We start from the raw sequence: 288,358 nt of genomic DNA on the forward strand, positions 1-288,358 counted from the left end.
GCCATTGCTGTTGTTTTTAATACATTATTTTGATTTTTTCATTCTTCAATGTGTGGTTTCATCTCATTGTTTTCATGCATGTCATGATATGGGTTTTCAGGTTCCCTTGCAACCATTGTGTGTGTGTGAGACACATGTGTTGATTTACATTGTTTCCATTGGAGTAGTATCATGGGCACATGTAATACTTGGTTGAGTCTTTGGTCTGTGGTGGCTGGCCATGAGTCACATGCTTGAGGATTGTCAGGGCCTGTGGGCAGGGGGACATGAGTGGGGGCCTGGTGGAGGGTGCCCCTGGTGGCTGGTGGGTGGGGGTGGTGGGAGACATGGGTGGGGGCCTGGTGGAGGCTGCCCCTGCACTGCTGGGGGGTGGGGGTGGTGGGAGACATGAGTGGGAGCCTGGTGGAGGGTGCCCCTGGTGGCTGGGGGGTGGGGGTGGTGGTAGACATGAGTGGGGGCCTGGTGGAGGCTGTCCCTGCACTGCTGGAGGGTGGGGGTGGTGGGATACATGGGTGGGGGCCTGGTGGAGGCTGCCCCTGCACTGCTGGGGGGTGGGGTGGTGGGAGACATGAGTGGGGGCCTGGTGGAGGGTGCCCCTGGTGGCTGGGGGGTGGTGGTGGTGGTAGACATGAGTGGGGGCCTGGTGGAGGGTGCCGCTGCACTGCTGGGGGTGGGGGTGGTGGGATACATGGGTGGGGGCCTGGTGGAGGGTGCCCCTGGTGGCTGGGGGGTGGGGGTGGTGGTAGACATGAGTGGGGGCCTGGTGGAGGCTGCCCCTGCACTGCTGGGGGGTGGGGGTGGTGGGAGACATGAGTGGGGGCCTGGTGGAGGGTGCCCCTGGTGGCTGGGGGTGGGGGTGGTGGGAGACATGAGTGGGGGCCTGGTGGAGGCTGCCCCTGGTGGCTGGGGGGTGGGGGTGGTGGGAGACATGAGTGGGGGCCTGGTGGAGGGTGCCCCTGGTGGCTGGGGGGTGGGGGTGGTGGGAGACATGAGTGGGGGCCTGGTGGAGGGTGCCCCTGCAGTGTTGGGTAGTGGGGGTGGTGGGAGACATGAGTGGGGGCCTGGTGGAGGGTGCCCCTGGTGGCTGGGGGGTGGGGGTGGTGGGAGACATGAGTGGGGGCCTGGTGGAGGGTGCCCCTGGTGGCTGGGGGGTGGGGGTGGTGGGATACATGGGTGGGGGCCTGGTGGAGGGTGCCCCTGCACTGCTGGGGGGTGGGGTTGGTGGGATACATGAGTGGGGGCCTGGTAGAGGGTGCTCCTGGTGGCTGGGGGGTGGGGGTGGTGGGAGACATGGCTGGGGGCCTGGTGGAGGGTGCCCCTGCACTGCTGGGGGGTGGGGGTGGTGGGAGACATGAGTGGGGGCCTGGTAGAGGGTGCTCCTGGTGGCTGGGGGGTGGGGGTGGTGGGAGACATGAGTGGGGGCCTGGTGGAGGGTGCCCCTGGTGGCTGGGGGGTGGGGGTGGTGGGAGACATGAGTGGGGGCCTGGTGGAGGGTGCCCCTGGTGGCTGGGGGGTGGGGGTGGTGGGAGACATGAGTGGGGGCCTGGTGGAGGGTGCCCCTGGTGGCTGGGGGGTGGGGGTGGTGGGAGACATGAGTGGGGGCCTGGTGGAGGGTGCCCCTGGTGGCTGGGGGGTGGGGGTGGTGGGATACATGGGTGGGGGCCTGGTGGAGGCTGCCCCTGCACTGCTGGGGGGTGGGGGTGGTGGGAGACATGAGTGGGGGCCTGGTAGAGGGTGCTCCTGGTGGCTGGGGGGTGGGGGTGGTGGGAGACATGGCTGGGAGCCTGGTGGAGGGTGCCCCTGCACTGCTGGGGGGTGGGGTTGGTGGGATACATGGGTGGGGGCCTGGTGGAGGGTGCCCCTGGTGGCTGGGGGGTGGGGGTGGTGGTAGACATGAGTGGGGGCCTGGTGGAGGCTGCCCCTGCACTGCTGGGGGGTGGGGGTGGTGGGATACATGAGTGAGGGCCTGGTGGAGGGTGCCCCTGGTGGCTGGGGGGTCGGGGTGGTAAGATACATGGGTGGGGGCCTGGTGGAGGCTGCCCCTGGTGGCTGGGGGGTGGGGGTGGTGGTAGACATGAGTGGGGGCCTGGTGGAGGCTGCCCCTGCACTGCTGGGGGGTGGGGGTGGTGGGAGACATGAGTGGGGGCCTGGTGGAGGCTGCCCCTGCACTGCTGGGGGGTGGGGGTGGTGGGAGACATGAGCGGGGGCCTGGTGGAGGGTGCCCCTGGTGGCTGGGGGGTGGGGGTGGTGGTAGACATGAGTGGGGGCCTGGTGGAGGCTGCCCCTGCACTGCGGGGGGGTGGGGGTGGTGGGATACATGGGTGGGGGCCTGGTGGAGGGTGCCCCTGGTGGCTGGGGGGTGGGGGTGGTGGTAGACATGAGTGGGGGCCTGGTGGAGGCTGCCCCTGCACTGCTGGGGGGTGGGGGTGGTGGGATACATGGGTGGGGGCCTGGTGGAGGGTGCCCCTGGTGGCTGGGGGTGGGGGTGTTGGTAGACATGAGTGGGGGCCTGGTGGAGGCTGCCCCTGCACTGCTGGGGGGTGGGGGTGGTGGGAGACATCAGTGGGGGCCTGGTGGAGGGTGCCCCTGGTGGCTGGGGGGTGGGGGTGGTGGGATACATAGGTGGGGGCCTGGTGGAGGGTGCCCCTGGTGGCTGGGGGGTGGGGGTGGTGGGAGACATGAGTGGGGGCCTGGTGGAGGCTGCCCCTGGTGGCTGGGCGGTGGGGGTGGTGGGAGACATGAGTGGGGGCCTGGTGGAGGGTGCCCCTGGTGGCTGGGGGGTGGGGGTGGTGGGAGACATGAGTGGGGGCCTGGTGGAGGGTGCCCCTGCACTGCTGGTGGGTGTTGGTGGTGGGAGACATGAGTGGGGGCCTGGTGGAGGGTGCCCCTGCACTGCTGGGGGGTGGGGTTGGTGGGAGACATGGGTGGGGGCCTGGTGGAGGGTGCCCCTGGTGGCTGGGGGGTGGGGGTGGTGGGAGACATGGGTGGGGGCCTGGTGGAGGGTGCCCCTGCACTGTTGGGGGGTGGGGGTGGTGGGATACATGGGTGGGGGCCTGGTGGAGGGTGCCCCTGGTGGCTGGGGGGTGGGGGTGGTGGTAGACATGAGTGGGGGCCTGGTGGAGGCTGCCCCTGCACTGCGTGGGGGTGGTGGGAGACATGAGTAGGGGCCTGGTGGAGGGTGCCCCTGGTGGCTGGGGGGTGGGGGTGGTGGGATACATGGGTGGGGGCCTGGTGGAGGGTGCCCCTGGTGGCTGGGGGGTGGGGGTGGTGGTAGACATGAATGGGGGCCTGGTGGAGGCTGCCCCTGCACTGCTGGGGTGTGGGGATGGTGGGAGACATCGGTGGGGGCCTGGTGGAGGGTGTCCCTGGTGGCTGGGGGGTGGGGTTGGTGGGAGACATGAGTGGGGGCCTGGTGGAGGCTGCCCCTGCACTGCTGGGGGGTGGGGGTGGCGGGATACATGGGTGGGGGCCTGGTGGAGGGTGCCCCTGGTGGCTGGGGGGTGGGGGTGGTGGTAGACATGAGTGGGGGCCTGGTGGAGGCTGCCCCTGCACTGCTGGGGGGTGGGGGTGGTGGGATACATGGGTGGGGGCCTGGTGGAGGCTGCCCCTGCACTGCTGGGGGGTGGGGGTGGTGGGAGACATGAGTGGGGGCCTGGTGGAGGGTGCCCCTGGTGGCTGGGGCGTGGGGGTGGTGGTAGACATGAGTGGGGGCCTGGTGGAGGGCGCCCCTGCACTGCTGGGGGGTGGGGGTGGTGGGATACATGGGTGGGGGCCTGGTGGAGGGTGCCCCTGGTGGCTGGGGGGTGGGGGTGGTGGTAGACATGAGTGGGGGCCTGGTGGAGGCTGCCCCTGCACTGCTGGGGGGTGGGGGTGGTGGGAGACATGATTGGGGGCATGGTGGAGGGTGCCCCTGGTGGCTGGGGGTGGGGGTGGTGGGATACATGAGTGGGGGCCTGGTGGAGGGTGCCCCTGCACTGCTGGGGGATGGGGGTGGTGGGAGACATGAGTGGGGGCCTGGTGGAGGGTGCCCCTGGTGGCTGGGGGGTGGGGGTGGTGGGAGACATGAGTTGGGGCCTGGTGGAGGCTGCCCCTGGTGGCTGGGGGGTGGGGGTGTTGGGAGACATGAGTGGGGGCCTGGTGGAGGGTGCCCCTGCACTGCTGGGGGGTGGGGGTGGTGGGAGACATGAGTGGGGGCCTGGTGGAGGCTGCCCCTGCACTGCTGGGGGGTGGGGGTGGTGGGAGACATGAGTGGGGGCCTGATGGAGGGTGCCCCTGGTGGCTGGGGGGTGGGGGTGGTGGGATACATGGGTGGGGGCCTGGTGGAGGGTGCCCCTGGTGGCTGGGGGTGTTGGTAGACATGAGTGGGGGCCTGGTGGAGGCTGCCCCTGCACTGCTGGGGGGTTGGGGTGGTGGGACACATGAGTGGGGGCCTGGTGGAGGGTGCCCCTGGTGGCTGGGGCGTGGGGGTGGTGGTAGACATGAGTGGGGGCCTGGTGGAGGGCGCCCCTGCACTGCTGGGGGGTGGGGGTGGTGGGATACATGGGTGGGGGCCTGGTGGAGGGTGCCCCTGGTGGCTGGGGGGTGGGGGTGGTGGTAGACATGAGTGGGGGCCTGGTGGAGGCTGCCCCTGCACTGCTGGGGGGTGGGGGTGGTGGGAGACATGATTGGGGGCATGGTGGAGGGTGCCCCTGGTGGCTGGGGGTGGGGGTGGTGGGATACATGAGTGGGGGCCTGGTGGAGGGTGCCCCTGCACTGCTGGGGGATGGGGGTGGTGGGAGACATGAGTGGGGGCCTGGTGGAGGGTGCCCCTGGTTGCTGGGGGGTGGGGGTGGTGGGAGACATGAGTTGGGGCCTGGTGGAGGCTGCCCCTGGTGGCTGGGGGGTGGGGGTGTTGGGAGACATGAGTGGGGGCCTGGTGGAGGGTGCCCCTGCACTGCTGGGGGGTGGGGGTGGTGGGAGACATGAGTGGGGGCCTGGTGGAGGCTGCCCCTGCACTGCTGGGGGGTGGGGGTGGTGGGAGACATGAGTGGGGGCCTGATGGAGGGTGCCCCTGGTGGCTGGGGGGTGGGGGTGGTGGGATACATGGGTGGGGGCCTGGTGGAGGGTGCCCCTGGTGGCTGGGGGTGTTGGTAGACATGAGTGGGGGCCTGGTGGAGGCTGCCCCTGCACTGCTGGGGGGTTGGGGTGGTGGGAGACATGGGTGGGGGCCTGGTGGAGGCTGCCCCTGCACTGCTGGGGGTGGGGGTGCAAGGGGACATGAGCAGGTGTGCAGGGTAGTCCCCTGTTTTGTGGGCTGCCTGCAGGGGCCGTGGAGGGTGTACAGGGAACACCTGTGAGGACCCACCCAGCCTAATCGCGTGTGTAACTTCCCATGCACCCCTGTAATACACGTACCAAGCCAAATCGCGTGTGATAATTCCTGCGCACCCCTGTAATACACGTACCTGGCCAAATCGCATGTGAGAATTCCCACGCACCCCTGTAATACACGTACCCAGCCGAATCGCGTGTACAACTTCCCGTGTACCCCTGTAATACACGTACCCAGCCAAATCGCGTGTGATAATTCCCGCGTACCCCTGTGATACACGTGCCCTGGCTAATCGCGTGTAAAACTTCACGCGTACCCCTGTAATACACGTACCCTGGCTAATCGCGTGTATTCCTTCACGCGTACCCCTGATATGCACGTTACTCGCTTTGCGTTCCTTGTTTGGCAGCCCTGTAAACTGGTCCAGGGTTAGCGCAGCCCTTTGCGATGATTTTGCGATTTTGATGGCTTTTCCTTGCGCGAAGGCGTTCTTGGGGGCGTTACTGGCGCTGCTGCAGGGTCGCTGCGATACTCTGCGCCACGGCTGGTTTGGGAGCCTAAAAGTCATGAATACGCTGTGCGCGGAAATCGGTTTTAGGGCACGTGCCTGGCGCAGACAATCGCACGCGGACACTCTGCGCCAGCCGCTTGCGACACTTTTCTGTGAAATTCTATGAATTACCCTGTAAGTGTAGATTACCCTCCATAAGCGGAGGGGCGGGGAAGTGGATATATAAAATGGAAAAGTTAACTGTGGGGCACAGGCTAGCGGTCGGGGATGTCAAGGGGCTCTTAATATCAATTCCGGGTGATGCTGCAGATGACATTTGGAAAAGGGCAGGGTTCCCGGGGGTGAACATCACATGATGGGTCACCATTTGCAAACTGCAGACACGCGGTGTGGCAGGCCTTAAGGGTACAGTACCCTGACACATCAGACATAGGGGCGATTACCTCACGCAAGATGCGTGAGGATGAGGACCCTGTTTACTAAATCCAAGAAATGCAGGCAAAGTGGTGCTTGGAGACGCGAGAGCCATGGGACAAAACACTAGCTATATTTTATTACATATTGGTACAAGGGCTTCCAGAAAAAGTACAGAGGCAACTGAAGAAATTGGTGGGGGTGGAAGCAAAAGCATGGCCAGAGATACAATTGACAATAGTGTATCATTGTAGACTAAAAGCAAGAAAAGATGATACAGAAGGAGGAAGATAGAAAGGCAGACGAGGCAAAATTAGTCCAAAAGAAACTCTCAAAATATGCCCTAGTGGGGGCGCTCATAACAAGCCCTGCCCCTCAGGTACCAGCTCCGACACTGCCACAACAAGTACCCATAATGACACAACAAATGCCACCCCCACCACCATATACTGCACAACAACAATACGCACAACCAATAGCTGGTGGGTACACACAATTGGGCAATGGATACATGAACACTTACAGAGTTAGAGGAGGGTACAATAGAGGGAGGGGGTTTGGGCCATCGGGGGGGGGATTCCGAGGAAACTTCCAATATGAGAAACAGAGTTACGGGGCAACACAGGGGGTTACACATGGCAAGCACGGGAGCCACCCATGTGCTGGACGTGCGAGTTAGTAGGACATGTATCACGCACATGCCGGGCGAGGGTGACACAACCAGGATGGGGTGAGCAAGGACAACCGAGCTACCAGGGGGGACTAAACAACTACCACCCACAAGAAGCGCTACAAGGGGGTCAGTTACAGATGGGACCGCAGGGGGACATGCAACAACAACACCTACAACAGCACACAAATGTGACGTCTACTACACAGCAGATACAACACAAATCCACCCAAAAGCAAGCACTACAACAAATGACATTGAAACAACAACAAGACGTACAAAGTGTACAACAAATAACACAAGTGCATGACAATTCCCAGCAGTATATGGACACGACAGTACCAACCACACAAATGGGGAGAATAACAATTATGGGACATAACCCCTACACTGGCAATGGACAATCCCTGTATCCCCAATAGGACAGCCCACAGACTTCCTTGTTATGTCCCATCCTGTTGGTAACACCTAAAACTGCGGAGGAACCACACATAAAGGTGGCGATAGGTGACAAAACATTTTCCTTTGTAGTTGACACAGGGGCCACTAGGTCCTGTATTAGAGAAGGGAACTTCAAATTGTCAGGCGATGCCATGCACACTCAAGGATTTTCTGGGGCTCGAGGGGTGGTTCTTTTTATTGATAACATCTCCTTATCTGTTGGAGATCATGACTTATCTTTGCACTTGTTATACTGAAAACATTCACCAGTAAACATACTAAGGGGTGACATCATGAGCAGATTGAACATGACCATCTCATTCACTGAAAAAGGCATAATATGTTCAACACCAGGTGTACATATGCTCACGGCTAGACACATACTTCAGGCTTACTGTGGCAAGACAGTGGCAAGGGCAGAACCAGTGGTTGCTGAGATCTTCCAATACGGGACAGACATGGCCATAGCATGGCTACCAGGGATTGAGGGTAAGGTATGGAGGAGGCCCGCAGCCTTCCTCTTGAGGCCAGAAACTCAGAAAGGTGAGCGAGGCAATAATATCAGTAGACAGGAGAGACTGGATTGCAGTTCACCCCCAAGATGGAGAAGGAAAAGCTTGGACAGCAGTAATAGTACTTGCAGAAGGATGTAGGTTTACACAGTTGTCAGACGAGGAACTGTTCTCAGATGAAAAGAGTGATGGAGAATAGGTGTTCCAGATGAGTGTCTATGTGTGGCTGAAATTAACATACAAGGAGGTAGCACAGAAAATGGCAATGGCACTAGAAGCGCCCCTACCCACACAACCTGATTTCTGCAAGGAAGACTTGGACTCGGTACCCACCTCATTATGGACCACTCGTCCCTACGATGTGGGGTGCATAAAAAGCATTGGAGGGGTTAAAATACAACTGAAGAAGGGAGCAATACTGCCCAGGATGAAACAATACCCATTGTCAAAAGAAGCTGATGAAGTGATTCATGAAACAATAAGCGCACTAGTGGAAAAGGGTATATTGATAGCATCAGAATCACCATGCAACACTGCAGTTTACCCTGTGCGCAAGGCAAAGGGAGGGTCCTGGTGTTTCATACAAGATTTGAGACCACTTAACAACATTGTGGAGGCAGAGTACCCTATAGCGTCTAACCCCGCCACAATATTGTGTTGACTACCAGGAGAGGCATCACGATTCAAAATGAGAGACCTCAAAAATGCATTCTTTTCAATACGCCTACACACAGATTCACAAGATCTGACGAGCTTCACCTACCGCAACACAAAATGGAAACACACAGGCTACCCCGGGGATACTGTGAATCACCATCCATCTTCAACAGGGTTATACAAATGGACCTGGGGAATGTTGAACTTGAGAGCACAGTGCTGCAGTATGTAGATGATATTCTCATCTGCAGCACCACAGAGGAGGAGTGCAGGAAGGACTATGGGAAAATGCTCACTGTGCTGGCTGAGAAAGGGTACAAGGTTGACAAGGAAAAACTCCAGTACTGCCAAGAACAGGTCCTATACATTGGACAGGTTATATCACAGAAAGGAAGAAACATAGCACCACAAAGGGCACAAGCGATAAAGAGTACACCCCAACCACAAACAATAAGGGAATTGCAGCAGTTCCCTGGCCTGTGCAATTATTGCAGAGCATGGGTATTTGACTACCGCACATACATACGTCTCCTACTGGAAGCTCTTAGGGATGCACAAAAGGGATTGAGAAAGCTGGGGTGGACAAGAGAAATGACTGATGCATTCAATGAACTGAAAGAAGGCATTTCAACAGCACCAGTTCTAGGTACCCCCAACTATGACAAAGTGTTCTACATATTCTCACATTTCGATGGTGCAGTGATGAAAGCAGTGCTAACACAAAAAACTTTGTATGGGACACAAGCCCCTAGCCTTCTACAGCGGCCACCTAGACCCAGTAATGATGGGGCACTTCCCATGTGAACAACACCTGGCGGCTGCAGCATTCGCAGTAGAAAAAGCGTTTTCCATCACTATGGGTTGCTCCACCGCACTGTTTGTTGAACACGCCCTTTTTGCAATTCTGCATAAACCAAAAAGTACACTTAGAAAACAGAGACCAACAGGATATGAGATTATTTTGTTGAGATCTGAGTTAAAAATAGTGAGATGCACCAATGTCAACCCAGCACAGTTCATAGCAGAAGAAGTAGCAGAAGGTAAATACCACATGACTGCACACACACCATTAAATATTACTCATACACCAGCAAGGTAGAAGAGATCGCCCTGGAGGGAGGTGAGGATCTGCACATTGATGGGTCCTCAATAATTGATCAAAGTGATGGCATAAGAAGGACAGGTGCAGCCGTAGTGCGGTTAAGAGAAGATTGGATATATGCACCCGTAAAATGTGTCAAATTACCCCAACAGTATTCAGCACAAGCAGCAGAATTGGTTGCACTCATTCTGGCCTTAGAAGAAAGTGATAACAAAAGAGTAACTATATATTCTGACAGCACCTATGTTACGTCTACAGTACACTCAGGTCTATTAAGATGGCTCAGAAGGGGATTTAGGAGAGCATACGGTACTCCAGTGCAACATGCTCTCCTTCTGGGTGAACTTATTGAAGTAATAACATACCCAAAAGAACTAGCGCTGGTGAAATGTCAGGCACACACAAATGGTGAGGACCCAATATCTAAGGGTAATAAAACTGCAGATGCACATGCGAAATATGCTGCATATTTTGGAAGGATGTGGGACCTTCAAGAAAAACAAAAAGAAAAGGGGGCAAGACACATGTTAATGAAAGAGGGTTACACAAACATTCCAGAAACACAGATTATGGAACTACAGGCAGCAGCCCCAATGACAGAAAAGGAACTATGGGTAAAAAGAGGATGTACCATGTCCCCAACTGACGCACTATGGAGACAAAATAACACTGGAAAAGTGCTAATGCCCCTGGCCCTACTGAAAACAGCGCTAGCCCAACTACACCACCCCACCGATACAAGAAAGGAAGTAATTGCAGCCCGGATAAAAGAGTCATGGTTCTGTCCCGAACTAAATGCCCACGTTGCAAACTTCATCAGCAATTGTCTTACATGCCAGCAATTTACAGCCGGTCACACGCTGCAAGTGATCAAAGATGCGATACCATGACCTGAAGGGCCCTTCCTCCACCTACATATTGACTATGATGACATGATCAACGTTTGCCAAGGTTACCGATAAATGATTGTGGTAGTATGCCCCTTTTCAAGATGGATTGAGGCCGGCCCGTGCTCCCATGCAGATGTACTTCGGGCAGCCAAATATTTGGTCACCGAGCTGTTCCCAAGATGTGGGGTTTGCGAGATACTTAGATCAGACAATGGGCGACACTTTGCGAATTAATTATTCTAGCACGTCACTGCCCTGCTTGGGATAAAACCTAAATTTGCCTGTGCATACCAACCACAAGCCAATGTTATCTGTGAACGTCTCAACGGTCTCTTAAAAGAGGCAATTGCTAAAACACAGCAGACAACAAAAAAGAGCTGGCTCTACTGCCTTCCCATGCTCTATTTGAATTAAGAAATAAGCCTGGTTCAGATCACCACCTCACACCACACGAGGTGGTGACTGGACGCCAAATGCACCTTGCACTGACCCCAGTCACAATTGCAATGTATGACTGTGAAGGAACAGATCGAATTTTTGGTCAAGAGATGTATGATTATGTCACTTCTTTGGTTACTAGGGCCTCCTTTACAGTTCTCCTCAAGAACTATCAAAGGAAGTAGAATGCCCCTAGATTTACGGGGCCCCATACAGTTGCGAAAGTGGCACCCAGAGCGGTCAAGCTGACCAGAAAGGACGTTTGGACACACATCCACGACATCAAGCCCTACAAAGCACAGACCAAGCCCCACCACTACAGCGACAGGGCCAACACTTTGGCAACAGCAACAACAGACAACGGCCAAGGCACACAACAAACTTCAGATACACACAAGGACATAACCGAGCCACAGCCCATAGCACACCCGATGGTGATGAGATCCCAAATGCCTCCACAGCCACATTAATAAAAATTCAATGGTCATAGCCATATCAGTACAAAACAGTAGAGAGTACATAAAGAGGATCGAAAAGAAACAATTTGATAAAAGAAGAAACACCAACAGAGATACTGGCAATACGCACAACACTGTGTAAACACATGCATGTTGTCTTCTCTTTTTTGTCTCGCACATGCAGGTTTCGTGCATTATAATTATTGAATGCAAATATCTGATAAAACATCAGTCGTTGTCCAGGTTTGAATGTAACCTCCGGTAGACAACCCAGAAGCATTATCACACCAATTTATATACGGAATTAAAAGGCCAAATTACTTCCGGGCCAGACGGCCACACGCTCCACTGCACCATTCCATAACCAGCATTCTCGTGGTACGGTTACGAAAATACCTTTCTAAGGGCTTTTCATGCAGACGATCAGATATATATGCGAATACTAATAGTCTGTCATTTCTTGCGTGCCGCTTATAGGCACTGCGGGACACGCTTCGTATTGCACGCCAGTTATTCCTATACAAAAAACAGCTGGTAGTCAGCTATGCTCAAACCCCTGCTCTCTTTCATAGCATAAATTCCACCCTATCCACCCTATCCACGTCTCTCGATTTAAACCTTGACAATAACATATTCCATCTTGATCCTTTGAAGACACTGTTACCATACTACCGTATGGTCCAGAAGAGGCGAGACGCCATTTCATTCTATCATTGAAAGGGTATAAGTCATTAATTTTCATACTATTTCTTGCCGTCTTTCTTTCATCTCAGCTCTCCTGACTCCTATCCTGGGATTCTCTTGTCCTTCAGGCTTTTTGACTCACCAAGGGGATCAGAGTCTCTTAGGTGAACTTTTCATTTACAACTATGAAATCTTCTGATCAGGTTAGTGAACTATGTTCTCTTAGTCAATGATTGTTTGTTTATTTCATATTTCATAATTTTTACTTACTAGTCTAACAGATAGCAACGCCCAAAGAAGAGAGGCCTTTTGGCTTCAGGCACCAGGGAACATAATTCGATAATGGACCAGGCACAACAGCAACAATTATTTGCAGCAGTTCAGTCTTTGAAAGCCGAAGTCCAGGCACTTAAACAAGAGAACACCTTATTAAGGCGACATATGGTGAGGTCACCTAGTTGTTCAGAACTTCCACCAGGACCATTACCAGGGGGAAGATATGATGGGAATCCACATCAATTGAAAGAGTTTTTAGAGGCCTGTACTGTTCAGTTCACTTTCAAGACTTCTTTTATTCATAGTGACAGGGATATAGTAGGACATATGATTGCACATCTGACCGGTCCCGCCTTAGCTTGGGCTACACCTTTGGTTACTACCAATAATCCTATTCTGGATTCTTGCCAAGCTTTTGTGAACAGTCTGAAAACCATGTTTGGAAGGCAAGAGATCACAATCTCACCCCAAGAACAATTCCTAGATTTCCAGCAGGGATCACAGGATTTATTAACTTGCATCACTTGATTTAAACAGCTAGCAGCTGATACTGCCTGGGCTGATGACGTCCTGGTCACTTTATTTAGACGGGGATTGAACGAAGAAATCAAGGATGAGATTTCTCGGGTTCCCCGACCTGCCAGTTTGGCAGAAATGATCACCATGGTCATGCAGATGGATTATCGACTTCAAGAGAGGTACCTGGAGAAGAAGAAACACTGTGGCACTTGCACTCCCTTTGATTCCCAACAATTGACTTCTAAATCCTTCTCAAATGAAGAACCTATGCAGACTGGTTCAGCTAGTGGTCCATCATCTCCAGATGAAAGAGCTAGACGCCAGTCCTCAGGGCTTTGCATGTATTGTGTCTCCAAAGAGCAGGTAGTCCAAAACTGCCCGATTGCACCGCCCAGAAGACAGGGAAACACTTGAACCCGACCATCAGAGGAACTACGGTTAGGGAATCAATGAGCGGTTGCTCAAACACAACTTTTTCTTCTCTTGTTTCCGATGAGGAGTCCACATTTCCCATGGTAGTACATATGGTCACATTCAAATGGAATTCTGAAGAATCTATTAGTGTTCCAGTTCTGGTAGACAGCGGTGCTGCCGGAAACTTTATAGATGATCTCTGGGCAGCTAAACATGGGATACCACGTTCTTTCAAGCCTGTTGCCATAGCAGTGAATCAGTGGTCGTCAGAACACTAATCTATGGACCAATTCAAGAACAGACTGCTTCCCTTCAGATGAATATAAAGTAACAAGGGGAAAAAATGATACTAGACATTATCCTTACCGCTCACTATCCAGTCATTTTGGGTCTACCCTAGCTTAAAGTTCATAATCCCTACATTAACTGGTCAGCAAGAACTTTTTTCCTAGGATCAGAGTATTGCTTGGAACACTGTCTCTCGAATGGGGCTATGGGGTTTCACGTGACAAATATGCCCTTTGTTCGTGAAACAAAGATCACAATGCTCAATCAAATTCAAGACATCCCTGAATGTTATCAAGAGTTCCAAGGAGTGTTTTCCAATATTGAATATGCTGAACTACCTCCACACCGACGAGACGGCTGTTCCCTAGAGTTAGTACCAGATAAACCAATTCCATTTGGGCGTATGTATGTTCTTTCTGTACAAGAAAAGGAAGTTCTTAAAGAATATCTATAGAAGAATCTACATAATGTCCTTATCAGTGAATCTACTTCTCCTGCCAGTGCTTCGCTGTTCTTTATTATGAAGAAAGGCACTACTGAGGTCAGATCTTGTATTGACTTCCGAGGATTAAATAAAATCACAATTCCTGACAGATACCCCATGCCTTTGATCCCTGATATCTTGGAAGCCGTCAATGGATCCAAAATATTCACTAAATTTGACTTACGTGGGAATATAATCTGATTCACATCAAACCAGGTGATGAATGGAAGACGGCATTTTGTTCTCCGTTTGGACACTATGAATATCGTGTCATGACTTTTGGCTTGTCCAACGCTGCAGCCATCTTCCAACATTTCATGGATCATCTTTTTTTCAGATCTTCTCTTACATTCAGTTATTGGGCCTCATTACGACCCTGGCGTTAAGGGTTTAACGCTGCCGTAAAAGGTGTTGGCGCCGTTAAACCCTTAACGCCTGATTATGAGGTCCCTTTGCGGGAACTGACTTTAACGGCTGGTTTTTCCAGCCGTTAAAGTAGGGACACGCAAAGGGACTTTGGTGCTAATAACGGTACCGCAATTTACGGTACCCTTATTAGCGCCTTCCCCATTCCCATTGAGCCCTATGGGGCAAAAATGGGAATGGGGAAGGGCCATGGCGGCATAGGGAATTACCGCCCCACCAACCTCGGAATGGGGTGGTAATTCCCCATTCCGCCATAGCGGACGCCGGCATGGACCATGGTGCTGGTAGGACCATGGTCCTCCGCCTGGGTCGTAATGATTGTCTATCTAGACGATATCCTAATTTTCTCATCATCACGGTCGGAACATGTGTTACATGTCAAACAGGTGTTACGTTGCCTGTTGGATAATCACTTGTTTTGCAAATTGGATAAATGTGAATTCCATCAAGATACGGTGACATATTTAAGGTATACATTATCCGCACAAGAAACTTCCATGGACCCTCCTAAAGTATCTGCTATTCTTGACTGGATCTCTCCTGGGTGTGTCAAAGATATCCAACGTTTTCTGGGATGTGCCCATTTTTACCGGCATTTTATTCCCAATTATTTCGGAGATCATCCTTTTTTGACAAATCTGCTCAAAAAGGGCGTTCCTTTTGTGTGGTCCATGGAATGATCAACAGGCTTTTGATACTCTGAAGACAATTTTCATTTCAGGTCCTATACTCATATCTCCGGATCAGAATAAGAAATGTATAGTGGAGTTGGATGCCTTCCATCATGCGTTAGGAGAAGTTCTCCTTCGAGGAAATGAACAAGGAGTGGAATTCCCAGTGGCTTATCCCTCCAAAACTCTTTCACCATCGGAACTCAACTATACTGTCCTCGAAAAGGAACTGCTCGCTATCAAGCGAGCATTTGAAGAATGGAGACATCTTTTGTTAGGGGCATCACATGCCATTGAGGTTCGCACAGACCATCATAATCTTCGAGCATTACAGTATGCTCAGACAAGAAATAAGCTCGCTGGGCTCACTTCTTTGCACCGTACAATATTATCTTTACTTTGATACCTGGTCGGGTAAACCTTAAAGCAGATGCATTATCAATTAAGGACCTGATCCGACCTTTACAATTCAGAACAGACCCCCTGTTTCCCAAAGCTCGAATTGTACATGAAATATCCACTTTTTTATAGTCTGTGTCCAAAGCCACCTTACAGCTACGGAAGAAGGATCTTGAGTCTTTGGGGCTAACATCACAGACGGTTGTGAATATTTGAACCATCAGTTGTTCATTCCTACCACAAGACTTTAGAAAATGATACTCTTACTTTGTCGTGATTCTCAGATGGTTAGTCACAGAGGAATTGCTAATACCAGAGAGTTTGTTTAAAGACACTTTTGGTGTCCAGGACTTCTGACAGATGAACATGACTATGTATCTGTTTGTGACATTTGTTTACAATCAAAAACTCCTCGCCAAGCCCCTTTGGGACTTCTCTCTCGAATGCCTATCCCTGATCATCCCTAGCAGATTATTTCTACAGATTTTTTTGTGGATCTTCCAATTTCCAAAGGATGTATAACGGTGATGGTCACAATTGATTATTTCACCAAAATGGCCCATTTCCTCCCTTTGCCCAAGATACCCACTTCCGCTCAAATGGCACCAATATTTGTTAAACACATATTTTCCTTACATGCATTGCCTGAAAAGATCATATCGGATCATGGACCACAGTATACCACTCATTATTGGCAACATGTGTTTAAACTTCTAAACATTGATCGAGCCCTAAATTTCGGATTCCACCCTCAAACTAATGGTCAGACAGAGCGAATGAACCAAATCTTGGAAGGATATCTCAGATGTTACATCTCGTCTGCTCAGGATAATTGGACTGAACTTCTACCATTGGCAGAGTTTGCATACAATAACACTCGACATAGTTCTCTTGGCACCTGTCCTTTTTTTGTGTGTATGGCTATCATCCTATTCGCTTCCAAGTAGGTTCTGCTTCCACCTCCACGTTCCCAGATGTCGCTTCTTTGCTTTTGGGGATTCAAGAAATTCATCGAACCGCCCATGCGTCTCTACTGGCAGCTCAAGGTCGCATGAAACAGTTCGTAAATAGGAATCGTACACCAGCACCTGTATTTATCCCTGGGGATAAGGTGTGGTTGGCCTCACGCTTTCTCCCCAGGCATCTAGTACTGTCAAAACCTTCACCCAAGTTCTTCAGTCCTTTTGTCGTATTTCAGAAGCTGGGTGCTACAGCTTACCGTTTGCGACTACCTCCCTCAAGGGCTAGGATTCATACAGAATTCCACATTTCACAACTGAAAAAAGATGTGACCAACCATTTTCATCGATGAGTACATGCTCATCCTCCACCGATATCCACCTCTTCTGGCCCAGAATTCGAGGTAGCAGAGAATTGTGATTCACGTTACCATCAGGGCCGACTTCAATATTTGGTGGATTGGTGGGGTTACTCACAGGCTGAACGCTCTTGGGAATTGGCCACTGCCCTCCATGCCCCGATCTTGGTTTGCCGATTTCATCCCTGTCATCTGGGTAATCCCGGGACGAGTCTCTTTGGAGGGGGCATACTGTCATGGCTAAATCTCGGATTTCCTCCATTTTGCCTTTCAAGATCGATGTGAGTTCTTCCAGTGATGGTCTAGCCTTCCTGAATGCTCCAGACAGTGGGACTCTGCCCACGTTACTATGGAACACTTATCAGTCAGCTATGGCAACCCCCAGGCGCGTTGCTATTCCGTTTATCCAATGCTTCGTAAGTTCGCACAGCCTTGTTAACTTTCTCTCCTGTACTTGATCTAATTCTGTTAATATACTCATCTGTCCCGTTTCTGACATTTAGGAAGAATCCTCCTCCTCATGTAGCGATCCACCGATCATGCAGACTGCACTGTGTTCTCTCATGCTAAACTCTTTAACATCTTCTCCAACTTTTTGGACGTGACGCGGGTACTACCGCTCCACTGCACCATTCCATAACCAGCATTCTTGCGTTACGGGTATGTGACCGCAAATACCTTTCTAAGGGCTTTTCATGCAGGCGATCAGATATATATGTGAATACTAATACTCTGTTTGTCATTTCTCGTATGCCGCTTATAGTCATGTGGGACACGCTTCTTATTGCACACCAGTTATTCCTATACAAAGAACGGCTGGTAGTCAGGTATGCTCAAACTCCTGATCTCTTTCATAGCATAAATTCCACCCCGTCCACATCTCTTGATTTAAACCTTTACAATAACAAATTCTTTCTTGATACTTTGAAGACACTGTTACCATACTATTGTATGGTCCAGAAGAGGCGAGACACCCGTTTTTCATTCTATCATTGAAAGGGTATAAATCATTAATTTTCCTACTGTTTCTTACATCTAAGCTCTCCTGACTCCTATTCTTATCCTCCTGTGCTTTAGACAAGAAAATAACCGGATGTTATATCCAGCATTCACAGCCCATCTCTGCATCATCTTTTAGAACATTGAGGGAAGCAGAACAATACCTCCAGCCCAGACTAACACTCCTAGCAAGACTCTACCAACCACAGGATTTTCTTCCCCAGAGTGTTTCCCTGGGATTCTCTTGTCCTTCATGCTTTTTGACTCATCAGGGGGATCAGAGTCTCTTAGGTGAACTTTTCATTTACAACTTAACTACGAAATCTCCTGATCAGGTTAGTGAACTATGTTCTCTTGGTGAATTACTGTTTATTCATTTTATATTTCCTAAGTTTAACTTACTAATCTAACACAGTCCCATTTCCATGCCTGGCATCCTCAAAAGACCCGGATGTGGCACGTGCTGTCTGCTGTCTACCCCGCTGTCCACAGACAGTTCGCCCAAATCAAGGGGGTGGGCAGAGAAATTAAACGCAAAGTAAGTTATGTACTCTTTAGTGGTGGCTCTGAAAATAATCATTTTTTTTAAGGGGCTTGTAAACAAACAGCTTTTTTGTTGCTTTTATCTTGTTTTTCCATACAGGAACCTCTTCAGGGCATTCCTTACATTATAAAGGAAAATTGGATTTCCAATATTTGAAAAGTGAATTCCATCCGGAGCAAAGGAATTCACACCCTGAGAATGAATGTTATCATTCTCAAAAGATGACATTCCAGGACCGTACAAAAAAGCAGATAACCTTTATTGACAATCTGTCTTGACTGTTCAATTTGAGGACAAACATTTTTGGAGACATCTCTGATTTATTTCCCAAAAAATAATCTTAGCAGCAGGAAACAGTTGCATAAGGCTTTTAGAAAAATCCTTCAACGCAACTTGCAGAGACACTGGAGTCACAAACCACAGACTATCCCCTCCACAATGGACAATCATAATTTCTGGACTTCAGAATCCACACACTGTGCCTCCTAAAACACATAGCCACGGCTATAGCCATCTGCACTCCCCTTAGCAAACACACCTGCTCCCAAATGCTCTCCTTGCAAACAACACCCAGGAAACCTGATTGGCTAATCCCCTCGACTGCACAGTCCCATTTCCATGCCTGGCATCCTCAAAAGACCTGGATGTGGCACGTGCTGTTTGCGGATGACAGCGGTGTCCGCGGACAGATAGTCCAATTCAAGGGCGTGGGGAGAGAAAATAAATGCAAGTTAAATTATGTACTCTTTAGTGGTGGCTCTGAAAATAACCGTTTTTTTAATTGGTTTGATTTTTATGTGGTGGATTTTCAGATTTTTCTTTCTATACCAACTCACATGCACTCTACATCATTTTCACAAGAACTGTCTAAGTGCATTCTGAATATTATATTAGCAAGAAAGATTGAATTGCCACAATCTGTGAAAGTGATGCCATCACTAAACAAAGGACTTCCACCATCCTCCAGAACGTTGTCATTTGGGAACGATGACATCCCAACACTGTACACAAATGAAGATATGCCTTTGTTGACAAGACACCTTCCTACATCTTGTTGAGGACAAAAGATATTGGGGCAGGTCCATAGTGTCCTAGGTGGTAAATGGGAAAATATCACCTTTCCAAATGGAAAGAGCCCCATTAGTACCTTCAGCAACTCCTTCGCTGCACTCTGCAAAGTTATTGCACTAATGCACCCCCAAATACAGTCCTCCACAATGCAACACAATGACATCTGGAGTGTTGAAAACAGCCACATTTTTGCAAAGTGCAAATGCACCTTTCAGATTTCACCCAGGCACACTGCACCACAAAGCCTCCACTCCCTCCAATCCAAGGTTGGCAGAAATGTCACATATTTATGTGTAGCTCTGCAAATTAATCATACAACAACCTCCCACCATCCACACAGTGAGCCTCTTCATTCCTGCAACCACAGACATCTTCACTGCACACGGCAATGAAAACAACGATTACCCTCTCTTCCTTTAAAGCACAACCAGAAGACCTGATTGGCTAATCCGCACAGTCTCCTTTCCAGGCATACTGAAAAGTCCCACGGCACGTCCACGGACTACTGCAGTGTCTGCGGACATTGTAACACAGGACACCCCTTCTTCCCTTTCCACTTCAATCTTTGCAGCACTTCCTCATTGGCTTCTGTCAAGCAGTCACACACCCATCCACCAATCACATCCAAAAACTCTACATCTAACTCTGTCATCTCAATTCAACACTTCAGATGTACTATTGAACACTCCGAGTCCATGTCCTATGTCTCCGAAGCACCTGCATTAAAAACTACTGTACAACCCTTCAAGACTTCTGCTTGCAGGTTCATCCACATCTGCATCTATCACCACAAAATACAGGTATGCATACATTTTTAAAATTACATTTCCAAATATTTTACAAATGCATCTAAACAGGGTTCCTACCACTTACCCTGCATTAACCTACTCAATAATCATACTCTTGTTTTTACCACCTCCTGACATCAAATGGCACACACTTACAATTCTGTGTGGTTGCAAAGTTTTCTTTTACTGAATATTTTCATAACAGTTTCAAAACACATATTTGCAATTTCAGCAGCACTGTTTATGTCTTTTGTGAAAGAAAAGAAAACCACATTTAAAACATGTCCACAGCATGTGTAAGTGCCATATCCTGTGTGAACATTCAATATATTACTAGGACATGCATACTTGCCCATATCACCTATTAAAATGTACAAACTGTTATTTTCTTCTTTTATACTGTCCCTTTGAACACCACTTCTCCCACTAACAAAGTTACACTAAACCTCTCACAATGCAAACTGAAAAGGAAAACTGCATGTATTTTGCTAAAGCATGGCATATACCTGGAATGAAAAATGGCAAAATGAAATGCATTTAAAACTATTAATTTCTGCACCATTTCAAGTAAAATAAATAAATGCATGTACACATTTATAACAGTTCTGTGTGTAATTTATAATAAATAAAGAAAATGGTAACAATTTCTCCAGCATATTGCAATACCACTTAGTGTGTCCAATTTCATTAACTTTCCCACACATGCATACCTGCTAACATTCTGCTTTCTGATCTGTACATGCTTATGGCCTTCTCGATTTTACTCTGCATTCTGGGACTTGCAGTGCACCATTTCGAATGCAAATACGGCAACCCCAACTCCCACAATACAACCAAAAGAACCATAATTTAATAAGCAAGTACACATTACAGTACATCCCTTTCACAAGTATGCATGTACTAACAACATAACACACCGCCACATAAGTGCCACTTAAAAGTGTTCTACAAGTATCCATTTCTTTTTTTTTAGAAAAAAGTTACACACAGTGCTGCTATAAGGCCACAAAACCACTTTATTACCTTTGATGTCCAGATGTCCAGCTTTTTAAACAGCAAACATTTTCCATTTGCAATTGTATAAATATGTCACACTTTCTTCCTACGGCCCCGTGGGGCATAATTATCACAGAACCACCAGCCCCATTAGCAAGGCTGCCGGTTCTCCCATCTCCCCATACCCATACAGTGCTATGCAACACAGAAATAGGCACTAACATTTTCCACCACCTGACTTTCCAGGCCAACATGACCTGTAATGTCCTGGTGCCAGGGGAAGCTAGCCGGCAAACAATTATTAGGAATCCGGTAGCAACCCATCTGCAGCAATGGCAGAAATACTACCATACTCTTAATCACGTCCAATGTTACTAACTCTGCTCCCAACAACTCCTCCTACATTGTAAAAAATGTCTTCTTGTACGAAAATTACTTCACCAGAACCATACCCGACTCATTTTCTTTTTTACTAATTGCAGTGAAGAACAACCTCCTGGAAGACAACAACCTGAAGAAAAATACTCTTCACATCCTACAAAGTAAGTCTACTACTGTATTAGTTCTCTTTCTGTTATTCATGCAGGACAGTGTAGCCGCATACTAGTCTATGAAATTCCTTTCAAACCAACAACATTTACTTCATTCTTATTCATTGCACCTCAGCAGGTACACTCTTTCTATTCTCATCTGAAAAGCACTAGCGTAACACCCACTATTATCAAGAAAACGTCACCATGTCCTTTCTTATTTATGCACACTAGCACTCTCTTACGCACTAACCCAAGCCCTTCACACTTCTACAGACACAGTTACTCTTTCAACCACCCCAACCAAAACTAGCAACCCATTGCACAATCACACGGCCCTCTATTTATGTCTGCCCTCATATTCACACACTCATTCACAATGCATGCAAATATATTCCACAACTTTCAAACAAACACTTTCATTTTTTCTCCAACAGAGAGAACAGAATACCTACTAAAAATCAACTGTCTACAAAACAAAGAAAAAATAGAGAAAATAAAAATAAAAGCATGCAAAATACTCATCCAACTCTAAAAGAATTTATAGCAAATGTTCAAACAAAACTGCTAATACAGCCAGTCAACAAAACTGAACCAGCTAGAACAAAAACAAATAGGGCCCCTGATCCAAAAAGTCAAAATACAAAATGTATAAAGAAGAATAAAACTGCTACCACTTTATCTATCAATGTGAACATAGCCACAGTTAAGCATTCCTAAAAATTAGATTTACCAAAAATGTTCCACCGTAGAGTACTTCAAAATCTTATAAAAACAGCAGAAAAGTCACGCTCAACCCTTAAAAATGACTGCAGATGACTTATCCTGGAAGCTCTCATTGACAGTGCAATGCTCCAGAATGAAACCACTAACAGAATTAATCAGTAAACTACAAAAAGTACTTCTAAACATGTGCAATGTCAACATAGACACCTTTGTAACTTCTGTGCAGGAGAATGGATTCACACAAGCAGCACAGAACCATATTTCAATGAAGAGGCTTTTAAACAAGAACAGAAAAAACTGTTGCCATAAATAATAGTGGCCACAGCTATGAAATGCTAGACAACACCATTAAGACACAAGAAACCCTTATTGAAAAAACATCTCCAAAGAAACTTGCAATCAACTATTCCTTCCACCCAACCAATCCGACCAGTCTACAAAGTGCCATGCACCTCAATGTGTAACATACAGAAACAATTCCTCAAATCTTTACAACAATTCCTCAATCAGTATGTGAAAGTAAAGACAAAATTAGAATAAAAACTTTACAAACCATGGACTCTTCTTCAGTGCGCAATTACACTGGACTGCAGGGATATTCATTAGCCTGCATTTCGGTAGCTGCTTGCAAAAGCACCTTCCACCACATCAAAATGTTAGCAACACACCATTCCGCTATAAGGTATCTTCGGCAGAGATTGTACTATGCAACATGTCCTGCTTTACAACTGCAACATTTTAATAATATTATCCTACATGGGACAGCCAAAGAACTCCTTCGGCAAATAGACCATATCCAAAGTAAATATTATGGAGTTGAAGATCACTTAGAAAATTCAGTAACTGTAGAGAACATTAGCGAAAACCTTCCAAATGCCAATCTTCTAATAAACACAAACAAAAAAAAAATAACTACGTTTTAAAGCACATCTGCTGAACTACAAAACCAAGTGTGTGTGTGGTGTCACAGAACTTTTTATAAAAAGAGCACAACAACTGTAGATATCACTTACAAAATAGAAGACAATGAGGATTACCAATGGTCCCAATTAGCTCTATATCTCATAACAGAAAGCAAATACAAAATAACTGACTCCTCAGTACTTTGCACATACTGCAATACAAAGCTTTATAATAACCACATGCATTCACAGGCTACCACAAATAACTTGGAAATATTCCCACTTCCCAAACCTCTCCTGCAGCTTAATTTGTATGAGAGAATTATAATCCAAAAAATACACGCATTTCAAGCTATAATACGCCTTCAACCCAAAACAGCCTAATTGCCTCCTTCTGAATTACTAAAAGGCATTTGTGGCAAAGTAGTTTATGTGCCATTAGATCTTAACGAAAATGTAGAAATTCTAGGCATGCAACAGCCAATAGATCACTCTTTGATAATTCTAGTTAATGGTGTACCAACGAAAGACAAACAAATTTGGCAAAAACTAGTAGATTTAAACAAAGTTAGAAAAGCCCTAATATATCTAAACAAAAACAATGACTACTACATAGATATAAACATTGAAGAGAATTTAATGGAAAACCACCCAAATAATTCAGGATTCCTCACCAACTGGCCAATTTGAACCTGTGGATCCTATAACGGCATCCAATATTTTAGACCAGTATACAATTCACCCAATTCCCTCCAAAGACACCATAGATGATGCATTAGAAACATATGACATGCATCAAGCCAAAGGATCTTCAATCAGCATATGGGAGAAAAGTACGGAAGCATAAACCTTTCCTCTACTCTTTCTTACAGGAAAAGGGGAAGATATGATGAAAGATGCACACAAATAACAGCATCAGAATACTGCTCTTTATGAATGTATTCTGAAGACCCCAGATTCAGACAAATTGTTGAATACATATTCCACCTGCTGTTCGAAAGTGAACCAGCATCTCTATGTTACAGAGTAGCACACACATTGAAAAAAGGTTCACATTTTTTAAACATGTCTGCTACCCAACTACTTCAAAAGATAAAAGACAAAGATTAAGTTTTGGAGTCAAGTATCACAAATCTCTTTGCAAACATGCATGGTACAAACGAATACTGGTTCCGATGTCACGCTGATGTATGGTGTCTGCTAAGGAACCTTGGCTCACCCACATGGTTTGTGACTTTAAGTTGTGCAGAATATGCATTGGAGGACATGCATGATTTCCTATGCATAGCAAACCGAAACAAAGAAGGGATAGACATAAAAAGCACCAGGAGAACTCTGCTCTCTTGACCCTGTAAATGTATCAAGATACTTTCACCACCGCTTTATTGCCATACTGCACTTCAGCCGGACTAAAATTATTCTTCCCCTTGGAGAAGTCAAACACTTCTTTTGGAGAAAAGAATATCAAGCCAGAGAAGCACCACACATACACATGCTTTTGTGGATAAAAGATGCTCCTAAATTTGGTCATGACTGGGATGCTGCTGTTTTACAGTTTATTCACAAATACATAACCTGCGACATCCCTTCAGAAACCACACATAGTGAGATGCATACACACATATTACGCTTCCAAAAACATAAGTGTGGCAAATACTGCTGGCGCAGATATAAAAACAAAGGTCAATACTAAACCAAATGCCGCTTTGTTTTCCCTAGACCAGTTTCAGCAAAAGGACAAGTTAACAGCTTCATGTCTTCTGTTAGACACAGTGTGAAAGGCAAATCACCTAAAAACATATACTGCATTAAAAGAAACAAAGCTTCAAAGTACATCAATGTTTACAATGCAACCATTGCCCTCTTGTGGAATGCAAACATAGATATACAATATATGGCAGACAATTTCACTGCTGTTGCAAGATATGTCACAGCCTACCTAACCAAAGCTGAGAAAACAGAGCTAAAAGACCTCTGGGATGACATATCATCTGACAAAACCCTGTCACAAAAATCGTACAGTTTTGGCATAAAAATGTTCTCCCATAGGGAATGTGGATGCTACGAAACTGCAGGCCTTGTTGCAGGGACAGCCTTATATCGCAAATCTGAACACATAGTCTGGCTAAGCCTTGGTGCAGGTGCATCCAGAAAGAGAGTGATAAAATCATAACCAAGACATAGAAACAATAGCCAAAAATGATCCCAACAGCCAGGACATTTTGAAAAACAATGTATTAGACAAACAGAAATTCTGCTTTGGAAAACATGTGCCTGTATCACATAGCCCAACATTTCTCTTGCAAGAATAATGTTAAACCAGATGAAAAAAGGGGAAAATATGTGGTCTCAGCTTGTGAAGGCAGCTTTGTCAAACTTACCAAATCCAGCCTAATTAATCATATGAACTTATCATTTAAAACTCGTCAACATAGAGAACTTTACTACATGGCCCTACTGCAACTTTTTAAACCATGGAGAAAAGAAGAAAATGTATTAGGCACCCATGACTCATTTGAAGCTGCATTCAATGCAAATGAAAGCAGTATAACAAATGCAAAATTTCAAGCAATACAAAAACATGTTGGACAATGAACGCCAAGAAGAAGAAGAAGTTCAAGCACAATAAAATGAAGACACTTCAGTCTGCAGTCAACCTTCTGTTACAGGAAGCCAAGAACCACTTGGGGACTCACTCACAGTAAATGAAGCAGAATTAGCCATGACTGAAATAGAGAACACCATGTATCAATAGGAGCAATCAGAACAAAACTTGGCAATGCTCAAATCGCAAACCAAATGACGAGCAATTTAGCATTTTCCTAGAAGTGACTAAATATATTGAACATGGTTTACAGCATGAAAGTAAAACGTGTAGCTGTCAAAATTATAAACCTGTACTCCTCTATGTAAGTGGTGAAGCTGGATCTGGAAAAACATTCTTAATAAAAATCAGAAGCAAATTCCTACAAAACTTAACAAACAACAAACTTTCAGCTGTTGTAACAGCCTCCACAGGTTTAGCTGCCTACAACATTGGAGGTATTACTTTACACCGACTACTGCTCCTTGCAGTAGAATACCAAAACAAATTAGAGTACTACAAACTATCAACAGAAGCTGCTACTGAAGCACGCAGAATTCTCAAACAAATGAAAATGCTGTTAATAGATGAGGTAAGCATGGTCTCCAACCTAATGTTGGCTTTAATTCACCTCAGATTACAAGAAGTCCTTAAAACAGACTACGAAAAACTCTTTGGAGGAAAACATTTTATTGTTTTTGGAGATTTCCTACAATTAACACCAGTGAAAGGTGAACCTATTTTTAAAACCTTAGTACACAAACAGTGCCACAGCACACTTGGCCGCATAGGAAATGTAAATCTCTAGCAACATTTCCAATACAGAGAACTAACTCAAAACATGCATCAGTCTGCAGACCTCACCTATGCTAACATTTTAAAAAGCATTAGGACTGGTCTTCTTTCTAAAGATGCACAATCTGTCTTAAATAGTAGATTCATCCATGGCATATATGGCCATGACACATATGCTCCTGATGTCATGGAACAATTAGCACAAAAAAATGTAAAATGCATGTCCTTGCTGCCAACCCTAGCAAGCTGTACGCAATTCAATGAGACAATGTTAAAAAAATAAATTCAACCAATAGTGCATATTAGCTCCACAGACAAACTGGAAGTGCACAGCATAACACTCCCTATGTGTCAACATAATCGCTACCTCACCCCCCCAGACCCACTGGGACCAAACAAAAAAAATTACAAACCCTCCTCCACAGCACCACCATATCCACCACACGTCCCAGACCAGTTAACACTAGAAACAAGCTCCTCGGGCTACGTTCGCGCATTGCCCACCCTACCATCCTACTCAAGCCCACAGGCATCTCTCTTCTCTCAGCCTTCTCTGCATCACCCGACACTACCATTCCCCACTCACAGCCCACCATTAGCACCAAAACCACAGCCACACCTGCCATTACCAAAACTCTACCCAATACCACTACTACTGCTAACACTAACCCCTCACCGACAAACAAAACCCCTAAACTTGAGGAACCCCCCCACCTATAATGCGCAAGCATCAACGCCAGATCCCTCCCAGCTCACGCCACCGACATCTATGATCTCATAACCAATCTCAACCTAGATATCTTGGCCATCACTGAGTCTTGGCGCCACCAAACTGCCGGACCAGCCATCTCTATAGCACTCCTGCAAGGACACTCAATCTATAGACAAGATAGAGCCCTAACCAAAGGTGGAGGTGTAGCCCTCATAGTTAAAGACCACCTGACCATAAGAGAAACCGTATCACACCTCGGAGAGAACACCAACTGACTCACTGTAAAGATCGCCACCTCAGCCAACACTACCATCACCGTCCACCTAGTCTACCGGCCTTCAGGCCCCATAGCCAACTTTCATGATAACCTCATGCATCTTATAAGTGACAACCTCAAAACATCCTCCAAAACACTCCCCCTGGGTGACCCCAACAAGGGCCTCAACGATCCCAAGGACAAACCAGCTAAAGCCCTAGCCCAAGCTCTTCTTGAGCTTGGGTTCCAGCAAAGAAACTTTACACCCACACATTGCAAAGCTCACACCCTTGATTGGGTAGTTGAGCACAACTGCAAAATAGACTTCAGCTCCAACACTCCAATTCCCTGGTCTGATCGCCACCTCATCCATTTCTTCATTCCCACATGCACTAACACGCCTAAAAACTCTTCACTCATACCACAGACACTAGCCAGATGTGCCCAAAACCTAACTAAAGAGAACATCCTCCCTTTCCTAAACATACCATCCATCCATCTCCCCACCTCCTCAGACCCTACTGTACTCGCAGCTACATACAACTCCATTATGGAATCTGCCATTGAAGCCAATGCTCCCCTCCAGAACAAAAAAACCAAAAACAATAAAACACAACAATACATGGTTCACCACTGAATTCAAGGAACTCTGAACCCAAAAACGGAGAGCACTAAAGAATTGGCAAGCATCCCCACAAGAAGCCACACTATTAGCCTACAAATCCATTGCTGCTAGTTATAAAAAAGCCATAATAACCGCCAAATCCTCCTCCTACAACAATAGAATCTCCAACGCCACATCCGAAGCCAAAGAACTCTTCGCCATCTATAGAGAACTTTCCAGCCCAGCCACTAAATCCTTAGAAATCACCAAAGATGTTGCATGGTGTAACATTGTGCAAACAGCCTTAGTAGGCAAAATCGAGCTCCTGCAGGCCAAGATCATGGAACACCATAAAAACCTGTCCAAACACATCAATCTCACATCCTGCCCGGAAATCAAGATCAACCAGAAAAAAAAAATAAAACCAATCTCCTTCAGGGAAGTCACTATACCGGAAGTAATAGAAATAGTCAATAGAATCAAACCTTTTCAACTGCAAAGGCGATGCCTGTCCGGCTAAACTAGTAAAAGAATGCTCTGAAACACTAGCCACATTTCTCAAAACCTTCATCCATGCTTCATTCAACTTGAATACAGTCCCTGACTGCCTAAAAGAAGCCTGGGTACATCCGCTACTGAAAAAACCCACACTAGATCCTGAATTAGCCACTAACTACAGGCCCATTACCACCGTACCGTTTCTGCTAAAGATTCTGGGTAAAGTGGCATACACACAAATACAACAATTCCTAGAAGAAAAGAAAATACTATGCAAAAGGCAATCTGGATTCCGTCCCGGCCATGGAACAGAATCTGCTCTACTAGATTTAAAAATACAACTTAGAGATATCATGGACAAAGGCAAACCGGCACTTCTCCTTCTACTAGACCTGTCCGCTGCCTTCAACCTCGTCGACCATGATATTCTAGGCAAGCACCTAAAAAATGCTGCCCACTTCTCACCAGAAGCCACAGCCTGGATTGACTTGTTCCTTCATGGTAGACTCATGAGAGTGTTCTCTGACTCTGCTTCTGCCCCACCTACCACCATACATTGCGGTGTGCCACAAGGCTCCTGCATGGCACTGACTCTTTACAACATTTTCACTCTTCCACTGTTTAATGATCTGGATAGTCGCAACATAGCTTACACCAACTATGCTGACGACACACAAGTCCTAATCCCTCTCACTGGCATCTACGCACAAGATGCAGCAACCCTAACAAACATCTCCACCGCAATCCAAACATGGATGGCAGCAAATGGACTTTGTCTCAACAGAGACAAAACTGAGATCCTTGTTGTAGGCACCAAAGAAACACTAAACAAACTCCCTCCACAACACCTTTAATATCGACAACACCACAATCACAGTATCCTGAGCAGTAAAAACACTAGGGGTATACCTCGACTCCTCCCTATCTATCACCCGACAGGTTAATGCCATAGCCTCGCCCACAGCACTCACCACAAAAATCATCAATGCAGTCAGACCTTTCCTATCTATTCAAAATTGCCTATCCATTGCTAGAGCCACTGTCGGTACCAAACTTGATTACTGCAATGCACTTTTCCTGGGCACTTCTTCAAAAAACATTCACAAATTACAAGTGATACAGAATAACGCCCTGAGAGCGGCACTAAGTATCCCCAAAAGGGAACACATATCCCAATCAAGAAAAGATGCACATTGGCTCCCAGTTAAAGAGCAAATTCTCTTCAAAACACTGGCAATTACACACAAGTGTCTTTCACTCAATGCTCCTCTCTACCTCTCGGAAAGGATTACACCCTGCACCTACTCAAGACCCACCAGATCTCACCTCACCAACCAGATCTACGTACCCTCATTCAAAAGAGCCAAAGCTAGTGGTACTAGCTTCCACCAATTAGCACCAAAAAACTGGAACGCCCTCCCCACATCCCTGAGAAATGAAAAATCTTACACTGTATTCAGAAAAAAGCTCAAAACTAAACTGTTTAACTAAATACTTTGCACAACTCCTGCCAAACCAAGCCACTGTTCTACTGTAACCTTGTAAGGAACCTGTAAGCTTGCCCTCACATATGTAACTTTTGTATGCAATTTAAGAATCAAAGCATGTAAGCATTCTGTAACAAGCGCTACGATGCCCAAGGGCGGCCCGGCGCTATACAAAAATAAATAAATAAATAGAATAAACAAGCAACAGCACAACTAAATAGCTTAGAAAAAGGTATCTCCAACACAGCTGGTTTGGAGAAAATGTTAATGTTGTGTTTAAACTGCAGAGTAATTCTGAAACGTAACCTTGATGTGGGGCAAGGTTTTGTCAATGGAGCAATTGGTACAGTTGTTGGCTTCCAGACATATCCACATGACAACAACATTCAGTTTGTCAACATCCACTTTGACAAACCTTCAGAGGTTAAAAGGATAGGATGCTCAAAAGCATGATTCCTACTTTTCAGAGACATGTATGTACGCAAAGAGCCATTCTCTCGGTCTATTGCATATGCAGTCACTATTCAGAAATCACAAGGTCTAGCCCTAGACCAATCATTGGTTGACATTGGCAGCACAGTCTTTAAAAAAGGTATGCGCTATGTAGCACTGTCACATCTACGTACGCTCGAAGGACTATTTCTAGTCAATTTAGATGCAAACAGAGTCAAGGCTGGCATTCCTTGTATTGTAGAGTCCAACAGACTATGGGCACTCTACACACCCCATCTTGATATGTACCCTGTTCCTGAACAAGGTCAACTTTAAAAAAGAAAATTAATGCAAACAGAACTTATAAAGGATCTCCCAACAATACCACCAAAGAAATTAAAAACAACTGCTGCTCCATCAAGTAGTACAACCACAAACCTATCTAGTGCAAACACAAGTGCACAGCCATCAGCAGATATTAAGAGAAATATTTCTTCTAAAAAAACAAGTGGAGGTCCAGCAAATGACACAGAGACAGAACTCTCCGGTCCATTTACATTTTCCAACACAACTGGTGTAGATTGCTATGCAAATGTAGCAATCAATCTTCTGTTCCAATTGCCACCAATTGTTCAAAACATTTACTTGAACGGCTCAGGCCAGTTGTGTTTACAAATGCTCATCCTTCATAGAAATGCTGCAAATAATCCTGACAACACTTACATTGTCTCAGGAATAAGGCAAGAATTGGACTACTGTGCAGGAATGGTAAAATTCACCATAAACACACAGGATTATCCACAAAAATGTCCAATGTACTTACTGAAAGTACTAGAAAGCAAAGATATACCTAGAAATGAAATCTTCCAGATTTCATACACGTGGAAGCATGCGTGCACTCTCTGCAACCAGGTTGCACAAGAGCACATCCCTAATGAACGATTTGTGTATGTATCGATACCTAATTGTGAATCCATTCCATTTAATCAGCTGGTGTAAAATGCAAATCATGCCATATTATGCACTGTTTTCAATTCAGACAATGGTTCCACCTTACACATAAACTCACATAGCCAATATGTAATACTAATGCTTTTAAGGTACAACGTAGATGGTACCAAAAACAACTGCAAGCTTACTAGCTTCACACACGGGCAAGTATCGCTTGTCAAGAAAACCTTCACAACAGTAGGCCTAATATTCCACACTGGTGCCACAACCACTGCAGGTCACTATACTGCATACATTAAAAAAAGATGTGGTTGGTTTGAATGCAATGACACTTCCATTACTCTAAAACATAGATTACCATCAAATCTAACAAATGCCTACTTAATATTCCTTAAACCTAAATGTAGGTGTCAGTGCACTTTAGACACCAACAGGTATGTAACTGCTTCAAAAAATACCCTTCAGAAATGTAAAACTATTCTCATCAGAGAATATTGAGTAGAACCTATTGGACCCCAGCCCGTATGTATGCTTTAGGAATGGTGGATGGTGACAGTTGTTGGGGTTGTGGGAAAGAGAGGGGTAGTTTGCTTCATATGTTGTGGAGTTGTGAAAGAGTGACACATTTCTGGAGAGATGTGGTTAATAGGATTGACCAGGTTTGGGGCATCACCTATCCACGGAATCCATTAGCAATCATTTTGCAATTACCAAGGAATGGTTGCAAATACGATTGGGTAATATTGTGTTGGATTACCAAAGTTCTGTTAGTAGCTACTAAACTGATATTAAAGGTCTGGAAGACAAGAAAGGAACCAACAGTAGAGGATTGGATTTTAGATGTGCAAGTTCTATCTAAATATGAGAAGACTATGTTTTATAAGCAATGCAAAGAAGCACGTTATGATGAACAATGGAGGAATTTCAATGATTTTTATGGGTAAACCATCTTGATCGGAATTGTGTAATAGAATGGGTTTGCATCACGTCTAATGGATACGTTTTGAGGGGAGTGTGCTTGTGTTGTTATGTTCTCTTGTTTTGTGTTGTCTGTTATGTTTGGGAATGTCAGGCCACTGCTCATGGCTACGTTTTTAAATGTGTTGCGGTTAATATGCATTTCGAGGTTATTGTTTTCTTTGATTCAGGTTTATGTTGTTACCTGGATGATAGCCTGTTGGCCTAGTAACATTTGCTTTGTACTTGATATGTTTGTTTCTTGTTGAAAATAAGAAATAAAGTTTGGAAAAAAATAAAAAAATAAAATAAAAGAAATGTAAAACTATAAACATTTAGAATATGCCAACTGGTAGCTAACTACATCCATAGTGCTGCAATGCTGTTTTTAAAGTGGAAAACACTTTCAATATGCCAACAGATGTAAACTTAGTACATTTTTGGTAAAGCTATATAGTTTTTTCCAATGACACAATGATCATGCAAACAGAAACAACAACTGTGCAAAACACACAATATTGTTGTTTCACCCATAGTACTTAGAATGTACTGATTATGAGGGTCTACTAAATGTACTCACTAACCTGTAGAACTATCAACAGTTAGAATACGCCGCCTGGTATCCAACTGCACCCATAATACTCCAATACTACATTTCAATAGCAACATAGCTAGAATACACCAACAAGAATCAAAGTGCTTCAAAACATATCCTTCAAAACTGTAAAAATATCAACAGTTACAATACGCCAACTGGTTTCTAACTGCATCCATAATACTGCAATGTTACCTGCCAATAGTGAAATAGTTAGAATCCACCAACAGGAATCAAACTGCTTCAAAAAATACCATTCAAAACTGTAAAACTATCAACAGTTAGAATATGCCAACTGGTATCTAACTGCACCCATAATACTGCAATATTACTTTCCAATAGTGAAATAGTTAGAATCCACCAACAAAACCTATCAACAGTTAGAACATGCCAACTGGTATCTAACTGCAGCCATACTACTGCAATGCTACTTTTGAGCAGCAAAATAGTTTGAATATACCAACAAGTATCAAACTGCTTAAAAAAATGTCCTTCAGAACTATAAAAGTATCAACTGTTAGAATACACCAACTGGTATCTAACTACATCTAGTACTGCAGTGCTCCTTGTCAAATATAAAAATAGGTTCAATACGCCAACAGATATCTAAATACTTTAAAAATTCCTTTAAAAAAAGAGACCACCAGCACTTTCAAAAAGCAAAACACTTACACCATTACACTTCTTCCTACTGCAACACTGCTTGTAACAACAAATACACTGATTTCTGTACCTTAAACATTCCTTTAAGTACTGCACACTTCAAACAAACAAAGTGTGGCACGTAACGTCAAATAAATGTACTAAGGTTTTTTTAATCTTACATGGATTTTTTTCCCAATGACCCAATGATTATGCAAACAAAAACAGCAACTGTGCAAAACGTATAGTAATGTTGTTGTTTGAACCATAGTACTTGGAATCTACTAATTACGAGGGTCTAAAAAGTACATGAATATGTGAGATTGTATGCAATGTGACATAACTATGTTACCTACCATAATATGCTATGTTTCTTTCACATAGAAAGAAGCAAATATTTCTTCTGCATTACCATGTAGAACTACGTCAACCTGTACACCCAATGGTACATCAATCATAAGTACCATTTGCACTTCAATGGTAATGTGTCACCCTGTTACAAAAACTATAAACTGCCAACACACTATGTATAATTACTATACACATATTATTATTATAATAGTTGTTTCCAATGGCCAAATTCCATTTCTGTACACATATTATTACAATGGTTGTGGCCAGTGGCCAGATTTTTGGGTGCATGGCTGTATTATGCTGTGGTGGTTGTGGCCAGTGCCTAGATTCAATATGGCCATACACCCAAGAATCTGTCCACTGGCCAGATCCACCACACCACAACTTGCCCTGAACCTCCCAATTCAAATGACATCTGCAGGAATCAAAATAGACTGCCAACCCTATTTTTTACCTATGCCAATATCCCCATATCATCTAGATTCCACTCCCCTACTCTAACAAGCCCTCTTGTAGTCACCAAATAACCCCAATCATGTTTCTCCAACTGCCCACCGAAGACTTACTATTACAATGGCTGTGGTCAGATTCTTGATTGCATGGCTGTATTATGCTGTGGTGGTTGTGCCAGTTCCTAGATTATCAGATGCATGGTCTATTTTTCACCTATACAAACATCCTCATATCATCTACATTCCACTCCCCTAATCTAACAAAGCCTGCTATGCTGGCCGCCCATGACCCTGTTCACGGACCACCACAGTATCTGCGGACTGCCGTGTCCTGTACGCTCTTCTTCCACCTAAATAAATAACCCCATATCATCTATTTTTCACTCCCCCACCCTTCCCAGCCCCTCATCCCAACACCAAAGACCCCAAAACATTTTCCCAGCCCTTTTCACTACTGCACTGTCCACGGACTGCCTGCAGCTAACCGTGGATAGAACATGGCGGGCGTTTCAGAAAAATATGACGCAACTCACACTTTTCACCAACTAATCAGTGGGTGCGTCACATATCCACGGACATCATGCCATCCTCTGGGTCATTCGGAAGCCTGTCCGAGGTGCGAACAGGGAAGTAAGTCCGCAAACAGGACATAGATATCACTTTTCTTTAAACTACTTTTCACCCGTTTTAAAGGAAATTTCTGGACGGATTCACACCAAATTCACAAAAGCACCCGTTCGGGACCAAGCCGCCGCTTCTGCTGCAAATTTTGTGAAAATCCATCCAGCGGTTTGTGCTGTAGGCATGAGCAAAACATGTTTTCCATTGCGTCTATGGAAAAAAATAACTTTTGGGACCCCCTATAACTTCCCCCCCCTTCATGAAACCTCTCCAAACAATCAATAGGCCATACACATGTTTCGCAAAGTTTGGGGAGCAAAGTCATAAGCCACCCAAAAAGTGCTCTTCATATGAGTTGAGCAATTTAACCATAACTGAGCGGCCCTGTAGTTATGCTTAACTTTCTCAACTCATAATAAGAGCACTTTTTGGGCGGCTCATAACTTTGCCCCCCAGATGAATCCTCACCAAACTTTGCAAAAAATGTATATGGCCCCCTCAGGATGATTTTGCAATGTTTGCTGTAGTTTTCTTCAAGGGGAGGCAAAGTTATAGGGGGGGTCCCAAAATGTGTGGAAATCCTCATAGTGTTAGAATCCTGAGCGCTGGGATATTGAACTCGGCGTGAAGTAGCGAGTTCTTCCCACCAATGTAATTGTCAGGAGTACAAAAGGACAAACTGAGAACTCAATTGGTTGAAAGATGTTGTGGACACACTGGAACCCCGATAGCTGTAGGGAAAAAACATGTGCGGTTAACACTTATATCAGAACTGTTGTACAAGAACACATAAGCAACAAGATGACCAACCTGAGATAATAATGAAGTCAACACAAAGGAAGAGACTGTACCAGTCTAACCAGCCACCGTGGACAAGAACAACTGTGTGTATGGTAACACATCCAATTATAATAGAATAGAACAATATGGCAAACAATAGTGGAATAATAAGCAACTAATGCTTACCAGGGATCCACTGTAGAAATAATACAGTAGTATGACCGTCCTGTATTCTCAAGGTGAGCTGGACCAAGTGTTCCTTCTGAGGTTGATGATCCGGAAAGGAACCTACCCCGCCGGCACGAGGACGCCTAAAATGATGATGGGGCAGTCTCTAGTCCAACACGAGGTTCCTATTCCCGCCGCATGAGGACACCTAAAATGATGATCAGGCAGTCTCTACTCTAGCAAAAGGGTCCCTATTTCTGCCGGCACAAAGATGCCTAATAATAGTTCTAGAATGCCAAAATGTCCGAATCCAATAGCAAATGTGAAGCAATCCGTGTCGGTAACAGAAAGGTAACTACAACAGGTCCATACGGAGAGACAGGAGTCCTGAAGGTAGTAGAATCAACAACCATCACAGGAGCAGGAGGGTCAATGCGGGAGCAATTTCGAGAGGCGGTTCATGGTCGTAAGCCGGTAAAATGAAAATGCAGCAAAGGGCAAGACAAAGAAGAATCCGTAACACAGGCCATGGTTCAGTAATGCAAAATCCAAACAAGAAAACGCTACTGAAAGTCTCAGAATACGTGATCAGAAGCACCGCTTGTGGCCGTCGGCAGAGTTATGTAGCGGCGTACTGACAACATGGGGAACACGTGATTGAAGTCAGAAAGAAGCACGTGATAGCAGGCGCGTATGAGGCCAGAGTCTCCATGGCAACACCCCACACATGTAGTGTCGATACCTGCGGTAATACGATCCTGGGAATGCAATCCTGCCAATGCCGTTTTGCAGACTAGATCATGTCCTTAGTGGGACCCTGTCAGCTGGTATGGCATGCCTTGCAGAGACAGGGGAAAAAACAGCTTGGATGCCTCACGTTTCTGTCATCGTTTCCTGACACATAGACACAATGGAAAAAACATTTTGTTTGCACCTACAGCCCAAACTGCTGGACGAATTTTCACCAAATTTGCGGTAGGATCGTCAGCGTAGTCCTGAAAGCATGCTTTTGTAAATTTGGTGTAAATCTGTCCAGTAGTTTGTTAACACATGGCCAAAAAGTAGGTACAAGAAATGTTGTGATATCTGGGTCCAGTCTGCAGACTTATTTCCTGATTTGGAGTCTGCGGACGCCTCTGGGCCAATCAGAGGCTGGCGTGACATCCGTTGAAATCGTACACGCCCGTTGATTGGATGATGAAAAACGTGCTCCGTCATATTTTCAGAAACGGTTGCCATGTTGGACCCACGCACAACCGCTGACCATGAACAGCGCGTGAGAAAAAAGTCTGGAAAACACATTTGAGGTTATTTGGTGGCCGAAAGAGGGCCTGGAAAGGGCGGGGGAGTGGAATAAAGTTGACATGGAGCTGTTTTTATAGCTTTATAGCTGAAAAAAAGTGTGCCGGTGGTGCCGAGTCCGCGGTCAATTTTAGTGTCCGCAGACATCATTTGGATGGCAGAAGGTTCTGGGTGAGTCTTGTTATTTGAAGGTGTATTGTACATAACATACTTGTTACATGGTTTAATTATATTGTGGTGGTTGTGGCCACTGGCAACACATAGTATAGTAATACGTGTATAGTAATTATAGGTACTTGTAGGGGGAGTATGCAGTATTTGTAATATGGTGGAATTATATAATTGAAGTGTATATGGTATTTATGACTGTAGTACAATTCAGGATTGTGCTTATGGAATATTAATTTGTTTGTGAAGATAACAAATAGGATAATACTTGGTATGGTTACTTAGTTGCAATACAGTAATAAAGCTGGAATCTCTTGTTCTTTTTCTGTGAAAGAAAACAGTATAATTTGTTAAACAGGATCAGCCAATCAGGTTTCGTGGGTGTGGTGTACAGGAAGACTGTGTAGCAAGAGTTATCTTTGTTGTGTGTAGTGAAGATGGCCATGGCTTTGAGGAAGCAGAGTGTCTGGATCATTGTCGATTCTTGGGTCCATTGGCTAAAGGTGTATTATGAGAAGTATGGATTACCTGAGAATCTTGGATTAGATGAATTTCAAGTTTCATGGTATGGAGTTCAAGTAAAAAGGTGGGTGGAATTCCTCCTGTTTTGTGAGAATATGGTTAACTTGAAGGATCCCCACATCATTGTAGTTTACTGTGAAGGCAACAGGTTTGGGCTATGTTACCAGAATTGCATTACAGTTTGTCATGAATGATACATTTGGAAAGTTGATGGAACTGTTTCCACATTCAAAAATGATTTTTTTCTCAGATAGCTCAGAGACACATGTAGATGCGTTTTAATTTATTTTATTCACAAATTCAGAAAGCAAGGTGCAGTATGAACATAGTTGTATATGCTTTTTTGCAGGATGTTGGCATGACATCTGTAGTATAATTTAGCGTGTTTTGGAGTGCAGCGCGACTGCATGGGATCACAGTATTGCTGTAAGGTGCAAGCCATGTGTTGCCAGGGTAACATATGGACAGGTATATGAAGACAGGCTATCTATGTGAAAAGAACACCATATTTTTTTTTCACCTGAAATGCCTCAATTACAGGAGAAACATTAGATAATTAATTAATTTGATTAACAAATACTAACACAATTTTAACTCCTTAACATTATAATGTGTTCTCCATATGCAAAATGAGGCAGGCTGAGATTCATTTTAAACGTGTGTTCAGATTTTTTTTTTCTTTCTTTCTCTCTCTTTGCTCTGTCCACGGTCTTTGCAGGAAGCAAAAATTCAAATAGCAGGGAATCAGTTAGATACAGTTGCTACTGGAAAAGTGAGCTATTGTTGAGGAAGGAGGATAGACTATTGTGTATTTTGATTGGTGACACATCACCTTAGGGGCTGTAACAGATATTTCTTGAAGCAGCTCAGGGAGAAGGAGAGGGAGAAGACATTTTGCGGGGTTGCAGTGAGGTCGCCTTTGCACTGCAGCTGTGAGGAGCTGGACCACTGACCTTCAGAGACTGGGGTTTCCTAGTCACTTGGCACCGGCGTGGGAAATGCTGATTGCAGATTGAACTGCATGTTCTCGCTGGGCGCTTTGAAGAAAGAAAAAAGAGAGCCCTGGGTCACTGCCCAAAGACGACAAGCCAGGAGACTTTGCGTGCCTAAAAGCTACATATATCTGGTAAATATACAAATTGAGTGAGATTAATTTGACTGCAGGACGGATGATCTACTATTAGACAGGCAGTGTAGCGATAGGGAATTCTCCTGTGTTCAAATGCCACTTTATAATATTGCCATCTAAATGACTGTTCTTTTTATTGTTGCAAAGTGAAATGCCTTGTATTTTTGCACATGTCTCTCTTCTGTTTAGTCTAGAAAAGACTGCCTCGCAAAGCTGGTAATGTATTATTTTGAAATGAAACTGCTATAAATCACAGCCTGTGTAAAGGTTTTTTTTCCTGCTTCTGTTTTTCTCTGGTGCATTTAGCCCATATCACATAATAAAAGGGAAGGTTATTAGGTGATATATGTGCCAAACTTCCTATGCAGATGAAGTAATGTTATGAGCAATTATAAATAGCTGTGTACGTGATTCCACCCAGGGTATGTGTGTGTGGCTTCTGAGTGGAATATAATGCAATAGTCTGCTGAGCGTATATGAATCAGCAGAGAGAGGCCTATGGAAACATAGTCTCACTAATGTAAATAAATTAGTGATAATACCACATGTTATTCTGAATACTCCATGGAAACGTAATCTCACCAATGTAAATAAATTAGTGATAATACCACATGTTATTCTGAATACTCCATGGAAACATAATTTCACTAATGTAAATAAATTAGTGATAATACAACAGGGGTTGGTGAATGCTATATGTGAAAATTGTGGTATCCATAAAATGTAGGCCCAAGGTCTCTCTAGTGATCACACGAACAGACCAAGCAAGAAAAAGGGGGTTTTGTATATTGGGTACCACAAGTAGAACCGAAAATCATGCTCATCACTATACCACAACGAAATGTATACCAACCAAATGTATTTGTGTACTGAAATAATGCATCGCCACTATACCATTATAATACCAATCCCCATCTAAATGCAAGGGGTGATTATTGCTAAATTGTTTTTGTTTTTGGCGGTAAGAAAATACTGCTAGGCCCTAAATCTACACAAAATACCCAACATATTTATGGTGCGTTGCAGGCTGGGAAAGTGATCATAGAGCACCTACTGGGCGTGGCAAGTGTGTCTCACACCGCCATCTGTACATTAAAGGGAACCCATTTCATAATAGCAGTGTGTCACTAAAAATGAATTTCAGAATGTCTCAAAGGGAAGCCACATTCTCAGGCCTAGTGCAATATTTAGAGGCAAAATTATTTGCACATGGGACGTGGTCATCGAATAGTACCTCAGAATGGCATGACCGCATTCATGGTGAGGTGCAGAAAGAAAAACTAGACAATATTTTTGCAGAAGGCAGCATAATTCAGGTCTGCCTTCTAAGGTTATTAAATGCAGCCGATAAAAATGCAGTGAAAGACTGTTTGATACGGCTATGCGCCAAGATCTGGTTTATTTTGAATAGGTCCCTGCGAATGCAGGAAAATGATACCAGCTAATTAACAGGTTAAAGACTAACTTAGATGGGGCAAGTAAGAAAGAGGAAATGTTAAGAGCGGAATTGGATGTATGTCAAAAAGATATGCAGTTAAAATGCAGAGATTTTGATATTCAATTGTCCAAAAGCAAGAAACAGTTTGAAGACAGTGAGCAAGAATTGGTACACTTAAAAGCATTGGTGGACCACATTAGACAAGATAAAGATGAGATGGTTTCAGAAATGCAAGTTTTACAAAAAGAACATTTTGAAAAAGAAAGTGACCTCCAAAATGCAGAACAAGAATTGGTTAAAATGCTTCAAGAAAGGGACAAGAGAAATAAAGAATTTAATGAATGCCAAATGCAAATGTGAGACATGCAGGAGGTAATTAATAAAATGAGTGATGAAAACAACTATTTGCAAAACGAAGCAGACAGGCTCCTTAAAAAGTGTAAGGACTTGGAACAGCAAATGTGCATTCCCAGGTCCCAGGAGAGGCGGCAGGGCACCACATTCAATGGAGTTGAGGTGAATTCTATTTCTACCCAAAGAGCTAGTGCCCCAGTGAATGGGCCGGTGACTGAACTTGGTTGCAGCGCCCTTGTGGGATTTGATACTCCCATTGGGGGCCGCCACCAATCCCATACACCTGGAACCAGGGTTGAGTCACCAGGTAGTGCAATTCCATGCATTGCAACAAGTAGCCCCATAAAGATAATGAAATCCATTAAAGGCCTGATCAAACCATTTAAAAAGGGAGGGGAATGCTGCATAGAGGATCACTTAGAAGCGGTTCATGACATTTTTAAAGCCCTCCAGATACCTAAGGAACAGTACAGGCAGTATTTTCATTTAACTTTAGATGCTCCGACGGCCAGTATCATAAGAGGATTGAATGTACAGCAGAATAGGACATGGGCAGAGTTTGAAAAAGAGATCAGGCGTCATTTTTCTCATTTCCAGTCATTGCAGGAGGCAAAGAAAGTCGATTACACAATCACTGCTGGGCTTAATACATCCCCTCACCAGTTTTTACAGGACTTAAAAAGAGCATTGTCTCAATTTGATGTATCTTTTGACCCCAATTCCAATGAGTTTAAAACTGCCTACTTCTATGGGCTACATAAAGACATCATATCCCAATTGGTCCGTGAATTTGACCGTGACAAGTCCCTTGAATGGATTGTGCGCCAAAGCACAAAACTGTATGAGGTACTCTATTGTCAGGGTAGAGAAAGTTATAAAATGAAAGATACTAGACCTAAATCTAAAGAACCCTGCGCAACAGTAATGGAAATCAGGTCAGCCAAAATGTCCCTTGAGTCTGCTCAAAGTCCAAGTAAAAATAATTTGGCACCTGAACAAAGGGGTAATCAACAAAGGTTGTCACACCCTGCACCAATGTTTCAATCACATGATCCTAGTAATAGGGAGAGCTACATCAGCCCCAGGTACTTAGGAGATAGGCCCCGGGCAGGCTATCGACCTGATATGTCAGGTATGAACAATAACCAGAGACAAAATCAGGATCGAAGAGATGATGGTCCTTATCAGACATTGGGGACACAAAGCAGATTTGATGCCAATACCATGATATATGGTTATCAGGACAGACCCTGATATGTGGATCGATTTGCTGATAATGGGAATCAACATAGAGGCCAGTACCCACAACATGAGAGACAGGACATGAGGCAGAGCATAAACTACACTCCACGTCAGTTCAATGATTCCTCACCAGGGGACTACAACCAAAGGATGAGTGCACCCCCATCCCCTCCACAAATGAATCAAGAGTTCAGGAACCATCCCAATAGAAACCATTCCCCTGAGAGGTATCAGAATAGATACAATCAGGTGGAAAACAACCAATATCGATCTAGGCCACAGAGAGAGGATTCTAGAGAGATGGAAAGGTTCCAGTGCCTTGAGGCCCACGTGAAAATGTTAGCTGAGCAAATAGGAAAGCTCTGTACAGCACAAAAACAGTCATCAAAGGAGGGGGCAGAAGGACATAGCAATGACCGGGGGGCTTCTGAAAAGTGACTAAGTACTTATGATACCTGCAGTGCCAAAAAGACAGTTTGCTCTGATGTACTTTTGCATAATGACTCTGAGATGCCTAATGATTTAAAAGTGAAAATACCAGTAAATGAGCATGTAACAGAAAATGCAAATACTTCTAAAAGAGAGGTACGGTTTAACCTAGAACTAAACCAAACATTGGAGATTTGTACAAATGAAATAGGAAAACCTGAAGATCCAAAAGAACACAGAGACAGATTTAAGAAAAATGACTCATGCATGGGGAATACCAGTGAACCGAGAGTAAGTGGCGATGCTATAACTCCTTCCCTGGGCAATCAAAACAATGACCAAACACAGGCAGGAAAAAGAAATGCTCAAAAGGAGGGTACAGCTCAATCACCTGAAGAATTCTTTGAGCCACATATTTTTGAAGAGGTTAAAAGGGCTGGTACCATACTGAATAATCACAAATGCACAGAATTAGACAATGACAAATTGCCAAGTGATGTTATTACACATGTTCAGTTGGAGGGTTGTAGTGTGACCTCTAATGATACCTGGATGGATGGGCAAACGGTGGCCACACTCCAAAAAACCTCTGAACATGGGGAAATGAATAGAGTCTCTCACACAGGAATGGGCAAAAAGGAGGGAAAAATGTCTATCCATTTACCAATGTGCTTAGCCAAAATTGAAAAAGGCCTGAGAAAGGTGAGCCCTGAAATCAGTAAGTATTCGCACTCCTTATGTGTGTTAGTGAAGTTGAGGACAGGTATTATGCTCCCATCACTGTAGAAGAAAAATGCAATACATTTGCAATGATTGACACTGGCGCACAGGCCACAATTATGTCTAAAGAATTGGTAAAGAGTATCAATGAAGGGAGATCCCCGCAGAATCAGGTCACAGTGAAGGAAAGTCAAGGTCTAGTGCATAATTTTAATGGGGAGGAGGTGCCTATCATAGGCGTCACCGAGGTTGACATAAAGATAGGTAAACACAGAATGAAACAGGAGGTATTGGTCACATCCATTTGTGAAATTCCATTTTTGATGGGAACAGATTGCCTGAAAAGATTATCTCCTCTCATAGATGGGGTGAATGGAGGACTGTGGTCCTTAACAAAAAAAACATTGAGACCTAAAAAACTAAAATCACAAAACAGCAATATAAATGAATATCACACCGTTGCCAAAACAAATGATGCAGTGGAGGTATATCTCCAGAATAGTTGCATACCTAGCGTCACTGTCATATTAATGTGTCAGGACAAAATGCAGAGCGAAAATGAAAAACTACCTGTACAAATATACTTGGACCCAAGGACAAAATGGCAGACTGCCATAGATGAGCACACATTACGCTTTTATTTAAAAGAGAAAACATGCAAACAGAATATTGCTCCTAAAGCAGATTCAGAAAAACACATTACATTACATGGAAGATGAGCAACCATGGGTTCATGTTGGTATAAATGACTATTCTAAAACAATAAAAGCCACTTTAGCGCTTGAACAGGAAAGGAGCTTCATTAATGAGAAATTGTTGCAAAAAATAATGGAAAGGGAGGAGATCCCGAAATTTAGAATTAAAAACCAATATGTCTCTGGTTTGGACAGTCCAGACTTTGAAAACTGAATTGCAGGAAGATGCATGTTAAAAATTAGCATTTGGCAGAAAACTATTTACCATAATGTATTGATAGTGAGTGGAACACAAAATGACTTTTACATGGGCAATGATATCATGCACAGAATGTGTATGGTGTTAGATTTCTTTAATCAAAAAATATGGTCACGCCTAGGTGGGCCTGCACCTGAATTTGAAGACAAAAGAAGGGCTTATCATTGCACACAGCTGGTCCCATATGCAATTGAATTACAACTGAGGAAGGATACTATTATCCCTGCATTCACCAAATAGGTTGCAATAACACTGAAATGCAAGAATGGACAGCAGATGAAAGATTCTGGTGCATTTGTGTGCCTGAATGAATCCATAAAACAGCAAGTCCTGGATTATGAATACATTCCATTGGTAGATATTAGTGAAGGGTCTGCAAAATCATGGTGAATAATAAAGGTTGTCAAGATATTCATTTAGAGGAAAACTCCTCATTAAGGATGGCCATACAAAAATCACATTATACTGCAGATCTGAACAACATGGTGATTGGAAATATACCTGAAAAATATGAAGATGCCAAGGGTGAGTTGCCAGAACACCTGAATTCCCAACCCAAAGGAATATTTCAAATTCATTCTGTGTACCCTTATGATTCAAATGAGAACAGTTTGTTCATGTAAACCAAATTAAACCCTGGCACCCCAGACACGAAATTAAAAGACTTGATTTAATTAATTTCGTGTCTGGGGTGCCAGGGTTTAATTTGGTTTACATGAACAAACTGTTCTGTTGCTGTTTCACCTTCAGTTTTCAAAATTTTATAAACCACAGGAGAGACCTTATCTATAATTCGAAATGGCCCCTGCCAGGCTGCTAGAAATTTGGATTTTTTCTGTTTACCTTTTCCAAAATGAAATTTATACACCTGATCGCCCACACAATATTCTTTCACTGATGTCTTTTTATCAACAAAAAAAAAAAAAAAAACTTGAACGTGTAGAAACAGATAAAGCCCCTTAAATACATCAAAAGAGATACATGGGTCTATTCATAGAACAATGACAGAAAGGTAAAAGTAGAAGTGATTATGATAATAGTATGTATATTTAAATATATATATGTATATATAAAAGAAAAAAAAACTATATGTGGTGATCATTGAAAGAGGGTTGAAGCTGGTTTTATTCTACACATTTAATATTGGAAATGATCAATGCTATTTTATGTATGTTTGTTTTCTCTTTAACATGTGCTTAATTTCAGAAAGCGAGAGGAAAAGGGCGAAATGTTTTCCAAAGCATGTTTTATTTTTGGCAAAAGGGTGAAGTTAGTATTATGCTATGTACTTAATTTGTTTCTTTTCTATTTGATTTAGAATATTAACACATTTTAGCTTGGAGGTTACGGGACCGGAGGACACGGGAGATGATGGAGTCCTGGAGTCCCCTGGATGAAGATAAAATGATGCCTGCCTCTGGGTGGAGGTGAAGACAGATTAACCGGGATGCCAAGAGAGATGACTCATATGAAAAAGCATCCAAGAGTGCCAGGATGAAAGAGTACCCGAATGAACCAAATGATGGGACATCGCTGGTTGGGACATATAAGAGGCAGACAAGTGTCCTGGAGTATGGAGTTCCACGTGTTTATTATTTTAATTAATTATTTTAATCTGTTATGTTAATTCTTTATTTTAACTATTTGTTTTATTTTATTGTTTTGTAATCGACTTCAAGTATAAAAGCAAGACAGTGGACTATGAACACTTCCATTGGGAAGAAATATGTAAAATATTTTATAAGAACTGATGGACTCAGAAATGAATTTTGATATTATTATGATTGAACAATGATTTTTCAATTTTCATTTTCCACACGTGAATATTCATTTTGTTGGATTGATACATTTTAAAAGAAGAAAGGAAACAAGTTGGGTTTCTTCCAATTGTGGCTTGGACCATGGCCAAATTCTCAGAAAAATGAGGGTATGTAGTATAATTTAGCATGTTTTGGAGTGCAGCGCCACTGCATGGATCACAGTATTGCTGTAAGGTGGTACAGCAAGTCATGTGTTGCCAGGGTAACATATGGACAGGTATATGAAGACAGGCTATCTATGTTAAAAGAACACCATATTTTTTTTCTCACCTGAAATGCCTCAATTACAGGAGAAACATTAGATACTTCATTAATTAACTTGATTAACAAATACTAACACAATTTTAACTCCTTAACGTTATAATGTGTTCTCCATATGCAAAATGAGGCCGGCTGAGATTCATTTTAAACGTGTGTTCAGATTTTTTTTTCTTTCTTTCTTTCTCTCTCTTTGGTCTGTCCACGGTCTTTTGAATAGCAGGGAATCAGTTAGATAAAGTTGCTACTGGAAAAGTGAGCCATTGGTGAGGAAGGAGGGTAGACTATTTTGATTGGTGACACGTCACCTTAGGGGCTGTGACAGATATTTTTGAAGCAGCTCGAGGAGAAGGAGAGGGAGAAGACATTTTGCGGGGTTGCAGTGAGGTCGCCTTTGTACTGCGGCTGTGAGGAGCTGGACCACTGACCTTCAGAGACTGGGGTTTCCTAGTCACTTGGCACCGGCTTGAGAAATGCAGATTGCAGATTGAACTGCATGTTCTCGCTGGGTGCTTTGAAGAAAGAAAAAAGAGAGCCCTGAGTCACTGCCCAAAGACGACAAGCCAGGAGACTTTGCTTGCTGAAAAGCTACATATAGCTGGTAAATATACAAATGGAGTGAGATTGCTGTGACTGCCGGACGGATGATCTACTATTAGACAGGCAGTGTAGCGATAGCAAATTCTCCTATGTTCAAATGCCACTTTATAATATTGCCATCTAAATGACTGTTCTTTTTATTGTTGCAAAGTGAAATGCCTTGTATTTTTGCACTTGTCTCTCTTCTGTTTATTCTAGAAAAGACTGCCTCGCAAAGCTGGTAATGTATTATTTTGAAATGAAACTGCTATAAATCACAGCCTGTGTAAAGATTTTTTTTCCTGCTTCTGTTTTTCTCTGGTGCATTTAGCCCATATCACATAAAAAAAGGGAAGGTTATTAGGTGATATATGTGCCAAACTTTCTATGCAGATGAAGTAATGTTATGAGCAATTATAAATAGCTGTGTGCGTGATTCCACCCAGGGTATGTGTGTGTGGCTTCTGAGTGGAATATAATGCAATAGTCTGCTGAGCGTATATGAATCAGCAGAGAGAGGCCTATGGAAACATAGTCTCACTAATGTAAATAAATTAGTGATAATACCACATGTTATTGTGAATACTCCATGGAAACATAATTTCACTAATGTAAATAAATTAGTAATAATACAACAGGGGTTGGTGAATGCTATATGTGAAAACTGTGGTATCCATAAAATGTAGGCCCAAGGTCTCTCTAGTGATCACACGAACAGACCAAGCAAGAAAAAGGGGGTTTGTATATTGGGGACCACAAGTAGAACCGAAAATCATGCTCATCACTATACCACAACGAAATGTATACCAACCAAATGTATTTGTGTACTGAAATAATGCATAGCCACTATACCATTATAATACCAATCCCAATCTAAATGCAAGGGGTGATTATTGCTAAATTATTTTTGTTTTTGGCGGTAAGAAAATACCGTTAGGCCCTAAATCTACACAAAATACCCAACACATCCTTTCATAATGAAAATATCAAATATGATATTGTCAACATTTTTCAAAGTGATGGAGTGCATTTGAATGATGCGGACAATCAGATTTTATTTAAAACATTCAAAATGCATTGTAGCAGTTTCTGTGAACACATTAAAAATGGATTAAAGTATTCTTTAGTAGTTGAAGTAAACAAAAAGGAAAACCAGAAAAAATGTAGGAGCACTTTTTGTGAAAGTAAGAAAAAATTAGTACGTTCAGTAGAACATTTGTTAGTTCAGTACATAAAGCCAAATAATCACAAAAAATATATAAAAGCCAGAAAGAGAAAAAAAGGTTATTTTAAGAGTCACCATTTTTGAATGAAAAACAATTTAAATGATTTTCATTCCCCCACGCCTGGAATTTTCCAGGTGTCTGCAGACTACCGCACTGTCTGCAGACGACTATGCAGGCTGCAAAGGGTCCTGTGTTTTAACTGTGAAAAAAGGTGGCTCCTAAAGGAACCTGTTTTTTTGTATTTTATGATTTTGTATTTTTTGTGTGGCTTTTTTTGTTTTTTACAGGAAAGGCAAGGTGAGGTGGGGGAGAGAAGAGAGGGAAGGGGCACCAACCACAGAGACGGCGGGTCAGGTGGACAGGGGAAGATGTTGGGCGGGCCTTAAATTTAAGTTAGATCACAGTGTTTCTCGTGCTCCTTGACCGTGGCCTCGAAAGCACTTTGAAATTGCTCCCCCCTGCAGATCAGTTTGTGGCAGTACAAACATAATACAGTGACCCTCAAAAGGTAAGGGTCAATAGCATTCTGTTCGACATGTGATGCGGCAGCTGGAATCCTCTGCCCCACAGGAGTAGCATTGTGATGGCAGGAGCGGTCGAGGAAGATGAGGCAGAGGTCGTCAACCTGCTTCTCCCCGCAAAATGAACAGCCTTTCTCAGAGCCCCGGGTGCTTGGATCTGGTGTGGTAGCACATGGAGGTGATCCCGTAGGAGTACAGCCCAGGTTTTCCATTACTGGGAACCACCCCCACTCAGTGCATCTCACCTTGGCTGCCCTAGCTTTCGGTACACCCCAATGATGGTGAAAAACCGGCATGCCCATGGCTCACTACGGGCGCTGGAGGTAGGCACTTTCTCTACATCATCTTGCTCTTCCTCTTGTACAGCTCCATGACTGTTCCGCTCTCCAGGCCCTTCAGGTTGTTCTGGTGGTGGTGGTGGCTGGGGAGGAGGGATGGCCATGACAAATGTCATTGTAGGTCTCCTGCAGCAAGTAGCTATCAAAAGATGCTCTGTCCTGGTGTGCCAGATTGAGAATGAGGAAAGGTAATGGGTCGGTCTCTTCCGAGGAACTGTCCACGAAGCATGCATCTGTCTGCGGACAATCAAGCCCAAAATAGGCCTTTTTGTAGAAAGTTGCCAGATCAACTAACAATAGCTGTAGGAGCTCAGGAAGGGTAAACCTTCAACTTGAAACATCCTAGATTAGCCAGGAATGCAGTTTTAAACTGTCCAAGGTGACGGACACTGTCTGCGGACACACCCTCATGCTGCACGGGTGCAGTCACATGATGAGATCCCCAGAAATCGGCAGCGACGGTGTGTGTCTATGGACACCCAACGGGCGGGAGCCACACCACATTTCATCAAAGCGTCTTTCATTTATATTTGGGGAATTTGATGGAGGTGACTGCTGGGGGCAAGGGGAACAGGTACAAGAAGGACAGCGATAATCAACATTTCCAATAACACGGTTTTTAACATAATTTAAAAGTTCCTTGAAGTCATTACTAAGTTCATCCAAATTTGTAGACAAGATCATGATTTCATTATGTACAGTTGGGGACAGAGATTGTCTTTATGATTTCTGGGATTCTCCATAATTAATTGGGGTGTTGTTTCTTCATGTAATGTATGTACTATAAGAAAAGAAGGGATTATTATTTCACTGAGCTCTGTATAAATGACATTATTTGTTTTATTGAAAGATGTATTGTTTACCTTTAGAGATGTTATCATCACTCATTTCTGCTTTTGGGAAATGTTATTCCAACCACTGAAGTGTGTTTGCCATTTCTGTGAAAATAATAAAATAGTGTTTTTTGCTTATACAAAATGTTTATATAATGAATGGTAATAATAGAGAAATAAATACAGTGTACTTGCTATTTGGTAATAGGATGTTTTGGAATGAGTGCCTGGTGTATGTGAGTCTGTATAAAGAGTTCTACTGAGGTGATAATATGAGATTTACAGTTATGGTTTGTGCTTGGTGCATTCCATTATATTATCTGCTAAATGAAAAAATAATTTGCACATTTTCAAATGATGATTTTGTACAAAAAGGGACATTTGGGTGTATTTGATATAAGTAAAGTTGTTTTATGTATATGTGTTTGTTGGTTGAAGGGTAGACATTTTTTGTTGTCCCCTGTGCTTCTGGGCTTTGTCCATGGACATTCGTACTGTCTGCGGACTCTAGAGCTACTACATTGGGTTTGAGTATATAAGGAAGCAAATTAAAGGTGCACTGGTAAAAACCTATGAAATTCAGTGAAAAAACCTTGTTAAAGGGACGTTATGGTTAGGTTGCACTAATAAAAACCTGTGAAATTCAGTGAACAACATTATTATATTAAAGGGACGTTATGGTTAAGTTGCACTAATAAAAACCTACGAAATTCAGTGAAAAAACTTTGTTAAAGGGACGTTATGGTTACAAGTAAAACTGAAAACCTCCAGAAATTCACCATTTATGGTAAGCAACCATAACCCGCACCACCACAGTGCACTGCTAAGACTAACACACAGGACATCAAAGATGACATCACAAATGTCATTGATGACATTTTCACAGAATTTCATAGGTTTCTGTTAGTGCAACTTCACCATAACATCACTTTAACAAAGTTATTTCACTGAATATCATAGGTTTTTATTAGTGCAACTTAACCATAACGTCCCTTTAACACAATTTTTCCACTCATATATATATTCAAGGAAAGAACTTAAGTTGCAGGGGCGTTAAGGTGAGAACAACGCAACGAAACCCCTGAAATTCAGCTAAAGCACCCTTAACTTTGCAGGCCTTGTTGCGCTGCCTATGACCACAATGATGACATCACAGATCACATCACAGTCTGGGGGACGCGAGTCCTTAATCAATTTCAGACAAATCTGTTACTCAAATTAAAAGTTATTAACAATAGAGTTTTGAGGGGTTCCTGTGGGAGTCCGACTCAGCTATAGGGCGGCGACCTCCGCCCTATAATATAAAAAGATGTTTCCCAGCAATTCGATTTGACCAATGCAACAATACAAACAGTTGATCTTAGATGAACTGGCCTGAGAATAAACTAGGAAAACAAGGATAAACACATCTTATCAAGTGCATCCATTCTAATGTACCCACAAGTGTGAACACTCAGGAAGACCAATATATTGTGCTGCATACCGCCATTAATTTAATTTCTTAGATTTTCTGGACTACACGGGTGGGAGGGTGCTGATTATAATATATGCCTTTGTGTGTCATCTGGGGCTTCAGTTAAGTCTTGAAGGACAGAAGCAAGAAAACTCCCAGGGATGTAGGTGTTTGCACCTCAACATCCAGACATGGTGGGAAAATCACCATGGCAGGGCCTAAATCCAAGCCACATAAGACACAGGTGGAAGAAGGAAGATAGGTTTCACATATGAAGAATCTGCCATGCTGGTAGTGGCAGAGTGGAACAAGTGCAGAAGTCCGCGTTTTCATACTTCAACACTTTCACCAGGAAACAAATCTAAACTCTGGAGTAGTACCCTGACAAGGACAGTAAGAGATATTTAAGAGAGATGCTACAATATTAAAATGGTCAGCTAAGGGTAAAACAAGTAGTCTTCAAAAACAACAGGTGCAAGTCCAAGCAGCAAGAAACAAGTCACACAGGTTAAAGAGCAAGTTGCCACCAGCCTTGCTTCCAGTTTGGTTATTAGAAAAACTCCAAGAAATATAGCATGGAATCTGTGTAGGAGGCAGAAGCAATGAGTGAGTCAGTGCACCTACACACTACAGAGCACCTCAACAGTTAACAGGTGTCATGTGTGTGATATATTACAGCACTACCCCACAATTTCTCCTTATGTGTCCTGCAATGGCACCAGCCTATGGCTACAATCTGAAATAGAGGAAGATGCAAGTGCAATACAGACACAGACACCTGTGCAAGAGGTTGCTGAGGAAAATTAAACAGTGATGTTGTTGTTACACAGTGCCACAACCACTACAGACATTCATGTACACAGCACTCTGGTTGTTTTCCCAAGACCGCACCATCTCCTTAAGTGTCCTCCCCTGGGGATGTTATGTGACACACAGCACCACCTCCTGCATTTTGCTGCACAGCTTCTGCAGTGTCACCGGTGCAGAGCCACTGTCCTGGAGAAGGGAGTATTTGCAGTAAATTACGACCTCAGCTGCATAAGGGCACACTTAGATATCCTGGCAGACCGTACGGAAGGGCCAAACCACCACAGGGATTTCATGGCAGGGCTGGTGGACACACTGATGGACATTAAAGATGCATTTGGAGAAAACACTCCCATGTCAGAGCGGAACAATTCAGTACAGGGCATGTCAAAAAGTTTGACAGAAGCCATTGCAACCCAGTAAAAACCACATGACAGAAAGCATGAATGCACTGAACAGCAGAAAGAATAGCTTAGCGCGTGATGTTCACCGCACTGCATGCTTAAATAGATTCCATATTAACAAATTGTAAGAGAAAATGCAGGCATATATTTCCAACTAATCACAGAGGCCTTGGCATTGCTACATGCGCCCACTCCACCTTTTGCTTCAGTGTAGGTGTTTTCCGCATTGTTCTACCTCTAGCCCATCATTGACCACTGGGTTATCAGTGAGCGTGCAGCATCAACGTGACATCAGCTGGAGTGCTAGGAAACAATAACCATCATGATCCGCCTGAAGAGTAATGAAATGGAGATATCATCCATGTGACATGAAGGAAATCGTCCTATTACGTTTTCTTTTCCACAAGAGAGTATAGACAGTCCATAGAGGATATCCTGCTCAGGCGAAGATTCACCATGTTATATCTGGAAGTTAATCCTTTATATAGATTCTCAGAATATTGGTAGAACCACACATGACCAAACTTTGATACATAAAATGTTGACATAACATTCTCCCAAAGGCTGGTTATATGTCATCCTGGAATCACGGAGGAACACTCAGGGACAATGTGTTTGTCTTGGAAGCAAGACAACGCAGAGCAATACAGGTTTGAATCCATGTCCTTTGTTTAGAGACTGGTCTCCGGTATTAAGCATGTTATAAATGATTAATTAATTTCAATTACTGGTAATTCAGATTAACTTCAGTTGAACCTGGGAAGGTCAGTCTGAGAGGAAGGAGGTCAGCCAGGCCAGAGCCAGGTCAGTGATGCCAAGGGTATCACATAGCCGATTTATCAGGGTGGCATGGTTCACCGTATTAAAGGCAGAGGAAATGTCAAGAAGGATGAGAACGAAAGGAGAATTGGAATCAAGGTTAGAGATCAGTTCCTCACGGGTGTTCAGGAGAGCAGTTTCCGTGCCTCTAGTAGCTCTGAGGCCGGACTGGTGGTCGTGGAGACAACCAACAGATTGAGTCTGATGGATAAGCTGGGAGATGGCCAGCTTCTCCAGGAGTTTGCCCAGGAAGCTGGTAATGGGTATGGGGCGGTAGTTAGCCAGGCAGGAGGCTATTTGAGGAGAGAGTGTACAAGGGTGTGCTTGAGCAGTGAGGGGAAGGATCCAGTGGCACAGGAGTGATTGCAGAAGTTGGCCAAGGCTGGGGCAAGGGAGACAATGTTGTCCTTGATAGTTCTGGAGGAGCACAGGAGCACCTGTTTGTATGAGACTTTCATAAAGCAGACTTGTCTTGAAACCTCATCAAGTGAAATGGGACAAAAAGGGGAGAGAGTAGGCGAAAGGAGAGGAAGCTAGGGAGGCATGAGAGCAGGAGAAGGAGCGGGGTGGGAAGTAGAGGAAAGTAAGGAAAGGATGTCCTGCATTTTAGAAATGTAGTGAGAAGCCAAGCCTAGAGAAGTGCCAAGGGCCGGGGTAGGAAGAGGTGAGGTGGAGACTGCAGTAGAGTTGGCAAGTTCCTTGCATATTTTGAAACTCTCAGCCGTGTTGCTGGAGGCAGCAGAGATGCAGGATTGGATATAGTTCCCCTTCCTAGAGGAGATGGAGGGTCTAAATTGCCTTTGGAGCAGGCGCCGGGCCAGTTGGTCATAGGATGAGCTTGAAGCTTGCCACTTCCAATCAGCTGCACTACACTTGCATTTCAGAGCGGCTCGGTCAGAGTCATACCAAGAGTTGCATTTGGAGGTAGGTTTCATGCAGATCCTCATGACTGGAGCAAGGATGTCCAATGTTTTGGAGATGGAGAGATGAAGGTTAGTAAGGATTGTGTAAGAGTGAGAATCCAAGGAGGGGTAGTGAAGGTGGAGGCAAAAGCAGCAGCTGACACTCACTTCATATGTCAAATGACGGAAAAGGAGGCTGGCAGTGCGGGCGGGGGTTTAGCCTGGGGACCCAGGAGATCCAGGTGAGAGGACAGGAGAGAATGCTCAGACCAGGAAAGAGGAGTGATGAGTCGGTTGGAGATGGGGACGTCATAAGAGATGAGAGCATCCAAGGTGTGTCTGGCTGCGTGTGTCGGACAGGAGAGAAGAATGGAGAGGAAGAGAGCGTCACAGAGATTGCAGAAGAGCCAAGAGGATGCATCAGAGGAGTCGGGGTGAATATGGAAGTCTCCCAGGAGGAGAAGCTTTGAGGAAGATGCCAGAAGAGAAGAGGTGAGGTCAGCACATTCTGAGAGGAAGTGGGAGACCTGGCCAGGTGGTCTGTAGATGGTGGCCAGAGTCAAAGAGAGGCCAGGACAGACAGCAAGCATGCAGATAAGGCATTCGAAAGAGGGATAGGCCTGAGTGGGTATAATAGTAACAGGGACCCACTCAGCCGATATGATAGCTCAGTGGGTTGAGTGCTTGCTGCTGCAATGTGTGTGTGATCTGCAGGTTCGAATCCCAGCAAGGCCATCTCAGACTTTTATCCTTCTTAGGTCAATAAATGAGTACCAACACAGGTTGGGTGATATTGTATGCATATGTGTTCTATAAAAAAAGAGCTTAAGCGTAAGTGCTATACAATAACATATTATCATTTGGACTTGGACGTCTGCTGCATTCACAGTAATTTGACAATATGGATCTATACACACAGATATTAATGATACATATGGTGATCCATTCTTGTATGAAATGTATATCACATTAGTAAAATCACAACCATATTTTTCGTTGTGTACTTAGGAACAATGCTATTTGATGCCACTTCCTGTTTTGTCAAGGGGTGAAAGGTTGTGTTTCATTGCTTTCCGGGATGTCTCTTTGGAGTGGGGTCAAATGACATCACTTCCAGTGCTGTCATCAGAGGTCAAGGGTCGCGAGGGGTGGGCCACTTTTTTTTTGGGTGTCTGGGTCTATTTCTTGTCCCAGTCCTACCCTGTCCCCGTGTACATGTTCGCAGAACAGGGAATGAAGACGCTTACAAGAGTATTCCTCTTACTTACTGATAAGCGTTACAGTAAAAAGCCCATGTAGAGGTGGCAAAAACAACAGCTCGCTGATCGTAGCATAAGCCCCCTGCGTAGCGTCAGGTTCTGCACTAGCAGGCGTACAAGTACATCCTAGATATAGTGATTGGTACTCAGTGAGCCTGAAGGTCCATCGTCTGGCCAGGCCTTGTTTTTTGTGCAGTGTCTGCCTAACGCAGTAAAGTACAACCCATCGATGTCCCCTGCAGGTACTTGCTCCGCCAGTATTGTTGCTTGATTTATGGAACATAGTCCCTTGAAACTGGTACTAAGGTTAGCGCATAAGTGCTGTAGCATCCACATTTTTGGGTCCTGAGTAATTGTTTACAGCGGTTGGTCGGGTGTTTCCGTCCTAGTTTATGGTTCACATGTTTTAAATTACACTGCACCAAAGTCCCTTGCGAGAGCTGGGTGTGTTAGACTGCTCAAGCGCTTATCTGATAGGAAGGAGAGTGTAGTGAATAACTGCAAGAGGCAGAGAGCAAGCGCAATAAAGCATCCGAAGACAGGTATTACTGCATGCACGGGACCACACAGGTCAGATTAAGCATCACATAATCCGAGGACATTCAGGTCTACTGGTTGATGGCGTACATTTATGAACTATATAACATTTACATGAAACATTTAACGTGAGATGTCAGACATATGGGAGGCATATAGGGTTTGTCCATTTCATATGAATTCACACCAAACACTGACAGGCCTTAAACCAAACGCAAATGCAAAGAAATTAAAACTTAGAACCTTGAATTTAAAACTTAAGCGGCGAAGTTGATGAAAACTTTGTGACACTGTGAAGTTGTGAACTTCACAAAATGTAGCCGGTGAAATAAAACGTTCACACATCCCTGATGTAAACTGCATCTCCTTGGTGAGGGGCAAATGGCTGGGCAGGTCAGGGGAGGTGTCCTAAATGAGACCTCCCTTCCCTGGTACAGGTGCAGTAAAAGTGGTTTCAGGAAGCCGGAGGATTTAGCTTGGAGACAGAGCGCCACATGATATGGACAACAGAGTCGCCTATTTCCCCTTACTTAGTATGCAGGGGGGCTACTAAAAGCTGTGGCAGTGCTCACCTTACGTTGCACAGGACCTGTACCCATTGGGGACCCCTGTGTCTTTCGCTCAAGGAGAAAAGAACAGTTTCTAGAAACCATTTGTCAAATGCTCAGTACTGGTCGCCTGCCCATGAAATCTGCCACATTGCTTCCAATACAAGGCAGATGCAAACTGCCAGACCCCAAAGGTTTGTGCTAAAAAAGACCCTTTATGTGCTGGGGGAAGGCCAACAGACAAATAGAGAGTTTGCTGGACTTGGACCTCCGGCGCGAGTTACAAAGACTTGGGAGCCCAGCCAAATGCACACATAGGGCCTCATTACACGGACGGCGGTAAGGGTTTACCGGTACCGGTAAGGGCACCGGTACCGGTAAACCCTTACTGCCTTACTACGAGGTCCCTTTGCGGGTAGGTACTTTAACGCCTGCTGTTTAGCTGGAGTTAAAAACCAACCCGCAAAGGGACCAGGGTGCTAATTACGGTACCGCAATTTGCGGCACCGTAATTAGCGCCTTCCCCATTCCCATAGAGCCCTATGGGGCAAAAATGGGAATGGGGAAGGGCAATGGGGGAAGGGGGAATTACCGCCCCGCCAACCTTGGAATAGGGCGGTAATTCCCCTTTCCACCAAGGCGGTGCCGGTATTTCACCTTGGTCCTCCGCCTACCGTGTAATGAGGCCCATAATGTCCTCTGAGTACAAGCCTCCAGCGCTGATCATTGAGCCGGATTTTCCCAGTTCCGAGATCCGGCAAAATACGCCTCTTCCGTTCTCAGATCCAGCAAAGCAATAATGTTTTTAACTTGCTTTTGTTGTCAGGATTTGAACATACGTCTGTCCGCGAGTCCACACTGTTATGTGGGCGTGGCTTAGTTGAGGCCACAGGAGAGTGCGAAGGCACCAGGACATGGCGTTGGGGTTCGGGAGTTATGTTTAATAAAGAGCAGTTGAACCGCAGCTGGGCTTCGTGTGTTCTATTAAAGAGCCGGCTCTTCTCTGCCCCGTTTATGAATCTAACAATGTCCTAAGGATAAAAGATGAGAGACTGACCCACTAGGCCACTTGAACGTGTGGTCAGTATGCATGTGAATATGCTTGCTGGAATTGCACTCTGCAGAAAATAGTTAAGCAAGATCTGTAGGTTTAAAAGGTGTGCACCTTTTATACTTTGCCTGCAGCATCACAGGAAACACCACCTCCCTCTCTTGGGTTACTTCCCAGGTGTAAATAATTAATCTCCTAAAATTGATGTGTTTATTCATGGAGGAGCTCAGAAAAATCTCCCCCATGTGCCACTGCCCGCATCCCCCCCCCCCCGCTGTCGCGGGTGGGGTCTCACTGTTAACCATTTCCATTTCCAGCACTGCACACCTCCTACACACACACACATCAGCATAAGAAAAGTTTATGGCGAATTGATTACTTTGCTTTCACTTGGTTGATATGTGTGAATTTCATGGACTGCTGTTCATTTATTTATGCTTGCTTACTGTGAAAATAAAAATTTAAAATTAAAAAAAAAAAAACAAAAAAAACGTCCACCCCTCCTTAGTGCCCTCTCTCAGCTCATTTTGAGGCATCTCTTTAATGGACACACGTCATGACCTGTCATGCAATTTTCTGAAAGATGGCAGCAAAGCCATGGACATTCAATGCTGATAAACCTTAAGAAGATGCCATACTTTGCTCACAATGTTAGACTTAATATATCTGCTTTCATTCTGTATTTCTGGTCAAAATCATTGAAGGTGAAATACTTAGGGCATCATTCAGAGATTGGTAGAGTGGTAATAAAGTGGCAATAACAGAATTACTGCCAATTTAACTGCACCGCCAAATGTAGAGTTTTTGAATGAAACTCTGAAATTCACCCTGGTTTTGTGACGAGGAAATGTCCTCCGCACAAAACCACTACAGCATGCGGCAGTTATCACATGTGGTAATTACCATCTGCAGTAATTACCGCTCCCTATTGAGTCCTACGAGACTCAGAGATGGGGAACATCTGAAGGGTCCAGCATGGCTCTGAATCATGCAGACACTTCCTGTTACCGCATGCTTACCACATCCGGCAACGGTAATTGAGACGGTGGTGTTTCCAAAGGAAATACCGCCAAATTCTGAATGAGGCCCCACTGTTTCCCGGTGAGATTCTGCCCGCCTACAGCTTCTGCTGGAGCCTTGCTTCTGCCTGGGTGACATCATCTGATAATGCACTCGAGAGTTGACATGTATTGACATGTATGTGTTCTACTGCATGCTGCCAAGGATGTTGTTTAATATGTTGCTCATTCTCCATAATATTTGTGCTGCGTGCCACTCACCCCCACCTTGACTCCGTTAAAAACACGACCCCTATGCTATGCTACTGCGATTTGTGCCACACACCGCTGCCGTTTGCAGGGTCTCCAGGCGCTCTGTCAGATCTGAAAGTGGGAGGGGTGTGGGGGGGGTTTGTATAGATAGAGAGGAGAAATGCAAGATAGCTTTGCTGCTGTGTTGATGCGTGCAGACCAAAACGTGTCTGTGATTATTGACTAACTTTAAGCCATGTCCGTCTTCGGATGACGCAACCATGGCTAGGGTGGCCTTGCTTAAGATCACGGGTTTGCCGTTTTGCTTAGACGCAGTCTCATAGATGGAATTGGCGCATCTAGAGCTCCGTGCCGCGCCTCTCTCGGTTCCCTGGTGGCATTTTGGCTTACTGCACAAAAACCCAGACTCATTTAAAAGTGGAAAAGGTTGCTTTAATGTGACAGGCCAAAGCTTACAATTAAACGCTTACCTGGCTCCATGGCCTTACAAACTAAAGACATATTTCAAACAACCAATTAAATAATTAAACATTCTCATTTTTTACCCAACAATTAAATAATTAAATAAAGCCATTTCCTCCCAAACTATCCCTTAGACCCTACCGTCTCATTACCCCTTTTCCAGGCGTCCCGCTTTCTCCCCGGGGCCATGCCCCTCCAGGCTCAATACCTGTTCCCCCGTGGTGGCCCGATTGTGCAAACAGCGCCACCCAATCCTTTCCCGTGTCATTCCCCCATTGTGCTTCCCTCCCCCCACATCAAAAGGGGCCATGCCCCCGGAGCCCAGGACCACTTCAATACCCCTCATACTCCCCTCTACACCAAACTCCCCCTTCCTATAACCTGCAGCCAGTCTGACCTGCTACATCAGCAACAAAATTTTACATTACACTTCACCGATGCCCCGACCTGTCACACAAAACTACCATATAATAGCTCCTTAACAGACCAAAAAACCCCATAAGAACTTGACATGGGACGTAAAAAACCCCCGCAGAAACCAAGTACAATGGTCCCCCATCCCCATTTAATAAAACCAGACCAGACCTAACCCAAAATGAACGGGTGGTAGGGCGGGGCAATCACCAAGTCCAACCGTCGCCTGCCTCCCGAACCTTCCCTGGCCCTTAAATACCCTAGGGAGGCGCTCTGCCCCCCAGGGCCACTCGCTGGCCGTGTGCAGCGCCAAAAACTTCCCCGGGGGAAACGCTTCGCGTTCCCCCTTGGTCCCCCCTTTTGGCTTGCTGCACAAAAACCCAGACTTATTTAAAAGTGGAAAAGGTCGCTTTAATGTGACAGGCCAAAGCTTACAATTAAACGCTTACCTGGCTCCATGGCCTTACAAACTAAAGACATATTTCAAACAACCAATTAAATAATTAAACATTCTCATTTTTTACCCAACAATTAAATAATTAAATAAAGCCATTTCCTTCCTAACTATCCCTTGGACCCTACCGTCTCATTACCCCTTTTCCAGGCGTCCCGCTTTCTCCCCGGGGCCATGCCCCTCCAGGCTCAATACCTGTTCCCCCGTGGTGGCCCGATTGTGCAAACAGCGCCATCCCATCCTTTCCCGTGTCATTCCCCCATTGTGCTTCCCTCCCCCCACATCAAAAGGGGCCATGCCCCCGGCACCAGAAAAACCCTCCCCTAGGTGTTCTTTCTGCCCCACCCCCCCTCACCAATTTTCCTACCTCCAGCTCCTCAACCAATCTTCCAGCCAAGAGCTCAAGTCCGCTAGATAATTATTGTTCCCCAAAAACCGGAAAGTTTACCCATCCTCTCTAAATCTCATCAATCCTTCCTAAACCATCTCCTTATGGTCCAAAACCTGTACTGCCACCGATGTACAAAATTCTAACATCTCTCTGTTTATCCCCTTCCTTGCCCGCTCTATCGGACCCACATTTCTCGCTCCCCACCCACTCTCTGCGGCAACCACTTAGTCCCCACTACAGTTGCTTGAGGCCACACTTGCCGGACCCATAACAAAAAAACCTTTTTATTTTCTTAAGAAGAGCCACACCTGTATCCCTTACCAGATCATTTTCCCCACCAAGACTAATCCCCCCCATCTGGAGGCCCATATCTTTCCCTCAACCCAGCCAACATAGGAAGCAACTGATCCCAGCCCAGCCCCCCAAACCCGGACCATCTTACCACAACATCTTCATAGTTGCACCCCAGTTGCCTGCCAACAACCCTTTACTCAGCTTCTTTCCCCACCCACTTAACCCTAGACTGTCCCAAAAACCAGATTTTTGACATCTGACCGGACCTCCTAGCAGCATCTGAAAAAGAAATTACAAAATCACTTACAAATCAACAACATCCTAATAAATGCAACACTCCTGCTACCTACTGAAAGAATTCTATAAAGACATTCTGTTTGACCCGGTCCCTGCCATACCCTTTGTATCTCCCTTACTCCCAGCGACCCAACCAATTCACCTACTCCTCTTAATAGCCCAGCCCGCTACCTTCAGATGCTGCACCCCTCCTAAATGAATGAGTTCCAACCTCCTAACCTTTCCCACACCACTAGTAACACCTCCTCAGTACCCTATCCTTTCTGGCCATCTCCTTAACCCTCTCCGGAAACACCCCAGGTCTGTCCCCCTATATTTTGCCCCTTTCACCTAACCTTAAAACAATACACCTAAACCCACTTAGCCCCCCTTTTTCCTCTAAACTATTACCCTCCTGCTCACCCTTGCCCCCCCACCTTCCATCACCTTATTAATTTGGCCCTGCATTGCCCCCCCTGCACCGGGGGCCCACGTGCACCCCCGTCCATGCAGGCCCTTTACTTTATTACTCCTCTCGCCACTGCACCAGGGACCAAACCTGCGCCCCGTTCATGCAGTCCAGTCCACATAAATTCCTCTTCCAGCACCTTGCTTCGTTGCTCCACTTTTTTCCCCGCAGCTGCACCAGGGGCCCTAGTGCACCCCCGTCCATGCAGACCCATCTCATCACTTCCCCTTGCTGCACCAGAGGCGCTCCCGCACCTCCGTCCATGCAGCCTGAAGCTTACTCACCTTGTCGTGCGGCAAGCGTGAGGGCTTCGCTACCGTCGTCCATGCCCTCCAAATGACGGCCACCACCCCTTAGCAATTTCCACAGTTACATCCCCCCTGCGGCCCTCCCCTACCTACCCGTCTTCCTCCTCACCCTTCTACTACCCCCTTTAAATCGCCCCCAAAAACCTTTCATCAAACCTTGTGCCCCCCTCCTTTACGATAAACTGAGCCCGACCTACCAGCACACCCCAATTTACCTGGCATGCGGTCCTTCCCCCCCACCTCCTTGCCCTGCTCCTCACCCTGACCCACTGTCCCCTGCCTAAAAACAATCTGTAACCGGATGCCGACCCGCACACCTGCTGCACTCGTGTTTAAATTTGCACATCCACCTCGTGCAGCCTTCTTCATTGAACGCCCAACATGCTGCCGAGGGCTGTCCTCTGTCTGCTCCCCCCACCCCCTCATGGGTGGGGCGACCAAGAAAGGGCCGGTAAGGCACAGGCAGCCCATTTGCTGTGCGCCATGTCGGGGCAGGCCTCGTTGGAGCCATCCATTGCAGCCAAAGATCCATGTCTATCTCCCCCCAGACCGCCTGACTGTCCTCCGCCATTCTCGCTCTGAATTCCTCATCATAGCGTACCCAGGCAAAACCCCCAAAACTCGTGAAAGCCTTCCTAATTACGTCCATATATTTAAGCAGGGCCACGCAACGCTCCGGGAATTTTTCACAATATACACTGGCATAAATGATAAATGCCGACGTCCAATTCTCAACAGTCACCGGGACCCTTGGGCGCGAAGCCAGTTCCCTCTCTTCTTCTTAAGACCCCTCCTTTGCTCTCACTTCCCTATGGAGCAACTTAAAAACATCTACAAATTCCCCCGCCTGAATCTTCCCCCTGGTCGCTGCCATCAAGTGCGCTCCCAACGGTTTTGTTATACCCATGTATGGCAGTTTTTTCCCCTTGCCTTTCGCTTCAACCTCCTTTTCCTTTTCAACTGGCACCTCGAGCACCAATGGCTCCACCACCTTATCCGTTTGAACTTCCACTGAGCAAATGCCCTTCTCATCCCCCAAGGCTCCGATGGCCTGCACACCAACTTCTTTCCTCACCCCTTGCAGTCCAGACCCTTAATTTCCCACCCCTCTTCTCGTGTCCCCCTTCTGCCATACAGATGACCATTCCCTTTCCCGCTCACCTCTTTCCACACAGGCCGTCAGCGGTCTGGCGTCCACACCGATGCACGTCATCTCTTTTCTTAGCGGGCTCCTACTGCAGGGACAAAACATATCAGCAGACTCACCAAGCCAATAGTTCCCCTGCCCCCCTGCCCCCCGACCACTCTGCACCTGCCTTTCCCGATCCCACCTCAAATTTCTTCTCTCCTCCCCCCTTTTCCTTACAGCCCCATAACCTTCTACCGTCCACTGCCCCACATAATCCTCCAATCCAACTTCATCATCCCTTAAATACCATTGTGGATGCAAGCTCATGCCCAAGTTGAGTTGCTCTTCTTCATGCGAGCCCGGGGCGTCCGCCCCGCCACTCCTGTGACGTCTTCTCGGCGGGGCCGCAGAAACCCCTGCCTGGTCCTCTTCTCTCGGGCGAGGCGTGCCGTCCTCCACCCTGGAATCCTCATGGCTAGGGGCCGTGCTGCACCCTCTAGGCTCTCCTTGCGCTGATCGAGGAGGGGCGGCTCTAAAACCCTCTACCTCCACCTGACCAGCGGGGGCTGCGCCGCGCCCTCCGCCCTCACTCCTCCTGCCCTGGGGGCCGTTCCGCACCCCACTCTAACCTCCTCAATTGATGGGGACCTCTCCCTCCTTCTCCCACCTGTTCTCTTCTGCAGGTATTTACCCCCTCTTCCCCTCTGCCCTGTCACCCCCTTCTGCGCCCCATCACCGCCCCCACCTTGGTTCGCTTGAGCCACCTCCTTTTGCGCACTCCCAGCTTCCCCTCGGCTATCATTGACTCCCTCCCTCACTGGCTCCCCACCCGAGATAGTTTCTCCACTGGACGCCCTCCTGTCTATCTCCCTCCTCATCTTCCTGCCCCTGTATTCCCAAACCTCCCCTCTCCCTGCCGCGGGGGTGCAAGCCACCACTGCCGCGAGAGCCCCATCAGCCGCAGCTCTACGCTGCGGCCTGCCCCCACCTACCTCCCCTTCTCCCATTACTTCCCCTACCGCCCCTTCCAAGTGGGCCTTAGATGCCCTGCTAATGATTTCCAGCGCCTCCCTCAGTGCCCTAGCATCGACCAAACCCTTCTTGCTAGCTCCCTGGCCCACCATTGTGCACCAATAATCTGGTTGTGCACTAAGAGTATGCCCCCTGAAAGTCAAGCTAGCTAAACTAAGCCCCCGAGCCAAAACCTACCCGTGGACCTATACCCAAAATGCCAAAACTGCTAACTTTGAACAGCGTAAAATTAACAAATCATAAAACCCACTGGTACTATGTAACCCAAACAGAATATGTATTTCTTTATTTATTTATATATATATATGTATTTTTTTAAAAAATATTTATTTATTTATTTTTTATTTATATATATATATATTTTTTTATTTACCCCCTAAATACAGCCCCCTTTTAATGCTCCTGCCCTCAGAGACCCCCTACTCCTGCTCTACAATGCCCAGCAAAAAACCCTGCCCTCCAGAAACAAAGATCCCCTTGAACAAAGCTCTACTTGCACACAATACCTCCCACACCGCCCCCTGGTGGCTCGCGAGACACACCACAATTAAAGCAATCACCAGGAAAATAAAGCTGGCCCTTTAAGCAACCACACTGCCCCCTAGCTGCTTAGAGGCCGCACCGCACTGGCACCGGAAAATTAACGCGGTCCCTTTAAGGGACTGCAGTGCCCTCTTTCACCTATTAATGTTAACGCATACATTTGAGACCTGTCCTGGATTGCCTTAACCAAAAAACACAATTCAATGAACCGCACAGCAAACAGGCACCCGATCAACTTTACGGGCAATAAATCTGCAGCTTAACAATAACTAAAAGGAGGCGAGCAGGCCGCCGCAGAGTGCAGTAAAAAACCGAACGGTCCCTTTAAATGACCGCACTGCCTTTATTTATTTACCCCCCCACCACGAAAATACCCCTGCCCTAAAGGGAACCCCCTCCCCTAGCTCCACTACTGCTCAATGCAGTGCTACCCCCTAGGAGCCACCCCCAACCGACGCTGGACCTTTGACAAATCCCCTTCTCTTCTTTTTTTTTTCTTTTTTTTTTAAAACAACCCTGGAAACCCCTGTGCACAACTTAAATCCAGCACCGGCCCGCCCCCTGGTGGCTCACGCGGTGAACCGCACTAATTTGCAGGCCCGAACAAATAAGCGCGGCCCCTTTAAGGGTACTGCTCTGCCCCCAGAGACAGCAGGCAGCCGCCGCGCACCGGGACCCTTCCACTCCCGGGCCACACGAGCGCAGCTACTACCCCCCTGCTGCCAACCCCACAAACCAGGAAAGCCCGTGCGGGGCGGAACCGGCACCGGGTGAGTGGACACTCAGGCGCTCCCCGCGACCACCAGGGCAATGCTAAGCCCCGCCACTATTCCCTGCCCCCGCCCGGCACCCCGTCCCCCCACCGACACCGAAAACCCGTGCCGGGCACCGCCGTACTACCAGCCCAAACTGCCCACCAGGACCCCCGAAAACACTGGCGGCGGCTCCGTTAAGGGGGGGGGTAACTTATTTACGATACCCCCAAATACCTTCAACTGCCACTACACTTAACCCCCACCCTCCACTAACTCCTGACCAGACCCTACCTCACCTTCTCTACTCTCGCCACACTAGGCCCAGCTACAGGGAAGGCTCGGGAGCAGGCGGCAGGACTTCACAATCACCAAGTCCAACCATCGACCCTGGTTTTGTGACGAGGAAATGTCCTCCGCACAAAACCACTACAGCATGCGGCAGTTATCACATGTGGTAATTACCATCTGCAGTAATTACCGCTCCCTATTGAGTCCTACGAGACTCAGGGATGGGGAACATCTGAAGGGTCCAGCATGGCTCTGAATCATGCAGACACTTCCTGTTACCGCATGCTTACCACATCCGGCAACGGTAATTGAGACGGTGGTGTTTCCAAAGGAAATACCGCCAAACTCTGAATGAGGCCCCACTGTTTCCCGGTGAGATTCTGCCCGCCTACAGCTTCTGCTGGAGCCTTGCTTCTGCCTGGGTGACATCATCTGATAATGCACTCGAGAGTTGACATGTATTGACATGTATGTGTTCTACTGCATGCTGCCAAGGATGTTGTTTAATATGTTGCTCATTCTCCATAATATTTGTGCTGCGTGCCACTCACCCCCACCTTGACTCCGTTAAAAACACGACCCCTATGCTATGCTACTGCGATTTGTGCAACACACCGCTGCCGTTTGCAGGGTCTCCAGGCGCTCTGTCAGATCTGAAAGTGGGAGGGGTGTGGGGGGGGTTTGTATAGATAGAGAGGAGAAATGCAAGATAGCTTTGCTGCTGTGTTGATGCGTGCAGACCAAAACGTGTCTGTGATTATTGACTAACTTTAAGCCATGTCCGTCTTCGGATGACGCAACCATGGCTAAGGTGGCCTTGCTTAAGATCACGGGTTTGCCGTTTTGCTTAGACGCAGTCTCATAGATGGAATTGGCGCATCTAGAGCTCCGTGCCGCGCCTCTCTCGGCTTCCTGGTGGCATTCCCAGTTTATGGCTGCGGCAGGCTGTGTAAGGGGCGTGGCATTTCCCAGCGAATGGACGCATATTGGCACAAAGAGTTCACGTTTGGCCTCTGGCCTCGCTAATTCAACAATCGAAAATAAAGCAGGGAGTAAACGTTAGCAATCACTGGGCTGCCTGTGCCAGAGCTCCAGTAAAAGATAGCAGATGTTCGGAGCAGGCACTTCCAGAGGTGAGCCAAAAGCCACAGCCGAAAAGCTGTCTGTGTTGTTTCAAGCGCTTTAGAAAGAGCTATGTCCACCGAGGAGCCGTTTTTGCAAGATGAGGATTCAGGGCTTGCTCTTTTTTTCAACGACGAGCGAGAACTACAAATCCCAGACTGCCTTCTGCTTTACCATGAATGTGGAATAGTACTGTAGTGAGAGCTGGAGACCCTGAAAGGGGCCTATAAGTCTTTATCTGCAATTACTGTGATGTAAACAGCGTTCAATTTGCCTTGTGCATGAGCCATCAGGATAGCTCAGTGGGTGCAGAACTTGTTGCAAGGATCCTACTGCACGTCACAAGATCAAGTCCTAGGGGGGCTCTCGTGGCTTTTGTCTCTCTCGGCTCCTGCAAAAAGTGTACAGTTACGTTGGGCATTAATAATACGTTCCTAAATAAAGATTTTGAAAACACATTTTCAGCCTAAAGCAGGGGTGCACAACTGATTTTGTCAGAGGGCCGAAAGTACCTTACATGATGGCTATAGTGGGCTGAAAAGTAAATGTGAGCGGGGCGGTAGGCGCAGTAGGCGTGGCGTGGCATGAGGCTTTTTCAACCCCCCAATTTTTATTAAACACATGGAAAAATAATACGTTTTTGAGTAACGATTTTTATTTGTATTTCAAACTTACATTTTGTACTACACATTTTCCATTGTTATCATTTATTTCTATTTAGCTATTGCATATTGTCTGTTTAATTAAATTATATATATTTTATTGACCCTTGATTGGACATTCTGTTATTTTGGTCTGCTATACTTTGCTGTTTGGGATGCCCAAGAGGAGTATGGCCGTTGTTGAGTCAGGTTTCCACAAAAAGTGTGCCTGTTTTAGCTTTATTATTGGGTTCACTCTTGGAGTGCGACACTATGCCCCATGGCCCCCACACCCACACCAAACACTATGCCCCATGGCCCCCACCCCTCAACCAAACACTATGCACCATGGCCCATTACACCCACCCCCCAACCAAACACTATGCCCCATGGCGCCCACCCCTCAAACACTATGCCCCATGGTCCCCACACCTCAACCAAACACTATGCCCCATGGCGCCCACCCCTCAACCAAACACTGTGCCCCATGGCCCCACTCCCCAACCAAACACTATGCCCCATGGCCCCCTCACCCCCAAACACTATTCCCCATTTGCCTCACCCCCAACCAAACACTATGCCCCAAAGCCCCCTCACCCCAACCAAACACTATGCCCCATTTCCCTCACCCCAACCAAACACTATGCCCCATGCCCCCGTCATCCCCAACCAACCACTATGCCCCATGGCCCCCTCACCCCCAACCAAACACTATGCCCCATGGCTCCCACCCCCAACCAAACACTATGCCCCATGGCCCTCTCACCCCCAACCAAATACTATGCCCCATGCCCCCCTCACCCCAACCAAACACTATGCCCCATGGCGCCCACTCCTCAACCAAACACTATGTCCCATGGTTCCCACTCCCCAACCAAACACTATGCCCCATGACCCCCACCCAACCAAACACTATGCCCCATGGCACCCACCCATCAACCAAACAATATGCCCCATGACCCCCACCCCAACCAAACGCTATGTCTATGGCACCCACCCCTCAACCAAACAATATGCCCCATGACTCACACCCCCAACCAAACACTATGCCCCATGGCCCACACCCCTCAACCAAACACTATGCCCCATGGCGCACACCCCTCAATCAAACACTATGCTTCATGGCTCCCACCCCTCAACCAAACACTATGCCCCATGGCTCCCACCCCTCAACCAAACCATATGCCCTTGACCCCAATCCCCAACCAAACACTATGCCTCATGGCTCCCACCCCTCAACCAAACACTATGCCCATGACACCCACCCCTCATGCAAACACTATGCCCCAAGACACCCACCCCTCATGCAAACACTATGCCCAAAGACACCCACCCCCAACCAAACACTATGCCCCATGGCACCCACCCCCCAACCAAACACTATGCCCCATGGTGCCCACTCCCCAACCAAACACTATGCCCCATGACGCACACCCCTCAACCAAACAATATGCCCCATGACCCCCACCCCAACCAAACGCTATGCCCCATGGCACCCACCCCTCAACCAAACAATATGCCCCATGGCTCCCAGCTCCGGCCAAACACTATGCCCCATGGTTCACACCCCTCAACCAAACACTATGCCCCATGGCCCCCAACCAAACACTATGCCCCAGGACACCCACCCCTCATGCAAACACTATGCCCCAAGACACCCACCCCTCAAGCAAACTCTATGCATCAAGGCCCCCTCCCCTCAACCAAACACCATGGCCCCTACCCCCCAATCAAACACTATGCCTCATGCCAGCAAGCATGCACCATGCATACATACTCATACAGACCCGAACCCCCACCCCCAACTCAGGACACAAACTCACAAGCATACACCAATACACTATGGACCCATACAGACCCAAACTCCCAACCCCCAACTCAGCACTCAAACTCACAAGCATACACCATGCACCCATACAGACCCGAACCCCCACCCCCCAACTTAGCACACAAACTCACAAGCATACACCATGCACCCATACAGACCCGACCCCCCACCCCCAACTCAGCACACAAACCCACATGCATACACCAATACACTGTGCACCCATACAGACCCGAACCCCCACTCCCAACTAAGCACACAAACCCACAAGCATACACCAATACACTATGCACCCTTGCAGACCCGAACCCCCCACCCCCTAACTCAGCACACAAACCCACAAGCATACACCAATACACTATGCACCCATACAGACCCCAACTCCCACCCCCCTACTCAGCACACAAACTCACAAGCATACACCATGCACCCATACAGACCCCCATCCCCAACTCACCATAAAACTCACAAGCATACACCATGCATCCATACAGACCTGAACCCCCCACCCCCCAACTCACCAAACAAACTCACAAGCATGCACCTGTACAGACCTGGACCCCCCACCTCGCATCTCAACATACACTGAACGTGCACACAACAACAATAAACATTCAGGCACACCCGACCCTCCCCATGCCCCCCAGCATCTCAACATACACTGCTCTTGCACACAAACACATTCAGGCAGACCCGACACACACGCCACCCCCTCACCTCAACACACACTGCACTTGCACACAAAAACAAACATTCAGGCAGACCCGACACACACCCCACCCCCGCATCTCAACACACACTACACTTGCACACAAACACATTCAGGCAGACCCGACACACCTCCCACCCCCACATCTCAACACACACTGCACTTGTACACAAAAACAAACATTCAGGCAAACCCGACACACACCCCAACCCCGCATCTCAACACACACTGCACTTGCACACAAACACATTCAGGCAGACCCGACACACCCCACCCCCGCATCTCAACACACACTGTACTTGCACACAAACACATTCAGGCAGACTCGACACTCCCCCCCCTCCGCATCTCAACACACACTGCACTTGCACCCAAACAAATTCAGGCAGACCCTAGACACACCCCGCACCCGCATCTCAACAAACACTGCACTTGCGGACAAAAACAAACATTCAGGCAGACCCGACACACACCCCACCCCCGCACCTCAACACACACTGCACGTGCACACAAACACATTCAGGCAGACCCGACACACACCCCACACCCGCATCTCAACATACAAGCAGCACAAAGATCAGAGAGACACACACACACACAACCCCCCTCGCAAAAAAAATCTGTACTTACCGGACGACGTGCTGGAAGGCAGGCTAGCTGGAACGCTGGCGATGGTCCGGTACTAAGGCTGGCGTGTCCGGGGCAAGGTTGAAATGCCTTACAGCATCAAGCCTTACTGGCCACGCCAGCCGCAGTGCTGGCCGTCCATTGGTGCAGCACACACGCACTACGTGGCTCGTAGGAGCTGCGTGGTGCGTATGCCCTGAGCCAATGAGGGCCAGTGTTTTGTCCAGCCTGGAAGACAACAAAGACTTTTCCTAATGGAGGGCGGCCGATGCTGCTTGCGGGCCGCCCTCCATTAGGAAAGTCTTTGTTGCTGGTGGGCCGGACAAAACGGCATGGCGGGCTGCAACTGGCCAGCGGGCCGTATGTTGTGCACACATGGCCTAAAGGCTGAACTCTGTTCTCCCTCTCCCCATAATTAGGGTGACCAGATTGTTTGTAAAAATGTGAACAGGCCATAGAAATTTAAGTAAGACTACAGTAAAACGCAAACAAGACTCAGATAAAACTGTAGTCCTACTTCTATGCCGCTGGCCTGTTGTGGGGATGCGTGTTCCAGGCACATTCCTCTCATTGGAAGAGAGTGACCAGGGAGGGGGAAGGAGAAAGAAATGAGGGTGTGAAAAGCCTTCACGCATAGGAAGAGTTGCGGCGGACCTGATTTCTGAATTGGAGCCAGCAAAAACCGGGACCGCAGCCACCCGCCCATCCAATCCCGGGACGGGGTTCATTAAATTAAAAAAGTCTCGGGACTCTGGGAAGGAGGGCGATTTCCCCAGACTGTCCTGGGATAACCGGGACGTCTGATCACTCTAACCTTACTCCCGCTGCTTACCCTGTTTGTTTTGTGTGCGCTCTGAGGTCCATGGGTGTGCTGCGCTTTAGAAAAATTCAAATAAATACAATTCACAAACTCATTTCAACTCATTTTAAAAAAGGCATTATCGCGATCAGGAACAATGTGTTTTTTTTTTTTTGTTTTAATATCCAATGGACATCTCATATGTTCATCATCCACCCGCTCTCAATAATTATTTAATAGTCATAATATATTTAATTCCTGTATTAAATCAGATATTAATCCATAAACCATGATGAATGTATGCATTTTAAATGTATATTGTTGTGCATCGTTCACAGATGCGTCTCACTGTCTCTGGCCTGACAAAAGTCGGGGCAACCTGGAAATCAGATGTGTATGCAGCGTGCTTTATGACAGGAATGTCCCCAAAATGTCCCCAGCTCGCTGCCCATTTGTCTCGTCTTTCACCTTTTATCTTCTCGTTAGTGTGTCTTCCATTTGGTGTTTGTATGGACAGTTCCATTTTTCAGAACAATGGGCCTGGTTTCGAGTTTTCTGACAAATCTGCATTAAATACACCAATTTACCACCAAAATAAACTGCAGGTACGGCTGCCTGTTGGCCCTCCTTTGTTTATCTTTTTTTTTTATTTTAATTCATTGGTTATGTTTTGCTGATCGTTTTTAATTAATGTTAGTATTTCTTTCCTTTCAGGATCTCGGGTCCTAGACGGGTGACTGGACGCCTTTTTTTCATGTTTGCACACACCTTACTTGTATATTTTAATTTTCTTTTTTTGTTTTACCTTATTTTACTTTCATTTTATCCTTATTTCCTTGTAGCCAACTAGGTCGTCTGGAGGTTGCATGGCCTCCTGCGGAGCCCCGTTGTGGCGTTGTCTCGTGGCACGGTTGGCGTCCGTAGTGTTATTTTGTTTTCTTCCTCGCACTTGGAAAGCGTAGTCTTTCCTTTCTGTCTACAGGGCAGAAGCCTGATGCGTGGCTTTTACTGAGTCTTGTATGGCTCATCACCATCTTCATTTTATTGGAAACCCTGCCAGTACGGCTGCGTGGTTGTCCTCCTGTGTTTATCTTTCCTTTCTGCCTATATGGCAGAAGCCTGCTGATTGGCGATACGCCGGGCTGTTTTACTCTGTTGTGTAATCGGCAGCGCAGCAGACGAGCAAAGCGAGAGAGTTCTTAGCGTGCCAAAGTCGCACCTAAGTCCAATCCGCCTGTGCCCGTCCGTGACTCGGACGGCCTTGGACGGGGTGCCATTCTAACCCACCTCACAGCCATTCACAGACACATTTGCTGCCTAGTTTATTGGTGCAGCTCACTCCAGTTGATACGATATTTCCTGTTGGTTTTAATGGTTCCTTTACGGCGAGTCCTAGCGCTGAGGTATCTCCCTCAAGTTTCCCAAAAATATGTTTTGTTTAACGCACATTCACTTGAGGCACATGCTTCTTCATGCTATGATTTACTGATGGAGCATTGACCTATTTGGTATGTGTTATTGAGACCTGGCTACGAGATTCGTCAGGTCCTTCTGTAGTACTAGCCGTACCAGTCAACTATAGCATTCTTCGCCTTGATAGAAGCTCTGTCCATCATGGTGGTGTCCTTGCTCTTATTTACAGATCCCCTATTGTCTGCACAACTGTACCGCTTGCTCATAACATTAAAACGGAAGCCTTACTGGTTCATGTTTTGTATATATTAATTGGTCACCGTCCTTTCCCTAATGAATCTGTGTTTGATGTTGCTTTTCTGGTAATGGTTTGCGAATCTGGAGGTTCACTTTTCTAAGTTGATAATAGTTGAAGATTTTAATTCTCTAATGATCCTTGTGATCACCAGGCTGCCCGTTTTATTTCAGCTATGGGTGATTTAGGTTTCCTGCAGTTGGCCACTGGACCGACCCATCGTCTAGATACTATTCTGGACCTGGTTTTCTCATCGGATGCGTTAGTAACCACTTTTTATGCTCTGCGTGTCCTTTGGGCTGATCATTTTATCATTACATTCTCAATTAAGGAACATTTTCCTTTCAATGCTCCTCCTACTCGGACCCTACACACGGTGGAGTAACTTTGCTGAAAATGTTGGGGGGGACATGACTTCTGAAAAAAAAAGTGCCCCAGCTAAATGAATGGGGACAAAATCGTGTGCCATGAAAGTTGGGGGGGACAAACATCCCTGTCCCCCCCCTAAAATTACACCCATGCGATGGCGTTCAATTGATGCTACCAACATCTCGGCTCAAATTAGTGACACCTCTCAAGTCTTATACTTGGAGGTTCTCTCACAAGCGTTTACAGCTATAGCTGATATTTTGGCTCCATTTAAACCTTCTCCGCCTTGCTCCCGTAACTCTGAGGCTTGGTTCACTCCTCATTTTGCCGAGTTGCAGCTTCACCGTAGACAAGGTAAACGCAAATGGCAAGTAACTTATTGTCCGGCCACTAGGTCTCTGTTGCGACAGGCAGCTACTTTTTTATCTCAAGCCCATCATTGATGCCAAGCGTGCCGGCTATACCAATCGTTTCAAAGCTGCTTTAACTCAACCTACTTCTAATAAACCCCTTCTTGCATCCCTCTCTCCCTGAACATTTTCACCCTATCTCCCTTCTTCCTTTTTTAATGAAACTCTTGGAATCAGTGGCGACTCCTTTGCTCACTGTTTTCCTAGAGGAATCTTCCTTCTTTGATTCCTTTAAGTCTGGTTTCCATCCGGGCACGGGACACACAGTGCTTTTTTCGGCAGACAATGGCCTTGCACAGTTTTATGATCAGTGTGGTGCTGGGCCGCTGATTCTACTTGATCTGTCAGCTGCTTTTGACACCATCGATCATTTTATTCTACTTAATTGTCTGGCCAAGGCAGGCATTTCAGGGTCTGTGCTGTCCTGGTTTAGATATTTTTTTTCTGCAGCAGGCTCAATCACTCCCTCTTTCTCCCTATCAATCTACTCCGGCTCCCCTGGCCTGCGGATTGCCACAGGTATCAGCCATCTCCCCTTTTTTATTTAACGTTTATATTCGGCCTCTTGCTATGTTCATTCACTCCCACGGCTTCCTGTGTTATTCATATGCTGATGACACACATATTGCAGTAAGTTTGGATCTTTATCAATCTGATACTGCCTCTCGGTTCAGGCTGTGCTTGGAGTCTGTGGAAAGTTGGATGAGTGACAACTGGCTGAAGTTGAACGGTGACAAGACTGAGGTTTTGGTGGTCAGTCCCTCTTTGGCTACATTTTTCTGGATCCAAGCTTTTTGGCCTTCAACGCTTGTGCCTTTTCCTTGCCCTGTCCCAGTGATTAAAGCCTTGAGGCCCTACTAATGAAAAAGTGTGCATTTATCCTGCAATGGCCGTGCCACGAGAAGGACACTGTGTGAGCCTGCGCGCAGAATAAAAAATGTGCGCCCTGCTTATTCATGGAATTGTCTGCGCAAAGTAACCGTATACACAAGTCACGGCTGGAATTCCCCGACACGCTCTCACGCAAAGCAAAAACAGTCAGAACAGCCACCTTTGCATCCTCCCCCGGGTGCAAAGAGATGCACGCTTCAAACAGCGCATGGGGTTCAACACAAACAGACCTGCGTCTCGGCAACCCTGCGCGGGGTACCCCATAACTGTTCCCAGCACCCTGACAACATGCGTATGATACTTCGTAACTCAGGTAAAACTTGGGAAAGCTGCATGTGAACCCCCGTAAACCATTCCTGCACCCTGCCACACTGAGTACGCGCACCCCTAAATTAGATTGAAACCGTGGCTGCGTACAGGCACCCCTAAATCCGACACCCAATCTTACCTCTGCACAGTGAATCCTTTGCGCAATTGTCTGTATGCCTGCCTTCGGGTGGTGGATAGTATGAGGGCTTGGCATGGCCATTTCCCCGCCAAGAGGTTGCACGGTCGGATCCATGAATCCGTATCATTCCGTGGAATTGTGGGCGTGTTCTGCGCAATAATGGGCGTGCATTGGACTGCCTGTGGGGCTTCCCCCATAACGCCCACATTGTCCCTTGTTCTTACTCATTTTTGGAGTTCCGCCCCCTTCCCTGCCCTCTGTGCAAGCCACGCCCAGGCTCTGCAGAGTGCGGAGCCTGCACAAAGTCCCTGCAAGGTAGGAAAAAGTGCTGCACAGTCGATTCCATGAATCGACAAATGGGATTTTGCACGCAGTTTGGCGTGCAAAGGCCCTATTTTCCGTGCAGATAATTCCATGAATTAGGCCCTTGGGCTGTACATTTGCAGCTTCTTTGTCAGCTGAAGCCCGAAGTCAGCCCTGTATGTCTATCTGGCCTCTGCAAATTAAAATACTTCTGAAGGTTCTTACCTGTTTGTCAGCTGATATGCAAGCTTCTGTGGTAGCTTCTTTGATTTTTGGTACTATGGATTGCTGAATCTCTGTCTTTTTAGCGCAGCCAGAAAATGTAATTCAGCAATGACACATTTTGCAGAATTCCACAGCCAGAGTGGCTATGCAATCTTCATATCGGGCTACTGTTTCCCCTGCTGTTTCCCCTATTTTACAGTCTTTTCACTGGCTTCCCGTACTCAGTCACATTCATTGTAAATCTCTGTGTATTGTTCATCGCACCTTCAATGGCACTAACGGCGAATACCTTCAAGCTAAGTTTTGCCCTTATGCTCTTCCTCGAGCTCTTTGCTCTCATGATGCTCTTCTTGTTCAGGTCCCTCACTTCAAACCATCCCAGATTGGAGGACGTTCTTTTTCTGTTGCTGCGGCTTCTTTATGAAATCAGCTTCTGCATCCACTCCGGGAAATAAAAAATCATCGACTCTTAGGTGCTCTCTGAAAAACGCACCTGTTCTAGGTTGAGGGGCGTTTCTGAGCAGTCAGCGGTCTCTGTATTGGTTTCCCTATCGCCAAGATGCCTTGTTGGTGTAAGTTTGCGCTTCACAAATAAATGTACGTTACAAAATAGATTAGTTACTGCTACTTGGTCCCATGGATTTACGATGGGATTACGAGTGGTAGCAAAGTGGTGTTAATCCCTATTTTTGGAGCCCATAGAACTCCATGGGGATTTTTTGCAGATTTACAGCAAGCATATTGATAATGAAGCTGTGTGAGCACTTTAGCATTAAGGTTGAATGTGGATATAAGAGTAGGATTGAGCTTGTTATATAAAAACATATGACTCATAACCTGAACAGTGGTTAACTTGTGTTAAAAACATTATAATGGAATGTTCATGCAAGAGGCTGAATGTTGTCTGTTAACATCAAGGGAATGCATACAAGGTGTCTTATTCGGTTTATAGTGATAATACTGAACTTTAAAATCTCGAAAAAAAAAATCTCGAAAAAAGGCCGAAAAAAAAATATCGAATTTTTTTTTATGTTTTTTTTCCGAAATGGGGGGTTCCCCCCAACCCCCCTTTTTTTCTATTTTTTTTTTATTTTAACCCTTTTTTTTACCTACCTGACCCCAAAAACACATATAAATAAATAAATAAATAATTCGATATTTTTTTTTCGAGATTTTTTTTTCGAGATTTTTGTCATTCGGTATTATTTTTTCGGCCTTTTGACTGACCACCGTCTTATTCATAGTGGAACAGCCATGGCATAAACCGATAAGCTGGATGAGTGATAATGGTTTTCAGTGATAATTGCAGCATTTACAAAGGGGACCAGCTAGGAGACTCTAGCCACCTGCAGTGCCGCCTGAAGGTCTGGTGGCATAGTCTGGAGAAATGCGTGGGAGGAAGAGGAGGCAGTGGCAAAGTCCATCTCCAAGGGGAGATGCCATGTTCTGTCGGTATTAGCATAATTGACCTGAAAACATTTGAACTAAATCATTTGATCCAATTCTTTTGATCTTTATTTCGGTCACATGTAATTAAATATAAATATGGTGGTATGTAAGGGTATAGATTTGGTGGGAAGTGGGGGGGAGGAGCGGGGGTACTCACCCTGCATTTTAGACCAAAAGAAAGGTCAAATAAATTCGATCAAATGTGATTAGGTCAAATGTTTTAGGTCAAATAGACCCAAACCGTTCTGTCCAGTGGAAAGCCATGCTGGGAAGTGTCTTGTCAAAGGGGGGGGGCTGGTGGGGCGTAAAGCTCAGTGAGCTGGAAGGTGATGAAGGCACGCCACATAGTGCAAATGATTGACTCATGCACGTAAAATATAACCACACAACGTAGCAGTTATTTCCATGTGTGTTTGCGTGTTTGTAGTTTATACGGAATGCAGCTATGCATGGGGCAGCATCCACCTCCCAGGGTAGTGGAAGTGGCATCACACGACCCTTGACTTTTGATGACACCCCGAAGTGATATTGTGGGAAACGATGGAACTCGACCTTTCACCCCTTGACAAAACAGGAAGTGGCATCACATAGCATTGTTCCTAAGTACACTACGAAAAATATGGTTACGATATCACTATAATGTGATGTACATTTCATACAAGAATGGATCGGCATATGTATCGTTAGGATCAGTGTGTATAGACCCATATTACCAAATTACTGTGAATGCAAGCAGACGTCCATGGCCAAACGATAATGATGTGTTATTATAGAGCACCTACGCTTAAGCGCATTTATATAGAAAAAATATACACCCAATATCACCCAACCTGTGTTTGTACTCATTTATCGACCTCAGAAGGATGACAGGCTGAGTAGAGGTGTTTAAGAACAGACTAAATCAGTGACTCACCCCCAGAAGTGTGCCTGAAATAAACCTTTCATGAGTCTAGCAATTATTGTATAGCATTCCAGAAAGACACATTATTTGGTATTCCTATTCTTTCTTAATTGGGGTCGGTGCTGAAAGTGTTAGACTTGTGGCACCCTTGTTCTTTTTTTCTTCTTTTTTTTTTTTAAGAGGCCTGAACAAGAAAGCCAGCCACTCCAGAAGAGCCAAATGGTGCTGGCCACAGACCAGGAGCTTTCATTACAAAAAAAAAGAAAAAATAGACACTTTCTTTTTTAGGGGTAGCAAGGACGACCACAGGGGTAGCAAAGGAGACCTCAGAGGTCCCAATTGCGACCTCTGGCGACCCCTAAATGACGTCCCTGCCACCTCCTTGAACAGAAATGACATCGCAGAACTATCAGCCGAAATCCAGGGAGGGCGAGAAGAGTTATTGTGGTGGGGGCGTGGAGCCAACAGCAGTCACAAGCTCAGCAGTCATGAAGATGTCCTTTCCTTGAACTTGCCACATGCCCGGACCTGCCTGCAAACAAGCTCTGTGTGCCTGCTGCTACTGCTGCTACCTGAATGTCTGAGTCTTCTTTCTCTGTTGTCACCTGACTACCTTTGGCTGCCACCTCCGACTGTTGCCTCTGCAGCCTCACTGCGGCCTGAACATGCTGATTCTGCTCCCTGCCACTCAGATGTCATGACCTTTATGAACAGTGCTTGCGCTATGGTGCCCCCAAAGATCAGCCCCCCACACCCGCTGAGCAGCTAGAGCCCATCCTTGAGGCTCTCTGCGGCCCCACTCGAGGGCAGGAGTGGTACCCCATCACACGAACCACTAGCGTCACCTCTCCAGCTCTTTTCAGAAGAGAGAGATTGGCAAAGAAAGCGAGAAGGCTAACGGTCAAGAGTTAAGAGAGGGGCAACACGCTTGGGCAGCAGTGGAAAACTCCCCCTAGCAGGAACGAACTGAGACTTACCGTCCCTTCTACCACCGTACGCTGAGAGTCTGGCACCGCTCTCACACCGAAGGATCTGCAGTAGCAGACAGATCTGCTCAGGCACCTCATTTCACCCACTCAACTGACAGTGTCCTAGCCTGCCACCTCGAGAGCCATGCACACCATTCCACTTCTGTCATAGAAGTGTCACAGAAGTGTAGCATTTCCCTGGTGGAGGTGCACACTAGTGTGCTCCCAGGTTTTTGTTTTAACCTCACTTGGTGATGGGGATTATACCCAAGTTAGTTAAATAATTAAAGATGGCTATCCGGAGCCCCACATTTTCCCCTAATTTGCGAAATACGTCTGTATTTTTTGTTCCTCAGGGGTCGCTTCAAATCATTCTGTTTTTGTGGTCCTGAGGAAGGATGAGCTGCAACTGCATCACCGCCGAAACATACAGCCCCCCGTGACATACTTAGAAACACGGGATGGTGTCAGCACAGCACTAAGCGACAAGACTGTGCCATACGTAGACCCCTGAGCCCATGAGATATTAAACGTGGCTGTCTTTCAGATGTTCCTTGCTATTGCTAGCTGGAGAGAGAGGCACTTGAATCCAATATGCTGTCCATATTAATGTGAAATACACAGGATTCTTTCCCTGAGGAGCACCAGCTAGTGGTTCATATTTTGGAATTTACAGGAACTCATCTCCTTCAAGAATTTTTTTTCTTGCCAGGACATCTCTGTTTCATTCGAATGTCCTAGATATACATGCACAGCCGTCCATCAGAAAAAAATGCACTGACTTCCAAACTTTTGGGCATGGAACTCTGTGATTTATTCACCTGGAAAGTTTACTGAAGCTACCTAAGGCTGTTGGATAAGAAGCCATGACATGGGGCTGGTTTACTACTATGATAACATAATAAGGGCCTGATTCTAATATAATAATATAATAATCAGGCCATAAGCCTCCCCCACAGAAATGTCTGTCACATTCCTTTTCATCAGCCAAGCAATCAGTCCTGTAGAGTTGCCAAATTTCCATATGGCAACACTTCATTTAGGTGCATCCTGAGTGTTGTTGTGGGTATGTACATTTTTGGACTATGACTACCAGAATGCCCCTGGTCATCAATCCAAAGTGTTGCCTATCTGCTCTTCAAGACAAGCAAGCTCCACCCAGCTTCCACTCAACTTTTCCTTAGAGTCCTGGCCGCTGCCGCCAGCTGTTCAGACTGCTTCAGCTGCTAACACTGCAAATCTCCGGCAGCGTATACCAGGTGCTGGGCTGGCCTGCAGCCAATCACAGATTAGACTTAGTCAGATGTCCCGAGGCCCCGGCGGAAGAGCTGTTGCTAAACAGAGGCGGGGAACCCTTTTGGCTCCGGGTCTCTGCATTGCTGAGAGATACAATTCCTTTGTCAGTGAGCCAAAAAACTGGATACCAGGTCCACGTGTGCTCACAGCCCAATTTTTCAGATACCAAAGCAATGTTATGTTGGCCCTGCCAACCCAAGAAAGGTGTTTTTCATCAAGGGGGAAAAAAAGTAAAGCGTAAAGGGGCACTTCTATTCTCTGCTGCTTTTTTCGTGATTGGCCCCTGCCCACGCTGGGGGATTGCCTTTCCCACCCAGTCTCCTGCCTCTGACATGCTGGATTGCTGACGATCAGTCTTTTGCTTTAGCCTGAACCTGGCTGCTGCTGTCCTGGATACTTGAACTCGCTGTCCTTCATGACGATGCATCCTATCATATTTTAGTTTTTGCAATAAATGGGGAATCCTATTCTTTCAAAGTTGGGAAGACTCCTCAGTCTTTTCAATAGAGCATACTATTATATAACAAGAAAGATTATTTATAATGGTCTTAATACCCAGCGGTTTCTAAGCGCAGCCCCAGGATTCGAACCTGCGTTGTTCCGTGCTGTTATGCTTCCAAAGCGAGCACGTTGCTTCTGAGCTATCCTCCGGGACAAGTCGACCGAGTCATGGTTTGGCATGAGTAGATCATTAGTAGCAGAGATCAAGTGCACAGTCTGCAGGGGAATTGCCCAAGATGAAAGGGGGTCCCCTCTGGATAACCTAAGAAGCATGAGACACCCTCTTTTTATGGCATTCCCAGAATCAGAAAACACCAGGTACTTACACGCTTGCTTGGAGCAGTAGAAGAGACTAGTGATGCAGAGTATTTACATTGCACAAGATTTTAACGTATAAATACAATTCGTTTTTTAAAAGTTTGTATTTACATTTTTTGTATCATTAAAATCGAAGAAACATATTTCACTGCTTGCGCTTCTTGGTTATAATAGAAGTTTAAGTTGATTCCGATTGCTGGTTGAACGTAAATGTTTTGTGAAATATGGCGACGAATCTTCTTGGTAATTGAATTAAGTCCTGAACTAGGAGTCTAGAGGCAAACCCTACATGGTTCACATTCTGGACAGCATAGATTATGGCAGAGAAACTGCAACACTAGGAGCTTGTTTGAAGACTGGTCATTGGCCAATGACTGATGCCAATTGTGTGGTTGAGGTGTGATGTGTGAGGGGTTGCTCCGTCGCTACTGTTAGTAGTGTGAAACCTTGGAAACGGTTTGTAAAACCCAGTGAGAAGCTATGTTAAGATGTGGTATTGAAGCACCAAGTATGCTGGCGGTATTATGCTGGTAATAGGACCAATGTCCGCAAACTGTGGGCTCTGCCTTTCTTTGCTTGTAGCACTGTATTATTGTTGAAGGTATTAAGGAAACTGTACCAGCGGTAGGTTGTCTAGGTAGGTCAAGTGAGAGCCAATTTGGGTGTAGGCTGGAAGGTCGACTGGGTCTCATGACAGTTTTGTGAAAGCGATCCAGGATGAAGAGGATTGTTCGATCCGGATCTCAGTGTATCGATAAAAGACCCAAAACTGGGGATAGATTAGTTACCAATTGGGTGCAGTAACCGTGTATAGGCGCGCTTCATACATGCACGTGCACCGTCTCCCTCCTTCGGAGGCTGGGGTTCATTTATACCCAATCTGAACGTGAGTCAAGAATGTGAAAGTGACACTATAAGCTTTAGTATATGGGCTGGGTGTATCACAATGGGCTGTGGGTGAGCTGTTAAAGGATGCATTTACAAAGCGCACAGCGCCACGATGCCCCAGGGCTACTGTGGCCTTTATAAATGCTAATAAATAAATAATAAATAATAAATAAATAGATAGATGGATAGATAGATAGATAGATAGATAGATAGATAGATAGATAGATAGATAGATAGATAGATAGATACATACATACATACATAAATGGCCAGTACGTAGCCTGTTGGAGCAGGCTGAGTATGTAGAATGAAGAACATCAATGCATTAATTGAAATAGTTTGCGGGGGCTCCAAGTCTGACAGGTGGGATTATTCTGAAGTGTATCTATGAAAGACACCAATACTGAGAACATGCACTTCCAGGTAACTCATTCTTTACACCAGCTATCATACAGTGCCTTCAGTAGCAGCTGCACACTATCGGCTGGGCACTCTCCCCTCGGCCTAAGTGGCAGGCGGAACAGTCCACTGTGTGCTTTACTTGCAGAGGGATTGTGCTACCTACCTCTGAATTTAGGGGGGCCCCCGGCATGCGCTTGTTTTTTTTGTTTTTTGTATGTAGAGCAATAAATGTAGGACACAATAATGAGAGGGGGCCAGACGTGGGAAGTCTGGCCCGCCACTTCTCATTATTGAGCTAACAGTGTACACACACTGACTGACAGGAGAGGAGTCATCTCCTGTCAGTCAGCATGTTCATGTTGTAATGTATATATGGATTTATGTGTGTATGTTCGTGTTTTTTTTATATATGAGTGCATGCAAAGAGTTGCTTGAATGCTGTATGAATGCGCAGGTGGAAGCGTTGTATGTGAGCATGTGTGTGTGTGCGTGAGTGAGTGAGAGGGGACCGGGGCATTACATTTAGGGGTTGGCATGCTGACAGCAGCCCCCACTATGTAGGGCTGCTGGAAGCATGGCATTCTTTTTTCTTTTCTCTTGATGCACAGTAAAGATACTTTACTGTGCATCAAGGTTAAAGCAAGCATGATAAGTGTTGTTAGGTGGCTAGACTGGCCTATACGGGTGGTGTCAGTCTGCATTTATTTTCTCACTGTGGTATGGTAATATTTACTAGGAATCAAGAGTAAAGCAAACATGATAAGTGTTATTATGTGTCGACTAGACTGGTCTACTTTGACCTACATTGAACAGTCTGGATCTATGTGATTACTGTGCCGTTTTTACTGTGACGCCCCAAAATGTTGACTTTTAAAAAGATTTTAACCCCCTTTTGGCCCAATATATGTGCAGGGGGAAACCGCCACACACCGCCTATATCCATTATATACTATACCCATCCCCCACATATATATGGGTTGAAAAGGGTGTCAAAATTCCCAAATATTTGTGGGCGGGGGCCGGTAAAAACTGCACAGTAATTGTACAATCCTGGGCGGTCCAGCCATGTAATAACACTTATCATCTTTACTCTTCCCTTGTTGTACAGAACATTTGAAATCATAAGAACTGTGAATATTGACATATAAGGATTCAAAAAGTCATTGCCACTGAATCGTCTCTTCTGCATGATCTTATTCAAAGCTAATATTAATGACTTCTTTCCCAAAAAATGCATACAGAAATGTCACAACACAAACAGAAGATACACAAAAAATGAAAGTACAATAGATAACATACTGAATTATTCTTTACAATATGAATGTTTGCACAACTGTTCGATTCAATCTACAAGGAACCCAACAAGAAAAGGGATGCTTCCTTCCCCTGAGTGTACTATAATAACAATATAACACTAATCTGTCACTTATATAGCCCTTTTATCCATAGCATTTTACATAAAACATTTTTATGTACAATAATTATAACTGCCTAGTATAGATGGGGGATTTCATTCGAAAAACGGTTCCAGAGACAATGATACACACTGAGCATAGAAGAGATGCTTGACAGAGTTGAATTTACCAAACAAGCTTGAATTGGTGCCTCACAGTGGGGTAATCCCACCCTGGTATTGAATAATAATTAATCTTTTATAATATGCTCAATTCCGGAAACCAGTCTCTAAGTGCAGTAGCAGGATGTTAAAATAATAATAATAATTATGGTATTTATTGAGCATGGACCTAGCTTCGAGAAGCAACAGAGTGCTTTACAGAGGTATACAACAATACAGATACATAACAGGGCGCTTTTCAAAGGTAACAACAGAATAGATAGACAGCAGGGGGTGGGATACAGAGGGGCACAGACGAGTGTTGCAGCTGTACTGGGTGGCGGGGAGGAGAGGGGCGGGTGGCATCTAAGGAATCAGGGGGCGCGAGGGATGATGTGAGGGCCTAGGTGCTGAGATCGAGAGATCCCTTGAAGATGTGGGTCTTATGTTCTTTTCTGAATTGTCAGAGTGTGGGGGCGAGTCTAATGCTGACGGGGAGGAGGTTCCATCGTTTTGGGGCATAGGCAGAGAAGGCTTGTGTTCTGGCTTCTGGTGGTGCGTTGCACGCCGGAGATGCTGAGTTTCTCCACAAGCTAGCTTGGTGACTTGAGGACGACTGCCTTATAGATGATGTAGCAAGGCTTGAAGGTTATTTGTGCGTGCAGTGGGAGCCAGTGAAGGTCGATGACGGCCGGGGATTCAAATCTGGGTTTGCACTTGTTTCCAAGACAAAAGCGATCCTCCCAGACCTATAATAAGTAGTCGCACCTGAGGATGTGGTTTACAACTGGGATTATGAGTGGCATATATGTGAGGTGTCAGGGCAATGTTCTCACCTTTGAAAGTTTAGAAAAGTGGCATGGGACGCAATGGTAAACTCTGGAATGTTACACTGCTTGCGAAGAGTGTGTGCCTCATTTTAAATGTGGCAGAGCAAGAAATAGAGATGTAAGTGTGAGGCCTAAAGCATTAACGCCTCAATTTCTCCCTCGGCCCATTCTCATGCTGACGCAAGGCAGAGGAGGGACACAGAGCAGAAATATGATCTCATGCAGGTGTACAATAAATGGATTCCTATGGAATCCGCCTCGGTTTGCACTTAGTTAAAAAGTGGGAGTGGGCAGCTAACAATGGGAGAGGAGGGAAGTTTGGGCAATTAGGCAGCCCAGGATCTACAAGCAATCAGGAGAGGAAACCAGGGGAGAAGATCACCCAGTTTCAGGTTAGGTGGGGAGTAGAGGGAGTGTGTTACTAGGTGTTAAGGACAAGCCATTCCTTCACAAGGAGGCTCTTGAGCTCCTTCCTAAAATTTAGGAGCGAGGGGTGAGTTTGGTTTTGACAGGGAGGAGTTTGCAGAGTCTGGGCCTGTAAACAGAGAAGGCCTGACATCTGTTATTTTTTCCTTCTTGCACCCATGGACTTCACCATCCTGCACATGTCCATACGCTTGGTGGATTGTAGGCCTCCAGAGATGCTAAGTTTCTCAGTGAGGTAGCTTGGTGACTTCAGGGTGACAGCCTTGTAGATGATGCAGCAAGATTTGAACATGATACAGGCTTGCAGCGGGAGCCAGTGCAATTCAATGAGGGTTTGCTGATGTGCTCAAATTTGCTACGTCCTTTGTTGAGAGTTAGGCTGCAGCATATAGGACACATCTCAGGGGTGCCAGGGCAGTCACCAGAATGGCCTTTCACAAGGGTACTGTCACCATCCTGGTGGGAAAAGACCAAGGCTTGGACAGGATTTGATCTTTCAAAATATGAGGAGACTAAAGGCCCGATTCATGGAATATTTACCCTGCTCAAAGTGAATTTGCACTGCTGAAAAGTGACTTTGCAATGCTGACACAAACCCTGGTTCATGGAACTGTGCAAAGTGTATTTGTGCAGTGCAAAGCCCGGGCAAAGTCAGCACATAGTCATTGTTGCACAGCAAAAATACACTTTGCATGGTTCCATGAATCAGGGCTTTTGTCGGCAGTGCAAAGTCACTTTTCAGCAGTGCAAAGTCATTTGAAACTGGGTAAATATTCCATGAATGGGGGCCAAAAGCTCTGGGAAGCGATGAATAGGATTATTATGAAACCATAAAGATATCTTTTAATGAGATGTATGCTCACACCGATGCTTTTCTTTCTCTTTCTTTCTTTTTCCTCCCTCTCTGTTCCTGATAGTCTTTTTTAATTTAACCCATTGTGTTTGTGCCGTCTAGGTCATCATTGTATAAGGAGGTTTTAAGTTCTGCCTTCTCTTTGGCAGGTCGGGATGTTAATGTTCCATTTGATGGAATTTGACGGTAGAACGACCCAGCTCTTTATCTGTGCATTCTGTGTTTTAATCAGAAAACGAATTAAACAAAATAGAAACAAATAAAAGTGATTATAAATGCATGCTCTTTTGCACAAGCATACAATATATATAAGTGCCCAAGTTTAGATGCTGCCTGCTATTCAGCGTTCTCGTTTTGGTAGATAAAGCAGTGGATGCATAATTGATTTATTTATTTATTTATAGAGCGCTTTACACCAAGGCGCTGTGAGATAAAGGTGCTCATTTTACCTCACGTGCTTATTGCATGCAGGGAGCGCCAGCGTTAGCACGTATGTGTTATTGGGTCTCACGCATGCATAGTCCCGCTTATGTAAAACAGAGTGCAAATCAAAGGCTGAAACCCAGTGAAATGGCTGAACGCCTCTGCTTTCGCACGCCGCCATTTTTGTCAAAAGTGTAACTGCCTCCTGCCATTAAGTCAGGGGAGGCCGCGTTTACAATGGATTCAAGGGGAACCCGCATGAAGCAGGTGCTCAAGAAAGGCGCTTTAGTTTACACAGGAGTCCATTAGCTTTAGGGCAGCATGAAAATCTCATGCTGGCATAAAACAAGGAGTTTTTGCAGGCGAAGCGGTAAGGGCAGGCAGAAACATATATCTCAATTCCTCCGACACTCCAACTGCAAAACAATATTTTAAAATCGCCCAATCGTAAAAACAAGTCATGAAATAGTTATGCCTCGCTTTTATACACCTTGCTGTTATGGTCTGGGGGCTCGAATATGTGACAGCAAGTGATTTGCCCAGGATGGCACAAGTTGGTAAACATGCTCCAGAGTTAGCCCACTAGAGAGGCATAGCTCCACCTCACTGATGAGGCCAGAGTAGGGCAAAACACGTGTCTGGTGTTGCTGTTGGTATTCTTGTTCAGAGAATTGCCTAGCATTTGGGTGCTGGACTGCCCCTGGGCAGGACAAAGACTGATGTGCAGGGATATTTCTCCACTGTGAAAGGGACAGTTAGCTAAAGACTTGGTTTAGTCTCTCCTGGGGGTCATCCACCCAAGAACAGGTCAATGGGCTGTGTTAATGTAGAGGGACTCCCAGAACACTCTTGTTTTGCATATTAAGAAGCTTTGGGTTTCACCCTAAGATACCAGGGGGATCCAGACATGGGCCCCACGTTCACTGTTCTTAGAGAGGCACAGCTCCACCTCACTGATCTGATGAGGCCCGACTAGGCCGAAACCCGTTCCTGGGGTTGCTGTTAGTACTCTTGTTCAGAGGAGAATTGCCTTGGATTTCAGTGCTGGACTGTGCCGGTAGAGGGACTCCCAGAACCCTCCTTGTTTTTCAATAGAGTATATACTCTCTATGATATTTCCTCCCTTAAGTACCCATCCAAGTGTGTGCCGCAGCAGCGGTAACTGGTTGCAAAGGGTTCTTGTATAGCGCACTTCTGACATTTTGGAGCCTCTTGGCGCATGCAGTTGCTGCCTCTGTCTTGATTCTGGGGTGAGATCTAGTGATAAAGGCCCGCCGGATATCGGTGTGTGATATCTTAGTGGGGATACTGCAGGATTGACCCACTGACGGGATATCCTCAACAGACCTGGTCTTCATAAACCCTGAACAGCAGGGCCATTGTGAACGACGTCCAATTCTCGTCACCTCCTTTAGGTGACAGATTCGAACCTAGCCCCATCGGGCAGGCATCAAAGGCGGCAGCGTGCAGGGCTGCCATCCTGGCATGGAAGGTGTTGATGGCCCACTGTATCACATAAGACACGCTCGAGGCTCACACAATGCCGTATGTGTTGTCCAAAATTGATTTTGGACACAGGATAGTTTCCGCCTAAACGAGCCCTTAAAAAAGTAATAAATAATAAATAAACTCAGGAAGAATATTATAATCCCACTAAAGTGATAAATTGGGCTGCGGAATGGGCGTCAGTTTCCAGGCGGCGCGGATAGAAATGGAAGGCTAAAATGCTGTTTTTAATTCACGTTTACATAGACCCATACCTGTATTTGCAGCCCTGGCACTGCCAGGTGGCACAGGCAAGCATTTCAGGATGAACGGGACTTTCTTAAGGCAACTTCCTGCAGTTTGTCAAAAAGCTCACCACATGGCTTCCTCCCCTGTGAAGGGGGCATTTCAGCACAGAGGGTCCTTTTTAAGCTCTGACGTTCAGCCACCGACCTCACGGTTATGCTATATCGCGTAGAATTTACAGTGTGCCAGCTAGGTCCCGAGATGCCTTCAGGAGCACACTCGGCAGCACCTGGCACCTCTCATCGCGATGTTTCAGATCCACATGACCACGAGTGAGACGTTTTCGGGATTTTCCGTGTCATTTTGACCCTTTGTGATAGAGTCAAAAACAGTATTTATAAAAAGGAAATCAGGGTCTTACATGGCACTTAATGCCAGACTCCAGCCTCTAAGCCAAGACCGGGTATTAGATTGTCCTTAAGCACAGAGTAACTATTTTAAAAGTGTGTCAGTATGTACACACAGATGCCATAATTATCCATTCCATTGCAGAGGCGTAAGTCCAGCCCTTGTTTTACATTTTTTCCGCCTAGGACCAGTTTTCCTGGGTTTATAATAGGCAGGGCTATAATTTCCAGAATTCGAAGTTTAAAGCATGACTTGACTAGTTCCTCCCGAATGGAATGGATAATGTTTGCATCTATGGTATGAATTATAGCTTTTATGTGAGAGTGGTGCGCACATAATAGCAGGGGCAGTGGGACCCCCGCCCCTTTTCTTTCCTCTCAAGGACACATGACTATTGTGCCACTGGGCTCTCTTGAAGACGTGAAGGCCATTATGATTGCACGTAATGCCTGTTTTACCACTATCCTGCACAGTGTCGTAAACCAAGATCTGGGGGCCCCCCTGCAAGCCATGCTGAGGAGGCCCTCACCCATCTCTACAACAAATCACGGGTCGCGCCACACTCTGGGCCGGCCTAGATTACCACGCATGTGCAATACGCACGAACGTGCTGCTGAAGCGGTATGCTACACAATGCACTAGGAGAAAGATATAAACATATGTTTTAATGCAATATACAGCACACTTTCTGAGAATAATTCGCTAAAAAGCCACAGCATTTGCTATTGATTTGTAGGGTAACACCAATCCAATACATGCTAGTCACCAACCATACGCATGAACATGAATGCTTTGCTATTAAAAATGCCATGCCACAATGAAAACATATCCAACTGGCTGCAAAATGTAGACCAGTGTAGACACATAATAACATTACAGTAAAGAATGCCAGAACACATTAAGACATACCTAGAATGGTTGCACCAAAATGCCAGTCGAAGCAATAAGACTCATCAAGAAGAGAGCACACATTCAAGCCTGCGTCTCTGCGGCCTCTAACAACACAGCCAAACTCTTTAATATCTGCAAGGAACTGGCCTATCCTGTTGCGTTCTCTACCTCTCCTGTTCCCTCCACAGGCCCTCTGTACGGCTTTGGCCGCTTGCTTCTCTGCTAAAACTCAGGACATCCTGTCCACTATCTCCTTTTCCACTCCCTCTTCCTCTCTCGGCTCCCTTTGGCCATCTCTCCCTCTCCTCCTCCTTTCTCCTCTTTCTCTCTAAGGCCTGACAAGGTTTCTAGACAAGTCTCATCTATGGAAGTGTCGTCAAAACAGGTGCTTGCCTGCTCCTCCAGAACTATAAAGGACCACATTGACACCCTTGATCCAGCCTTTGCCGATTTCTGTAATCATTCTTTTTCCATTGGAACTTTCCCCTCTCCCAAACTCTTGGAAAAGCTGGCCAACTGTCAGCTTACTATCTACACTGAATCTGTTGGTTGTCTTCATGACCATCAGTCTGGCTTAAGAGCTACCAGAGGCACAGAAACTGCTCTCCTGAACACCTGTGAAGATCTGATCTCTAACCTTGATTCCAGCATTCCTTCTGTCCTCATCCTCCTTGATCTTTCCTCTGCTTTCGACACGGTCAACCACACCATCCTGATCAATCGACTCAGTGAGAACCTGGGCATCATGGACCAGGCTCTGGAGTGGCTGACCTTCTTCCTCTTGGACCGTCCCTCCCAGGTACAACTTGGTGCCTTTCACTCTGCCACCTAACTCTACCTGTGATGTTCCCCAGGGCTCTATCCTCTCACTCTGGTTTTTCAACCTCTACTAGGCCCCTTTGGCCCACCTGATCTCTACCTTCTCCTCTAACTTTCAGCGTTATGTGGTTGACACTCAGCTTTCCCTCAGGCTCCCCTCAGCCTACTCTCCTCCCTCGCTCATTCCTGTTGTCATCTTCAACTCCACTCTCTCCTTCTCTCCTCACATCTCGGACGTCGCCAGAAGTCCCATTACCAGCTGCAACTCCTCAAAGGCACTCTTCCCTTTCTCACTTTCCACCAGAAGCTCACTGTCTCCAGAGCTCTGGTTATCTCTAGGCTGGACTACTGCAACAGCGACTTTCTCAATCTGCCTTCCTCTACTCTCCGCCCTCTTCAACTAATCCAGAACAGGACTGCAAGACTTTTCCTTGGCCTCAAGGCCAGGGACTGTATCTCTCCAGCCATGAAATCTCTACAACTGGCTTCCTGTGGCTGCAAGGATCATTTTTCAAGACCTTTTGCATTGTCCACAAGGCTTTCTGGGGCTGGGATCTGCACTACATCCAATGCTCTCTTCCAACACATCTTCCTTCTCGAGCCCTAAGGGTTAGATGCTTCTCCAGGCAGAGAATGGGGGGGGGGTAGATCCCTCTCCCCTGCAGGTACCTCCCTCTGGAATGGTCTCATTCTCCATCGCCTGCTGACCTACCTGTCTGCTGTACCAACTGGTTGCTTGGTTACCCTCAGTCTCACCGAGTCCAGGCTCTTTCTTGATCAGCCACCCTCGCACTGCCTCCGGGCCTACCATGCAATTAGGGGCTGTAACTGTAACCCTACAGTCCCTTGTTCTCCTTGCACTACCCAGAGCCGCAGTGCCCTGACTGCACTTACTCAGAGCATTGCTGCCCTATTTTCCCCTCCCCTCTCCCTTGCACTTCCCCTCTCTCTTTCCCCTTGTACTTCTCATTCTCGCACTTGCACGATCTGAATGACACAATGCTTAGTAACATAATTTGTCTTGTCCTCCCTCTATTTTCTTTCCCTTGTCTTGTCGTGCCTAAAACACTTGTGTACAGGCACGTAATATATGATTTATGATATCATATAATTTTATCACAGATGCCCAGAAAAATATACATTGCCGCAGTAAGAAAAGGCTAGACTGGCAGAACCCAAATGCCAGTCTAGCCAGGTAATGATACTTACCAGGACTTCTTTATTTTTTTTTTAATTTTTTTTTATTTTTATACGGTTTATAATAAACCTTTAATAACAGAAAAGGAAGATATAACCCATCAGACAAACACAAGCGAGTTACAAAGCTTCACATTCGATCGATCCCAACTTCATACGTCAAATGCGACCACAGGGACATAAACTTGGAGCAGTGATTAGACACGAGGCACGCTCGTAGTTTCCAAGTTGTATGTTCCCTCATCCTCCAGCTGTTCAAGTCGTGATGCCATAGCTTCCAAGAAAAAAGTTAACGCTAAAATTAGTCTTTGATCGGTTGCATCAAACATTAGTTGCCACCAGTCTTTTACACGATAGGTCGCTCTTTCCAACGCGATGCTTCCAAATTGTCGAGTTCTATCCTCAGTGAGACCCACGCAAAATACAACAAGATGTTTTAAAGTTTCTTTGGTTTCATTACACAATCGACAAAGATCAGAATGCAACTCATTTTTTGCCCAACAGTTAATTCTTTCGCGAGTTTTGAAAATATTGAAACGAAACATCATATAAAGTCTTCTTTTCCTTTCATCAGGAAATTGTTTCCAAGGAATGTGTAACTCGTTTAACGCTCGTTTTTCACCAGGAGCATCTTGCATAAGTTTATAGGTGCGTCTAAGATCACAGGTCTCACACCAATCGCGTCTCCAGAGTTTGTTTTTGACGTGATCAGGATTAATATGAAGTGTGTCGAGGTCTGTGTCTAGTTCTGTGAGCACGTTTTTACATCGTTGCACCCATAAATACAGTACAGAGTTTTTATTGGTTTCTCCTGGATTTGCAAGAATTTTAAACTGCAAGGTAAGATCTTTAAGAGACATTTTTCGAAACAAGGTCAATGAGTTCCAAATCACTCTTGCATTAATAGATGTTAGACTCAGCTCATATCGTATACATGCAGAGGGAGTGCTTCTAGGTAAACCAAGGACTTTAGTCCAAAAGATGTTTTCGATCGAGTTCCACAAGTCGCTTGAGCAGCCAAAAGCACATTCTGCCCCATAGATTAAAGCTGGGGTAGCTTTTTGTTTGAAAAAGGATATAACTGGAAGCATGGAATACCGGCCATATTTCTTATGTAACACCATAGCTTGTGTAGCCAGTTGCCGGCACTTCAGTTTTGTTTGTTCCACCCATGGAGCATCGTTCAAGCTGGAACTAATCCTCATGCCTAGGTATTTGGTATCGGTAATAGAATGAAGTTGTATTTTTCCTATATGCCATTTAAAGGTGCTTTTTTGACCACGTAGATCTCTTAATACAAGGATTTCCGATTTTGCAGCATTTATGCATAATTCATTTTTTTCAACGTAACGTACCAATGCTGTTAATTTCCGTTGTAGACCAATTGGAGTTAGGTCTAACAAAATTAAGTCATCTGAATAAAGTAGATGACTCACGTGTGATCCGTTGACTTTTGGTGAAAATGATCCCTCTCCGTTAATTGTTTGGTCAATGTCATGAAGAAAGAAGTTGAAAATAATGGCGGCAAGAGGACATCCTTGTTTTACACCTCGAAAAGTCAGAATTGGTGTTGACAAGTTCCCTTGGCGATCAAGTCGTATTCTGACATTTGTCTCAGTGTGCAGGTCTTTTACTGCAGCAAGAAGGCTTGGAGGACACATTGTTTTTTCAAGTTTTGCCCAAAGTATATCCCTGTTTATACTGTCGAAGGCTTGGGATAGGTCAATTACTGCCAAGTAAATCTTGGTCCCAGTTCTTATTGCGTCCATTTTCAGGGTATTAACTATAAATAGATTCAGGCTGCATCCAACTCCTTTCACAAAGCCACTTTGTCTTTGATCAACAAAATGGTTTTGCTGGGACCATTTTAGAAATTTATTTTTTAACATGGTAGCGTAAACCTTGCTTAAAACGTCAAGAAGCGCAATTGGGCGATAGTGTGCCGGGTTTAGTCTGTCACCTTTTTTAAACACAGGAACAATTATAGCACTCTTCCAAGATGTTGGTGTCTCACATCTTGACACAATTTTCTTGAATAAGGTATTACAAAAGTTCGCCCAAATTTGTGGGTTTTCTTTCAAGGTAAAGTTGGTAAAACCATCAGGCCCAGGGGCACGTGAGGTACTTAAGTTGTTAATTGTTTCTAAAATGTCATCTTCTTGAAACTCCAGATCCCAGTGCTCCATTTTTGCCAGTCCAGATTCTATAGTAGAGCCTTTTTTCCCATACAAGTTTTTATAGTAGGTTATCCAGACGCTCTCACTAACCATGTTAGTCTGTACAGCACTCTGAGAGCCAGAAAGATTATTTATTAGACTCCAAAAGTCCCGTGTATTACTACTTCCAAGTTTTGATAACATAAGTTCAGCGTCAGATTGCAGCATGATTTTTTTGTGTTGTTTTATCCAGTTTTTATAAGCTTGTTTTATGTTTTTGATCTTATTAACAGTTTCATTTGAAGACATTCCACTACACGTGCGTATGTCGCTTCTCATTTTACGCTTGCGTTTGGAGATTTCTAAGTCAAAAACGTGCAAGTTCTTAAAGCATCTGTTTTTCAATCCATGTTTTTTTTCCTTATATGTTTCCAATAAATCGGAGTATTCAATTTTATCTTTGTTTTCTTGATATGCATGGGTTATGCTCCGAGCCTCTTTTTCCGAAAGGCGTAACCGAACTCTATTTGATTCCAGTGTTAAATCAAAAGACCATTTATCGGAAAGGTTCTGTGATGAAACCGCAATCGTAATCGTCACAAGGTTATGATCACTTTCCTTCATTTGCATAACCTGTAATTCCAAGACCTTAATATGCACGCTCTCAGATACAAAAAATAATCCAAAATGGATTCTTGTGCATCCCTCATCCACGTGACTTTTGGTGGTATATCCCCGTAGGTATGACCATTCAGCATGTGCATGTTTCTGTTTTCCATTTCTCCTAACCATAGTTGGGCCACCTTTTCGAAGACAAAAGTTTTAGATTTTTTTGATGGCACTGGTAAGCAATTTATGTTTAGGTCGCCACACAGCACTATGTTTGCTGCCCCATCTACCTCATAAATATTATCAATAATATTTGTTATTTGGTCAGTGAAAATTGCGGCAGGAGAAACTTTATGTTGCCAATAAAGATTAAGGATATACAGGAAGTTCTTATTCTGTTTTCCAGATTTTCCACACTGAAGCACAGTTGTCTGAATATAGGGAGTGTGATTACAAGTTTCGAATATTCTGTAGCCCGAACTTTTTCGAACCAAAGTCATTAATCCTACAGTTGGTCTGCCAAGTTTTTTCTTAGTTGCAGGATTAAAAGCAATCTCAAAACCTTCTATTACCGGACATGTAGTTAGCCAGGTTTCCTGGGCACACATAATATCAATATTTTCTAACCAAATGGATTTTTGCAAGTGCACATGGCCACGAGTATTCCAACTGGCTATCTTAGTTATAGGTTTTTTGTCGGTTTGGCATTAGCTTTGTTGTTGAGAATTTTGAGAATTTATTGCTTTAGCAAGCCAGCTCCAGTCTTTAGAGGAATCAATTGCTCGGGCATTTTTTGGTTCAGTTACAACAGCCGATGATGGGCTTAAGTTTTGTGCGATGGTAATTTTGATTTGTTCAGTTGGAAGCTTCGGGGTTTTATCTATTTTTGAGCCACTAACCTCAAACTGGGCATTTCTTTATCAGAAATGCCCAGTTAAAAAAAGTCATACCAAACTAAGGAATGACTAGACTGAATGCACCAAAATGCCTCTGTAGCCACTAAGACCGCATATCATGCCTGCTTAGCATGGACATGGACGACCATTATGATTTATTGCACAATCCCACCCCCCCGCACATCCCCTCTCCCTCTCCCTCCCATCCCCTACCCCAACTGGTTGCTTGGTTACCCTCAGTCTCACCGAGTCCAGGCTCTTTCTTGATCAGCCACCCTCGCACTGCCTCCGGGCCTACCATGCAATTAGGGGCTGTAACTGTAACCCTACAGTCCCTTGTTCTCCTTGCACTACCCAGAGCCGCAGTGCCCTGACTGCACTTACTCAGAGCATTGCTGCCCTATTTTCCCCTCCCCTCTCCCTTGCACTTCCCCTCTCTCTTTCCCCTTGCACTTCTCATTCTCGCACTTGCACGATCTGAATGACACAATGCTTAGTAACATAATTTGTCTTGTCCTCCCTCTATTTTCTTTCCCTTGTCTTGTCGTGCCTAAAACACTTGTGTACAGGCACGTAATATATGATTTATGATATCATATAATTTTATCACAGATGCCCAGAAAAATATACATTGCCGCAGTAAGAAAAGGCTAGACTGGCAGAACCCAAATGCCAGTCTAGCCAGGTAATGATACTTACCAGGACTTCTTTATCAGAAATGCCCAGTTAAAAAAAGTCATACCAAACTAAGGAATGACTAGACTGAATGCACCAAAATGCCTCTCTAGCCACTAAGACCGCATATCATGCCTGCTTAGCATGGACATGGACGACCATTATGATTTATTGCACAATCCCACCCCCCCACACATCCCCTCTCCCTCTCCCTCCCATCCCCTACCCCAACTTCCAAAATCATCTAATTGGCCCAGAATTCCCTCCACATCCCTCTTCCTTGTCCCAGTGCTTACGTATGATGCTCCTTGCCTCATAGTTAAGTACTGGGATTAGGAAGAATGGGACTAGGAGTAATGAAGTTTACAGGTAGCTAAGTCAGGCATTACCTTCATGTACCTCTACCTCATCCCAGTACTTGTGTATGAGGCATGCTGCCTCATGCACAAGTACTGCCTCATACACAAGTACTGGGATGAGGAAGAATAGGGCTAGGAGTAGTGAAGATTAGCAATGCGTAATCAATGCATTAAACACAAGTAGTGGTGCAACACCATTGAGCTGACTGGACTTCAGCACTCCGCCCCCCCCCCTGAAATTGTGGGCTATATTGACTTGACCTGGCTGACCCACAGAGCAGTTGCCGGACAGAAAAGGACACAGATGTTAAACGGCACCTGGGTTTCATTGTTAACAAGGGCCCAGCCCAGCAATTACTAATGTACAGCATTTCACTGTTAGTACCTGCTTTCAAATGCCACATTTTTTAAGCAATTGAAATTGTGATGTGGGTTTAGTACTTGCATGCCAGGGGAGTGATTGGAAGGGTAGAGAGGGAACAGGAGACCAGTCATTCTCACACTAGTCCATATGTGGGTGCTTTCAGACTTAAAGGAGAGAGCTAACTGCTTGTAACATTAAAGCTGCACTAGAATAGTCTCATTAAAATGCATAGAGAAGTTAGATGCCCCCACACAAATAAGTTTGCTCCTCCCCACCACACGTGAAGTTAGCGCCTCTCCCAACATTTGATTCGGGTTAGCCCCCCTGAAATGTAGGTTTTGTTGCACCCCTGAACACAAGCACACATACCACTCACCATAAATACACATGCACACCCAGCCATCCATACATTTAAGTGTGCACCCTTTCACCATTTAGGCACACCCAGGCAGCCACCCGTACGTTTAAGTGTGCAACCTTTCAACATACAGGCACACCCACCCATACATTTAAGTGTGCACTCTTTCACCATACAGGCACACCCAAGCAACCACCTGTACGTTTAAGTGTGCAACCTTTCACCATACAGGCACATCCACCTATACATTTAAGTGTTCACCCTTTCACCATACAGGCACACCCAGGCAGCCACCGATACATTTAAGTGTGCATCCTTTCACTGTTCACGCATACACGCATACCCAGCCACCCATACATTTGTGTGCACTCTTTCACCATACACTCACACACACATGTCATGGGGTTGAGGGGAGCCATAATACTTAAAAAATAAATTGTTTCTTTTTGAAGTCACTCTGACTTCATAAATACATTATTTCTGTGAAGGACTGAACCATAATGGAAATAATGTCTTTATGAATGCAGAGTGACTTCAAAAATAAACTATTTATTTTTGATGTCATGGGGCTTCCCCACCCCATGATATGGAGGCCTCCAGCCTAGGGTCTTCATGTCATGGGGTGGGGGTATCCCTCCAACTTCAAAAAGAAAGTTTCTTTTTGTATTCACTCTGCCTTCATAAAAAAATTATTTCTGTTACAGAAATGATTTCTTTATAAATGCAGAGTGAATTCCCCCGCCCCCAAAAGAAAAGTGTGAAAACAATGTTTTTTTTAAAACTCCAAGTGGGGCCCCCTCCAAGGACATGTGGTCGCAGGGCCACCCACATCGCTGCGGGGGCCCCTGTTACGCCATTGATCCTGCATAAGAGCATTATCAATTTCCAGAACAAACAATGCAGGGAAAAGCCCCAGAATGAGACCACACTCGAAAAGACAAAAGGTCCTGATTCATGGGAAAGTGCTAATTGATCCTGCAAAGTCTGCGTGCCGAGAACAACTCTGCGCCGCCCTATGCAAAATGTTTTCAATACACGCTCTGTGTATTCATGGATTCAAATGTGCATTTCAACACCGACCCTCAAAGAAAACCGAGCTATGTGAGTGTTACGTCTTTATGTAGTTATACGCATGCGCGAGCCTCGTTCTGGCCGCGCATGCGCGTTGGAAATAAAGACGGTCCGTGCGGGCAGTTGCTGCCGGGACCCCGGAACGTACAGACGTGTGGCTCGTTGTGTCTGCGAGTGCATGAGTGCATGTGCAAGTACGGGGCGGCCCGAGGCATGGGTCAGTCCATCACATTGGCGACGAGGCGGGATACGGAAGGAAAAGCCCTCGGCACGTATCAACGTGTCATTTACAAGCAATTTTTTGTGTCCTTCGCATGTGTCACGAACTCGACACGAGTGATGGCGGCCATTTTGTTTTGGCATGTGAGGCAGTAGCAGCTTGTGAGAGTGCTCGTGCGCTGCCCACATGCTGAGGACAACAAAAACCTCAATATTTGGACACTCTGCAGCCCTCTACCCCAGAGGACTGCACTGCCAACCTGGACATCGTGATTCCGGGTGACCAGCTGCCAGAAGACTGCACCACAGTATCACAGCCCAGGGATCCGGGTACGTCAACGCCGTTTTAGCCAAGTTTGCGGCCTCTACTACCAATTGAGGTGCCTGTGCGACCTGTGAAGATGACGGACAGAGACGGAGAAGCTCCTGTGGCGGCTAGAGTGGTGAGAAGGCAGCATGGTTCCTTACAACCCATGCAAGAATTCGACACATCAGGCCCACCTTCAAAATTGGGCCCAAGATGGCTGCTATGGATCAGAAAACTTGATATGTTTTTCGCTGCTATAGGAGAAACTGACGATGATGGGAAAGTAGCAACCCTACAATATTCGGCGGGGACAGAAGTACTACGCATCTACGAATCCTTCACCCTGCCATTTGCAACCTACGCTGCTGTCAAAACTGCTCTCCATGATCACTTTATCCCTCTATCTAATGTTGACTTTGACAGGTTTGTCATGTGCGGGGAGAAGCAGCATGATGACAAATCGTTAGATCAGTTTTGTGCAAAACTAAGACAGCTGGCAAGCACGTGCAGATGGGCAGATGCAGATGTGATGGTTCGCCATCAACTGATACAAGGATGCAGCTCTGGCAAACTGCGGAGACAGATTCTGAGGGAGCCAGGCATGACTCTAGCTCAAATTCTGGACAATGGAAGGGTGTACGAGCTCGCCGAAAGTAGAGGGGCGAAAATGGATGCAGCAGTATGCCCAGGCAAACACGAGGAGGCCTTTGCTGTGGGGAAACAAACCCAATTGAAACCCTGTTGGAGTCAGAAGAGACAGGAAGCAGCATCACCTCAGGGTGGCTCGGCCATTTGCCAGCACTGTGGGTATAACTTGTCACAATTGGATGACTGTCCAGCGAAATCGAGAGTCTGCGGGAGATGCAAAACGCCGGGACACTATGCCAGGATGTGTCGGGCCGCTGCCCTGGTTGCCACGCAGCGAGGGCCAGCCAGGTCAGGTGGGGGTTTCAGGAGGCAGCGTAGCGTCACCGCGCTGGAGCAAGAGGCCCAGAGGCTCAACATTGCCGAGGAGGAAGAGGAAGATGAAGAGGTCTTCTTCATTTCGAATCTGGCTACAGGTACGAAGAAACACAGACAACCGACGTGCATTGTAGATATTCAAGGGACCCCCACTCAGGTACTAATAGACACAGGGGCCTCAGTGTGCGTGCTGGCCACAGAACATTATGAAGCTATCCCAGGCCCGCCTCCCCTGGACAAGTCAAGAGCCAGAATTTTCACATTTGGAGGTGACACTCCCCTGCCCATCAACGGGGTATTTGTAGCCCCAGTGTCCCGGGGTGGCAAAGTGATAAAAGCGAGGTTCTTCGTCACCGACGTCAGCCCACGTTCCCTGTTAAGTTGTGCTGCCTCGGAAGCGCTGGACCTAGTGCACTTTGCACTGGAGGTCTACCAAGGGGACATTGACACACTTCTGGAAAAGTTTGCTAGCGCCTTTCAGGGGATCGGCAAGCTGAGGGCAGAACCAGTGCGGCTGCACATTGATGAAACATACGGCCGACTGCACTGAAGCACCGTAGGATTCCATTCCACCTGCGGTCGCAAGTGGAGGAGGAACTCAAAACACTAACCAGTAGGGCATCATTGAAAGGGTGGAGGGGCCGACTCCATGGGTCTCGCCCATCATTGTGGCACCCAAGCCCAAACTACCTGGCGCAGTACGCATCTGCGTAGACATGCGGGTTCCAAATGCGGCTATTAAGCATGAACGCCATTTGACTCCCACACTTGATGACATTGTCCGCGAACTGCAGGGAGCCAAGATATTTTCTGAGCTGGATCTGAGAGCTGGCTACCATCAGCTTGAACTGCACCCAGACTCGAGGTACATTACCACCTTTACCACACACGAGGGTCTGTACCAGTTCAAGCGCCTCAGTTTTGGCATATCCTCGGCTACAGAAGTCTTCCAAAACACCATCAGAGGTGCTCTGGCGGCACTCAAGGGTGTTATTAATATGAGTGATGACATCCTCGTCTTTGCTACATCCCACGCTGAGCCCATGAAGCGACTGGAGGCGACCCTACAAAGGCTGAGTGACCTAGGCCTCACCCTGCATCGGGAGAAATGCGAGTTCTTCAGGGACCGTATTGGGTTCTTTGGATTTGTCTTCCACGCAAGCGGGGTGTCTCCAGACCGGGAAAAGATCAAGGACATCCGCGAGGCAGCCACACCCCAGTCACCCACGGAGGTGTGCAGCTTTCTGGGGATGGTGAATTATTGTGGCAGATTCATCAAAGGGCTGGCCTCGCTCTCCGAGCCCCTGCGGGTACTGACCAAGATTGACGCTGTGTGGGTCTGGGACAAGTGTGAACAAGAGACGTTCTTGGCGATCAAAAGAGCACTGTCCGACCAGGACACAATGGCATACTTTGACCCCACTGCAGAGTCCAAGATCGTCGTGGATGCTAGTCCCATGGGCCTAGGGGCAGTTCTCATGCAGGCGGATGCTGGGGGTGAAATGCTACTCATTGCATATGCGAGCAAGTCCCTTACAGAGAGAGAGAGACGCTACTCGCAGATTGAGAGGGAGGCGCTTGGTATCCTGTGGGGTTGCAGGCATTTTCGGTTGTACATACTCAGAAAGCCAATCACTGTTGTAACAAATCACAAGCCTCTCCTGAAGGGTGTGTCCTCGAAGCCCCCTCCACGGATAGAGCGGTGGATGCTTGCTCTCATCGAATATGGTGTCAAATTAGTGTACAGGCAAGGGACGAACAACCCGGCGGATTACCTGTCCAACCACCCCAACAAGGACCGCACGACAGGCCAAGGGGAGGTGGTGGAGTGCCAAGAATTCATCCATAGCATTGTCCATGGGGCGATGCCGGTAGCGCTGGCCAGGGAGGTTGTAGCAAGGGAGTCATCCAAGGATGAGGTGTTCAAGATCATCCAGGCCGCCATTCGCAGCGGTGAGTGGAGAGATGTCCTGCAGAACAACACCAGGTGGGAAGACAGGGCCCAGAAGGACCTGCAGTCACTATGGAAAGTCTGTGACGGACTGTCTATTTCAGATGACGGACTGCTGCTGCGGGGGTGGCAGAAAGTGATAACTCAAGAGCTAAGGGCTAGGGTCCTGGAGCTGGCCCATACAGGACACCAAGGGCTTGCGAAGACAAAGGCAAGACTGCGACCAAAAGTATGGTTCCCGGACCTAGAAGGACGGGTGGAGTCACATGTGAAAGGGTGCCTCCCGTGTCAGGCAGAGAGTCCCCTTGAAAGAGCACCACCGATCAACTCCATGGAGAGGAGTGAAAGGCCGTGGGGCACGGTCCTGGCTGACTTCGGGTCAACTGGGAGGGGCATGTACTTTTTGGCAGTGGTGGACCAGTACTCAAGATATGCAGAGGTGGAGCTAGTCGACTCATACGCAGGTGACCACACCATTGTGGCCCTGGAAAAAAATGTTTGCCATGCACAGTTTTCCTGAAATCCTGTGTTCAGATAATGGACCGCCCTTCACAGGAAGCCAGTTTGCGCAATTCATGAGAGAAAAAGGGATCCAGCACCGCAAAGTGTCACCGCTCTGGCCCCGAGCGAATGGCGAAGGGGAGAGACTCATGAGGTCGCTCAACAAGGTTTTTCGCATAGCAGCCAATGGTGGAGGTGAACTGAAGAGAAACCTCTTTGGATTTCTCAGGGAATTTATTTATTTTATTTATTTAAATTTATATAGCGCGCAAGCAGCCCAGGGGCATTGAGGCGCTGTTACTTGCATGAGCTTAGTTACAGGCATGGTATCAGTAAGAGGCATAATACAGATAGGCACAAGAAAGGTTATCATTACAGCTTATGCGGTTGGTCAATACAACTTAGGCAGTGGGTCATATGTTTGGTATTATGCAGCTGCGAGGGACCTTATGAGAAGAGGGTGGTTTTCAGTGCTTTGCGGAAGGCTAGGAGGGAGGGCTCACCGCGGATGGTGGGAGGTAGGGCATTCCAGTGAGTGGGTGCGAGATAGGGGAAGCTGGATCCACCTGCTCTGGATCTTTTTACTAGTGGCACCGAGAGCATGTTGGTGTAGGGTGATCTTGTTGGTCTTGTAGAGGCAACGGAGTGGATTCTTTGTGAGAGGTAATCGGGGGCAGTGAGATGGATGCATTTGTGTGTTAGTGTGAGCGCTTTGAAAATAATTCTTTCCTTTATTGGGAGCCAGTGGGCTAGTTTCCTGGCTTCCGAGATATAGAACGACACCACACCAGTCGACTGGGGTTGCACCAGCCGAAGCACTGTTTGGGCGCTGCCCGAGAGGACTCCTCCCGGAAGTGGAAGGCCACGAGCCGGGGGTCCTAGACAACGAATGAGTGAGGCAAGAGCGAGAGGCCCGCAATGTGAAGGAAAGTGGCAGGAGAGGATTGCAAGACAAGGAAGTAGTCGTGGAAGACTCTGTGCTAGTCTGAAACCGCAGGCCCGAAGGGAAGCTGTCACTGCCATACTAACCACAACCCTGGACCGTCACCCATGTGAAGGGGTCGATGGTCACTGCGGCTAGCGAGCGGGGACTGTCACCCGAAATAGGTAATTCTTCAAAAAGGTCGACATCAGACCCCAGGAAATGGGATCAACGGAACCGGCATCGCAGGAGGACGATGTCGAGAACCCGGAAGGAGACAACGGGGTGGGCCCGCCATTTACCCCGCGGAGCGTTAGACGGTATCCGACGTGACAGAGTCGCAACCCACCTGTTCGGCTGAAGGACTACGTCTTGGACTCAGGAGACTGAACATGAGACTGGCAAGGTCAGCATTACCCTGGTGGGCCCGTTCAGGTTGCTGTTCGTTACATTGTTTTGTTTAAAGAAAAAAAGGGATGTTACATCTTTATGTAGTTATACGCATGCGCGAGCCTCGTTCTGGCTGCGCATGCACATTGGAGATAAAGACGGTCCGTGCGGGTAGTTGCCGCCGGGACCCCGGAACGTATGGACGTGTGGCTCATTGTGTCTGCGAGTGCATGAGTGCGTGTGCAAGTACGGGACGGCCCGAGGCATGGGTCAGCCCATCACAGTGAGGAACGCCCACAACATGCCACCACTCAAACCAAAAAAAGCCATAGACCAACCTTTCCTCAGTCCTTTGAGTCCACCTCTGACCCAACATCTAGCATCCCAGCGACACTGTGCAAGGTCCCCTGTAAGTAAAGGCTGCACCTCAGCTACCCTGCGCAAGGTCCCACGTAAGTAAAAGCTGCACCCCAGCTAAACTGCGCAAGGCCCCATGTAAGTAAAGACTGCATCCCTTCGACCCTGCAAAACGCCCCCCTTACTGCCAATGCACCAAAACTGCTGGCAAATACCCTGACTGCACAGTAGCTCCATCAAGCCCAGATAGCACCCACCAGCCCCCTTACCTCCGACACTACCCCTAGGCAGCCCTCAGATCCTCACACCACCCACCAGCCCCCCTCACCTCTGACACTACCCCCAGACAGACGTGACACCACCCACCAGCCCCCCTCGCATCTGACACTTCTCCCAGGCAGTAGGTCCCCACACGACCCACCAGCACTCCTCACCTCCAAAACTACCCTAGGTAGCCCATCAGGTCCCCACACCACCCACCAGCCCCCTCACCTCCGACACTACCCACAGGCAGCCCCTCAGTTCTCCACACCACTCACCACCCCCCTCACCTCTGACACCAATCCAAGGCAGCTCCTCATTTCCCCACACCACCCTCCAGCCCCCCTCACCTCCAAAACTACCCTAGGTAGCCCATCAGGTCCCCACACCACCCACCAGCCCCCTCACCTCCGACACTACCCACAGGCAGCCCCTCAGTTCTCCACACCACTCACCACCCCCCTCACCTCTGACACTACCCCCAGGCAGTCCTGACACCACCCACCAGTCCCCCTAACATCTGACACTACCCCCAGGCAGCTCCTCAGGTCCCCACACCACCCACCAGCCCCCTCACCAACAACACTACCCCCAGGCAGTCTACACATCACCCACCAGCCCCCCTCACCTCCAACACTCCTCCCAGGCAGCAACTCAGGTACCCACAACACCCACCAGCCCTCTCACCTCCAAGACTACCCCCGAGCAGTTCTGACACCACCCTCCAGCCCCCCTCATCTCCAAAACTACCCCCAGGCAGTCCTGACACCTCCCACCAGCCCCACTCACCTCTGACACTACCCCCCAGGCAGTCCTGACACCACGTACCAGCCCCCTTCAACTCCGCCGCTACCCCCAGGCAACTCTTCAGGTCCCCACACCACCCACCAGCCCCCCTCACCTCCAACACTACACCCAGACAGTTCACACACCACACACCAGCCCCCCTCACCTCCAATACCCCCAGCCTCTCATCTCCAACACTACCCCCAAGCAGTTCTGTCACCACCCACCAGCCCCCCTCATATCCAAATCTACCCCTAGGCAGTCCTGACACCTCCCACCAGCCCCACCCACCTCTGACATTACCCCCAGGAGTCCACACACCACCCAACCAGCCCCGCTCACCTCTGACACTACCCCCCAGGCAGTCCTCTCACCACCCACCAGCCCTCCTCACCTCTGACACCAAGCCAGCCTGGCCCTGCCGCATTACACCCCTATCAGTCCAATGTTTACCAACCTACCTGAACTCCACTGGCCTGCCTCCAACATGAAGCACACGGGCCACATATTCTCCCCTAGCCTGAACAATTTGGGGCACTGCTGCAGAGTCCATGTCCGTAGCTCATCACTGGACACCCTGGTACATCACACTCACTTGTCATGCAATGTTACGTATCTTTTGCCACATGTGCCATTGCAATGGCTTCAAAGCGCTTTAGTTGAATGACCTAGGAGGCCACAATTCCAAGACATCAGGGATCGGACATAGTCACATGTAATGTGTGTGTGCAGAGTAGCATGTAAACATCAATAAATGAATGAGAGTCAGGTAAGAAGGCATAGTAGTCAAAGCCCCTGCAAGGAACACACATTTAACATGCATGTGTTTGTGTGATGTGGACGATGTCTGGGAGTGTGGGAGCCAAGGAGAAGGATAATATGTACAGCCAGACTAAAGAAATTCACATGTGAAGATGTACCATTTGAGTGGCAGATGTGCAGCATGACATGAGAGCATCTACTGTCTGATAGCTGATGTGTGCAGGTGGTTGACCAGGCATTGGGAGGGAGACACCTACCGAATAATGACTGCACAAGTGATGAGTATATCCCACACACCCACAGTGAGTCCCCTAACCCACGTGACACTCACAGAACAAATGCAATTCAAAATCCTAGTAAACAAACACATCAACAAAGAGAGAGCATCAACTGTGTGATCAAGAAACCAAATCAGTATTATGAATATTTACACTAAAGAAAATAACTAGGTGGAACGGGGAAAAATAGAACAAAAGTCAAAATAAATTCCACACAAGAAAACACAAAGAAATATATACATTGGCAGCGGGCTAAAATGTCACTCATCGCGTCCTCCAGTCGCATTCCCTGTCCTCCTCATTGAGGCGGGCGACCGTTCTATCCTGGATGGCTTACAGGCCCCCTCACATCCTCCTCTCCTCCTCCTCTGCATCTCTGCAAGCCTCCTCCAGGATGGCAACCCGCCTCATAATCCGCCTCTCCCTCACCTCTACCCTGGCAATCCTTGCCTCCCTAGCCTGCTGCCTCTCTGCCATCAACTGCCTTTGGAAATCCATTTGGATGCACGCCATGTTGCGGAGTCTCCTCCTTTCCTCCTACCAGGTGTTTGAACTGCCATGCCTCACTTGCCTCCTCGATGGAATTTGGCCCTATGAGAATTGCCTCTGGGCCCTCATCTGCTGCTGCCTGGCTGAGCGTGGGCTCTGCAGGTACCCCCACCATCTGGATGGTACACATTCGGAGGGGTACAGAGACAGCACTGTCCTGAGGTGCCAGCTGTCCCACAGCTGCCTTTCGCTGTGTTGGCGCCTGGTCAGGCACAGTGACCACCCCTTCTGTGGTTGTTGGGACATCAACCGAAGGCAGGGAAGTGGTCAGCACCAGACTTGGCAGTGTGGGTGGGATTGGCATAGAGGGGGCCCTGATGGGAATTTGCAAGGAAGGCCCCCCGGAGGACGACTGACTGGGGCACAGAGGTGGCAGCGGAAAAAGGGGGCAGGTGAATGTGCCAGTGGACAGAGACAACCCGAGAGTAGCGCATGTGCCAACTGATCCAGGTTGAGGGCCATTGATTTGTGAGTAGCTTTCACATCATCACGAATCACGGCCGTCTGCCCCGCAACATCAGCCAGTAGGCAGTGCAACATCTCAGAGGTCATCTCCTTGGGCCCCAGGGGGGCTTGGTCTGGGTAGAAGCATGCACGACAATGGTCATTACTGCATCAGATGAACCAGGGACAGGAGGTTGGCCAGTTCGCTCCAAGGTGCACGGCACATCCTACTGTCCCTGGCCCAGGGGTGCAGACTGGATGCCCTCACCAGACCCCATGTGCTGGCCTTTACCTGCCTCCTCCTCCACCACCACCTCTTGAGGATGACTCCAGAGGGCCTTCCTCCCTGGATGGACCCTCTGTAACCGCACTCCGGCCCACAACCACTGAGGAGTCCCCCACCACGACAACCTCCTGGGACATACCCCCAGCAGCACCGCCAGATGTTACATGCACTCCATGCACTCCTGCAGCTAACTGTCCCTCAGATGAGGTGGTCTCAATAGTGGCTGGCCAAGGTGTGTACTTTGGGCTCGTGGGCCGTTGCCTGCCTTTCTCCTTCACATTGGTGCCTCCTCTCTTTTCACAAGCTGCAGCAACTGTGGAAAATGGGACAACAAACATTGCCAACATTACCACCACCAATCATGCAGCATGTTGCACCCATTAACTGACACACACACACAATGCACAAACACATGTACATGCCCCTGCAAACTGCAAGTCAACTGACACATGGGTGTAGTGTGAAAGATGAATCACAGTCATGATACATGCATATGTCAACACAGCACATTGTTGTGTGGCCACAAACGCATCACCAAAAACATGCTACTCCACCATACCAATGAAATACCAACAAAAGCATTACATGCAGCTAGGGCCATGGAAACTGCACCAGGGCACATGCTCACACAAACACAGTCACCAACATGCATATGTGACAGCATGACGTGCAAGCAAACAACGTGTACCACCTCACCAATCTGGGACCCAATTGCCCATGTGGTTTGGCCCAGCATACACATATTGCATTTACACATGTGCACCTGTGCTCAAAATGCATTGGGATGGTATGCTACATCCCTGTCCCGGAGATGTCAGTGCAACAACTTGACATTCACAGACATCCATGCATGTGTCACTCTCAGCAGATGTGTCTGCATGGATGCACTTGCAGGTGGGCCATACATCGAGGTGTCCATCATGCACATCCCTTGCATGTCCATGACATAGCATGCCCGCATCTGTACTGTCCCTGTGCTTGCTCCATGATCTCACACATCATGTGTCTGAGTCCAACATGTCAGTGTATAAAATGTTGCCAATACACATGCATATGCCAGTATACAATGTCCAATGCCACATACACCCAGCATTGGCATGAGGCAGCAAGCTGATGCGTGTCTCAGCACAAACAAGCTTCAAACAGAATGTGGCATCTTCTAACATACATGCCACACATACACCGTAGAGCATACATTTTATGCGTGTGAAAGATGGCCATCTCTCAGCATAACCATCATTCTGATTCTATTGGCTGTCTCCATGACCACCAGTCTGGCTTCAGAGCTGCCAGAAACACGGAAACTGCCCTCCTGAACATCCGTGAAGATCTGCTCTCCAACCTTGACTCTAACATTCCCTCTGCCCTCATCCTTCTCGATCTCTCTTCTGCCTTCGACACGGTCAACCATACCATCCTGCTCAACCGTCTCCGTGATAACCTGGGTATCACTGATCAGGCTCTGGCCTGGCTGACCTCTTTCCTCTCTGATCGACCCTCCCAGGTCCAACTTGGGTCCTTCTTGGGATCATATATCCCTTGGCCCTCCTCCCACCCCCACTTGCGAGGCTAAGAACCTAAGGGTCATCTTTGATTCCACACTTTCCTTCTCCGCCCACATCTCTGATATCTCTAAAAAGTAAAACTTCCTACTGCACCTCCTCAGAGGTACTCTGACTTTCCTCTCCTTCCCCAAGAAGCTCACTATCTCTGAAGCTCTGGTTCTCTCTAGGTTGAACTATTGTAACAGCCTCCTTCTAAATCTACCTGCCTCTACTCTCCGCCCTCTGCAACTAATCCACAACAGGACTGTGAGACTTGTCCTTTGCTTCAAGCCTTGGGATTGTATCTCTCCAGCTCTGAAATCTCTCCATTGGCTCCCATTGGATGCAAAGATTAAATTCAACACTAACTCCCTCAGGGTCCGTCGTTTTTCAAAGAAACGAGCTGAGGGTAGATCTCTATCTTCGGCCCGGGGCCTCCCTCCGGAACAGCCTCCCTGCCACTCTAAAACTTGACGAGAACCATCTCAGGTTCTGGATGCACCTCAAGACCTTCCTCTTTGCTTCTGCCTTCACCCCCCTCTCTCTTGCTGATCTGTTCTCTCTTGGCAACGTGCACCTGGCCACCCTCTGTCCCCTGGGCCCAGGTACCTGCTCACCCTGCCACCCTCCTGCACTGCCTCCTGGCCACCGCTTGCATCCCTCTTTTCTTCTCTTTCTGCACTTATCAGACTAAGCCAGTCTGCTGCCTTAAACACAGCACTTGCCACTTGCTGGCTGCACTACCACTGTTTATTGCCTCTCTCATCTATTTATCTGTATTTATTATTATTTATCTGTTCTCCTCTGCTCCGCACTTTCCACTCTCCCCTTCCATGCACTTTTCCCCTTTCCCATGCACTTGTGTGTTCTCAATGTCCCTGGGGTTAGTAAGATCGTTGTTTTGTTCTCTCCTGTTCCCCCCTTGCCTTTTTGCGCTCTGAAACACTTGTGTACGAGCGCAATCTAAATAAATTATCATATCATATCATTGCTCCACATGAGTACTCACCAGCAGCTTCCAGACGACGTCTCCAGGCACAGATCTGGGCACAAATGTCTGAATATAACCTCTCAAGGAACCGCAGCTCAACCTGGGTGAACCGGTGGGCTCGTTGGTGAGGGCTGCCACCACCTTGGAATGGCTACAGGCCTTGTGGTTCTTCCAACATTTCTAGACCGGGGTCTTCGTGTGGTCTGCCACCCCTTCAACGTTGTTGGCAGCCGTGATGTCGTCCCAGAAATAAAGTCTCAGTGTGTACAGGAGCAAACCTTCACTATTTCATGACAGGACGGTGATCAGGAGGCATGCAGCACGCTCATTTGGTTTGCTGAGCACTTAGTGCGTGTGACCGTAGTTTCTCCAGCTGGGAAAGTTCTTGTGATATTAAACCGGCAACCCTGACCTGGCCTTAAAGTGTCTCTTCAAGCATTCTCAATTGTACCTTAAAGTCAGTTCAATCCAGTTTGCAAGCCACCACCTTGCGATCTTTTCTTACCAGCAAAATGCTAGTTTCTTTAAGGGGATCTTTTGATTGCTTCAACGCTATGTGCCCCTTTCGCATTTTTATGTTTTGCTCAAACATATTGTTTGTTGCATCCCCTCCCCCTTTTCTGAACTGCGTGCTGCTTCTTTTGTAATGAAGTGCTCACTCATCTATCTGTATGAATAGGGGTGTTTGCTGGCAGAGCCTTGATAGTACCTTTTAGCACCTCATCATAAGCAGCTGCAGAACATAGGCAGCCAGCATGGGAATGGATCATTGCCTCCAGTGTGCATTTGTTTGTACCAGAAAGCACCCTAGCTCTGCTCAATCTGCTTTTGAAAACCTCTAGTCTTCCCACAGCTCTGTTCAGAAGTCAGCGCCTCCCTCTCTCTCAGCCCCTTAACCTACAAGCATTCTGTCCCTTATTCTGAAACCAAAGAAGTTACAAAATAAACTTTGCTTTTCGACTTGTGAAGTTTGCTTTTGTGTAACGTCACCTATTCTTCAGCTCATGATCTTGTAACACAGATTTTGTTTTTTGTTGTTTTGTGTCCGTCAGGAAAGTAGAGCTGTTAGGCTGTGACCAATTTGCATTCTGGTACCTGTAGTGTTTATTCCGGATAAGTAAAATAAAAGGTACCACAATCATACTGTTTTTGCTTAACATATTTATTTTGCATTTATAAATAGCGCACTTAGCCTGTAGGCATCTCGGTGCCGGTTACATGAAAAGAGAGAAAACAGTAGATGAAGGTTCATGAGGATAAAGTCAGGTCAATTAGGGAGGCCTTAGGAGAAGAGCCAGGCTTTTAGGTTCTTTCCGAATGCCCAATATACTATGCATATCTGTCAGGTTGTGTTAGAATGGGATTTGTGTGCTTTTCAGGACATCACTTTAAAAACACAGTATTATCTTAGCCATACATCAGCACATAATTACACACATGAAAACATGGCCAGTCCTTCTTTACTTTGCAATCCATCATATTCTATGGCAAGGGATTACAACATGACCATCCAGGGTACCGTGTGGAACTGGATAAAATCCTTTTTACAAAACCGATCCCCACACATTCAGCTTGGTTGGTTATCTCAGCCTTATTGACACTGAACTGTGGAGTTCCTTAGGGATCTGTGGTGTGCCCTCTCCTGTTCAATGTATTCCTCCATCCACTAATGCAAGTTCTCCAACAGGCGGAGCTAATCTCTTCCAACTATGCAGACGATACCCAGATCCTGGTGGACTTTTGAAAGAACAATAAGCATCATCTATCAGGCAAGGTCATGACCTTTCTGGTGTTAAGTTCGGGATGAATATGAACTATCTGAAAATCAATACCGATAAAACAGAGAATTTGATTATAAATGAGAAACCTAACACTTCGACCCCAGCTTGTTGGCCTGACCTCTTTGGACACTGTCTTAGCCCAAGATCAGCGGCATTATAATTTAGACGAACCTAACTCTGAATTCTCGATTTACTGCAGAGACAGAATCCTGCTACTTTATTATCAGGGATTTAAAAAAAAAAACATTTCCTTATCTGGCCTTTTATTGTCAGGTGTTAGTCTGCAACGCCTTGGTCTCTTCACACCTGGCTTTAATAATGCTATTTATCTGGGTTGACCAGTCTATACCACTGCCAGGCTTCAAAAAGTACAAAACATGGCTGCAAGGCTTTGAAGGAAGCGTACAAAGTACCAACACATCTCTCCTTCAGTTCTGACCCTATAAAGGCTGGCAGTGAAACACTGAATCATCTTTAAAAGCATATGTATAGTCTTCAAATTTCAGCAATGTCCGATGCCAACTCCAGTTGCAATAAAGAAGCTTCATACCTATGCCAAGGTGAACGGTAGCAGATTACAGCGGGGCAGAAGACTGAGCATGCAAGCTTCTAAAAATATAGATGGCGGGTGGTAGCTTATTCCTGGTTCAAGCCATTAAACTCTCATCTTTGGCTGCCGATTTACGAAGGGAATCTAACCTTTAATCTTTCAAGAAAAGATTAAAAATCCAACATTTTAATCTAGAATAGGGTCATAGCACCTTGGTTGTCACTTGTCCTTTTAGCTCAACTTCTGAGCAGCACAGAGAAGCCGCCTGGATGATTGTTGCACTTAACAAAACTCCTCTATAACATTGTAGGACTTGTCCTGGATTTCCCCACGATACATTTAGGAGTACAAGTGTCAGAGTACACAAAAAGAAATAAAAAGACTGGACCAGCATCTCCTGAATTGAATAGGCATGTTAGAATGTATGATATGCTGTATCAGATAGATATGAGAAGCTATTGGATTAAGTGTCTAAAGTGCAGACTGCGATCAACTCGTAGCTTCACTTAGGTAAAGCATCTGTATTGGAAAATCGTTGGATCACCCTGTGTCATATCTTCCGAAACTGGGATGCCAGGTGTTGTTGGTTATAGAATGCCTTGTATGGGTTTCGTTTTTGGGGAGTCAGAAGACAGGAAACGAGGTATGTATTTCATTAGTGATGACCTCGTGAGGACTGGGGGCTTTCATATCCCACTGGGGGAACACAGGTCATCTGACTTAACCCTTTACTGATGACAATCTACAGACAATTGCTCAAAGAGTTTGAGGAGCTCCCACCCGTAAATGCTTTTTAAGTTAACCTTTTCTTTGCTCACTCCGGACTATCGGCAGAGAGCAGAGTAAAGCAGGCTCATCAGATGTAGGATGGCACAGAGGTGGGGGAGACAAAGAATCCATGCATAGAGCTAGGTTAGAGCCATTCCATGGGACCTGGCTTCACTCTAAGAGCCAAACGCGAGCCAAGCTGGCCCAAGACGGATAACCTGCAGTCTGCCTCCCCCGCCCAAAGCACAGAACACATACCATTAATACTGCCTCCTCAACCCCTACAACCAAAACCCATTATCTGTTCTTTACCTTGCTCCCCCACAACACAAACATATACCTGCCATCCCAATTTCGGAAAATACGCTACACTGAAATGAAACAATTTATCCAGGATCACACACTTTTTGTAAAATGTGGATATGATCCAAGTCTTTAGACACATGACCACATATCTTTTCATCTCTAACTGATATGAATATTTCTTAGTGTGAAGTTTTAAGGAGCTAAAATAATGCAGTTTCATAAAGATTGCTTAAAAGTACACAACTCACAACATAAACCAACCTGACAAATATTTTTATAAAACGTTCTTTTCACCACCCTGAATGGAACTCTACATGTACCAGAATGCAAAGTAATATAGGCTGAAACAATCTCTGTGTTTTGAAACTGTACTTTCAAGTCTTAAGACACACACAAAAAGAGTGCGTGAAACATTCCCCAATTTGTAGCCATTGTTTCACACAGACTTGGAGCTGGTTGCTATGCAGAACTTCTAGCAGGCCCAAAGGAATAGTGCACTCAAAAATTGTATTATCCCGAGCGTGCGGGCATGTGGTTTTATGCAAACTGTGATCGATCATAAATACATTTCCCATGCACCTTACCTTAATTTTCCTCACTTTTACACATGCAAAATCAATGAGCGGGGTGCGGCCATCTTGTGCTAACCTTATCCGTTGCTGCATCACCCTAAGTTCAACTGCCCTTGCAGCACTAAATCATATCACGCGCCCCTGAAGCTGACATGACTAGACGCGCACAGCCCATTTCACAACGCAGAATGCACATCTCGTGGCAACGTTCTCTGTGCCCCAGCTAATGATGTGTCTCCATGGAAATGGCAGGACGCCTCTTTCCTCAATGACTATAAACAGACCGCTTCTCATTAGACAACATCAGAGTTGCTTTTTAAATCGTTTCACTGTTTATTTTTTGTATAGCCTGCCACTCGTTTCTGCTCTGTTCAGCTATCTTCGTTGCTCGAAGCCCGTGGGAGCAGATACTTGTAGTAGCATTACTATCTATTTAAATTTTGTTGTATAATGGCAAGAATACAGCCCTACAACTACGAGCCGGAGTATTCTGAGGGGGAATTAGTTGTTAGAGAAAGATGTGTAAATGATGGGGCATCATCCGACAGTTAGGGAAGACGAAACACTGGATCCTGAGCCAGAGCCTAGTCGCATGGAAGACGTTTCCACCTGGTGTACCTGCAATCAATGCGAGGTCATGCCAACCGAGGAGAACTGCTGCTGCAGAAAAAACTCTGGATGCTTGTCCTACATATCGGAAGAAGAGACAAGGCCGCTATGCGTTACCGAGCTGCATGACCTCAGGGCAGCCTGCCTCACAAGGTCCGTGTTGAGGATTATGATGGTGCTTATGCACGAACTTTGTGCAACAGTTCGCCCTCGCAATCCAAGTAACGAGTAAGTGTACTCTAGATTTGATGTCACTTTGCTCACAGAGGCCACTAACCTTTCTTTTTTGTCTCCTATATTGCGGTAACTTTCACCTATCACTGCCAAATGAATGTAGTCTGACAATTCAAAACATCTCTCGCGCTTTGGGGAAATAATAGTGGTCATCTTGCGTGTCTTTCAATTTCAACTAAGAAACAATATTTCTCTGTGCCCCAAATGTTATGGATTGCATGGGGGTTCACTTTTGTAATGTGTCTACACTTTAAAGCCCAAGTTGATTGATCCATGAAGTAACATTTGTACGGGCAACTATGCCATAGGATACAGGGTGCATTTTCAATTAAGGTTTGTACACTTATCATGGTTCACTTAAATACAGTATGTATATTTTTCTTACACAGGTGGTTCAGGCTGGTGGCCTATCGTTCGTTTACATGGTGGCTTCATGGCAGGCTTGGATACTGCGTTCGATGAGTAATACCCGCCTAGTTGTTGGAGCCATTCGCACCAAATTCCCCAGTGACAGCGGACAGTACAGGGAATTTTCCCACACTGTGCTGCAACCCGAAATATAAACAATGTGTAGTACATTTGTCCCATCCCATCAGCAACAAAATAAAATACAAAGGACCTTTTATGAATAGTTGTTTCAATTTTTCAGTGAATCAGGGACAAGTTCACTTGTCTGTGAGTGACAAGCAACAATGGTTGGTGCCCTTTTACGCTCACCTCCTCTGCAACAATCCATCCCCCCTCAATTATAAACGGCCAAGATGCAAAACCCAGTGTCTCCAGGCTCCCCTGAAGCAGACTGCACGCCTGCAATCCACATAAGTGTGTCTCTCCCTTCAGCTGTGTTCCGGGCCTCTTCTGCATGCCTCTTGGCCAGCCATCCCCCCTCGACTATCAACAGCAGTTCGCACCTGTGGATGTGCGTTGCCAAGGGGGCTGGCAGGGATGGGAACGGCTTAGGTGTCGAACACCATGTACACTTCAAAGTTATATTCTGCACAGGGGCCATTGTTCAAATGGCCTCCCCAACCCAGTGTCTCCAGGGTCCCCTGAAGCAGACCGCACCCCTGCAATCCACATAAGTGGTCCCTCCCTTCAACAGTGTTTCCGGGCCTTGTCTGCACACCTCTTGCCCATCCATCCCCTCTCCACTATCAACGGCATGTCGCACCTGTGGATGTGCGCTGCCAAGGGGGCTGGCAGGGATGGGAATAGCCGAGGTGTTGAACACCATGTACACTTCAAAGGTATCTTCCGCACAGGTGCCATTGTTCACATGGCCTCCCCAGACCCAGTGTCCCCATGATCACCCATAAACATGAAACACATTCACATACACACCCACCTTTCTAATCCTTTATAAACCCCTTGATATTTATCCGGAGAACATTTATCCGGAAGTCAACTCTTGATTGTGCTACCTGTGAACATCTGTGAGTGAGCACTGGAAGTCAACTCTTGATCGTGCTACCTGTCCTCCTACTACTAACTCCCCTGCTTGCTGAATTTAATTGTTTGTTAGTCAAGGTAAGGGCAGGTCACCTTCACTATATTCATCTCTTTCTGATCTCAAAATTTCTATTCATTTTGACCGAATGTACCCAGTAGTGTAATGTTCATTCATCTAAATGACTTTACCATTGTGTAAGTGTTCTGAACTCAATATATAGTAAATTTCATCACTGTCAATTGTAACAGAATCGCATCTTTCTCGGACCATGTCTATAAGCATGTTTCCTTTTGATGCGTGAAAGTACATTCAACAGACGAGTAACATGTTACGATTTGCGTCATATCAATCAATTTGGTATGTATGTCAATTCTGTATGTATGTAGTATTCGACTACGCTACACAGGTTTTGCTTCTTTGACCAAAACAAATATTGCATAGAAAACTGTGATATAATTCCATCAATCTCATGCATTCAGTACAATTATTTTGTAATTATTTATACTTTTTTATACAGATCTTATCGATTTTTCAAGAATGCCTGCTTGTATGGTTTTGGGTTGCCGTTCTAGGAGCCATTTCAAAAGTCAGGGCACAATCCTGCATAAATTCCCAAAGGTTATTGATTTAATAAGAAAATGGGTTCGACATTGTGGTTTTGCAGTGGAAGAGATTAAAAGTAGAGCCCAGGCTGTCTTGGGAGACTTGTGGGTCAATCGATTCTACATCTGCAGCCTGCACTTTACCTAGGATATGTACGACCAATCGACAAACACAAAAAAGGGTCGACCCAGAATGGTTCATAAATTGCTTCCAAATGCAATTCCAACTCTATTGGTGCACACGCTGCCTCTGGTGAGTACCGGATGATGAATTAGCTGTAGGCGGTGGGGTACTGAACAGGTAACTCCATGAACGGATTGGTGCTTTTGGGGGAAAATGTGTCTAACTAAAGTTTTCATATTTACCAGATTGTATTACATTTCAACTATAGCACATTTTACTACACATCAATCCCTTGTTTATGGAGACTCAAATGAAGTAATTATGACCGTGGAAAATAATGCCATAGTGCCCTTCGCAAGAAGCATAATGTTTTAGTAATCGGTTGCTTGACATGTCCATTTTTTTAGGAAAGCATACTGATGGAAGCACAGACCCTGGCAAGTGAAAAAACCATCGACACGACCATTATACCAGTGTTGAGCCCTACAGACTTGCAGAAGTTTATATTCTCGAGAGTTGCATGTTCCAACATATCTAATGCAGATCTAATTTTCCCTTTTACCACTTCTTGACAATGGACTGATAATGAAGGAGCAAGATTGTGCATCCATTTATTTTCAGGAGTCAACAACAACTTCAAGCACCTATCAGGTAATTTTGTTTCACTTTTCAATTAGGACAGTGTATTATGCTTGGAATTTCAAATAATATGAAATTGTTTATGTATCCTGTCGGTTGTTTACATTTTTGGGTTTCTCTTTATATGTACCGTTGTCTGCATCCCATTGTCTCTGTTCCGTTTGCTGTTTTCATCCGTACTAAAACAGGTACAGTGTGGCAGGGGGATGATGGTACTTCGACTACAATTACATCGTCCTTTGCAGCTGGTCAAGAGTATGAGGTATGCGTACTTGCAGTTGCCTTGAATGAAATAAAGTAAATCGTACATACGATACTATTAGACAGTGACATTCATATACACGTGCAGTGTTTCAAACTTTTACGATTTCAGTTCAAACGTTACACTTCCTCCCTAATGCAGAATATATTGCAAAATGTTTGAGGGCAACATTACAATCAGTATGTTTTGCATGGCGATCTCTGATCAGGTACACTTGCCATCTATCAGGTGAAATTCGAACTGGATATTTTGAATAAATGATGTACACTGTTTGCAATGGTATGTGTGTAAGCGATGTATGCGATGAAGGATTTTAATTTCCTATATGATTGACTTTTCTTTGTTTTAATGAATATTCTATTCAAGGAATGTACACAAGGGGCCTCATTATAAGTTTGCCGGTCCTGGAACTACGGTGCTGGTAAGCTTGCCAGTACCGTAGTTCCCAGACCGGCAAACTACGAGTTGTGTTTGCAGGTGCCTTTCTGCTCACCAGGTCGGACTTGGCGGGCAGAGCGGCACCTGCAAGCACAGCATGTTGGATGCACCGGCACCGTTATAAATGGTGCCGGTGCATCCGACCTCCCCATTTCCATTTAGCCCTATGGTGCTCAAATGGGAATGGGGGGTAATGGATTCCGGCCCCTGGCAATGGGGACATACAGGGTCCGCCAAGGTCGGAATGGCCCTGTACGTCCCCATTGCCAGGGGCCGGAATAAATGCAACTCCAGTGGCAGCCATGCCTGTGCGACAGGCACAGCTACCGCCAGTGTTGTAATGAGGCCCAAGGTGTGGAATTAGAAGAGGAGGCACATCGATCAGAGGTGGTTGCTCAGCTTTCTGGTGAGGTCGTTACAGAGTAGACCACGGTTTCACAGAAAATCAAGAAAGCAAGGGTAACTAACAAACAATTTTGCTTTCTAGAAGTGTTTTGACTGGTGTTTTCTTCATAACATGTTTTTGTATTTAAAGTGCTATCTACTGTATGTGTTCTATACAACCCATCACCTACAGGCCCAGAAGGAGAAGAAGTATAAAGACACAGACAACAAATGAAACCAAAGATGTCGCTTGCCAAACAAATTTCACCATGGATCAACTAGTATTTGAGGCGCAGCGTGGTCCAGTCAATAAGCAGACTCGTGATGCTTATGCCCAATGGCCTGAAACTAAATTGAATGTGACCGGCAAAGCCAGCAAAGGGTTCTTGGACCATTGCTACAATGTGAGAAGTCGACAAAATGAAACTGAATAATGAAGATGCTTTGGAATTCCTCGCTGACCACTTGACACAATCTACACCCACAAAAAAAGGTCCAACCAATAAACATTCAACGTAGATGGACTGGAGCTTCAATGCAATTGATTGAGGAACTAGCCAAAGATCTCGACTATAGTTTGTCTAGTTTGGGCATTTGTTCACCACAGTTGAGTCACAAAGCACATGCATGCAGGACAATTGGCTAACAAAGGAGCACAAATACATTGTATTCGTCAGCTACCTGGTAGAGATTATACTGATACTGAAATGTGTCCATCCAGTGAGGGGGATAATATGCGGGGAGCCATTGGTGAATGTGACTCGTGTATTACAATGCACTAACCTGAAAATCCAAGCCACCTGTGTCCACCTCCATGATTCCTTTTCATGGTCCACTCAACCAATGCTGGGCAAAGTGCAGCTGGAAATCTACTGTGTTCAGCAGCTTTACTTTTCAGTGGCTGGACTTTTAGTAAGTTGTCCAGTTTCTGTCAATTTGTGGGAGTTCAGTTCCTTGCTAAAACGCAGTACTACAAATATCAAAGAGAATTCTTATTCCCCTCTATTAGTCAAGCCTGAAAAATTTAACAAATGTCAATTGAAAGCACATTCTCTTGGCAAACGGTTCAGGTAAGCTGGCAACGGACAATGTGACAGCCCCATATTTTCAGCAAAGTACTGCACATACCACTTTCAAGACATGGAAACTAAAACAATTGTGAAAAGAGAAAAGCCCTCTTGTTGTGCTTCTCAATGATATCACAAATTGACACAAAGTAGATGAGTTCAGATCAATGAAAACATTTTTTAAATTCATTTCTATTTAAGTAGATATGAGCGTTGGCAAGTCAGGAAAAGTAAATTTGTCACTTTCATGTATTTGAGTGACAAACGTAATGTCTGTTTCCAAAATAAGTTCCAAAGGATAGCAATTTGTTGCAGTCTTAGTTGCTTACACTTGGTGTAAGTGCTCTGTGACCTTAGTTGCTTTCACTAGGTCTTGGTGTTCCCTCAGTCATTGTTAACAAAGATGAGTTCCAAAAGAAAAATTGTTTTGGTTGACTTGTTACAGCCTTAGTCTCTGTGACCTTAGTTCCTTTCACTAGGTCTTAGTGTTCCCAAATGAGTTCCGAAAAAATGTTGACTTGTTATAGCCTCACAGGCCGATTCATGGAATAATTAGCGCGGCGCAAGTGGCCAAAAATGTGCGAATCGCAGTGGAATAGCGAAAATCGCAGTGCAAGTGCGAAAATCGCACGAAAAGCAGCGCACATCGATTCATGGAAGGCCGTGCGCGAGAAAACCATTGGATGTGCGATAAAAAAGTGAGCGGCGCACGTTGGCGCACAGGCCATCTAACTGCATGCGCCAGGTCACAGCGAAAATCGCACAGGCCACAGCGAAAATCGCACATAGCGCGGCGCACGCAACAAAAGTAGGCGGAACACGGGGCGTAACACTCAGAATGGGGAACAACTTGCCAAAATGTGGGCGTCACGGGGGAAGTACAGGGTAAAAGTGCGCGGAACGCCCACACGCTCGCCTACAACACGTATTCATGGAATAGAATAGGGCAAAAAAGCGCACGCTCAAACCAGCGCACAGGCACAAACACGACCGCCACAAGAAAGCAGGCGGTAGCGTCTCTGCGCCTGTAAGAAATGTGCGCCAAAAGGTGCGCCAACAAATAGCACCTATTTACAGCCATGATGAATGTCCTATACTGTGGCCCTCCAGGACAAATGACGTGCAAAGGGGTACCCACAAACACGGACACCCGCTGACAAAAAATACGTGTGCGTGTATACCGGGGTGCGCGGGAAGTCTCACACGCGAATTGGCAGGGCATGTGAATTCCAGGGGTTTGCGGGAAGTACCACACGCGATTTGTCAGGGTAAGTGGATTGCAGGGGTGCGCGTGAAGTTCCACACATGATTTGTCAGGGTATGTGGATTGCAGGGGTGCGCGGGAAGTTCCACACGCGATTTGTCAGGGTACGTGGATTTCAGGGGTGCGCGGGAAGTTCCACACGCGATTTGGCCGGGTACGTGGATTTCAGGGGTGCGCGGGAAGTACCACACGCGATTTGTCAGGGTACGTGGATTGCAGGGGTGCGCGGGAAGTTCCACACGCGATTTGTCAGGGTACGTGGATTTCAGGGGTGCGCGGGAAGTTCCACACGCGATTTGGCCGTGTATATGGATTTCAGGGGTGCGCGGGAAGTTCCACACGCGATTTGGCCGGGTACGTGGATTTCAGCGGTGCGCGGGAAGTTCCACACGCGATTTGTCAGGGTACGTGGATTTCAGGGGTGCGCGGGAAGTTCCACACGCGATTTGGCCGTGTACGTGGATTTCAGGGGAGCGCGGGAAGTTCCACACGCGATTTGGCCGGGTACATGGATTTCAGGGGTGCGCGGGAAGTTCCACACGCGATTTGTCAGGGTACGTGGATTTCAGGGGTGCGCGGGTAGTTCCACACGCGATTTGGCCGTGTACGTTGATTTCAGGGGTGCGCGGGAAGTTCCACACGCGATTTGGCCGGGTACGTGGATTTCAGGGGTGCGCGGGAAGTTCCACACGCGATTTGTCAGGGTACGTGGATTTCAGGGGTGCGCGGGAAGTTCCACACGCGATTTGGCCGTGTACGTGGATTTCAGGGGTGCGTGGGAAGTTCCACACGCGATTTGTCAGGGTACGTGGATTTCAGGGGTGCGCGGGAAGTTCCACACGCGATTTGGCCGTGTACGTGGATTTCAGGGGTGCGCGGGAAGTTCCACACGCGATTTGGCCGGGTACGTGGATTTCAGGGGTGCGCGGGAAGTTCCACATGCGATTTGTCAGGGTACGTGAATTTCAGGGGTGCGCGGGAAGTTCCACACGCGATTTGGCCGTGTACGTGGATTTCAGGGGTGCGCGGGAAGTTCCACACGCGATTTGGCCGGGTACGTGGATTTCAGGGGTGCGCGGGAAGTTCCACATGCGATTTGTCAGGGTACGTGGATTTCAGGGGTGCGCGGGAAGTTCCACACGCGATTTGGCTGGGCACGTGTATGACAGGGGTACGTGGGAAATTCTACACGTGATTTGGCTCTGTGCTCCCAGGTATTCCCTGTACACCCTCCACGGCCCCTGCAGGCAGCACACACCACAGGGGACTACCCTGCACACCTGCTCATGTCACCCAGCACCCCCACCCCCCAGCATCCAGGGGCACCCTCCACCAGGCCCCCACTCATGTCTCCCACCACCCCCACCCCCCAGCAGTGCAGGGGCACCCTCCACCAGGCCCCCACTCATGTCTCCCACCACCCCCACCCCCCAGCAGTGCAGGGGCAGCCTCCACCAGGCCCCCACCCATGTCTCCCACCACCCCCACCCCCCAGCAACCAGGGGCACCCTCCACCAGGCCCCCACCCATGTCTCCCACCACCCCCACCCCCCAGCCACCAGGGGCACCCTCCACCAGGCCCCCACCCATGTCTCGCACCACCCCCACCCCCCAGCAGTGCAGGGGCACCCTCCACCAGGCCCCCACTCATGTCTCCCACCACCCCCACCCCCCAGCAGTGCAGGGGCAGCCTCCACCAGGCCCCCACCCATGTCTCCCACCACCCCCACCCCCCAGCCACCAGGGGCACCCTCTACCAGGCCCCCACCCATGTCTCCCAACACCCCACCCCCCAGCCACCAGGGGCACCCTCCACCAGGCCCCCACCCATGTCTCCCACCACCCCCACCCCCCAGCAGTGTAGGGGCAGCCTCCACCAGGCCCCCACTCATGTCTACCACCACCCCCACCCCCCAGCCACCAGGGGCAGCCTCCACCAGGCCCTCACTCATGTCTCCCACCACCCCCAACCCCAGCCACCAGGGGCACCCTCCACCAGGCCCCCACTCATGTCTCCCACCACCCCCACCCCCCAGCAGTGCAGGGGCAGCCTCCACCAGGCCCCCACTCATGTCTACCACCACCCCCACCCCCCAGCCACCAGGGGCACCCTCCACCAGGCCCCCACCCATGTCTCCCACCACCCCCACCCCCCAGCCACCAGGGGCACCCTCCACCAGGCCCCCACCCATGTCTCCCACCACCTCCACCCCCCAGCCACCAGGGGCAGCCTCCACCAGGCCCCCACTCATGTCTCCCACCACCCCCACCCCCCAGCAGTGCAGGGGCACCCTCCACCAGGCCCCCACCCATGTCCCCTATCACCCCCACCCCCCAGCAGTGCAGGGGCACCCTCCACCAGGCCCCCATTCATGTCTCCCACCACCCCCACCCCCCGGCATCCAGGGGAACCCTCCACCAGGCCCCCACTCATGTCTCCCACCACCCCCACCCCCCAGCCACCAGGGGCAGCCTCCACCAGGCCCCCACCCATGGCTCCCACCACCCCCACCCCCCAGCAGTGCAGGGGCACCCTCCACCAGCCCCCCACCCATGTCTCCCACCACCCCCACCCCCCAGCCACCAGGGGCACCCTCCACCAGGCCCCCACCCATGTCTCCCACCACCCCCACCCCCCAGCCACCAGGGGCACCCTCCACCAGGCCCCCACCCATGTCTCCCACCACCCCCACCCCCCAGCAGTGCAGGGGCAGCCTCCACCAGGCCCCCACTCATGTCTACCACCACCCCCACCCCCCAGCCACCAGGGGCAGCCTCCACCAGGCCCCCACTCATGTCTCCCACCACCCCCACCCCCCAGCCACCAGGGGCACCCTCCACCAGGCCCCCACTCATGTATCCCACCACCCCCATCCCCCAGCAGTGCAGGGGCAGCCTCCACCAGGCCCCCACTCATGTCTACCACCACCCCCACCCCCCAGCCACCAGGGGCACCCTCCACCAGGCCCCCACCCATGTCTCCCACCACCCCCACCCCCAGCCACCAGGGGCACCCTCCACCAGGCCCCCACTCATGTCTCCCACCACCCCCACCCCCCAGCAGTGCAGGGGCACCCTCCACCAGGCCCCCACTCATGTCTACCACCACCCCCACCCCCCAGCAACCAGGGGCACCCTCCACCAGGCCCCCACCCATGTCTCCCACCACCCCCACCCCCCAGCCACCAGGGGCACCCTCCACCAGGCCCCCACCCATGTCTCGCACCACCCCCACCCCCCAGCAGTTCAGGGGCACCCTCCACCAGGCCCCCACTCATGTCTCCCACCACCCCCATCCCCCAGCAGTGCAGGGGCAGCCTCCACCAGGCCCCCACCCATGTCTCCCACCACCCCCACCCCCCAGCCACCAGGGGCACCCTCTACCAGGCCCCCACCCATGTCTCCCAACACCCCCACCCCCCAGCCACCAGGGGCACCCTCCACCAGGCCCCCACCCATGTCTCCCACCACCCCCACCCCCCAGCAGTGTAGGGGCAGCCTCCACCAGGCCCCCACTCATGTCTACCACCACCCCCACCCCCCAGCCACCAGGGGCAGCCTCCACCAGGCCCTCACTCATGTCTCCCACCACCCCCAACCCCAGCCACCAGGGGCACCCTCCACCAGGCCCCCACTCATGTCTCCCACCACCCCCACCCCCCAGCAGTGCAGGGGCAGCCTCCACCAGGCCCCCACTCATGTCTACCACCACCCCCACCCCCCAGCCACCAGGGGCACCCTCCACCAGACCCCCACCCATGTCGCCCACCACCCCCACCCCCCAGCCACCAGGGGCACCCTCCACCAGGCCCCCACCCATGTCTCCCACCACCTCCACCCCCCAGCCACCAGGGGCAGCCTCCACCAGGCCCCCACTCATGTCTCCCACCACCCCCACCCCCCAGCAGTGCAGGGGCACCCTCCACCAGGCCCCCATTCATGTCTCCCACCACCCCCACCCCCCGGCATCCAGGGGAACCCTCCACCAGGCCCCCACTCATGTCTCCCACCACCCCCACCCCCCAGCCACCAGGGGCAGCCTCCACCAGGCCCCCACCCATGGCTCCCACCACCCCCACCCCCCAGCAGTGCAGGGGCACCCTCCACCAGGCCCCCACCCATGTCTCCCACCACCCCCACCCCCCAGCCACCAGGGGCACCCTCCACCAGGCCCCCACCCATGTCTCCCACCACCCCCACCCCCCAGCCACCAGGGGCACCCTCCACCAGGCCCCCACCCATGTCTCCCACCACCCCCACCCCCCAGCAGTGCAGGGGCAGCCTCCACCAGGCCCCCACTCATGTCTACCACCACCCCCACCCCCCAGCCACCAGGGGCAGCCTCCACCAGGCCCCCACTCATGTCTCCCACCACCCCCACCCCCCAGCCACCAGGGGCACCCTCCACCAGGCCCCCACTCATGTATCCCACCACCCCCATCCCCCAGCAGTGCAGGGGCAGCCTCCACCAGGCCCCCACTCATGTCTACCACCACCCCCACCCCCCAGCCACCAGGGGCACCCTCCACCAGGCCCCCACCCATGTCTCCCACCACCCCCACCCCCAGCCACCAGGGGCACCCTCCACCAGGCCCCCACTCATGTCTCCCACCACCCCCACCCCCCAGCAGTGCAGGGGCACCCTCCACCAGGCCCCCACTCATGTCTCCCACCACCCCCACCCCCCAGCAGTGCAGGGGCACCCTCCACCAGGCCCCCACCCATGTCCCCCTGCACCCAGGTCCTCACAATCACCAACCATGTGCGTAATGGTCAGCCTCCACAGCCAAAAGGCCCTACCAAGTAACCCATTCACCCACATGGAAATGGAAATTACATGTTACACCCCCAACGTACATAAAGCAAATGAACCCATGTCTTTCACACACAATGGTTGCAAATGAATTGGAAAACACCCAACATGACATGCATGAAACCAATGAGATGATACCACACAGTGAAGTATGAAAACAAAATTGTATTAAAAAAATATGAATGCAAATGAAATGAAACAAACTACAATGCCAATGAAAAAAAGAAAAGGTGCATGTCCGTCCAAAAAAATTAAAAACACCAAATCCAAAAAAAATGTACTTCAAAGTCACATTAAAAATGAAATCAATCGGACAGAAAAAAAAAATTCCAAACACCATTGCTCCATGGAGAAGAAATAAAAAATTAAAAAATAAAACAATCCAATGAAGAACTATGTACAAAAAATCCAAGGGTCCATGAACCCAACTGAACAAAGGAAACCTACAAAAAACCCTAACAAAAATGCAACTATATACAAAAAGTGGAGCTGTGTCCGTCGACTCCAAATCATAAGAATAAACAAATGAAACCTAAAACTAAAGAACTATATACAAAGGCGGCGGGCAAGTCCAGCGGCTCACTCCGTAGTGTTCCGGGCCAGGGCATCATCAAACTCCTCGTCTATGTCCCGGAGGCGGTCCTGTTCCATGGCCCCGAGGGTCCGCAGGGACGACGCCATCTGCTCCTCCAACCCCCTGCGGATTGCCTCGAGGCCCTCGGCCCGCCTCAGGGCCCTCCGCATGGAGTTCTCCGCCCTGACCATCGTGAGCCGCTCCTCTTCCGCCCGCCGCCGCTCCGCACCTATCTGCTGGCCCAACCGCAGCCACACGGAAGACACTTCCTGTCCTGGGTCCTCCTGCCCTCCGGCCGATGCCTGCCCCTCCGATGTTGATGGCCCCGAGCCATGATGCCTCCCACGTTGACTCTGCTGCTGCCTCCGACGCAACTGCCTCTGCCAGCACAACGGCATCCAGGCTGATGGAATCCACCGACGCCGTCGTGCACGTGCCCTGCCTGATGATGCCGGCACATCCTCCATCTGCTGGGGTACAGTTGCTGTGGTGTCCACCCCTGCTTGACCTCCGACTCCAGACTGTGGCAGGGATGGGATCCCCACCGAGCTGGCTGCATAGGTCAGGGCAGGTCCACAGGGGGCCCTGGTGGCATCTGGGCCGGAAGACGGCCAGGAGAATGACCGGCGTATAGCCTCCACAGAGGAGGAGAGGGCCGCCAGATTGGCCGACACATGCAGGAAACCCCCGAACATGGAAGATCCCAATTGGGCCACGTCGGCACGGTGCTCTTCGTGATGATGTGCGTGCTCCTCCCGGGAAGCACGCACGTCATCACGAATTGCACCCGCGCGCATCGCAACCCCAATCAGGACCTTCTCCATACGGACACGGGTCCCCTCGTCCGCAGGTGGAGGGGAGTCAGGTGACATGGACATCCCCTCTACCTGCGGACGGGTCTGGGACGGGGCATCCCTGCTGGTGCATGGTGGTGCACTCACAGGGTCAGGGACAGCGACATGCACAGGCCCCTCCACGGTGACCTGTGCTGCCTCCTGCCCCTGGCCCTGGACTGCACCACTTGCACCAGCAGGGATGCCCCCACCAGGCCCTATGTGTGCCCCTGTGGCGGCCTCTTCCTCCTCTGTGGAAACCACCAACCTGGATGGCTCCTCACCGTCTTCCACCGTAGCAGGCCCCTGTGGGGGCTCACCCACCCCTTCCGCTGCAGCCGTGGGGGCATCCCCGCCGCCTTGCCCCACAGCGCCGTCTCCGCCCTCTTCTTCACTAGCCGCTGCGTAGAGGGAGACAAAGAACACAAGCATCAGGGTACTGTACAATGGTCCCCTAGACAGGAAGCAATAGCAGATGAGTACCACTGTCAAAGTACACTTCCATCATGTCCCTCCACAACACATGGGTCAGTCCAGGCAAAACACACACAGTAACAGGCATGGTGCATGCCATGGACATTTCCATACATGTCCAATGGACTCTTGAAACATACAATGATATGGAACTCACATGCATCATGGGTCATGCCTATCACATGCACAGACTTCACCTCAGTCACATCCATCTGGCCCCATACACCCCAAACACAGCGGATACAAGGGTAACTAGGCTGCATCAGTGAATCTGTGCATTGTCACACACATGTGTCATGCATCCATGGCATTCACAAGTCACAGACACGCAGGTCAGGCACACAGACATGGCTACCATATATGTACCTGGCATCAGCACCCATCCCTCACCCCCACCCATGTCCAGGAACAGAGACTGGCATGCTCTCATGTTTAAAATCTGCATAGGGCTCCCCATGTGGCATTTAAACACATGCAACAACCATGTGGTTCACACATCACTGGTCGCACATGCATTACCATGATGTCCCTGCACACATACATGCATACATGGCCTATGTCACACATACAGGCAAGTATCAGAGAACCAGCACACCGCAACATGCCCTGTCTCACACAGCAATGCTTGGACACTTACCGCTCAACTCCAGACGGGTCTCCCTCTCAAGGATCTGGGCGTGGAGCGCTGGGCGTACGCGTTCCAGGACCCTCATCTGGATGGAACTCATGCTGCCCCGGCCCCCCTCCACGAGGCGCCGGGCCTTCACGAGGGTCCTGGACCTCAAGTCCTCCCAGCGCTTCTTGATCTTCTGGACGTCGCGGGTTGCCACCCCCTCCGTGTTGATGGCAACCACACAGTCGGCCCAGATCCTCTCCCGTCCTTCCTTGCTGGCGCGGGACGATCCAAAGAGGGCATCATACTGCCCCAGGACATGCTCCACCAAGACACCAACTTCAGTGGCAGTGAAGCTGGTGCCCCTCTGCCCCTCTGGCCTGGGGTTGCCACTGGTGCCAGATGTGGAAGTGCCCGACATGGCAACCCCAGAGGCAGGTGTGGGTGGGCAACTGGGTCCTGGGGCGGGGCTGTGGAGCGATGTAATCCCAGTCGGGAGTCTTCAGTTCCAGCAGGGGTGGACACAGCAACTGGACCCCTGCAGATGGCTGATGTGCAGGCACCAAATGGCAGGGCACGGTGGCAGCAGGCAGGCAGGCAGCAGCAGATGGCACGTGGGAGGCTGCTCGGGGCACTGGGGGGCAGTAATTCGGCCTTCTGGGCAGGAGCGTGGTCTTCCGTGTGTTTTCGCGTGGCCAGCTTGATACGGAGTGATTTGGCACGTGAAAATCCTGCACGTCAGCGTGAAATTCGAGGAAATTTCAGCGCGTAAGCGCGTCAGCACGCATACGCGATTCTATTGGACCAAAGGCCCTCAGTGGGTAAGCGCGTCTGTGACGTGACCCGCACGGGTGTTTCCCACACAGCACGTGATGACGGAGCACACGTGGAAAGACTGCACGTCAGAGTGTCATCGCGTGTAATTGGACAAAAGTGCGCGTACATGCGATTGGCCTATGTACGTGTATTTCAGGGGTGCGCGGGCACTTACACACGCAAGTACGTCAGCGCACCTGTATCCCCGGGTGCGCGGGAATTTCCACACGCTATTGGACTGGGTACTGGATTTCAGGGGTGCGCGGGTCACACGCTCGCCTACAACACGCGCAACGCATACATTTGCGCTCTAACAAAATAACAAGCTCAGACCCAGGATGAACATACCGTTCCTAGCAGCAGTGGCCGTGGGCTACCAAAGGAGGAGGAGGAGGAGGATAGTCAGGGCCAGAATATTCACACCCAGAACCAGCCTTTTCGGGATGCCTGATGACCAGGTGTATGGGAGGTACAGGTTTCCACCACACATAATACTGGACCTGGTGAGTGAGTGGGAGGATGACCTCACATCACCCACCCTGTGCTCCCAAGCACTCAGCCCCCTGGAGAAGGTCCTCAATGTACTGCACTTCTTAGCCACTGGATCATTTCAGCGTACAAGTGCCATAGTGGGTGGGGTATCACAGGCCACCCAGTCACGCTGCCTACACCAGGTCTTGAACATCATCACTGCACGCCCATCAGTCCGCAGGCACATATACCTGCCCAGAACACCTGCAGAAAGGCATGCTGCCGCCCTGGATTTTTACGGTGTGGCACGATTCCCCAAAGTGCTAGGTGCCATCGACTGCACCCATGTGGCTCTACGTCCCCCCAGGGCATCAGAGCACATCTATAGGAACCGCAAGCACTGGCATTCCATCAACGTGCAGGTAGTATGTAATGCCAAGGGAATCATCACCTCAGTATATGCCAACTATCCCGGGTCCACCCACGACAGCTTCATTTACCGAATGTCCACCCTAAGCCGGGACCTAGAAGCTGGGCGGCATGGCGATACATGGCTGCTTGGTGAGTATGAATGCCACTGCACATGCATGCATGTCAGATACTGAGCAAGGTCACAACCCCACCAATGATACCAATCACCACCTCCACAGGGGACAGTGCCTACCCTCTCAGCCCCCACATGATGACGCCAATTCGGAACCCCACCACGCCACCCGAGGTAAGATATAACACAGCCCACATTACAACCCGGGGCATAGTGGAGCGCACATTCGGAGTGCTAAAGTCACGCTTTCGCTCCCTTGACCGTTCTGGCGGGCAGCTGTTATACGCTCCCCCAGTAGTCTGCAGGATCATAGTGGCAGCATGTGTCCTGCACAACGTTGCAACACGCCGGGGCCTGGCCGTGGACATGGTGGTGGCCCCACATCCCCAACCACATGCACAGCCGCTGCGCATGGGAGGGGAAAGGGCACGCGGGAGGCAGCCCGTACACAGCTAGTGGCTAATTGCTTCACAGAGAAATCACACCCCTGTGGAGTGCACACTGCCCTGGCACATTCCATCTGACAATCAATGATGACTCAACTTGACACTGATCCTGAATGTCTGGAGAATCAACCATGAAAACCATATCAGCCTGAGATTGTTCACCTGGAAGTGTTACAATGTGTGCATCCCTACCCACACAGACACCACCAATGCAGTTTTGTGAAGAAACACATTCAAGCAGCTAAAATGAATACCCACTTGCAAAATGCAACAAGAGGACAGTGCCATGTCAGCCAACCCATCCCCAGCACCGCCACACGACACACCGTGCCATGTCATGCTATTTGCAGGTAAACAAAGTAATCCCCACAACATGACACAAGTGTCACAATGTACAGTGTCCCTAATTGAAACTTGCAACACCTGAAATGCTCACAGTAATGCAGGACCAACAACAAGTATGAGCAGGTACTACCATTAACATGACATCACAAATGTAATAAATTAGTAGTCTCACCACCTGGAAATGCCTGCACTCCCACCACTTCCAACTGTACAGTGTTGGCGCCATGTAGAGTTGTAGGTGCACTGCTGCCGACATGGACCCCATCTCCAAACTAGAGGGCCTTGTGTAGACATGAGGAAGGGACCTGCAAATTGGGAGGTAGACACAGATGATGAGTTACACATCAATGCAACATGCAGTGTACAACACAACAGCAATATGCACTAGGAATGTATACACAGTATTGACTAGACTACCCACACATGTAGTGGGAGTCCAATGTCACCATGTACGTCAATGTCACTTTGGCACACCCTTTGCAAGCCCATGGAAACGGGAAGCAGGAGGGGTGTGTGTGACTCAAACCCAAGCATCTGAACCAAATACATGACAAGCCTGCATGTGCCCAGCCACAATGCAGCGTATGCCCACAGGAACCACGGAAGGCAACAAATTGTCCCAAAAAAATTGGGAAAAATAAAAATAAAAATAAAAATAAATCAAAAATGGCCATTGATGGGTCCGGGGGGGTTGGGGAGGCCACCCAGGAGGTCCGAGGACAGGGTGCACACCAAAACCCACCTGTGTGGATCCTGGGAAAAAAAAACACCTCCATGGGCTCATGGCCCACACGACTACCCTATTGTGGGAGTATCACTGCTGTCGCTATTATCACCCTGTGCAGCTGCATCCGGAGGTGGTTGCACTATGGGAGGCAGCCCACGCAAGGCCCTAGTCTGCTCCTCCATGGCTGCAAGCATGCGGGTGTGGTAGGTCTCGTTCTGGAGGATGAGTGTGCAGAGGTCCCCATGCAACAACTCACGGGATGCCCGGACCTCCGCCCTCGTTGCCTGCATCTCAGCTGAGAGCGTACGGGTGAGACGCTCCAGCTGCTGTTCTGTCCTTTGGTGTGTTGAGGCCTCAAGCTCAACAAGAGTCGTCCTGAGGTGAAGGAGGGTGTCCAGTCATTTGGTCGACTGAAAACTGGTCGAATGACATTTGGTCGACGCAATTTGGTCGAAAACCAAATGGTCGAATTTTTTTTTTTATTTATATATTTATTTTTCGGGTTTTCGTTTTTTAAAAAAAGGGGTTTTTAGAGAAAAAAAGGGGGTTGGAGGGGGACCTCCCCAAAAAAATAAAAAAAGGGGTGAAAATAAAAAAAATAAAAAATTCGACCATTTGGTTTTCGACCAAATTGTTTCGACCATTTGTCTGGTCGACCAATTTTTTTCGACCAAATGTCTGGCCACCGTGAAGGAGCTCCTGCCTCAGGGCTTCCCTGTGGCCCTGGGACTCTATGGAGATGGCCTCCTGCAGAGTCGCCAGTGCCGCCCGCCTGTCCCTGTTGGACGCCAACATGTCCTCCCTGTGTGACTGGCAGATGGAGTCGGTTGCCTGCTGTAGTCGCTCCATCAGCCTTTCAGGGGGGACAATGGAAGTGGCCACCCTATCCATGGCCTGAGCCATCATCTCGGATGATGCTGCCTGTTGGGTTGCCATACCGTAAATGGATTGCTCCCATGCGGTATTGCCAGGTGGCGTACGGCCACCACGTCGGCGGGCACCACACCTGTCTGGGGCAAGGCAAACTGCGCCTTGCTGTGCTGGCACTGCCTGAGGCTGCAAGACTGCATTCCCCCTCTGATCTGCTGGCCCAGGAACAGGATCAGATGTCGCGGAGTGTGACCCTGCATCCGTAACCACCAAAGGCGTAGCTGCCAACACTGACATCCCCGTTGAGGGTTCTGACCCTGGTGCAGGTGGGTGGGACAGAACAGAATCCCTCCCTGGAACACTCACCTGCGACGGCACGTAGGTCTCATCATCCGAATCAACACCTGAGTACAGCTCGGGGGAGGTGCAGCCAGAGACACCCCTTGAGAGCACGACCTGCAGCACTTGTGGGTTCTCACCTACCACCACACCACGTCCCTCACTGGTGGTTGGTCGGCCCTCGGACCCCTCCTGGGTCTGCACTATCTCCACAACCCCAGCAGTATCAGGTGCGTCTTCCCCTGCAAAGACATAAAAACAAAGAAATGGAAACAGGCATTAGCACCATGGCACACAATGAGGGCTGAGAAGCAAGAGAACCAGTACTTGATTGACACATGTCCCACATGACTAAAACCCTCCCATGCATGCACCCTCACTGCATATGAAGGGCAGGCAAATGGCACACACTGATGACACCAAGATGGAAGATGAACACATTTTCTGCATGCTGCCTGGCAGTGGCATCACACATTGGCCTGTGATTGCCAGGTGAAACACACATGCCATCACACAGATGGCATGTACCATTGCTATTGAGTGAAGATGGAGAGGAGGGCAGCACCTATTCATTCAGTCCAGTTCCCGCATGTAATAGCTTTTCTAATTCAAACAGGTCAGATTTTTCACCTGGAGCTGCCAGTCCAAAATGGTCCAATTGCACAGGGACATGTGTGAACAAATGATATCCAGGTAACAAAGTCACTCCACTTTACCATAGCCATGTCAGACATGTGACTAGAGGACTGAGAAATGCCTAGTAAAAGTGGTGGAATGCAAACAATCTGCCTGAATGAACAGAGAAAAATAAGCAACAATGTTGTGGCAAGGTGACACTTCAAGGGCAACTGGCGTGCTGTTGGGCTAGATGTCTACTGTTGGCAGAAGGGATACTGCTATGGCCAAATGCAGCTGCGCAGGATGTATTGCATGAAGCACATGGCTGACCCATACGACTCAGGCGCACACACTCTCACCTGGCACACAAACAGAAGCCCTCACACACACACCATGCACATGGATGACACACACATGCATGTGCACTCACCGGACAATGCCTCGTAATCAGGCAGATCTCCCACGCCTTGGATCTGTTCCTCCGTGATGTAGGTCCCAGCGACTGACTCATGTGGAGTGAGTTCCATGTCTACTACTGGAGACCCACCTCCAGTCACTAGAGTTGCGGCATGACTTGAGGCCAGCTTACTCTTTGCCCTGCGCTTTAGGTCATTCCAGCGCTTATAGCAATCATTGGCTGTGCGCCTCACGATTCAAGGGCACTTACGATGTCCGCAACGGTCTGCCAGTGTGCCTGGCGTTGTGCAGGTGTGGTCTTGGATCCTGCAACAATGACCATCTCGTTATCATGTCCGGACACATACTCGACAAGTGCATTCAGTTCGTCATCCGTGAAGCTGGGCTTCCTCGACGGGCCGGACTGTGTAGCCGTGTCTGGGGCATCAGCCTGTGCCGGACGAGCACTCTTCCTCTTCCGCTTGGAAGGTGGTGGTGATCCTGAGTGTCCTGCGCCGCTCTGGACACTAGGGGCAGGAGCCCTGGTGGACTCTGTATCAGGAGTGTGGGATTGCACACTCAGCATGGGAGTTGGTGCCGGCATTGGCTCAAGTGTAATGGTGTCAGGGGGAATGTCAGCAGGATGGACTAGGACCGACACTGTCCTGGCTGGGTGTGTGAGAGCTGGGGTGGATGGAGCCGCAGCTGCCCCTGCAGCCTCTCCGCCCTGCCTACTTGGGGCAGCAGATGACCTTGCTGCCCCAGATCCACGTGGCATGATGATATCAACGTGCACCAGCGCACGTGTCATAGGCCTGCTGACCTGGAAGTCAGCCATGGAGTCAGCCAGGTCTGGTGCCACAATGGGCTGGTCCAACAAGGGCTGAGCATGGATGGTGTCAGCCACATCAGCCTCAACGGGAGGGGGGGGATTATGGGTGCCCTTGACTGGTCCTCCACACATGGGGGGACAGGCTCACCCTCAAGTAACGACCACGTCCCCTACCGGATCCACCACGGCCACCACTTGTGGCTCTTCCACCTTTGCCACCCTTACGGAATCCTCGCCTCCCAGCCATGGCACTGATGTTAATGTGCGTATGGGAGTGGCTGTAAACTATTGTCCTGGGCAATTGGGGGTCAAAGGGGTTGGGTACCAGATGGTAATTGTACCCTAGTGCTCTAGCAAGGCTGAATGTAACCCCTGGGGAAAGATGACGGGTCAGGCTACGCACAGGAGGCCCAAAAAAGGGAGATGACGTGCACGCAACCCCTCCTAGACCACGTGTGCAGAAAGAAAAACCTGCACTACGCTGTGGCACCCAGTAACACAAGAATGAACGTATGCGTGTCACACGCAGCCTAGAATGACCTCTGAAGGGGTAGGCTACACACGGGGCAAGCACAGATGTTAGATACGTGCGTGACTCACCGTCTGCCAGGTAAAAGAGCGTGAAAAAGGAGCGCGTTTGGTTGGAAACACCCCCGCCAAAAGAAGATTTGTACGCTGTCTGAGGAGACAGGACAACAGTAAAAGGGAACACTGTTTGAGGGAACAGGCCCAGGTAAACCAGTAAAAGAGAAAAAAGAGAAAAAGCTGTCAGAGGTAACAGGGAGTACGAACTTGAAACGCTGTGAAGTAAATCGCGTGTGAAACGACAAGAAGTACAGAATTCACCCACTCGCTCTCCACGAAAAGCACGTACAAGGAAATGGTGTTCTACACGTACCTTTTATGCAGGCCCAAACGTCCAGCGTCACTTACCCGGCGTGTACGCGCTAGGGCCATTTCCACCAATTACACGCTTTGTCACTTCTGCATGTAGGGCCATTTCCACCAATTACACGCTTTGTCACATCTGCGTGTAGGGCCATTTTCACCAATTACACGCTTTGTCACTTCTGCGTGTAGGTCCATTTTCACCAATTACACGCTTTGTCACTGGCCCGTGTACGCGCTAGGCCCATTCCCACCAATTACACGCTTTGACACTCGGACGTGTCTTTCATTTTTTTCACACGCAACATTTTCCAACGTGTGCCCAATTCAACGTGCACGTGACTTCATAGACGCGCATATGCTGGCGACGCGTTTACGCGCTAAGGGCCTTCCTCCAATTACACGCAGACGTGTTGGATTTTCACGTGCCAAATCACTCCGTATCAAGCTGGCCACGCGTTCACACACGGAAGACCACGCTCCTGCCCAGAAGGCCAAATTACTGCCCCCCAGAGCCCTGAGCACGCTCCCACCTGCCATCTGCTGCTGCCTGACTGCCTGCTGTCCACGTGCCCTGCCATTTGCTGCCTGCACATCAGCCAGGGGTGCTGTTGCTGTGACCACCCCTGCTGGAACAGAAGACTCCCGACTGATTTTCCATCACCCCACAGCCCAGCCCCAGGACCCAGTTGCCCACCCACTCCTGTCTCTGGGGTTGCCATGTCGGGCACTGCAACATCTAGCACCAGTGGCAACCCCCGGCCAAGGAGGCAGAGGGGCACCAGCTTCACTGCCACCGAAGTTGGTGTCCTGGTGGAGCATGTCCTGGGGCAGTATGATGCCCTCTTCGGAAGGTTGCGCGCCGACAAGGAAGGACGGACTCGGATCTGGATGGACATCGTGACTGCCATCAACGCGGAGGAGGTGGCAGTCCGCGACTACGAACGTGTCAGGAAGCGCTGGGAGGACTTCAGGTCCAGTACCCTCAACAAGGCCCGGCGCCTCCTGAAGGCAGCGGATGCTAAGGGGCGCCGGGGCCACTTGTCGGAAGATCAGATGAGGGTCCTGGAACGCATATCCCCAGCGCTCCACATCCAGGTCCTTGAGAAGCAGACCCGTCTGGAGTCGAGCGGTAAGTGTACATGCATACTGATTGTAAGCTGTGCGTGTGGTGGTGTGCCAGGAGTGTGCAGGTTGAACATGTATTTTTATGTGGCCAAGTAGGGGGGGTGTACAGGGCCGTGAGGGTGACACATGCGAGGGGTCTCATGTGTGACACATGGATGGTGCTTGTGTGTGTGGGCTTGCATGGCACAGGATGTGGAGGAATGATTGTCAGGTGTGACATGGATGTCGATCAAAACACTGCGACAGTTGGCGGAGGTGTACACATGCATGCAAGTTTGGTGTTGTGTGTGCATGTGTAGTGTACTCCCTATGTTGCATGTGATGTGTGGATGACCTTTGGCTGCTCATGCTGTTGTATGTGAATGGATGGTGCTGGCTGTTGCATTATGGCTGTGGTATGGCTCATGTGTGCAAGTTGAAATGACATGTGTGTTGGGGATTGTAATGCCATGTCTGAGGTTTACCAATGCCACTCATGTATAACTGTCATGTGTGTATGAGTCCATTTTACAGTGCCCTGATGCCTGTGTTTTCTTTCTCCCTGTCTGCAGCGTCAACTGATGAAGAGGGCGGAGAAGGTGCTGTGGAGCACAGCGGCAGGGGTCGCACCACCAGCCGGAGACGCAAGGCCCGGATCCCCTCCCAGGTTGTGATCTCGTCGGGGAGTGAGGAGTCCGGTGCCGCGTCCCAGGCCGCAGCTGCCGAGGGGAGGTCCAAGAGGCAGAGGTTGGAGTTGGACTCCTCGGCTGCAGAAGGGGCAGCTGGGACCCCACAGGGCCCAACGGGGGAAGATGGCACGGAGTCATCCAGGTTGGTGGGGGGTTTGGTGGAGGAGGAGGCCGTGCAAGCGACAGTGGCGGGGTCTGGAGGTGGGGATTCCACTGGTGCTAGTGGTGCAGTGCAGGATCAGGGACAGGAGGCAGCACAGGCCACCGCGGAGGTGCCTGTGTGCAATCCTGTCCCTGCTCCTATCACTGCATCATCTTGCACCAGCGGGGATGCATACCTCCAGACCCGTTCTCAGGGAGAGGATTGGCTTACGACACCTGGCCTTCCACTCCCTGCGGATGTGGCTATCCTGCACCAGGTTGTGCCTGTCCAGGGTGGGGTGGCGTTGCGTCAACGGGCCATGCGAGCTGACCTGCAGTCTTTTCATGATGAGTCTGCACGTCTTCTCGCATGGCTCGTTGACCGCGTTGACCCACTGGGACAGCTCACCAGGGCTGGATTCCTCCGTTTCCTGGACCTTGTTCCGACCCCCTTCTCCACAGAACCCCCTTTGCCCCAGTCGTCCTCCATGCCATCTTCCCACCCATGTGTCACCTGGGTGCCCTGTGGAGCTGCCTCCGACCGTGCGGCCAGGCTGGTGGACAACAGATCCCTGCCACAGTCGGGAGTCGGACGTCCAGCAGGGGTGGCCACGTCAACGACTGCACCCCAGCTGGAGGAGGATGTGCAGGCACCATCGGACAGGGCACATGGACAGCAGCAGCTGCAGCAGCAGGAGGCTGTAGGTGGGAGCCACGATAGCTCGGGGCCTTCAACATCGGAGGGGCAGGCATTGGCCGGAGGGCAGGAGGACCCTGGACGGGAAGTGTCTTCCGTGTGGCAGCGGTTGGGCCACGCCATAGATGCGGAGCGGCGGCAGGCAGAAGAGGCGCGGCTCACGATGGTCAGGACGGAGAACTCCATGCGGAGGGCCCTGAGGCGGGCCGAGTGCCTCGAGGCAATCCGCAGGGAGTTGGAGGTGAACATGTCGGCGTCCCTGCGGACCCTCGGGGCCATGGAACAGGACCGCCTCCGGGACATAGACGAGGAGTTCGATGATGCCCTGGCCCGGAACACCACTAAGTGAGCCGCTGGACTGGCCCGCCGCCATTGTATATAGTTATTTAGTGAGGGGAAAGGTCTGTAAATTTTCGCTTCTGCCTATTAGACGATTCTACCTGGCGAAATGTGAACCGGTTCTTTTGTACGGTTTGGACATTTGTACAAAAGACTTGAGTTCATACCTTAATGTGATCCAGGGGAAATTGTGGAAAGAAGCAATGGGCCTTTCTAGGGCAATCCCCAATTCCATTATTCGGCACGAGTTATGTCTCATATCACCTAAAGCCAGATACTTGTGGAGGCAACTCTCCTCTTTTAGAAAAATATATGATCCTCCGATAAACACTTTATATGAGTTGTTGAATAAGGTTGTCAAAACGGGGACGGTACTATCTATTAAGAGTTTTAGCGATAGAATGTTCTTTTTGTTGGAATCGCTGGGACTTTGCTTAGACGATCTGATTCAACGACCGGGACTAGTCAAAAAATCTTTATTTAGGTCAGACTGGGTAGACACAGTAAATGATATTGAGTCCCATGTTACCTACAAGGAGTATGCTAAATTTTTGCATGCAAGGGAATCGATTCCTCTATATATTCAAAGATTTCCTTGCCAGAAGGCGAGAACTACATTTATGCGTTTCAGACTAAATCAGATGCCCACTCTAGAAAGAATTTACCATTGGAACTATATAGAAAAAGGATCGAAGGATAATTCTAAAAATCTCGCATGTCGATTTTGTGGAGCGACTGACATGACAGAAACACTTAGGCACCTTCTCCTGACATGCACCCATTTTGGGAATAAAAGATCTCTCTACTTGACAGATAGATTTGAGTGGGATTGGGAAATGTCGAAGAATCTGTTCTGGAGTCGCTGCATGTGGGGTGCAAATATCTCCCTAATCCTCGCATTGAATTCACTCCTACTTAATATTCAGGAGGAACTGGAAGCTAAAAATAATGAATTCTACGAGTAGAGACTAGATTGATCCAATGGTATATGAAATGATATACGGCATATGAAATGTAATCTGTATATAATACATATGGAATTTGATTTTATGTCTGGGAACGATTTTAAAAGTTGATAAATGTGTTAAAAAAATTTCTGTTCATAAAATGAAATATATTTTTCTATTTTGGAATGTACTTTATGTTGTATAAGGTTTTATGTAAACTAATCATGCAACAATAAAAAAAAAAAAAAAAAAATAGTTATTTAGTGATAGGTTTCCTTTGCAGTTTATTTTTCTTTGGAGTCGACGGACACTGCTCCACCTTTTGTATATAGTTCCATTTTAGATAGGTTTTTTGGTAGGTTTCATTTCTTCTCTTGGGATGATGGACCCTGAATACTTTGTACATAGTTGGACTTTGGATTTGGATATTTTTTTAACTATGAATATTTTTTGCCATGGAGCAATGGTTTTCTATTTCTTTTTACCTTCATTTACTTTTCATGGACTTGAACTTTGGAAGATATTTTTTCGTATTGTCATTTATTGATTTCATTTTGAAAAGAGACAGCCTGCTTAATTTTTTAATTATTTTACTTGTGTATTTTGGTTGATTTTGATAGCCATTGCTGCTGTTTTTAATACATTATTTTTATTTTTTCATTCTTCAATGTGTGGTTTCATCTCATTGTTTTCATGCATGTCATGATATGGGTTTTCAGGTTCCCTTGCAATCATTGTGTGTGTGTGAGACACATGTGTTGATTTACATTGTTTCCATTGGAGTAGTATCATGGGCACATGTAATACTTGGTTGTGTCTTTGGGCTGTGGTGGCTGGCCATGAGGCACATGCTTGAGGATTGTCAGGGCCTGTGGGCAGGGGGACATGAGTGGGGGCCTGGTGGAGGCTGCCCCTGCACTGCTGGGGGGTGGGGGTGGTGGGAGACATGAGTGGGGGCCTGGTGGAGGGTGCCCCTGGTGGCCGGGGGGTGGGGGTGGTGGGAGACATGAGTGGGGGCCTGGTGGAGGCTGCCCCTGCACTGCTGGGGGGGTGGGAGTGGTGGGAGACATGAGTGGGGGCCTGGTGGAGGGTGCCCCTGGTGGCTGGGGGGTGGGGGTGGTGGGAGACATGAGTGGGGGCCTGGTGGAGGCTGCACTGGTGGCGGAGGGGTGGGGGTGATAGGGGATATGAGTGGGGGCCTGGTGGAGGCTGCCCCTGCACTGCTGGGGGGTGGGGGTGGTGGGAGACATGGGTGGAGGCCTGGTGGAGGGGGCCCCTTGTGGCTGGGGGGTGGGGGTGGTGGTAGACATGGGAGGGGCCTGGTGGAGGGTGCCCCTGGTGGCTGGGGGGTGGGGGTGGTGGGAGACATGGGTGGGGGCCTGGTGGAGGCTGCCCCTGGTGGTGGGGGGGTGGGGGTGATAGGGGACATGAGTGGGGGCCTGGTGGAGGCTGCCCCTGCACTGCTGGGGGGTGGGGGTGGTGGGAGACATGGGTGGGGGCCTGGTGGAGGGGGCCCCTGGTGGCTGGGGGGTGGGGGTGGTGGTAGACATGAGTGGGGGCCTGGTGGAGGCTGCCCCTGCACTGCTGGGGGGTGGGGGTGGTGGGAGACATGAGTAGGGGCCTGGTGGAGGGTGCCCCTGCACTGCTGGGGGGGTGGGGGTGGTGGGAGACATGGGTGGGGGCCTGGTGGAGGGGGCCCCTGGTGGCTGGGGGGTGGGGGTGGTGGTAGACATTAGTGGGGGCCTGGTGGAGGCTGCCCCTGCACTGCTGGGGGGTGGGGGTGGTGGGAGACATGAGTGGGGGCCTGGTGGTTGGTGCCCCTGCACTTCTGGGGAGTGGGGGTGGTGGGAGACATGAGAGGGGGCCTGGTGGAGGGTGCCCCTGATGGCTGGGGGGTGGGGGTGGTGGTAGACATGAGTGGGGGCCTGGTGGAGGCTGCCCCTGCACTGCTGGGGGTGGGGGTGGTGGGAGACATGAGTGGGGGCTTGGTGGAGGGTGCCCCTGGTGGCTGGGGGGTGGGGGTGGTGGGAGACATGAGTGGGGGCCTGGTGGAGGCTGCCCCTGCACTGCTGGGGGGTGGGGGTGGTGGGAGACATGAGTGGGGGCCTGGTGGAGGCTGCCCCTGCACTGCTGGGGGGTGGGGGTGGTGGGAGAGATGGGTGGGGGCCTGGTGGAGGCTGCCCCTGCACTGCTGGGGGGTGGGGGTGGTGGGAGACATGAGTGGGGGCCTGGTGGAGGGTGCCCCTGCACTGCTGGGGGGTGGGGGTGGTGGGAGACATGAGTGGGGGCCTGGTGGAGGGTGCCCCTGGATGCTGGGGGGTGGGGGTGGTGGGAGACATGAGTGGGGGCCTGGTGGAGGGTGCCCCTGCACTGCTGGGGGGTGGGGGTGGTGGGAGACATGAGTGGGGGCCTGGTGGAGGCTGCCCCTGCACTGCTGGGGGGTGGGGGTGGTGGGAGACATGGGTGGGGGCCTGGTGGAGGGTGCCCCTGGTGGCTGGGGGGTGGGGGTGGTGGGAGACATGGGTGGGGGCCTGGTGGAGGGTGCCCCTGCACTGCTGGGGGGTGGGGGGGGTGGGAGACATGAGTGGGGGCCTGGTGGAGGCTGCCCCTGCACTGCTGGGGGTGGGGGTGGTGGGAGACATGGGTGGGGGCCTGGTGGAGGGTGCCCCTGGTGGCTGGGGGGTGGGGGTGGTGGGAGACATGGGTGGGGGCCTGGTGCAGGCTGCCCCTGGTGGCGGGGGGTGGGGGTGATAGGGGACATGAGTGGGGGCCTGGTGGAGGCTGCCCCTGCACTGCTGGGGTGTGGGGGTGATGGGAGACATGGGTGGGGGCCTGGTGGAGGGTGCCCCTGGTGGCTGGGGGGTGGGGGTGGTGGGAGACATGAGAGGGGGCCTGGTGGAAGCTGCCCCTGCACTGCTGGGGGGTGGGGGTGGTGGGAGACATGAGTGGGGGCCTGGTGGAGGGTGCCCCTGCACTGCTGGGGGATGGGGGTGGTGGGAGACATGAGTGGGGGCCTGGTGGAGGCTGCCCCTGCACTGCTGGGGGTGGGGGTGGTGTGAGACATGAGTGGGGGCCTGGTGGAGGGTGCCCCTGCACTGCTGGGGGGTGGGCGTGGTGGGAGACATGAGTGGGGGCCTGGTAGAGGGTGCCCCTGGTGGCTGGGGGGTGGGGGTGGTGGGAGACATGGGTGGGGGCCTGGTGGAGGGTGCCCCTGGTGGCTGGGGGGTGGGGGTGGTGGGAGACATGAGTGGGGGCCTGGTGGAGGCTGCCCCTGGTGGCTGGGGGGTGGGGGTGGTGGTAGACATGAGTGGGGGCCTGGTGGAGGGTGCCCCTGCACTGCTGGGGGGTGGGGGTGGTGGGAGACATGAGTGGGGGCCTTGTGGAGGGTGCCCCTGGTGGCTGGGGGGTGGGGGTGGTGGGAGACATGAGTGGGGGCCTGGTGGAGGCTGCCCCTGGTGGCTGGGGGGTGGGGGTGGTGGTAGACATGAGTGGGGGCCTGGTGGAGGGTGCCCCTGCACTGCTGGGGGGAGGGGGTGGTGGGAGACATGGGTGGGGGCCTGGTGGAGGGTGCCCCTGGTGGCTGGGGGGTGGGGGTGGTGGGAGACATGGGTGGGGGCCTGGTGGAGGCTGCCCCTGGTGGCGGGGGGGTGGGGGTGATAGGGGACATGAGTGGGGGCCTGGTGGAGGCTGCCCCTGCACTGCTGGGGGGTGGGGGTGGTGGGAGACATGGGTGGGGGCCTGGTGGAGGGTGCCCCTGGTGGCTGGGGGGTGGGGGTGGTGGGAGACATGAGTGGGGGCCTGGTGGAGGCTGCCCCTGCACTGCTGGGGGGTGGGGGTGGTGGGAGACATGATTGGGGGCCTGGTGGAGGGTGCCCCTGCACTGCTGGGGGGTGGGGGTGGTGGGAGACATGAGTGGGGGCCTGGTGGAGGCTGCCCCTGCACTGCTGGGGGGTGGGGGTGGTGGGAGACATGAGTGGGGGCCTGGTGGAGGGTGCCCCTGCACTGCTGTGGGGTGGGGGTGGTGGGAGACATGAGTGGGGGCCTGGTGGAGGGTGCCCCTGGTGGCTGGGGGGTGGGGGTGGTGGGAGACATGGGTGGGGGCCTGGTGGAGGGTGCCCCTGGTGGCTGGGGGGTGGGGGTGGTGGGAGACATGAGTGGGGGCTTGGTGGAGGCTGCCCCTGGTGGCTGGGGGTGGGGGTGGTGGTAGACATGAGTGGGGGCCTGGTGGAGGGTGCCCCTGCACTGCTGGGGGGTGGGGGTGGTGGGAGACATGAGTGGGGGCCTGGTGGAGGGTGCCCCTGGTGGCTGGGGGGTGGGGGTGGTGGGAGACATGAGTGGGGGCCTGGTGGAGGCTGCCCCTGGTGGCTGGGGGGTGGGGGTGGTGGTAGACATGAGTGGGGGCCTGGTGGAGGGTGCCCCTGCACTGCTGGGGGGTGGGGGTGGTGGGAGACATGGGTGGGGGCCTGGTGGAGGCTGCCCCTGGTGGCGGGGGGATGGGGGTGATAGGGGACAAGAGTGGGGGCCTGGTGGAGGCAGCCCCTGCACTGCTGGGGGGTGGGGGTGGTGGGAGACATGAGTGGGGGCCTGGTGGAGGGTGCCCCTGCACTGCTGGGGGGTGGGGGTGGTGGGAGACATGAGTGGGGGCCTGGTGGAGGGTGCCCCTGATGGCTGGGGGGTGGGGGTGGTGGTAGACATGAGTGGGGGCCTGGTGGAGGCTGCCCCTGCACTGCTGGGGGTGGGGGTGGTGGGAGTCATGAGTGGGGGCCTGGTGGAGGGTGCCCCTGGTGGCTGGGGGGTGGGGGTGGTGGGAGACATGAGTGGGGGCCTGGTGGAGGCTGCCCCTGCACTGCTGGGGGGTGGGGGTGGTGGGAGACATGAGTGGGGGCCTGGTGGAGGGTGCCCCTGGTGGCTGGGGGGTGGGGGTGGTGGGAGACATGAGTGGGGGCCTGGTGGAGGCAGCCCCTGCACTGCTGGGGGGTGGGGGTGGTGGGAGACATGGGTGGGGGCCTGGTGGAGGGTGCCCCTGCACTGCTGGGGGGTGGGGGTGGTGGGAGACATGAGTGGGGGCCTGGTGGAGGGTGCCCCTGGATGCTGGGGGGTGGGGGTGGTGGGAGACATGAGTGGGGGCCTGGTGGAGGGTGCCCCAGCACTGCTGGGGGGTGGGGGTGGTGGGAGACATGAGTGGGGGCCTGGTGGTTGGTGCCCCTGCACTTCTGGGGAGTGGGGGTGGTGGGAGACATGAGAGGGGGCCTGGTGGAGGGTGCCCCTGATGGCTGGGGGGTGGGGGTGGTGGTAGACATGAGTGGGGGCCTGGTGGAGGCTGCCCCTGCACTGCTGGGGGTGGGGGTGGTGGGAGACATGAGTGGGGGCTTGGTGGAGGGTGCCCCTGGTGGCTGGGGGGTGGGGGTGGTGGGAGACATGAGTGGGGGCCTGGTGGAGGCTGCCCCTGCACTGCTGGGGGGTGGGGGTGGTGGGAGACATGAGTGGGGGCCTGGTGGAGGCTGCCCCTGCACTGCTGGGGGGTGGGGGTGGTGGGAGAGATGGGTGGGGGCCTGGTGGAGGCTGCCCCTGCACTGCTGGGGGGTGGGGGTGGTGGGAGACATGAGTGGGGGCCTGGTGGAGGGTGCCCCTGCACTGCTGGGGGGTGGGGGTGGTGGGAGACATGAGTGGGGGCCTGGTGGAGGGTGCCCCTGGATGCTGGGGGGTGGGGGTGGTGGGAGACATGAGTGGGGGCCTGGTGGAGGGTGCCCCTGCACTGCTGGGGGGTGGGGGTGGTGGGAGACATGAGTGGGGGCCTGGTGGAGGCTGCCCCTGCACTGCTGGGGGGTGGGGGTGGTGGGAGACATGGGTGGGGGCCTGGTGGAGGGTGCCCCTGGTGGCTGGGGGGTGGGGGTGGTGGGAGACATGGGTGGGGGCCTGGTGGAGGGTGCCCCTGCACTGCTGGGGGGTGGGGGGGGTGGGAGACATGAGTGGGGGCCTGGTGGAGGCTGCCCCTGCACTGCTGGGGGTGGGGGTGGTGGGAGACATGGGTGGGGGCCTGGTGGAGGGTGCCCCTGGTGGCTGGGGGGTGGGGGTGGTGGGAGACATGGGTGGGGGCCTGGTGCAGGCTGCCCCTGGTGGCGGGGGGTGGGGGTGATAGGGGACATGAGTGGGGGCCTGGTGGAGGCTGCCCCTGCACTGCTGGGGTGTGGGGGTGATGGGAGACATGGGTGGGGGCCTGGTGGAGGGTGCCCCTGGTGGCTGGGGGGTGGGGGTGGTGGGAGACATGAGAGGGGGCCTGGTGGAAGCTGCCCCTGCACTGCTGGGGGGTGGGGGTGGTGGGAGACATGAGTGGGGGCCTGGTGGAGGGTGCCCCTGCACTGCTGGGGGGTGGGGGTGGTGGGAGACATGAGTGGGGGCCTGGTGGAGGCTGCCCCTGCACTGCTGGGGGTGGGGGTGGTGTGAGACATGAGTGGGGGCCTGGTGGAGGGTGCCCCTGCACTGCTGGGGGGTGGGCGTGGTGGGAGACATGAGTGGGGGCCTGGTAGAGGGTGCCCCTGGTGGCTGGGGGGTGGGGGTGGTGGGAGACATGGGTGGGGGCCTGGTGGAGGGTGCCCCTGGTGGCTGGGGGGTGGGGGTGGTGGGAGACATGAGTGGGGGCCTGGTGGAGGCTGCCCCTGGTGGCTGGGGGGTGGGGGTGGTGGTAGACATGAGTGGGGGCCTGGTGGAGGGTGCCCCTGCACTGCTGGGGGGTGGGGGTGGTGGGAGACATGAGTGGGGGCCTTGTGGAGGGTGCCCCTGGTGGCTGGGGGGTGGGGGTGGTGGGAGACATGAGTGGGGGCCTGGTGGAGGCTGCCCCTGGTGGCTGGGGGGTGGGGGTGGTGGTAGACATGAGTGGGGGCCTGGTGGAGGGTGCCCCTGCACTGCTGGGGGGAGGGGGTGGTGGGAGACATGGGTGGGGGCCTGGTGGAGGGTGCCCCTGGTGGCTGGGGGGTGGGGGTGGTGGGAGACATGGGTGGGGGCCTGGTGGAGGCTGCCCCTGGTGGCGGGGGGGTGGGGGTGATAGGGGACATGAGTGGGGGCCTGGTGGAGGCTGCCCCTGCACTGCTGGGGGGTGGGGGTGGTGGGAGACATGGGTGGGGGCCTGGTGGAGGGTGCCCCTGGTGGCTGGGGGGTGGGGGTGGTGGGAGACATGAGTGGGGGCCTGGTGGAGGCTGCCCCTGCACTGCTGGGGGGTGGGGGTGGTGGGAGACATGATTGGGGGCCTGGTGGAGGGTGCCCCTGCACTGCTGGGGGGTGGGGGTGGTGGGAGACATGAGTGGGGGCCTGGTGGAGGCTGCCCCTGCACTGCTGGGGGGTGGGGGTGGTGGGAGACATGAGTGGGGGCCTGGTGGAGGGTGCCCCTGCACTGCTGTGGGGTGGGGGTGGTGGGAGACATGAGTGGGGGCCTGGTGGAGGGTGCCCCTGGTGGCTGGGGGGTGGGGGTGGTGGGAGACATGGGTGGGGGCCTGGTGGAGGGTGCCCCTGGTGGCTGGGGGGTGGGGGTGGTGGGAGACATGAGTGGGGGCTTGGTGGAGGCTGCCCCTGGTGGCTGGGGGTGGGGGTGGTGGTAGACATGAGTGGGGGCCTGGTGGAGGGTGCCCCTGCACTGCTGGGGGGTGGGGGTGGTGGGAGACATGAGTGGGGGCCTGGTGGAGGGTGCCCCTGGTGGCTGGGGGGTGGGGGTGGTGGGAGACATGAGTGGGGGCCTGGTGGAGGCTGCCCCTGGTGGCTGGGGGGTGGGGGTGGTGGTAGACATGAGTGGGGGCCTGGTGGAGGGTGCCCCTGCACTGCTGGGGGGTGGGGGTGGTGGGAGACATGGGTGGGGGCCTGGTGGAGGCTGCCCCTGGTGGCGGGGGGATGGGGGTGATAGGGGACAAGAGTGGGGGCCTGGTGGAGGCAGCCCCTGCACTGCTGGGGGGTGGGGGTGGTGGGAGACATGAGTGGGGGCCTGGTGGAGGGTGCCCCTGCACTGCTGGGGGGTGGGGGTGGTGGGAGACATGAGTGGGGGCCTGGTGGAGGGTGCCCCTGATGGCTGGGGGGTGGGGGTGGTGGTAGACATGAGTGGGGGCCTGGTGGAGGCTGCCCCTGCACTGCTGGGGGTGGGGGTGGTGGGAGTCATGAGTGGGGGCCTGGTGGAGGGTGCCCCTGGTGGCTGGGGGGTGGGGGTGGTGGGAGACATGAGTGGGGGCCTGGTGGAGGCTGCCCCTGCACTGCTGGGGGGTGGGGGTGGTGGGAGACATGAGTGGGGGCCTGGTGGAGGGTGCCCCTGGTGGCTGGGGGGTGGGGGTGGTGGGAGACATGAGTGGGGGCCTGGTGGAGGCAGCCCCTGCACTGCTGGGGGGTGGGGGTGGTGGGAGACATGGGTGGGGGCCTGGTGGAGGGTGCCCCTGCACTGCTGGGGGGTGGGGGTGGTGGGAGACATGAGTGGGGGCCTGGTGGAGGGTGCCCCTGGATGCTGGGGGGTGGGGGTGGTGGGAGACATGAGTGGGGGCCTGGTGGAGGGTGCCCCAGCACTGCTGGGGGGTGGGGGTGGTGGGAGACATGAGTGGGGGCCTGGTGGAGGCTGCCCCTGCACTGTTGGGGGGTGGGGGTGGTGGGAGACATGGGTGGGGGCCTGGTGGAGGGTGCCCCTGGTGGCTGGGGGGTGGGGGTGGTGGGAGACATGTGTGGGGGCCTGGTGGAGGGTGCCCCTGCACTGCTGGGGGGTGGGGGTGGGGGTGGTGGGAGACATGAGTGGGGGCCTGGTGGAGGCTGCCCCTGCACTGCTGGGGGGTGGGGGTGGTGGGAGACATGGGTGGGGGCCTGGTGGAGGGTGCCCCTGGTGGCTGGGGGGTGGGGGTGGTGGGAGACATGAGTGGGGGCCTGGTGGAGGCTGCCCCTGCACTGCTGGGGGGTGGGGTGGTGGGAGACATGAGTGGGGGCCTGGTGGAGGGTGCCCCTGCACTGCTGGGGGGTGGGGGTGGTGGGAGACATGAGTGGGGGCCTGGTGGAGGGTGCCCCTGCACTGCTGGGGGGTGGGGGTGGTGGGAGACATGAGTGGGGGCCTGGTGGAGGCTGCCCCTGCACTGCTGGGGGGTGGGGGTGGTGGGAGACATGAGTGGGGGCCAGGTGGAGGGTGCCCCTGCACTGCTGTGGGGTGGGGGTGGTGGGAGACATGAGTGGGGGCCTGGTGGAGGGTGCGCCTGGTGGCTGGGGGGTGGGGGTGGTGGGAGACATGGGTGGGGGCCTGGTGGAGGGTGCCCCTGGTGGCTGGGGGGTGGGGGTGGTGGTCGACATGAGTGGGGGCCTGGTGGAGGCTGCCCCTGGTGGCTGGGGGGTGGGGGTGGTGGTAGACATGAGTGGGGGCCTGGTGGAGGGTGCCCCTGCACTGCTGGGGGGTGGGGGTGGTGGGAGACATGAGTGGGGGCCTGGTGGAGGGTGCCCCTGGTGGCTGGGGGGTGGGGGTGGTGGGAGACATGAGTGGGGGCCTGGTGGAGGCTGCCCCTGGTGGCTGGGGGGTGGGGGTGGTGGTAGACATGAGTGTGGGCCTGGTGGAGGGTGCCCCTGCACTGCTGGGGGGTGGGGGTGGTGGGAGACATGGGTGGGGGCCTGGTGGAGGCTGCCCCTGGTGGCGGGGGGATGGGGGTGATAGGGGACATGAGTGGGGGCCTGGTGAAGGCAGCCCCTGCACTGCTGGGGGGTGGGGGTGGTGGGAGACATGAGTGGGGGCCTGGTGGAGGGTGCCCCTGCACTGCTGGGGGGTGGGGGTGGTGGGAGACATGAGTGGGGGCCTGGTGGAGGGTGCCCCTGATGGCTGGGGGGTGGGGGTGGTGGTAGACATGAGTGGGGGCCTGGTGGAGGCTGCCCCTGCACTGCTGGGGGTGGGGGTGGTTGGAGTCATGAGTGGGGGCCTGGTGGAGGGTGCCCCTGGTGGCTGGGGGGTGGGGGTGGTGGGAGACATGAGTGGGGGCCTGGTGGAGGCTGCCCCTGCACTGCTGGGGGGTGGGGGTGGTGGGAGACATGAGTGGGGGCCTGGTGGAGGGTGCCCCTGGTGGCTGGGGGGTTGGGGTGGTGGGAGACATGAGTGGGGGCCTGGTGGAGGCTGCCCCTGCACTGCTGGGGGGTGGGGGTGGTGGGAGACATGAGTGGGGGCCTGGTGGAGGCTGCCCCTGCACTGCTGGGGGGTGGGGGTGGTGGGAGACATGAGTGGGGGCCTGGTGGAGGGTGCCCCTGGATGCTGGGGGGTGGGGGTGGTGGGAGACATGAGTGGGGGCCTGGTGGAGGGTGCCCCAGCACTGCTGGGGGGTGGGGGGGTGGGAGACATGAGTGGGGGCCTGGTGGAGGCTGCCCCTGCACTGCTGGGGGTGGGGGTGGTGGGAGACATGGGTGGGGGCCTGGTGGAGGGTGCCCCTGGTGGCTGGGGGGTGGGGGTGGTCGGAGACTTGGGTGGGGGCCTGGTGGAGGGTGCCCCTGCACTGCTGGGGGGTGGGGGTGGTGGGAGACATGAGTGGGGGCCTGGTGGAGGCTGCCCCTGCACTGCTGGGGGGTGGGGGTGGTGGGAGACATGGGTGGGGGGCTGGTGGAGGGTGCCCCTGGTGGCTGGGGGGTGGGGGTGGTGGGAGACAGGTGTGGGGGCCTGGTGGAGGCTGCCCCTGCACTGCTGGGGGGTGGGGGTGGTGGGAGACATGAGTGGGGGCCTGGTGGAGGGTGCCCCTGCACTGCTGTGGGGTGGGGGTGGTGGCAGACATGAGTGGGGGCCTGGTGGAGGGTGCCCCTGGTGGCTGGGGGGTGGGGGTGGCGGGAGACATGGGTGGGGGCCTGGTGGAGGGTGCCCCTGGTGGCTGGGGGGTGGGGGTGGTGGGAGACATGAGTGGGGGCCTGGTGGAGGCTGCCCCTGGTTGCTGGGGGGTGGGGGTGGTAGTAGACATGAGTGGGGGCCTGGTGGAGGGTGCCCCTGCACTGCTGGGGGGTGGGGATGGTGGGAGACATGAGTGGGGGCCTGGTGGAGGGTGCCTCTGGTGGCTGGGGGGTGGGGGTGGTGGGAGACATGAGTGGGGGCCTGGTGGAGGCTGCCCCTGGTGGCTGGGGGGTGGGGGTGGTGGTAGACATGAGTGGGGGCCTGGTGGAGGGTGCCCCTGCACTGCTGGGGGGTGGGGGTGGTGGGAGACATGGGTGGGGGCCTGGTGGAGGCTGCCCCTGGTGGCAGGGGGGTGGGGGTGATAGGGGACATGAGTGGGGGCCTGGTGGAGGCTGCCCCTGCACTGCTGGGGGGTGGGGGTGGTGGGAGACATGAGTGGGGGCCTGGTGGAGGGTGCCCCTGCACTGCTGGGGGGTGGGGGTGGTGGGAGACATGAGTGGTGGCCTGGTGGAGGGTGCCCCTGATGGCTGGGGGATGGGGGTGGTGGTAGACATGAGTGGGGGCCTGGTGGAGGCTGCCCCTGCACTGCTGGGAGTGGGGGTGGTGCGAGACATGAGTGGGGGCCTGGTGGAGGGTGCCCCTGGTGGCTGGGGGGTGGGGGTGGTGGGAGACATGAGTGGGGGCCTGGTGTAGGCTGCCCCTGCACTGCTGGGGGGTGGGGGTGGTGGGAGACATGAGTGGGGGCCTGGTGGAGGGAGCCCCTGGTGGCTGGGGGGTGGGGGTGGTGGGAGACATGAGTGGGGGCCTGGTGGAGGCTGCCCCTGCACTGCTGGGGGGTGGGGGTGGTGGGAGACATGGGTGGGGGCCTGGTGGAGGGTGCCCCTGCACTGCTGGGGGTTGGGGGTGGTGGGAGACATGAGTGGGGGCCTGGTGGAGGGTGCCCCTGGATGCTGGGGGGTGGGGGTGGTGGGAGACATGAGTGGGGGCCTGGTGGAGGGTGCCCCAGCACTGCTGGGGGGTGGGGGTGGTGGGAGACATGAGTGGGGGCCTGGTGGAGGCTGCCCCTGCACTGCTGGGGGGTGGGGGCGGTGGGAGACATGGGTGGGGGCCTGGTGGAGGGTGCCCTTGGTGGCTGGGGGGTGGGGGTGGTGGGAGACATGGGTGGGGGCCTGGTGGAGGGTGCCCCTGCACTGCTGGGGGGTGGGGGTGGTGGGAGACATGAGTGGGGGCCTGGTGGAGGCTGCCCCTGTACTGCTGGGGGGTGGGGTGGTGGGAGACATGGGTGGGGGCCTGGTGGAGGGTGCCTGGTGGCTGGGGGGTGGGGGTGGTGGGAGACATGGGTGGGGGCCTGGTGGAGGCTGCCCCTGGTGGCGGGGGGGTGGGGGTGATACGGGACATGAGTGGGGGCCTGGTGGAGGCTGCCCCTCCACTGCTGGGGGGTGGGGGTAGTGGGAGACATGGGTGGGGGCCTGGTGGAGGGTGCCCCTGGTGGCTGGGTGGTGGGGGTGGTGGGAGACATGAGTGGGGGCCTGGTGGAGGCTGCCCCTGCACTGCTGGGGGGTGGGGGTGGTGGGAGACATGAGTGGGGGCCTGGTGGAGGGTGCCCCTGCACTGCTGGGGGGTGGGGGTGGTGGGAGACATGAGTGGGGGTCTGGTGGAGGCTGCCCCTGCACTGCTGGGGGGTGGGGGTGGTGGGAGACATGAGTGGGGGCCTGGTGGAGGGTGCCCCTGCACTGCTGGGGGGTGGGGGTGGTGGGAGACATGAGTGGGGGCCTGGTGGAGGGTGCCCCTGGTGGCTGGGGGGTGGGGGTGGTGGGAGACATGGGTGGGGGCCTGGTGGAGGGTGCCCCTGGTGACTGGGGGGTGGGGGTGGTGGGAGACATGAGTGGGGGCCTGGTGGAGGCTGCCCCCGGTGGCTGGGGGGTGGGGGTGGTGGTAGACATGAGTGGGGGCCTGGTGGAGGGTGCCCCTGCACTGCTGGGGGGTGGGGGTGGTGGGAGACATGAGTGGGGGCCTGCTGGAGGGTGCCCCTGGTGGCTGCGGGTGGGGGTGGTGGGAGACATGAGTGGGGGCCTGGTGGAGGGTGCCCCTGCACTGCTGGGGGGTGGGGGTGGTGGGAGACATGGGTGGGGGCCTGGTGGAGGGTGCCCCTGGTGGCTGGGGGGTGGGGGTGGTGGGAGACATGGGTGGGGGCCTGGTGGAGGCTGCCCCTGGTGGCAGGGGGGTGGGGGTGATAGGGGACATGAGTGGGGGCCTGGTGGAGGCTGCCCCTGCACTGCTGGGGGGTGGGGGTGGTGGGAGACATGAGTGGGGGCCTGGTGGAGGGTGCCCCTGCACTGCTGGGGGGTGGGGGTGGTGGGAGACATGAGTGGTGGCCTGGTGGAGGGTGCCCCTGATGGCTGGGGGATGGGGGTGGTGGTAGACATGAGTGGGGGCCTGGTGGAGGCTGCCCCTGCACTGCTGGGAGTGGGGGTGGTGCGAGACATGAGTGGGGGCCTGGTGGAGGGTGCCCCTGGTGGCTGGGGGGTGGGGGTGGTGGGAGACATGAGTGGGGGCCTGGTGTAGGCTGCCCCTGCACTGCTGGGGGGTGGGGGTGGTGGGAGACATGAGTGGGGGCCTGGTGGAGGGAGCCCCTGGTGGCTGGGGGGTGGGGGTGGTGGGAGACATGAGTGGGGGCCTGGTGGAGGCTGCCCCTGCACTGCTGGGGGGTGGGGGTGGTGGGAGACATGGGTGGGGGCCTGGTGGAGGGTGCCCCTGCACTGCTGGGGGTTGGGGGTGGTGGGAGACATGAGTGGGGGCCTGGTGGAGGGTGCCCCTGGATGCTGGGGGGTGGGGGTGGTGGGAGACATGAGTGGGGGCCTGGTGGAGGGTGCCCCAGCACTGCTGGGGGGTGGGGGTGGTGGGAGACATGAGTGGGGGCCTGGTGGAGGCTGCCCCTGCACTGCTGGGGGGTGGGGGCGGTGGGAGACATGGGTGGGGGCCTGGTGGAGGGTGCCCTTGGTGGCTGGGGGGTGGGGGTGGTGGGAGACATGGGTGGGGGCCTGGTGGAGGGTGCCCCTGCACTGCTGGGGGGTGGGGGTGGTGGGAGACATGAGTGGGGGCCTGGTGGAGGCTGCCCCTGTACTGCTGGGGGGTGGGGTGGTGGGAGACATGGGTGGGGGCCTGGTGGAGGGTGCCTGGTGGCTGGGGGTGGTGGGAGACATGGGTGGGGGCCTGGTGGAGGCTGCCCCTGGTGGCGGGGGGGTGGGGGTGATACGGGACATGAGTGGGGGCCTGGTGGAGGCTGCCCCTCCACTGCTGGGGGGTGGGGGTAGTGGGAGACATGGGTGGGGGCCTGGTGGAGGGTGCCCCTGGTGGCTGGGTGGTAGGGGTGGTGGGAGACATGAGTGGGGGCCTGGTGGAGGCTGCCCCTGCACTGCTGGGGGGTGGGGGTGGTGGGAGACATGAGTGGGGGCCTGGTGGAGGGTGCCCCTGCACTGCTGGGGGGTGGGGGTGGTGGGAGACATGAGTGGGGGCCTGGTGGAGGCTGCCCCTGCACTGCTGGGGGGTGGGGGTGGTGGGAGACATGAGTGGGGGCCTGGTGGAGGGTGCCCCTGCACTGCTGGGGGGTGGGGGTGGTGGGAGACATGAGTGGGGGCCTGGTGGAGGGTGCCCCTGGTGGCTGGGGGGTGGGGGTGGTGGGAGACATGGGTGGGGGCCTGGTGGAGGGTGCCCCTGGTGACTGGGGGGTGGGGGTGGTGGGAGACATGAGTGGGGGCCTGGTGGAGGCTGCCCCCGGTGGCTGGGGGGTGGGGGTGGTGGTAGACATGAGTGGGGGCCTGGTGGAGGGTGCCCCTGCACTGCTGGGGGGTGGGGGTGGTGGGAGACATGAGTGGGGGCCTGCTGGAGGGTGCCCCTGGTGGCTGCGGGTGGGGGTGGTGGGAGACATGAGTGGGGGCCTGGTGGAGGGTGCCCCTGCACTGCTGGGGGGTGGGGGTGGTGGGAGACATGGGTGGGGGCCTGGTGGAGGGTGCCCCTGGTGGCTGGGGGGTGGGGGTGGTGGGAGACATGGGTGGGGGCCTGGTGGAGGCTGTCCCTGGTGGCGGGGGGTGGGGGTGATAGGGGACATGAGTGGGGGCCTGGTGGAGGCTGCCCCTGCACTGCTGGGGGGTGGGGGTGGTGGGAGACATGGGTGGGGGCCTGGTGGAGGGTGCCCCTGGTGGCTGGGGGGTGGGGGTGGTGGGAGACATGAGTGGGGGCCTGGTGGAGGCTGCCCCTGCACTGCTGGGGGGTGGGGGTGGTGGGAGACATGAGTGGGGGCCTGGTGGAGTGTGCCCCTGCACTGCTGGGGGGTGGGGGTGGTGGGAGACATGAGTGGGGGCCTGGTGGAGGCTGCCCCTGCACTGCTGGGGGGTGGGGTGGTGGGAGACATGAGTGGGGGCCTGGTGGAGGGTGCCCCTGCACTGCTGGGGGGTGGGGGTGGTGGGAGACATGAGTGGGGGCCTGGTGGAGGGTGCCCCTGGTGGCTGGGATGTGGGGGTGGTGGGAGACATGGGTGGGGGCCTGGTGGAGGGTGCCCCTGGTGGCTGGGGGGTGGGGGTGGTGGGAGACATGAGTGGGGGCCTGGTGGAGGCTGCCCGTGGTGGCTGGGGGGTGGGGGTGGTGGTAGACATGAGTGGGGGCCTGGTGGAGGGTGCCCCTGCACTGCTGGGGGGTGGGGGTGGTGGGAGACATGAGTGGGGGCCTGGTGGAGGGTGCCCCTGGGGGCTGGGGGGTGGGGGTGGTGGGAGACATGAGTGGGGGCCTGGTGGAGGCTGCCCCTGGTGGCTGGGGGGTGGGGGTGGTGGTAGACATGAGTGGGGGCCTGGTGGAGGGTGCCCCTGCACTGCTGGGGGGTGGGGGTGGTGGGAGACATGGGTGGGGGCCTGGTGGAGGCTGCCCCTGCACTGCTGGGGGGTGGGGGTGCAGGGGGACATGAGCAGGTGTGCAGGGGAGTCCCCTGTTTTGTGGGCTGCCTGCAGGGGCCGTGGAGGGTGTACAGGGAACACCTGTGAGGACCCACCCAGCCTAATCGCGTGTGTAACTTCCCACGCACCCCTGTAATACACGTACCAAGCCAAATCGTGTGTGATAATTCCCGCGCACCCCTGTAATACACGTACCTGGCCAAATCGCATGTGAAAATTCCCGCGCACCCCTGTAATACACGTACCCAGCCGAATCGCGTGTAAAACTTCCCGTGTACCCCTGTAATACACGTACCCAGCCAAATCGCGTGTGATAATTCCCGCGTACCCCTGTGATAGACGTGCCCTGGCTAATCGCGTGTTAAACTTCACGCGTACCCCTGTAATACACGTACCCTGGCCAATCGCGTGTAAAACTTCCCGCGTACCCCTGTAATACACGTACCCTGGCTAATCGCGTGTATAACTCCACGCGTACCCCTGATATGCACGTTACCCGCTTTGCGTTCCTTGTTTGGCAGCCCTGTAAACTGGTCCAGGGTTAGCGCAGCCCTTTGCGATGATTTAGCGATTTTGATGGCTTTTCCTTGCGCGAGGGCGTTCTTGGGGGCGTTACTGGCGCTGCTGCAGGGTCGCTGCAATACTCTGCGCCACGGCTGGTTTGGGAGCCTAAAATCCATGAATACGCTGTGCGCGGAAATCGGTTTTAGCGCACGTGCCTGGCGCAGACAATCGCACGCGGACACTCTGCGCCAGCCGCTTGCGACACTTTTCTGTGAAATTCTATGAATTACCCTGTCAGTCTCTGTGACATTAGTTGCTTTCACTAGCTCTTGGTTGGTCTTAGTGTTCCCTCTATTGCAGCTTTTCCAAAATACATTTTCGGTTAGATTCACTAGGTCTTGGTGTTGAGGCTAATAGGTTGTAGCCTTAGTTGTTTTCTAGGACGTTTTGTCTTAGTTATTTTTACCAGGTTATGATGCTTTGGTGTTGAGGCTGATAATTTGTAGCCTTAGTTGTTCTCTGGTGCGTTGTTGCCTAGGTTCTTTTTACCAGGTTATGGTGCTAGGATCGTGGTTATCAAATGCTACTGATCAGTTTTTTATCATAATTTCATTCACTGGGTTTGGTCTGCAGTGAGCAGGAGAAACAAATTGGATCCTAAAATTGAATCCTCTAAGTCCTCTCTAAGTCCTCGACACGTGTTTCCCCACTGCATGGTCGCGGTGGTTCTTCAGGATGAAAGGTATAGTGACTCGGTATTGAGGTAGTCTAAGCTAGATAGAAAAAATATAAGAAAAAGAGATAGAGAGAAGGGAAGTTAAAAGGGAGGAAGAAATATGATGTGCAAGCATGAGTTAAACAGTTCTTTGATAGAACACTGTCCACTTAATTAAATTTAGCTCTACTGATTGGGTACTCACAGAATTGTAGATAAAGGACTGAGACATGCGGTAATTAGAAATTGTGTAGCAAGCAATTGCAGATGTTGACAACGATTTCTTGTTTCTGAAAGATGATTAAATTATATGTTATTAGATTAACTAGTAAGATGGTCGAAATGTTCAAAGTTGCTGCATCTCTAGTCACTTCACGATAAACTCTCAAGAACTCTTCCATCTGTGGCGCCATTACTGTTTCTTAGGCTGATCCTTTTTACTTACATAAAAAAATTGTGAGTTCGGAAATTGTTTATGTGTCCCAATGTAAATACTCTGTGGCCATGGAGGAACATGGTTTCATAAAATCCCTCGAACATCTTCAATCGAGGGGAATGCAAATAGACCTCATGGCCACTGACAGACATGTTTCAATAGCCAAGGCCATGCAAGAGCAATTTCCAAACATTTGTAATCAATTTGATGTATGGCACGTTGCCAAATCAGTCAATACAAAATTACAGCTGCTGGTAAAAAGAAGGGTTCTGAAAATATTTTACACTGGTCCATCTTTGGTGGAGCTCCAAAACTTTTGATGGGTCTGTGGAAATTCTACTTGAAAAATGGCACTCATTGATGCACCCTGTTCCAACGTTCACTCATGGACATAAAACTAACATTTTCACCAATGTGCACATGGACCTTTATCGGAGGAGCAGGAACGTAAGAAGAAGTGGTTTGTTCTATCTTCAACTCCACACAAAGCTCTTGAGAAGATCGTATTTGATAAAACTCTTTCAAGAGACCTAAGGGGATTCAAAGAATTCTGTCACACTGGAGATTTGGAGGTGTTCTGCAATATGTGCCTAAAATACAGGGCCAAGAGGTTGCATTTCGTCATAGACAGGATGCAAACTCGAATACTACTAGCCGTATTAGCCCATAACGAGAACCTTCATAGAGAACAATCGAGAACTGCAGGAAACTTTGGGATGCTTCGTTACACAATGGCCTTTGCAAAACGAAGCAGAAAATGGGTGGCCAAGCCAATATACCAGGAAATGGAATTCGATTTTGTAAAATATCTCACTTTGACTGTGTTGGCCATGCATACTCATGGAATCGATCCTGATTTTGTTCTTAGGACACATACATTGCCACAAAACATTGCAAATGAGCCCTGTCCACCAAAGGCAGATCTCATTGAACAGATGACTTCCCGGTATAAATGATTTGCAGCGGTATTCGTACATGAACAATGGAATGCTATTAAACTCGAATTTCAAAGCTATTAAAAGTATTAAGAAGTATTTAATTATGCACAGTTAATCCGATTTATGATTCATTCATTTATATCTCGACGATAACATGCATGTCTGTGGTTGCTTGGTGTCTGTAAAGCGTGACATAGGTGGCCATAGTGTAACTCTGTGTCTTGCCCCTCCCGCTTTCACCCCACTCTTGTGGGTCCTTGACTGATCAGGGCATGAGAGGGTCAGATGGATATCAGCATGAAAGGAACTGCAGGGTCTGAGCTGGTGGCCTCAGGCCTGCGGGGTGTAGGTTGTTAGTGCACGGGAAGTTCAGTGGAGATGAATTGGCTCTTGAATTTATGACTTGTCAGTGTATCCAGTTATATGTAGAGCACATTCCTCCATGAGAGGGCGCGTGCAGACCTGGCAAGGACATGGGGTGGGCTGGCTGAGCTAGGCACTGGGGATGGTAGAGTTGCATTTGTACAAAGAGAGATGGATTTTCGGGCCTAGTAGAAAGTCATTGGGCCTATTTGAAAATGGTTTCCTCGTTACCTGTTTTACTTACCCTAACTGTAACTGTTTTCCAAAACTGTTTTCCAAAACTATTGAAGTGTAAAAAAGTATTCACGATAGCGCGGCATTGGTGGATGCCAGCAAACATTTTTTTATTTTTTTAACATATTTCAAATACGACGTTGGTCGGCCGGCGGGCTAATCGCTCCCATGGAGTGAAGGTCACTTTGTTTGATGTAGCTTGTGTGTAGTTCACACCAACGCATCTTATACAGTATGCTTTTGATTTGTGGATTTTCTTAACAAAAACAAAACTTACCATACACGCACCTTAGAAGGTTCAATTGTTGTTCGACTTTGGAAGAATGGGAGGATTTGCTATGGATTGAAGGATGGAAGTTGTGGAATACACGAAGAAATGATAAGCTTCACTATTTTAAAACTTGACATTGGAACATTTATTTTCATTCTATGAAAACCGTTGTTCTGAGCAGACACTCTGTGTTGTGCCGAGAGAATGGAAATACCAAATATCCTGTAAGTTTGACTAAAGCCGAGTTTGTAGACGAAAGACTAAAGGTTTCATTTTCTGACCGGTATTGCTTGTGTAGAGGAGGTCCCAAATAAAGCCTGTACTACAGTCGCCCATTTTGAACTACCAGGAACATTCACACCGAAATATGTGACATATAATGAGCAAATAAACCAGCAGAGAGCCGCAGTAGGGCTCTGCCCAGTACCTATCAGAAGAACAATAGCTATTGAAGTACCAATAACCAGACAACCATGGACAGTAATGTACCCATTAAAAAACCCTACCAGCAAATGAAACAAAATGAAGATTGCTTAAGAACTTTCCAGGAAGAAACCAAAAGGTCCTTAATGGAGACGAATGGTGACGTCACGAGGGCCTGGACTAACGCACCCATAGAAAATATGACAACCCAAGGATGACACAAAGAGAAGACATGCCATGAATAAAGATATCATGAAACTGAAAGAAGAGAACTTTGATGAAAGACAAAGGAGCTTAAATTGTAAGCAGGATGAAGATATTCAAACAGCTAACGCCTGTACATATGCTTGTAACCGCAAGAAAGCTAAGAAAACAGTGTGGCTTTCTATGCTAAGTAGAAGAATAGAGTGGTAAGCACCATTGTACACAATCTACCTCAAAATGAAGCATGTTATATAAGTGCTAGTCCACTTTGCACTAAAAGCAGAACCAACCCAGGTTATTATAGGCCAAACAAAAGAAGATTCATATTCTAGCTAACACGAGGAAAGAAGGATGAATCGAAACTCGGCAGAGGCAGCTCGGGCCAGGGAAGCCAAGGTCATATCACCAGAAGCTATGAACAGTAGTTACTTTTAATTGAAGCTAAGAACAGAATATCCTGCCTCTGAAGGATCGAGATAAGAAGGTGAAGGCATGTGGCGGGTGAAACAAAAATCAAATACACAAATGGAGAGAAATGAGGCAAATTCACAGTGTAGTAGCACGTGACCATCCAAGCGAGAAGAGGCACAGGTTCACACCTATGCTTGGCAGCCGCCCAGACAGAGATATCATAACTTTTCCTCACAAGAAGGCACAGTTTCGAGGCCGACCACAGCCAACTAATTGACACATAGCCACTAAAGTAATGATGGATTGAGAGAAGGCCGGGTGAATCTTAGGGCACCCTGCACCTGGTTGACCATTCTGTGTGCTGCTAAGTAAAGTGGAGATTTATGTATGGGATTGAAGCCAACCCAATCACAATGGACCAAATAATCTAGGGTCCTATGGATAGTAGAACCAATGGGACGTCGTACTCATAGTCATGTCTACTAGAGTAATGTTAGAAGGAAGGGCTTAGACGCCCACCTGATAGTGTTTATCCAATCCTCTTACTCCGTTACCATATACAGCTATAGTACCTATAGTAAAGTTACCTTTTCCTAACCAATAGAATGGCATGCTAACTTTTGAGTGTTACACGATGATGAGTTTTGGGTATAAATGTTACTGTTTGCATGAAGTTCGAGGGAGTTGAAGCGAGACGGACTATCGCATCACTGTTGATTTCCATGTTTCCCCGTTTTTTGTACTTGTCATTAAACGGACTCCCTTTTGCCAAACCATTGCGTTGTCCTTATTGATTGGTGTTGGAGTAATAAATCTGCACCCCCATCCATCTCAAGGTGCAGCTATCTTATATTAAAGTACTTCGGAGCAAACCCCGACTCTATGGGCCGGCCGGGGGTCTCCCCAGTACACTTGGTAGCAGAGATTTGATGGTTATCGACTATCGATTATTTGACTAAAGTAAGACACTTATTAACTGTCGACATAAAATAACTCTAGGTCTTCGGCAATATTGCAAGTCCTTTGCCATTCGGCTGAGTAGACCGTGAAGCTCCCCGTAGATAATAGTAGCGTAAGCAAGAGTCTGCAGAAAGGGCCTGAAGGGACCCGTTTTGCCAAACTTCCCTTCCCATTCCTATGGGCAGCTGAGCGAGCAAAAAGCTGAAGAAGGCGGTAACAAAGGCGGTGATCCCGAGGGTCCGGAGACGAAACATGCAAACGGTGAGTGAAGCAAAAAATTGAATGCTGTGGCAAATAGTCTATGCCTTAGAACAAGTAAAGGTGAAAAGGTAACAGAGGGAGATGAGAAAACAAAATATAGTTAGAAGTAGAGAAAACTGTATATATATAAGGGGATAATGACTCGAGAATAATAGAAGTAAATGAGAGGTTACCGGGGTAGACACCCGAGAAGAGAGAGGTTACCGGGGCAGACACCTGAGAAGAGAGAGGATTCGCCTTATTGCTACCCTTTAATATAGCAGCTAGAAGAAACATGTACCCAAAGTCCCACATAATGGGGACTGAAAAGGCTACCACAACGTTTAAAGACCTCGTGAAAGGGGTACATTTACACTTCATGAAGGGGCAATGATTAGAAGCAGAGATATTTGTATCCCGCTGGTGTCCGTCTAGTCTGTCAAGCGTCTGTCTTACATGTTGCTTTGTTGTGACGTCATATGTATGAACATTTTTTAAGAGAACTGTTTAAAATGTTTGCGATTTAATAGCTGAGATAAAATCGCACATGAATTGTTGGCTTTTGAGTAGATTAGAATATATTAAAAAAATTGAAAATTTGGATTGGAGCTTGCGGTGTTTGGTGCTCGCTCATATTGTCAGAAGTTGTTTAAACCACAAGAAAACATTGACAAGTGTTGTATAAGAGGAAAGGGTACAGATTTAAGCATGGAGGAGATGACTCCATTAGCACAATTATGCAAGCAATATCCAAAACATGCACCCAAGCTAAGGAAATATAGTACCGAGTGGGTTAAAGGTACCGCCCACGAGATGTTTATGGCATGGCCACAAAATGGGTCTTTATCTAAAGCTGTCTTACAACATATGACAACATATTTGCATGCCACATATACTGGCAAGAAGTTAGAAAAACGCCTTGCTGTTCTCGAGTTGTGGAAAATGTATGACCAGGGAAAGGAGGAAGAGCCACCAACAGATTGAATACTTAATGTCTGCACGGGGGGGGGGGGTGTGACGCCTACCACGCCACCTGCCCCGCCCGAAACAAAAATCAAAGCAAGTAAGGACAAGGTATATTATACCCGTTAAGGGGACTTAAAGCAGCCATGGGGTACAGCAACCCCGCATATGAGTCACCTACACATAGTAGTGATGAGAATCAAGGGAGAGATAAGGACAAGAATATTACCTCTGCAGTCCCAAGGGACACGGGGAGACGCGATGATGAAAGAAAAGATCAGGCACAGACAAGTGCATTTCTCGACAAGGAGAGAGAAGGGAAGAGATGGATAGAGAGCAAAGACAGAACTGATGAGATAGCATTCACAAAAGACGAATGGATGGGAGGACACATTTTATTGAAATTCGATGGCAAAGGCATTGATGACGCAAGACAAAAGGAGAGGTTAGATGAGACACAGAGAAAGGGGAAAGAAAAGGAGTTAAGAGACAAAAGGATAAGAAGGAAAGACAGACAAAGGCGAGAACAGCTATATCGCGAAGAGCAAGAAAAACAGCTTGATCGCAACCCAAGAGCAGCCTACGATCAAGACAGACAGAAACAGCAAAGGTTAGCAGAAGAGCAAAGGATACGTGAGAAAAGAATAAGGAGACAAACAGATGAGGAAATTCGAAAGGCAGATGAATGTAGAAATGAAAAGAGAAAGGAAGAAGATAGGGTCAGAGAAGAGACGAGGAAGCGCAAAGAATTTGATGACGATATCAAACGTAAGCGAAGACAGAGAGCACGCGATCTTGAGTATTTGGAGAGGGATGTTAAAAAACCCGATCCAGTTGTAGACTGGGTAGACATCGAAGAATTCTTTCCTACATACGATTCAGTACCAGACACGTCTAGGGCAAATATTGAAGATTACTTCAACACCAGAAGCATCGGAGAAACGATTGATAAAATATATGATGAAATGGGGCTAGAATAAATACCCCAAAGAGAGGGGGAAGATGAGCGCTTGGAAATCACTCAGCGGTATGACACTGAGGATGTCACCCAAAGTAGTGGGAATAGGGAACTATCCCTGGACAGATTAGAAATCAGTAGAAACAATGAAGACACAAGAAGTTGCGTGAATTGGGGACAAACAATGTCTGACTTCAAAAGGGAGGAGCGTGAGGAAAACGAAGAAGGGAGGTGGAGCAAAAGACGACTCCCAAGGGAAAAAGGAATATGATGGTCAGACACTATCGAGTCTGCACCGAGGGAATCAGAGTCAGCCACGCAGTCTCACTGACAGGAAGGAGTACCTCATGGTCAGAGGGGGTGTCTTCACCGCCCTATGTAGAAAGAGTAAGGACATTTCCAGGTAGACGGCGATGCAGGAATATTACCCCTGCAATAGGCAGGAGAACAATGAGAAAAGAGAAAGAGGGCTACGCATTCCAATTTCTGCTACTAGAGAAGGGGGGAATAAGACCACAATATATTTCATGGCCACACATAGATCGAGAAAACTTGAAAATCAAGCTTCCAATGCTGACATCGGGAACTGGAATGTGGATACATGAGTTAGAAAAAATGACAGGAGGAAACACGTTAGCTATAGGGGACATTAAGGGCCTCCTAACCGCCATACTTGGTGAGAGAGCAGACGATGTGTGGGCACGAGCAGGCTACCCTGGTGTAACCATAATTAATACCGCGCATGACGGAGCGCCATTTAACAATTGTAGAGCCGCAGTACGGAAATAGCTACGAGTGCTGTATCCAGATACTTCTGATATGGGAGCTATAATGACTCAAAAAATGAAGGATTTTGAGGATCCGTTAATTTATATACAGAATTTCCAAGACGCATGGCTACTCGAGACTCGTGAATCGTGGATGAAATCAATACCTGTATTTTACCATATATTGTGCCAAGGGTTGCCAGAACCGGTGCAGAAACAACTCAAGAAATTGGTAAGAGTTGAGGCTAAACCTTGGGCAGAAATACAGTTGACCATTGCACATTATTGTAGACTGCTGCAGGAAAAGAATTGCAAAAAGGAAGCAACTCAAAAGGGTGAGGAAGGGAAATTGGCGCAAAAGAAATTGTCAAAGTATGCTCTTGAGGGAGCCATGTTAACTAACGCAGCTGAATCAAGCATGCAGCAGGTGGCTAGTCCACAACAAAATAATCAGGGTAACGTAGGGTTTTATCCATGGGGAAGAGGATTTAGGGGAAGAGGATGGCAGAGCATTCAGGGAGGTTTCCAAAATAATCAAGGAGGCTTCCAAAACATGCAAAATGGAAACCCGGATATGTCAAATGGGCAAATAATCCGACCACCGCCAATATGTTGGCTGTGCGGAATGACAGGGCATTTGGCACGCACATGCAGAAATCAAGGCATGATACAGAACGGCCAAGGAATGGGATCAGGCATGGCGAATCCACCTACAGCTTTACAACAGGGTGTTGCACAGAATCACACGGTGCAACAGCCAGCTCCAGGAGCGCAACAAGGAGTGCAACCTCAGAGCATGGGACAATTTCCACAAGGACAATCCCAACAGGCACCGCGGCAACTATCATAGAGCATGAACCCTGGAATGGGAGGTAACAATGGGAATGGGGGAAATCCACTGGGACACGGTGGGCCAAATTTATATATAAATTAGGACAGCTCACTGGGAACCCTGATGTGCTCTATCCTATCAGTGACACCAGACCCTCATAGGGAACCTAGGGTGGATGTCGTTATAGGGGGTAAAGAATATTGTTTCCTAGTTGACATGGGTGCGACTTTACAAACACACTCCCAGTCGCCATAGGAGAGTGCAAAATGAATGTACCTTTATTATATTCACGTCAGACCCCAGTAAATATTTTGGGTCGAGACTTAATGACAAAGTTGAACATGACAATTGTGTTCACGGAGGAGGACATAGTATGCTCCACTCCAGGAATGCACTATTGAAATGTATACGAAATGGTTAGAGCATACTCAGGACACATAGCCATGAGGGCCATACCACTAGAGCCAGAAATCTTCGCATATGGCATGTGTGTGCTTATGGCGGGATTGCCAGGTCTTGCAGACAGGATCATGAGAACCCCTGATGAGTTTTTATTCAGACAGAGAATACCTATTCATAAGGAGAAGGGACAAGTATTTCCCTTGATGATACACACAGCTGCAGTGCGAGGGAAAGTGGTCTTGGTTGACGGTTACAATGATGAAGGCAGACAATGGTGGGCGATAATTGTCATTGAAGAAGGATATCGAGTGACTGACGTCACCAATGACGATCTGTTCGAAGAACAAGCAGAAATGGGAGAGACAATGGTGGAAGTAAGTTTCACCTTTTGGGGGATAGATGATTAAAAGAGGAGTACCTCAGAGAATGATGTTGGCACTAAAACGTCCTGAATATTTTGATGAAGATATAACTAAAGTGCCTGTCTCATTGTGGACTACCGGACCCTATGACGTGGGTCTCTTGAAGGGGGTTGGAGAAGTAAGGATTAAACTGAAACCAGGAGCAATTCTAAAAAGAGCCGACAATATCCCATGTCCAGAGAGGCAGATGAGAGGATTTTTAAGACAATTTCTGCCATGATGGACCAGGGCATCTTGGTGACGTCAGAGTCACCATGTAACACGTCAGTGTATCCTGTAAAAAAATCAAAGGGAGGGTTGTGGTGTTTAATTCAGGATTTAGGCCCAATAAATTATATTGTTGAGGTCGAGTTCCCTTTAGTCCCTAACCCGGCTACAATTCTATGTAATATACCTGTTGAGGCAAAATATTTCATGGTGATTGACTTGAAAAATGCATTTTTATTAATCCTGTTGCTCCATGACTCACAAGATCTGACGTCATTCACATTTCGACAAATGCTTCTGAAAAGCACGAGGCTGCCACAGAGGTACTGTGAGTCCCCTTCTATTTTCAACAGAGTACTGCATATGGACTTAAGCAATATTGCATTAAAAAGTGTCATCCTGCAGTATGTGGATGACATCCTAATCTGCATCACAACAGCAGAGCAATGCAGGCACGATTCTGTTCAGCTACTGACTATACTGGCTGAGAAAGGATATACGGTTGACAAAGAAAAATTACAATATTGTCAACAGGAAGTGCTGTACATAGGTCAGCTGATCTCACATGAAGTGAAGAAAGTGACCCCAGAAAGGGCTGAAGCCATATTGAACACGACTAAGCCACACACAATAAAGCAAATGCAGAGCTTTTTAGGCCTATGCAACTATGTCAGGGCATGGGTCTTCGACTATAGCTCTTACACTAAGCCTTTACTTCAGGCCCTAAAGAAGGCCCAAGTGACGAAAAAAAAGATCGAATAGTCTGAGGCCATGGAGAAAGGGTTTGCCGAACTCAAAAGAGCTATTTGTACAGCTCTGGTTCTAGGGATCCCCAATTATCGCAGAGGAATTTTTCCTGTTTTCGCACACAAATGGCAGCGTCATGACGGCAGTACTCACTCAAAGAACCTCCTTGGGGTACAAGCCCATTGCATACTACAGTGGGAATCTGAACCCAGTAATGAGTGGCTACTGTGGGAATGGCCGAGTGTGGGGAGCGGCCGAGTGTGGAGAGCGGCTGAGAGTGGAGAGCGGCTGAGTGTGGAGAGCGGCTGAGTGTGGAGAGCGGCTGAGTGTGCGGAGAGCGGCTGAGTGTGCGGAGAGCGGATGAGTGTGCGGTGAGCGGCCGGGTGTGCGGAGAGCGGCTGAGTGTACGGAGAGCGGCCGAGCGTGCGGAGAGCGAATGAGGATGTGGAGCGCGAACTAGGATGTGGAGAGCGAACGAGGGTGTGGAGAGCGAACGAGGGTGTGGAGAGCGAACGAGAGTGCGCAGAGCGAACGAGGGTGCGGAGAGCGAACAAGGGTGCGGAGAGCGAACGAGGCTGAGGATAGCGGACGAGTGTGTGGAGAGCGGACGAGTGTGTGGAGAGCGAACAAATGTGTGGAGAGCGAACAAACGTGTAGAGAGCGAACGAATGTGTGGAGAGTGAACGAGTGTGTGGAGAGCGAACGAGTGTATGGAGCGAACGAACGTTGTGGAGCGGATGAACGCATGGAACAAATGAGTGTATGAGTGACTAGTGCATAGAACGGATGTGAAGCAAAACACATAGAACGGACCTGACCGCTCAGAATTGCGTGACGTGCATATTTTGTTTTGGAATGCAAGGAATCTTTGAAAGAGCATACTGCATATCACAACCCACGCTTACTCTCTCCTTACACCACCATTCAACTAGAACACAGAGATACTATGACACCATTCGGTATAACTGTTCTCATATCAACATCTGCCGCTCACCCCCCATCATTCTAAGTAAACATGGCTGGTCTCACACCCCCAGCCAGGCGTTTCTCCTCAGGCCTAACGCCGCCACACTCGGTCTGGATAATTCCAGCCAGACCGAACACATACCCCTGATCTCTCAACCACCACACCTACCGCTAAGAAGCAGCTACCACATGAATTCCGCACCAGCTGCACACATACCGGTGCGCACACGCACCTTTGGACTCTCTCTAATCTTTCCACTGACCCGAACTTCGGTTCCCAAGGGCGTTCAACCTACCAGCGCCTTCAGACCATACCAATGGTATATAAGGCGCTATATAAATGCAAAATAACAATAACAATAACAATAACTTCCCATGTGAACAAAGTTTAGCTGCCACAGCGTTCGCCATAGAGAAGGCGACAACCATTGTAATGGGATGCTCCATGATGTTGTACGTCGAGCACTCATTATTTGCCATTCTAGAGAAACCAAAGGGCACATTGACATCTCAGAGAGCTTCTGCTTATGAAGTGATCATATCAAACCCATCGATTAAAATAGTCCAATTTAAGATAGTAAACCCAGCTATGTTCATCGCAGAGCCAGTCACTGAGGGAGAACCGATACATGACTGCGGGAATTATGAAGAATTCTATGATTAAATTCCCAGGGTAAAAGAAAATGCCTTGGCAGGACGAGAGATCTTCTTTATTGACGGGTCTTCTAGAATCGACCAAAGTGATGGGCAAAGATACACAGGCGTTGCTGTGATAAAGCACACAGCGAATGGAGAGTTTCAAGTGCTTCTTAGTGCTCGAATACCATCTCATTATTCAGCACAGGCTGCAGAATTATTGGGGTTGATACTCGCCATTGAGAATCACGCAGACCAGGAGGTAACGGTGTACAGTGACTCCGCCTATGTGACGTCAACAGTGCACGCAGGCTTAGCGCACTGGAAAAGGAGGGGTTACCTCAGAGCAGACGGCATGCCAGTGCAGCACTCAGCCTTATTGGACAGGCTGATTAAGGCACAACAGTTCCCAGTGGGCATAGCGGTCTTGAAATGCACCGCACACACCAAGGGAACAGATTTTATCTCATGTGGAAATCAAGCAGCAGACACAGAAGCCAAGCGTATGGCATCAACAAGTGAGACGGTTATGGCTGTGGAAGCTATCCATGCCAATGGACTAATGATGCTTACACAAACCACACATGAGGGTTACAGCAATTTGGGGCAAACAAAGTTAATGGAACTCCAAGGGGAGGCAGTGCAGGAAGAGAAGAACCTGTGGAAACATTGAGGGTGTTCTTTAAACCTCTATGAAAGCATGTGGCACAAGACAGCACTGGTAAACCAGTAATGCCTGTAACCCTTTTAAAAATAGCACTGGAGCAACTACATTACCCAGCCCATATGACAAAAGAGAATCTAGCAGCTACGATCGCGGAAGATTGGTTCACACTGAATTTAGCTGAGCATGTTGCATTCTTTATGGTGAACTGCATAATCTGCCAGCAATTCACCGTTGGGCACACATTACAAATTATGAGAGGAGTCATCCCCAGGCCAAATGGGCCTTTTCAGCACTTGCATGTCGATTACATCGACATGGTTCAAGTATGCAACGGGTACAGATACTTAATTGTTGTGGTGTGTCCATTCTCTAGATGGATAGAGGCAGGACAATGTACACACCCAAACTGTACCTGTCCGGCCACATTTTTAGTGAGGGAAGTGTTCCCAAGGTGGGGGGTGTGCGAAGTCATGAGAACAGATAATGGCCCTCATTTTGTCAACGCAGTTTTCGAGCAGTTTAGCTTGCTGCTTGGTATAAAGCACAAGTTCTCGTCTGCATATCATCCACAAGGTAATGGGACTGTGAGAAGCTCAACGTCTTCTTAAAGGAAAGGATAGCCAAGTTGAAGCTTGCTCTAAAGAAGGGATGGTTGCACTGCCTTCTACTGGCACTGTATGCTCTTTGGAACCAACCCGGCTCCAACCATCATCTTACGCCACACGAGATAGCCACAGGAAGAAGAATGAGAACTCCCCTAACACCCCGAGATAGAGCTAGATGTGATGCCCAGTCAACAGGAGAGGTTTTAGGATCTGAAATGCAAAACTATCTGAACTGTATGACATCGTGCCTTACTGTAATTTCAGACCAGATGCAGCGACGATGAAAACGGTGCAGCGCAGCACAGAACACAGAAGGAGACACTACATCAGACTCAGTTCAAGGTCTATGTGTTCCACTCGTCTTCTCTGGAGACACTGTCCTTGTGAGAAACCATACAAGGAAAAGATGGGACGAGCCAAGATTCAACAGTCCTTTTATCATAGAGGACTGCACACCATCCGCTGTAAAGCTACAGGGTTGGAGAGCGTGGATTTTTCTCAGTGATATCAAACCCTACATCAGAGAAGGCCCCCTGCCTGCATCCCAATGAGAGGAATCAACGAGTGACGGGGAAGAACCACAGCACATGTAGACGAGATCCATGACGAGGAAGAAGGACGCATGACCAGCTAGAGAAACACAAAGAACTTTTGTGCAAAAAAGTTGTGGCTTAATTTTGGACATTCCTCTAAGCAAAAAAGGGGATAAGAACATAAAAACAGACACTCTGTGCATCCTAGGTGCAGGGTGAAGAACAACATTGCACGTGTAAGCCACAACATAGTCTGTTGACTTTGAACTTTGGACTGAGGCACGCTCAAGCCTTGATGAGAAAAAGACTATGCCAAATTTTGACCGAGAACATTTACATTGGAAGCAAATACAGTATCCCGATTCATTCAGCACCGAGACCTTATTCGAAATCACTTATGGTGTCTTACAGTAGAGACATCACAAAGGACGTGGTCACCTATTTCAACCTAGTGCTAAGATCATACCGTCATTGGTAGGAAGGCTCACAAATGTCACAGACTTTCTCCAAGATCCTGAAAACGAAAAAAAAAAAAAAGACAACTGCTTACTGTCATTGCCGAACAATTTATCATACTCCCTGAGTACAGTAAGGAAGAATCAAATGTTCCCAACACAGGCGGAAATAAATGAGCTTGTCAACACACTGTTTTTTTGCATAATCGAAGACTGTCCAACCATTGTCGGGAGAACAACAGATACAATTACATTTCTTCGAGACCCAGCAAACACTGAACATTTAAGCCATCTTTTGAATAAGATCATCATTTTGTTTACACTCCACGCGACCGGACAGTGCAGACATTATTTACATCAAGGAAAAAACATATGATCCTGAACCCAGCAAGACAGGACAGATGTCCCTATCACCAGAAGACAGCAGATTGGCACACAATGTCCTCTTTCGCCTAGTCACTGACTTTCCAGAGCTGGTTGGGAGACCTATCGAGGTTGACGTCCTAACCTTCATCAGAGATCCAGCTAATGTCGCACAGATGGGAATGTACCTACATGGAATCATACTCCAAGTGGAACTTTCCAATCATCAGAGAGATTATCTGAGGAGATTTTAAGAAAACTTTCCGCCGAGGGACAGATCGAGGAAGCAGAGTCAAGAACTCCATTTGTTATATTTGTTGTTATATTTTCCCTAGTTCTTCATAATGACCAGTGTCCAACATGTCCTCAGGACTGAAGCAGATTCGAGGGGTGGACTGGGAGCTTACCTATTTTGAACATGCACAGTAAAGGGACTCACTGAAGTATTACTTAATTTGATTTTTCCCATGGTCTATAGCAAAAGAACTGTATCCTGAAATAAGAAACAATTGTCACTCGTAAGAGTAGGGACATTTTTGGAGCACCAGACACTCCTAAACACAGAACTCAAAAGACGATATTGGTTATGGGAATAATAACATTGATATTTGGCGAATGATCGAGATGGGGGTCCAGAGCAGCAACCTGGTCCTCCCACAAGCACAGAGGCACCGCTACTTCTCTGGAAGAAAATGCTGCCGCCTAACATACAAAACTATCATGTACCTATGTATCGTATTTATCATTATTTTACTGTCATTAACGATCAGAACTGCATTCTTTATTGGTGCACGAAGCGTACCAATTTCAGTGCACCCACCTGATGATACACGCATGAAACCCACAAGAGCACCCAGACCATATATAGTTATTCCAGTCCCTAGAAGATCTGATGGTGGAGTGAATGAACTTGAAATGGATATAATTGGCAACAATACGCACACACTTGTGGTAACGAATGAAAAGAAAAGCCGGAGACAGGGTCGGAAAGAGATGAATGGATTAACATCACTGACAACTACACGCATGCAAACACTGAATGTAGGTGAAACAGGCCTAGCATCAATGACGGCAAAACCACAAACCAAAGCAGCAGAAAAGAAGACACTGCCTGCCATAAGGAACTTCACAGAAACTGTCATGAGAAAACAAGAAGAGTTAAGAGAAAAGCCAACAGAAGCAGTCATATCAGAAACACTTGAGTAAACAAGGGCCAACTCAGAAAAACTCTCTGCAAGGATACGAATGTTAGTAGACTTATTATTCCTGTTCATAGCCAGAGCGAGGAAACTGCATGAGGAACCGAAGAATAAAACCGCAGAGACTGCATTACCCAGCATATATGTTCCAACACAAGGGACAAGTATCAATTCCTCAATACAGCCATATACCGGAACAGTGTCAGGCTGGTTGGCATGGGCATTTGCACGCAGCAGAGAAAAGACGCATGAGGACCAGGAAAGAGCTGCCAGACTCCTGTCCACTCAAATGGCGCAGATGAAGAGACCTATACCATGGACCAGGATACCTGAGAACCATCCAGCAAGAAAGAGCCATACAGATGCATTCAAAGATGTAATAATAGCAAACTACATGAAAACCTTAAGAATCAAGAGAAGCATGCATGAAGATGACAATGAACTTAACGATTACCTGGATAGCACAGCACACTTAGGTAACAACATTTGGTACCAGCACATGAAGGAAGTTGGAAGACGAAAATCCAAAGGGGAATGCTTCGTTTGCGCACTCCTACCGTACAGCATGGGGAAGTCCAAAATCTTCGTGACTGTAGAAATCGATGTCCCGACAGCACAATGTCTCTCACACATAGCAATGTGCAATACCAGAGGCCAGTTATATGGGCAACTGAAACAGATTATCCCGATGAAGATGATTATGTCCAGGACATTAAGACGAGAAACAGAGCCCATACTAGGAATCATGTGATCAGGTACAAGAAGCCTGGAGTTAAAGGAACAGGAATAAGATGGGAAGTGAACCCAAAACTAAATGTCCAAGGAAAAACTCCAGAAGAGGCTCGAATTTGGAAAAACAGGGGAACAGTGCTTTCACAAGAAGGTTGGGAAAAAGAGTAGTGATCTGCAGAGCATGGATGGTCCCCGGAGCCTGCAAGGAGGCAATTGAAAACTCACAAAGACTGTGCAAACCACTATGGCCTAAACTTCCAAAATTACTGACATGGGTCGAAGACAGAGGAGGACCCCTGAAGATAGTGCCACTAGAAAGTCAGAAATTGTGCTTCAGTAACAATGGCACAAGAAAAATGGGGGAGAATCAAAACTGCAGACACATTTTTGAGGCTCCAGGAATGACTCATGGGACTGCAGTGATCATGGATCATTATTGGGCATGTGGACCCAAAGCATACATCAGACTGCCGAAAAACTAGGGAGGCATATGCGCAATAGTGAATGTCCACATTCCAGCACTGGTGATCCCGAAAAGTGACCTGAATATTGACAGTTTCCTGAAAGCAGATGCTCACCTGAGAAAGAAGAGATCTGTGGAACTGATAACCTGAATGAAGAGAAAAAATTACTTCTCTGATAAATCATAAAAAGGATTTAATGTGATCCCATATGAACATAGGCTGTTCAGCCTCACCTCATCAGTGTTCACACGATTTTAATGCCAGGAATCCAAGAGGAGTAAACACTAAATGGTTTCAGATAACCAGATGGGAATTGCTACAGGCGATCAACACAACCATAAAAGGATTCAATGCAATTAAGGAAGAGTTAAGAGCAATCCGACTGATGACTTTCCAGAACAAATATGTCCTTGACATGATAACAGCTATGGATGGAGGAGTTTGTGCAAAAATAGGAGAATCATGTTGCACATTTATACCTTCTCATGAAGAGGAAAATGGAACTTTAACAGAAGCTACAAGTATGCTGACAAACCTGCAGAACCAAATGATCAATGAAGCCGAAACGACAAAGTTGATAATGACAGCTGGTTTGCATCACTGTTTTCATGGGTTCCACAATGGATGGCGGATGCATTCAAATTCTTGGGAGCCCTGCTAGTGATGATATTACTAGGATTTTGCATTATCAAGATAATAATCTCGCAATGCCAGAAAACTGTGAAGAAAGCCATAGGGATGAAGATCATGATTGATGTCAAATCAGGATGGAAGCCCAGAGATCTGACTGATGAAGAAATAAGAGGTTTTGTGAAGGCTAGCAAGCACGCACCAGAAGGTACAAAGTTTCTTTATCCCAGAAAACGCAGAAATTATGAAGGAAAATGGATTTACTGCAGCCCAAATGGACAATGTCAGCTGATGACATGGAACAAAGATGAAAACGTAAGGACAGCAGGAAGCCTGAGAGGAGTGATACAAATATGGACTCCAAAGAGACACTTCTTCAAACCATCATGTACAAACCCAGAAGATGAATAAGGAATGAACCCAGAAGATGAAGTGAAGATGAATACAGAGGAACCAAGTGAGATGAATACAAAGGAGGAAGTGAAAGTGGTCGATGAATCGCCTAGAGGGGGGAGTGTAGAGCAGGTTCCAAATAAAGCCTGTACTTCAGTCGCCCATTTTGAAGTACCAGGAACATTCACACCGAAATACGTGACGTATGATGAGCAAATAAACCAGCAGAGAGCAGCAGTAGAAGTACCAGACAACCATGGACAGTAAGGTACCCATTAAGAAAACCCTACCAGCAAATGAAACGAAATTTAGATTGCTTAAGTACTGTCCAGGAGGAAAACAAAAGGTCATTAATGGAAGACAAATGGTGACATCACGAGGTCCTGGACTAACGCACCCATAGAAGATATGACGACCCAAGGATGACACAAAGAGATGAAATGCCATGAATAAAGATGTCGTGAATCTGAAAGAAGAGAACGTTGATGAAAGACAAAGGAGATTAAAAATTGTAAGCAGGATGAAGATATTCAACCAGCTAACGCCTGTACATATGCTTGTAACCGCAAGAAAGCTAAGAAAACAGTGCAGCTTGCTATGCTAAGTAGAAGAATAGAGCGGAAAGCGCCATTGTAAACAATCTACCTCAAAATGAAGCATGTTATATAAGTGCTAGTCCACTTTGCACTAAAAGCAGAACCAACCAAGGTTATTATAGGCCAAACGCGAGAAGATTCATATTCTAGCAAACACGAGGAAAGAAGGCTGAATCGAAACTCGTCAGAGGCAGCTCGTGCCAGGGAAGCAAAGGTCATATCAATGGAAGCTATGAACAGTACTTACTTTTAATTGAAGCTAAGAACAGAATATCCTGCCTCTGAAGGATCGAGATAAGAAGGCAAAGGCAGATGGCGGGAGAAACTAAAATCAAATACAGAAATTGAGAGAAACAAGGCAAATTCACGGTGTAGTAGTACGTGACCATCAAAGCGAGAAGAGGCAAAGGTTCACACCTATGCTTGGCAGCCGCCCAGACAGAGATATCATAACTTTTCCTGACAAGAAGACACAGTTTCGAGGCCGACCACAGCCAACTAATTGACACATAGCCACTAAAGTAATGATGGATTGAGGGAAGGCCGGATGAATCTTAGGGCACCCTGCACCTGGTTGACCATTCTGCGTGCTGCTAAGTAAAGTGGAGATTTATGCATGGGGTTGAAGCCAGCCCAATCACAATGGACCAAATAATTTAGGGTCCTATAGATAGTAGAACCAATGGGACGTCATACTCATAGTGACGTCTACTAGAGTAATGTTAGAAGGAAGGGCTTAGACGCCCACCTGATAGTGTTTATCCAATCCTCTTACTCTGTTACCATATACAGATATAGTACCTATAGTAAAGTTACCGTTTCCTAACCAATAGAATTGCATGTTAACTTTTGAGTGTTACACGTCAATGATGACGAGTTTTGGGTATGAATGTTACTGTTTGTATGAAGTTCGAGGGAGTTGAAGCGAGACGGACTATCGCATCACTGTTGATTTCCATGTTTCCGCATTTTTTATACTTGTCATTAAACTGACTCCCCTTTGCCAAACCATTGAGTTTTCCTTATTGATTGGGGTTGGAGTGATAAATTTGCACTCCCATCCATCTCAAGGTGCAGCTATCTTGTCTTAAAGTACTTCGGAGCAAACCCTGACTCTATGGGCCGGCCGGGGGTCTCCCCAGTTCACTTGCTTACATTGCTACGGGTTAATTGTTCAGGGCATATTGTGACAACACGCAAACACAACCTGTATGCAGGCTAGTGATATCTAAACCACTTTGTCCCATGGCATATCAGTGTGCGCTTTCAATGCTGTATTATTGGGTAGCAGGCACCCCTCTCTAGAAAAAACATGGCAAAGAACATGGCAAGATTAACTGTTATGTGTTTTTTTGAGACTTTCAGTGTCTGCAGCCATCGCCTTTAGCTCAATGTACCTCTCACAGATGGGAAATACCCATTTGCATATTTGTCTTTATCCCAGGCACATGGGCAATCCAGCACCAAAATGCTATGGCAATTCCCTTCTCAACTAGAGTACCTACAGCAACCCCATACACATGTTTCAGCCTTGTTGTGCCCCATCAGTGAGGTGGAGCTGTGCCTCTCTGAGCACAGTGAGCATGCAGTCCACGTCTGGGTTCCCACAGGTTCCTCCAACCCCAAGTTCGTTGCTAATATTCCGTTATAATGCCGTCTATGTGTTGTTCGAATTTTTCTGGCAGCTTCCGCATCCCATTGGGAGCTAAACATATTCCACAGTGCTAAACTCTCAAGCACATCATAGACTCCAACTTTCCCCGATGTTTTCTGTGTATTTCCATTGTTTGTGGTTTGTGTTGGTTATTAGGTTTCACCCGGTGCAGAATGGATACAGAATGGATACAAATGGATACATTTGAATAAAGAACGGCTACTGAAATATATTTTTATTCTGTTTTATACACAGCTACATTCTTCCTGTCTGAGAATGTCATTGTTTCCAGATGCCGAGTGACAGTTTCTTCAACCAGCAGTAGTACATATGCCTAAATGGATGGATGTCCATTACACTGATGTGGGACGATCGCCTGGGACTGATATGCCCTTTGGCGGTACCAGCTATAAGGAGCAACCTGTCATCGTTTACGGTGGTCTAGCAAGAAGCTGATGCCTAAGCCTTGCGAATCAAGGTGCGTTGAATGTGCATCCTCTCCCGAAAGGAACACTGTGTGCCTCATGATAAAGTTTTGATGCTGTAACCCAAGGACATTCAAAAATTGGTGTTAAATGGAAATCAGCAGATGTTCTCGGAGCGTTGTTTGTGGTATAAAAGAACATTATAAATTGCAGAGTATTGATGTTTTATTTCAAAATAGTGTTTTCTATTCCAATTTGGGACGTGTTGTGCTGTGAGAGGATGTGATTGTTGAATTTCTGGGTTCTGCGTCAACTGACGTTAAGACGTAGGTGATCACTGGGCGCATTTGGCTACGCTGCCCACTAACATCATGAAAGTAGGTGGAGAATATTGCTAGGAATAGTGATGTCAGCTTCAGGGGTGGGTGATATGATTTAGTGCCGCAGGGGCACTCTAACGTAATCCGATCGATCAATGAATAAGATTATCACAAGATGGCCACCCCTGACTCCTTGATTTCGTATGTGTAAAAGTGCGGAAAACTAAGGTTAGATGCATAGGACATTTTTTTACACTCGATCAACGTATGCTTATAACGACTTGCCCGAACGATTGGGACAATAACATTTTTGAGCACACTATTCCTCTAGACTCTGGGGGATCTATTCTCAATCATTCAGCTGGCAGAAGTAGAAGCAACAGGCAGTGCCCACATGCCATGGATAGTGGGAGATTGAGGACAAAAATGAAAGGGCTGTGTTGTAGGAGGAAAGACTCATGTCTAGGTATGCATCCCCCTTGCCTAGTAGCAATGTAACCTCCCAAAGCCTTATTCACAAAGTGGGTAGTAGGCGGAGAGCAAAATAAATTGTCCAGTAAGGTTCCTTGAACAGTATCGGAAAATGACCCAAGCAAACCCTGTTGCCCCCTACCCCAAACAGATCAGTACATCATCCATTTCACTTCACCATTAAGAGATGAACACGGTTGATAGGTGACAGAGCAATTTGCGAGTTAGGGCTTACTTCAGCCTGTGGGGTGCACATTATCAAGGATCAACCTTTGTATCATCTTTGGTGGAAAGCACCGCAGTTTAATACACTATACATAAGGGCTGCTTTTGTGTAGTGCATATTTAACAGAGTCACTGATAAGTTTTCCAAATTGTGTCAGACAATGGAAATATGAACCATTTAAATAGTGAGATTTGCTCAGGATTGGATAGAGGGGTCAAACGTGGAGGCCACGTTTTCTGATTCCAGGTGTTTCAGACCACACATGCTCCCATTACATCTTTAGTTTTGCACCAACATTCAATTCCAGGCTGGCAAGAGATAAACAAAATACTCTGTGCACGTAGCTGATTGCATGCAGTTTTTTAAAATGCCACGGAGGTGCAGGGTCAGTTTAATTTACTATACTCTATGAATGAGCTGATGCTTGGCTCAGCTCCAGTTGGGCTCTTCTTTCACAAAGACATGTGTGTCGAGCCAGAACAAGGCATTTGGCACTAACCATGCTCAAGCTGGCTCTGGCTCCCGCCATCTAGATGATCTCTATGACAGAGGTCCATTAACGCGTCAGTGTGGCATACCCACCTGTTGTCACAGACTTGCAGAGCAATTGTAAGATCATCTCAGAAGAACCTGTTTTTTTAGTTTGCTTAAAAGACGGTATTCCAACTTCTCATAACTAATGCACGCTTCTTAAGGTGGCTACTGCTTGAAATCCTCATACTGGCGCCTCATAGCGTAGTTTCATCCACTTAATGAAGTGATCCCCAAACCCAAATTCGCTCAAGACAGCAATTAGCCACTCCCAGTAAATTGAGTCGAATGTTTTTATGGCGTCCAGAGAGACTATAGCATATTGATCTTGCGGGTCTGCTGTGTGCGCCACAATGTGTTGCAGTCACCTCAGGTTTACGGTCATATTTCAGCCTTGGATAAACCCGTTTTGATCTTCATGCACTATAGTCCCGATGACCTTCGACAGTCGTTTAGCTAATACAGTGGTCAGTATTTTGACGTCATAGTTTAGCATTGCCAACCGTCTGTATGAGCCACATTCATCTGTAGGTTTTCCCAGTTTGGGTATTGGGATAATTATGGTCTCCCTCATGTTTCCAGGTAGCACTCCCTTTTCGTATGCGTCCATAAACACCTCATGTAGGATCGGGGTCACCTCTGAGCTGTATGTCTTATAGACCTCTGGGGGCAGCCAATCACTTCCCAGGGTCTTGCTGGTTGCCAGGGACTTAATCGCCTCGCTTATATCTTCAATCGACAGTTCCCCCTCCAGCGCGTTGCGGTGTGCGACGGCCAGTTTGGGGAGGCCTATTTCTTCAAGCGTGTCTAATATTTCATTTTGGGATATTAAAGTTTAGTGGCCGTATAGTTGGGAATAGAATTTTTTAAAGACATTGTTGATTGACCTCTGCAACCTGTGCATCTGGCCCATGTCATCTTTGATTACTGCGATCATGTGCCTCGGGTTTTCTTTCTTACACAACCACGATAACAATCTGCTAGATTTGTCTCCTTCCGAGTGTGCTCTAGTGGCTTTTTCTATATAGTCAAATTTCGCTAGCCTACCCCACGTGTCCCGGGAACTCCCCCTGGCTGACGCTAGTTCCCGTTCCAACTCCCTCGTTTTCTGGGCCTTAGCTTCCATTTGCCTGATCTTCTCCTCCCACAATTCCAGATCTCTTCGAAGCGTCTTTCTGATTCCCCCCGTGCTAGCAATAACTTCCCATCTCACCACCACCTTCAGTCCTTCACACTTCCCGCATTATGTCCTGTGTATTCCACTAGCTTGCTCCAAAGTCCCTCTCTAAAGGAAGAGTCTATTAGTGCCTCTGCTGGCATACGCCATTGTGGTATGGGCGGCCTGGGGCAGCGCATCTTCCATTCCATAACCAGCGGTGAGTGGTCTGAAATCGATCTGCCCAGATAGTGTGCTGATTCTACATGTGGGAGGTGGGCCTTGTCTATTAGCAGGTACTCTATTCTGGTGTATGGCCCATGAGGTGACAAAAAGTAGGAAAACTCTTTGTCCTGTGGGTGCAGCTCCCTCCACACATCTGCTAGATCTAGGTACTCTATCACACCATTCAGTGTCATTGGGGCCACCATTGCCCTCTTTGCCGGTGGTGTAGATCTTTCCAGATCCAGGTCCCTGACAAAGTTGAAGTCACCCCCCCCATCCAAACAAAAAAGCTATCATGGACGGTAAGTGGCTATTTTGGCGCACAGTCTGTTCAGGTGTGCTGGGATCCCATGGTTAGGTTGATAGGAGTTAACTATGCAAATTTCTAATTGCTCGATGCTCCCTGTTGTTAGGGAGAATTCTCACCTTATGGCTAATTTCCCTTACCTATAGAGTCCCCCAGCAGCTTTGCTGGACTTGAAGGGTTGGTTTTTTTCTCCTGCTAAGAGTGAGACTCTTTTTCCCACTCTTAGACATTTTTGCTATGTGTGTTCTAGGCTATTTTTGTGTTTAATGTCTATGGGGTTTCTCTCACCTCCATAGGAAGCATCTTTATTCACATGTGTTACACAGCACCCTCCGTGCAGTGGCACAGGGGTGTCGTAGCGACCCCCAAACATAGACTCCATACCCTGGGACTGACTACTGTCTTCCAGGGCATGTAAAGTCCCCATTGACTTTACTAGTCGATTTTTGTGAACTTAACCAGTACAACCCATCTTACTATGAAGGTACTGGGAAGGGTTAATAGTTTTTCCCTTATGTTCATTTTCGAGAGGGTACCGTACAGTCCCTCTCTCAAAAGTTTCTGGCTGGTGGCAGTGGTTACTACTGTAAATATTCGACTGCAAATATTTCCCTATGGGATTTTCCCATTGTTCGAGGCTACCACATTTTCTGACAGCCTCTAACATACTGCCGGTGTATTTTAATATTAACTTTACTCCGGTAGGTTTTATTTTCCAGAACTTTAATATAACTTCTTTCTCGTGTCTTTCTCTAAACTCCTAACCCAGGTCGGGGATCCTTTGTTCGTCCTTTTGGCAGGCTTCTTCCGAGAAGCCCTCCTTTGGGCACCACTGAGTCTGGGGCGGGTCCATTGTGTGGGAGGGGGAGTAGGACCCCGGGACAGGGGTGCCTCAGCAACCCATGTCGCACTCTATCCTGATAGGCTGGAGGGTCTCCCGCCAAGATGACCACTCCACTGTGTGAGTGACAGCCAGGCTGTAAGAATGGGGATCATATTGCATAAAAGCAGGGTCCTGAGGACTGGAAGAACAAGACGTTGCCACTGGAACTAAGAAGCCGAAGAGGAGAGAAGCCAAAGACATCGGCAACGACTGAACCACCGGTGAAGCCCTGCTGCAGCGTCTCACCACTTTTCTCCACACGACGAGAGGAGATCTTCATCTGCAAGAGCCTTCTTCCCTTGAGCTGGTGGGGCCAACCAGTTTGCCAATCGCCTTCCTGGACCTGCCTTGGGCGAATCGCCAGTACCCTGTACTTGGAGACTGGATAGCCAGGCACCAGTCCACCCGGACCACAATTTAAATGAGCGTACCTTTTATTCGTCAAGCAGCACCGCGGCTGGTTTCATCCCTGGGTAGTGCAGTAACTAGAACCTTCCTCCACGACGAGAGCTTCTCTTCCTCTGCTGGATCCCCCAAACTGCAGGAACTACCAGGAACAACCGCCACCACGGGAGCCCCTTCTCCATTTTAAGGTACATTGTTCCACCAGGTAGAGCTAAAGGTGTTTTAAATCCTTTACCTACCTGTTGGGTTGGCCGCCGTTCTCTCTCAACATTGTCTTTCACCTTCTGCATCCACCTTTTCAAAATCGTTAACCAAAGACTTGACTCCAGCTACAAGAACATTTTTGCTCCTGGGCCCTTGCCCTGTACCACTGACTCTGGCACAGGCCTACTGACTCTGGCTAAATGTGTTAGAACTGCCTTCTCTAGATTGCTTCTCAACTAGAAATGTTTTGGTGCATCTACTTCTTATAACCAATCTTTCCTTCCCACTTTTAAACCTTGTGAAATGCCATTTTTCTCAGTTTTCATTTAATTATTTTCTATACTGATGCACTGTTTTGCTTAAACTGGTTCACAAACTTATGGAAAGTGTTGCTAGGGTGTGTAAGAAGATATTTCTGTATAACTTGTGCTTTCCCTCCCTTGTGAGAAATTGTTAGAGTGCCATTTGTGTTCTGTTTACACTGTGCCGTTTTGCTCAGTTTTCACTCTTGCTCGAACTTGTCTACAATTTAACTAGGGAGTTGTATATACTTTCTTTGACCGAATTTAACTTGCTTTAAGAACTGTGATAGATGTGTTTAGCTATAAGTGTATAAAATAAATATATATATTCTTTTACTACAAAGCTTTGGTCAGTGTTTCCTTGTTCCATAGTACTGAAGGCCTATTGTGTAAACCCTGAATACTGCTCCTCTCCCTCTTGAGATAAGTCTGACTGCTCAGCCACAGCTACCAACTAAATCTTTGTAGTACAGACTGATACCAAAGGGGATTTATTGCTCTTACCTAAGGGAACTGCACAAGATTCTGCCTAACACCTGTAAGTATCAGGAATCTTCCATCCGTGTCCACTTCCACCTTCAACAAGCAGAAGGGCACTGTATCATTTATCCAGGTGTACACTCCCCTTGGATACCTGGAGTATGTCGCTCCATATGCTTGCCCTTGCTTGCCCTCCCCAGCGTTCCTGTACCTTATGTTGTCTGTCCAGAAAAAGTAGACACCCCTCAATGATGGAGGCAATGTATACTGTTGGCTGAAGACCAACCGCCTCATGTGTTTAGTATTAAAAAATACATAGCCATAAGCTTGACTAAAGAGCGGCCATTTTGAGGTGATTGAAATCGCGATTTTGTTTTCTAACCCTCGCCTTGTGCCTTCTGTTAAAACTGCTTTGCCGAAAACTTATTCTGCTCCACTAGTACATTATTGTTCATGCATAAAGCAAGGCCGCGAGAGACTTGTTGAAGCATAACGAAGCGACCCAGACAGAAATGGCCGGTCTCCTCCCGCATAAATCCTTGAAAGTAAGCAAGAAGGCATTTAATCATTACACAGGTGCCAGCTAGTCTTGTTAATACAGTAGAAATGTTGGAAACAAACATTTAATGGCTTGAATTATGCTCTCCTTTATGGCCCCCCTTCCCTGAGCCATGTAGAGCCCTGGAGAGCGAGTTGACCCCCAGTACACGAATAGAAACTAGGCAATAGCGAGGCCTGGAATGTGTCTCTCCCCTGCACGCAGCTTACTTGTAGAGTACAGAAGCAGTGTGTTCTTACAACAAAGAATTGTGTCTGCAGGCTCATGCAATTGCAAACTGTTGCTAAATAAATGTCTGAAGGTGTCATACTCATCACACTTGTCAATCATCGAGCCCAATTCAAAGGAAATACATTATGGGTGGTATTCAATGTGTCACCACTGATTTTAAGATGCTTGCTTTGTACATATGTAACTGATGTACGATTCTCACTCTCTTGCATCCCCCAGGGTCTGGAAACACACGTCGCAGTGCGTGAGACCCAGTTGGCCAACTGAGACTATTTGCTTTGCAATAAACCCTAGCTTTTGGGAATACAACCTCGTGTCTGTCGTATCAGTTAGTGTGTGGTGATTGTGCCTTGTTTCCATGCACAAGGGTCCCCTAGGGGCCCTTCAAGATGGCGCCTGAATAGGGACCCTACCCCACTTGTTCCATTGTGTACGTTGTAAAATAAGGAAGGCTGAGAGAACGGTGAGGACGGGACGATCGAGCCAGGATCAAGAGGTGTTCGGGGCGCCCCTGTGAAAGTGATGAGAGACTCCTTTGCATATCTGCACACAACTGATGCCTGATCGATGTGCCCCGCCAGAGAACAAGGAGGCGAGGGTCCCGAAATGAGGCAGAGCGAGCCAACATACGCAGACACGACCATTATTGGTTGCGTCAGTATATGGACGAATCGCGTCTTGAAAGCCAACTTGATTGATCAGGTGAGTCGTGCCCCGATTCGAAGTAACCCTGATATTGGTTGAGAGTTGATTTTGCAAAATCAAATGCCCAGTGTAAGGTTGATTAGCCAAGGGTAAGGTTAAAACATCCCTGGGGTATTGTCCACCTTACCAGGATTTTTCCACTCCGGTAGACAATCTTTGGAAACTGGCCAGGTCGCGCCACCCGTGGGTTCACCCGCGTATGAGATGTATGTGAAGTATGGTGTAGTGGCGATAATGTTTTGTGAGATTTGGCATAGACAAATCAGAAAAGAGGAAGATTTGCAATGGCCGAATCACGGGAGTTTTGAGATTTTGAGAATAGATTATTTGGAGAAGGTGTTGTTGGAAAAGAAAACACATCCTGCGGCATTTGATATCCTTAGGGACTGGAGAAAGGAAGCTATGCTTTGTTGGAAAAGTAGAGAGAAGAGCACGCGCAGGCATAAGTCGAAAGCAGAAAGACTGAAAGAAAGGCAGGAGGAGGAGTGGGATGATAGTTTGAGAAAATCAAACAGACGTGATCAGTTGAGTGTAGACAAGATATATCCACAACAAGAGCTGCATTCATCAGATGAGTTAATAAGCAAGATACTAACTGAAACAAGGTGAGAGCGCCCAACAAGAGAGTCTAAGAAGACCGCACCAGTGACTATTGCTCAGCCCCCTCCAGCTGCTCAGCCCCTCCCTATTGTTCAGATCCTAGCACAGCCATGATGAAACGTCACTGCTGGCCTCAATGTATGATTTCAGGAGGAGCAATGAAAGACAGGTAGTTTTGGAATACATGGGGGAATATTTAAAGGGGAAATGGAAGCAGTTAATTGGGAGGGTACCGCCACAGCAGTTGTTGGATTTGAATGTGTTGGCACGTTGTAGATAGAGAGATGAAGAAATAAAGGAACATGTAGACAGGCTTTTTGAATTTAAGTATGAACTTGATGATGAGTATGCTGAAATGTGTAGCATGCCAGGGCATAGGGGAAAGGATATAAGGAGAGACAGGGGCGAGGTGGCAATACCATATGTACAGCGGCGATTTTTTTCATCGTCAAGACAAACGGGTGATAAACTAAAAGTATGTATACGAGAGGCGTTAAGATGGATTACAGATCCTAACATTCCCACAATGGAAATACATGAGATATTTGATGAATACCTGTTGCCAATGAAAAGAAAAGCACTGCAGACAATGGTTGAAGTGCTACTTCAGCAAGTGACGGGACACAATAGAGTGAGAGGAAACGCACAAGGCAGAAGTAATTCAAACATGCATGGAGGGCCTCTGGGATTAAATCAGTGTGCGCATTGCAGCGAGGAAGGTCACTGGCGAGCGCAATGTCCACATTTGCAAAATAGAAATGGATATGGACAGAGAAGACAGCATAGGGGGCACCCAGGAACAAATGGGCAGAATAGAAACAATATGCAGCAGCACCAAAATAATCAAGGCAATGTTACCCAGAATCAGAACCAAGCTCAAAATCAGACTGCTTTTAGCCAAAATCAGGGCCAACAGGACACGCAAAATGGAAATAGAGGGAGGGGCGGGAACATTTTTGATACACAATAAAATACGTATTATAGTAATGATTACACATCGGATGATGTATTGTTCCCTCAATAGGACAGCCCAAGACAGGGGTCGGAACCAGTGCCTATTCCCGTGAATCAAAAAGGACCCTACGTAGAAATGAAAGTCGGGAATAGAGAGCATAGTTTTCTCGTAGATACAGGAGCACAAAAGTGCTCGATAGACCATCACTTGGTTCCGGAAATACCACTGTCAGGGCAAAGAAATATTTCAGTAAGGTTTGCAGGTACCCTAGTGATCAATCCAGTGCCCCAACAAGTAGCAGTGACATTAGGTCCATTCACTGAATATTGTCCATTTCTCTTAACCTTTTGGTTTTAAATCTATTGAAAAAACTGAGTGCAGTTATCCATTGCACTCCTGATGGAGTGTTCTTGACAATTTCGCCACAGAATGTACCAGTGTCTGAATTTTTGTCCAAACCTTTGCCAGGAGAATTGAGTAAGGTGCCAACTTGCATATGGGCGATGAATGACAATGACGTGGGATGTTTGAAAATAGAGCCAGTAAAAATTATTCTAAAAGAGGGAGTAGCTTTGCCACGTATTCCACAGTATAAAATTTCAGCAGAAGGAGTGAGAGGATTGAAGAGTATTGTTTCAGATTTGGTAAAATTGGGGGTAATCGAAGAGATTACTGGCAGTACATGTAACAGCCCCATTCTCCCGGTATACAAGAAAGGAGGTAATGAGGTACCGTATTGTTTCATAATTGATCTGCGCGCATTAAATAAAGTAGTAGATCCTCAATTCCCATTGGTCCCAGACGTCACCACAATTTTGACAATGATTGCCGCCTCGGCAGAGTAGTTAAGTGTTATAGACTTGAAGAATGCCTTCTTCAGTATTCCAGTACACAGGAAAGTATATATCTGTTTGCCTTCACATTAGGAGGACGATCATTTACATTCATGCACATTCCACAGGGCTACACAGAGAGTCAGAGTATTTACAGCAGGGCATTGAAAGAACAACTAGATATGCTCGAATTACCGACTGGATGTGTGTTGTTACAATATATAGATGATCTATTAATAGCTGCTGATACAGAAGAGATTTGTAAAAGAAGTACTGTTTTATTATTGTCACATTTAGCAGCGCATGGCCACAAAGCAAGCTTCAAGAAATTCCAATATTATCGAAAGGAGGTGGCTTATTTGGGCTACCTACTTTCGAGGGAGGGGAGAAGACTGAACCCATAAAGGATAGAGAGTATTTCTGGTATGTCTATTGCAAAAACACAGAAAGGAGTCAGAACTATAATAGGCATGGCTTTCTATTGCCGGCAATGGATTGTGAACTTTGCACTGATTGTGAAGCCAATGGTGGCATTGACAAAAATAGATGCTGTGATGCCTTTGCAGTGGAATCAAGAATGTCAGAGAGCATTTGATATGCTCAAAACTGCATTGTGTACTGCTCCAGTTTTGGGCACTCCAAATTATGAAAACATTTTCAGGTTGTTTGTACATGAAAGTGAGGGCTGCATGCTGGCTGTTTTGACACAGGAACAAGGTGGAAGAAATAGGCCATGCGGCTATTTTTCTTCCGCGCTGGACCCTGCAGCGCGCGCACTACCACGTTGTTTGTGAGCTGTTGCAGCGGCTGCTGCATCAGTGAAACAAACTGAAGGAATGGTGTTGGGGCACACCTTGATTTTGATTGTGCCACATGCCATAGACGTTCTATTAAATAGAACGCAGATGCAACACCTCACATCTGCTAGATTGACTAGATACGAAATTGTCCTGTTTGCACCACACATCCACATTATGAGGTGCAGCGCTTTGAATCCTTCAGAATTAATGCCACTGCCCACTGGAGAATTAGGTGAAAATAAATCACCTCCCCATGATTGTTTAATGGTTACTGAGGAAGAAACGAAAGGAAGAATTGATTTAACAGATACCCTACAAAAAGAGACAGATGGACAACTGTTTTGTGACGGCTCCTGTTTTAAATTACCTGATGGCACATCAACTGCTGCCTATGCTATCACTACACTGCAAAGAATTGTGGAGACCAAAAGAATACCCTACAACTCCGCCCAAGCCGCGGAGATACTAGCTTTGACGAGAGCCTGTGAAATGTCTGAGAATCTGAGTATAAACAAATATATTGACAGCCAATACACCTTTGGCGTGGTTCATAACTTTGGTCGAGTCTGGGCTGAGAGGGGTTTCTTGACATCACATGGAGCCAGAATTCAACATGCCCCTTCGATTGTACATTTACTGTCTGCACTTACGTGTCCAAAGCGCTTAGCAATAGTGAAATGCGAGGCGCATAAAAAGGTAACATGTAAAGTGGGAGAGGGAAACGCATTTGCAGACAGAATTGCGAAGCAAACCGCCACTGATTTGAATACTAAAATGTTGACAGTACAGTCTAAGGAAGTGCCCTGCATGATAGAAAATGGAATTGCCACTGTCAAAGAGATGCAGGCAGAAGCTACTGCAGACGAGATAAAAGGGTGGGCTGAGGGCTCTGCAGAATTAGATCTAGAAGGTTGCTGGGTAGACAAGAAAAGTAAAAACTGGATGCTGCCCAACTCCTATGTAACTGCAATGGTCACGATGGCCCACAGCCCTACACACATTTGTGCTAACAAGATAGTTCAGCATCTAGCCACAGTATGGGAGAACACACAAATAAAGAAAAATGCCGAGAGGCTGGTCCGAAATTGTATCACGTGCCTACAACACAATGTGGGGAAGGGAACGGTGACTCCAACAGGCAGTTTCGGCCCTCCCTCTATGCCATTTGAGGTAATCCATTTTGATTTCATAGAGATGGAGAGGTGCCAAAACTTGAAGTACGTTTTAGTGGTTATATGTGCATTCAGTAAGTGGGTGGAAGCATATCCATTAAAAGACTGCACCGCATTGAGCACTGCAAAAGTAATGTTAAAGGAGTATTTTTCCCGGTTTGGTCTGCCCCCGTGTCATATGGTCAGATAATGGCCCACAGTTTGTGGGCGAAGTGATATTACAGATTTGCGCAGGTCTCCAGATTGACAAGAGATTCCATTGTTCTATGCACCCCATGAGTGCCGGTCTTATTGAACGTCACAACGGCATTTTAAAGGCCAAAATAAGTAAAATATGTGCAGGAAACAAGTTGAGCTGGGTGGACGCATTACCGCTAGCGTTACTGTGCATGCGCACATCTGTGCAGGCAAGAACTGGGCTCTCCCCATACGAGATAGTGATGGGGAGGCCGGCGAATGTTTGGTGTGCACCACAGCCAAAGCGGCTAAATGAGAATATCCTGTTCATATCCTGTTCATATCCTGTTCATTCAAAAATCGCGTTTGATTCATCAGCAGGTGCAGGAGGCTCTACCCATCAGGTACACTGGTCCTGAGCATTCACTGGAACCCGGAGAGTGGGTTCTAGTGAAAGATTTTGACCCCAGATGGCTTGGACCCTACCAGATACTTTTGACAACACAAACTGCAATCCGCGTAGATGGAAGGAAAGCGTGGATACATGCAACGCATGCCAAAAAGGTCACATCGCCGTCTGAAAAACTGCCTGATCGAGACGACCAGAAAGAGACAGCGGTCCCAGAAACGAAAGAAGCTGTTGCCAGTTCTTTGCCACAATATCTGCCTGATCTCGAAATAAAGCTTGAAACGAAGCCTGAAAAAAATTGCTTTAAGGGAGAAAGGGCAAAGAGTGCCCCAACGTTGTCCAGCAGAATCTACATCATTGCTGGCTGACAAAAAACGTGTACCACTTTGGCGCTCACCATCTACCATTGCGCCACAGGCTGACTCAGAGCTTGAGTCTGGAAGTGCGTCCGCACTATTCATTGATCACACGATACCAGGAGCAAGGCGGTATAATTTACGGAATCAGAAGAAGGAGTGATCAAATCTTCATTTCTTTTTGATCTTTGTTGCCTCTGTTTCCTATCACGGATGAAGTAGGAACCGGAGGCCTAGAGGAGAGTGGCGTGAGGGTTGTGCAAATCGGACAGCCCAAGAGCGAGACTCCTCGGTGCTAAAAAAAAATCCATGTGCAGGTCACCCCTTACGGACAAGAGGGGCTCACATGGTACGAAGGCAATTGATAACTGCTCTGGAGTTCTTTGAGCAATGTGCAGATGCACAGAAATGTTGCCCAATGTATAGCAATCCAGGCTGCTACGAACTGGCAGAACCAACTGTTGACATTTACCGAACTTATCGACATTCGAATGAGTGCAACGATAAGACACATTCACGATGAACATTGTTGGAGAAGAAGAACAGCGAGAGAAAAATGCCGGAACCAGCTTTTGCCCCCTCCTGCACCACTGCTGATAATGAGTTAACTATAGAGACTGGAAGGTCACGAAAAAGAAATTGCTGAAAAAATTGTATGCTGATCTTAACGATAGTCATGTGTGTAATGAGTATATTAGCCCCAATAATAACAGTACTGGTATTATGGTACTTAGAAGAAATACACCCCTTGGAAGTACTCTTGCCTGTTGGAAACATCTCCACTCCACTCCATGTGATCACTTACACTCTGTCCCCGATGGAAGAAAGACACAGGGAAGGTTACCTCTAATAATGAATATGACTCACTCAATATTGAGAAAAATTAATTGCTAGGTATGTGCCCACTTGCCGCAGCATGGTGGTAAGGGAAATGGTTGGTACGTGCAGCCGTTGCCATTGAGTTCTGCATGTTACGCATCCTTGAGTGTATTATATTATGGCAAATGGAACGAAAGTGAAACTGGTCAATTAGATAGAACAAATATGAATGAATTTGAAGAGATTACTATGAAACCTGTAGGTTGTTCTATATTTCACAAAGCACGACTGAACACACCAGTAGTGATGCCACAAGACAGATTATTTGTGCCCTATAAATCATCTGTAATCACGTTTCATATGAACCCAGAAGGAAACAAAGATACAGTGCCCCCCTCCTATACATTAAATTACAGTCCGCGCTCTGTCCCCTTTTGCCTGAGTAAAAAGGGTTCCAATTCGATGGGGACATTCACTAGATGTATGAATATAGCATTCCTTGATAAAGAGGTAGAGCCAGTTTATGTAGGTGACCCCGTTTATTTCATATGTGGAGAAAAAGCGTATCCCTGGTTACCTAGAAACTGGGGAGGTACTTGTTACCTGGGACTTTTGTTCCTGGGGGTATTCCTTTCAAGAACAGCAGATATAGCCAAATTGGCCAGGTCAAGACCACGGCGAAATGAGGAAGGAGGTTTGATCGCGGAAGACATAGCAAAATCATACATACCATGTTGGGGCCAAGCAATAAACTCCTATAATATAAAACAACTGTCCCGAATATTAGAGAAAACAATAAATGGAAGAACAGATATATTATAAAATCGTGTGATTAGCATGTTGCGTATTTGTAAGCGACTCCTCCCCTGTGAATTTTGAAGCTATAAGAAAGTTGCACGTTTTAAGCTCTGACCTACACCCCCCTGAAGGAAGTTGGGAATTGAACATAAGCTCCTGGTTCTGGGAGGTATTACGCTCATGAGGATGGAAATTATTTGCGATCCTAGTAGCAGTGCTAGGAATATTCATGACATGTTGTTGTTGTATACACTGCTTACCTAGAGTATGTACTGAAATAAGTGAGGAGTGTGTACAGATGGTAGCAAAAAAAAGAGCACTACTAAATCAGGTACTCAGGAAAATGATGAATCGAAGACAGTGAAAGAATTCATGTCAATCAATATTGATGACAATGACAACGAGGAGGAGACTAGTAGTATGCAAGATTGAGAATCAGATACTTGGTCGGAAGAGGTCGGAAGAGGATGTAATGTACGGATGAGGCATTTGGCATATGGCCAAAAGGAGGGTTTGTCAGTCCAGAAAAAGTAGACACCCCTCAATGATGGAGGCAATGTATACTGTTGGCCGAAGACCATGTGTTTAGTATTAAAAAATACATAGCCATAAGCTTGACTAAAGTGCGGCCATTTTGAGGTGATTGAAATCGCCATTTTGTTTTCTAATCCTCGCCTCTTGCCTTCTGTTAAAACTGCTTTGCTGAAAACTTATTCTGCTCCACTAGCTAGTACATTATTGTTCATGCATAAAGTAAGGCCGCGAGAGACTTGTTGAAACATAACGCAGCGACCCAGACAGAAATGCCCAGTCTCCTCCCGCATAAATCCTTGAAAGTAAGCAAGAAGGCATTTAATCATTACATAGGTGCCAGCTAGTCTCGCTAATACAGTAGAAATGTTGGAAACTAACATTTAATGGCTTGAATTATGCTCTCCTTTACGGCTCCCCTTCCCTGAGCCCTGTGGAGCCCTGGAGGGCGAGTTGGTCCCTAGTACACGAATAGAAACTAGGAGATAGCGAGGCCTGGAATGTGTCTCTCCCCTGCACGCAGCTTGCTTGCAGAGAACAGAAGCAGTGTGTTCTTACAACAAAGAATTGTGTCTGCAGGCTCATGAAATTGCAAACTGTTGCTAAATAAATGTCTGAAGGTGTCATACTCATCACAATTGTCAGTCATCGAACCCAATTCAAAGGAAATACATTATGGGCAGTATTGAATGCGTCACCACTGATTGTAAGATGCTTGCTTTGTATATATGTAACTGTTGTATGATGCTCACTCTCTAGCGTCCCCCGGGGTCTGGAAACACACGTTGGGGGGGCGTGAGACCCAGTTGTCCAAACCCTAGCTTTTGGGAATACAACCTTGTGTTTGTCGTATCAGTTAGTGTGTGGTGATTGTGCCTTGTTTCCGTATGCAAGGGTCGCCTAGGGGCCCCTTCAATGCAGGTCATCTGCTGTGAGATGGGTGTCCTGCAGCAGTGCAATTGAAATCTGTTTCCTCCTTAAGAAGGATTTAATTCTATTCCTGCGCATGTAGGTGCAATCCCCTCTGACATTCCAAGTTAGTACCTTTATGCCTGGTTCCATTTCTGTGTATTTTCATTTTCCTTCCCAGCCAACTCCGGCCTTGTTAGGTAAAGTTTGTATTCAGTACCCTTTGGGACCACTACACACACTAGGACTACAGGTGTAAGTAAAACCAACCTTTGGTATAATTATGTACTACACAGTTTTGGTAGCGGAGCTGAGCAGCCATGCTTATCTCAAGAGGGAATGTGAGCTGTAAGTATGTTACACAGAGGTCTACAATCACATGTGTTTAAAGAAACTCTTACACTCAAGGTTTCTTTGATAAATACTTATTAATGTATTTATCTCTCAGTTATAAGAAGGAGGCAATTATATATCACACACAAATACACGTCAACACTATTTCAGAAATACTTTTCAAGAGGAGTAAAAGGCAAAGATTATTAGAACATGTTACCGTTATTCTTTGACAGTGCAAATATTTAGAGTTCACCAGAAGGGTCAATTCAATTCAATAGGTTAGGCCAAAGTCAATGGGCTAAAGTCTTGGATAGGATAAAGCAGTTCTGTAGATAAACGGAAAATTCTCTGCAAAAGTTCTTAGGAATAGTTTGTAGCAAGAAGAATTATATGTTGGGTCACAAGCTGATTAGGTCGGTAAGTTGGGAAATGTTTCAAGCACTTTGACCGCGAGAGGTAAGTACTTGCAGTCGGATTTTACAGTACCTTTACAAATGAAGAAAAAGATGCAGCTGATGACCCCTGTTCCTGGCAGTTCCTGCAGATCTCGCTGTTCCTGGGCCTCAGTCGTGGGGACAAGAGGGAGGACGTCGGGGGACTCCTGCACTGCACTAAGACTGGTCAAAAGGCTGGCAACTGGCAAATCTTTAATTCCGGTAGATGTAGTCAAGCACACAAGCTGGTGTCCCTCTCCCTGGTTATTCGGTTTCCTGCAGCACCCTGAGGAAAATACAACCATCTCCGAGATTGGTATTCAGGTGTCTTAGTGTCTAGTTGATTTGTCCCACCAACTCAAAGGGAGAAATCGTCCTTGCAGGGCTTCTCTGTCGAGATGAACTTGACGATTCGGACCTGCAGCAGGGCTTCACCGGGCAAGCCAATGGTCCAGGAGTTGCAGCAGCCGTCCTCTTCAAGCTCGTCTTTGGTTCTTTCGTTCCAGTGGTCGACTCTGCCTTCCAAGTCAAGAGACTCACTTTTTATTCAGTTCTATCCCATTCATTCCAGCCTAGCTGTCACTCACCCAGCAGGATGGCTGTCCTTGCTGGACAGTCAGCCAGCCAATCACCACAGAGTGCCTTTGGGTCTCCTAGGAGACTAAGCACAGGGAATATTTGGGCACCTCCCTCACTTTGTAGCCACCCCAGACACTCGGGCCCTAGACGCAGTCTTCACTCCTGAAGTTCGCCAAAGGCGAAGGAACAAAGGGACCAAACCTAGTTTGGTGTGCAGAAAAAAACTCTAGAAGGATCTTTCCAAAAAGAAATGGTGAAAAAAGAAGACTGGGACCTGTTTAAACAAAGGAGGTTCAGACGCCATCTTGAAAAACATGGCTCCTGCGATTTAACGCTACCGGTGTTCGCGGTCGGGAAAAATCATGGTAGTTAGTTGTAAAACCACTGCCACCAACCATTCTGAGAGGAAAGGGTAGCATTTGACTGCTAGATGAGTATATAGACACAGGGGATACTAAGTAACCCCTCCAGCACTCTATTGTAAGGTAGGGTGTGCTGGGTCTAGGAATTTAAAAAGACTAGTAAAGTCAATTTCACTTTACTTACTCTGGGAAACTGTAGTTTATCCCAGAGAAGGTATTTAAACCTTGGAAAATCCTGAAAAGGTTTCCCTGTACCACTGCACTGAGGGTGCTGTGTGACACAAATGAAAAGATGATGCCTATGGAGTTGGTTAGACTCCATAATTCAAAAAGAAACAAACACAGAAAACACATTGAATGGAAAAGTTCAAAGTCCCAAAGTTTAGCAAAAGAACTGGAGAGCTCTAAGGTGGGAGTAATTGGCACATTTTAAGAATTCTCCCTAACACTGCCATCTCTGTGTGTTTTCATTTTCCTTCCCAGCCCACTCCGGCTTACATACCTCCAATGTTGTTATCACAGCCCTCCCCCACCCTATACCTTAGCCCCATTTTTTGCCAGTTGTCCACTTCGCCGTTTTACCTGTTTCTGTGAAGAACATGTAACTTTTCAAACAACAGTAAAACAAAATTAACCAACTGCGCCCAGCAGTTGCTCCATCCAAGCAACGCTCAGGTGCCCCTGCGCCTTCTTGGCCCATCCGGGTTGTCGTGCGCAGGTTGTGTAGTGTCAGCAACAGACCGACACCAGTCCTTTTGCAGGGTGCGTCCATTAGCTCAGGCCAAGTGGCCCAGCAGTGCTCCATCCTAGTCAAGTTCTGGGTCTTGGCAGCAGTGTGTTCTGTTAGCTTCATGGACAAACACCTCCCATCTCTCAGTTTGTTCGTCGCAGTTGGCAATTCCTTTATTTTTATATGCAAGAGCGTAGACTAAGTTACAGCCTCTTCTCCCTTATCCAAGTTATTGTGTTCAAGCCACATGGTGGCCGCCACCCAGATCTCCAGGAATACAGCTCACCCTTGTACAGCACCTTGAGCCTGGATGGGTACACCAGCATGTATTTGAGATTTAGTTGTCACAATTTGGCCTTGATCGGGACAAAGGAGTTTCTTGCCCTTTGCGCTGCCGGCGTATAGTCTGGGTATATGGCGATTTTGCTGTTATCCCTTTTTATCTCTCCTCCTTCCCTCGAATACCGTAGTATGATTTCTCGGTCCTGGAAATTCAGTATTTTAGCTATCATCGGGTGGGGGTGTGATCCCAGCGGAGGTCTTTTCTGTAATGTTCTATGGGCCCTCTCCACCACAAATCCCTGTGAGAGTCGCCCAGTGCCAATTTCTTGTTACAGTAGCTTCTCTACAAAATTCGTGGGGTTGGGTCCTTCCATTCCCTCGGGGATTCCCAGTAGGCACATATTATTGCGTCTAGCTCGCCCCTCTGCATCTTCTGCTGTCATCTCCAGGGCGGTGTTTTTCTTTTCTAGCTCCCGTAGCCTATTCTGTAGGTCTTTCAGTATTTCCACTGTTTGCATTTGCCCCATCTCAGTGACCTTCACCTGCTCCATCAGATTGCGCATGTCTTGTCTCATTAGTTGCATGTCCTCTCTGACCTCCCCTATTTTAGTGTCTATAAATTAGCACAGCGCTTCTTTTGCTATTCTCTTTTCCAGCACCTGTTTGTCTTTGCTGCTCTCATTTGGAGCTTCCTGTATGGGACGTGCCCCATTGCTAGTCTCTGCTTGCGGTTTGGCTGCTGCAAAGGAATCCATAATTGAAGTCTTTTTTTCTGTTTTGCTGGGGACATTTCCTCCCAGTCCCCCCGAGGTGCTAGCTGTCTGCAGCCCAGTAGTATGTCTGCCAAGGCACTGTACTGTTGTGCCGCTGTATGTATCCCAGCCGTGTCTAGGTCCTCCTCATTTCAGGTAACATGCACCAGCATCCCCCTATATTGTGTGTTCTTGTTCCTGAGCGAGTGCGGTAGCTTATTTGGTGGATTTAGGTCTTTTCGCCACCCCTGTTGTGGCCCTTACTCTACTGGCCAGTTCCGTTAAGGGGGGGGGGATTCAGTGTGCGGTGCAACTACCTCTGTGTCAGTTATTTTCTTGCTTCGGCAGGGCCCCCGTTCTCTGTCAGTTCTGTGTTCCCACTCTCAGCCTCCACTTACTTTTGCTTTGGGTGGCGCTCTAGTATTCTGCGCCTTCCGTTATCTTGGCGGTAATTTCACCCAGTTATGCTGCATCTCTGTTCCCCACAGCACCTCCTTTCTGTCCCCTTTTCTTTTAACCCCAAGGTGACTCAGTAATCAGGCCCTATTAGCATCTAGGCAATTATAATGTACCTAAGGCCCATGGGGGAGGCCCCACTGTGGTCCAGTCACCATCTATTCTTAGGTTTTTTTTCTCTGGTGCAGAGGTTTCATACTGCTGCTTGTCAGTGCTTTCTCGCTCCGCTGTGCGCTCTGTGTCAGACATTAGCTGTCGCTCCTGCATGCAGCCCTGTGTTGCTGTCGGCCCGGACCGTGGCCCGTCCCTTTGTGGTGCTAGGTCTGAGCACTTCCAGTCTCCACTTTTGATGCCTTCTCCGATTCTCTTTTCCAGGGCTCCGCTGCAGCCCGCTGAGTGCTCGCTTGTCCTCAGCGGTATCGCCCTCGTTCACTGTCCTTTGGGTGGTGTGACCTGCTCCTCTGTGATCCCCCAGTGTCGCACTCGCAGTGTGCAGCGGATCCGGTTTGCTGTGGTAGTCACACTTGTCGGTTTGGGGTCTCAGGAGCACATCAGCTCGGTCCTGTCCGGTTTCCCTTGTTTGCCGGGTCGTGGTGGTTGTTGCAGTATTCAGCTCCTTGCTCTGGTAACTCTGCCGTTTTGGCGCCTTTTGTCTCCCAAGTCGTTGGGCAGTTGCATCTACTGCGTTCAGGCCGTGGACCGTGAGAGGTGTGAGCCGCTCACTCTGCGGCGTTCTCAGCTCGGTGGTCTCAGCAGGGCTTAGCCCCTCCTCTTCCTCACTCCCAAGCCCCGGCGCAGTCTGCCATCTTGCCTGCCAGGGGGCACTTGTTTGCAGGCTTCGATCATCTGCACACAAGGTCCGGTTTCCCTGTTTTTTCATTGGCTGGTAGCGGACTCGGTTCCTCTGCACTTAGATACCAATTTCGGTTCCCAGATCACCAGTTACCATTAGATCAAAGGATCATATCTAGTATCTGGACGCGAGCTCTGCCCAGGAACCTCTCTACCTCATGAGCTCAGGCCAAGCCCCTCAGAAGGATTAAATGATTCACATCCAGGATACACATTTGTGCACATAAATTGTATACAGGTCAATGCAGCAGGTGCATCACACACTGAAGTACCTAACAAATGGTATTCAAAAGATGCAATCATCTCCAATGACATCCCTCACTCCACCCCTCTTACTACAGCGCTCTCCTGCACCGATCACTCTCTCCTCTCTTCCCACCTTATGCTATGGTCTGATCTAGCATTGGCATATCCCAAACAGCCTCCCATCTTCAAGACCACCCGCCCCATGAAAACAGTGACAGTGGCTGCCTTTGCCTCTTCATACTCTCTGCCTCCTACTCTTGTGGATGTCTCCCACCCTGACACAGCCCTCTCTAACTTTCATCTCTCCATTTCCAACACTGTTGACATCCCTGCCCCTGTCATTAGGGTACGTATGATGCCTCCCAAAAAGTGCAATTCCTGGTACGACTCTGATCTGACTGCCCTCAAACACAAGTGTAGAGCAGCATAAAGGAAATGGGTGGCCTCAGTTGCACCCTCTGACAAACTGGCCTGTCGTCTTCTCCAAAGGCAATATAGTCTCTGCATCTGGTCCAAGAAAAGAGTCCATATTCAAACCTGCATCTTTACAGCATCTAACAACATGGCTGAACTTTTCAAAGTCTGCAAGGAATTGGCCAACCCATCAGCAGCCTCATCTGTCACTGTACCCACCCAAGCCCTTTGCTCGTAATTCGCAGCACATTTCACCAACAAAACCGTGGACATCCTTTCCTCTCTCACTCCTTCACCCACCCATGCACCAACATCGTCCGAGCCCCCGTCGGCCTCACACACTCTTCCCCTCTTACATTTCCTGCTTTTTCCCATGTCACACCTGAGGAGGTCACTAGGCAAGTCCAGTCTATGAAAGCCTCTTCCAAACAGTTAGATCCATGCCCTTCCAAAACTATCAAGGACAACATTGACCCTCTGCATCCTCTCCTTCTCCTCTGCAGTTGTCCACTCCTCTCGCAAACACTCTCTGGCGCACCCACATCTCAAAAAACCTTCTGCCGATCCTTATATCTTGGCAAACTATCGCCCAATTTCCATCACTCCTTTCGTAGGCAAACTACTGGAGAAGTTGGCTATCTCTCAGTTTACTCCACACATTGAATCATTTGGTTGTCTCCGTGACCATCAGTCTGGATTTAGAGTATCCAGAGGCATGGAAACTGCTCTCCTGAACACCTGTGAAGCCCTCCTCTCAAATTTTGATGCACATTCTCCCTCTGTCCTCATTCTCCTTGACCTCTCCTCTGCACTCAACACCATAAATCATAACACCCTGATCGATCGTATCTATGATACTCTGGACATCACTGATCAGGTCCTGGCGTGTCTCACCTCCTTTCTCTCTTACCGAGCATCCCAGGTGGAAACCGGGCCCTTTCTCTCCGCTATCACTCTCTCTACATGCAGGGTCCCGCAGGGTTCTGACCTATCCCCCTAGTTTTTAAATATCTACATGGCCGCCTTGACCCACAGGATCTCTTCCTTCACTTTTAACTTTCAGTGTTATGTGGATGACACTCAGCTCTCCTTCAAGCTACCCTCAACCTCTTTTTCCTCCTTGCTCACTCATAACTGTCTGTCCGCAATTCAGACCTGGTGTGCAGCTAACGACCTCTGCCTTAATATCAGTAAGACAGAGATGGTTCTCATTGGGACCTCTGCTCCTGTTGTCCTGCTAGCACTCTGGCCGGCCTCCCTTGGCCCTGCGCCCACACCCACCAGTGACACAAAAAATCTTTGATTCTATTCTGTCCTTCTCCTCTCATACCAGGTACCACAATAGTGTGGAATTGTCGAGATATTGGAAATCACCACTCTACCTTAGAGGTTGACATTGGCAGGTGAACTGGCCGCAGGAGTATGAAGGGAGGATAAGGGGAGCTATGAGAGAGCATGTTAGAGGTGGGAGCCAGAGGAGTAAGGAATCTTGTATGCCAGTCGGACCCAGATCAGGACAGAGCCGCACCAGGGGAGACTGCGCAAGCCGAGCGCCTGAATTCAGCATAGAGACGCAAACTAACCAACCCTACTAACAATTTCCCTTTCTGCATACACCTCTCAAACTCCAAACCAAACACAACCAAAATCTACAGCACAACAAACCGCACAAACTTCACTACATTGCAACAACAAAACAAAAACACGCATAGTCTTGCACAACATTACACAACGACTACCGGCCGCAAACACCCCAGGCCCAGCCAACGGACCCACCGGGCTGAGGCCGCCAACAGCACATCACTGCTCTCTTGCACTTTTCCTGCCTCCTCCCACTAACTCCACCTCCCCTCCTCTTTCAGAGCCGCCAGAGCACCAGGGGACCACTCCGGTGGTGATAGTGTGCGGTACAAATGTCCTTTAAGATTAACATTAACATATCTCAGACATATCAAAAAAATCTCACTACCAGTTGCACCTCCTCGGAGGTATCCAACCTTTTCTCACTTTCTCCCAGAGACTTACTGTCTCCAGAGCTCTGGGTCTCTCTAAACTCAACTACTGTAACAGTCTCTTTCTCAATCTCCCTACTTCTACATTCTGACCTTTACAACTCATCCAGAACTGACCGCAAGACTTATCCTTGGCCTCAAGCCCAGTGGCTGCATCTCTCTGGCACTGAAATCCCTCCACTGGCTCCCCATGGCTGCAAGGCTTTCTGGGGCCAGGTCCCACACTACTTACAACCCATTCTTCCAAAATACACTCCCTCAAGAGCACTCAGATCGTCTTCCTCCAACTCTCTGAGAATGAGCTGTTTTTCCAAACAGAGACTTAGGGGCCTTCCTCTGGAACAGTCTCCCGTCCTCTCTCCATCTCGAGCCGGATCTCCTGAAATTCTGGAAAATACTCAAGGCATTCCTCTTCTACTCTGCCTTCTCTCTACCGCTCCCCTGATAAACTCTGTTCCCTACCTGCTATCTGTCCCTTCTGCTCAGCTAGTTGTCTTGCTTCCTGGATCACCTCAACCTTTACATGTCCCAGGTACCTACACCGGTCCCTGCACTTGCCTCTGGGCCCCCACACCATTGACTGCATTACGCACTTCCCAAATTAGATAACCGTCTGCACTAACCCGGCCCTCCTGGACCAGGTGCACTTATCCCTTCCCCCACCCTCTCGTATTTCCTGTCTGCGCACTTAAACAAACTGAATGCACCCAACCCAGTAAGTTTGTTGTCTGTCTGCCCTGCCCCTATGTCTCCCCCCTTGCATTGTGCACCTGAAACACTTGTGTTAGTGGCACATTATAAAACGCCCAACCAATTTAACCATTCCTCTTCCTTTTCCTGACTCACCCCCCTTATGTCAATGTCTACTGTGTTCATTCTAGCAAGAAATACTCTTCAGTATGGCTGTTGAGTTGTTACGTCACTGCGCCCCACTCCCCCTTTCCTCCTACCCTCACAGCTTGTCACGCACTTGGATATGGTCAGTTTGTTTTACATGTACCCCTTCCCCTCGCCCCTCTCTGGCTTCCCCCACTATCTGTTAACGCACTTGAATTAGCAGAAATGCCATCAGGCCTAGTAGGCTCATTATTATTGTATATCACTCTGAATTTTCCAAGACATTATGAATTATTGTATCCCATGTTCCCCTCCCGTCTTGGAGCGCTTTGAAGCACTCGTTTTGTGTCTAAGCGCTTTATAAATAAACAATTAAAAAAATACAAAAAAATCGATTCTGTGGCTTTACATTCATGAGGATACACGGAAAATAAGGGGCGATGAATGAGAAATATAATTCTGGAGCAAAATAAAAAAATAATACAATGCAATATTACTGGGTTCTGTATAGAGCAACTTGTTTTATTTGGGCAGCCTTTTTGAACTGGAGAAGAAATAGAGGCAAGGCTTTGAATTATCCTTGAGCACTTCCATTGCAGAGGACAGCCTTCCATGCCATGATTTTTAGCTTGTATGCCCGGTTGCAGAAGGGGACCACCCAGGTGCAAACCAGTCGTGGTTGTGCCACCAATGAGTGGTATGTAAGGATGCAAAAACCAAGGTTAGTGGTTGTAATTTATGTATAAACTTCTAGCCATCACTTTTTAGTTTTGGTGAAAAGCAGACAATGATTAAAAAAACAAGGCAAGTCAGTGCGTTACCAACAGTCACATGGCTGTGATGATGTCAGTTCCTGTGATATCACTTCCCGTCGCACCTCCTTGGTCAAAGGTTGTTCAATAATGATTCAACCACCCCCCTCACATTTAAAAGTTGGCATCGCTAAAGCTTTTGTGTTGTGGTTAGTGGGTTTGTATGCAAGCAACAGCGTCTAGGGTTCCAAGATGCACATGGCCATTACTTTCTGGCACTGGTGGCATTTGGCTCTTAGAGTCAAACCGGACCTCCAGAATTCTCTGCCTCCCCCACCTCTACACGCAACATAACCAGCACTTAGAAGTAATTCCGACAGTCTTTGAGCCCACTGCTATTCCTGCACCTACAGTGCGTTCCAGCGAGAGTTCGAGTTCATGCGGGATGAGCGTGAGGAATTACTTATTTACTCCTAGTCCTGCTCTTACTCATCGCAGTCGATTCCTTTGAGTGCTTTCCATGCTCACAGGAACTCTTTTTTCCCCAAGCTGATCTCCTCTGGCTCCTCACCTCTTACTCACCCACCACATAGCAGTTCTGTTTTTCCTTCCGGAACTACTGGACCTTCCCCCTTGTGGGGCTTGTGAGGAACTACGTCTGGTGGCCCTCACTCGGTGGCTCCAGTGCAGGGCCTGGAGGTTGGTTGGGCTCAAGGAAGCCCACTGGGCTACCTGCAGGGCTGGGAGCCAGACAGAGATGAGCCGGTGTCCATGGGCAGGAGGGGTGTGCTCGTTGGCCTTCGGCCTAGACGGCGGTGCATCCTGCTTCCCGAGGCTGGGTGTTTGTGCCCCGCCCAGGGATTCTGGTGAGTATTGGGGGTGTCATTGCAAGGCTTTCATGCCCTCCTCCTTGTAGGCAGGCCAGCTGCTTGGTCGCTGCCCAGGTGTCGCAGCATCAGCGGGTGGCAGGAAATGGTGGATCCTCCTGCTTGTCTGCTATTAGGGCACCAGGGGTGCTGGGACAGGCATTGGGGTTGCACGGCTGTGCACGATTGCCCACCGTGGGTGCCTTCTCCTGGTGTCCTGTGCTGTTGCCAGGCGCAGCATGGTGGGGACTCCCCTACAGCTGGGCCATCGACTCCCGTCATCCATGCAACGCTTCCTCATTGCTAGGTGATGGGGGCGCTGCCTATGGTTTTCCTGGGCTCGGGATTACTTAATGGTGGTCAGGATGGTGCATGGGCGTTTCTGCTACTTGTCTGCATTCACCATGGGGAAACACGTGGCGAAGCAGTAGAATTTGGATTTTGCCTATTCTTCTTCCTCTAGACCTGTCAAACGGATGAAGGTGGCTGTATCTGATCCTCGGGTTTACAGGAAGGAATTCATGGCTCGTTTGAAGAAGTTCCTGGCTAGTTGTGAGCCTGGGCTTGGTTGGGGGGTCTAAGTCTGTCCCCCTTCTTCTTTGTCAGGCTCTTCTTCCTTTCCTTCGGATGCAGCTGGGTCTTCCCTTTCTTCTGAGCATGAGGAGGCCACCAGGAAGTACTTGGACTGGGACAAGGACCAGATCTACCTTTGGATGGGGTTTCAGGAGCCATCCATGGTGGGGCGGGCTTCCGAACCAAGGATTTGCTAATAAAGGCCTTTCCCAAGCTGGGCCTCCCTTTGATTTTGGATATTCATGATACGATCCTGCTGGAGTGGACTAGGTTAGAGCAGATCTCCATGCCCGGTTTATGGTGAAATTGTATCTGCTCAGGGGTGAGGAGTCCCAGCTGCCTGCCACAGTGGAGGTGGATGAAGTTCTGGCTAGTCTGGTGGGCCATTCCTTCATGTCGGCTTAAGAAGTGGCTGTCAGGGACCCGGTGGACAGAAGGGTGGATTCTGCTCTCAAGAAATCCTGCATGGGGTCTCATCAGGCTTTGCAGTGCAACACCTATGGGTCCTATGCAGCGGACATTGTGTTGGCTGGCTTTAGGAAACTGCGGCAATCTCTGGATGATGGCGCTGACTGTTCCCAGCTCGTATCGGACATGCAAAGATAGACTGAGTTCATTTAAGACCTTTTTTATGACTGAGTGCGGGGGACTGTTATGGCCATGGGCTTCACCATGTCTGACAGGCATCATTTGTTTCTTCAGGATTGGAAGGCAGAGGGATCACAGAGGTCTGTGGTGTTGAAGCTTCCCTTTGAGGAGCAGAAGTAGTTTGGGAATACTCTGGAATCTAAGGTCAGCAGATCTTTAAGGTGGAAAAACATGCAGCCAAATTAAGGAAGAAGGTAGCACCTGCATCCGGTGGGGGTATGCGGCCTCCTCGTAAGTCTCTTGCTTCTTGTCCCCAAACTGATCATAAGAAGCAGGGTCTCCGGGGTCTGTTCCGTCATCCTGGGTCCCCACTTAAGCCTAAAAAGTCCTGAAACTCACAATTGGCCGGTAGGAGAGCGCTTGTCTCACTTTTCTCTGGTCTGCGGCCTCTTGGCCTGCGACTCTTGGGCTTGTTCCACAGTTCGCATGAGGTATCAGCTGGACTTTGTTTCTCCTCCTCCGGAGTCCAGTCTCCAGGTGACTCCTCTGCCCAGGGTTAGCCGTCGCCATGTGGTTTTGTGCACTGCCCTTCGGGACAACCTTCAGAAGTGAGCCACGGTTTCTACTCCAGGGTTTTTCTTGTCCTCAAGCCAGGGAGGCTCTCCATCCGACTCATCCTCAATCTACGTGACCTCAATTCTTTCGTACGGGCACAGCACTTCAAGATGGAGACCCTGCAGTCCATCACCCTGGTGGTGTTGCTGGGGGATTGGTTGGTTTCCCTCGAACTCCAGGATGCATATTACCATGTCCCGACCTTCCGGAGTAATCAGCGCTTTCTACGGTTCGCTGTGGGGCAGGAACATTTCCAATTCCCTGTTCTCCCCTTTGGTCTCAAATCTGCTCTGTGGGTCTTCACAAAGTTGTTGGCTCCCCTGGTGGCTTTGTTTCACCTGGCTGGGATTCAGGTGTACCCCTATTTGGACGATTGGTTGATGAATCTCCAGGTGTTGGCCCATCTACAGATTGTCTGCTGGACCCTGGCCCAGGGTTTTTTTATGCCCAATTTCTTGATGTCCCACTTGTCCCTTTCCCAGACTCTACCGTTCATCGGTGCCCAGTTCTCCACATGGGAGGGGATGGTTCAGCTCCTGTTGGACAAGGTCTTCTGGCTCTGGTCACTGTTGAAGGGTCTTTTTTTTGTTGGTTTATTACAAACCTTTAAAAAGGAGAACAAGAAAGAGATACAAAATATTTCATACTGCACAAAAACCACATAGAACATAAAAACCATCTCAAAGATTTACAGACACCATAGCAAGTCTAGAAGATTTTGTCTGTTATGATCAAACTCCTGCAGTTAAAGGCTCGGTCGAAAGTCCACGTGCAATGATTTTATTTAAAAAAAAAGGTTAAGGCTATTGTTAGCTTTGGGTCAGTTTCATCGAAGAGAACTTGCCACCAGTCTTCCAGAGTTAAGGATGGTCTTGCCTTAATAAAGTTCCCTAAGTGATTTGACGGTTCAGTGTATAATGCAGGACACGACATTATCAAATGTTTGAGTGTTTGTTCTGAACCGTTACACAGTCTACATAGATCCATTGAAGCGGCATCATTCGCCCATAATTTTGTACGTTCTCTGGTCTGAAAAAGGTTCAGACGAAATTTCAGGTAAAGTGTCTTGCGATGTTGGTCTGGGAATTTTATTAGGTAGTTTTTAATTTCGTTGACACTTCTTTTTTGCATTGGCACATTTTTCATTAGTCGATGTTTACGACTTTGTTTGCCTGTTAAAACCCAATCCTGCACCCAAAGTTTTTTCTTAACATAGTTTGGATTAGTCTGCAAGGTGATCAGATCCGTGCCAAGTTCCAATAGCAATTCCTTTGCGCGCTCAACCCACATTGAGAGCACAGACGAGGTCTTCGTTTTGTTTGCTTGGTTCAGTATCTCAAATTGTGGGTATAGCGATGCCATTTAGACCTTTCGATAGAGATTAAGCGTAAACCAGCAAGCTCTTGCATTGAGTGAAATTAAGCTAAGCTCATATCTAATGCAAGCTGTTGGGTTGACTTTCGGAAGGCAAAGGACACGTGACCAGAACATGTTTTCCAGACTGTTTCATGTCTCAAAGGGACATCCCAAGGCGCATTCTGTGCCATACATGAGGGCAGGAACAGCTTTTTGTTTGTAAAATGAGAGTAGTGGTAGGATTGAAAACTTACTGTATTTTCTGTTAAACCAGGTAGCTTGAATTGCCAGTTTCTTACATTTCATTTTGATATTGTTAACCCAAGGAGCGTCATTTATGTTTGAGTTTGTGATGTAGTTACCAGCATTTTATTACCCAAGTACCACTGAAATTTGTGTCTGCTTTGAGCATTAGGTCCCTGTAGCTTTTGTAGTACAATAATCTCGGATTTGGTGGTATTTACAACCAGAGCATTTTCTTTCACATAGTTTTCGAGAGCATTCAAACTGCGTTGCAAACCAATTGACGTAGAGTCGACCAAAATAAGGTCATCAGCATAAATCATACGGTCAATATGAAAGCCATTGATTTTGGGGGGAAATGAATCGGCTTGCTTTAAGCTTAATGCAACGTCAGACAAAAATAGGTTGAAGATTATGGCGTCCAGGGGGCAGCCTTGTTTGACCCCACAAAAGGTTTGAATGGCAGATGAAAGCCTTCCCATCTTATCAAGTATGATTCCTATGTTAGTGTTTGTGTGAAGGTCCTTGATGGCTAAAAATAGACTTGCTGGACAGTTCCATTTCAATAGCTTATTCCATAATATCTGGCGGTCAATGCAATCAAAAGCATGTGATAAATCTATAGATGCAATGTAGATTTTTCCACCAGTTGGCAAGTTGTCCATTTTTAACAAATTGATTATCAAGAGGTTCAGACTACAACCCATGTCCTTTATGAACCCTGTTTGTCTGGGGTCTATATGCTTACTAGACACAGTCCACCTCTGCAGATCACGTTGCAAAAGAGTCGCATAGATCTTCCCTAAGACATCTAGTAAAGCTATTGGGCGGTATTGACTTGGGTCTGCACGGTTGCCCCTTTTAAAGATGGGCACGATGAATGCACTTTTCCATGAAGTTGGAGTTGTGGTAGTGGAGGCAATCTTCGTAAAGAGTTGATGACAAAATTCGGCCTACTTAACAGGGTTTTGCTTCAAGGTAAAGTTAGTCAAACCATCGGGTCCAGGGGCTCTAGATGAACTTAAATTTGTGATGATTTCTAAGATATCTGATTTCTCAAAAGTCAGGCACCACTGGTTTAGATCCTGAAAGGGTAATTCACCAATTTCGCCTTTTTTGCAATAGAGTTGTGTATAATGGTTTGTCCAGTTTTCCTCAGATACCATATTTTCAAGCAGTGCATCCCCAGGTGTACTCGAGTTGTTTATGATGCTCCAAAAGTCTCGGGTATTTTTGTTTGCCAATTTGGATAGCATGTCTTCTGCATCTTGTTGAAGGAGATGCGCTCTATGTGCTTTTAGCCAATTTTTACAGGACTGTTTTATTTTTTTATTTTGCGAGAGGTAAACGGTGTTCGGAACTCTTGAACAGTGTCGAATCTCCATTTTCATCTGACGTTTACGTTTCAAAATGTGCAGATCAAATGAGTGGGCTCGTTGAAAGGTTTGACGCCAGAGACATTTATTAGTTTCGTTATATTGTTTTAAAAGGTGTTGATATTCAGTTTGGTCAGGTTCCACTGAATAGGCTTGATTTAGTGACCTTACCTCCCTACTTTCAAGACGCAGACAAATTCTGTTAGATTCTACTAAGACTTTATGATTCGCATTCACAGGTTTTATCAGCCGCGGTAATTGTCAGCTTTAAGAGGTTATGGTCACTTTCATCTTTATCGATAACATTAAGAGATTGAATACGAGCATGCAATTCGTCTGAAATGTAAAAGTAGTCAAGATTAGATTTTTGATTCAGCCTTTTCAGGTAGTTTTTGCTGGAACTTCTCCTTTTGTGCATCCATTCAGCATAGTCATTCCTCTTGAGAACATCTCAGATGTCCAAGAGTGTGAATCTTTTGAATTTGGCGTTTTACTGTGCGACGGCTTGAGTTGGACCTTTAAGCAGTCAATATTTAAATCGCCACATAACAAGATGTTAGGTGAAAGTTCCTTTTCGTTGATAGTATCAATAGTCATGGAGACATGGTCGATGAATTCAATTGCACTAATGGCTTTATGTTGCCAAATCATATTCATGATAAAAATTATATCATGAGGTTGTGCTCCGATTTAACAGTGACCAATTGAATATAAGATGTTATGTTTCTGGAACCTATAATTTTGTAGCCAGAACTTTTTCTTATCATGGTCAGACGACCGACCATGGGTCTTCCAGTTTTTTTAAGAATGGCAGGATTTATAGACATTTCAAATCCATCACACACAGGAGACTGGACGAGCCATGTCTCCTGTAAACACACAATGTCCAACCCAGCAAGCCAAGAAAGTTGGAACAAGTGACTGAATCCACGAGAGTTCCATGAAGCTATGGCCAAAAAGGTTTGCGTTTCGGAGGTTGAACGTTAACTTTAATGCGACAATGCCAGTGATCTAGCTACCGTGTCCCATTCATTAGGTTTTGCTTGTTCCAAACCATTATTGCTCAATATATTACTGGTTTTTGGGGTAGGGCTGTCACAAGAAAAAGTAATTTGGATGCTCACCCATTAAAGATGTCTCCAGGGGGTTCAAAGGCAGCTTAAAGGCAATTTTTTCTTTTTTCAAGGGGCCTGATGATGATTGCAATATTTCTGGAACAGTAGGCTCCGAAAGAACACAACTGTGTTGAAAAGGAGTAGAAGGCATTATCGTTTTAAACACTGAAGGATCTTCTGATGGATGCATATCCTTGCCGCTTAACATTGTCTCATCTTGTAGGTCGAAGCCCATTGACAGTAGGACAGAAGCAGACTCTCAAAGGATGTTACGTACAATCCCAGAGTCGATATGTAGTCGCACACCATCATTTTGGGTTTCTTTTAAAATTCCAGAGTTCTGATGTCCGCCGTTTCAATTGTACAAAGGGTTGGAACAAAGTGGAATAAACGCAGCATATTGTTCCGATTCAGTGTAAGACTGTCATTAATGGATGAAATACGTTCCAGTATGAGCTGGTATTTTGAGACCTGGTTCTTGTGTATTGACGGCTTTGTTTTACTCTTTGCAAAATGCACATGCTTGGCAGTTCGGTCATTAGTTAATAGGTTTGAAGCATAGTCTGACCTGTTGCCTCTTACAGGGGGACTGAAAGAAGTAGAGTTCATGAATGCATTGGAAATGTTGTTAGAATGCTTAGATCCTAGGTCAGGCAAAGTATCAGAATCAGTAACATGCATATTTTTCTACCTTTCGCCTAAGTTGAGTGCTATCAGACTTTCTTGTGTTAAGTTAATTGCCTCAGAAGTGTCCTGCGCGCACACAATAACACATTGGCGTGAGCTCTGTTTTGGCCCTATACAAGAGACGTTATGGGTTGGACTCCCGCCCAGTGTACTGGGAACAATGCCTTTTGAGCCGTTGTCATGGTTACTTACAGATTTGTCCAGTTCCTCTTCATAATCATAGGTTGAAAGGTCCAAAAGGTTTTCTGTGGGTTCGGAAGAATCGATATTTATCGTTTCAACTGCAGGGCAAAGGACATTTTTATTCTGCACAGTCAAATCCACAGCTTTCCCGGTATTCAATAGATCTGAATTTAGGGTGAAACTTAAGGTTTTCAAGTTTTGCAAACATTTTCGGGAGCCATCCATGGAGCGAAGTTTCCTTTTGGTTACATTCTTTGTCTTTTTCTGTTGATTTTGTATTCGATTTGGTCTTGCTGTTAAATATAGAAAACAACGCTTCCTGAGGATCCAAGATGTCGATGGCCTCAGGAGCTATTCCAGAGGTTGCAGACTCCTGCCCATCAGTAGCATCAAGGGTTGTTTTGGAGGTGGTGGGCTCCTGCGCATCAAAGTTGGCTCCATTATCTTTCTGTTGGAGGCTCTGTAAGGCATTGGAGAAGGAGCAAATCTTGCTAGCTATTTTGAGACCTTCAGCTGCACATGTCTTGTCAGCAGGAAGAAACAAGATGTCTTCAGTCCTAGACGACACACCAAGTATAGGTGCAGCCATGTCTAGTTCCTTACTGCAGCTCGGTGGATTCAGGGGAACCCTGATGGGACTACAAATCTTGGTAGATGGATCTTCTGCCAACAAGGTTGCGCCAGATTTCTGGGTTTGCTGTTGTAGAATTCCTAAGGCCTGTTTGGCGACTTCAGGAAGCAATTTTTTTGTCATCCGAGTCCTTTAACTGTTGCTCATTAGAGATGAAGGTACAGCAATCAACTTTTTCCGTCAATTTACTCAGTGATTGCTTAGACATGATACTTACATGCTCCAAGTCGTTCATCTTTGTGTTTAGGAGTGCATTGTCAAGTCTTTCACGCCATCGTGAACTTGTTCATATAGTTTTAGAAATGGCGATATTGTCATTGACATAGAGGACGTCAGAATAGGCAGCAGTTCTAGTGCTGTTTTCTTCATAATTTGTTCAAGGTCCTGATCACAACATGGACTAGAAGCTGTTTTCAAGTATGTACGTCGGATTTTAGGATATTCACGTTCCATGATTGAGGATTCCGAAGAATCGTCATCAGATGAGCAAGCAGACACTTGATTCCGAGTGTTCTGATCAACTGGTATTATAGATAGTACAGCACTGTTACTGTTGCTTATATTGGCTGTTTGTTGCTGATTTTTGAATGAAAAATCAGAAGGAAAAGATTTTTCGCAATTTGCATGGACGTTAGAAAGTCTAGCTAGAGATTGAGAACAAAGCATCTCCGGAGAGCCACTGTCATCAAGCCGCCTTCGTTTGAATGGACCAGCAGAAACATTGCTTTCAACCACAGAAGCGGAGCTACATTGGACAATCTCAATATTCAAATCAGGTATTGAGGTCAATAATTGAGCTGCATTTGGTTTAGAATTGGAGCAAACAGTGTTAATTTTCTCCAAATCAAACAAGAGTTTATTGACAATTTTGATAGAGTTTCGCCTGGTTAGAGACAAATGAGTGTTTTTTGGGGAAACTGCTTCCACATTTATTGGAATTTGCTTTGTAAATTCATCAGTGGGAGAAGGAGGCTGTGGCGAAGTAAGTAATCCGAACATTCATCTATAAAACTGCATGAAACACGTGCTTTTCTCCTACAGTCTTCAACAGCTAAGGGAGCCTGCATGTGTGAGAGCTGCCACAGGTCAAATCCAAATGGTAGTAAAGTCGAGGGAATTGTGAGAAGGCTCTCCTTAGCATACAGTCGGTATGTCAGTAAGAGTTGATTGGGACATGGAGACATTGAATACAGGGAACTCCAACAGCATGAACGCAACGCTGGGTGCTTATGTGAAGTTAGAGTGTATCAGAACAAGCATACTGTGATTTTGGACTTTCTGGAAAGCATAATTTGTGAAAAAGGAGGCAGGTTTGGGAACAAAAGTGTGAAGGTAACAGAAGTGAGAAGCTTGTTCCTGGAAACCATGAAGAGAGGTCTAAATACTGACAAGCAATGATTTCATACTTACCAAAGTCATGTACTAATGTGTGTGCAGATTACCAATTGAACGAAACATGTGGCTACACTTGCATGAACCAACAGCAGATTAGTATGCATAAATACTAGGAACCTCTCCAGTGCATTAAGTGGGATAGAACATTGAGGGGGGCCGAAACAGATATTTGCGGGAGGGGCCTAAGAAGCATCTGGTACAGGCTCAGAATCCCATCTAGATAAGGTCCCTTTAAAAGTCTTGAGGGCCCATGGAATTAAAGAAGTGGCCTAACAGATACGAGCACTTTGACAGGAAATGCAAAGGGGTACGATCTATGCAAAAGAGGTTAAATATAATGCATGTGCAGTCAAATGAATCGACTGAAATATATATATATTGAAATCAAGTCAAAATAGGTCAATGATTGTTCTAATCCCTCGTTTCTTTTCAAGGAAACCTTAATGAGAGGAACATAAACATGTCCCCTGAATATGACAGAGTAAATGAGCGTACAGGGTATCCCAATCCAACCAAGTGGGACTTGAATAAGTGGATAGAGTGGTGCATTTAATTGCACGCTTTAAGTAACAAATTGGGTGAAAAGCCAGACGGTCTGCAATTGGTTTTGTAGGGTAACTCATGAAAAAAATCCAATAGATATAATTCGCCAACAGTGCGCAGGAGCATTTCCCAACGCATTTTCGTGATGCTTTTGCCCACAACATATGCCAGTATAAAAACATTTTTACTTTGGCTGTACACACACATTTCCATACTGGCTGTGCAACATGTGCCAATATTCCCATATAAGAACATATCCATATTTGCTTTGCGCATAATGCCAGTAATGTTACAATAAGAAAACATGCCCATGATGGTTATGCCAAAATATTGCAGTACCCCAACATAAGAAAATACACCAGCTAGCTTTGCCATTAAAAATGCCATGTCACAATATGAAAACATGACAAATTGGCAGCACCAGGAAAAAGTGCCATGTGACATTAAGAAATAGCTAGACTGGCTGCACCAAAATGGCAGTCTACCCAGGTAATAATACTTATCATGCTTGCTGTATCAAAGAAGCCCAGTAAACATGTCATGTCACTGTAAGAATGCCTAGAGCAGCTGAACCAAAATGCCTGTCTAGACATGTAATATCACTTATGGCTGCTTTATCAAAGATGCCCAGCAAAAATGTCATGCCACAGTAAGAAATGTCTAGACTTCCTGCACCAAAATGCCAGTCCAGCCACATAATAACATGTCATCCTTGCTTTATCATAGATGCTCAGTAAAAAAAAATGGCGGCCAACAAAATGCTAGACTGGCTGCATCATAATCTCCAAAGCAGTTTATCCATATCACGAGAAACACTCTTCGATGATATTTGTGTGTCCCTGTGCTAGTACATGCTGACTACACTGTTCTACTCGCAAGGGCACCTCGATCTCTACAAAAACATACTGATGCTTAAACATCTTTCATGAAAGACTTAGGGCCTCATTACGACTTTGGAGGCAGCCATGGCGCTATTAGTGTCTGGGTCCGATCTGGTGGAGTGGGGACTTACCGGGACATTCTGCCCTAGGCGGACCCGGTAAGTCCCCATTCCAAAAGCCATTCCCCATTCCCATTTGAGCTGCATAGGGCTCAATGGGAATGGGGAAGGCGCAAATAACAGGCCCGCTATTTGCTCCCTGGTCCCTTAGCGGGACCCGTAAAGGACGTGTGGTCCGACCACACGTCCCTTGCGGTTCCCGCTAAGGGACCTCAGAATTGGGCGGTAAGGGATTATCGGCACGGGTCTCCTTACCTGTGCCCGGTATCCCTTACCGCCCACCTCGGAATGAGGCCCACAGCCCTAATAAGGAACGTTTCCAAATCAGCTCTTTCAACTTTATCGCTGGCTGGGAAAAGGATGCAAATTGTAGACTCTTGATGGTTCCATGTAATAATGTCACCACAAAAATCTCGCCATGCAAAAATATCACCGAAAAAATTGCCGTTTTTTGTGGTGACATTATTGCATGGAACATGCGGGGGACACCCCCGCAACCCCCAAACTAACTAACTTTCTTTCTTTCTTTCTTTCTTTCTTTCTTTCTTTCTTTCTTTCTTTCTTTCTTTCTTTCTTTCTTTCTTTCTTTCTTTCTTTCTTTCTTTCTTTCTTTCTTTCTTGCCCCTGTCCCCATATATATGGTCACCCAAATAATATCGCCACAACATTTTCCCGGCGATATTATTTACGGCGACCATATATATGGCGATATTATTACCTGATACCCTCTTGATTATTTGGCCATCTCGTGCTCTTGTTTTAACAGCAAGCCCATATTGAAAAGCAGGCACCTAGGATGGTACAAGCTATTGGGGGAGCAAAGAGATTCACTAAACCTTTCAAAGCCCAACCAGTCTCAATGACGTTTCAAGTTTATAAGGACAAGCCCAAAGCAGTAACTATATATATTTCAAGAATTCGGGGCTATGATAATATCTCATCCATAATAACTTATGAAAATTCATATTTGAAATATATTTTGTGCCTGCCTACTTATGCCATGCATAAAGAGTTGAATGTTCCCTTTATAGAGTAAGACATACAATGAGAATTGGTGAGGTTATGGCTAGGCGTTCTGACAAATGAAAAAGCAGTACTGACTAATATGATTATCCACCATATCATGGAGGGACATGGCAATGCATACATAAATCCCATGATTTACTTTTATAAAGCAGCCTCTTCAGGCAGGGAACCTAGAATCCTATTTCCACAATACCTGGGGTATCTCAAAAACTTTGGTAAGCCAAATTATTTTTTACTTGCTTCTCGGATGCAAACTGGAAAGGGAACAGCCTGAGGTTTTCAAACCGGCCAATAGGAACCATATTATTGACTTCATGGCCAGTTGCCCGGCTATTTGTTCTATTATTTGAACAGAGATAATATTATTTGTTCTATTATTGTGCTAATATTTCTTCCCAAGGCAGCATCTGAAAATTCCCTCATTACGAGAGCGCGGTTTAATGCTATCTGGCTGAGCTACTGCGACGTGGATGGGTAGCTTAACAATGAATCAAATCTGTCAAATTTGTAATACCCCAAAAGGAAGACTTGCTTCATAAATTCTTCTTTTGGATGGCAACCTGCCATCACTTCTTAATTCCGATATTAGAATCATTGAACCTCAAGCAACGTAAACTGGCAATTTATGTTCTGCTAAATGTGGAGACCCGTGTTATTGCATGGTCATTGTTTGGATATTTATGATCTTCCCTCAGAATCAGATTGCTAACAAAAGGTTCAGAAAGGTACCACTGTATCTATCCTCCTCTCTCCAACTCTACAAGTCTTCTCATAATCTCCACTCTGCCTCCCTTACTACCCTTGTGGCTTCTCACCCTTCCTGTGCTTCCTCTCGCTTTTGATATTTCTCTCTTCTTGCTCTACTTGCATGGAATTCTCTTCCCCCAGATATCCGAGAAACAGTCCACACAGATGTGTTCAAAACCAAACTAGAAGCCTACCTCCTGGCCTCTGAGTAACCCTCTTAACGTAACTCTCACCTGACCACTGCCTAACCTACCTCTGTCCGTCACTTTCTCTGCCTCGACTCTAGCACTTCACCTATCATGGTCACGTCCCAAGCACAGCTTGCCATGCCACCTACCTGCACTTATACATGTCCAATGTTGTGTCATGATTCCAGCCCCTCATGTCCCCAGCCCTCCAAGATGTCAGGCTGGAGTCAGGCCACTATCACCTACATGGCCCTCAAGGGCCTCTCCATCCCTCCAAAGACCCACTTGGAGTCAGACTTGGCGCTTGTGGCACCAGTCTCACTCACTCCCAAAGGATAACATTGGGGATTGGACTTGTAGCGCATTGATCGGGACAAGATGGATGCCCCCACATATTTCGGTTCCCAGAACTGCATGTGCAGTCTAGTCTTTTAGGTGTGGTTAAGCCCAGAGGCACCTGGGATACCGAGAGACTATTTAAGCCACGCCCAGGCTTAGAAACATGCTTTGTGTTTTCTGCACCTGCAGCGTGACACTCACCGTGTTCGGATCGGTCTCCAGTAGGCCTGCATCTTTCTTCTGCGCTCAGCTCCTGCAAGAACAAGAACACCGTTAGGAACAGCCTTACCTTGCGGCGCTTCTGCCCATCATTCATCGCTCCTTCTGTTCTGCGGGCATCTTCAGCGGTGTCAGTCCCATCCCGGCACGCTGCTTCCTAAGGAAAAGGGAAAAGAACAGAAAAAAGTCATTAGTGAGCATTCAGCAAATCTTCGATTATTTTTAAAGACTGTACGAGCTTCAAACGCTTACCTGAATCCCAGCCGCTCTAGGGGAACTCTGTCTCCGGAACTTCTCATCCATCTGCAAGAGGGAAAAGACACTCCAGGTTAGCGTGGAAACATCTAGAGGCGCCGCATACCGCGCTTACTCACCGCATTTCTTCTTCATAACCGGCATCCACGCTGAAAACGTTGCAGCACCTAAAAGACACAGAAAAAGAACTCAGTTCAATACAAATACGAAAGGGTCGCATCGCCCATCGCGCTCTCACTCACCTTCAGCGCTACTCATCTCAGCAGCACGTCGCCACCCCCGGACGCCCCCCATTATCTAAGGAAGGAAAGGAACGAAGTTAGAGAACTGTTCAAAAGACTCATTATACTTATCTGTCGGACTCTTTCCAGTGAAGTAACTAGGCAACAACGAGCTTGCATCAATCAACGCACCCCTGCGCTGAAAGCAGGATGGAGAGCACACTTTCCAAGAAAACAAGGTGAGCTGTGGATCAAAGGGAAGGGTTGGACCCCGGGGAACAAGGGATTCATGCACACCGAGACAATAGGGAGTTAAACTCTACCAATCCTGTGTTTCAGGCCCAGTCTCCAGTCGAGTAGACTCCAGGGAAGGGTTCGACGTCGTAAGAGGTCAGAACAGGCTGAGTGACTTCCCTTTGGATAACAGGTGAGTGTTACAGAATACAAAGCCTCACATCAAAATCCACCTGGGCGTCATGGAAACGTCAGAAACCGACCAGTTAGCCCACATGTTGGGGCAGCTACGTTCCGAAGCACATGCAGCCAGACAGGAGACCAACACCCTGAGGAGAGAGCTGATAATAGCCAAAGAACGCACTGATGATTTAAGCCGGCAACTTCTCCAGTCACAAGCAGGGCATGCACCATTGCCGGGAAGCGTGCCCTCCATGCCAGCACCATCAGCCAATCCCGTTCAGATAACCCTTCCTGGGGCAGTTCCCTTGGCCCCGTCCGAACGATTTACGGGGGATCCCAAGAGGTTTGCAACGTTCATGAACCAGTGCCGCCTGCACTTCATTTGTAGACCAGGGGCCTTTCCGAATGACCAATCACGGGTCGCTTTTGTGCTATCCTAATTGAGTGGTAGCGCCGCGGACTGGTCTGTACCCTTTGTGGCCCAAGACGATCCTTTGCTGCATGACTTCAGGGGCTTTCAGCAGGAGATGGAAAAGCTGTTCGCCCGTCATACTCATGGGCAGGCATTAGAATACGAACTTCTGTCCCTACGCCAACGGAATCAAGACCTATTAACATACATAGCCACGTTCAATAGACTCGTAGTTGAAGCAGAATGGCCAATGGAGAAGAGAACCTTGTTATTTCATCAGGGGTTGCGGGGGGAGCTCAAGGATGTTCTCACACAAGTAGTGAACCCCCCCGAAAGACTGCTCAGAATTTGTTGACCTTGTTGTTCAACTGGATCATAGGTTGCAGGACCAAAGAGCAGATCGAACCAGACAGGACCCTCGCCCTATGTATGTGCGTTCAAAGGACAATATTGCCCGCACAACGGAAGGTTCAGGAGAATCAATGCAAATCGGGGGGGGGAGGTCAGATCCCCTTTGACTAAAGCGGAAAGGGATAAAAGGAGACAGCAGCAGTTATGTCTGTACTGTGGAAGGTCAGGTCATTTCCTTAAAGAGTGCCCTGTGAAGCCATCGTGGAGGACGGTAGGGGCCACGGACAAGGAAGATACCATCAAGGAATCGGAAAACTCCCCAGCCCGGCAAGTGTAGGGGTCCACTTGTCAAGCGAAGAAAGTGAACTACAGACCTCCCATTTTGCACTATCTGTGGTCTTCATCAATCACCAGCAACCATCTCGGATGCTCGCAGTAAGAGCGTACATTGACAGTGGAGCCGTTGGGAATTACATCGACCAGGATCTTGCGGCAAAGATGGGGCTTCCGTTACGCCCTAAATCAACCACCGACACTGTTACCACTGTCAACGGCACGGAAATAGCTTCTGGTCCAGTATCCCAATGCGCTGCAGCTTTAACCCTTCTGTGCCAGGATGGACACCAAGAATCTATTGTTTTCGACCTCATTAAGGCACCACAGTTCCGGTTGATTTTGGGAATGCCATGGTTGGTAGCTCACAATCCTCGAATCCATTGGCGAGCAAAAGAATTGGCCTTTCCCGAGACTTGCGCCCACACATGTTATCGCCAAGAGAACAACCAATAGACACCAGAACCTCCACACTTGCGACTGTGGCAATCAGCACCCTGCCAAGTGAATACCAGGACTTTCAAGATGTCTTTCAGAAAGAAAAGGCTAATACCCTGCCACCGCATAGACCATACGATTTCACAAATCCCTTGTGGGCGAATTTACGCACTCACGGAACAAGAAAACCAGCACCTAAAGGCCTATCTTGACCAATACTTGGCCAACGGGTTCATCGGTCCCTCGAAGTATCCAGCAGCCAGTCCTCTATTCTTCGTACCGAAAAAGGAGTGGGACTTGAGAACGTGCATCGACTATCACGCACTGAACCAGATTACCGTAAAAAAATGCTACCCCCTGCCACTGATCCCTGAATTGCTTGATCAAGTCAAAGTTGCCCAAATCTACACAAAACTAGACCTGAGGGGGGCATATCACCTTGTTCGTGTAAAACAGGGGGACGAATGGAAAACTGCTTTTCGCACCAAATACAGCTTGTACGAATATCAAGTAATGCCCTTTGGCCCTTGCAACGTGCCTGCAGCATTTCAATACTTCATGAACGATGTCCTACGGGAATTGATTAATGTCTGTGCTCTAGTGTACATCGACGATATTCTAGTATATTCCGCATCAAAGCAGGACCACGTTAAACACGTCCGATCCGTATTGGAGAAACTCTGTCAACACCAGCTCTACGCCAAGCTCGAAAAGTGCTCATTCCACGTCTCCAAGGTGTAATTCCTGGGCTTTATTCTCAGCCCGAATGGAATCCGAATGGATGTACACAAGGTAGATGCTATCCTGAACTGGCCATCCCCAAATTCATTCAAGGGGGTTCAAATTATGCTGGGTTTTGCAAACTTCTACCGCCAGTTCATCCCAGGATTTTCGCAAATCGTGCATCCCATCACGTCATTGCTAAGGAAAAGCAACAAAAAGTTCCAGTGGACAACAGAAGCCGAGGAAGCTTTCCAGGAACTCAAAGCAAGATTCACATCTTCCCCAATTTTACGCCACCCTCACCCTGATCTCCCATACCTGGTAGAAACGGACGCCTCAAGCATGGCTATTGGAGGCGTCCTCTCACAAAAGGACCCCAAAACGGGCCAGTTACACCCTGTTGCCTTCTGGTCGTGTAAATTCACACCCCCTGAACTCAATTACGCTATCACAGACAAAGAACTCCTGGCCATTAAGTCAGTCTTTAAGGCATGGCGGCACTACCTCTTGGGCGCCAGGCACACAATCACCATAATAACTGACCACCGAAACCTCCAGTACCTAAAAACGGCAAAGGCCCAATCCTCACGACAACTATGTTGGGCTGTTTTCTTTACTAAATATGACTACGTGATTACATTTCAATCAGGGGTGAAAAACGGGAAGGCCGATGCCCTTTCCCGTATGGGGGTGGAAGAGCAAGGGTATCAGACCCCTGACCCAATAGCAATCATCCCAAGTGACAAGCTCCTAGGAATCACAGCAACCATAACTCAGAAAGAATTACATGAAGAAATCCAAAACCTGATGAGTCCGGAGCAAATACAAGCATGTAGTGCACAAGGAGAACATTACTTGATAAAAGATCAGTTGCCCTACTTCAGGGATCGTTTATTCTTACCAAACCAAGAACTACGAGAACAAGTCATGTCCGGTTATCATGATTCCTTGATCGAGGGCCACCCCGGAATCGCTAAAACCCTAGCCAAGGTAAAACAAAATTATTGGTGGCCCACGTGGCGTAAAGACATTATCCAATTCATCCTATCTTGTGGAGTGTTTGCTCAAAACAAGTCATACAAGCAGAAACCGGCTGGGCTATTACAACCATTGGAAATCCCACCAGCACCCTGGCACACATTGCCCCTCGATTTTATTACTGACTTACCACCCAGTCAAGGGTTTAATACTATTCTTGTGGTTGTGGACCTATTTTCAAAAATGGCACATTTCATTCCTCTTAAGGGGCTCAATTCGTACGCAATTCGTATCTAACTTCTGGAGAAAATGCTTCTCTATGGTCCAGATAGACATCCGGCTATCCACCAGTCACCATCCCCAAACGGATGGTCAAACTGAGTGGACAAATCAGACGCTTGGGCAGTATCTGCATTGCATGTTACACCAAGCTGAAGGAAGCTGGTTCGACTTATTATTGATAGCTGAATATGCTTATAATAATTCCCTACACACCAGCACTGGGTAGACACCCTTTTATACCATGTAAGGCAGGCACCCACGTACTTCTGAGTTGGACGTTCCTACAATCCTGGAAAGGCCAGCAGTCAAAACCTTGCACACGACCATTTCTCAAACCTTTAAAAGGGCAGCCGAACACCTACTTCAAGCTAAGAATCGCCAAAAGAAGGTTGCTGATCAACACCGAGCAAAGGCCCCCAACTACCAAGTGGGAGACAAAGTCTGGGTGGCGTCTAAACATGTGTCCATTAAAGGAACCTGAACTTTCCGTCCAAGATACCTGGGTCCATTCACCGTCACCTCCGTGATAAATCCTGTGGCGGTCAAACTAACTCTGCCGTCAAACATGCAGATTCATCCTGTGTTCCACGTGTCTCTCCTTAAACCTGTTCAACCTGGGACCTGGGTAGAAATGCCACCGCAGCCAGTAGTAGTCGCCGGGGAGCCAGAATTCGAAGTCAAGGACATCCTGGATTCAAAGTACGTCAGATCCAAATTATACTACTTAGTAGACTGGAAGGGGTATGGTCCACAAGAAACGACATGGGAGCCTTGTGAATACATCCATGCACCTTGCTTGCTTAGACGATTTCATCAAAACCATCCAAACAAACCAGGACCAGACAGAAGAGCCACCTTCAGAGGGGCCTTGGGGGGGAGTGCTGTCATGATTCCTGCCACTTATGACCCCAGCCCTCCAAGATGTCAGGCTGGAGCCAGGCCACTATCACCTGCATTGCCCTCAAGGGCCTCTCCATCCCTCCAAAGACCCACTTGGAGTCAGACTTGACGCTTGTGGCACCAGACTCACTCACTCCCATAGGATAACATTGGGGATTGGACTTGTAGTGCATTGATGGATGCCCCACAATGTTGGTTCCCAGAACTGCATGGTCAGTCTAGTCCTTTAGGTGTGATTCAGCCCAAAGACACCTGGGATACCCAGAGACTATTTAAGCCACGCCCAGGCTGAGAAACATGCTTTGTGTTTTCTGCACCTGCAGCGTGACACTCACCATGTTCGGATCGGTCTCCACTAGGCCTGCATCTTTCTTCTGTGCTCAGCTCCTGCAAGAACAAGAACACCGTTAGGAACAGCCTTACCTTGTGGTGCTTCTGCCGATCATTCATCGCTCCTTCTGATCTGCGGGCATCTTCGGCCATGTCATTCCCATCCCGGAACGCTGTTTCCTAAGGAAAAGGGAAAAGAACAGAAAAAAGGCATTAGTAAGCATTCAGCAAATCTTCGCTTATTTTTAAAGACTGTACGAGCTTCAAACGCTTACCTGAACCCAGCCGCTCCGGGGGAACTCTATCTCCGGAACTTCTCATCCATCTGCAAGAGGGAAAAGACACTCCAGGTTAGCGTGGAAACATCTAGAGGCGCTGCATACCGCACTTACTCACCGCATTTCTTCCTCATAACCTGCATGCACGCTGAAAACGTTGCGGCACCTAAAAGACACAGAAAAATAACTCAGTTCAATACAAATACGAAAGGGTCGCATCGCGCATCGCGCTCTCACTCACCTTCAGCGCTACTCATCTCAGTAGCACGGCGCCATCCCCGGACGCCGGCCATCATCTAAGGAAGGAAAGGAACGAAGTTTGAGAACTGTTCAAAAGACTCAATATACTTACCTGTCGGACTCTTGCCAGTGAAGTAACTAGGCAACAACGATCCCGCATCAATCAACGCGCCCCTGCGCTGAAAGCAGGACGGAGAGCACACTTTCCAAGAAAACAAGGTGAGCTGTGGATCAAAGGGAAGGGTTGAACCACGGAGAACAAGGAGTTCAAGCACACAGAGACAATAGGGAGTTCAACTCTACCAATCCTGGGTTTCAGGCCCAGTCTCCAGTCGAGTAGACTCCAGGGAAGGGTTCGAGGTCATAAGAGGTCAGAACAGTCTGAGTGACGTCCCCGTGGATACCAGGTGAGCATTACATGTTGGTTGTCTGTAATCTATGTATATCCATTTATGTATTATCCCCTGTGACCGTTCTATTTACTCCCCTTGGCAACCTGGTCCGAATGTCCCTCAAACTCACCCCATTGTAAGAAACTCACTGATTCCCCTCAAATCTGATTTCATATCTATTATACGATCTTTTGTCAAGAAAAGAGCATTGTTCTTCCTGCATATAAATAAATAAATACATAAAATAAATGTTCCTGTGAATTGTCTATCATACTTGATTTTCTATTGCATTTTTAATTAATTGTATAATAATCCAGTGTATTTAATGTTGCATTCTTATGTTCCTTTTTATCTTTTGAGCTTTTGGGGTTTTTGGGGAAGTATGTTGACGGATATTGTATATTTATTGAAAGTTTGATGAATTTTTTTCTGAATAAATTGCTTTTATGAGGATTTTTTAAAGGGCCTCAGTCTCACCCTGAAGGTTTTGAGTTTCCCAAAGTGCTGCTTGGAAGTCAGCTCCTTTCTTGATCAAGTATCCCTTGCCCAAGGCCTGTAAGTCCTTGTAGATCAATTTGCAATGATGAATCATATGGTGCCAATTTGAAGAGTAGAGCAGTATCCTGATTGTTCAACCTCTCACGATTTCTGTGACATGGCAGGGGTCAGTTACCCAGCACAGGACCCTCCCCAGCTTTCCCAGCTAGATCCTACTAAGAAACCCACAAGAATCCAAAACCCCTTCTTGTACCCGTACAACCTCGAAAGAATCATATTTTGCAAGATATGTGCACTTTGCAAACCTGGCGAGGTCTGCTAACCTGTCGACGGAAATCGCTGACCCACCAGTGGACAAACATGATGCAAAAAATAGCATGAAAACAGCAATAGCATTAGAAACAATCGAAATCCCCCCAACTTAACTTACCAGCCCGGGACACAGTATCATACTAGCTTGTTCTCATCACAGTCGGTTCTAAAAGTTCCTCTATACGCTGACAGGAAATCCAAGATGGCTGCTATTCTTGATATAAGTTGAGGCCAGCTCTCTCAGCCGCAACTGGACCTGATTAAGTCTGGGGACGAGAGCCAATCCCAGCCCTCCAACACTTGGGAACTACACAGGTCCCATCTAGGGGTAGGGAAATCTTCCTAAGTAAGCCAGGCAACTTAGTCTGGCAGTGTGGGGTGAAGTATCTGGAGGCTCGCATTTGGAGATCCTGTGGACTGAGAGTGATAGTGACACAAAAGACTGGAGAGGTGCAGGCACGTGGAGTTATGCTAGCAGTTGAGAGGAGGAAGTGGTTACAGTTAAGGTGAAGGAGGTGGTCATTACAGCAAAAGGGAATTTCAAGGTGGTTACAGCTATTTGCAGAAGTTGTTACAACTAAGTTGAAGAAGGTGGTGGTGAGAGGAGGAAGTAGGTGTGTCAGAAAGGAGGCAGATGTGATAATACTAGAAGGTTGTGGTGTCAGTAGGGAGGTGAAGTTGTTAAAAAGCAGCTGGTACTAGGAAGAAGGCAAAAGTGGCAATAATGGGAGGAAGCATCATTGCTAAGAAGAAGGAGGTGCTTCCGGCAAGAGGTGTTCACATCAGTAAAAAGGAGGTGGTAGTTGTATTTGAAGGTGGTGGTAACAGCAAAAAGGAGGACGTGGTCACAGCACAAGGTGATGGTGGTGCTGGAAGCAATAAGGTGGGGTTGGCTAGAGTAGAAGGTGGTGCCATCAGTGACAAATAGGCGGTTATTTCATCAAAAGGAGATTGGGAATTCACCCTGGAAGAAGGGCCTATGCCACAAAGTGATTGTAACAGTGACAAGGAGGAGGAGTGTTTCCTGGAAGAAGACTGCAACAAGGAAGAGTGCACTACATCACAAAGTGTTTGTGACAGTGATGAGAAGGATGATTGGTTTTAGCAAGAGGACCAAAGCTGGCCTGAGGTGGTGAAGGAAGCTGAGAGAGCCTGAGAGGAGATATAGGGAAAGAAAGAGTTTGTTGAAGAGTTGTGGAGAGAGGCAGGGGGTGAATAACTCAATAGGATATACTAAGTGACAGCAGTTTAAGGTGACAGACAACCTGGCAGTGGAAGTAGTACCAAGTTCTGAGCTAAACGCCAGGTAGTGAAATAGTGCTAAAAGTAAGAGCCGGAAGGTTCTGCCGGCTAAGTTGGCCCTAGGCTAGCTCAGACAGTGGGATGAGAAATGCAAGGGACTCAAGAAGAATAGTAAAGGATCAGGAGGTTAAACTGGAAGAAAAAAAGAGGTCCCATGGCAAACTGGCATGAAAGACTACATCTCCACCTCGCTGCCTGATACTGCACAGGCTCATCTCATGACTCAATCCTGCCAGAAAAACATGCTATCTAGTGTTGGGGTTCAGGTCATGCAAGGGACATGCAAACATGTAGTCAAGAAGAATAGTAAAGGATCAGGAGGTTAAACTGGAAGAAAAAAAAGGTCCCATGGCAAACTGGCCTGAAAGACTACATCTCCACCTCGCTGCCTGATACTGCACAGGCTCATCTCATGACTCAATGCTGGCAGAAAAACATGCTATCTAGTGTTGGGGTTCAGGTCACTGGATATCCCACATCTAGCTTGTCAGATCAGAACACCGGACCCTTTTGCCAGACTAGTGGACTGTAACTTGCTCACGGGGTTGTTGGAGCAACCGTGAACCAGAAGGACTCAGTAAGAGCAGGCAAAGGCAGCAAGGCCTAAGAACTACTGGGAAAAACTGGGATGGACATTGTGGAACTTAAGGGTATCCAACCCGACCCTTTGTTTATTTTGATTTGGAGAAACCATGTTTTACTTTCAGTTATCCCACTATGAAACCAATCTCTAAATAAAAGTTCTGAACTTGACTCTGCAGTCTTGGTGTCTTTTTTGGTCCCAGGTGCCGTACGTGAGAGAGGGCTTTCAAAGTTGTGAACTACTAATCCGTAAATCCTGTTGCCATGCAATGCCAAAATCACTCTATGAATATTACAGCCTGTGTGTGGTGGTCTGAGAAATGTTCCACTGGCAAACTAGAAATGTGGAGTTCTATAATGTTCAAACCACTTCTGCGGAAATGCACAAAGCTTGCTTGTTCGTTCTAAGCATCTACAAAATGGCGGAATTGAAGAATTCCATCTATTTTCAGCCTATAGCTAATCCATCAATGGCATGCTCTATGCAGTTGCAGGTAAATGGGTGGAATATTTTCTTTCAATGACCTTGAAGCCTGACCTTTACATGTTTGCATGTCCCTTTGCAATGTTGTTCATTGGACATAGATTTTCAGCTTATGGATAAGAAACATGTAGAATTGAAAGAGCGGCCTATTTCATTCTACCCAGTAATTTAACATTGGCGATTAGATGACATTTGCATTAATGTTTGTAAACATGTGGCAGACAATTTTGTGCACCTACATCAGTTGGAGAAAAACGTTCTATTTTCAAAACCGGACAGGAGACTGCTTTTAACATGTGTGCCTAAATAACTACACAATTTTTCTTTTAAAAATAAAAAAAATACTGAACAATTTGTATTGCTGCTTAAATTAATAAACAGCAACAAAGACGGCCTGCATGGAAGAATTTACACCCTATAAATGCCATATTAAAAACATAAAACACTAACATGGAGCACACGTGCATAGCTGTTTTCTTTCCGGGTCCTTGTTTTGGTCGAGGGTCTCTGTTATTCGAGGGTGGAAAGGCATGCACTGTGGATTGAGCTCAGTGGGTGCTCTAAGTTGTTCTGTACTGGCAGATTTTTAAAGGATCTTGAAACTAGGGCCAAAATCAAACACTACTCCGCCAGATTCAAGCATGCCAACACAAGACTTAGCATTTGGAAACTTTTTATTACCTGAGGTGTACATCATATTTATAAAAAAAACTTGGCCGATATAGGAGAAGGCATACTATTAATGATATTGATAAGGATGATCAGATGGGGTATGATCTGATCCTTAACCGTGAATGTTAGCAAACTTTGGAGATGGACCCCATTCCAGAAATTCCAGAAATAAGAAGATAGATAAAAGAGCTGACTGACAAAGCACTTGAACATTGACCATTAGTGATAACTAATATTTCCTTTTGAACTGAACAAGCCCTAGGCACCCATATTTGTATGCCCTGCCATGTCCAAAACACATAAAACCACAGTAGACTTGTGCCAGTGGACACATATATCAATCTAGCTGTCAGCACAACTGTCTACCTAACAGAGACTATATGAATCTGGTTAGTAGTCTGCCCTTCAATAACAAGTCAGAAATGATTCCGACTCTGGACATAGTTGCTCCATGCAGTAAAATCCTCCCACCCCCAGAAAGATTCACATGTGTGGTACAAACAACATTTAAAAAAACAGGCAACAATCACACATTACAGTCACGAAGCTCACATTAGATCTTTTGACAATAGACCTTGCAAAGGCTACTTCACTTAGAAAGTCTCCCTACAGAAAGGCATGGCAATTGATGCAGTCTTTGTGCTGAATAGAGCAAATCTATAAATGGTATCACTAGATTAGCAACATATAGATACAGCAAGCCCCTTTGATAAATGCTTCTATATGTGTAATTTCGGTATTGGTGACATCTTGGTAATTTTCAAGGGTGAGGAAGACGATGTGACACTCTTCAGAGAATGCAATTTTGCATTAGTCAAGTCACCAGCCTAGAATACAGAAGGACACTCTACCATACAATCAATTCCTTAGATATAATTGAAATTGATTGAAGAAAGAAGACTATTTTATTCATGCCCACATTATGTAAAGATGACTGCAAGTCCAATAGTATCCGGTATAGCAAAAGGGAGGCCCTACTGACAGAAAGCAGCAGAAAGAGGCGTGTAGGCACAACCACCTCCACGAAGCACACGGGCAAACATCTTATTTGCCCGACTCTTTGATTGAAAGGTAATTCAGAGAACTGGCACCTTAATCAGTTGACTGGGGTCAACAAAATCAACTGACGTTTTGCTGAGAAGAGAGGCAGCAATCTCAAAGATGACTACTCACTAAGGCACACATATTTGCAGGGAATTCTCTAACATCACTGAGGGTATTAGCATCTGTGAAGGGACACTTCCCTTGTGGTGAATACCTCGATGTTCAGTCAACCTGACAAGAGACAGACATTACAACACAATTGAATGGAAACTACAGGGCCACACCAACTGGCAAACTAAAAATGCCATCTGGGGAACTTTGGGTCCATACCTAAGTAGGTAAAACCTCCGGGACAGCGAGCACATGTCTCGGTAAACACTGATCATGGATAAGAATTAAACAAATCAATACACCCCCCCACCTGTGATCTCAAACTGGTAGTCCTGGAAACAGTAAAACCAGATGAGGGAGGCACCCCTCTGGATGGAGACTTCGAAAGAACATAACATAGCAACATTTCAGTCATCAATAATCACTGGGAAAGATTGAATATAGCAGCGGATTAGCATATACTATTTTTATAACATCGATATAACATCAATATAAATAGATTTGGGAGTTGTCAACATTCAACAAGGAGATGTCAATTACCTTTATTACACCACTGTTTTTTCTAAAGAACACCCTAAACAATACAGGAGTTCAGCGTTGATGAGTTCCATACTTGGATCTCAACATGAGCTCCAAACAGGGATGCCACTGCACAGGGAACTGACTAATGGGATCCACTGTTGTGGTTTCCCACTGAGGGCCGTCATTTTACAAAATCATACAACATGTCAAACGCAATACGATGACTTCAGACATACATGTTTTAGCTAACGCAACCCTATGGCATGAGATGCTGGTCCCTAGTGAGCCCAGGACTTCAAGCTTTCCACTTTTCTATCTGATGCCGCCTACGCTACAGGCCCTGTGACACCGTGAACTGTCAGCGACCGGCAGACAAGGAATCCCTCCACCATTACAGTTTCTAGACAGTGGCACTTATTCACACAGACCATTTCCCAGCCCATGAGAACTGCCAAGAGGGGAGCTCAGCAACTAGTGCATAAACCCTCTCCTCTGCCCCTGCATTCCTGCCCACCTGTTCTTCCATAAGGATATGTAATGACTTAAGACCCTTCGGCACATATTTGTTCCCCAATTTGTGTGTCTCCTTAGTTAAATGAAGCCTCATCTGTCCGGCAGCAGCTGAAGGAAACCAAAGGTTAGGGACCAGTGGACAACTACTAATTGCATAAATAATTTGTTTTAACCACCCTCATCTTAGAACTCCAGAAACATACAGCTCATGCATTTTCCCATCGATGAGCGATTCTACAGTTGCTAACACAGCCCTCGTTGACAATTCACGATTCGTGGCCTATCTCGATACATCTCTGCTCTTTCGCTGGCAGCTGTGGCCAATGGTCGAAGTGGGCGGGAGTCGTTCCGACATGTGCTTCTCTACCTTTTTTAATAATAAGTTTTACTGTTCCTTTACTTTTATTTGAAAAAGAAACCGTTCCTGAATGGTTTCGTTTTAAAATAAAAGTGTATGAAGAAGTTGAAACTTGCCCTTTCAGTGCACTGCACCGAACGTTCCCTTAAACAGCAGGCGCATGTGTTTGGTGGTTTGTATTGTGCGTGAAAGGGGGCGTGGCAATGGGGTTTCTGAGGCATGGGGCAGGCCAGTGGGGAACATAGTTCCACTGCTTCTTTTCATACACTTCGACCAGTGGCTGTGGCAATGTCCCCCTGACAGAACCTTGGGTTAAAGGGTGTCCACAGGGACTGCGTGGCGCCACCTGCTACTTGATGTTGGGCAGCGCGGTCCTGAAGGGATAACCCGCTGTCCTACCCCATGATCCCCCAGTCTTTCGGAAAGGGCTTGTTAAATTGAGCGGGAACATGCCTCTGTTCCTTTAGGAGCAGCTCATGCGTGGATAGTACATTTAAAATACACGTGCCCCTATTTCACAACCATTAGCGAACGTCGAACCACATAGCAGTTGCTGAACACACCCCTGGGCCTTTTTTTTGAGGTGTTTGTACACCTTGTTCCTAAACCCTGACAGTGTAATATAGAGGCTGGCAGATGGTCAAGTCTTGTCCATAAATAGAAAACGGTACCATGAATTCTAGAACATGACAAATGCATGGTCCTCTCTAAATGTACTGTTCTCCATATTGACATAGCAAGCAAAGTGAAGTGTCGGTACAAACCCAAGCGAGACACAAGTGCAACTCCAACTCCAAGTTTATTTCATAAACTGTAACGAGACTCGGCGCCCTGCACTGCCTCCACTCGCTCCGTTCACCCGTTCCTCACTCACCCTTCCATGTTCCAAGAATCTCTCTCTAACTTCCAAAGTAAACATTTTCTCTCACGCACTCTCTCACACACACGCAGGCAGGGTGCCCCATACACGGTAATGAAGTAATGAACTGGCATAGAACTGGAATACTACATCATCCCCCCCTATCAACAGTTAAAAAGAAATTAACACAAAAAAGAACAATAAATATAGCCAACCAATGACTGAATAAAACTTCAATAAACATATCTACAACACTCTCAAAAAAATTTTGTTACACACAAGTTAGTCTCATCTTCAAAATGTTCATGACGTAAGTTTCACTTGTCCATGACGTAGTCCTTTGACCACATAGTTAGTTTCCTGAGTCTTGAACTACAAAAAACCCTATCATCATTAACAACATCAGAAATATTCTCTCGATGTACATTTAGCTCTCCTTCTCCATTTCCTTGTTCCATATTCGTGTCACTATTATGTGGACAAACATTATCCCCAAATAGCTCAACAGCTCTTGTGTTATATCTCTTCTCCTTCTGTTCTTCCACTCTATCTTCACCCTTCCAATACCACTTACTGACCCTATCTAAATTCCAAACAGACCCACCACGAACCTTAACGGCTCTTTTAAATACTTCCACAACTTTAACAGGACTACTGTACTTAGACTCACCTTTTCTCACATCATGCCCCAATTTGATTCTCACCAAATCACCAGGTGAGACTTTTACTCCACCTTGTTTCGTACACAAATCTTTTGCATCACACTGTCTTTCTCTCCTATAATTTACCCACACCGGATTGAGTAAAGTGTTAGGTACTCTCCCTCTCATCATTTCAAATGGCGACCTTCCCGTGTCCCTCCAGACAGAAACTCTCACACTCCACACTTTCTCCGTGAGTGCCTCATCAACAGGAATGTTGTTTCTCAACGCTAGTTCCACTGTCTCAACAATGACTCTATTGCACCTCTCCACCAACCTGTTAGTTTGTGGTGATAAAATGCTGAAAATCTCCACTCAACTCCTGAATGTCTGGCAAATTCCATAATCTCACGACTTTTAAACTGTACCCCATTGTCACTGATGATCACTTTGGGATAACCCTCCCTCCTAAAAACTTGCATCAAAAATGTTATCACTTCATTAGAATCTATCTTATACACCGACTTGACTTCCAACCACCCTGAGTAGTAATCCACCAACACTATCAAGAATTTCTTTCCATGTGTTAAATTTGCATATCAATACCTAACCTGTCCCACGGTGCTTCTACTCTAGACATGTTTATAGGTTCCAACTTAACACTTTTGCAACTTTTGTCACTATTTTGGCATGGCCAACAATCTCTGACAAATCTTTCAATCATCAAATCCTTACATTGTTTTTCGTTCCTGTAATACCTGGATGTCCTTGGTGGGTTTTTTCAATTAACTTCTTATACAACTCTTGTGGAGGAATTAATTTCTCCCCCTTACTAAAAAATCATCTTCAACGGATAGTTCATCTCTAATCTCCCAAAACTTCATGCAGTCATTACAAGCTAACCTCTTCTCAGGCCAACCTGATTTGGTATATTCCATGACCTTTTGTAACATCTCATCCTTATTAAGTTCACTCAACCATGTTTCTTTTGATGTCACTTCAAACACAGTTGCTACTATTTCACAGTCTTCCTCAATGCCAGTGTTACTATCTATCAAAGTCAATCTAGATATGTAGTCAGCTATTACATTTCTTTTCCCAGGCACATACTTTAATAACAAATGATAATCCTGCAATTTGAGGCTTAATCTAGCCAACCTGGGCGAAGCTCTACACATCCCACGTACAGTAAGTACTTCAAGCAGAGGTTTATGGTCTGTCTGTATTATACATTTGCTTCCTCATAGATATTTTCTAAAATAGTTAACTGCCCAAACGCAAGCTAACAATTCCTTTTCAATAATGGAATACCTAATTTCAGTATCAGAGATCGCTCTAGAAGCATGATTTATAACCTTTTCATAACCATCATCAACAATCTGCGACAAAACCGCTCCTAAACCACTCACACTGGCATCCACAGTGACTCTGGTCTGTCTCCCAAAGACAAACCCTCCCAATTCCACAGCTCCACAAATTTCAGATTTTCAGATACATTCAGTTGCTTTATTACATTCATCACTCCACTGAAACTTAGAATCATTTTTCATCAATCTCCTCAAGGGTTCAGTCACACTGGCAAAATTCTTAACAAATTTATTATAATATTTGCACAACCCAAGAAACGACCTAAGCTCATCCTTATTAGTGGGATTAGGCGAATCTCTAATCGCCTTCATGGCCTCTGATTTAGGCTTGTACCCCTTTCCATTCACTAAGTGACCCAGATACTCAACCTCTTTTTCTTTGAATTTGCACTTACTATGCTCTATTTTCAACCCAAAAGCATTCAACCTTGTTAACACCTCATTCAATCTTTTATTGTGTTCTTCAGAACCTTTACCAAACACAATAATGTCATCTTGGTATACTAATGATCCGGCTAATCCTTTTAAAACATGAGTCATAACTCTTTGAAAAACCGCTGCTGCGGATGCCAATCCAAAAGGCATCCGCTTGTATCTGTAAAGACCATATGGTGTGATAAACGCTGTGATGTCTCTGCAGTCCTCTGTAAGTGATATCTGGTGATATGCACTCGAAAAGTCTAGCGTTGAAAATACATCTGCATTCCCAATACGGTTTAACATCTCCGATATTATTGCCAACGGAAATATATCTGTGATGATGTTCCTGTTAACATCTCTCAAGTCCGCGCAAATTCTTGGTTTTCCATTTTTCTTTACAGCTTCAACATGGTATTCACCCACTGTGAAGATTCAATCTTTTCAATCACCCCTTCAAATTCTAATCTTCCTAACTCTTGTTCAACTTTATCAACAATGGCAAACGGTATTGGCTTGGCTTTCATGTGTGTTACCGGAACTGCTCCTCGTTTGAGTCGTATCCTAGGGGCAAAATCTTTTAATAATCCCAAACTTGTTTGTAGTTCATTTCCAGGAGTTGATGCAGTTTTCTTACTTCGTTCTTTGGTACTATTCACTATCAAAATGTGTTCTTCACACGGATCCAGCCTTATCCTCAATCCCGCTTGGTCTCTCCAACCTATTATGTTTACGCCTTTTTCAGCCACATATACTTTCACTTGAGCATGCCTGTCCTTAAACTGAATAATGTTTGAAAACCAACCCACAATGTGTATCTTCGACCCTTCGAATCCACCTGGATTTCTTATGTCTGATGCTCTCAATTTTCATCTGAGGCCTTCTGCAACCAATTTCTGCCAAGTCTTTCTCGTAATGATAGTCCAAGGCGAACAACAATCAACTTTTACTTTCACTTTCCAATTCTCTAGAGTGACTTCGCAACATGGACATTTGAACTCCCCTCCAGGTGGTTGTAGAACAAATACTCTCTCTTCATCAGATTCTTCTTCCTCTTCTTGAATTGCTGAAATTCTTTTTTTTTTTTTGTCTACAAGTAACTGCGAAATGTCCTTTGACTCTGCAATTTTCACATTTTTGCCCAATTGCAGGACAGTTCCTGGAGTAAGCATAATGGCCTACCCTACCACAACGGAAACACCTGTCGCCGTCTCTTGTCTGCAGATTCTGGGCTCTGGTTTCAGTTTTTGCCCAAAACTTCTGTTGTAATTAGCTTATGTACGGTGTAGAATTCAACCCCCGTGGAATTCCACACTCCATGTTTACACTCTAGATTCTATTGTGGGGTTTTGAAATAGAGCAGTTGCTGGGGCTCTGAGGGAGCAGGGATGTCGCTTCTGGCTGGTTAATAAAACTACTTCATGAACTTACCTGTCGTCCTCATCTTTACAACTTCCCTTTAGAGAAATTTCCCTTGTTCTCCAATCCTTTGGGTCTGTTGCCTTTATTTGTGGCAAAATCAACTCGATCTGTGGTGCGCACAGCATTGACTAGAACTTGTTCTTCCACTTCCTGTGTATTCTTGCTACTGGTATGTAACATGCTCTGAGTAGCTTCCTGTTTTTTGTTCTTCATCTCCTTAGAACACAATTGGCTGTGCTCTATTCTTTTTGCAATGGCAATAGTCTCTGGTAGGGATGGGTTCCCTACCATACATAACCTATCTTGAATTAGCGTATCCCTTGTATGAATTATAATCTGGTCTCTGATTAGTTCATCCAAGGTTATTCCATTTCCAAAGTGACACGTACGGGCCAGCAACCTCAAAGCTGAGACGTACTCTTCTATGTTTTCCTGTTCTTTCTGAACTCTTGTGTAGAAATTGTACCTATTGATTGCCACATTAGTCTCTGGGGCATAATATTTGTCCAATTGTCTCAGGGCTCTATCATGTTCATCACCATCACCAGCTTCATCCCCAGGTAATTCTGGAAGTTCTCTATATTTCCTCTGGCCTTCTAAGCCTAAAGCATGGAGTAGCAAAAGTTTCTTTTTTCAAGAAGTGAGTCCTTCTTGTTCCACTGTTTGAATGTAATTCAACCAAAACTCCTTCCATTTGGGCCAAACTACTGTGGGTTTCCCAGGAGTTGGAAGAAAGCTTTTTTCTTATGTATTTTCCTCTAATTTGCCAATTAATTGAGCTGTTCCCTGCACACACGCGCGTGCGTGGATTGAGCCTCTCTGTAAGGCCAAACTTCGACTGGATCACAGGAGCCGACCCTTTTTGATCCTGCTTCATCCGAGATAGCCAACAGCACAAGCAAACACCAAAGTTCGCTCAGAGCAACCGCTCTCTTTACTGTACTTTACTTCCTTCTTGTCTTGGGTACTGATGACGCCGGGTCAATCCTCGTCGCCAAATTAATTGTCGGTACAAACCCAGGCGAGATGTAAGTGCAACTCCAACTCCAAGTTTATTTCATAAACTGTAACGAGACCCGGCGCCCTGCACTGCCTCCACTCGCTCCGTTCACCCGTTCCTCACTCACCCTTCCACATTCCAAGAATCTCTCTCTAACTTCCAAAGTAAACATTCTCTCTCACGCACTCTCTCACACACACACGCAGGCAGGGTGCCTCATACACTGTAATGAAGTAATGAACTGGCATAGAACTGGAATACTACACAACACAACCGCGCACTAGGACATATTTATTTGAATGACTTGCATACTGACCTGTGAAATGCCTCAAGTGAACACAGGCTGTGGAGGTCCATAGCATCTACCCTTCTCCCAACATTCATAAAGTCGAATCCCCAGGAGGCTGCCAGACTTAATCACAACTCCTTCTCTGCAGAGCGAGGGGTGGAGCCAGTGGCGTCACCAGGAATCAAATTTAGGAGGGGCACAGAGGAGGCCAAAGACAAAAGTAGGGGGGGCACAGACAAATGTAGGGGGAGAACATGGTCACTGCTCGTCTTAGGTAGGGGGGATGAAGGGGGGGCACAGGGTTTCACAGGGTGGGCACCGGCCCCCCAGTCCCTCCCTAGTGACGCCACTGGGTGGAGCAACCAAGGTGGTAGGGTAACCGTGAACAACCACTGTTTAACCCCTCTTATTCAAAGATTGATACAAGTGAGCACTTAGGTGTGGTTAAGTGAAGGAGGTATCTGTGGGTGGGGACAACATGTGTCATAATCATAGCTTGCTGCTTGATTATGTGGCTCAGTGCTATTGAATGGGTTGTGATGTCAGAGTGGAATATTAGTTGTTCTTACCTGCTTACTTGGGCTGTGAGGTCATGTAGAATCATCTAGTTTCATGGAAGGTTGGCAGGGTTTGGGGTTCTGGGATTCTGGGAATGACAGTTGGCTGCTGCTCTTGGGGGGTTCCGGTGGACTTGTGGGTGCGGGGTCCTGGGTTGTGTTATTTAGTTGGACAAGGCTTGTTTTTGCAGGAAGGGGGGGCTGGATGGACTTTTCCTTCAAGGTATTAACTTTTTTTTGTTTTTATTTTTTCCTCTTTCCTTCCCATTCGGGACTTGAGGGTGTGGGGCAGTGTTGTTCTTCAGCGCATTTGACAATTGGAGTATACTTATGTCCATCTTATTTTGGGTTTGAATGCTTATTTCATTTTATCTGTTTGTGTTGTTTTTGTTTTTGTGTTTGTTCGTAGGGGAGATTTCCCCAGGCTATTTCTTGGAGTGGCCGGGTTGGCTCTGGATGGAGGTTAAGGGGCAGTGAGGTGCTGTTTAGGTTTAGGGGCATTGAGGTGCAGCATATTTTGTGGTTATGGGGCAGTTAGGTGCTGTCTAGGTTAAGGGGCGGTGAGGTGCTGTCTATTTTGTGTTGACAGTGAGGCGCTGTCTATTTTGTAGTTAAGGGGCAGTTAGGTGCTGTTTAGGTTAAGGGGCAGTGAGGTGCTGTCTAGGTTAATGGGCAATGAGGTTTAGGTGCTGTCTAGGTTAAGGGGCAGTGAGGTGCTGTATCTTTTGTGTTGGCAGTGAGGTGCTGTCTATTCTGCGGATTGGTGGTGAGGTGTTGTTTGCCAAGTATGGGCAGTTAGGTGCTGCATTCTATTATTGATGGGCACTGAGGTGCTGTCTGTTTGGTGGTTGGCAGGGAGGTGGTGTCTAGGTTGTGGTGGCTGGTTGTTGTGTGGTGGTAGTTAGGTCAGTGTTTTCTATATTGGTGCGGGTAGAGAGTTGTGCGTTGTGGGGTTGACTATAATGGGCACAGACATGGTGGCCACATGTCTGTGTGGGGTTTTGGTGTTGAGCGGTCAAGTTTAGGGGTCGTGGTGTGCAGCGTGTCTAACGGGGGAAAAATAAAATGTGTTATTATCCAGTCTGTATGGATAGCAGTTGTTTCAGAGCTGGATATGGTGGTTGTGGGCCTATGGGTTTTAGGTAGGGCGGTGGCATTTTGTTCCAGTGTTTGTTTTTGGTTTCATTATAAGATTCTAGTGGTTTTTTCTGTGGCGTGGCATGTTTGATTTAGTGGTGAGTTTTTATCTCAGGGTTAGTGTGAGTCGCAGGTTTTCTTTTGTTGTGTAGGTTTCTTCCATCTACATTTTGGTGCACAGTGTAATAGGTGGGATCTTGTTCACCAGTAGGTTGTTTGACAGTGGTAAGGATAGCTTGCTGCTTGATTATGTGGCTCAGTGCTATTGAATGGGTTGTGATGTCAGAGTGGAATATTAGTTGTTCTTACCTGCTTATTTGGGCTGTGAAGTCATGTAGAATATCTAGCTTCATGGAAGGTTGTTAGGGTTTGGGGTTCCGGGATTCTGGGAATGACAGTTGACTGCTGCTCTGAATGAGTGTGGATGTCCCGGTATTTTCCTGCTTGTAACTACTATACCCAATACACTAACTGGTTAAGTGAAGGAGGTATCTGTGGGTGGGGACAACATGTCATATAAAGTGTGAAATGTTGGACAAGAGAGTAGTTGTTAGGAGGCAGAGAGAGAGCTTTTTAGACAATTGGAGACATAAGGAAAACAGGTGGGAGGAGGCTAGAGAGAGGTGGTCATAAGCAAATAGGAGAGCTGGGTGGTGGACAACAGTTAGTAGGTGGTGAAGAGAAACATCAGAGGCAGCGAAGTGGCCTGAGGGAGAGCTACATGAGGAGAGCAAGGAGTATAGAGGAGGTTGGATGTGACATCAAGGGAGAGGAGGAGGAGGAGTGCATCCAGGAGGAGGTTGGAGGAGACATCATGGAGAGGTGGAGGAGTCTGATATTGAGGTCAGGGAAGCAAATGAGGATTGTGAGAAAAGGGCTATAAGGAAAGAGGTCAGATTAGAAGACAGAGGGGTTTCAGAGATGAGTATTCACTCCTTAAATCGATGGGTGTGAAAGGAGGAGTTGTGGGGTATGAGCAATTGGCAAGCAGTAGAGGATGCGGAAGATGGAGTGAAAGGCAAGGGCAGGAGGTCCAGGAAAGATCCTTCAAGTATGAGATGATTGCACCCCATTGAAGGGGTCAATGAGGATGGGGTGTTGGGAACCAGGACCTTAAGGCAAGGAGGTGGAGGAGGCACCATGAAAATGGGTCGTTGGTTATCCGGAATTTAGGCAGAGGTAACTAGGCATATGTAGATGGTCTCTTCCAATGGGATGATAACAGTAAAACCTATGTTATGACTGATTGGAGATGCCAACACTCATCTGAGCTTCACAGGTGATGACTGTGAAAATAGGATTATTTCTTCGAACATAACTATTGAATCCGTTTTGTGGGCTGGTTGAAGCAGGTCCTTAATCTAATTTCAGGAAAGGGCTGTGTCAATAGACCCAGCAGGATTAATAAAAGACAGACACAGGAGTTTGTGTTTAAAGATGCAGTTTTATTAGGAATTGCTACCAAGTGGGCTAACGGAGGGAAATATCACTTAACAGAGGAAGGATGCTGCCAATATGACTTAACAAAGGAAGGATGTTGCCTTGCTGCTCAAACAACAAAGTCTTTGGATTTGGTAATCCTCCATCCAAGGAACCGTTCCCAGGATGTGTCTTCAGTTCTCAGTCACTCACAGTCTTAGGGTTTGGCAGACCCACACTTATTTCTTTACTCCCTTTTCTATATATTCTGGTCCTCTGCTTCTCACCCTTGACCACTGGGGAGACCCCTCACCTTGGCCTCAGGGTCCTGTGTGCACTTGATCTCTAAACCTACCTAACCGCATACATTAGAGTTGGGAGATAGAGGGTAAAACGCCAGGCATCTACCAAGATCCTGGTTGCCTGGGCTACTTCATTGTGATGTATGACTAACAGGGATCTGATACTGAGAACCCTACATTATGTTGTGTTTTAAATAAAAGTTCCCTTTGGCTGATAGCGTACAACCTGTTAGTGGTTCATGCCCTACCAATTGCTGATTCCACATGACATATTGACTCACAAAATAGCGTCATGACTCCCACAGTACTCCTTATTTAGAAATGATACTCAGTAAATGATGTACTATTGCTTTCCTTGTAGGCAAGAAGGCTGGTCAGCAAAAGTGACTCCTTGGCAAGAGTCCAGATCCCCTGAAGAAGTCCAGAGCCCGCAAATCTTTTAAGGAATATTCTGGTCGAAACTAAAGTAAATGGGAAGATATAAATGAATTTGATCAACTATGAAACATGATATCAATCTCCGGGATATAGACTGGGGTCACAGATTGCAAATCAAAACATTCTGAAATCATTCATTTCAAGACTCGCAGGACTTTGTATTTCTTTTTCTGAGTAGTGTGCATGACTGTGGATGAATGGCTGTGGTTATTTTTTAATTGAGGAAATGAATGCGGAGATGATAGAATATTATCAAGGATCTGTTAGTAGAATGTGATGTATGTCTATACCGTGTAATCATCGAGAACATGCCATCTCTATTTCATCACTTGTGAAGCAGTTGTATGAAGTGTCTATGGATTGAATAGACGATCATTTTGGAGTACAATCAGATTCATATCTATTGTTTTACCAGAAAAAGGAAGTATTTTTCCCCGGGTTTCTCTTTGTGCCAGAAAGGGTCAAAAAGCAGGGATGTCTCAAAAAAATCATTGGAAAAATGTACCAAGTAGATTACTCATGCGAACAGGTTTGGGATATAATGACGACCATCTACTGAAACAGCCATCAGAACCAAGAGACCTGATATTGATGCAATGACTGCTCGGGCAGCAGCCCTGGGGCTGTATTCTCAGCAGGGAACCAATATACTGAATGCGACTCTTACTGGGAGTGTCTTCAGGGTCACCCACTTATTGCTACTATAGAATTGCCCTTTGGTGCTTGTCTGGGCCGAGGGGTCTCCCAGGGATAGGCTGTTTGGCACATTGGTGTTTACACTGTTGACTTGCAACCTTAAAGACTCTCCCTGCTCCCTACCATGAGGTGACCTCACTGTGCTACAAGACTTTATAATTCAACAGTGGTGACAGACCATTTATACTTTCAAAGGTTATTCTCCTTATTTTATAAAAAATAACAACTAGTTTTTATATAGCGCTACAAACCTGCAGGTATCTAAGCGCCGGGAATAACAGTTTATCGACCTCGGAAGGATGAAACGCTTTGTTGGTGCTGCCGGATTCAAATCTGCATCAGCAGGCTGTGCACAGAGGTCAAAACGAGCGCTTAACTCGCTGTGGCTATAATTGGTTCCATTACCTAGTGTACTGCGGACAGTCTTACAATCCCCCCCCCCCCGCCCAGGGTATCATCACAGCCTTGGCAACATGGCAGCGGTAATACCGATGTGATACCGCCAATGCAAATAGCATTACCGCTACTCAGTCTGGCGCAATTTGCGCCGGACCATGAGTAGTGGTAAGGCTGTAATTCCCCATTTAAGAGTCCATAGGACTCTATGGGGATCGTCTGCACTATTACTGCTGGCAGTAATAGCGCTGGCAGTAATAGCGCTGAAAACTGGCAAAAAGCTGGATGTTAAACTCCAAACTTTCTGCCCCAACTCATGATTGGGCCAACCCGTAAATGCAGTAGTAATAGTGTTAGCGCAGCATTTAAGGGCTACCGCCCTACTCGTGATGAGGCCCTAAGTCTCTAACTAACCTATGCATTGTTGCCCTCATCTGCATAGGTATTCGTAGTTTATTTTATTCACCTTAAAGTTAGTCACTGAAATCTTTTTCACCATAGCACGTGTTACTTTCACATTCAAGCATCACACAGTCTTTTCTTGACCTCATTGGCTTTAAGGCTTGGCAGTCGAGTGCTTCCTTCAGTGCAGGCATCTCTCTCTCTCTCTCTCTCTCTCTCCCCCTCTCTCTCACACACACACACATACACATACACACCACACAGACAGACACACACACCACACACACTTGACATCAAGTACATTCTCCCTGATTCTACTCTGAATATGCCCTCTACATTTGCTGGATCTGGGTCCACAATCCAAGTTGGCTGGATCAACCTGTACCCACATTATCACAAAAATCAGCGCCCTCCATTTAACCTGCTGGGCCTCTGCTTTGGTCACTGGTTGATTTATCTCTAACCTCTTTTCCGACTCCTACAACTATATTCTTTTTATCTTCCTCCTGAGACTTTGGTCTGGATATCCCGGGTAAGGGCACAACATGCCAACTTTCAGACCCTCCGATACCATGGCTGTGATGATTTGGCAGAGTATAAATCCTTTGTAACATAACATAACAAACATATACCGACAACATTATGTTTTGTTTTGATTTGTTGTACTGCTAAAATGCTAGATGTATAGAGTTGACAATTGACCTCATGCTACAGCAATTAGCTTTGTCCGGTGTTTTTTACTGCTTTAAGGTGGCTCTGAAAGTGCTTCCAGTAAGCCGTAAGTATTGTCATGAGAAGTGAAGATAAGAGAGTGATGAGATGTGAGGATGGACACACAGTCTGTGCGTGTTATTTGGTTATTTCCCCCAGGGCCATGCTAGGCCCTGTGTTCATTCCCACCTTCTACATGCTCCTCACCACCCAAAACACATCCCCCTGGGACATCGTTGTCTGTAGCTTTGTGTTTTCTGAGCAGCCTGCTGAAAGGTAATGGAGTAATTATAGCTACAAACCACCGAAACCACCTATTGTAATAAAACTATCTTTACCAAGTGTGCCTTCCGCCACTTTATCAGCAATATGTGTGTCGTTGCATCATTTCTGTTCACTGAATTCCTCTTGAAGACTAGCATTGGGAAGTCCAACGGATTTTGCTCTGAAATGGGCATTGGATAGGCACTGCCATAATATGCCCAGATACTAGCACTATTTGCCAGCTGTATCCATCTTATGGGCAGGTAGTACCGTCATGGCAATGCCTGGAAATATGGATCCCACACTCACACAGAAGCCAAATGTGTTGGCCTTGTCACTGCTTGTTTAAAACATATTTATGGAACAAAGCATAGCCCTACGTGGCAGCATACAAAGTGCTGTGGGGTACAAAGCCAGGAACGGATACATGTGATCTTAAAAACAAGGGGTCAGTTGTCAACTGTGTCTCAGGAAATCAAATTGATGCTGCAAAGTTATTCTTAAAAGGGGTCGGGTTGCAAGCACGGTTTTGGATGGTTTGTCCACTGCAGGATCAATAACACAATACATTTTGGTGAAGGGCCAAACAAGGGGGGATGAAAGTTCAGTCACTTCACAACCCTATAGTATTTCCCGGCTTAGGCTCAGTGTCTCAAATAAGGATGAGTTAGGAGAAGATGATATCGAAGGCAGGAACAAACGCGCAAGTTGTTCTGTAGGTGAGGATCTGCTCCAAACTCAGTTTCATTGGTTGCATTTGGGTTCTTTTATTTTACTAACTTGCACAGGGCCAATGTGATGTGCGGGAACACCTCAGGCAAGGGTTCTAAACAAGGCCGCTTACCTCAGCACAGTACTAAAAAAGAGTGCAATGGTTTCCCTTGGAGCAATATTTAAAACTGTAATTTCTACTGGCGTACGGTTGCTGTTTTTCAACACAGTGTCTCAGGCACTGCTTAGGTTTGTCTGATGTGCAATCAGTGCTCTTATTGGCCACACAATTTTCTGGTGGGCACATAAATGACTTAAGGTGTGGATATCCTGCTGTGTACTGTTCTAGGCATAGCACGTGAAATTGTGTAATACTTCAAATGCTGGCCTTAAAAACGGACTGTAATTCATATGACATTTTCTTAAACATCTTCTGAAAATCCTGCAGTGAAATGTAGCATTTTGACATAGTTTAAGAATTTCTTTGGAAGGCGAAGCCCCTGCCCCACACACTCCTACGGCAGTTTGTCTGATCTTTCTGTGGCAGTTTGAAAGTTAACTAGCCACCACCGAGGATCATTTTTAACCTTAAACTCTATCAAGAAGGGCCCCAAAAGTCTTGCAGGCCGATTCATGGAATTAATGTGCGCTGAAAATTTCGGCGAAAGCGTGCGAATCGCAGCGCAAGTGCGAAAATCGCAGCGAAACCCACGCACAGCAATTCATGGAAGTCTGTGCGCGCGTAAATCCATGGATGTGTACTAAAATCCTGCGTGGCGCACGCTGGCGCACACGTCTTCCAACAGCGTGCACTACGCGCACATCGAAAGCGCACATAGCGCAGCGCACAAAACAAAAGTAGGCGTAACACAAGGCGTAAAACGCGGAATAGGGAACAACGCGTGAAAATGTGGGCGTCACGGGGGAAGTACAGGAGGCAAATGCGCGGAACGCCCACACGCGCGCCCACAACACGTATTCATGGTTTCGAACGGGGCTAATGCGTGCACCAAAGAAGACGCTCTAATCCGGAAACACGTACGCCAGCAGGAAGCAGGCGTCCGTGGAACCGCGCAGCATAAAAGTGCATGCAAACAACAAACAAGCTCAGACGCTAAGATGAATATACCGTTCCTTGCAGCAGTGGTCGTGGGATATCGCAGGAGGAGGTGGAGTATAGTGAGGCCCAGAATTTTTACAACCAGAACCAGCCTTTTTGGGATGCCTGATGACCAGGTGTATGGGAGGTACAGGTTTCCACCTCACATAATACTCGACCTGGTGAGTGAGTGGGAGGATGATCTCACATCACCCACCCTGTGCTCCCAAGCACTGAGCCCCCTTGAAAAGGTGCCTAATGTACTGCATTTCTTGGCCACTGGATCATTTCAGTGGACAAGTGCTATAGTGGGGGGGTGTCACAGACCATGCAGTCACGCTGCCTACCCCAGGTGTTAGCCATCATGACTGCATGCCCATCAGTTCGCATGCACATATACCTGCCCAGAACACCAGCAGAAAGGCAGGCTGCCGTCTTGGATTTCTACGGGGTGGCACAATTCCCCAAAGTGCTAGGTGCCATTGATTGCACCCATGTGGCTCTACGTCCCCCCAGGGCAACGGACCACATCTATAGAAACCGCAAGCACTGGCATTCCATCAACGTGCAGATAGTATGTGATGCCAAGGGAATCATCACCTCAGTATATGCCAACTATCCAGGGTCCACCCATGACAGTTTCATTTACAGAATGTCAACCCTAAACCGGGACCTAGAAGCTGGGCGGCATGGCGATACATGGCTGCTTGGTGAGTATAAATGCCACTGCACATGCATGCATGCATGTCAGATACTGAGTAATGTCACAAACCCACTAATGTTACCCATCACCCCCTCCCCAGAGGACAGTGCCTACCCTCTGAGCACCCACATGATGACGCCAATTCGGAACCCCACCACACCACCAGAGGTAAGATACAACACAGCCCATATTGCAACCCGGGGCATAGTGGAGCGCACATTCGGAGTGCTCAAGTCACGCTTTCACTCCCTTGACTGCTATGGTGGGCAGCTGCTATACGCTCCCCCAGTAGTGTGCAGGTTCATTGTGGCAGCATGTGTCCTGCACAACGTTGCAACACACTGGGGCCTGCCGGCCGGTGGACATGGTGGTGCCCCCACATCCCCAACCACATGCACGGCCGCTGCGCCTGGGAGGGGAAAGGGCACGTGGTGTGGCAGCCCGTACGCAGCAGGTGGCTAATTACTTCACCTAAAATCACACCCCTGTGGAGTGCACACAGCCCTGGCACATACCAGCTGACAATCAATGATGATGAGATAAGGGACAGTTAACTGTCACAACCATACCAGCCTGAGATTGGTAACCTGGAAGTGTTACATTGTGTGCATCCCTACCTACCGAAACACCACCAATGCTGTGTCATTATAAGACATACATCTATGCTGCTAAATTGATAACCCCCTTGCAGAATACAACATGAAAACAGTGCCATGTCACCCAACCCCTCCCCAGCTCTGCCACCCAACACACCATGGCATGTCATGCAATGTGAAAGCAAACAAAGCAATGCACAAGACCTGACACAAGTGTCACAAAGTGCACTGTCCCAAATGGAAACTGCCCACAGACAATATGCTCCCAGTAATCAATAACAAACAGCACACATGAACAAATACTTACCACCAACACAATACAGCAACACCCCATGAAACATTGCAAAAACATGACAGTACTAAGTCAAAGTAATGGTAGTCTTACAACCTGAATAAGCCAGCACATCGACCCCTTCCAACTGTAGTGTGTTGCTGCCACGCAAATGTGTCAGTGTACTGCATACAACATGAACTCCATCTGCAAAGGAGACGGCCTTGTGAAGACATGAGGAAGGAACCTGCAAATTAGGAGGAAGACATGGATGCACAAGCACATATCAATACACCATGCAGTGTACAATACAACAACAATACCCACTAGGGATGTCCACATAGTATTGACTACAGACTGCCCACACAGCTCATGGGAGCCCAATGTCACTGTGTAAGTCACTGTCACTTGATCACACCCTTTGCAAGCCCATGGAAACGGGAAGCAGGAGGGTTGTGTGTGTCACAAACCCAAGCATCTAACCCAAACTCAGGACAAGCCTGCTTGTGCCCAGCCGGAATACAGTGGATGCCCACGGGAGCCACACAAGGCAACACACTGTAAAACAAAAAAAACAAAAAATCAAAAATGCCTATGTGGGGGCTGGAGGGGAGGCCACCCTGGAGGTTCGAGGACAGGGTGCACACCAACACCCACCTGCGTGGATGTTGCAAGAAAAAAATATACCTCCATGGGCTCATGGCCTGCACGGCTATGCCATTGTGGGAGAACTGCTGTCGCTCTCTTCACCCTCTGCTGCTGCATCAGGAGGTGGTGGCACTATGGGAGGCAGCCCACGCAAAGCCCTGGTCTGGTCCTCCATGGCAGCAAGCATGCAGGTCTGGAAGGTCTGATTCTGGAGGATTAAAGTGCGGAGATCCCCATGCAGCACCTCACGGGTTGCCTGCACTTCTGCACGCATGGCCTCGCGGGATGCACGGATCTCCTCACATGTTGCCTGCAGCTCAGCTGAGAGCAAACGTGTGAGCTGCTCCAGCTGCTGTTCTGCCCTAACTTTTCGGGAAGTCTCAAGTTCAAGCAGACTCTGCCTGAGGTTATGGAGTTCTACCCTCAGGGCTTCCCTGTGGCCCTGTGACTCTATTGATATGGATTTGCGCAGAGTCTCCAGTGCCGTCCGTCGGTCCTTGTTGGACGCCAACATGTCTTCCCTGTGTGATTGGCAAATGGAGTCTGTTGCCTGCTGTTGTTCCTCCATCTGCCTTTCAGGGGGGATAATGGAAGTGGCCACCCTCTCCATTGCCTGAGCCATCATTTCTACTGATGCTGCCTGTTGGGTTGCCATACCGTACATGGAGTTTTCGCATACAGTATTGCCTGGTGGCGCACGGCTACCGCATCGGCGGGCATCACACCTGTTCGGGGCAAGGCGATCTGCACCTTGCTGTGCTGGCACTGCCTGAGGCTGCAGGACTGCATTCCCCCTCTGATCTGCTGGCCCAGGAACAGGATCAGATGCTGTGGAGTGTGACCCTGCATCCGTAACCACCAAAGACGGACCTACCAACACTGACATCCCCATAGAGGGTTCTACCCCTGGTGCAGGTGGGTTGGACAGAACATAATTCCTGCCAGAAGCACTGACCTGCGACAGCACATAAGTCTCATCATCCGACTCAGCACCTGAATAGAGGTCTGGGGAGCTGCACCCAGAGACACCCCTCAACAGTATGGTCTGCAGTACCAAAGTGTTTTCACCCAACACCACACCACGTCCCCCACTGGTGCCTGGTCGTGGCTGAGAATCCTCCTGGGTCTGCACCACCTCCTGAACCTCACCAGCATCAAGTGCGTTGTCACCGGCAAAAACATGAAATACAAGAAATGGAAACAGGCATGAGCACCATAGCACACACATAGGCCTGACAAGACAGAGATCCTGTACATGGTTTACACATGTCCCACATGACTATAACCCTGGCATGCATGCACTGCCAATGAGGTTGAAGGGGAGTCAAAAAGGCAGACAATGAGGACACCAAGATGGAAAAGCAACACATTCGCAGCATGTTGTGTAGCACTGGCATCACACATCAGCCTGTGAGTGGCATGTCCAATACACATACATGACACATGCCAGCACACAGATGTCATGTAGCATAGCCTTGGTAAATTAGACAACTACAGTGATATGCCAGTGAATGAGTACTGTCACACATCCATGTCACATGGACATGATGAGAAGATTAATGCAGAATAGTGTTGCAAAATATGCATGTGCCACACACTGCAACACATCCATTGTACAATAAGACAGTGATTGTAGGCAGATGTACACGTCAATGGTTGGTCACTTCAACATGACAGGAAACAACTATCATATTCCACATGCAAACAGGCCCTAAAATAAATTTCAGCAGGCCAATACTCCCTCGCACTGAATGGTCTAATCCTTCACATAACCAGGTAACTAAAGTGGCACATTGTGGGGTGTAAACAATGACAGAAGCATGTCACATATGTGGCATTACGGATGAAAAAGCATAAGAAAAATGGGATGATCTAAACAATCAGCCTGAATGAACACAGAAAAAATCAGAACAATGTTGTTGCAAGATGATAGTTTAAGGGCAACAGCAGTAATGTGGGGCTAATTGGCTACTGTGGGCAGAAGGGATACTGTCATACCCAAATCAAAGGCACGTGAATGTATTGGAGGAAGCACATGGGTGACGCATAACACTCAGGAGTACACACCCTCACCTGGCACTCAATCAGAACCTGACACCCAAACAACATACACATGGATTACACACATATGCATGGGCACTCACCGGACAATGCGTCGTAATCAGGTAGCTCTCCCACGCCTTGGATCTGTTCCTCTGTGACAAAGGTCCCAGCAACAGACTCAAGTTCAGTGAGTTTGTTGTCCTCTGTTGGAGACCCACCACCAGTCACCAGATAAGCAGCATGATTTGAGGCCAGCTTGTTCTTTGCTCTGCGTTTCAGGTCATTCCACCGCTTGTAGCAATAATCAGCTGTGCGCCTCACAAATCCAAGGGCACTTATGCGGTCCGCGATGGTCTGCCAGTGTGCCCTACGTTCACCAGGTGTGGTCTTGCACCCTGCAGTCACCATCATTTCGCGGCTATGTACCGACACATAGGTCACAAGTGCATCAAGTTCAGCGTCATTAAAGCTAGGCTTCCTTGACGTGCCGGACTGTGTAGCCGTGTCTGGGGTCTCAGCCTGTAGTGCCAGAGCACCCTTCTTCCTCTTTTTCAAAGGTGGAGCGGAGCCTGAGTGGCTTACACCGCTCTGGTCAGTAGGGGCAGAAGCGCCGGTGGACTGGGTACTAGGAGTGTGCGAAGGCACAATAACCATAGGTCTTGGTGCAGGCATTGGCTGAAGTGTGATGTTGGCAGGGGCAACGTCGGTTTTATGGACCTGGACCGACACTGTCCCGGCTGGGAGTCTCAGAGCTGGGGTGAATAGAGCTGCAGCTGCCCCTGCAGCCTCCCCACCCTGCCTACTTGGGGCAGCAGATGACATTGCTGCCCCAGATCCACGTGGCCTGGTGACACCAACTTGCACCACCACACGTGGCTTAGACTTGCTGACCTGGAAGTCAGCCTGGGAGTCATCCTGTGCCGGGTCAGGTGCTACAATGGGCTGGTCCAACAAGGGCTGAGCTGGGATGGTGTCAGCTACGTTTCCCACAACCATGGCGGGGGGGGCATGGGTGTCCCTGATTGGTCTTCCACACATGGGGTCTAGGGGCACCCTGTAAATCCTGGCCATGTCCCCTACCGCGCCCACCACACCCACCTTTTGGAGGTCGGCCACATTTGCCTCCCTTACCGCTTGGTTGCCTCCCAACCATGGCACTGATGTTGTTGTGCATATGGGAGTAGCAGTAAACGATTGTCCTGGGCAATTGGGGGTGAAAGGGGTAGGGTGTCTGTGACCCCTGGGGGAAGATGATGGGTCACGCAATGCACAGGCACCCCGAAAACAAAAAATAACGTGCAGGCAACCCCTCGTAGACCACGTGCGTGGAAAAATGAACCCGCACTACGCTGTGGCACCCAGGAACACAAAAATAAGTGTACGCGTGTTATACACAGCCTACAATGACCTCTGAAGGGGTACACGACACACGAGGCAAGCACAGTTGGTAAATGCGTGCGCGACTCACCGTCTGCCTGGAAAAAGTATGTGAAAAAAACGCACATTTGCGCGTTGGCAACACCCCCGCCAAAAGAAGAATTGTACGCTGTCTGAGGAGACAGGACAAAAGAAGAAGTGAACGCTGTTTGAGGAAACAGACCCAACAAAAAAAATGAACGCTGTCAGAGGTAACAGGGAGTACGAACTTGAAACGCTGTGAAGTAATTGCGTGTGAACCGACAAGAAGTACAGAATTCACCCACTCGCTCTCCACGAAAAGCACGTACAAGGAAATGGGGTCCTACACGTACCTTTTAAAGCGGCCCACATGTACAATGTCACTTACGCGTGTACGCGCTAAGGCCCTTTCCTCCAATTACACGAGCTGACACTCGGACGTGCAGCTTTTGGACGTGTACAATGAACATGCACCCGTGTTGATGGAAATGCCCAGGCGTGTCACGTCACAGATGCGCTTATGCGCTAAGGGCCTTTGGTCCAATGAAACCACGTATTGTGCTGACACGCTTATGCGCTAAGGGCCTTTCCTCGAATTACTCGCTGACGTGCAAGATTTTCATGTGCCAAATCACTCCGTATCAAGCTGGCCAAGCAACAACACACGGAAGACCACGCTCCTGCCCAGAAGGCCGAATTACTGCTCCCCAGAGCCCCGAGCACGCTCCCACCTGCCGTCTGCTGCTGCCTGCCTGCCTGCTGCCCACGTGCCCTGCTATTTGCTGCCTGCACATCATCCATCTGCAGGGGTGCAGTTGTTGTGACCACCCCTGCTGGAACTGAAGACTCCCAACTGGGATACCATCGCTCCACAGCCCAGCCCCAGGACCTAGTTGCCCACCCACTCCTGCCTCTGGGGTTGCCATGTCGGGCACACCACCATCTGGCACCACTGGCAACCCCCAGCCAGAGAGGCAGAGGGCCACCAGCTTCAGTGTCAGGGAAGTTGATGTCCTGGTGGAGCAGGTCCTGGGGCAGTATGATGCCCTCTTTGGAAGTTCTCGCGCCGACTATGAAGGACGGACCAGGATCTGGATGGACATCGTGACTGCCATCAACGAGGAGGGGGTGGCAGTCCAGAACATCAAACATGTCAAGAAGCGCTGGGAGGACTTCAGGTCCAAGACCCTCGACAAGGCCAGGCGCCTCTTGAAGGCAGCGGATGCCAAGGGGCACCGGGGCCACCTGTCCGACCACCAAATGAGGGTCCTGGAACGCATATTCCCAGCGCTCCACGTCCAGGTCCTTGAGAGGCAGACCCGTCTGGAGTCGAGCGGTAAGTGTACATGCATAATGATTGGACGCTGTGCGTGTCGTGGTGTGCCAGTAGTGTGCAGGTTGCACATGTGTTTTTGTAGGGCCATGTACGGATGTGTATGTACAGGGGCGTGAGGCTGACACATGAAAGTCCTCTCATGTGTGAGACACATGGATGGTGTATGTGTGGGTAAGCATGCCGGCCAAATGCAGATGTGGGAGCACACATGTTTGAATTACTGTGTATGTACGTTGGCATGGTTGTTGTGTCACACATGGATGTTGGTTCCAGCTGCATGTATCTGCACTGTGTACATGTGCATGTGTGTGTATTTGACAAGTGTGCAACTCTGATGCAACATGGATGCATGTGGCACTGACATGTAGAAGGCTCAATTCCAGATGTGACATGGATGGCGATCTCATCACTCTGACAGTTGGTGGGCATGCACACATGCATGTAAGTGTGTTGGTTTGTGTGCTTGTGTTGTGTACTCCCCGTGTTTCATGTGACGTAAGGCTCACCTTCGGATGCTGATGCTGTTGTATGTGTATGGATAGTGCAGCCTGGTGCAATATTGCTGTGGATTTGCTCATGTGTGTGAGTAGAAATGACATGTGGGTTAGGGAGTGTGATGCCATGTCTGAAGTTTGACACTGCCACTCATGTACAACTGTCATGTGTGTATCAGTCCATTGTACAGTGCCCTGATGCCTGTGTTCTATCTTTCCCTGTCTGCAGCGTCAACTGATGAAGAGAGCGGAAAGGGTGCTGTGGAGCAAGGCGGCAGGGATCGCACCGCCAGCCGGAGACACAAGGCCCGGCTCCCCTCCCAGGTTGTCATCTCGTCAGGGAGTGAGGAGTCCAGTGCCGTGTCGCAGGCCGCAGCTTCCAAGGGTAGGTCCAAGAGGTGGAGGTCGGAGTTGGACTCCTCGGCAGCAGAAGGGGCAGCTGAGACCCCACAGGGTCAGACGGAGGAAGATAGCACGGAGTAATCCAGGTTGGTGGGGGGTTTGGTGGAGGAGGAGGCCGTGGAAGGGACAGACACGGGGTCTGGAGGTGGGGATTCCACTGGTGCTAGTGGTGCAGTGCAGGGGCAGGGACAGGAGGCAGCACAGGCCGCCGCGGAGTTGCCTGTGTGTAATCTTGTCCCCGATCCTGTGACTGCATCATCCTGCACCAGCAGGGATGCCTACGTCCAGACCCGTTTTCAGGGAGGGGATCCGCTTACAACAACTGGCCTTCCTCTCCCTGCGGACGTGGCTATCCGGGACCAGGTTGAGCCTGTCCTGAGTGGGATGGCGTTGCGTCAACGGGGCATGCGAGGTGGCCTGCAGTGTTTTCGTGAGGACACTGCACGTCATCTTGAATGCCTCGTTGACCGCATTGACCTACTGGGACGGGTCACCAGGGCCGGATTCCTCCATTTGCTGGACATTGTTCCGACCCCCTCCTCACCTGAACCCCCTATGCGCCAGTCGTCCTCCATGCCATCTTCCCACCCATGTATCACCTGGGTACCCTGTGGAGCTGCCTCTGACCCCGCGGCCAGGCTGGTGGAGGACACATCCCTGCCACAGTCGGGAGTCGGACGTCCAGCAGGGGTGGCCACCTCAACAACTGCACCCCAGCCGGAGGAGGACGTGCAGGCAGCAAGAGCCAGGGCACAGGCAAAGGCACAGCAGCAGCAGCAACAAGGTGAGAGCCATGATGGCTCGGGCCTTTAACATTGGAGAGGCAGGCATCGGCCAGAGGGCAGGAGGACCCAACATTCGAAGTGTCTTCCATGTGGCAGCGGTTGGGCCAGGCCATAGATGCAGAGCGGCAGCGGGCGGAAGAGGCACGGCTCACAATGGTCAGGGAGGAGAACTCCATGCGGAGGGCTCTGAGGCGGGCCGAGTGCCTCGAGGCAATTTGCAGGGAGTTGGAGGTCCACATGTCATCATCCCTGCGAACCCTCTGGGCCATGGAAGAGGACCGCCTCCGGGACATCGAGCAGGAGTTCGATGATGCCCTGGCCCGGGAAATCGGGAAGTGAGCCGTCGGACTAGCCCGCTGCCATTGTAAATAGTTTTTAGAGTTAGGTTTCCATTTCCTTTTCCTTTGATTTGTGGTGAATGGACTATGCCACACACATTTGTATATAGTTTTTTTATTAGGTAGTTTCTTAGGTAGGTTTCATTTTTTTCGTTGGGCTCATGGACCCTTGACAATGGAATGTGCATAGTTGGACAATGGATTTATTTGAACGTTTTCTTTTGATTTCACCATGGATCAATGGATTTATCTTTTTACATTTCCTTTGGATTTGCGTTGGTGGAGGGAGAGTTTGGACTATTTTTCTTTTGGATTTCTTTGGATTGGTTATACTTTTCATTTACTCATCTTTTGCACATGCTTTTCATATCATGATTACTATTTTGTTATGCTTTCATTTCATTGCTTTATTTTTGTACATAATACATTTTGATATTTTAGTTCCATGTGTGGGATTCGCTCATTGGGTTAATGCATGTGAAAATGTGGGTGTACACAATCAATGCCAACCAGTGTGTGTGTGTGACGGACATGTGTTGATGTACATAGTTGACTTTTGGTTTGTGTCTTGAGATAGGCATGTCAGTGTGGAGTGGATTGGGAAATCATTGCGTCTCAAGAATGGGGTGGCGTGCTGTGGTATTTTGGTGTAGAAGTGGGCCATGATTGTGCATCTTTATTTCATGTAGGGGGGGACATGAGTGGGGGCCTGCTGGTAGGTGCCCCTCACTGCTGGGGGGTGGGGGTGCTGGGGACATGAGTGGGGGCCTGCTGACAGGTGCCCCTCACTTCTGGGGTGTGGGGGTGCTCTGCGACATGAGTGGGACATGAGTGGGGGCCTGCTGGCAGGTGCCCCTCACTGCTGGGGGTGGGGGTGCTGGGGGACATGAGTTGGTGATCATATTGCAAGGTGACATGTGGCTTGGCTGGGGGGCATGCCCATGGTGGTTGGGCTGCCTGCGGGACATGACCAGGGGTGCAGGGTAGTCCCCTGTGTTGTGGGCTGCCTGCAGGGGCCATGGAGGGGGTAGAGGGGACACCTGGGAGGACCCACACTGCCAATTCACGTGTAGGACTCCCCGTGCACCTTACTGGATATACGTACCCCGCTCTGACAGAAAAATCGCGTGTGAAACTTCACGCGCACCCCTGAAATACAAGTACCCCGCTCTGACAGCAAAATAGCATGTGAAACTTCACGCGCACCCCAGTAATACACGTACCCCGCTCGCACAGGGCCAATCGCGTGTGAAACTTCCTGCGAACCTCAGTAATACACGTACCCCGCTCGCACAGGGCCAATCGCGTGTGAAACTTCCTGCGAACCCCAGTCATACACATACCCCGCTCGCACAGGGCCAATCGTGTGTGAAACTTCCCGTGAACCCCAGTAATACATGTACCCCGCTCGCACAGGGCCAATCGCGTGTGACACTTCCTGCGAACCCCAGTAATACACGTACCCCGCTCGCACAGTGCCAATTGCGTGAGACACTTCCCGTGAACCCCAGTAATACACGTACCCCGCTCGCACAGGGCCAATCACGTGTAACACTTCCCGCGAACTCCAGTAATACACGTACCCCGCTCGCACAGGGCCAATCGCGTGTGAAACTTCCCGCGAACCCCAGTAATACACGTACCCCACTCGCACAGGGCCAATCGCGTGTGACACTTCCCGCGAACCCCAGTAATACACGTACCCCGCTCGCACAGGGCCAATTGCTTGTGAGACTACCCGCGCAGCGAGGTACGTGTATTCGGAGGGGTGCGCAGGGAGTTTTACAGGCGTTTTCGAGGTTGTGAGCGTGTGCGCCATGTCCAGAATTTGTGCGCTGTACATGGCGCACGCGGAGGGGTTGGGGGGCGTAACTGGCGCTGCTGCAGGGTGGATGCGCCACTCTGCGCCACGGCTGATTTTGGATGTTCAAATCCATGAATACGCTGTGCGCGGAAATGGATTTTAGCGCACACGGCTGGCGCATAAAGTCGCACGCGCACACTGCGCGCCAGTGTGCCACTTGTGTGCTGAATTTGATGAATTAACCTCTTGGTTTCTTCAATCCTCAACTGGTCTCAATCAGAAATGCATGGGATTGGAAGTCACAGTGTCAGTTATTAAACCTTCCAAGGATGACAAAATGAGCACAGCTGAGTGGCATGATTTTCATGCTGGTGTAAAACCAATGGAATCTGCTTGCTTTTTACACAGGAATCCATTGTAAACGCTCAATGCCATGTGTAAATGGTAGGTGGTGTTTACTCATTATGCCCTGCAAAGTGCAAAGAGAGGTGTAAAGATGCTTACGCCATCACTTTACACTTCTTTTTGCGCGCTCCACAACATCAACAATGAAAATTGGCCTCCGGGGACCTGTTTTCACTTAAGTACAAAGGTAGGTGGTCCCCTCAGGGCACTTTACTCTCATTTTTAAAATGAGCTCCAGTGTGTTTTTTCATACCATATTAAAGCAATAACGTTTATACATCAAATTTTGACAATTCTAAATGCCCTTGTAGGTGGCTGTTCCACAGGGGCATTAGTACAAGCCAACAGGCGTCCAGATGAGAGGTAGGGAGAAGAAGACTTATTTCAGGCTTGCTTCAGACTCAAAGGATTCCGTTGGACATCTCATCAGTTAGAGGCCGGACCAATTACAGAATCCAGGAAAAAAGTTTGGAGTGATGATAGCTCGTGCTGACCTACACCACACGGATAAATAAATCCACATTAAAGCAATCCTCGGCTGGCTTGTCTCACAGTGCCAATGAAAACAGCGGAACCATTCTGCAATAACTAAAAGCCCTTCCGGATTGCCCTACTCCCCCTTGATTGACAGGCATTCCCTCCACAGACTGATTCTGATTTTGCCAGCGTGGGTCCTCGGGGATGGCACAACACCGGCGGAAATGGCCGCCTTCATGACTTCCAGATCCTGTCAGCACCTCTACTCCGCTGTGTGATGTCTTTGTCAACCTTCACGCTCCTTTTTCTCGCAGGGTGGGCTCCTGTGGAGTCCCTAAAATTAACGCTTATGATACTAAAACGTTCCTTTCAAAATTGAAATATGTGTCTTTTTTCCAGCACTTTATATCCACATTAACGTGCAAAGCAATGGATAGAGTGCAGCCAGCAACCTGGCGATTGATTACAGGAAAAATCCCAGGGACGTCATTTGGGTATCACCAGGGGTCGCACCTGCGACCCCTTGGGTCTCCCTAGCTACACTTGTGGTCTCCCTTGCTACACCCCCAAAAATAAAAGAAATATTAATATATATATATATATATATATATATATATTTAAATTGAATCTCCTGGGCTGTGGCTCTTTGTTTCTGGAGAGGGTGGCTTTTTTGTTCAGTCCTCTTAAAAAAACAGGGGGATCCAAAAGTGTAACACTTTGAGCAGTGACCCTAAATAATAAATAATAGGAATAACAAATAATGTGTCTTTCTGGAATGCTATACAATAATTGCTAGACTCATTAAAAGTTTATTTCAGGTACACTTGGGGGGTGAGTCACTAATTTGGTCTGTTCTTAAACACCTACAATTCACAATGCACGTCCAAAAGGCATTTAGAGTAGAATAGGCATCCATTTCGGACTATGTATTTTGCTTTTCCAAGTTGCAGTGATGGCATGTTGTTTTCTACCGTTGTCTCTGTTACGATCCTCACAAGACATTCCATCTCAGTGTCCTCAGTCACTTGACAAAATCCTTGTGCCTAGAAGCTTGTGCACAGTGTAGGAATGTTAGACCATAGCACATAAAGTGGCCCTTGTTTACATTATGCCACAATTAATGCTTTATTATAATGTGTCTATCTTTCCTGTCTCCCTGGCATGCTGCTCAGGATGTTTGTTTGCATGTATGAGGTAACGAATGTCCAGAGTACGGGATGCTCTGTGAGTGCGCTGCTTTCTGCGCGCTACTCTAAATCCTTTAATACACAGTTATGAACAATGGTATGTATTTTGCCAACCTCTGAAGCCTGAAAAGTAGATCCCCGCAGGCTTGACATGTGGCCAACGTCTCTCCTGACATGCAGATGAACTGGCCTGCTTTTAAATCTGTTACCAGTTTAATGGTATCCGCTACAAAATGGAATTTGCTTTCTGAGTTTGAGAGCATTCAGACATGTCATTTTACTATAGCCGGAAAGATAGCTATAGTCAGTAAGATAGCTCAGTGTGTTGCTGCGATTTGTGTGTGATCTGCAGGTTGCAAGTTTGAATCCTGGCAAGGCCAACTCAGCCTTTCATCCTTCTGAGGTTGATGAATGGGTACCATCACAGGTTGGGTGATATGTTATGTTCTACATAAAGTGCTTAACCTTAAGTGCTTTATAATAACACATCATTATCATTTTGCTTTGGACGTCTACTTGCATTCACAGTAATTTGGTAATATGGGCCTATACACACTGATATTAACGATACATATTGTATGAAATGTATTTAGCATTACAGTGATATCATAACCATATTTTCCATAGTGTACTTAGGAACAATGCTATGTCATGCCACTTCCTGTTTTGTCAAGTGGTGAAAGGTCATGTTCCATCCCTTCCCATCCCTTCCCATGATGTCACTTCGGGGTGGGGTCAATGACATCACTAACTGTCATCAGAGGTCAAGGATCGTGTGATGTCGCTTCTGCTGCCCCTGGCATTTTGGTGAAATGATGTCCCTGAAATATCCCCATGGCCCTTCAGCACAATATTGATTTCAAGTACGGATACTATTACTGCCCCTGTCCCTGAACAACGCCTGGCAAATCACTATTTCTTCTTTTTCGGGAAACGAGGTGTCAACATCACCAGGGGGCTCACACCGGTGTGGAGAGAGGCTGTTACTTATTAAAAAGTGAGTTTGTGTTTATTCCTAATCCGATATTGCATTCTGGGTAATTTTAAAGTTTCCGCATTTAACGCAGGGTTGTCCAACGCTTGGCCTTGAGGGCCGGAATCCTGATAGGTTTTCAGGATATCTCTCATTAATATTCATGAGAGAAAACGTGCATTCATTTAGAATCATTGTATGCACATTTTTCTCAGGAATATTAATGAGGGTTATCCTGAACATCCAACATGTTTCCACCCCTCGATGCCTGGAGTTGGAAGACCTTGATTTAAAGCACGATGCAGGACTGCCTCACTTATTTAGGTATTTGGAGACCCACATGAACTCCCGTTCTCTGCTAACCCCACCTTACCCACACCTTATATTGTCCCCATACTCATGGACCCCATCACTTATCCACCCTTCCTCATAACCACTTCCCATAAAACTGTGTAAGTTATCTTTGACTTGCCTCCCTCCCTACCTAATTCTCCATCTGAGTCCGATGAGCTACTCCAATTCACCCTCATATTACTGATCTCCGAGTCACCCGCTCCATCAGACTTCCACATTCTGTGATTGGCTACCTGCCCGCAGGAGGTCTGACACGGCGTGGGTCTGACTGTTTTGTAGCCACTATTTTCAAATGATCACACTGTTCGTAAATCTCTCAAACCATGGCTCTTTCAACAACACCCGACCAAGGACTAATTCCGATGGACACACATACACAGACCTCACAGTACTGCGCTGCTGTTAAAAGATGCCAGCTCAATGCCGGCTATCCACACTCTGTACAGCACTCCCCTACTCTTGAGCTAGGTACACGCTTTAAAAAACTAAATAAACTAAAAATATTTAGGGCCCACATCCCAGATCATGTGAGCTGTGGCTGACTTCACACACAGTCCCAGAAACTGGTGTGTCCAGGCAGATGGCAAGACTAGTGGCTCCCAGCACAAAGAACCAACCATGCACAGAAGGTACAGAGGTTAACGTGTCTTAAACTTGGTGGGCCAGAACTTAAAAAGCCGGATGTAATGGTTGACCAAGTAGCTACTCAGGAGCTTTCATGGGAGTCATAAAGGGCAGTTTTCATAAATGTCAAGTCCTTGTTAAGCTCACCTGGCTCCCACAGAGGTGTCGGACGGAACTGGACTGCCACGGTCTCCACCAGTGTGATGCGTAGTGCAGAGATGACTGACTGGACTGGCCCACCTAGCTTCGTCTGCTTGACCCGTGGAATTAGTCTCCTAAATACGGGGAAAGGGAATTAGCCACCCGTGGATTCGAGTATTAGCACCTCACTGCATTCCCACTTATCACCTCCGATATTCCCTTTCACAAAGCTCACCTTATAGTTTTGAATGATGAGCTCTCCATCCTGCGAGGAATGGAGGGGCACGTTGATGGCCAGTTACTTCACTGGCTTGAAGATATTGGAAGAGTTCTAAAGAGTTCACAATGTCTGAGTAATCACTCTGTCCAATTCCTTTGTTTTCTGTTGCAGCTTAGATCCAAAAGAAGGTCGTCTTGTGGCAGCTGAAAGCGATCAGGTAAGAGTCTGTGTTATCCAACACTGTCCAGTAAAAGTTGCCAAGGTTAAACTTGCTGCTTTCTCTTTTCATGCAGGTGCGGCGAAAGAGGATTTGGCGTGCTGGTGATTAATACCTCCGGCGATAAAATCAGGTAAATGTATGATGGGAAGAGATTGTCCTTGTTTGTTCCCTTGGCTCACCTTGTTGTTTTTTCCTTGTTCCCCCTTAGGTGCTGGAATCCGGTAACCAAGTGATGGAGACAGCGCCGGACTGTGGTGGTGCTGCGAGGGACGGTAAGTATGGAGCGGAGCTGCTGCTGGCGAAGCGACGCGTTTAAAATGAAGTCTTTTTCTGGTTCAAAGATGAGTTGAATCCGAAATCAGGTAAGAAATCTAGTAATGTTCTTGTTCTAACCTTTCTTCTTCTTTCTCCTCCTTTCTAGGTGCTCTGGGCTCAAAGCGGGTGTGGCAGGATGCTGGATGCTGACTGCAGGCACGGTGAGCATCACGCTGCAGGATGCAGAATAACGCGAAGCATGTGCTGCTCTTAAGGGTGTGGTTTAAATAGCCTCCAAAGTAGTTCCAGGTAAGTATTCCTCCACAACCACGTATTCCTCCACAACCACGCCCAAGTGACAAAATAGTTCCCTAGGTAAAGTAGTCCCTTCCAAGCCTCACAAGGGCTTGGTTTCCTTGCAACATGGTCTGCATCAGGTAAGTTTAACCATATGAGCCTGGCGCCTATGGTGCCAGGACTGATGTCCCAAAAGAGCCTGGTGCCACAGGCGCCCGGACTTTACCCAGATGGCCCCTAACAGGGGTTGCTGGGCTTGCTCCAGATGACATGATGCCTGCTTCCTGGGTTGATGGACTTGGTCTGGATGCCCGGGGGCAGGCATCATGATAGTCCTTCTGAATTCAATCGACACCTTCTTAGCCAGGACTGCCCTATGTTGAGATGACTCAAAGGGTGACTTTAAGTAGGGTGCTGGCCCAACCTACCCTAGATTCTGTACTGTGTATTTTATTTTATAATGCTTATTGAGTTCTATCGAATGAAGCACATTTTCACTGACTGACCTAGAGTCCTCAAACCATGTATGTGGATACGAATACATTCCAGATTCATTAAATTCCCCTAGAAGCGGGCCACCAGGCAGGTCCCTGGGGATATTGCGTCCCTGAAGCTGAAGCCCAAGGAGTCCTTGGGCTCAGCTTCAGGAACCCAATATCCCCTGAGCTTAAGGTGGCGAAATGGTTAGGGCATCTAATTCTGCAAAAAAAGTTTTTCTAAGGAGGTGGAAAGATGTGGAGGGACATACATATACAGAATCGATTTCAGATCTAAGAGAGGTGGCCAGAATGGATAGAATTATTCTTTTTAGAGGTAAGAAAATAAACTTATTTGATCAGATTTGGGGAAGATTTCTGGAAATGTGTCTCTAAAATCTTTTTCATCTAATTATATATTTGTTCAGGTATTGAGTGAAGTGTGTTTCAATGTGATGAATTCTCGGATGTATTGTTTGTTTTTATTTTGTTTAATAATCTGCTTGTTGTTTGGTTCTTAATTAGTGTTATTGTTAACATTTCAATAAAAATGTAAATATAAAAAAAGTGGCGAAATGGCAAACTTTCAAACTTAAGAGTCTGTTTCAAAATCCTGGATCTAACCCAGAAAAGTCTACCACCCGCCCCTGCTAAAGATTCCTCAATTCAGAAAACAGTGGCAAAGCAGAAACACATTTGCTAGAAAGAGCTACAGAAAACACTCAGAACTGCAAAAAGGCATTAAGGTTCAAAAGGGCTATCAAAAGAAAGCACTTCTCAAGCTGCCCAACAATGGCCCGGAGGGGATGTAGCCCTTCCCACTGTGCAGTCAGGTCACAGGTGTGCAGTAAAGAACCCCAGCCCTTCACATTACTCACATGTTCCATACATAATGTTAAAAGGTTGTCTATTTCTGAGTATGATAAAGTTTCGTATTTCTTTAATGTCTGCTGCCCAAATAGGAATGCACCTTGCTATTCTATATTTCACATGTGTGTTTGCAACCCCTTTGCACACATTGTATCCCCATCCCAAGCCTCGCCAGTCGGACAGGGGCTAGGGCATCGGTTTGCTGTGCGTTGAAATAGTGTATGTTGTAAATTGGCATTTTAGAGAACTCCAGTATAATACAAAGGAAATATAATAAAATATGCAAACTGAGTTAAGGAGATTCTGGGTGCCTTCTACTTTTGGTCCGTATCATTTTGTTCCAAAACGTTCTCAAGTTGCGGTTTTAAATGGAAAGCTGCAAGGGTCCTGGTGTGCTGGGCTATGGCCTGGCTGCCAGCGGCAGATCCAATGTGGATAGCAATGCAGTCTTGTGGGTGTTATTCTGCCAGGGGTTGGCTCTGTCTGAAGTGGTTCTTCTGCTCAACGAGCTCTTTGTGGCCTGCCACAGGGGACAATGAACGATTTGCGCATAGGACCACGTTGAGGCAATTGGCTCCTCCTGAGAGTAGGTGGGCTGAGAATAATTCAATATGTTTTGATTAAAAGCGGCTTCAAAGAAAAGATGCGGGAGAACTAGCAAAGGTGGGTCACCCTCTGACCTTTCAATGACAAAATGTGTCCTGCAGATGGACTGTCAGGAGCGAAGTTAGAAAGTGTGAACTAAGAAAAGGCGGAAGAGAATTCTCGGTAATAAGAGATTGTGTGAGAACGATTGTCTTGCAGTGTGACACATCACTCTAACGTCTAACCCCTTAAGTGCCAAGGACGAGTATGCTCCACCACCACAGTGGTTGCAATGCATGCGCAGTTTCGAAAGCGCAGCATGTGGTCTTTCAAAAAGTCTGCATGTTTGTTTTGCAAATCTTTTTGAAATAGATTTCCATTTGAGAAATGAACATTGGCACCTGGAGAAGGGCACTCAGCGGATTCGGAGGCTGCCAATTAGGAAGTGCGGGCGAGAACACACAGTGTACTGCCCATGTTTTCCCTAGCCACCTGAGGCCCTTACCCAGGTGCTGCTATCTTGATTGTGGGGAGGCACCAGAGCCCCTCAAAGTTGCCTCCCTGTATCCCAACCTTCCCTCCACCGCAAGACTTCCCACATCCTTCCCCACCCAGTTCCTCGCAACTTACCTCCTGGGCATGAGCTTTCTGCTCCAGTCACTGTGCCCCGTCCGTCTTCGGCACCCGCTTTGCTCAGGCCTGCATAGGCTCGGGCTGGCAGGCCATTGTCCACGCGGGAGTCATAGCTACATTCTGAGTGCCAACATGTCCAGTACACCTAAACGTGCCCACTGCTGCCTTTGTTTTGGAGCTAGAGCCTTTAATATGTTTATGGGTCCACTCTTTATTAATATGTAAGCATGTACAATTGGGGTAGTCTGTAAATAACTCTTAACTCTATCTAATAAGTCCACCATACAAGAGTTGTGTTCCAAATGATGAATGGTTGGTCTAGACCAATGTTAGTAGTACTAGGGGGAACCCTTTCTTTCATTGCTAAATGGTTGTTCAAGACCAGACTAAGCTTTTGGAATGGGCTGAGGAGTTAGCATATTTGTCTGAATTTGCATCACACAGGATTATAATAAAAAGGTCCCACTGTGTCTGCGACACAAGGAAGTGAGGAGTTACACAATGTATAGACTGAAATGATAGGAGAAATAAGTGCAGATGTGCAAGATGTAGGATGCCCCTGATCTTAACTACCACTGACATCCATTGATGAGGAGCCTCAGGATAATGTTGAGAATCAGGATAAAGGTGGTGACCCTCCTGTATCCAGGAAGCAACACATGATTTTGAAAACCAGTGATACAGACGAGGAGAAGGAGACATGTAATGCCACATTTAAAGATACTTGAGGGAAGGACACTGGCGAACTCCTGCTTGTAGGCTCTCCCGACACTTGACGAGCAGTTTAGTCACTTCACCATTGACTCCATCAAAATTCCAGTATCTGAGTCAGCGAAAACCCTAGGCGTCTACCTGGGCTCAAGTCTGTCCATGACCAGACAGGTGAACGCCATTGCCTCTTCGGCTGCCTACCAGGCCAAACTCCTCAATGCAGTCAGACCCTACCTTTCCAGCGACACCTGCACAAATATAGCTAGGGCTATCACTGGATCACAGCTGGACTACTGCAATGTTCTCTTCCTAGGGAACTCCACAAAAAACCTTGAGAAACTGCAAGTTACTCAAAACAACGCCCTACGCGCAGCGCAACGCATTTCCAAAAGAGAGCACATTTCTACTGCTAGAAGAGCCTCCCACTGGCTCCCTATAAAAGAGAGGATCATCTTCAAAACCTTGACCCTCACATACAAATGCATTCACTTTGCAGCACCAGCATACCTATCGCAAAGGATCCACCCTGCCCTGTCCTCAAGACCAATTAGGACCCCCTATGCCAACCTACTCACCGTACAAATGGTAACAAGAGCAGGAGCAGGTGGTGCCAGCTTCCCCTACCTAGCTGCCCTGCACTGGAATGCCCTCCCCACTGCCCTGCGAGCTGAACCATCACTCACCACCTTCCATAAAACCTTGAAAACCACCCTATTTGCCTGATTTTCTACCCCGTTCATTACATTCATCCCCTATATGAATATTTGAACTGTGTACGTTTCTATGCATAACCTGTATTACATCTATGCACCCAATGCTGTAACTTATGCAAAATGTAACTAAGCCTGCTGCAAGTAACAGCGACACAATGGCCCTGGGCTGTCTGGGCGCTATACAAATGTCCAAAATAAAAAATAAAATAAAATACATTTGTACAGAGTCCTTCAAAGATGGCATGTACAATCTAAAAGTGCAGCACATCAGCCCGTGGTAGCCACAGCACTGACATCTCCACTGCCACCAGCATGTGTGTGGCAATAAGACCCCTGCAGTAGATGTTTCCTTGCTCCTGCAATTGAGTCCAAAGTGTGGAGGTTCTCTGAAAATTACAGGACACAGAATGACACCATAACCCACCTGCGTTATGTGCTAGAGAATTGTTTGCTGGGGAAAGTCTGGGCCCAAGTTGGGCACAACATCCCATTAAGTTAATGTGCCATACGAGGGAAAACCATGCACAGGACTGGGTTAAAGTCAGACGTCCTGCTTTCCTCTGACTTGTGGCCAGTCACTATGCTACCCTGTCACTACTTTCACCCCAGACAATGCTGCCACGCTGTGACTGACCGCACTGCTGCTGACTGACTACTTATAGATGCATTTGAAATTGTACTGTACTTTACTTGAGTCCTGCTCCTGCAGTTTTGCAATTACAAAAATGCACAGAGAGCACACCAGGGCACCCAATAGTATCCATAGGATTGTTTCCAGTTCTCACTGTGAAACAAGAGCTGAAAACAAATGTTGTGAGTTTCAACTGCAATAACTTGCTGTGGTACATTTGTATGTTGATCTGCATCAACTGAGTCCTTATCGTTTTCCAAAATTACAAACATCTAAAAAGGTGCTTTAGAAAACACACAATCTGCGCCAGGCCATCTATGACAATATAGCACATTTTTAGAACTACCTACCTATGATGTTACAGCAGTCTCACTAGACTATCTGTTGTGTAATGTCACCTCTCAACTTCTTTAAAGTCATACACTGTTGGCTTCTACTTTAGTCAGCTTAGGTAATATTGACGTTGAATGTAGTGGTGGCTTGATGCATTTTCCATACACCTCCACCATTTCACAGTCAAAGAGATGTTGTTTTTTTCCATCTACGACAGAAGAATAGGCATTCCCAGTGGCAGCATTTTGCATTCTACAAAAGTAAAATGCAAGTATGAACAGTAAGAACAGGTGGAACATGATTCTACTGTCTGAGGATTTTACTATAACCAAAAAATGTGATGGGTGAAAGGTTTGAATTATTCTTTGCCACGGCCATAGCTCTGGGCTGCCTTCTTCACTACCATTGTCCTTTTGTCTGGGCTATTACAGAAATGAACAATGTTTGTGGTTGTCGGTGCACACTAATAGATCAAGGTCCTTAATCAATTGTTAATTATTAGAGTATTTTAGAATCTTAAGGTGCGGGGGAGAAAAAATGGTATTGGCACAAGACCAATGTTGCTGAAAGTAGAAAGAATGAGAGGATCCAAATTGGGATCCTCTCATTCTTTCTACTATTACAGAAATGACCCAGACATCAGTGTTGAAACTGAATTCCTAGGCTACATTCCATGTGCATAGAAACGCAAGCAACTCCAGACAGTGTTCTCGCTTGTTGGGCCACTTCAGTGAGGAGAAACTTGGTTTCCTATGGCCCACGTCTGGGCATACTTTCTCTCAGTTAGGGAGACAAACTATAACCAAATAATATGTTTGGTGGATGCTTTTGAATTAATCTTACACACTGGTATAACTCTGGGCAACCTTTCAAACCACCGTTTTTTAGCCTATCTCTGACATTACAGAAGGGGAGCAGCCATAAGCAAATCAGGTTTGAAACTGACACCAATGGGAACAGACCATGAACTATTAGGCCACATCCAACCTGCATATGTTCCAGTCGGAAGATTCTAGGGCAATGTCGCAGCAACCTAAGATAAAATATCCATTAATGTGATTCCTTTGATCTCGATTAGCTCCATTGGCACACATTAATTCCAGCAACACAGGCATCCACGATAGCAGATATCATGACATTATTCAGTCTCTCCATGTCCATCTAAATAGCCTACAGGGCTAACACCAATGACAACAATAATCCACAGTGGTGGTGGTGGAGACTTTGTGGTAGGGGGGGAGCAGGGCCAGTGCAAGGAATTTTGCCACCCTAGGCAAACTGTCAGATTGGCGCCCCCCACACTCCACTCCCAATCCTAACCGTTCTCAACCAACCATCCGCATTTTGTTACCAATTGCCGCAAACCCATTACCTCCACCTAACACATTGCTCACGTCTTTTGCTGTCGATGGATCCCATTGCACGTTCCTTACCCCTCACATCTACTCAGAGTGTTATGTTTCATAAGTCAAATTAAAGCCTCTGTGTTTCATTAATACAGGTTTATTAAACAAGTCATGATACTATAGCAACAACAAATGTAATACTGAGGCATGTGGATCATTTGTGTAAATTATATATAGGCAATACGGACAGTAGGAAAACGATTTTGGTAATGTATGCTAGACACCTGTGAGCACATAAGCAGCCCTACCTGCTACAAAATACTAAACGTGTCCCAATTCTTACTTACTATGATATGTATACATTCAACAATAATTTGCAATATGTCTTTTAGTCTTTTATTATTTTTAAAACACCAAAACAAGTGAAAAACAGCAAGTGACTCTCCAAAACCATCCAAAAACCAAAGAAACACAGGAGCAGAAGTGATGGGCCACCTGTTGACAAACCATGAAATATGTGCCTGTGTCACCAAAGACACCATGTATGATACATGATGGCTTTGGTGACCCAGACATATAAAACACACCTATATCTAGGAATGCATGTTACTTCATACCAGATGTGTGTTAAAACAAGTGAAAATGGACATTAGAATTTAACTTTCTGAGCTTCCATTTTCACAACTGTGGACACAAGGTTCTTGATTTCAATGTGTTGAGCAATGTCATGCTCTGTTGACAAGGTTGCTAGCCCAACAAGTCTTTCTTGCATCATAGAAGATTGAATATAACTTTTGATCAACTTTAGATTTGAAAAGCTTCTTTTCCTACTTGCCACTGCAATATACTGGGTTAAGAGAATCTGGAGAGCGATACATGTGTTGGACATACTCTCTGCCAAATTATTGTTTTATACAAATTTCAGTACATCTTGTGGTGATGAACTATTTGGAACTCTTCTTGCAATGTCTTACAATTCATAAACTTGGAGACCTAAGATGAAAGATGTTCCCAAAAGCACACACATCAGGAGGCAAGAATCTAAGTTCTCATTGCTGTACATCAAACAGAAAATGGCAATGCTAGACAATATAGATGTGGGAAGTAGAGGACTTGCAGCAATACATGATCCTTGTTCAAGCACATTGCCAGTTGCACCCTTCCGTGCTATTCACACTGTGCTATTTTTCTTGGTAAAATACACTGTGGTATGTGTTCCCTTATATCCTCATTGCACCTTACTAGCCCAGTCTCCCACCGCAACTGACATCACACTTCACCGCACCACTGAACACACTTCACCGAATGGGACGCCACAAAGGACATGGCCGACATTCATGAGCTGATGCTGTTTACTGCACACACTCAAGCGTGAAGCAAAGACCCTAACCAGCAGACCACCCCCACACAACCATAATGCTCAAACATACCATAACAGACACAGACGAGATGCCTTTCCACTTTAGGGCACACACCCAGGCCACATCCAAAAAGACTGCACACCAAAAAAGATAAAGAAGCTTGCCCTGAACACTAGTTTCAACAGCACAGCAGCACAGTCTTGCACAGGCCCGGCTCCAGCAGGGGGAGCAGTGGGGCCAGCCGCCCCCAAGAAACTGCTATGGCCCCCCTAGAAAGGTGGCCTCTGCTCTGACCAAGATTTGCTTGTGTACAGTTTTCTTTTCCTTCCGTTTATTATAGGGTTAATTAGGAGGCATACAGGGGTGCTATTAGATACCAATGTACTTGTACCTTTTTGCACCTGATAGCCATTGAATACCTCTACAGCAGTGCCTGGCAAATGATTTTCCATGCCTGCACACAAGCCCAAACTGTTTGTATTGCCAGTGCTTGTTTTGCTTTGGACTGGCTTTCCATCCCTCAGGGGATTCGCTAATCACTTTTCTTTTTTTGTCTTTTGATTGATTGGCAAGGCACCTTGTAGTGCAGAGCTTGCACAGTGCCATGTGGAATGACGCTCAACAGTGCTTCTATCTGTGGACAAGTCAATTGCACAACTCTGAATCTTTGTGTAATCAGGCCTGTCAATGTCCTTGCGTGCATTACAACCATGCAGCCACACTCAAACAGTAGTTATTTGTATTTCGCCCCACACAGTCACCATATTTTATTTTGCCCCACATGCATAGTGTCGCCGGAACACTGCGACATCCCAGCCGCTTAAGAGGAGCTCATGATTTTCCAAGGCTCTGAGACTTGTTGTGCAGAGTACAGGTGAGCCGAAGAGAGTCTTGCAATCTATTTGAAATGTGCAGTCTTTCTTTTGAGAATCGCAGTTGGCTATGCGTATGCATTTGCAATGAGAATAGGCATAGCAGATTTAAGGGCGCAGAGGATAGGTACAATTATGGGGCTTACTGACATCGTTAAGGTAGAGCTTCCATACTTTGTCACTGTGCTGTACCAAACAATAAGCAGCACTAACAGGATAGCTCAGGTGAAATGCGTTTGTCATGGAAGTAAGACAACGCAGAGCAACACTTACAGCAAGGCGGCTGGATCGCCCAGCCTTGGCCCACGCCTATGCATTGATTGAGCAGTGACATTCTGTAATTTCTGAACATGCCCTCACTATGCGCAGGCGTGGGCCAAGCAGCAGCGGCCAAGCCTAAACAACCTTGCTGGCACAATATCACACTGCATGCAGTCACAGGACCAGCTGCATTGCCTACACTTTACTTTGGAACTTGGTTGAGGTCGGAGTAGGAGTTGCAGGTACGTGGAGGAGGCCGAGGCCAGTCGGCCCTAGCCCCGGGGTGGTCAGACGGGAGTTTGATGTTTTGCTTACTTTTTTTAATTGGCTGACACTTCTATGAGTCTTGAGAAAATGCTTCTCTTGCAATGTCGCAGATAATCCAAATTCGAATGAGTACACATAAAACCAAAATACTCTTTTCCACTGCTCCCACATGGCATGGGAGGAATGAAAAAGAGTATTTTGTTCTTATGTGTTCTCATTCGGATTTGGATTATCTGCGACATCGCAAGAGAAGCATTTTGCTTATCCACGTTGCTGAGTTCGCTTGATTGAAAGCACACTCGAAGTGACAGGCATACTAATAATGGGTAGTTTCAGGCCATTGGCTCTGGATGCCTGGGGCTCAACGTCCGATAACTGTGATTTGAGTAGTTGAATATAAGAGAGGCTTACCAGCTTCTGTCTGTTTCTCCTGCGGCAAACTGCGGAGAAAACTGCACCCTGTCTCCCGCACTCCGCACGTTGTCATAAAATATATGCTGGTTCCTGGAAAAAGTCCTGGGCTCATTGTCAGTGCCGCCGTGGCTAATGTCCACACAGCTGTACTGACATTGAGTAATCCCTCGCTCACTGAGTGAGCCATGGAGGCCTCCATCTTGTTGCATGGGGTTTAAAGAAATCCCATACTGCATGTGACTGTATCTATGGTAGTGACTCCTGGCCCAGGATGATTATGTCAGCAGAGGTTGAATTACCCACTGCTGGCTCAGTTGGGGGCACACTCACCGCCCACAGCTCGAGCAGAGGAGCTGGCACTATCTTCGACACATGGGAGTAGGGTGTAGGCACTGTCTGCAACAATGGGGGATGAGGGCACATCTTGCAACTCTGTGAGCGGAGGTGCAAGAACCCCCTGCAACACTGCAATGGATTGGCCTCAGACTTTCTCCCTTAATCGCGCTTTCTCTGATAATCGCATGATCACCCTGTTCAGTCTCCTCAGCTCCCTCAGACCCACTCTCTTACTTCCAGCCGCATTCACCTTTTCTTCCCTGCCTCTCCTTTGGTCTCTTTTTTTTCCCCAAACTCTTCATCCACTTAGCAACTGCAGCTTGTTTCGCCCTGTCCCACCCTACTCATCCCCACATGTAACCAAGTTTGTGACCTCTTCCTGCCGCCTTACCAGACCCTTTACACTGATCTTCCTTCTTCCTACCCCTACCTATCCCTATGTCTGGACTCTTGCTCACCCTGTCATGCTACCCCCCCCCCTTGCACCTTGCCTTTGCCACTTTCTCCCATTGTTCATGTAGGTGGAGGGGGGTGCATGCATATCTATGGCTAGGGCAGGAGTCCCGGGGTCACAATAGCAGCAGATGGGATGCACAATCAATGTCAGAGAAGAGGCATAAGGTACGAGGGGCGCAGAGGGGCATCCCTTCTATTATAGGAACACACATCAGTGTGCCCCGAGCACACTCCTGCACTCTCCTCACCCCCAGGCACATGCGCTCCAGCGCTCCTGCATTGTGGGGTATTGGGGCTGTCACAGCCTATCTTCTAAGAGGCAGCCAAGAGAATGGGCAGGAAGGAGGCATGAGGGGTAGAATTGTGCGAGTGCAAGGATGAGCCAGGCAATGGCAAGTACGAGGATGAGGGGGCAGAATGAGAGGGGGGCAGCGACGAAGAGAAGGATGAATAGGGGCTGGAAGATAACAGAATTAACAAGCAGCATTAGAGGGGTGGGGTAGAGTAGAGCAAACAGGCACTGAGGATGCGAAGGATGGAAGGAGAGGCGCAGGGCAGACAGAGAAAGCAGAAGGCATAGGCAGGACGTGAGGGTTAGAGCTGAGTGAAATGAATATGAAGGAAGAGAAGGATGGGAGGAGATGGGCAGTCAAAAAGCAGAAGGAAGGGCCAGGAAAACAGGGACAGGAGAAGGGACAAGTAGGAAGTGACAGATGGTGCAAGAAAGGCAGGAAGAAGGTGGCAGGCAGAGGTACAACAAAGTAAACAGGCAGCAAGAGAAGGATGAAGGAGGCAGGAAGAAAGCAGAAGAGATAAGCAGAGAACCAGACTAGTGTACTACTGGGTCAGGACATAGGATATGTCATGGATGCACAAAACATGCGTGTGCCTATGTCCCTTGCATGAACACACACAACCCTGGGGCAAGATAGTGAGTCTGGGCCGTGTTTCAGTGCTTCCTGTCGTACGACTTATTGGAGGGTTTCTGACCAAACAAGTATGGAAGACTTCCTAGCCAGAGGATGTCATGGCTAGTACTTTTTATAAAGTACTGATCTTCATTAGCTCATCCAGTTTGGGTAACTGTCTATAGTGTCTGTATGGAAACAGACTCTAACCTTGTATTGTTTGTGCCAGAGGCTTGCAAGGCTATATAATGTAGCTCCTGGGTGGGTTTAGGCTACTATCACAACACACTTGAAATTGGGCCCCCCAGTAACACCTCTGGCCCACCTAGATGACACATTCTGGAGCCGGGCCTGGCCTTCACTGCTCCAGCTCCCTCTGCTCCTACTACCCCAGCCCAATTCATCATGTTCCACAGCGTGTTTTTACTCCCTATACATGCTTTATGGCAGTGAAGCCACCAAGCAAACGTACTCAGTTACGAGTGATAAAAATATGTTCATTGCTGTCCATTTGTTTTTTTAAATTCAGACTTTTGAGCTGACGCCGTATAAACACAGAATAATTATTTCATTAAACAACTAATATGAAAGGCATTAGTGATTGCTGAAACTGTCAGGCAAAGAATACAGCAACCGTAGTCACACTTTATACAATTTTCTGCTGTATTTGCAAGAAATGTGGCCTACTCTAGGAAATGTCATGAGACTCCAAGATTGGACCAAGACTCCTGAGATTCGAAGCCAAGTCCTGGGGTGTAACTAAAAAGCACCAAAACTAAGGCTCCCTATACATGGAAAAAATCTCTCTCAGAAGCTGCCAGATTTATATAATGGCCTACAAAAAGGCCTACATGTTAGGGCCTACAAAAAAGCGTTGATCGCTGCCAAAAGAGCTCATCTTGATGACCGAATTGCCAAAGCTAAGTCCAAACCCAAGGAGTTGTTTAAAGTGTTTACAGAGTTGGAAACAACCAAGAATACTATGCAGGATCCCATTGTTAAAGACACCAAATGGTGCAACCAAATACAGGAGGCTATGGATGCTAAACTTACTAAAATTAACCGAGGCATTGTCGAAGCCAGAGCTATACTATAGCTTAGGGGCTTCAAGGACACTGCCACTCCCGTTAAATGGTGGAAAGATGAAGAACTCTTCTCGTTTAAGCCCGTCACAGAGGTCGACCTCACAGTGATAATTCAAAATCTCACACCATCTAACTGTAAGGGAGACGTATGCCCGGCACTTGCAATAAAAGCTTGCACCTCTTCGCTCATTTCCACCCTCTGGAAGTTTGTCAATGCATCCTTTAGGGACAGTGTTGTACCTACATGCATAAAACACTCTTGGGTGACTCCACTATTAAAAATACCAGACCTTTCCCCTGATGATCCACTGAATTACCACCCTATCTCCAACTCACCATTCCTGCTTAATATTCTCGATAGAGTTGCATATACTCAACTACTTACCCATCTGTGAATTACTGACATCTTAAATGAGAGACTGTCTGGTTTCCGGGAAAAGCATGGCACTGAGTCTGCCCTGTTGGATTTAAAATCTAGGCTTCTTCACCATATGGATCAAGGCAGCCCCAGCATGCTGATGTTGCTGGACCTCTCTGCCACCTTCGACCTGGTAGATCACTCAGTGTTGGTCTCCAGGTTGAGGGAGGTGGCAGTCTTCTTGGCTCCGGCAGCCACATGAGTTGCCTCTTTTCTGAAAGATCACCAATGGCGCGTGACCAGTAATCTGGCAGAAGCTATCCCCATGGATCTGACACAGGGAGTCCTGCAGCGAGCCTGTCTTTCACCAATTTTTTACAAAATCTTTACGGTTCCCTTCCTTGACTTTCTCGACAGCAATGACATAGAGTTTACCAACTACGCTGACGACACCCAGTGTATCATTCCCATCATGGGTGTCTTCTCGGATGACGCAACCAAAATCAATTGGATTTATTCTCTCATCCAAAGTTGAATGTGTGCCAATGAATTGGCCCTTAACACCAACAAGACAGTACAGTGCTTGTGGGCACTGACCATAAAATTCACAAACTGGAAGATTTATTCTCCCAGTTTGTGAATGATAACTGTGCCATAAAGGTCAAGAAAAAAGTTGAGACACTGGGGGTTTATCTTGATTGTAATTTGAACATGAAAGCACAGGTTAGTAGTCTGGTGGCCTCGTCCTCGTATTATATCAAACTACTTTCTCATGCACGCCCCTTTCTCTCTCAAACTAGAAGAGAAACGCTGGCTCGAGCACTGATTAGCTCCAGGATAGAATACTGCGGTAGTCTCCTGATCGGTCTCCCAAACTGTGAAGTGAATAGATTGCAGGTAGTGCAGAGTAATGCTGTCAGGGTCGTTATGGATAAAAAGAGATCAGACTATATCTCCCTGCCTAGAAGGGAGCTTCATTGGCTTCCTATCAAGGAACATATTTTCTTTCGCCCCTTGTCTATTTCCTTCAATTGCTTGACACATTCTGGTCCTACCTACCTCAATGAGGAACCTAGGCCTAAAACCAGTGTTCAGAAAAGGACTTAAAACTTATCTGTTCAATTAATATCATCTCGGTCTGAGATCATGTCTTCTGGCACTATCTTTATCTTCTGTGGCCTTCTCTTTGGATGCTTTACTTGTTTCTGTATTTGTCAGCACCATTAAGCCTCAGGGTCAGTGGATTTGCACTATATAAATCTTAAATAAATAATAATAATAATGTATTAGGCGATGTCGGAGCAGATTGAAGCAGTAAGGTTGGCCCGAAAACTTTCCAGAGCAATTGCCAGGGGTTATGATTAATTTTCAGTTGTTCACCAAACCCTGTGTGATGGTAATTAGGCCACAGAAGGGGGCATTTGACAATGGGGGGACCCTCACACCTTTGAACATCTCAGAGGGAGTGCTTAAAAGTTGCAAAAATGCTCACTCAGAGAGACAGGTGCACTCGTACGCCTTATTGTTGAGGCAGTGGTGGGACCCCAGAATTGGCGGCATCCAGGCTTTTTCAACACTCGCCCTACAAGAAATGGATTAGTATGGAATCTGCCTTGGTATCGCCTGCTCTCAGAGGAATCCATTAGGAAACGCTGCTTGCACAGGAGACAGGGAGGAAAATGAAAGAGTAAAAGCAAGTTCACCTCCTTTTGCCCTCTGTCTCGTGAACAATCATAATTGTGTGCAGTGGACCCCTAAGTAGATAGGTGCACTGTTAACTTTGGGGCCCCCCTGCAAGCAATTCACATTGTTGGCAAAATGAGGTCAGTCATTGGTTTTAGCCAAAAACGTTTTGTTGCCCCATCAACCTTTTTGTGGACCATAAAATAAGCATGAAAACATATGTATCATCGGGGCTTCAACATCCCACTTAATCACTAGAGGAGTGGCTTCAGAGGTGAAGCATTCTGATATTTGATGCTTGTTGGGAGGGTGTTCATCTGCCATGCGGGTATAGCATAGTCGCTATGCGTATTGTGTGTTCGAATATTTGGGCATATTAATAAGCATAACATGAATAAGATTAAAAGATTAACCTAAATAAATATATTGTTAACTGTGTATAAAAGTGTGCTCATCCAAAAAGTTGTCACATCCATGTTTTGACAATCTTTCCACTGAGAAAGAACATCACACCACCAAATGTACACCACTAGAAGGTGCAGATAACTTCCTAAACTGCACACTAAGCCATCACAGATGCACCAAACTTTCTACACTCCTTAAGCACTGCTCTGACAGACACCACAGACAACCACACAATTACCTCAAGAACCTCTGTTACACATGAACTACTCCCACAAGCAGGTCACACAATATCTAAAGCATGTACACCACAGAGAGAGCCTTATCTTTTCAGATCTTCACACATTAACATTGTATCAAAGCAATCTTGTCCCCCTCCACACTACTAAATTAGTTCCCTTACCTACCTCTTGCAGATACTGCAGCGCCTAAAAACGTCAAAATGGAAGAAGGTGTGCAATCCAAATTCTATAACGTAGCATAACAGGGCATAGAAAAGAGTTTCACTCACTCTTCGTTGGGGCACAATTCTGAATGGCACAAGCAACTTCAGTGACTGGCAGCAGGGGAGAACATTACTGCTGATTCTGCTGCAGGCCCCCACAAGACCACTGCTGAATACAAATCTCTGGTGCACTGAATGAAAAATTAGTTGTTCAGAATCACACACTTTGGGTAAATGGTGAGGCAGTGTATTAACCCAGTCTGTTTTTTAGGCACTTGACCACACACCTACCAAGATTTATTTGGTACAAATATTTTAGGTTTTCAATTTGTAGATTCATATATATTCCCAGAATACAAAATAATACGAGCCTGAAACTATTCATTTTAACACCACTGTTCTTTCACCACTTTCAGACACACACTGAAAGAAGTTGTGTAAGGAACTAAGTTAGGTATGGAGATTGTGTCACAAACTTCCAGTTCCTTGTTATGCACTTGTGTTGCATATGTTAATGTAAAGAACATGTCACTATCTTCATAAAGATAACCTTTATCCTTCTCCCCGGATCCCATCTCCTATATCTCCCCTCCCCATGACAATAGCTTCAGTTTATGGGTTGCACTTTCAGTTCCACCTAATAGCCACAACTAATAATGATATGGCGGAGGGATAACCAGGATTAACCTGGAGGCCCACCACCCTCAAGCGCTCATTGTGAAGGATCTCCTCAGGTTGACCTACCCACCGGAATATGTGCATTTATGACACCTTTTCTAAATATCAGGTCACCCTCATTCTGTGTCCTACAACTTCAAGTAAATTAACAAGGGGGATCCTGGGAGTCCCTCTGTCAGACATTAGTCCTGGTTACGAGAGACTTACCCAGAGTCTTTAGCTCACTATCTTTCACAGAGAAGAAATATCCCAAAAATATCAGTCTTTGTCCTGCCCTGGGGCAATCCAGCACCGAAATGCTAGGCAATTCTCCTCTGAACAAGAGTACCAACAGAAACCCCAGACACGTGTTTCGGTCTGGTTGGACCTCTTCAGTAGGGTGGATCTGTGCCTCGCTAAAAATAGTGAGCAAGGGGTCCACGTCTGGATTTCCCTAATAACTTAGGGTGAGAACCAAAGTTGCTTCAAGTATACTTCTGTCAGAATTCATGTCTCAACCTTCTGCAGGACACTAGAGTACCAGGGAACTGTCAGAATCCTTTACAGGAACATTTTCCAGAGGTGGCCTGTAAAGGTGATGCCAGAACGAAGCACAAGATCGCACATCGCTCTGTTGTCATCGAGTCTGTCGTCCAAGGTAAAGAAAGAATAATGTGTCGATGGGCCTCATTACGACCCTGGCGGAAATCGAAAAACGATGGCGGAAATGCAATACCGCCATCGAATAGCGCTCGGTGCGATTATGACCCGTCACCGCAAAGTACGATGCCATTAGCGACACCGTAGTGAACGCCAACGCTAACTGCACCAAGTACGCGCGCGCGCGCCATGCCAAAACGTAATTACCACCATGGCGCAACGGTACGCGAATTCTGACCCTAGCGGACATGCACCTAACGCCATCAAGCACGGCGGAAAGTACCATTCCGCCATGGTGAGAAGTACGGCATCGCGAACCAACCGTAAACGGCCCCACTGAGTGCCTGTACACCGCTCCCTGGCCACATTGTACAACTCCCCGTAGGTGCAATGAAGTCACACAATGCAACCAGTGAAATGTACTAGTCATCCATGCCTGCCAACGAACAAATGAATCTCAAGAGGGGCCAATGGGAGCTGCAGGGCACAGATGGCACGAATACAGAAGCTATTCCAATGGACATGACCTCAGTCTCCCACCAAGAAACGCACGCAAACACAGGCACCTGTGACCAGCAATATTCCGAAAATCACATAATTCCACCAATCCACCTGGCTGACCGGCATCTGTTACACAAAAGCTAATCCCCCGCCCCTGAGCATGATATCATTAAAACAGTCATATTGGCAGCCCTTATCCCTGACCTCACTGGGCTTCGTAGGCAAACGCGCCCAGCACAGTACCACGCAACTATACTCCGAAGCTGGAACCCAATGCAGATCTCCTCACAATACATCGCTCCCCAAATAGGAATATGCCACATCACTTGCAAAGAAGAACGCTACACGGTCCATATCAGAATAGAAATTTAATGCACAACAAATTCACCAAGCCCATACAGCCATTAGGCCATGAACTTCAAAATACATTTCACCATTGTGGGCTGCATCCGCAATAAATGACCAGCTACTTCTTGTGTGACGCCCTGTTCCTTCATGGTACACAGGGGCTACATTCTTGTACGAAAAGGCAACATGGAAGCGCCTAGAACCGCAGGGCCGTCCCAATAGGGAGGCACTAGTCCAGCTGAAAGGCCGAAATGTTGCTCCTAGCCACTAGTACTGCGTAAGGGCATGTGGCCCATTGGCGATCGTCCCATAAGATCGTAATGCTGCTCCACTGATTAACACGAAGCAGCAGGTGTCGGGAGTAAAATCCATCTGCAGGAGTGGCATACAGATGGCAGTGGCAAAAGGGGAGGAGATACCTGTCAACCAAATGAAATGAAAAAGAATAGCATGGCCATCAGAACTACATTTGAATTACTCACTTCAATGATCACACCAAATCCACAGCCATATGCATGCTAGCCCACTCCAAAGGATCATCACCACCCAAAAACCACTTGCGAATCATAACTATCTATATCGAGGTGAAAACACCATCACAAACGAGTGTACCTGTGCATGCGTCTGTAAAAACAGAATCCATCAGATGGGATTGGTAACGTGCATAGACACAAGTGTCTGAAGGCGCGTCGAGACAGGGAGGGCTCAACAAGGCCAGATAGACGATGGTCCCACTATGGCAGCCCTGCATCACATAGCGCAGGGGAGGCGGACAGATTCCAAGAAGCCCTGTACATGGCAAACTCTGTATCAAATCATCTGTCCATGCATCCATTCATCATTCCCTCATCCCGTAATGAAAACGCCTGTTTCCATACTCACATAACATGTGAAATTTCCATTGAGTCTGTGCGTTTTGCAGCCTGCAAAATCCACTGTGCCCCAGCCCGTAATTCCAGTGTTGTGAAGTAACATGTATTTGGGAACGTCCGGCCTCATCGTCCACTTCGCTATTGCGCATCCCAAACTATTCATATCAATCATTGCATCCTCGCCATGGCCCCTGTCCCAAGGACATTGAACAATAGAACGTTATATTTGCAGTCAGACCTGTGGGCATCTCCTCGCCGCTAGCTGAAAACCGAAAGCGCCGCCCTTCGAATTCCTCATTTGCAACATCACGTCGAAAAGGCATCTGTGGCCGCTTGAAATCACAAATTAATCCATCTAGTGCGGCTGTGTGTGAAAATGGCAACTGCCTTCACTCACAAATGGGACGCCCCGCCCGTCGTTGAACCTCGGTACAGTGATGCATGAGGGTCCACCGTTACTCGAGTACTACGTTCCACTGACCCTTCACAAGTCTGTTCGCGACTGCAAAGATAGTATGTGAAACAATGGGACCATAGCCGAATGAACATATCAACCAATGTTACACTGCCATCGGGTACAAATACATGATTGTAATAGCAAGATGCCATTCGTCGAATTGCAGCGTTGTGTGCGGGACGTGCTCGCCCAAAGGGGAGAGCAGCTTGCACAGGTGGAATGAATCACCACAGGTGGAGGCCATACAGCCTGAAAACACATAAATTGCACACCCAGTCTCCTCCCACAACCACACCCACTCCGAAATGCTACCGGCAGGACTAGCTATGTTGGCCCTGGGGGACCTGATAGCACTGCAAGTACTCCAACTTCAAGAAGAAGACGAACACCAACTACAACCGGCCGCACGGAGGAGACGCAGGAGGAGGAGGAGGGCAAGGCAGGGCCAGCAAGGCCGCCAGCACAGCCACTACCACCACGCAGGCAGCCCGCAATCCCACGCCTCCGAACACATCCGTTCAACCTCACTGATGAGCAGATCCACACCCTCTACCGTTTGGACCGGGACACCATAACCACCATTGTGGACATGACACAGGCTGACCTTGTCAGCATGATAGATAGCCCAACCGCCATCCCACCCCTACTGAAGGTGGTGTCTGTACTCCACTTCCTGGCCACAGGCACCTACCAGCACACAGTCGGACAGTTGCATGGCATTTCACAGCCACTGTTCTCACGGACACTATTGCAAGTGCTCGATGCCCTCCTGAAGCACGCAGACGACTACATCTCTTTACCACACTCGGAGCAGGAGATTACAAACACAAAAGTGGGATTCCATGCACTTGCCGGCATACCGGGTTGCATTGGTGCCATCGACTGCACCCATGTGGAATTGGTCGTCCTACATGCCATGGAGGCCCAGTACCGCAACCGAAAACAATTTCATTCTCTGAATGTACAAATGGTGTGTGACTCCAACAGGATCATTACACATTGTTGTGCCCGATTCCCTGGATCAACCCATGATTCTATGGTCTTGAGGAACTCTACAATACCACGCTACATGGAGCGACATGCAGGGAACAGATCCTGGCTACTCGGTGAGTCTCATTTCATGCATGATGATGTGGGGTATGTGATGCGGCAATGACCTGGCAGGAAGGGGGGGGTGCGTACGTAGCAATGGCATTCCACATAATTCGTTTATCGTCCACATACAGGTGATGCCGGATATCCACTGAAGAGATGGCTCCTCACACCAGTCCGGAACCCACGGGACCAGCATGAGGAGGACTACAACCATGCCCACTCACGTACCCGTGTAGTCATAGAACAGGCATTCGGCCTACTGAAGACTCGTTTCCGATGCCTCAGCAGGTCTGGCGGGGCACTCCTGTACCGCCATGTGAAGGTTGCAAAGATGGTGATGGCATGTGTCATGCTACACAACATGTGCGTACGTAGAAATGTGCCCATGCCCCCTGACGCAGAACTGCAAGCACCTGAAGATGGTCATGATGAGGGTGGGGATGTGGCAGCACCTCAAGGAGTCTGCGAGGCACAGGAGGGCCGTGACATTCGTCAGCATCTCATAGATGCATGCTTCTAGCACTCACGCCTGGTGGCTGATACATGGACACGGGACTCGTGGCACTGTGTGTGTCTGGTACATGCACAATATGGACTGTACGCCTATAATGGCCTCGTACACAAAGATCTATGTCCACACATCTCATTGGTTGATCGTGCATTGTTTATGGCATATGTGATATCATGTTAAACACCCTATCGACCCGCCACCCAAGTGAGCCCAACACACCCCCTTCACCCTCCTACCTCCCCCCCAAACACCAGTGTCCAAAGATGCTCATTGTCAGTGGGCAGTCGCTATTGCAAGCCCCCTCTGCGGGTATCAGGGGCACCCCTGCCTGTGGAGCGCAGGTTCCTCCCAGATCTACGTTGGGGGCTGCCCTGGACGGAACTTGCAACGGATGATGTCTCTGCCTGCTCACGTCCATGCATGTCCCTAAGGGTTTGTGAGAGCTCAGTGAGCACACGGCGCACTGCGGCAAGTTCGGCACATACGTCTTTGGACGTCGCATGCAGTTCCCCCCTCAGGCTCTCGGTGCTTCTCTCCATTTGTACTCTCAGGCTCTCGGTGCTACTCTCCATTTGGACTCTCAGGCTCTCGGTGCTACTCTCCATTTGTGCCCTTAGTGTCTCTGTACTTCTCTCCATTTCTGCCCTAAGTGTCTCAGTTGATGTTTCTATGTCTGCCTTAGTGCCCCCACATTCATCGGCATGGTCCTTGAGGAGCGTGGCCAGTTGCTGCTGTTGCACGATTAACTGGTCGAGGGACTGTTGCCTCTGCTGGGCCATGGCCATTTGCGGTGGTGTCACAGAGTGGCTGTTCGCCTCATGTTGCCCTGCCACAGGGCTTGTGGGGGATGGCCAGTCGTCGTCTTGTGGGTGCCCCTGCGTGGTATCCTCATGGTGTACGGGATGGAACAGACAGGGGGATTGGGACAGGTCATGGATGGATTTGACTTCGACATCCCCGTTTTCTGTGTCGGAGCATGCTGCCATTAATGCAGTGTCACCTATGGTGCTGCTGCCACCAGAAGCAGTGCCTACTGTGGCATCCATTGGGGGGACCTGTGGTGGTGGTGTTGTGGGCATGCTGGCTGCTGGGGTGCCTGTTGGAGTTCCCTCCTCTGTGCTGCCACTTGATTTGTGCTGCTGCCGTGTCTTGATGCGTGCAGCTGAGGTGGAGGGTCTTTGGCCGTTGGTCTTGGCCCTCTTTGCAGGTGTGCTGGTAGGGGTGTCCTGGAGCTCGTCGTTTGGATCGGACCCTGTGGTGGAGTAAAGGAGGGCGAGCGTTATTAATGGGTCTGTGGGAATTGGAATGGCAATGTATCACATGCATTGGGGTGGTACCTGAGGGTGATTTGGGTCGGGGCCTTGGAGGTGGTTTCATTTGTGTGTGGAGTGAGGGTGCAGTTGTTTGGCAGCCTGCAGTTAGGGTGTGCCTGCTGCACGTGTAGAGGGTGTTTTTAGGATTTTTGATTATTTATGTATTTGATGTGAGTTTTGAAGTGTGCTATCAGGCCTATGTATGTGGACGTTCTCCTGGACATGTGTTACTGTTGCACTATGTGGGCACGTGGTACTTCACATGATTGGACATTGTGGTTTTGGCATTGTTTTATTTGGGCCACCTACCTGATTCTTCGGATGTCTGCACTCCTTTCTCCATCCCTCCGACTCCCTCTATGCTCTCCATTCCTATGGTGGAGGCACAGATTTCTTCCCAGGGGGTCAACTTGATGGGTGATTCCGATCCTCCCCCGGTGGCTGTGGCAATGTTGCGGTTGGCAGAAAGTATGCTACGGACGCGTATCCGCAGGTCGTCCCATCGCTTTCTGCATTGCTGTGGGTTGCGGGGTGCGGTCCCCACCGCACTTACCCGCTGTGCCACCAGGGCCCATATGGCCTTCTTGTTCGCAAGTGCCGTCCTGGTCATTTGCGTGGAGAAGACGGCGGCAGCATTCTCCTGGAGGGTCTCTGTGAGCACGGTGAGTTCCTCATGGGAGAAGTGGACCTGCCGCTTGCGGTCGCACGCTTTCTTCGCTACTTTTCCCATTTTTCTTGGTTTCACTAGGGTGGATGACGGGTTGGGATGTGTCTCAGGGTAGTATTTTTAATGGTTGTGTGGATTTTGTGGTTTTATAGGTGTACGGCGTGATGTTTCCCGTTCCGGGACCATGCTTTTACTTCCGTTTCCGTATATTTACGGTCACCGTACTTTCCGGTTGGCGCTCACTGCGGTGTCCGCTAAGATGGGTGGCGGTATAGCACCTAGGGCGCCGTACGGCGGTGGTGTGGGCCGTTTTGGGGTCATTTCCGCCATCGCGGACTTTGCACTTCCGCCATGGCGTGGTGCTCGTGCCCGATGGGTCGGAATGAGCCGCACTTTGCTCCATCGTGCAATGGCGGAAACGCTATTTACGCTGTGGCGGTCCGGTCAGTCACTTTCCGCCAGGGTCGTAATGAGGGCCGATGACTGTGCTCAGCAGAACCAAGTCAGCTCCGTGACTCTCTTGTGTCAGATACAGTGAACCTGAGACCCACCACCTCATTTGCGTAGCATGCAGTGCCTCTGATATAAGTCAGAACTATCAAGAGACTGCCATAATACCCACACTGTGAATTACAGCTGTTGCCACATCATCTGAGGGGTCAGCCACCCACAAGCCAAAATCACCCAAAGCGATTCTGTGGGAAACATTCAGTGCTACAGTGAGGTCCAGAGCCTCGTGCATGGCTGCAGGACGGCCACTGGGTTCATAGTGGCCTGGTAAACAGGTCAGGCAATGGGTTTCAAAATCAGTCCAACAAATCACGACCCTCCAGACTGACATGTGAGTACTTTCCCAGCACAGGTTGCCACATTACCACACTTCCCACCACATGCAAGGGCCAACACCCTCGGAAACCCACGGAAAGATAAAGACAACAGGCACAAGAGTGCACAATATTTCATAAAAGATACACACTTAAACACTCTAGCAACAAGTACCCCATCACAACAGTGGCCGAGTGGGAACTGGCACCAGATTGATTTTGGAGGGAGCCACCCTTGGCCAGACTCTTCCCAGGCGTGGTGCGCCCACTCTGAAGCACCAGCCTGCTGGTCTTTAATGGGCCACCATATTTTGCATAGCGGTAGCATAAATGTGTTGGAGGTTTGTGTGATCAAGTGTCATCCCTGCTCCTGCCATTATACTGGGAAACTGACAGGGTGTCCGGTCAAATGGTCGAATATAAAAGATCGAATGACCATTTGATCGAAAGTCAAATGGTCGAAAAAAAATGGTCGAATTTTTTTATTTATTTATTTATATATTTTTTTTTCGTTTTGTTTGGTAAAAAAAAATTAATATAGAAAAAGGAGGGTTGCCCCCCCAATAAAATAATAATAATTAAAAAAAATAAAAAAATCGACCATTTTTTCGACCATTTGACTATCGATCAAATGGCATTCGATCATTTGGTTTTCGACCAAATGACCTACAACCAACTGACAGTGGACAACATCAGGATTGCATTTATAATATAGGTGATGGAAACAGCTGATAAAGCACTACAATGAATGCTGTAATTGTGTAGCACACACCTCAAGTCTAGGTATGGACGGGTGTGGACGGTAGTTCTGGATCTTGTGCTTGCAAGCAGTGGCAGATCGAGAGGACGGGAACATGGGGTGACATTCTCCCTATAAGACCCTCTGCACTGATGCATCAAAGTGCAAAAACTGTCAAGTTAATTTCAATTGAGCTTATTTAGGCCACATGGTTTTCTTATTGGTATACCAAGAGAGAAGACATTGGCATTTTTAGTTTTTCCTAGTAGGTGATCCTAAGCACCACCTCGACGCTGAAACTATTGCATTGGAATACAGCTAGGAGGGTGATGGGATGTGTTGAGGGACACAAAACGTGTAGATGTTTGGTTTTTTATCCACCTATTGACTGCCCATGGCCATGCTAATCCCCATGGCCATTCCACCCGCTTTATGCCTCTACCCGCTATAAGAACATTCTGCTGGGATCTCTTTGAGCTAACTTTATCAAGAAGTAGCATAAACCTTTGGTTGAAATGCCTGTCAGAGTTATTTCAATGGAGTCGTCTGCTGAATAATGGCTTAATTGGATCTCTACATGCTCTACTGGGGTAATACAAATGTCTTGACCAAGTGTGCCTTCAGCCACTTGATTTATATGCAGTGTGTATGATCTTCACTGAAGTTCTGTTAAAAGCAAGCATTTCCAACGCCAACAGGTTTGGCCTGCTTATATATATTAAATAATCATTTACCACGCGCTACTGCTATATGCCCAGGTACTCACATCATTTTACAGCAGCTGCGAATAATTGCCAATTAGTACCATTGGCAAATACCCACCCCTATCGTACACACAAGTCAAAACCTTTGGCACTGCCAATGCTTGTTCAGCGGCTGTAGTGTTTTTTTTGGAAAAGTAGACACTTTCAATTTAGCAAATGCACTACTCACGAACTCATTTAGGAATTGCTACCAAACAAATCATCAGGTGATTGAGGGCTTGTGATCACTGCCCACTCTGTAAATCACCACCAAATAACAGAGCCTTGCAGGCCCCAACACTGCATTTATGGAAGGCTCCCAGAAGTTATTTATGTCTTTTTAAGTTTATTTAGATTTGTGATGCTCCATAGGCAAGTACACACCGCTTCAAGGCCTCAAATGCAAACAATCTCAAATCATACCACTTGAAGGTGCTGCTGGGCAGCTATGGCTGTCCCCTAATACAGAATGAGGGGAGTGGAAAAATGTGAGATCTATGACTTTAGAAAGACGTGCAGTGATTTCTTCACCTGCGGGTGGTCTTGCCAGTTCTTGTGTTCTGTGTATAATTACTCACTGTGGGCAATGCAAGGTGGGTACTTCTTAATTGCTTTGAGTCCACCAACAAACCTTGTGAATATGCATTTATCCTTCAAAGTCAAAAAGCCATAGGGCCTCATTACGACCTTGGCGGAGGACCATGGTGCTATAAGCACCATGGTCCATGGCGCTAAGCTGCCAACTCCGCCATGGTGGTTGGCGGACTTACCACCCCATTCCGACCTTGGCGGGGCGGTAAGTCCCCAATCCCCATTTTACCCTTCCCCATTCCCATTCTTGCCCCATAGGGCATAATGGGAGTGGGGAAGGCGTTAATTACGCCACCGTAAATTACGGTGGAGTAATTAACTCCATGGTCCCTTAGCGCCATGGATTTTAACGCCTGCAAAAAGCAGGCGTTAAAATCACCATGGCGCTAAGGGACCTCGTAATCAGGCGGAAGGGGTCGGCGCTGTTAACGCTGGCGTAAACCCCTTTCCGCCAGGGTCGTAATGAGGCCCATAGTCATCTACATTCTCAGCCAGACTCTTACATTCTCATGTATGTAAAATGTGTGATGTTTACTTTGATGGCCGGACTAGCAACGCTGCTGTTGGTGCTTTGTGTTGTAAGCTGTATGGCGTTGTATCCATGACGCTCACTCGTGCTGCTGCATCCGCCCGCACGGAATGTTTGTGTTTGAAGGTGAGGGTGTTAGAGTCGGAATGCGAGAGAGGCGAATGGTCACTTGTGGATGTGAGACCAGGGTGGCGGATGCAGGCAGAGCGCCGGGCCGTACTCTAAGAATAAACTTACCTTGTTCATTCAATCAGCGTCACTCCCAGTTACTTCAATTGGCAACGAGGACTGCCCGGTGATATCTCACAAACCCGCGCAACATTTGAGAGCTGAAGCTCGGGGTGAATGAAGCACGTTCACCCGTGCAGATGTATACCGAGGGTTATTGGTAATTGTGCGCACGGCGGAGATAAATCACCAAACACCAGCTGCATTGAAGTGCAGCGCGTAGCTTTTAGCCATTATTTTGCGATGTAGGACACAAACACGCAGATTTTGGTTGGGTTGCTATAGGAAAGGATCCAACAGCGTCACGTGACGTGACTCCATTTTTTCTGCAGAAGCATAGTCCGGCAATGATCCTTACAGTTAAGACTGAACCTAGCTCCTCTTTGTCTCTGAAAAAAAAAATAATAATAATCTTTAATTGAAAAGAGACAATGTGCATCTCACAGGAAAATTGCTGACATAGTTGTGCACTGAACACATTGGATCTCTGTAGGAAGAATACCATGCAAGGTATTACCATACAACCACCCGCAAGTGTTTTACCAAGCCCACGTCAACCAGCTGTGGTGTGGCCTGAATGGAAAGAATTCTGGATCAACTAATTTAAGACAGTTGAGCATGAAGGGTTGACGTCCCAGAAGAAAAAGTGACTGTTGTTACATGCTTTGTGTTTGGAGGGTCAGAGAAACTACAGAGAACAACTGGATCTACCGGTGGATGAAGCAGGAGACACAGATGAGCATGAGAGAGCTTTGAGGCAGCTAGACAAGCATTATGCCCCTGAGGTTAATGTAGCAATTAATAGGTATAATTTCTATAATAGGACACAAAAAGAACAAGAATCCATGGAGGTGTATGTATCAGCACTAAGGACGCTGGCTCAAACATGTCGATTTGGTACGGGCATTTCTTTAGATGAATTGATCAGGGATGAGATAATCATCCACACAAAACACTCCTTAATCCTAGATAGACTTTGGATGGTGGGAAATCCTTCATTGCCTGAGGCCATCACAATAGCTAAAACAGTGGAGCACACACAGTTTTGCTCCAAAGAAATGAAGAATAAGAAACTGAAGGCCACTCAGAGCAATGCACAATGCAACATCAAACTAGCACAAGACCTGGAAGAACAAGTGGATGTAAATGCTGTGCACATCAGGAGAGACAGAGAGCAGGTAGATGACTCCAGTGGCAAGAGTTACAAGCCTAAAGGATCGGAACAACAGAGAAATGAAGGGCAACCGCAGAAGAACTTGGACAAAGAATGAAGAAAACATGTATGCTCCACAGGTGAGAGATAGGGACAGATGTTTTTAATTGCAGCAGATCTGGACATTACACCAACTCAAGAAACTGACCCGTAATAGGGCAGAAATACAGTAGCTGCGGAACAAAGGGGGACTTTGCAGTAACGTGCAGGTGCAAGAGGAGAGTGTCTGTGGTGCAAGATGATGAAGAATCAGATGAAGAGAGGGTAGTAGTTGTTCGAGAACCGCCTGGAGGAGAAGTGAAGTGCCCACAATGTGAAATCACACTGGATAACTGGAAGCTTTTGGTCAAGGTAGACAGCTGTTCTCCATACACTATTATCACGGACAAGACTTGGGAGAAGCCCACTCAGGAAGGACTCAAGCCAAAGCTGAGATCACCGGACATCAAGAACCCTGGAGGTTTTAAAGGATTGAGAATCCATATTACAGGGTGGTTCATTAGCATTGTCCAGTTGAAGGATCGCCAAGCTCATGTGAAGGTATACATAGCAGAGAAGGGAGTAAACGTGCTTGGTTGGAGAGACTAGGTAACCTTGTGAATAAGATTGGATCCATGTGAGAGTGAGCCCATACTCTCAGTAAAAAGCAATAGTGAATGCATGATTAAGCGTGAGAGTGACCCCAGAGATGTATTTCAGCCAAGTTTAGGCTTATTAAAAAATGTTGCCCACAAGATAAGAATGAAACGAGGAGCAATACCAGTATCACACAGCCAGGCTAGGCCAATTCTGTTTGCTTTGGTAGATAAAGTAGAACAAGAACTAAACAGACTCAAGGAAGAAGATGTGATTGAGAAGAATGAATCATCATAATGGGTGAGCCCCATTGTCATCGCTGTGAAAAATGGCAAACTAAGAATCTGTGTAGAATTAAGGGACATAAACAAAAATATTGTGATAAATATGTACCCACTACCGGTCATATCTGAGATGCTAAACTGTATTGAGGGGACAGACACGTTCACCACTTTGGATTTATCCAGTGCTTACCAACAGATATGTTTGACAGAGGATTGTAGAGACTACACCGCGTTTATCACGTCTTTCGACTTGTACAGAAATAAGAGAATGCTGTTTGGACTGGCCTCTGCGGCGGCTCTATTTCAGAGAGTGATGTCTCATGTGTTAAAAGGACTTGAAGGAACTCTGATATATCAGGATGATATTATTGTTTTTAGGAAGGGTGCAAATGAGCATGATGGAAGGTTACGAGAGGTGTTATCCAGACTGAGTGAGAGTTGGTTGAAAACGGAACGGAGTAAATGTAAATTCAAGATGGTGGAAGTTGAATATGTGGGACATGTTGTCAATAGAAAAGGTTATAAACATAAATAGGAAGCCATGAAAGCGATCAAGGAGTCACCTGACCCCAAAACAAAGGATGAATTGAGGTCATTTCTAGAACTATGTGAATACTATAACAAGTTTGTAGAAAATGTTGATAGTATGACTGAGCACTTAAGAAGAAAGATGTCAAGTTCAGTTGGAATGATGAGTGCAAGAATTCAGCTGAATGTAATAGGAAGGGCATTTGTGAGTCTATTGAATTGGGTGGTTTTGTTTTCGGGAGGCAAACGAAATTTACGGTTGATGCCAGTGGCCTTGGATTGGGAGCTGTTTTGTCACACTCGTCAGAAGATGGTCAAGAGAAAATGATATGTCATGCATCCAGGGCAGTCACAGACATTGAAAGTAGGTATTCCGTAATAGAAAGATGTTAGCTTTTGTTTGGGCAATCAACTATTTCAGAAAATATCTATGGGGAAACAAGTTCATAGTACATACAGATCACAAACCTTTGGTAGAAGTGCATTCTGTACGTGGCATGTGCAAGGAGTCTCCTAGGTTGGCTCGGTTGAGTCTTAAACTCCAAGATTATCATTATGTGGTCAAATATGTTCCGGGCAAGAGGAACCAGGTTGCAGATTTTCTATCGAGGTTGCCATTAGATGGCTCTGTTAACGGTCAATTTGAGGACATAGAAGGGATAGCTGCTGTAATTGAAGTGACATCTAGAGATGAGTGGTTGAAGGAACCTATGAAGGATCAGACATTGGTCAAGGTTATGGAGTACACTAGAAGTGGGTGCTCAGACAAGAGAGTGGTGGAGGAAAAGTGTTTGAAATTGTTGGAAGTTAAAGATGAATGCTCGTTAGAGGAGGGTTTGTTGTTGAGGGGGGATAAGTTGGTACCACCCCAAAGTTTGTGGGAGGAATTAGTGGAAAAGTCTCATCAGGGGCATCCTGGTGTTTTGGTACCAAGAACAATGTGCGTGCGAAATATTGGTGGCCTGGAGTTGACATTATGGTGGAGAGGTTTGTGAGGAATTGTTGGCCATGCGAAAACTGTGACAAAAGTTGTAAGATTTTCAAAAGCACACCCATGAGTATACGTAAGGCTGAGCAACCATGGGAGAGAGTTGGCATTGATATAGTGGCACCATATGAAAATTTGACTAATGAGAAAAAGTTTGTTGTGGTCATGATAGATTATTACTCCAAATGGATGGAAGTCAAACTGGTGAACAAAATAGATACGAGTGAGGTCATCAAGTTTATTTTACAGGTTTTTAGGAGAGAAGGTTACCCATGGACGATGATAAGTGACAATGGTGTTCAGTTCAAGAGCATAGAGATGAGAGATTTTGCCAAACGTATGGGGATTGAGTGGAGGTTTTCAGCCTATTATCATCCCCAGACAAATGGCAGGGTAGAAAGGTGTAAGAGAGTGGTGGTGGAAACCATTGAACAGACATTAAGGAACAATATGCAAGTTGAGGAAGTCCTTCAGGAAAAACTATAGAGCAGTAGGATTGCAATCAGTGGTGATACAGGCAAGTCACTGTTTGAAATGATGAGGGGCAGAGAGCCCAACACAATGTTAAATCCTGAGTGGGTTAATCATAGGAGGGTGGAAGGGAACATAAGAGAGGATATTAGGTATGATGGAAAGTTTAAATTGAGAATTTTTCTGGGTGATTTTGTCAGGATAAAGAAGGAAAGAGAGTCGAAATATTCGGATCCGGTGACGGTGGTAGAAGTGTTCAAGCGCACTGTCATGGTCCAAGGTGGACACTGGATCAAAGAGAGACATAACTTGACACAGATTCGATTCATGGTGCTGGAGGTTGTCTGGGGTAATGATCCTCATGAAAACATACAAAATAAATTAGACAGAAGGCAATGTTATTGGATTGAAACGCTGGGGTGTCTCACCCCGAGAGGAATGAATGAAGAGATAAACTGGGCATGTTTCTTATAAACATGCTAGTGTTTATGTAAAAGGATGGGGAGGGGAACACCAACATGGACATATCTATTGTGGCTAAATGACAGTTGTGGATACATAAAAAGAAAAGCGGTGCAAGGATGAAACCTAGGCATTTTAGGTCCGACAACCAGATCCAGAAAGATG

This window comes from Ambystoma mexicanum, chromosome 1q (assembly GCF_040938575.1).
Source record: "Ambystoma mexicanum isolate Mex_15411 chromosome 1q, UKY_AmexF1_1, whole genome shotgun sequence".
NCBI lineage: Eukaryota > Metazoa > Chordata > Amphibia > Caudata > Ambystomatidae > Ambystoma > Ambystoma mexicanum.